Source organism: Brienomyrus brachyistius, chromosome 4 (assembly GCF_023856365.1).
Source record: "Brienomyrus brachyistius isolate T26 chromosome 4, BBRACH_0.4, whole genome shotgun sequence".
Taxonomy (NCBI): Eukaryota; Metazoa; Chordata; class Actinopteri; order Osteoglossiformes; family Mormyridae; genus Brienomyrus; species Brienomyrus brachyistius.
In genome coordinates this window covers 10,242,003-10,530,360 of record NC_064536.1, presented here as the reverse complement: position 1 = coordinate 10,530,360, position 288,358 = coordinate 10,242,003, and the positions used below count along the sequence as shown (strand labels likewise).

Below are 288,358 nucleotides of genomic sequence, written 5' to 3'. Positions count from 1 at the left end.
AGTACTTTCATAAACATCAGCAAGTCAAACATGGCCTCCCCAAATACCAGATGGAGACATCACTTAGCTTTTTGGGAAGTTCTGAATAGCACAGTGAAAAGTAGACTTTCGTATCCTTTACTCCACAAAAAAATGGTTCAATATTTGACTATTCAGTTGTATTATAGCATTCCAAGAAAAGCTGAATATAAGGTGACCCTACTATATTTTAGGTCTTGAAATGAAAATATCAAGGTGTTTCTGTGATTTTTTACATTACCTGGAGATTGTTCCATTCGTTGTTTTAATGACTGTAAAGCATTTTACCACAACAAACATGAAAATACCCTGGACAAGAAAACCAGCTAAACAAATGAAATGGAAAAGTTCTTTGGTTAACACAAACCACTACTAAAATTAATCTCGTACTAGTCGTACTAATTTATGTATGTTGGGACTTTGCCATTTGTTCATATACTCGTGCTAAAGTGCAACTCAACAAGCCATGTAATCTGGACGTACGTATCAGTGAAACTGTAGCTGTGTGTTTCCAGGTGTTATGTGCGGTGTGGGTTCTGCTATTCAACAGTGGTGCCCAGGCCTGTAACACGACCATCTGTTTATGTAAGAGGATTGTTGGGAAGGGAGACGTCTGTGTTCATGCCAGCCACTTTATTTTGTCCAGATTTTCTTATATAATTTCTTACGTAAGATTCATTTGTCACTTTCAGCTGCAAGTAATGAGAACTTAAGGGTCTCCGCTGGCAGAAATGCTAAATACAGGAAGTAGCATTTTGATTAGCACATGACTCGCACGCAGATTTTTTGACGCAAATCAAAGCCCTGCAGAGCACCTGAGTTTCAATTGGAAAACACATCAGCTTAGTGCCGAATTATTGCAAGGAAAAGCCAGATGTGAGCTGCCGTGGGTTTGGAGCCAAGATATCTGTGAGAATCACAGCATCTGAAAGTGACCTCACAGTCTCTGCTTCAATCAAAAAGGATTTTAGTGAGAAAGCATTTCCTGAGAAGTTATCATCAAGCAAAGAATTATCACTATATTTATATAATGCTGATATTTCTAAAGAGTCTTGTATTTTCCTTGGAGTTAATATGTTTAGAAATTATAGAAGACAAAATGCATGTGTTAAATCATTTGTATTAATGCTAAAATATCCTAAGTACCTTACTTATGGCCAATAGGATAACTAGTATTGTATTTCTATCTAAGACAATTAATAACTTAAAAAAAAAAAAAAATATATATATATATATATATATATATATATATATATACACACACACACACACACCAATCAGCTGTAAAATTAAAAGCACTGACACCCTTCTCTGATTTGCTTTGCTGAACCACCCAATCAGAAAGCTCAGATTCAGCTCGCTCGATTGGTTAAAACAGCACAACGGGCACCATCCTTATCCAACCATAACGCAGACGCCTGCACAACAGGTAGTCACCGATTCTTGTGTCTGGACGCCCTAGCTGTGCTGCCACCGTCGAGGTTATTAGGAGTGACACCAGATCATCTCTCTGTTTCTCATCCCCTGGCACCCTTTTGATCCCTCTTTCCAGGGCGCTTAGCTGTGAGAGCCACCTGTGCTGCCAGGCATTCATGCTGTTTCATAAATAATAACAATAACCCTGCATGCCATGGTAACTCCACAGGAAGTGACTGATGAGCAGAAATGCCGGTGTTTAGTTATTAGTGTATCGCAGTTTTTTTTGCAAAGTTTCTTATTGCATATGAGCATTCAGAGCATTTTTCCGAGACTGTTTTCAAATGTATTTAGCAAAATGTATTTAGCAACATATCTAGAAAATCCTATTTTTCGCTTTGTAACCAGTGAGATCCTTTGTGAAATAGCAGTACTGCCACTTAAAGGAAAGTAAATTAAGTAAGAGTTAATGCGGTGTGTGGAAACAAAGGTGTGATGCACGGCTTCAAGCGCCACCCTAACCCCAACCCTAACCCTAACCCACTTATACCACGGTTACCTCACTTTGGCTCACACGTTTGTACTAGAAGACATAATTTTTACATTTACAAATTGAAAACTCATTTATTAGTAGAATTACCATTTAGTTAACTTATGTATGGAAAACTGTAAGCTTTTGGTAAATTTTATCACCAAAATGTCAAAATACAGAATCGGCTTTGCTGTTTAAAATACCACTGAAACACCATACACTGTGGTGTAATATCTGTATGGTATGAAAAATTACACCATCCAATCATGCACATTTTACTTATATATGACCCAGACCGGGGTGGCCTTGTGATCTATGGTTGAGTCTCCACTGTGGTTCCATGTGTGTGGACTTTGCATCTTCTCCCCATGTCGTTTTGGGTTTTCCTCCGAGTTCTTCAGTACATATAAATATTCAGCCATTGTTTTATTAATTTGGGTCTATTTACCTCCTGCTATTCAGCTGCATTATGGGTAAAGCCTGACTTATTTAGTGTTTACTGATTATTAAAACTTACAAGCCACCTCATTTAGGCAAGTTACACAGGACTGCAGAGTATGACTGGACTGCAAGTGCATGACATCAATAAGTTATTTTGGCATGTAATTACTGACCGCAGGTCCTGGTCCTCAGAGTGATGAACTGTTGATGTCTTTGTGATTTGTAGCAATGTCTGTGCTTTTGTAGTTTTCGTTAAGTAACGTCAGTTGGAATTAGACTCCAGACTTCTTTATTGTCAACACATCCATGTACAAGTATACGGAACGTTCTCTTAGCCCCTCGATGGTGCCACACAGAAATATAAAAACACAATACAATAAAATATCAAATGTGTACAAAGCTATCTTCAGTTTTATTTATGTGAGCGGTGAAGTGAAAATGTGCAATTAAAGAATGTGTAAATATAATAACAGAAAAGACAAACAAACAACACATATCAGTATTGGGGGGGGGTCTGATCAGGCTTGTGGCAGTCTTTGAGGTTGGGGGATGAATAGTGGGGGCAGTGGTGGTCCTCGGGGGTGCAGCAGCGTATTCATGAGCCTGGTCGCCTTGAGAAGAAGCTGTTGCTCTGCCTGGCAGTGATGGTTCAGAGGCTCTGGAACCTTCTGCCAGACATCGAAGGGGTAAACAGTCTGTGGGGTGGGTGGAAGGGGTCTCCACCACCATGCTACGTGGTGAATGACATGTTTCCTGCGCAATTCGGTGATGGATGGGAGAGGGGCCCTGACGATCCACCCGGACACACTATCCGCTGCAGGAACTTGCGGCCAGTGATATCAGAGTTCCTGAACCAGACGGTGATGCGGCAGAGGGCACTCAGGCATGTTGATGTTAAAGATTACGATCGCAATTTACTACTGTGATTTGCCTGCCTGGAACTACGTGTGCAATTATAGGAAATTAATCAACACTCTTCGGATTCAAGAATTCAACAGCTCCAGGGTATAACACTAAATATTCCATTTGGTAATGTTAACTCAAACACATCTGTCATTCCCAGTGGCACTTAAAAGTGCATCACAATGATTAAAAATTATGATATATGCCTGCTGCGCGGCAAATGGCAGCAACATTGCAGATGTAACATCTCACTTGGTCCATTCCCAAGAGTCACAGTAATGACACAAGTAGTCCTATTAGCCATGTATAAACACAGAGTGTTTGTCCTAAGAATGAAGAACACCTGCGGCGGGTCCTAAGAGAGTTCTCAGTAGACGTCCAGCAAATCCCACTCGGTCATCCTGGAGTGAAGACATAGAAACTGGGCAGCCCTTTTGGAAAGGGGACTCCTTTTTAGCCTGGGAAGAAAGCTACAAAGGACATCATCTAAAGAGGATCACCCAGCAGCTGTGAGGAAGCATGCTGGCCCTTCAAGATGATGTCTCCTTTGTGTGTGGGTGGCAGGAGTATCATCTGACAGCAGACGCAGGAGTGTGGTCAGGGCCACCCAGCAGCTCAGGTCAAAGCTGACAGGCCACTCTCTGAAGAGCAGGAGGTGTCAATCCCCCGGAGGACCTGCTCCTCCTCCTCCTCCGCAGCAGTGCTGTTCCCTCAGTAGCCTAACGGGGGCGGCCTTCCCGCCAACAGGGACAGTCGCTGGGGCTGAGGCCTTCTGATCATGTGACCTTTGCATGTGTGGGCTAAATCTGTCTATGAAGCTCATTTTATCCAAGGAAAAAAAAAAGACTCAGGAGCAAATGACCTTTTTTCTTCCTTTCTCTGGTGGTCTCTGTCTCTGACAGAGCCTCCAGCACTATTTGTTATCTTTAGGCCTGATAAGTCCATCTGGTTTTGATTGAGCATGCTGAGGTTACCCCAAGAAGCAAGAGTTGAAAGAAGGGGCACGGGGGTTTTTTAACATCTCAAATTAAATTTCTCACCATTTCAAACTGGGCCTCGGAACAGGGTGGGGGGGGGGCTGTGCTCCAACACACAAAAGTTCATTTAGTTCTCGGCCCCTGGGCTTCGAAACCTGGCACAAATCAGCTTCACCTGTTTGGCTAAATGGCTGCGTGTTCAAAGTAATGAAAGCTATTAGCAAGATCAGATCTGCTCTGCATGTCTTCTGGTGTGGATTTAGGTGACTTTACCCTGACCTTTGCAGTCACATACTTCTCTTTGTCAAAATTAATTGTTTGTAAAAGGTGGCAACTTCTTTTTATTTTTTTATACTTACCGTAACTTGTCACGAAACGTCACTCTACTACAAAGTGATCTTTATCAGATTTTGAAAAGAGAAAATGTACTAAAATGCCGAACAGTAGGTTCCTTTATCCACTGGAGACAACCAGTTGCAAAATAAGGGATGACTGTGTCCACAAATCAACGAAAAGTTGACACCATATAACGGTGTAATTCTGAAATTCACCATCTGTGAATTCAGTGTAATTCTGAAACCAATAAAGCTGTATTCATTCTTCCAGAAGCCGGCAAGAGCAGGCGTTTTAAACGTCTTGGGGTTAATCTAAGTTTCTGACAATTAAATTGCAGCACAGCTGAATATGCTGGAGGAAGCGTGGTAAGTGAGCCCAGAATACTCTTTGTTACAATGCTCTGTGACGTAATACTGTAGGTACAAGTGCTGCATTGTAAACATTATCTTAAGAAATTGTATGGAAGTCTCTAACTGAAAACGCTTGTCCATTAGATATCAAAATAAGATTTTAAACTCTCATTCTTATATATGGGGGGAGTGGTGGCTTGGGATCCGTGCCCGCAATGGGAAGGTTGCTGGTTTGAATCCCACTAATACCGGGAGTGATCCAACTCTGTTGGGTGAGGCTCTTAACCTGCAATCATTGCAACAATATTCCACACTTAGCCCTGCAGGGAGGTCTTCCAACTTACAGGGAAAATGAGGGATTTGTGGCAAAATTGGCGCCTCATAAAAAAAATAAAACTGATCCGTTCAGACCAGAGTGGTGCTGAGGTATCACCTGCCACACAGCTGTACTCAGGATCTCATCCCCGAGGTGGTTTGTCATGTGGTGGGTATGGCAACATGCTGTAATCCATGCATGCTCCTTACCTCTAGCTATACTCTGCATGGGATTGTAGGCATGTTCCATCTATTATAATCACATTTATGAGAATAGATTTTAAAGTCTGATAATACGACAAGAAGTATGGTTGTACTCTGATATATCATGGCTGCGATTCAGTCGTAGGCATGGAACAGCAGGCCAAGTGCAGAGGATAATCACAGGCATGATATACTGGACTTCATCTGCACAAGTATGTTATTGCTTTTATATAACAGTTCATCAAGTAGCATTTATAAGTTAACAATAATTAGCCACAGCAGTCATCCTAGGCAACATAGAGCATTCCCGAAATGGGATGGCAGTCTGTTGAAGGGAACATTCTCACACACATACACAATCATACAGACCTTTTAGAGAAGCCAGCTGCATAGATTTGGACTGTAGAAGAAAACCCATGCGAGACAGGAAGAACATGCAACTCCAGAAAGAAGGTGGAGGTGAGAGCAGACATAGAGTGGGACACATTTCCAGGCCGAGTTTTATGCTGAAACCGGGGGAACTTTGATAAATGATGAAATAATTCGGGTATTAAATTAATAAAAAATAGCATATTGAACCGTTCAATCATTCTGACTTTTTCATCGCCTCCTGGTCTCTTTCTAACATCCATTGTGGGAGAAACCTCCTGTGATCAGCAATAGTGATTAGTTATAGCACCTCCGCAACCGCGCATTCTACTGAATGCTGAATGCAACCGCGCATTCTACTGAATGCTGATGCTCGTACCGCATATTTGCACATCTCTCTATGCAGAGCACTCATGGCCTGTTGTGTGTGTATGTGTGTGCGCGAGGGAGTTAACTTGCTAGTTAACATTCTGATGCATTGTCGCAGAATATTAAAGATGTAAAATTATTTTGTTTCCGACCGGCTCAATTTTTACTTGCCACTCCGGGCCTTGGTGAGAGGCAGCAGAGTGTGATCCCATGAGCCACCATGCCGCCCTTGAAGCTACTGTGACAGCACAGGGGGGTCTTGGTGGTCCTGCCCCCCCCCCCAAAAAAAAGGAACTCAGGGACACTCCTTTAGTGTTGCAGCAAAATAAAACCATAGTATGATTTCGGGATCCACTATTGCCTTGACCATGTCTTAGTGATTGTAAATCCTCTACATAAACCTTGAACTGTAAAATCTTGCTGATTGGGCAGGTGCACACAGCAAGAGAAGAGCAGGTGAAAAGATCTGTGCCTTTTCCAGAGGGTAAAGAAATCCCCTCTCGTATGTACAAAGCACAGAAAGATCTATATTAGGCTAAAACGTACCCAAAAGGACTAGATACACATCAACACAGCAAGAAGGTCTGCAGTAGATCAGGCCTTTGGACATTTAATTCGACATGTTCAAAGACTCTCTCTGTGTGATTGATTCCATTCGAGAGGTACTGAATTGCACCTGTTTTATTGCATTTTGCACGGGGCACGAGAGAATGCAATTGGGCTGAACGTGAGTCAAAAGAGAATAGATTGTAAGCTAACAATGAAAAACTCAAACTGAAGAAATTGGTCACCTTTCATGCTCAGCCGTAGCATGAACGCAAGCCTGTTATTAATGTTGATGCATAACTGCGGGCACAGTACAGAAAGTACATAGTCACACTTAGTCCTGTCCAGGTCAAATATTTTTCAGCTCAATTTCATAATAATGGCAGAGTTGACAAAGATAAGCATAATGCATAATGATGCTGATCAAGTTAATAGGGGCAGACCTGAAGGACTGATTTTTCATTTTACCTTCGCAGGGTGACCCCTGGGTGAGTCTGAGGTCAGCGCACAAACTCGGCGCTGTTCAGCCCCTCTGTCAGCCCTTCCTCTGACCTCAGCACAAAAGCCCTCGGCCCTGATTCCCACAAAGTTTCCCAAAAAATCCAGTGACTCTGTCTCGGGTTTGTTTTTTCAGGTGAATGCACTGGGTCGCACAGAATGTCGCCCAGTTGCTTTTAATTAGGCTTCTGGAATCGACCAAAGGATCAGCATCAGGCCACTACTGGCTGTTTTACACAGCAGATAATTTTTTTTAAAAAGAGGCACCTTTGGACGGAACAGGTTCTTTCCCGCTGACTATTTTTTGTTCTAGGAATCTTTATGGAACATTATGATTAAGGTATGGATGTGTCCAGTTTCCACATTCCACATTCGATGTGTCCAGTTTTCCTGATGTTCACTGAACATTGTCCCACTGCTATAACTACTCTTCACAACTAATATAAAAGCAGATAAAGTCTGTGGTACGATAGTGGGTAATACTTTTGCTTTGCACCTCAAAGCTCATGGATTCAAGGTTGCGTTTGTAACAAGTTTTATAAAATAATATTTTATTATACAACAACATTTTTCAACGTTAATTGTGTTAAAAGGATATTTAGGTAATAATATTGTTATGCTGACATCGACAAAGCCTTTTTTTTAAATGGTGAGCGTGGAAATAAAGTTCCATTAATGTTACAGTAAGGACATTGTTAGCCAACTTCGATAAGTCCTTCACTTAACATTGGCTAAAGTTCTGGGAACGTTCTCTGTCAGCTGGCCAGGTGCCATGCAATCACAGATTGTAATGGCAGAAAGCACCGGAGGCAGCAGGGTAACCCAGCTTCATTTTCATGTCTGTCCTTCTAAAACATACCTCACAGCGGTGGCTGTTTCAGAAGCCCGAAGGCTGAGATGTTCAGACTTTCCTCTTCTGACTTTCTGATTGTTGCGAGACCCTGGCGGTGACAGACGCAGCAAAGAAACCGAGATAAAAACAAGAGTCAACGAAACATATGAAGGAAATACCGATGGTCTGTGAAAGGAAACCAAATTATGAACCCAACAGAAATATAATGAGTGCAAGCAGCTCTAGATAGACAGACAGCTGGGCCCGTACTGGAACTTTGCACCCTGCTGCCTTTCTCTAAATAACAGTGATTCAAATAGCACGGCAATGCCGAGAGATTCCTTTGGGTGCACATAAAGCTTCCAGTGAGCTTTCGGGTTTAGTACCACATGTTCGTCTTGATGTGACACTGTAGATGGTATCGCGTAATCCTCTCGGTGCCATTGTGCATTCCCGCACGCTAAATGGGGTCTTTGTGCAACAGCTGTTTTTAATGTGCTGTTTGACTCGTACGGTCGCCCGTCAGAGGTACAACCCGCTGTATAGTTTAACACCGTCCATCCACAGGGAATATAAAACTAGCTAAATGTACACTTTATAAAGCATTCGTGCGCTGTAAACCCCTGTGAATGTTTAACGAAAATTTACCATACATTGACTGGGAAGGCAGTGCCTGCGAAGGTACAATTGTAATATATACACAAATTTCAGGTTGTGTAACCGTTTTTATATGCAATATGTTTAGTAATTCACATTTTATTTAAATATTTACGTGTATGAGTGATTTATATATATACATTATATATCTTACTGTGAAACAAGTAATGATGGATTATTACTAAAATATAATGAAAGACATAAATGCATAAAAATGAGCCGAATGGCTTTCCTCTTGTTTCTCCAGTGTATATGAAATCTTACATTGTTCATTGTGATAGAGGGATGACGGAAAGTAGCATCTCAAACTGATACTCTCTAGAACCATCCTAAAGATCATACTTTTAGCAGCATGTTATATAGTGAGAGCAGATGCATGGATGTTTGGTTCCGTGTTCAGAGAATTGCCTCAGTGAATTGATTTAGTAAAACAGCGTGGCATGTAAACCTGAATTGCACCACGCAGGATGGAACTTCTGTATTGTTTAAAAGATGCCATGTTGACTTCCACCAGTTTAATGATGGCTCTCGGCTAATATTTAAGATTCTCAGACCCAAAACTCCCATTACGAAAAAGCTAGAATTAGGACACTGAATTCCAGATTCCTCTAGGTCAGTACCAGTGCCAGTAGGTGTAATCCTTACACTTTCTTTGTAAACAAACCCTATGCCAGGTGTCTCGTGGTCAGTCTTAAATTTTTTCTTTATTGGAATTTTTCTTGGGAAAAAATGTCACTGGAGAACCACACAAATCAAGCTACAGCCCTCTGGACATTTGTCTGTGGGGAGCATTAACCGGAATCATTAGCAGAGATCTGGGCAGGGTGCAGATCGGCACGAGGCACAAGACTGTTTAAAACAAACAAGCCATTGAAATTAATCTCCCCAAGGAGCATTTCTGAGAGCTTTGAACAAAAAATCTTGGAAAAGACCTTCACACACATGGGTCTCAGCCCCCGGGCATTGTCTGGGAACGGGGGCTAAGTTGGTCCACATTGCCAATTCCATCCCACTCATGGGGTTGTGACCTCTGGCTAACGCATCCCTGCTATGGCCCGCAGCTGAGAGACGAGCCCTGTGTTTTCAATCAGGACCTCATATGTCCGGATTAATGCAGAAAATATTTAATACTTAAGCGGATATGACTAATAATGTTTGCTTGAAATGGCACAGATTGGTAGTGTTTTCTTAGTCATGCACACCAGATTTCGCTGAATTAATCATCTCCGCGGTGGCCTTAATCATGTTAAGAGAACAGAGACACTTGACGAGGTTCTTTTTAATCTTTAAAGTTCCCCCCCCCCCCCCCCCACTGCTTTGATAATTGCTTAGGTTTACTTGCATCTTCTCCTAACGCATTTGCCGCTACGTTGCAGAAGTCTGTGCTTTGACAACGAATGGATTCCCTGATATAAAATACAGGAAAATAAAACAATAACATAACTGGGAACCAAATTAAGGGAAAATATAAGAACTTTAATACATTTTTGTAGATTTTTGTTTTCAGTTTGACGTTTCATACAATCGTTTACTTTGCATTCTGCCTTCTTTCACTGCTGCCCTCTTGTGGACAACAAAAGAATATCCTGCTGTAGAAGCGTCTCTCCTTTTCATTGCAGAATGACTGTGACTGTTTTCATTCATTACTTTCCTTTTCCATTCTTTAATACGACATTATTATATGCTGTTACATGCAACATAAACATATAACCTACAAATTATAAAGATACAAATGTCTAAGAGCTAACATTTCACACACGTTAATGTCATGGTTTCAGAAAAAAAAGACACTTTTAAAAAGCATAAAATTCAGATATCAGTTAATTAATTCCAAAGATTGCACTTACTTATGTCTAATGTAGATAGGATACAATTCAATCGCTAATATTTTTACCTCTGATAAATGATAGACAATTCAGGTAGGTAGTCCAGTTACCTTCACAGAAGGTGAAATAGCATCATGTTCTATGCAGGTACATGTGTCACAGGCTAAATATAATGAACTAAAACATCAAGACTGTAACCAGTTGAATGAAACTGGCAATTATAAATACCATCCCAATAAAGAAAGACGGAACCTTATAAAAAGGTTGTTCAAAGCAGAGTTTAAATCACCCTGTAAACTGCAGCCAGAATGGATTTCTTCAATTTACTCTGAGCAACAGCTAAAATGAGCAGCAATGTCATATGTATGAAAGCTGTTATACTGTATATGCGATGAAATTGGAATTCTATTATAACATTGATATCAATCATTTTAATCTGTCAAGGTCTGGGTAGAGTCTGCAGCAAAATTTTGTATTGTCATATTAATACATAATACAAAAATAATACAAAAGGAACCGCTTTGACTGTTTCGTGGGTTTAAATCCGCTACAAATAAATGTTTTTTTTTTATCTAATAAAATCCACTTTAAAACAAATATCTAAATAATAGTCTGATAATTATTCAGAAGTGAATACAGTTACCATTTTCCACATCACATTGTATTTAATCTTTGACCAAAAAAAATGAAATGTTCATGGTTAATTTTGTCTGTTTACTTTCAGATCAACATAAAATATATGAAAGGATTTTCAGGTGTTTGATTACCAGTCTGTCCTTTAGATAAAGCTGAAAGGAAAAAGGAAACCGCCTGTGCACATAACCATGGTCAACAGAGGAAAACTAACTGCAATGTTCAATAACTGTTCTGTGAATGTGGCCCAAATCGCAGTTCAGAGTAATGTTACAGTATTAGATCTGACAGTACTCGATACAGTACTAGGGAAGCTACTGAATCTGTAGAGTATTATCTACCCAACTGAAAAAAAAAATACTCAAAGCAAAATATTGATATAGACAGACTGAGAGACAAGAGAAACAAAGAATTATTCATGAAAATGCTTATCTTATTACAGTGTTAAAATACTACTTTGAAATTATATGGATCACATTTTCGATATAAATCAATACATAAAGTGTACAACAACTGTAAAGACACATTCAACAAAATACTATTTTGTTTAAAAAAAACAAACATCCTTTTACTCTAAATACACTGTGCATGTAACATTTAAACCGTCCACACATGACACTGTCATTTTTACCTGAAATTAACTTAAATGAAATTAAAACAGGGCAGAGGACACTTCCTTAGCTCTGAAAAGAGTAGTCGCATTCAAAAAAACATCATAAATCGCGCTATTTTTGATATTTATGATATATTTTATCGTGTGCTAAATGCTCATAGTTGTAGTGTATACATTTGCATCTTTATTGCGCACATAGCTAGCAAATTGTATTTAGCGCCAACATGGCTAATGGTCAACAGGCTATTTTATGAGAATACACCTTAAGGTTGTAGAACACACTGGTATGTATGAATGTGACCTCACTGGTACTGTGTGTGCGCAGCTTAGCAGCGGGCTGTAGAAATGAGCCAGTGATCTGAGTCTATGCCGGCTCAAGTGGCGATTCTAAAGTACACAGAGGAAGAAGGGATGGAGGCAGAGCAGCATTGGTCCATGGGGAGCTCACACTTTCTCAGTGGTCTGCTGTTAGACATCTGATGACACACTGGTACTGGGGGAACGGGCGCACGTGAAGGGCAGGAGAGTCCTTCGTGTCGGCAGGTAGCACACGGAACCCCTGGGGCTTCAATGTGGACTCTTCAAGCACAAAAAGAACCAACAGCAGCCAATGAGAAAAAGATGACAATAACATGCAAGTACGCAGAAAGGAGAGATTATTTATTATTCCTCTCCAGCGCGCCTTTACAGTTCATAGTCATAAATATGGATTTGCAGTTCCACTCAGATTCTTTATTAACTAAAGCTGAATTATGCAGAGCATTACAAAAGCACCCCTCTAGAAAACTACACAGAAACTCTCCACCAAGCCAAGACAGTTGGCTGACTTTTTCCCCACTGCTGACCTCCTACATTTCATTAAGCATTTGGAGATAAACCCCTCTTACCGTCTAAGGATTGCACAGGGTAACACAGGATGACCGGCGAGAGCGGCACATGTTCTTCTGCAAAGAAAAGCAGAACTTAGAGGAGCAGAAAAGACACAATAACTGTGTTACTAGGCGACACACTGCATTACTGTAACTATAAAAAGCATCAGCAAAGACTACATGTTATACTGTAATTGGCTCTAAGACATTTTTAGTAATATACAGAGTAATAGATCCATCTTTCCATTCCTGCCTGTGCAAATAAATGCATACTGCAGGGTTTATTATTGATTATTGCATATGGTGAAACATTTCTTCGGTGCCTTTAACATCACCTGTATTCTGTTTTTCAGGGTTTCTAATTTGTGTACTTTTAAAATCTCCTTGCGCTGCCTTTACTTTGTCTTTAACACTTATCCGTTCGTCTGTACACTTGTTCTTGCTGCTGTATGCACCAAAATCCCCCCCTGAGATCGATTAAGTCCACCTTAATCTTAATTTGGTTCCCCCTTGTAAGGCTGTGATGTGCCTACCTTTTCATGGAGATGGTGGTGAAGCACTGGATCTGAGAGCCAGGCATGTCTCAGAGCTTCTGAAGCGCTGATCCTCCAGCTATAATAGACCAGTAAGATAGGCATTACAAACAGCTATAACAACACTTGAGCTTTTATAAATGTTTTTAAGCGATAACATACAAGAAGGAGTGCGATTGTACTCCAATATATCATGGCTGTGATTTGGTCGTAGGCATGAGGCCACAGGCCAAGTGCCAAACATAATCAGATAAACGTTCTTCGCTAAGGCTATTGGGTTCGGCCCATTTACTAATGAGATTTTTTAGATTTGAAAACCGGTTCGACTGATTCACTGAAAAGAACCAATTTAGAAGAATGATTTGTTCATGAGGGGCGGCATGGTGGTGCAGTGGTTAGCACTGTTGCCTCACGCCTCTGGGACCCGGGTTCGAGTCTCCGCCTGGGTTATATGTGTGTGGAGTTTGCATGTTCTCCCCATGTCGTCATGGGGTTTCCTCCAAGTACTCCAGTTTCCCCCCACAGTCCAAAAACATGCTGAGGCTAATTGGAGTTACTAAATTGCCCATAGGTGTGCATGTGTGAGTGAATGGTGTGTGAGTGAATGGTGTGTGAGTGTGCCCTGCGATGGGCTGGCCCCCCATCCTGGGTTGTGCCCATTGCTTCCGGGATAGGCTCCGGACCCCCGTGACCCAGTAGGATAAGCGGTTTGGAAAATGGATGGATGGATGGATTTGTTCATGAATCGGACATCAATATAACCGATATAGTTTGGTCTAATTTCGCCGGTGCCAGTTGTGAAGCAACTAGCCAGTTTATTATCGGAGTAACTTTACATTGTAAATGAAAACCACGCTGCAGGTCTAATAAATAAAATATCGTGTCGCTTAAGTGGCGAAGAGATCATGAGGCGGACAGCAAAGTTCAGTTATTAGCAGACTCTTATTGCGCAATTCTTAATAGGACAGCAGGAAAACAGTGAGTGAGAATAACTCACTGACACACAAACGGAGACAAAAGTGGATACAGGCAGTAGAGACAGAGTGCAGTGGGTCATACTTCGAAAATATTTTTTCTGGTTTGGCAATTTATAAAAATTAAAAATCCGAAACAGATTAAAATAAATCCAACAAAATGGAATACATATCAACCTTTACCTGACACTCACTTCTGCCTACATTCATTTTTGAATCAAGTGGAAACACGGGCAGGTTCTCAAAAGGCGCCAAGTGAGAACCGGCCCAGCACCGGCTCCGTGCTGGTGGAAGTGAGGCGTAAGTCATATGGCTGGTGGAAATGAGGCATAAGTTATATGGCTGGTGGAAATGAGGCATAAGTTATATGGCAGGTGGAAATGAGGCATAAGTTATATGGCAGGTGGAAATGAGGCATAAGTCATATGGCTGGTGGAAATGAGGCATAAGTCATATGGCAGGTGGAAATGAGGCATAAGTCATATGGCTGGTGGAAATGAGGCATAAGTTATATGGCTGGTGGAAATGAGGCATAAGTCATATGGCAGGTGGAAATGAGGCATAAGTCATATGGCTGGTGGAAATGAGGCATAAGTTATATGGCTGGTGGAAATGAGGCGTAAGTTATATGGCTGGTGGAAGTGAGGCGTAAGTTATATGGCTGGTGGAAATGAGGCGTAAGTTATATGGCTGGTGGAAATGAGGCGTAAGTCATATGGCTGGTGGAAATGAGGCATAAGTTATATGGCTGGTGGAAATGAGGCGTAAGTCATATGGCTGGTGGAAATGAGGCATAAGTTATATGGCTGGTGGAAATGAGGCATAAGTTATATGGCTGGTGGAAATGAGGCATAAGTCATATGGCTGGTGGAAATGAGGCATAAGTTATATGGCTGGTGGAAATGAGGCATAAGTCATATGGCTGGTGGAAATGAGGCATAAGTTATATGGCTGGTGGAAATGAGGCATAAGTCATATGGCTGGTGGAAATGAGGCATAAGTCATATGGCTGGTGGAAGTGAGGCGTAAGTCATATGGCTGGTGGAAATGAGGCATAAGTCATATGGCTGGTGGAAATGAGGCATAAGTCATATGGCTGGTGGAAATGAGGCATAAGTTATATGGCTGGTGGAAATGAGGCATAAGTCATATGGCTGGTGGAAATGAGGCATAAGTTATATGGCTGGTGGAAATGAGGCATAAGTTATATGGCTGGTGGAAATGAGGCATATGTCATATGGCTGGTGGAAATGAGGCATATGTAATGGTTTTTAGATACACCTGCAATGCGGAGTGATAGAGCTGATGTGAAATGTCCGAGTTTGGTTATACTCTGATAACCACACTCAAACAACGCCTCTTGTCCAATCAGATTTCTTAGTTGGAACTATCATATAATAGATGACAGTTTGATAGGAACTTTCATGCTGCTATCTATCTAAAGTCCTTGAAATGCATTCATACTTTTGTATAAAGGTACTTGTAATTCATGCTGAATATTTTTGGTCAACCCAACCACTAACTTAAAAGTCAATTTCTTCTTTGTTCAACAGATTGTCTGTAAAATACCTTTTATTGACAACAAGGAGTTTGGAGATGAAATCCTTTGCTTCCTCAGAAATGTCAGTAAATTCCACTTCCTGAAAGCTCCACTGGCAGGCCAGGATGTTGTTCAGAGTCTCGTTGTTATCATCCCCGAGGAAAGGTGACAGGCTGCTGAGCCTGTGGAGGAACACAGCGTTGACCAGGAGGGAGTCGCGACAGCTAAGCCGGCTTAGGCTACAAGGCACATAAGCCTAATGACCAGAGACGCCGAAAACACATAGTTAGCTGAGCTCATGACAACAGAATAGAAGAAACATACTTTATCCAGCCCTATGAGAACATCGCACTTATCCCATCTTACTCTTCATGGGACACGTAGACACTAATACAGGTGATAGCAAGATTGGGGGACTCGATACAGGGTTAGCCACCATTCAGCACCCCCCCCCCCCCCCCCCCCCCCCCCGGAACAATTGGAGGTTAATGATTTTGCCCAGGGCCCTAAAGCTGGCACCTGCAGGTGGGGGGACTCAAAATGTAACCTCACAATCACGGTCATGTACCAACCTGCTAAACCACACTCCATCCACCAAATGTATCGCGCATATTGAAAGTGATTATTCATTCATATATGACTGCATGCATATCAGCCTACATATCACGCTAATAGACAGAGAGGACTTACAGCATGTAGGTGATGACTCCCAAGCTCCACATGTCCGTGGAGAAAGAGACGTAATCATAATTAACCACCTCTGGGGCAAGGAACTCCGGTGTACCGAAGCTCACCTTCAGCTTCTCCTGGGGATTATACCTGTCATGGAGAGGCAGAGGAGAATCTGCTGCTTTATTTGATATGATTCAGCATCATTCTATGATTATAATTAATTACAAACATAATGCATTATAATAGCCGGCATAAGCCATTATAATGCATTATGAAGATAATAAACATGGCTATAATGTGTTATACCTTTTAATAAATAGTTATAGCCATGTTTATAATACTTTATGAAGGCATTATAATGCATTATGAAGGTATTTATGATGTATTATACATGAGTGCTTTAAGCAAAGTGTTACCAAAGTAACTGTGCTTGTGAATGGTGCTAAATGACACCTATAGAGAAAGTAAAACTAAAATGTATCGGATAGTTCCATAGGTCCTAGCAGATCCAGAAAGCAAAAATCCAGACCAAGATTTTTGTCAACCAATTACCTGAATATGAAGTGTCACAGTATTAGAGTACTGAGCTGGCTGGTTGAACCATAATTTTGGTTTGGATATTTATTTTCCAAACCTGAACATATCCACCTCTGAAGTCATTGGAATGGAATGGAAAAAAGATTGAATCCAAAACCACAAGACACCTAATGGCTGAGTAGTGATATGAAACGTACTTTCTGGCTAACCCGAAGTCAATGATCTTGATCTTGTTTGTGATTCTGCTCACACACATAATGTTCTCTGGCTGACAAACAAAAGTGCAGTCAATTAACAGCTAGAATTGAAGACACACATGAAAAGAGACGTGAAGATAAACAAAGTAGTGGCCAAAATAGAATACGATGAGGTTTGCATGATTAATGGTTACAGAAAATTCAAAGATATTGAATAATACAGTTGAATACAGTACAATAAATCTTTACTTCATAACTTCTGAGTTGCAAGTCATCCGTCTAATAAAGGCTGATGGGTAATTTTAAGTAAGTGTCAAGAACGCCAGTTACCTTAAGGTCCAGATGCAGGATGTACATTTTGTGCATGTGCTGGATCCCATCACAAATTTGCCGGATGAACATGACAGAGTCCAACTCAGTCAGCTTGTAGTTCTCGTCGATGATCCTGTCAAACAGCTCACCTCCATCCACGCTGACAGACACATACACGCATGTTCTCAGAGACAGAAAGGCAGCTAGATTTTCTTTGTTAGTTAAAGATCTATCCAAGAACGCCGATATCATATTAATTCTGTTGCAAAGTTGCAGATATTTTGATTCAGCCTAAAGAAATTTCATTCTAGCAATGCTTGTTGTGGTTCCACATTGCGTACAACATTAAAACTGTAAAGCATGTCAAACAATTACAATATGAATAGTTTAATACCATGAAAAGTGTAACGCACTCAACTTAAAGAATATCAGGCATTTCTGTTTTATAAGATCAGACTTAAGTGGGCAATTGTAATTTATCCGAGGAAATACGAGGCACTAGGCAAGGGAACAGCCTGGTGGTTCGTTGCCCAAAAGCATAACTTCTAACAATGTTAGCACTTTACATAGTTGGAAACATGCAACTGAACGGTTCCAACAATGGAAGTTGCTAATGGGAGATTTTGGAAAATGTAGTCCTGAATGGAAAACCAGTCAATCATTGGGCGCACATTCACATAATCACACAAAGGGGCAATTTAGAGATACCAATCCATCTAATCAAATGACTTTGGACTGTTGGAAGAAACCAAAGTACTGAGTGTAAATTTGCTCAAAACATGGAGAAAGTCCTGTGGAGGGAAACCCCTGCCTGGAGGTGTCACTCTCAGGATATGAGACTATTTTTCACTTAAACAGCTAAATGCATTTTGAAGCTCAACAGGCACCTGCTCCACGTGTTGATCTCTCCAGATATAATTACAAATCAAGTGAGCGAATGAGGTATTCGGGGATTTCAGGATTTTTATTACATGTAGGTAACAGTTTTATTACCTTGTAAACAGTCTGAATGGTTTGCAAACTACCCCAATGCTTTTGATGTAGCTAATTTTAGGTTTATAATGGAATAATACAGATTTTCCTTAGTATTTCTTGCGTGAGCATAAGAGTCTGAAAGCAACACAAGAGAAGTGCACTCATACTCTATTTGAAGAACATCAAACTTACTACTCCAAGACAAGAATGACTTCAGTCCTGGATTCATAGGCAGCATATAGCTGGATCAGGTTAGCATGGTCTAGCTGGTTCATCACCTGAATCTCATTCTTCACAAAGTCCTAGAGAGAAAACATGGTAAGGAGGCCTCTCTCACAAGCATGTCATCCTCTGAATTATGCAAGCATAGGTTCAAATACACAGCAAAAGTAGGATTGTGAGATTTTCCCACATTTCACCTAGTAGCTGTAGTATTAGTGACTTATCATAACTGAAGCCCTCAATCTTGCTTAAATAACAAAGGTCTCACCTTCTCTTTCGGGGATTTTCCTTTGATGATCTTTGCAGCAAATGTAAGGCCTGATGAATTTTCTATGCACTTGTGCACTTGGCCAAAACGACCACTGTAGAAGAACATAAAAACAAACTTATAGTAAGTTAACTTGAGAATCTATGCCATTTAAAACTTTGTTTCCAACACTAAAATATAAAACTGACCCTAGGATAACAACTCATAGGAATGTGGATTCACACCATTCAAGTCAGACAGTATAAATAATCCCTGAGCTATGAGTCTGGTGAGGTGAAGTTTTAAGCAACTGGACTCTGTAGGCGCCAACGAGAACCTGTCTAGCCCTCCCTCGCCATATAATGTGTTACTCCTTCCAGAAGATCTATGAAAGTGTCACACCCACCCTCCGAGGATTTCCTGTTTGTTGATCGCATAGAAGTTGGAGATTTGGTTGGGTTTGGCTGACACGACGCGATGCTTGAAGGGGGCAGAGGGAGGTGGGCTGCAGTCTGCAGAAGCAGATAAATTGGGGAGTGAAGGAAGAGAAGAGGAGATAAGAAAAGAGGAAAGGAAAGAAAATAAAAGTAATGGAAAGGAAAGGACAAGAATATAGGAGGGAGGTGTAAAATGAGAATGAAGATAAGGGTTGATGCTTGTTCATCAATTACGGAGCAGACCAAACTGAAATCCTTTCAAAAGAATCACCAGTCCACATGCTCAGAAGTGCTGGAGTACAAGAGCAATTCCCACACACAGACAGACAATTTACTGCATATGTTGCACTAAGTATAGTGCGGGTGGGTGACTATGTAAAACACAAGCAACATTCTGCAGATCCGATTTATGATCCATAGGCTATGAACTAACAGAGTCATTATCAGACCCTCCCCTCACCTATGAAGTACTCTTCAGTCTCTTCTGCATCTTCTTCCACATCTGACTCTTCCATCTCTACCTCTGCCCTGTCCATCCTCTCTTTTTCCTCCTCCTCCTCCTCCTCCTCCATTTGTGCTGTCATGTCAGAATCATTGTCTTTCACATGTTCATCCTTTTCAAGGTCTCCTTTTGTCACGTCCGATTTCCTATAGGAAATGCCCTCACTGGTCTGATTAAGCTCCACCATCAACTCACAAAACACTTGTATGTTTTTTTCATGGCTGAAAGACAAATTACAACAAATCAGATTCAACCTACTTGTGTATAAGTGATTAGTACATACAGGGTAAAAATTTGATGAGCAGGTATCTATTAACCACTCGCATTTTTTGCTTTTCTAATTTTGGCAAAAAAATATGGAAAATGATGCTACAAAAATTTTTAACATATGACAAGTGAATTTTGTTTTTCGTTGCATAAGCCTGTTTCTAAGTCAAAGTCAGAAATAAAATAAGGCAATGCAATAACTATTTCTATTATTAAAAATGACTAAAACTGGTACTGTATTGAACCTTGAGATGGCAAACAGCTGAAGCTATGCAATGTTTTCGCAAGCATTATAAAGTAGTGCGTACGTTCGTTATGGCGATTCATTGAATTTATACGTAAGTAAAAAAAAAAACCTATAATAGACTTCATGGCAGTCCCTCTGTAAGTATGAGTTGTCTGTAAGTCAGGTGTTCGTAACCCGGGGACTGCTTGTAAATGTGTACCGTATCAGCCATTTTTAATGGGTTTCCAAAGCTTTTGCCTGCGAGCCTTCAGTGGCCATTTTGTTGTTTCTGGGCTTCACTCAAAAGTCACTTTTGGTTGCCCGTCCCAGATATTTCAAAAACTAAAATACTTAGCGAGTAAACAATAAATTGTGACCAGCCAGCTGGTTAGCTCCACATGCTGCTGCAGCGTCTTCTAAATAAGGAACATGCTTATCTGATATTTAGGGTAGTGACTGTTTGTGGCCAGATGATCGGTTTGCGCAGTGGTAAACACTGTGGTCCATCCTTCGTGTGAAAGTACCTGTTCACGGATTGGAAAGCTTCTATGGCAGGACCATTTTCTGTAAGAAGATTTTTCGGTTCAGTTCCGTCATTGTCTGGGGGCTGTTCACTGTCACAAATGGCCATGTCTGCCTGTTGCTCTTCCTCTTCCTCTTCCTCTTCCTCTTCCTTGGCCTCCACTTCATCATGAACCTGAACACGTCCTGGTTCTCCTTCCCATTTGTCATCCTCGTCTTTACGCTTGATAAGAATCAGTGGCTTGTCCCTCCCCAGCTTGTCCAACTCCGTGATCTTCTTTCCTTTCTGTCCCGAAACCCCGACCTCTTCTCCCACAGGGATGCGGGGAGCATCTGGGATAATATTTATCAGGGTGGGATCTATGTAACTTTCCTCTTCCAAGGTATCGTCCACCCTACCTCCAACCTCATGAGCTTTGTCTTGCTGGTCTTGGTGCAGTCTCTCAGCATTCACCCAGTTGAATCTCTGAACTTCTTCAAGGAGCTGGACCTGTTTCCTTAAGGCGGCTATTTCTGAGAAGAGATATCGAGACAGTTCTGTTAATAGTCTCTAAGAATATTGAGATAGATAGAGAGAAAGTTACTAGAGCATATGTCAAGGGACGACACTGTGGGCTACTTCAGATTTTACAAACTGCTTTATAATTTGAAAAGCTCCTGTGTTTGGCTAAATATTTCAGTTCCTCTTGTGTGTTTACTGGTTTGTTTCCCTGATTGAAAGACTCATCCAGCTGTTACATTAACATTAGTGACATATGCATGATTATAGGAGACTGACCAATCAGCACACAGCAAGAACTCGGTGCTTAAGTTAAATCCAGGTCCTTTTAATTGAAATGGTAGCTTAAAAATCCTGTCCTAGCTCAGAGTGTGCTGCCTGACATGGATTATCTGGTTCCCCTACTAGAGCAATAAGGCACGCCAACAACTGTTTCATGCAATGATTTGATTGGATGAAGCAAAGTTTGATGTTCCACATTCAGACACAGTAACGCCACATTTCACCTGGTGTGTCTGGAGACTTTTTCTTCTTCTGGGATTTCGAGGCCTTTAGATTTGCACGTCCTCTGTGTTCTCTCAGCTGGGGAAGAGACAGGGGACAGGAGGCAGAGAATAATAAACTGGTTTTAAATGGCTGCTACACCAGCGAGGAACTTTCACACTAATACAGCTGCATCTCCAGGAGATTTAATAAAAAGGTAGGTGCATTCATCCATCCATCTTCGTAACCACTTGTCCTATTAAGGGTCATTGGAGGGTCCAGAGGCTACCACAGAGGTCATGGGCACAAGGCACGGAACAACCCATCGCAGGGCACACTCACACACCGTTCAATGTCACATGTACACCTATGGGCAGTTTGACAATTTGCGAACACTAATTATTATAGCCTAAAGCTGTGAGTTAAAGGAAAATGGTGAAATTTCAACCTTAATGCATTTCTGTGAATAATTTGCTTAATAACAATTATTTATATATATTGTTTTTCATTTTAGAAATGATAGCAATGTTCCTATCACAGGAAATGACCACAAAAATCACACATAAGTTTCTTAAATAATAGTCTAAATAAAAGCAGTACATTTTCTGTCACTAAACCAGTGAATGATTATTAGTCACAAACAATCATGAATGCCTGATAACACATTGCATCACAAAGCTATGATAGCTAAAAAAAATTAACAGACAAAAATAATAATCCTCTCAATTTAAAAAAAATGAAAAAATAGTTTTTGTTTTGATATATTCACAGATCTCCAATAGCTCATAGTTATTGGCATCCATTTAGGATAAATATATATATAACTATAAACACTCCCTTTAAATATCTAACTGCGTCTGGTGACCTTTGACCTCTGAGCGTCTCCTCAGAGTCCTCATGAGTGCAAGAACCCAGAGACAGCTGTTCCTGAAGGACAAACAGAAAGGGCCTAACAGCTCACGGTGATGGGATCTCACACCTAACCATGGCCCAGCTCCACACCATGACAACAATAATATCTGCCAAGCAATTCATTTCACCATGGCTGAAACTGAAGCTGGAACCTCATATCACCTGCAGTAAGTGACTTAGTATGTTTTTATACACGATTACAGTCTTTCCCAGTCCAGCCGGTCCACGTTTTTGCTCCCTCTGAGCTCCCCGCCAGATATTTTTGCTGCTTACTGCGAGCTGAGAGGGAGCAAAAATGCGGACTGTCTGTGCATCCCCAAGGACCAGCTTGAGCAACACTGTACTACAGCAATAAGGCAAACTCTGATTGCTCAGCACATTTAGGCTTGTTACCCTTTTCATACAAAATTTGTATAGTGTCTCGTTCTGTATACTCTGCTTGTGACCCTGGAATCAGCACTCTTTAAAACTTTGTGTTTAAACCATCATAAAAGCGCCCCATAGACAGAAAGATATCTCTGATACCTGTGGATTTATACCGTGCACTGAAACATTACACGTGCGCTCTACACAAGCTTGCACATACTTTACTAGCTCGGATAGACGTTATTTATAACACAGCCTCGGCTATGGTGCTAATTCAAGATGTGAATAGAATTTATAGTCGGTGTCAATCCAGATTCACGAGCGGCAGTAGCAATCTGAAGTGATAAATCTTTATGATATTTATTATGTGTGTTCGTCATGGCAGTAGGCAGGTGTAAAGGGAAAGTAGAGGCGCTGACTCAGAAAGAAGCATAGATACTAGATACCTCCCCAGGGGCCCATGAGAGGAGACGGGTATGGCAGATGCTCAAACTCCATCCCCCCAGACATGTACCGCTCTCCCTTGGGCCCTTGTGTAGCTGTATTCAGTAGCTCTCCCTTATTCCTTCTGTGAATTTCTATACTTTAATATAGACTACCTGTTTGCACACGCTGAGATTTTCTACATTTGCGTGTTACTCAATTAACGTCTACGAAAAATACACACAATATTCTTTAACAAATACATTTACAGTATGTTCACCATTTGAGTACCTTTATTAGGAAGAGAATGTCATATGTTTGATTCATCAAAGTAACCTCCTTTAGCAGTTATAACAGCAGAGAAAATCTGACGACATTACATACTTTTGTGTTTCATGGGCTGAAGCAGTTAACTAGTGCATTTAATGTTAAAGGGCAGCCTAGAATCTGACTATGCCATCACCACACAACCAGTTAATAGGATGTCAGACACGCACTGTTACATAATCTTTCCATGTTATAAAGGAAACACTTTTGATTTGACTTATGTTTCCATTCATAGTTAACTTTCCAATATACATATAGCTTATAGTCAACTTCCCAGTGCATAACAAGGATTTAAAAATGTGCAGTTTATGAAATAAATGGAAGAGTGGTAAATGACTGTGGCGGGCAAAACCTTTTGACTCGTACTGTATCTTATATAATTAGTAACGGCCTCAGTGACAGTGCTACTTCTAAAGCTATACCGAACCATTAAAAACCAAACATCATAATGGGAAGTATCAGTAGGTATGACTATAACCAAACTCATAGAGTTCACAGAAGAGTTCCTTATTCAAACAGCTACCTGAGGCCAAGCCGAATCTCCTGCTCTTCTCAAGGTAAATCTCTCTGGTGGAATAACAGCAGCATCTGCATTCACTTTGGAAAGGGTGCCGGCATAATTTCGAAATTCAGGTGAGTATTTTCAGTCAGCTGTCTGGTTTTGATTCCCATGTGACTCATCAAAACAGGTTAAACCGTGTGGAGATCCAATAACGGTACCACGTGCTACTGACATGCATTAAAGAAATAAAAGAGGCAGAACCCTCATACCACACCTATATGTATATGTACAATAAAGTAGGACTACTCGGTCATTCCTCTATTCCCTCTACTTTTCTCATTTCATTTTGTCAGTTCAGAGGCATCAGGGACACATGCAAATTCATGCAAGCTGTCTATACATATAAACCACAGCACTTATCTACAAGTGTGAGGACAGTGAATTTCACAAAAAAAAATCCCGAAAGCCTGATAAACATTATTTATATTTGTATTTCACAGGAAAACACATATGCATCATTAATAATGCACAAAAATTCTAAGGAAGTATCTTCATAAACATTTTGTAGATAAATTCTCCAAATGTATCCACCTTCTACAAATAACCAAGGGGAATCTGCAGGTGGGAGATGAATTGCATCTTAGATAAAAAAAAAATATTAACTAGAATAACAATAGTAATTGACTCAGTTGGCTCATGTAGTTCAAATGTATGATTTAATTCCAGATTTTAATGATTGATTCTCTGTTCCCTTGCACTTACTTTATCACGCTTCTGCTGAAACACCCCTGACTTATCAGTGGGTCTCTGCCACAAGGGGCTCCTGTACACTTATGGCTGCGGATTCTCACCTTGTTCGTCGTGGCCCTGGCCTTCCGAGCTGGAGGGTCTTTGAAAAGCAACTCCATAAGGCAGGAGGTCTTTACATTTTCTCCGATTAAGCTGACGACCTGCTGGATGCCCATCATCAATCTCTCCATCCCGTCCAGCTTTCTGGAGTGTTGCTCAGACCTCTGGCTAACGGCTGATATGACGCTATTCATCTCCTGGCACATCACTTTCATCTCGTTGGTGACTTTCACATCCTGCTGCTTGGGGGGCAGCAGATGGATCTCCTCCTTGTCCACCTTCAGTGTCTCTACGTCCTTTTCAATGCCGTCGATGTCCTGAGACAAGCCATCCAGCCGGTGGAGAACCTTCTCCTGGATGTGGATGAGCTTGTCTATCTTGTCACTCAAAGAATCGATCTTAGTCTGGATGTGGGAGAAGGTTACAGGGTGTCCGTCAACTTCCGTGGGTAGCTTCCCTGGTTTTCCCATGACAGAGACAGATTTGGGGTCAAAAACTTTTGCCAGTGAATTAACTACTTTTGAACTCATTTTATCTGTATGACAAATTGCAAAGAAACAAATCGTCTAACCGTGACCAATCAAAACCTGGATTGGGGAAGACATTTAATCCTTAAACAGTAAAAATGTAAAATGGCTTAAAATCATTTGAAAAGTCATAAAAAATGGCAAAAATTTAGATCCTTGTATTTTAGCCTTGTATTTTAATATTTAGCTTGTTTCCATTTGAGCTTGTTTCTTCATTCAAAGCAGCTTCACCTTTCCAGATGAGGAAGAGCGTGACCCCCCTCCCTAAATGCGGATGGCAAGCGTACGTCAGCAAGGGGATGGCTGGGATATCTGAGCTCAGGGGAATTTGGTTGTGGGCATGCCTGCTGACATCGGAGAACCTTCAAGAGTTAAGCCACCATGTCCAGCGGGCTGCCAGGGTACGCTCGCGGACATTCAGTCTCATGTGAGCCGTTTTTAATTTTTTTCTCAATGTGATAAAAACTTCCCTATAAAAGGTGAGAGCAAAATGTTTCTTTCAGTCATGCCAGTTTGTGCACAAATTCAATAAGCCACTACATGTTCTAGTAGTAAGCCATTGGGGTGTATTTTTGTGGCAACTCAAAATACCCAACAAACATGTCCCAGTCTTGCTTTGACACTGAAGCGGCATTTTGGAGCTTAACAAGCAGGGCAAGAAGCTTGTCTCCAATAATGATTTTCAGCGGGGATTCAGAGTACTGTCACCTACAGTATCATTGGCTTAGGCCGCCCAAGTGACATCACACTTCTGTGGCTAAAAATATACAATGCATGAGGGATAGTCAATATCTGGGATGCCCAGCACAATGCACTTACTTCCTCTGTGGCATCTTGCCTAGCAAAGTGTCTGTACCGGCGTCTGGTGGCGCGGCTCCGTACTACTACACTGATGAGACATAAAGCCCTTGGGTGAAACCGGAGAAGGTGACGGGTATGATTTACACCAAAATGCTCTTTCCAGCTCCTGCCCTCTGTCCCCCCCCCCCACAGCCCCAGGACTAAATGATGCATAGTTAAGAGCAGCCCAGATCAATTTTAACTTATGAACAGTAATTTGAACTGTTATCCTCCTCATTACAAACTATAAGCAAATGTCCTCTGCTTGATTTAGCAGCATTTAGAACATGTGAGGATTGTGTTGACATGACAGGGAAAAGCTGACAGACATTAAACACCCCGGAGTGTTTCTTTCATGTTTCGGGTGGTTAAGGAACGGAAATTTCCGGAAGAAGATATAACATTAAAGAACATTTCAAACAAAGCAGCAACAAGAGAAGAAAAATGTCATATTTATCTTTTGATTTTTTTTATTTTGTTTTATGTTTTTGAAGAGAAGCAGGAAATCAATGTACCTGGAATGAAATTAGGGGGAAAAAATGCCACATACACAGAGCTGAGGGAGGAATTTTAACCCTCAGTTTTCTAGATGTGCCACCTCTACTGTGAAATGTATGTAATGCAATTTTGCTTATCTGCACCCCATATATGGGCCCTGTTTGTAGGGGGGTGGTGAATCGGGGGTGAGAAGAGACAAAGATCTGAGAAGACGAAGTGTGCCACTGACAGGGAACAACCCCCCCGTGAAAGATAACACTTTGGGACAAAAGCTAAAAATAGCCTCCCCTACAGGAAGCTGACTGCTACTTCACTTCACTATAGTCCCATGTCCCCCTGGTGGACAGTGAAGGGACAGACCGATGAAACAGAGGCCAGAAAGGGGCGGGGCCACACATGACCTTACAGGAACCTGAAGGCGACTGTATGAGTGACACAGGCAGCAGCTAAACAGAAGCAGTCATTGTCATGGTGAAACTGCTTCACGGGATCGTGAGGCTTCATTTTACACAAACATGTGTATGTGAAATCAGACATACTGAAAGTACCGAGGGACTCAGTCTAAAAATACTGTGAAACTTGCAAAGATGCAAACTCCATATCCCTGAATCACTGAAGCTGTGACATCTGATACTGATACCGTCGATCCCAAATGGATGCCAAGCACATGCGGTCCTAAGAGAGACAGGACTTTCTCCTCTCCGACAGCCGCAATATCTACACTCTTTCACACCTACAGGCACACTGCATTTATTTCTTGGAAGATGCTTTTATTCAAAGTGATGTACGGTTGAGAAAGCACAGTCAGACAGTCCTTGGGAAAAAATGGGGTTAAGGATCTTGCTCAAATGCTCAGTGGTGACATTTATATATCATTGTATTTATTTAGCAGATGCTTTTTTGCAAAGACATGTACATTTATGCAAAAGCAGGGTCAGACAGTCCCTGGATCAACTGGAAGTTAAGAGCTGTGAGCCAGTGACCTTCCGATCACAGACGCAGGGTCTTAAACTGTAGAGCCAAACACCGCTAGAATACCAGTTTGCATGATTTATTCTCTTCACATATTTTTCTTAATTTTCCTAAAACTATGAGTTTTCATCACACTACTGTACATCAGATGAAAACATCCATCCCTCCATTTTCTGTAACTGCTTGTCCTATTCAGGGTTGTGGGGGGGTCCGGAGCTTATTGGCACAAAGCAGGGAACAACCCAGGATGGGCGATTTTGGGAATTCCAATTAACCTCAGAATGTTTTTGTATTGTAGGGGTAAATCAGAATATCTAGATGAAACCTCACGGGGTTTCTCCCCACAACGACACGTGGAGAAACCCCCGTGATCTAACCACCGCACCACTGTGCAAATGAAAGCATCAGCAGTTGAAATATTTCTAATCTAACGACCATAAAAACCCTGTAACTGTGAGTGTACGCAGCTCACACACAGAAGTCTCTATCAGCATGTGCTAAGCTAAATGCCAATCAATTCACACAAAGTAAGCTGAGACCACAGAGTGGAAGAGGGTGACCTGACTGGCATGAAGTATGCTGGCAGCGAGAAGGTCGGTAATGTGAGCCTTTGCGGGAACACTCTGTCCCAGCATGCAGTGAGGTTACGTCTCCTGCTCTGACTTTGTTCACAGACCCCAAAACATGGCACTTTTCCCATAGTGCCAATAACAGGGCACAGGGGGCCACAAGGACATGAGTTCTGAATCTCACCTAGGGCCCCAGAACACCCCAGGCCGGCCCTGATAAGCACCCTCCTGTGTACCATGCCCATGCATAAGCATGCACTGGTACAGTAGACTAGTACATGCGAGAATGATAACTGAAGACATGCTGCCTTTAAGAGAAGAACTAAAGAAGAATGGGAAGCTCAACTGTATGTCTTTTTGATTTTACTGTGGACGTTCATTCGTAGTATCCACCAGAAGGAGCCCATACAGTTTATAATCACTGCAAAGAAGAACAACTCTGTTTAACTCTAGTTTGAAGCTGTCCTGATCTTTAGGCTACTGCTTAGCCGTCAGATAGAAGCCTAGAAGTGCACGTTACTGTATTCCCTCCAGCAAGAAGGAAAAATTAATCTACAATATTGACAGATATTATCTAAGGTAAGACATTTCCATGCCTTTTCTGGATTTTTGAGAGGCACCCGCTCCGCAGTCTAAACATTTGTCCCAGCAGCAGTGATGTCAGGTGATGCCTTGGTTTTCCATTTCAGTTTTCAGGCCAAGCTTAGGCATAAGCGGCCGGTCTCCATGACGTACATGTACACATGCTTACTTGAGCACCGTTGCGCAAGAGGACCCCAAGATGCCAAGTTACAAGGCTAGTGGATGATGTTACACAACAAGCTGCATTTCACTCCTATAAACCACAGCAGCTGGCTCTGGCATTGCTTTGCAGAATATACGTTCCTGACCATGTGATGAACTCTTTGTGTTAGGGATGCAATAAAAAAAAATGCTTAGGCCAGTACTTCTCAATCCTGTCCTAGGGCCACCCCGCCCAGTCAGAATATTTTCATTCCAACCCATACTGCTTTCAAGCTGCTACATTCAATAACAGTGTATTAAGGGGGATATAGCACTGATTAAGATAGGGTTGGAATGTAAACATTTTGGTGGGGGTGGCTGGGGGGGCAGGAAGAGTGGGCAGAGAACAACTGGCTTAGCTGGTGTTGAAGGTATGAAGTTATTGTATTAGCTTTAATTCTCATGTTTAAAACTCTTATCCCAACATGGCAACCCTAACCCCTACCCAGCCCAAACATTAACCATAAGTAACCAAACTAAATATGAGTGCCATAGTGCCATGAGTGTCACAGATCTTTGTGGGGACCCGAAAAATGGTCCCCAAAATATCAAAATAACAGGTTTTTCTTACATTGTGGGCAACATTTGATCCCCACAACATTACAAACATAACCCACATACACACACGCACACACACTCACACACAGAGCACAGGGTCTGCTGGGTGGTCCTGGAGGTCGGCCATCATACCGCGGGCTCAGGTTTAATGGAGTGCTGCTGGCCAGGAGTGACAAAGGCCAGTATTTCTCAGTAGCCACCACATACTACGGCATTCAAACATTCCACGTAACACTCAGCGCTTGGTCGGCTGCCTTGGTGCTGTGCCTTCTCTGCTTATGAAGTGCCCCAGAAAAGGACATCATCTTCTCACCATCTGAACTACCCCAATCACACTCCTCAAGGTCTGAGCCCTGCTGATTTTCCAGCCTTCCTTTACCTGTGAGCCAGGTGTGAAGCCTCTGGCCAATCAGAATCAGTAATTATTAAACTAACTACCGGGGAGGACTGAAAACATGGCCTGGATTTGGAAGCGAGGTCCAGATACTATATCATAGATCTTCTAGGCTAAACCGTCTACAGAAAGACCTTAAAAGTTCCTGATTCTCTTCAGGAACCATATGCACCAGACACTTATTAGAACAACTATTTTTGCACCTCTATCACCTAAACCTATTAATAAGTGAGTACTGTAATCAAAACTACCTAAAAATTTAAATTCCACAATCATTTCACTGAAATAACTATAAGTGCTCAAAAAACCATGTACATCTTCCTTGATTAGGTATATTGAGGAAATCAGACACATTTATTGTCCTATTATAATCATGATGACCTTACAGTTATTTTTTGCCTCCCCCCAGCTTCAGGGATAGGCTATGGAAGCTCGCATCCCCGTATGGGACAAGTGGGTATGGAAAGTGGATGGATGGATGGATGGATGGAGACCCACTTAATAACCTTAGGACAGACTGATGCCTATCACATAGTATTCTTCAAGTATCCAGTTTATTTGATTTGATCTGAAAAAGAAATACACTAATAGCAATTGGATTGCTGTATGGAAAAATAAAAACAAAAAACTCTGCTTAAAATTTATAATCCATTGCACCTAAAACTACAAGGTTTCTATGCATCCCTTTGGACACTTTCAATTATGTAATTGTAGCTGTAATTTAATCTGCCATATTAATATAAAGGAAATGATGACATATGTCCAGCAGTTATTTGGTGCCCGAAATATTATGATCACAACTGTGAAATGAAACCGTTCCTGAAATTAATAATCCTTCAGATGACCTATTATTTTGACCCTTTAAATAAACAGAAGGTCTTTATTATTTACATTATGATCTGCATCTGCAACAATGTTAACAAACGCAGGAGCCGTTTAAAACCATAATTATCTATTACGTAAGTGGCGTACACTTGTCTAAAATGGTAATGAATAATACTTTTTCTATCAGTGACCATGGTTCTTTAAACCATTTGTTCAAGGAAGACATGACAGCGTTAAATGTTTTGTGTGCTCTTTGTTAAGTAAGACACAGCCATCATAGCTGAAGCATGCTGGCAGTATAAAGAGTCACAGAGTACTCACCTGGTTGGTTGAGTACTCAACTGGTTGGTTGAGTACTCAACTGGTTGGTTGAGTACTCAACTGGTTGGTTGTGCCTCATACACCAATACTCTGTAAACTCATGCTGTAGTATTATTTTCCTTTTCTCTGCTGCCTTCTCATGCAGGGCCATGTGCCTCATACACTAATACTCTTTAAATGCGATCTACTGCGTTTTTTTCCACAAAATGAAGCAGCTGCAAAGCATGAGTCGCTCATGCCAATATATTTAATACTCTGCAAAGTACCGTATACGTTCCTGCAGTGTTTGAAAGTATATGCAAATCTTTTGGCCCTGGGACTGGCAAAGGATTACATCAAACACATAAATCTATCTGCAAGCTGGCCAGACAGATATTTTCCAGTGCGACTTCTTTGCTGGGTATACTTGCATCCTTTCACTCACCTCCAGATGGACAGCTAAACATGTGGAAAAAATAAACACCGTTGTTGTAGTAACTGCATTTGCTACAGGTCGCTACATCTGTCCATTTCTGTAAGATATTCTGGAGCCAAAAGTGACGGCAGCTGAAGAAGCCTTTGGTGCTATGTGTCCGTTAACCTTTGAAGTCCAAATCAACACCACAGCTCTGGAAGTGCCAGCAGCTGTTATCACATGTTGGATGGAGTACCTTACTATCCAGGAAACAGCGTTCTATTTGTGGGTGCCGCCGTGTCAATAAGTGACCGGTAAAAGGTGCGACTTAAAACAGCCAGCAATTATCTGGGAAATAAAAAACAAATAGAAAACCAAAAAGGAAAAGTATCTTTTTCGTTTGAAATCCTGGCAACTTCTTATCATCTTAACACTGTATGTGTTGACTAATATATGCGATTAAATGTATATGTAATGGCTCCAGAATTCCCAGCTAATTCATTTAGAGCACTTTTTTTTCTACTTACATACATAAAAAAAAGTTCAGGATTTTATATACACCGGAGTTCATTTTAATTGCTAGGTAAGTGGTTAATTAATAGAGATTTGCATTTACAGTTGGTACGAATGAGTCCAAAGCAGTTCTGTGGCAGTTTGATTACCTTAAAACCGCAACAGCAGAGGATATAATAAATAATGTCAAAGTTAAGTGGAAGCTGGTTTTGCAAGAGATCCAAACTGGCAGAAGATGAAACACATAATTCACTGAGACCATGAGATGATCTGCTAAGCGCCGTTAATGTGGGTTTGAGCACCTACATGGAGCATCGCAGCCTCTCCTGTGACACTCCTTTTAAACCCTGACTATGTGCCACAGCCTAGGGAGTGGACTCAGTGGAACAGTAAGAGATCAGGGGGGCCTACCTGCAGTTCAGGGGGTGCAGCTGCCTCACTGTTCCTCTGGTAGATGAGCAAATTCCAGAACCTGTACCACAGGTAGGAGGCTACAAGGCAGACGCCACTTACAACCCAGAAGTCCGTGCCCTTGAAAAAGTTCTCCATGGCTGCATTGGAGCGGTCGGGTGCACTCTGCCGTCACTGTTAGATCTAATATCCGGTTGGGGATAATGTGAGGACTGTCACCGCTGGAACGTATCAACAGCAGAGGAGCGTGTCTCACTCAGCGTGTCTCACTCAGGGTTCTGCTCGATCGCAAGAAGCCCTTTCTGCCAGCGACAGACTGCTCCAGGGGACAAGGGCTGCCTCTGTGACAAAAACGTGACAGGTGCCAGTGTAAAGCCAGACACACCTCCAGTGAGCTGGACTATTCAGATTAATTCACCCCTAAACAACAACAGCAAAGAACACGTGTACCATTTGCAGATGATCCTCTCTTGGGAGAGAAGAGTGTCTTTGGTGGATTAAAGCACCACATTTTGAGAGGTACCTGTTTGCAAGTAAGATAACAGATTTGTAGACTGAGCACAGAGTGAGCTAACATCTAGCACCACTAGAGCAGCTGGGGTTAAGGGCCTTGTTAAAGATTTGAGCTGGTAATCTCAATAATATCTAACCGAGAGTAATCATGATTAGTCACTGTACTAAAAGAGGAGGGGTCTGTTGGACTCTAACCCCAGCCGGAAAGGACACCAGGCAGTGGGACATCCTGAACAGGACGCCAGCTCCATTGCAGGGGACACACACCGTGTGCGATTTCGACATGCCAGTTCATCTAAGCGCATGTCTTTCAAACTTCCAAAACTGGAGATGTAAGGAATGCATGCTACCACTACGTCTAAATATTTCTAAAACATATTTTTTGCTTAAAATACTAGATTACAAAGGTAATAATATGTAAGCTTTCATTTGGGGAAATACGTACCTGGCCTCTGAAACATCTGACTTTAGAATAGAATAGAATAGAATAGAATAGAATAGAATAGAATAGAATAGAATAATTATTTTCTGGTTATGGGATCCAAACCCAAACCATAACCTTCCAGATATGGACATGGATCCCAAACCCTCTTACTGTACATTCATACACGCAAAGACTATAATACTGTTCTGTAGAATATTCTCCATATATGCAGGTTAAATTCAAAGACAAAACAAAATGAAACTAAATGAAATCTTGGTCTGGATTTTTTACTTTCTGGACTTGAAATATCCAACTATTACCAAAACCAATCAAAGTAATTGCCTGAGACGTCCTTACATGTCAGATACACACAAAAATGTCATTTGTGTAGTGAATGAGACATTAGAAAGGAAAACTGGGGAAAAAATGAAATCTGGTGATTTGAAATAAAGCATATCATTAAAGCAACAATGCTGCTTAAATAATTATATGTTTGAAATTTACTTCTCAAAATGCACGACTGCATATCTGATGAATTCAATCATTTGAGTCTTTTTGAATTTATTTGTTATAAAAGCAGATAATTATAGTAATTTACAGAAGAGAATAAAGAGATTACCATCTTGATCAACACAGCCATTATGGTATTTATGACGTAACTCAGAAATTAATTCAGAAATTCAAGACCATGCACTTAAAGGACCAAGCAGTGAATCAAAATACAATGACTCCATTAATATAACTGCTCATACAAGCTTGTCGTGATGCTGGAGGCATTCTCAGAAGCAGAGGATATCAGTCCATCACAGATATCATGCAAATTCCCAGTTCAAACCATCAATAAGCAGCCCAAGGAGGAACATGAAGAATGCTGGACCATGCTATGGTCTCCCTTTAACAAAGGGAAGCTGAAAAGTAAAAAAAGTCAAGTTATTCCAGTATATTGACACTAGATGTCGCCAATCAGCCACACAAAGGCTTTTAATCTGCTGACGTCTAAATCAAACGTTTTTTTATGCTTTATTGGTGCAACAAGGAAACCCAGTCTACTCTACTGCAGAATGACAAGGGTTAAGAATGGTAATGAAATCTCACTTCAGGCTCAATGTGCTCTGTCTCCCAGAAGCATCTCAGGGTTGTCATCCCTTCCAGGTAGACTCTACCTGGTAGAGGAAGGACTACAGGCTCCCCACGAACTGCCTGCAAACCTCCGGCAGATAGCAAGTGAATGGAGCTCTATGCTTCCTGTATCGCATCTTCTGCTGCCTATGCATACGGAATCTGTCTGACAGCCTCTACTCTTGTCCATCCTAACATTTCTGAAACAAACTGGATGAACCGAGTCCATCCATCCATCACCCCATCACCGTAACCGATTAATCCCAACTGGGGTCGCGGGGAAAATGGAGCCTATCCCTGGAACCAGGGACGCAGGAGGGAACCAACCCAGGGCCAATTTAGACTCACCAATCATCCTGCCCTGCACGGTTTTGGACCGCGGGAGGAAACCGGAGTCCCCGGCGGAAACCCACGCGAACACGGGGAGGGTACGAACTAAACACAGAAAGGTCCTATTTTGTTTCCACCTCTGTCTGTAATGGATTGCTTTCGTGAGTAACATCTCCAAACACTGTAAAGTATTACATTAATCATTTGACCAAGGGTAAATAAAAATACAAGTTCCATAAGGCAGCGCGTGCTGACGTCTTCAGCTAGTTTTGTCTTTAATCGCCGGTCATTCTTCTATTGGCGAAAACAATGTTAATATGAAACTTTTGTTTAAGGAGGTGTGACTTTGGTGGCGTGTATCCGGAGTCCCGGAAGTGATCGCTATTTCAGCATGGAGCTGAAAGTTTCGCGGGAAATGGCGCGTGACAGCGTGCGCTGTCCAGTCTGTTCAGGTGAAGTCGGAGCTTCGGGGATCAATGCCCACCTGGACACGTGTTTGCTGAATAACGACGGCGGCCAGCTGTCAAACAGCGAGCCCCCAATGAAGAAAGCTCGGCTTTCGGCTCGCCCCGGCGCTTCTGCGGAGCACCGGGAGACCCAGCCACCGCACGACACTCCCTTACACGTATTTTCAGTGTTTCACACCAAAAACAAGGCGACCAGAGCTGATAAGCCATCGGCAGCGCCCTCCGATGGGTGCACATCGCCGGAGGAGAAGCGGCGTGAGCAGAGGGAGACGCCGACGGCAGCCGCCTCTTCGCGGGACGCCGGGCCGGCGGTCCCTGGCCGCTCTGAGCTCCGCCTCTCCGTCAGCTCCCTGCTCGACAGCGGCAAGCCCCTGGCAGAGAAAATACGGCCCAATACCCTTGAAGAGTATTTCGGTCAAAATAAAGCTGTGGGAGAGAACACCCTGCTGAGGTCCGTGCTGGAGTCCGATTCCATCCCCTCGCTGATACTGTGGGGGCCGCCGGGCTGCGGGAAGGTACGAGTTACCTTTAAAAACTTTATTACACCTAATCGCAACACTACGACTTTAATCTTTACTTTCGTTAATAGGCGATTTTGGACTTTGGACTTTTCATAGCCAGTTAAGAGTCATCAGATATGACTCTCGCGCTCATGCGAGAAATTTTAAGGCGAATTCGTATTATTCCTTTGTAAACTTAACATTCGCTACATCAAAAGCATTGGGGCAGTTTGCAGACCCTACAGACTATTTACAATGTAATAAACCTGTTACATGCACGTAAATGCGCCTGCAGACTTGTTTCTAAAAGAATGTCTCAGGCCAGCCTGCGGACCTAAATCTGCAATCGTGAAATAAAGTATATGCTTTTACTCTGGTGGTTCACTAATGTATTACAGCCAGTAATACTAGGTAATAAAACACGCGATTTGGCATGGCGAAAGCCCGCAGTAAGGCGCAGTTACAATGACAGTTTTGCAAGCAAACGGGTTTATTTTTGTTGTCTTTCATATTAACGTCTTATTGACAGGTTTAAAAGTGCAATAATTTGTGGTGTTAGGAGGATACTCTAATCATTATATAATAGCTTTTTATTCCTGTACATTCCGTTCATACTTATTCACTTATTGTACTGAATCACTTCACTTACTTCACTTAATATTGTTATTCATGCTGTGCTTTCATGAGATATATTTTAATATTAATATGTAATAGGCACTGATTTCTTTTTATGTTGCACTCCCCTTCTGTCTAAGCATCATTCAGCCTGGCCCTCATGCCTGTGTAAGCGGGCCTGTGCCTTCCAGTGTCTTGCAAGGCGTTGATAGTTGTCAGCTGCCGGAGCGGATGATGTGTCTATTTACAGGCAGGTGTCAAAGGGGGGTCTTTTGCATGTCCTTGGGTCGGCGCAGGGTAGCCGGCCAGCTTTAAGTAGGCGCCAGTGTCTTTCGCTTCTGTTTGTTTGTTTAGTGTGCCCTGCGGTGTCCTCTGTCACCTACATAAATCTCTGGGAAATGTCAGCGGTCCCCCTGCCTTGGTAAAAGATGCCCAGACTGCTGCCTTAGACGTAGACTGAGGACTGGTGATTAATGAAAGGGACATTTTAGTGGAAATCTAACGCTTCGGCGGTGTGCTGAGGACCTCGGACCTTGCGGAATTCACAGTTCCAGTGATTGTATATTAGCTCTTCCCCTAGAAGGAAGGTGTCATTGTTACGTGTTTTACTGCTGACTATACTTGATGATTTGGGGGTGGGTTGATCCAGGTTTGGCCTGGATCCCAGTAGATTGTCCATTGCCCCTCTGAGTTAGGTTCTGTTTAGCTGCCTGACCTCCCTATAAAACATGTAGCATGCAGTAATGATCCAACTGGATTGGATATTTTCTGTTTTTTCCTCCCTCCTCTCTCTCTCTCTCTCTCTCTCTCTCTCTCTCTCTCTAATGACCATACCAAACACTGTTGCATATATCCAGGCATACTGTCAGTCAGGTGAAATGTATATATCACAAAATACAGACTAATAATTAAATCGATAAACATGCCACAGGCATTCGGCATTCATCATGTGTTCAGCTGATCACCCAATCAATTAGTTGGGCCAAAACAAAGAAAAATGCAGAAGCTTAATTTGACTAAATTAACGAGGTATTTTGAATTCACAGTTGCAATTAAAGTTGTACACGATAGAGAGAATTGAGGGGTATAATGGTTCACAAAATTCACATTTTTGTATTCACCTCAGTTCACGGTTTGGTACAGCGGGAAAACGGAATTTGTTTTAAAATTATTTTTGAAATAGCATAGAAGATTAGGTATTGTTGTAAGTCAAACAAAAGGCAATGTGTCTGTCGACATGTCTGAATGACAAAACCAAGGAGATGTTCGTTTTCACACTAAAAATCAATATGTAAAACAATTTCAAAAATAAGATTGCATTATAACATTCATAACGAGCTAAATCCTGTGTTCTCATATCTGTTACATATCTGTAGTGATAAACACCCCTACAGCCATAGTTTTCTCCTTCATTTGTTTGTTGTGCCCAGTCTGAGTCTCCTCACCTTAGACACCAGAGAGAGAGATTATCTGGCGGAGTCTGTTTTTGCTTTGCTCCGGTCATACACACACTCAGATGATGTCATCTCGAATGAGTTAGCATGTGGGATGAGTTTCCAGCGTCTTCCAAGTTCGGCATAACACAGCCAGCAGACAGTCTTGGTCTTATCAAGTACTTCCACTGTGGCGTTGGTGTAATTTATCGGGAAGCCACAATGTTCCCAAACTACTGGTTTTAAACAATGCGGGAGATTCTTCAGCACTAGCCATAGCCAACTCACAGCGACAATTGGCATGTTTTCTGTGTTACTTGTGGATTTAAATTTCGCATATGTCAGGAAATACCTTAATTTGTTTCATTGTGCATACCGAGCAGAAAGCGATGCAGACAAAAGGCAGACAAAATATGGGTACTGCTACAGCCCCTAAGCAAACCTCTGTTTAACGAATCGCTTCGGCAGGCTTCTTTAATGATGCAAGATTAAAGTTATTCCACACTTTTTGTGTTTTGCTCTCATGCCAAACCTCCACATGCCAACCCTGAACCTGCTGTCTCCGCCATGTTTAGGTTGCTAGTGATTGTGCTTAACGCACCACCATTAATAATGCAAGGTGATGAAGCCATTATACGCAATTTATACAGCAAATTGCAAAGATGCAACTAACCAGTGATAATTTGTTGTATACCATCCTTTTTTTCCCGATAATTATTGTTATTCCTTAGTTGTTTCAGCCCTGCACTCACTAGTGCTTCCCGCTCCAGACCACATTGGCTCACATCGTCGCCACAAACTGTAAGAAGAAGGGCTCGGCTCGCTTTGTCACGCTGTCCGCCACCAGTGCCTCCACCAGTGATGTGCGAGAAGTCATCAAACAGGCACAGAATGAGCTGCGACTCTGTAAGAGGAAGACCATCCTCTTCATTGACGAGATTCACCGCTTCAATAAGTCTCAGCAGGTGCGTTCAGGGTGATTTCAGAGCGTCGCTGTTCGGTTATGGGTCGGCTGTCCTTGGTACATCGTGCAATATGTGGGTGTGTGCCATGGATTGTCTTTTTAAAATGATTCTACATGTAGAAAGTCTGTTTTCGGTTTCCTGATTAATTCTGACTTTTAGCTGCTAACTGAACCAGTGTTGTACAAGAGAAAGGAATATTTCATTTGCTCACCCCAAGAAAAGCTTAATTTTTCTTTTGTTAGGAGAAGGAAGCGCCCTACTGATACGATTTACTGCCATTTCCTGCAGATTTCTTCATGATTTTTATCATGGGGTCAGAAATGGCAGAACAGGCAAAACATGCCCTAAATGCTGATGACTTCAACTATTTCTGATGTGAGAAATACTATAAATATTTTTTTTTAAATCCCAACCCTGTTCTTGCAAATGCGAAGCAGTTTAATCTCAGTTAAGCAGCAACGTCCTAATATCACTGCAGGAACAGCGGAATGCTGACATGCTTGTGCGTTGCTGTTGCCTTTCTGAGTGCTAACAGTAACCCAGACGGCTCTTCTCCTCGCCTCCCATGTCCCGCCTCCTCAGGACACCTTCCTGCCTCACGTGGAGTGCGGCACGGTGACGCTGATCGGCGCCACAACAGAGAACCCGTCCTTCCAGGTGAACGCCGCCCTGCTGAGCCGGTGCCGCGTGCTGGTCCTGGAGCGGCTGTCCGCGGAGGCCATGGCCGCCGTGCTGGAGCGGGCGGTGTCCGCACTGGGGCTGCGCGTGCTGGGGGCACCAGGGGGCAGCGCTGAGGACGACGCAACGTCGACCGAGTGCCCTGGGGACCACGAGTGAGTCTGCTTGAACAGGACTGACCCATGATTACATTTACTAGGTCCTGATTGTACCTCATTGATGTTTGACAACCATGACCTGGAATTTAATGCAATTGTGAAGAGACAGAAACCCGAAAGAATATCCACTTTAGTTCTACTTTTCCCACTCTGCCATCAGGCTGCCAAGCAGTTTAGTGTGTTTGAGAAACATCTGATCACTTCTCACAGTCCTTATAAACCATTATGTAACATGAAGTGAAAGTGATTAAGTGAAACGTTGTAATTGTTGACACATCATAGCACACAACAACAAAATGTATCCTTTGCACATTTAACCCATAATTAACTAATTTAGCGCTTGGGGGCAGGATCTTGCTCAGGGTACCTCCTGTACCTCACCAATCAGGGATTTGAGCCAGCAACCTAATGATCACAAGCGCGCATCCCTAATCATTGGGTCGCTACTGCCCTATGTAGATGCAGAGAAAAGTTTTTTTTTGTTTATGGCGAGTATGAAAGGTGCACTTCTTAAACTGTCAAATGTTTCTCTCCGCTAAAATCAGCAGACTGTGTGAAAAGTTCATTTTGAGGGCGTTTTGGGTGTGCAGCTTCAGTCTTGGGTTGTTAAAGGGTGCATTTGGTATCCCTAAGCTCTCTTTCAACACGATGTGTCCAGGAGGTAGTATATTAGTTGGAAACAGTGAAATGTATGACTGTATTAAATAGTAAAGAATACCATTGCCTTGCCTCATGCGGACTGGCAGCAGTTTGGACACAGTATATTCCGTATTTTGGTCTTTTTCCCAGCTGTGTCAGCAGCCATGGTGTTCTGGCTGCCCTGATGAAATGGATCGGGTTTTATAGACCCCCCCTCTTGTCAAGTGTAAGATGATGCTGATGGATGAAGGTGGTGGGAGTGCTTGGCTGGCGGTTCACAGTGTTTTCCAAGTGGAGCAGTGGGACTGGGCACACCGCGTACACTGTGCCAGGGACCCTCCGCTCTCCGCCGCTGATGTTTCTCCGAGTCACTAACTTGAGCTCACGGGGTTTAATTTCAGAACATCAGTCCAGCACGTTGTGTCCTGAATTTACACAAGAGCTGACCGCACTGTGCCATCAGAAACTGCTTTTGGCCTTTTGTTACGCTTAGAAGGCTTTGAAGTCGTTTACAAGTAATCTATTACAAATCTATTACAAGTCGTTTACAAGTTAACTATTAAGGAGCAGGGTGTTAAAACTGCATGGTTATTCATGACTTTCAGATGCAGCTGCATTCATTGAATAATCAGGTATCAATTCACAGTATGTATGCTCAGTATAAAAGTATTGGGGAAAAGTATCCTTTGTATAATAACTTTGATCGCAGTGTTTGACTGCTGCAGTGAAACTGAAGCCGTGGATGCAGGCCAGCTTAATATACATGTATAGATTAGCATTCAGTTTGAGATTCTCTTTGCGCTTGCTGCATGGTTAATACTCGTCATCAGTATGAATCTACAGCCTCACAACCCGTTTCACACCACCGTCACTGTCGGCTAACGTCCAGCATGCTGAGAGCTCCATCCATCCGTCTATCCGTTGTCTGTAAGCACTTACCCCTTTTGGGGTTGTGGGGGTCCAGATCTTATCCCGGAGGTTACAAGCGCGAGGCCGTGAACAACCCAGGATGGGCCGCTAATCCATTGCAGGGTGTGGGGGGGCTCTTCTTAGGGAGCTGTGCCTTTTTATGAATCGGTCTTGAATATCACTTTAGGTAGAAAAATTTGAATGCTGTTGATTGGCCAAATGGCTGGTTTGGAGGGGCAGGGGACATATAGTTTTTGGTTATATGACCACTGCCAAATACATGCTGTGCCTCATGGAATGGTCATGCTTACTGACATTTTAAGCTGCACTGTTCCTTTTATAAGACATGCAGTTGGGCTAGTTGGCGTCTCTGCCCTGTGATCGTCTGGCATACCATCCAGGGTGTACATCTGCTTCCTGTACTGCCTGGCATAGACCCCAGGGCCCCTTTCTGCCCTTTGTGGGCTTAGCAGGATGGAAGAACGGCTTATTCTTTTCGTAAATAATTATGGCAGCTAGACATAACGATAGACTCTTAACAGCCTATCATATGGATAATTTGCCGTGACCCCTACGTACCTGCCCAAGAGAGAGACCCCAGGACAGTTTTGTTAACTTTCATGGAACGCAGCGGAAAGCTCAGGTCAGTGGTAGAAATATCACAAAGTCAAATTTGGTATCTAGAGAGTGGCTCCAAAACAGAGCGTTTCTCTGTCTACTTTGGACCCAAATGTGATTTTTTTCTTCTCCTGTCTCTATGCAGGGACTTAAGCTTCCTTTTTTGTGCATATGTACTTGCGCTGAAACAGATATCTTTAAAAACCTTAATGGGAATATGATCTGGATGTGCTTAATCTGGTCTTATGTGAAGGCTGTTTTCTTCTAAGGTGTCGGCCTCTTGTCCTCGTTTCTGAGGTGCTGACTGGTGTGTTTGCTCTCTTAACGTGAAGTAATGGATGTGCTGCAGGCCCCAGGTGTACATCGAGCAGAAAGCCCTGGACACCATCGCTCATCTATGTGACGGCGACGCCCGTGCTGGACTCAATGGGCTCCAGATGGCCATACAGGCGCGGGTCAACGCAAGCAAACTGGCTGGCCCTGCCCAGGACATTCTGGTGCAGGAGGATCATGTTAAAGAAGGTCTACAGAGGTCCCACATACTGTACGACAAGGCAGGTACGTCCCTGCCCCTGTATCCACCCCCTGTAAAAGACAGGTAGCCAATAGAAAGGGGGATAGGAATTTAACACCATACCTCAGCATCTTCATTGGTTGCCATAGGGACAGGGCCTTGATTGGCTGACTGAGCGAGCCTTTACTATCTGGAGACCTCAGTGGAGACCAGTGTGACACACCTAACATCAGTAGGCATCAGTCCCGCATTGCTCTGCTGTTTTCTCTTGGTGAATAGTTGTGTCTATTATTCGGCTTAACGTCTGACACCATGTCAATGGGCGCGTTTTTCATTACTGCTGAGAACTCTTAATGGCTATTTAATTTTGAATTTTTACCTCATAAAGACTTACATTTATATTTCCATTACATTCTTTTTTCTTTTATTCGGTTATGAATTCTGCAGTATTTGAACAAATTGCTAATTTCCCACAAATGTATGCCCGGCCAGTCTTCGGGAGTTCTGATTGCCAATTTGATGCGTAAACACCAAGTTGAATGTGTTTCCCTACTAGGTGAAGAACACTACAACTGCATCTCAGCCCTGCATAAGTCTATGAGGGGTTCCCACGAAAACGCTGCCCTCTACTGGCTGGGTCGCATGCTTGAGGGTGGGGAGGACCCCCTATATGTAGCTCGGAGGCTTGTCAGGTTCGCCAGCGAGGATGTGGGTGAGTGATCTCCCAGGCGAAAGAGCTATGATCATGATCATCGCTTAATTGTAGTAAATCTTAATGGGCAAAGTTTGTAAGGTTTCTCTGAACTTGAACTGCTACTTAGATTCCTCCACATGGAGTAGAACTGCTACAGGCTCAGGATTACACGGCTTTCCCCACAAGTACTGATCCTGCCACAGGCTCAGGATTACAGGGTTTTCCCCACATGTACTGATCCTGCTGCAGGGTTTCCCATCTGTAGTGGAGCTAATATTATGAAGAGCTATTTGGCAAACTCATAATGAACTTAAAAAAGTGAACTAGGTGTTTACATTAGAAGACATTTTAGTACCTAAAATAAAGTGATTTACTCAAACATATATATTAGCATTGCCTTGGAAGGTGGCTGGTTAGGAATAGCACAACCTTGTAATGCTGTAAATTAGGTAATTTGTGTGTCAGTCATTAAGACTTCAATACCCAGATGATTTAGGACACCAGGTTTAGAACCCTTGGTTGTAGGCCTCAATATGTACTTTGTGGATATAATGTCAATGCTGGATACCCTGTTGCGCCCCCTACAGGTATAGCTGACCCCAGTGCCCTCCCGCAGGCTGTGTCCGCTTTTCAGGCATGCCACTTCATCGGCATGCCGGAGTGTGAGGTAAGATAGGCGTGATAGAGTCCCTTCCCAAAGCACCATCTTGTTACTGCATGAGGACTTTCGCATTTGTACAGTTTAGGGATATGAACGAGTGCCTTGTGGGTTACTTAAATGCAAGGCATGTGTTTGTTATTTAAAATAGAAATTCTCACCTGCTTTATTTTAAAAATTAAATTTAAGATTAGACAAATGATCGAAAACGTGCAGACACAATTGTCTTTCCGATGATATCACTGAATGATTTGTTTCTCATTGTGCTAGTTGGTTTATTCCAATATCAGAGTGTAAGCGATCAGCATTTTTCCCCTGTCCGCTTCTCGGCTCCTGTACACATGCTACGGTGTGTGCATCTCTGCAGGTGATCCTGGCTCAGTGCGTCGTGTACCTGGCCAGAGCGCCCAAGTCCGTGGAGGTATACAAGGCCTACGATAACGTGAAGACCTGCCTGAGGACCCACCGAGGTCCCCTGCCCCCAGTGCCCCTGCACCTCCGCAATGCCCCCACCCGGCTAATGAAGCAGTTGGGTTATGCCAAAGGCTACAAGTATAACCCAGCATTCAGTGAGCCAGTGGAGCAGGAGTACTTACCAGAGGAGCTGAAAGGGATAGACTTCTTTACCTGGCAACCTCCTGACCAATAGCAGCGTCCTGAACGAGCTTCCTGTTACCAGACTGCACTTTAACTCGGATCCCCTTAAAAACTGTTACGCTGCAATGAATGAGCAGAATCGCCTAAAGTAGGGAGCTCTAGAAACAACCATTCCCAGTGATAATGTAACACACTCAGAGAAATGGGCGCCCCCTAGTGAGAAGGAAGAGCATCCCCTGGTTTACAGTGCTTAGCCTTTTCATTCAGGTGTGAAGAATGTATTAGCCCCTTCACCTGTGTCTGACTCTGGGCTCCTGTTTTACATCATCATCATCATCCTGTCATTCCACAAGGCCCTCTGATCCGGGATCCAGCTCGCACCATTGAGCTGATCATCTAAATGTCAAGCCCACAATGTAAAATGTAATGGCATTTAAGGAAATGAGTCTTAAATTCCCTAGTTCTTGTTCTCACTGTTGTGATTTAGTCAAGGGGGATGAAAACCGTCTCCATATTTGAGGAAAAGATGTTTACTGATAAATCTAAGAATAGCCTTTATGATGGAATTTTATACTATATCTGTTTTGCTGTAACACCTGATGTTCTGACCTGACAGTTAGTATCTTTCCAAATGTTTAAGTCTGACTTCGGACTTTCTATAATTATACTTGTTTCTGTTTGTTTGTTAATTGTGTGTATTTGAACATGGTTATGTCACTGGATCTTTCTTTAAATTGTGGCTGAAGAGATGGTAGCCGTCACCCACCATGAGCTTGCAAGGTTAATGACATTTAGCTGATGCACATGCTTAGACCACATGTGGGATTGCTGCAGAATCCGGTCGGCGGTTGTCAAGTGCGGCTAATGCCGCTGTGGCCACGTGGATCGGCGTGACCTGGAGCGTGTGCATGATGGTCTCACACTTGTTTGTCTTTAACTGGAATGAGACATTTTTCTTTACTCTATCACAGGTAACTCGTCAAGTTCAGGATGTCAGTTTGCAGTTTCAACAGTTTTTAATGGTAAAATCAAAAAAGTCCACTAATTCATTTTTTTAATCATTTTGTGCTTGAAGCTAGCATGTACATCAGGTATTATCACATTTTATTGCATAACCGTCCAAAATTTGCACTGAATCATGCACTGGGTTTATTCCCACTAGTCTAGGCCAAGCAGAGGCGGGAAACAAAATTTAAATCAATGCATGAATAAAAAATGTAAAGTCTTCATCCGTCCATCCATTTTCCAGTTGTCCAGCCACAGGCTCCTGGTGAGTCCAGGGCCGAGCTGGGGAAAAATGGGACACAAGCCATGGAACACCCTGTAAATCAAATAGCATACACTATAATATGAACATGTCACATCTAAGAATAAAGCTGATGATATAAGTATGTTGTTTATCACGCCATTTTCAGAGCTGGCATGTTGGCTTAATGATTAGTAATGCTCCAGGGGTCCCAGGCCCCAGTGAGTACATCTCAAAGGAAGCATTTTAATGTACCTGAACTTAAATTTGAGGAAATGGTAAATAAAACATGATTTCATTAGATTTTTAATAGCCCAGCTTCATATCAGCTACGCTGTGGATTCCTTCTCCCAGCTCTGCGCTCATGGAGTTCTCCCCGTCTTGTTCCTTTGATATCTAACTGACATCTAAAAACAGTATTTAGGCAAATCAGCATGTTTAACTGTGTGTAAGTGTGCACCATCAGTTGGAATGGCATCCAATTCTGAGTGCATTGTGCCCTGGGCTTCCTTCATGTACTCCCGACTGATTTAGCTGATTCACGGAGCTAAAAAGAGCTCAGCATTGGTTTAGTTATCCCCAACACTCCAAAAACATGCAGGAAGGTGCTTTTGTGAATTGCAGTGTTTAGAGGGTTTCCCTACGTTGACTGATCTTGCTACAAAGTCAGGATTAAGGAGTTTCCCTACATGGACTGGGATTGCTACAAGGTCGGGATTACAGTGTTTCCCTACATGGACTGCGAATGCAGCAGAGTCAGGATTACAGGGTTTCCCTACATGGACTGGGACTGCTACAGGGTCAGGATTACAGGGTTTCTCCACATGGACTGATCATGGTACAGGGTCAGGATTACAGAGTTTCACCACCTGAACTGGGACTGCTACAGGGTCAGGATTACAGGATTTTCCCAAATGTACTGATCCTGCTACAGTGTATCCTCAGCATCTGATACGTGTGATGGTAATAAAGGATTAATGAGCTACAATTTTGTCCATCTTGTCGGTGCACTGAGGCCTCCGTATCGTAAGGACCCTGTAGCAATCCCAGTCCATGTAGGGAAACTCCATCTTGTCGGTGCACTGAGGCCTCCGTATCGTAACGACCCTGTAGCAATCCCAGTCCATGTAGGGAAACTCCTTAATAAAGGATTAATGAGCTACAATTTTGTCCATCTTGTCGGTGCACTGAGGCCTCCGTATCGTTAGGCGGCGCTGCGCCAATTCAACTATACCGGCATGTCAACTCTCACAGTAGCAGCAGAAGGTTATAAAGGTGCAAGATGGCGGCGTCTGGTGCTGCACTCATGCGGGTTTTATACAACCTTGGAGGTAAATCCAGCGGGACGCCGGCGAGAAGCGGGCGTGCATTCACCCTGACTGGGCAGCACGGCTTCGGGACTGCAGTGAGGACCGGAGTGGGGACCGCCCGGGACCCTGGAGAACCAGAGGCTCGGAGACAGCATGGTGAGAGGTGACAGCCTAAGCGCGCTCGTATAATGTGCCCGGTCTTTGAGGCGTATTTCGTACGTCAATCAGTTAAAGTTACCAAATTAACAGAATTAATTTCGGATATCAACGTCTAGGATCTGCGATTAATCGGTGCAATAGTTCTGTTAAACGTGGAGGGCTTAATGAGTGAGTTGTTGCGGTTACTTGTTTTGTTTAAGTAAGTCTTTACTAAAGGGATAACAGGGAAAAGTCCTTATTACATTTTGCTGCTAACATACCGCGTGTCTCTGGAGGTGAGAAGCGCTGGGTTTCCTGACGAACGTCATAGGCTCAAGAGAGACCCCGCAGCGAGCTATTCCCTTTTATTCTACAGTTCTATGAACCGTAATTATACTGCAATGCAAACATATCATTGTCCGTCCGTCCGTCCGTCCGTCCGTCCGTCTTGTGCTATAGGAAGGCGTAAAAGAATAATATAGCAGGGAGCTTTCTTTCCCCCCATAAATGAATAATAAACACAACATGGACTTCACTGATCCTGCAGTGTTGTGTCGCACATTTTTAGACATGGCAAGAAAAAACAAACAAAAAATAAATCATCCTAGCTTTCTGCTCCTTTTCCCAGGTCATGAGGACCTGCTGAAGGAATTTCCTGAACCAAAAAACCTTTTGCACAAGACTGTCTCCCAGTTGCTTGGCCTGTCTGATCTCTCCAAGCACCTTAAGTACTGCTGCACGGAGGTGGGAGGGAATGTCAAGGTGAGTGTCCAATTGTATGAGAGAACAGCTTCCTTCTGCTGGCTTAATGCCTCTCTCTTCCTTGAATGTTCTTTCTATTTCACTTATCATTGAATTGTCTTGAGGTTCCTGCTTTGTCGGGAGGTATTGTATAGCACCTGCTCCTATACTATTTGCACTTGTGACTAGACATTCACTGGAAGGTCAGCCTAGCTGCACTTATGCCTAGTTGACTCCTCGATAGCCAAATGTTTGTAATTTGCTATTTGCCTCCCCTGTACATAACTATGGTTAAAAATGTCTGCTAAATACATATAAATTTAACTGAATTTCTGAATCACTAGCCATAGAGTCTGAAAAAGAGCATTATTCAGAGTAGTCAGGAGAACAGTTTAGGAGACTATTGCATTATTGCACTAAGTTTTATTTCAAAGCTAGAGGTCTTGGACAAAGGTTGGGTTGAAGTGGATATTTTCAGAAGGAGCACAGGCTGACTACTGACGGATATATCAGCTCAGAGGACCAAAAACAACCCACAAAAGTTCCTGAGCTGTGTTTAAGTTTCACGTGGCAGAAGCTGAGCACCCGGCAGATGCACACGTGTGTTCACACGGATGCCAGATGCCAGGCTCCAGTTGCTGATAGGATGACCTTGTGTGTTGTGTCTTGTTAGAGAGCAACTGTTACTGTCCTGGGGCCCAAGAGGATTGAGGTGGAAGGCTTTGCCTCCAGGAAGCTGGAAGCTGAGCGTCTTGCTGCTGCTGCCGCCTGTCAGAAGCTGAAGGTGTGTGTGTGTGTGTGTGTGTGTGTGTGTGTGTGTGTGTGTGTGTGTGTGTGTGTGTGTGTGTGTGTGTGTGTACACGGGGGGGGTATTACCATGGCCACATAGTCCTGCCCATCACACATGGTGATGACTTGCTGACGGTGCTTCTCTTGTGCAGGAACTGGGCATGCTGAAGTTGGGGAAGGAGCTGCCCAGATGGAGGTCAAAGACCCTCTGGAAGGACGGGGAGGGGGGCCCCGAGGAAAGCCCCCCGGACATTTTGCGGTAGGCCTGGTTACCATGCAGAGATCATGATGGTTGGGGATCATTAAAGTATATGATGCTTTGTTGTGGATTTTTTTTATTTCTGTTCATTTTGAAATTGTCATCTACTTTTCATCTTGTCCATTAAGAAAGTGGAACAAAAGTGCTGACTGTGCTTTTGTCATGTAATTTTTTCCCCCTTTGTAGCATTGAAGAAAAAAAAAAACAAAATGTGAGATTATGACTTTAGCTTTTCTTACTTTACCTTTCCCCATAAATTCTCCGTCTCTTTCCTTCCTCGAATGCATGCAGATCGTCTGAAGGGGAAGCTGTCAGGCTGTTCCCAAAGCCTAAAGAACTACTCGGACAAGTCATGCAGGTGGCCACCTCTTCCTCCAGCATCAGGGTGGGTGTCTCTTAGGGATTTCGTCACTGCTGTCAAGTTGAACTGCTCTGTGCGTAGTAGAGCCACACGATGTGTAATATTAATATCCACATGTATGTTTTATGTAGGAGTGGTGCAGTGGTTAGCTCTGTCACCTTGCACCTCTGTGGCCAGGGTTCGTGTCTCCGCCAAGGTTACATGTGTGTGGACTTTGCATGTTCTCCCTGTGTCATTGTGGGGTTTGCACCCGGGTACTGCGGTTTTCCTCCACAGTCCAAAAACATACTGAGGTTAATCGGAGTTGCCAAATTGCCCATCGGTGTGACTGGTGTGTGTGACTGGTGTGTGAGTGTGCCCTATGATGATGGGTTGGCGCTCTGTCCAGGGTTGTTACCTTGCATCTGTAGCCTCCAAGATTGGCCCCAGACCCCCATGACCCTGAGTAGTGTGAATTCTTTTCCCACAATTGTGCAGACCTTGCCTATAATGGCCAGCAGAGGGGGCTATAATGCTGCTCGGACTCGAGCCGGGCAGTAAGGCTCATTTTAACAAAAGGAAAGGCACAGTAACCTGTCTTGCACTTAATGGGTGTTTGCCAATGTGCATAATTGACCGTTCTTGTGTGTGTGAAAATCCCTGAACCTCGTTTTTGGTCCCCCCCGAATATCAAGGATGCATCAGTTGCATCCTTGCCAGTGTAAACAATCCCATGATTCATTGCATCCCAAGTTCGTTCTTGGGGGGCGAGTTAGCAAGTCCGTTTGGTGTGTTCCTGGTATTGATAAACACCCGACATCTTCAGTTATGCTACCCTTGCATTTGTACGTTTTTATCTACTCCTCAGATACTCTGAAAATCTGTGTGTCTGTACTTTTTGTACAGGATGTGGTGCAATATCAGACGAAGGGGGGAAAGGTGAAGACCTGCCAGTTGACGGTACTCTGGCCAGAGAAGATGAGCTTCCAGGCCTCGGCTTGGCGCAGGGTGGAAGCTGAGAGGAGAGCTGCTGCCCAGGCCTGCCTGAGGCTGAAGGTGTGTGTGTGTGTGTGTGTGTGTGTGTGTGTGTGTGTGTGTGTGTGTGTGTGTGTGTGTGTGTGTGTGTGTGTGTGTGTGTGTGTGTGTGTGTGTGTGTGTGTGTGTGTGTGTGTGTGTGTGTGTGTTAGAAGGTGCAGTGTAAAACCTGTCTGTGCTCTTGGTAGGAAATGGGTCTCCTGAATGAGGACAACAAGCCCCTGAGCCACGCGAGGTACCACAGGGAGAAGGTGCGAGAGATGGAGGAGAGGGAAAGGCGGCCTCACACTATAGACGTCCCAGAATACATGGAGGACAAAATGAGAGCATACTTTGCCAAGGTCGGTGAATACACAGCAGTATGAATATGGTACAGGTGTAAACATGAACAAACCCCCTCTGGTCACCTTCTGTTTCATGCCAGTGTTTACATGCTCTGTTCTCTTAAAGGCGGATCAGTTCATGTCTGTGCTAATGTATCTAATTCCTTTCATTGTTTTCAAGATAAATTGTGACTGGCTGTTTTTTTTTTATCTCTAGCTATTTGGAATGGGTATGCCACAGTGTGGCTTCCTGCGTCAGAAGGCTGTCAGTTCAGATGCCGCCAAATAATCGCAGAGTGATTTCTCTGTGGGGGGCGGCATGGTGGTGCAGTGGTTAGCGCTGTTGCCTCACACCTATGGGACCGGGGTTCGAGTCTGGGTCACATGTGTGTGAAGTTTGCATGTTCTCCCCATGTCATCGTGGGGTTTCCTCCGGGTACTCCGGTTTCCCCCCACAATCCAAAAACATGCTGAGGCTAATTGGAGTTGCTAAATTACCCGTAGGTGTGCATGTGTGAGTGACTGGTGTGTGAGTGTGCCCTGCGATGGGCTGGCCCCCCATCCTGGGTTGTTCCCTGCCTCGTGCCCATTGCTTCTGGGATAGGCTCCGGACCCCCCGCGACCCAGTAGGATAAGCGGTTTGGAAAATGGATGGATGGATGATTTCTCTGTTGGGCTCTTGAGTAAGGCCCTTAACCTCAAAACTGCTTCAGGGACTGGCTGATTCTGCTCTCTCATTTGTTCCTCCTTTTTGTTAAAGCCAAAAATATGTAAATGTGAAGAATATGTATATGTTAATGTAAATGTAGCATTCTTCCATATTCCTCTGTGTGCTTCTGCTACAGTATCCAGTGGAGGAAGATGTACGGAAACTACGAGAGGAAGAGGAGAAGGACGGACTGAAGCTTAAAGAGGACACAGACCTCATCAGAAATGCCATTACAGGGGGACCATATCGCCCCCTGTCTGTGAATGAAGCAGAGGCGCTGAGCACCAGCCTTTATGAGGAGTGGAGGACCTCGGCCCCCGCCCTGAGGGAAGAGCTTCCAGTGGACGCCCACCGAGAGCGCGTGGTGTCCGCTGTGGAGGCGGCACGGGTCACGGTGGTGGAGGGCGAGACGGGCTGCGGGAAGACCACGCGCATTCCCCGCTTCCTGCTGGAGCATCACGTGCTGAGGGGCGACGGGGCACACTGCAATATCCTGGTCACGCAGCCGCGACGCATCAGCGCTGTATCGGTGGCCGGTAGGGTGGCCCAGGAGCTGGGGCCTTCTCTCAGACGCCATGTGGGCTACCAGGTACCAAATGCTGAGCTGTGTGGCCTGTATGTGGGGCAGCCCCACACAGTGTGTATTGTAGCAATGGCCAAATGAAGCTTCATGAACCGACTGCTGTATTTTCTGACACCACTAGATGGTGCCCTCTGTTCAAAAAAGGGCTCAATTCATGTCCCAAAGCAAACCAAGAGTGCCATCTAGTGGGGTCAAAAAATATAGAAAATGGTGCTTCTTTTGGCCATCAATAGTATATGGGAAACCCCCAGTGATACTCCTGTCAGTGTAATTCTTGAAGTGTTCAGCATCACTGTACCGTCAAATCAAGTGGGCATTATTGTCATGCAGTCCATTCTTAGGTATACAGTGGCATGAAGTAGGATTCCCCCAGGACCAAAGTGTGACATACTGACAGCAGTAATTGAGGGAGGGGGTTTCACAGGGCTAAACATGCGAACGCGTAAGAATCTACGCTGCTGTATCTGGTTCTGCTCCCTTTGGTTAGTTGTATGTATATGTAACACAGAGCTGGGATGTGATTATCACACGCCTCACACGGTCCATCCTGTGCCTGATCAGGAGGCTTGGTCCTTGGTTCTCCCTCCCCCTCCTTCAGGTGCGGCTGGAGAGCCGGCCTCCCGAGCACAGCGGGGGGGGTCTTCTCTTCCTGACGGTGGGGCTGCTGTTGCGGAAGCTGCAGGCCAACGCGGCCTTGCAGGGCGTCAGCCATGTGCTGGTGGACGAGGTGCACGAGCGCGACGTCGACACAGACCTGCTGCTGGCGCTGCTGCGCGTTGCACTGCGCCTCAACCCCGGCCTGCGGGTGGTGCTCATGAGCGCCACCGGCGACACGCGCAAGCTGTCGCGCTTCTTCGGCGGGTGCCGGGTGCTGCAGGTCCCGGGCTTCATGCACCCCGTACGGGAGCGATACCTGGAGGAGGTGATGGGGGAGATGGGCAGACCGGTGCCGGCAGCTTCTCTCTCTGACAAACAGGTACAGGTTGGGGGAGGGGGTGCAGGATTATTACAGCTTCACGCTACTAATTCATGTTAGAACTAGATGAATCCTGTCACGATAAATCAAATGGCTACAATGACATACACAGTCAGCCCTCCGTATCTATGTGGGACTGATTCCAGGACCCTTCGCAGGTACCAAAATCCACAGACGCTCAAGTCCCCTGTATGAAATGGCGTAGTATTAACATACATGCTACGCTCATCCTCTCGTATACCGTAAATCGGCTAAGTTGTAATACGCAATATAATTTGCCCATAGGTGTGCATGTGTGAGTGGATGGTGTGTGAGTGTGCCCTGCGATGGGCTGGCCCCCCATCTTGGGTTGTTCCCTGCCTCGTGCCCATTGCTTCCAGGATAGGCTCCGGACCCCCACGACCCAGTAGGATAAGCGGGTTGGAAAATGGATAGATGGATAATTAGGCCATAAGGTTCTTGCGCTGTTACCGGTTATAGTGCAGGTCTATATCACAGCGCACAATATCACCGGTAATGACTGACAGAATGTGTACCGCAGACCACCAGTCAGCACCGAGGTTACAATAGGGTACGCCTACACATCACTGCGTTGGCGTGGGTTTGGGATAGTGCTCAGCAATGGCAAATTTAAGGTTTGCCTTTTGGAACTTTCTGGGTTTTTTTTTTTTGCAGTCTAAGGTTGGTTGAATCCGTCAGTGTGGAACCAGCAGATATGGAGGGCCAACTATTTGACGTTTTATGGGTGTGGTGTGGTGCTTATAGTTCTGGTCTTTCATCATCCATGTGTTTCAGGAGGATGACGCCACGCCAGACTTGGACCTGGTGGTTGATGTGATAGAACACATCCACAGCCGTGGAGAGCCTGGTGACTGCTGCCTCCGTGTGAGTCTGCTGCCCTCTTTACCCACGAGGCCGTGGCATGACTGTGTGGCTCCTCCCCTCCTCCAGGTGCTGTGCTGTGCTTCCTTCCAGGCTGGCAAGACATCCGAGGCGTGCAGGAGAGACTGGAGAGGAGGCTCTCAGTCACGAGCAGCGCGCTCATTCTGCCGCGTGAGTGCATCTCCCCACTGGCGTGTAACTCATTTACACATCGGAAGTTAATGGAGGAACCCCTCTGCCTTCTCGCTGCACTTGTCACTTTGTGATAACCTCCACTCACTCTTAATTTAGACATGTCAAGGTTAACTTAAATTGTTACTTGGTGCTGTGAACAGTTTAGTCGGTGCAGTATCATCAGGCTTGGTTATCTGTAGTCATGGAAACTGCTGACGAGGTTCTTTGAGAGTGAGGGCGTGAAAGTCTGTGGCAGCTTCAACTGGAAGCTCAGGAAGCTTTGCTAGCATTCATTCTGTTGGTTGCCCTTTTATTGGCACACAGTCTAGGGCAGGGGTGGGCAATCTTACCCACAAAGTGCCAGTGTGTATGCAGGTCTTTGGGGTAACCTTTAGGTCAGCTGATCAAACCCAGGTGTGTTCAGCCAATCAGTCCTCTAAATGGTAATCTAACTAAGAAGTTATAGCGATAACCTTCACAAACAGCGGCCCTTTCTGAGTAAGATTGCCCACCCCTGGTCTAGGCCAAATGTAAAGACACACAATGGAAGCTGAAGTTTACCAGGCAGTTATTCATAGCACGGTGTCATTCATCAACTGATGCCCAGTGCTGAAGTCCAGAGTGCATAAGATGCTATGGAGTATTGTAACAACTGGGAAGGAGGGCTTAGTCATGCTGACCTGTTTGCTTCTAGATGAATGAGATCTACAATCCTACTGTAGTCGTGACCATTGACCCTGATAGGAACATTTAGCACACAGGGATGAACTGGATTCTCTGCACAAGGCTTTTCTGGTTTTAGTCTTTTCTGCAGTCTGGATGAACATAAACGGTACCATGTCCATGCGGGGTAGTTAATGAGGATAATTGAACTATAGTGATATACAAGAAGTGCTGTGTACCTATAAAAAAGGCAGTCATTTGTCCAATCAAATAAACTTTAATTTGTTCCATACACAGTTATACTTCGTACAGTGAAATGCTTGGTGTTTCCCCCCAGAGTCCAAAGACATGCTGAGGCTAATTGGAGTTAAGTTGCCCGTAGGTGTGCATGTGAGAGTGAATGGTGTGTGTGTGTGCCCTGCAATGGGCTGGCCCCCCATCCTGGGTTGTTCCCTGCCTCGTGCCCATAGGGATAGGCTCCGGACCCCCCGCGACCCAGTAGGATAAGCGGTTTGGAAAATGGATGGATGGATAGAAATGCTTGGTTGCCTGTCTCCAAGACTCTTAACAAGGCACACACACACACACACACACACACACACACACACACAAAAAATATAGGAGGTTGTTAAACATAGATGGTAATCATAAATATCCGTAAATGTGCAGAAAAATTAATTGTGGTAATGCATAGGGTCAATAAATGTCTGTCAGTACTGGCATGATGTACAGTGTAAGTCCGTATGGATCTGGTCTTGTGTATTGATGCTGTAGTGGAACATTGGTTAGCATTAGGTCCTCATTAAGGACCCAGACTGCTGGGGGGAGAAGCTCTTTAGCCTTTGCATGCCGGCCTTCAGGCAGCAGTAGTGTTTCCCTGACCTCATGTAACAACCCATTATTTAACACATCATGTAATAACTCCAGAAAATGTAACAAATTTTCATCACATAATGCAATGTTGTTACATAATGTGTTGTCATTCACTGTTACATTATGTAATAACTTGAAAAAATGTTACAAATTTAAAGACTACATTAAAATTTCATATTGCAACATTACCCTATTATTATCATTGTCATCCTTCAATTTATTACATTCTGTCGTGTTATTACATAATGCAGCATTATTATATAATGCGGTGTTACACCTCAGCAGAGAGATGAAGCAATTTCTGAGATGTACCCCCCCCCGAATCAGCTCCGCATGATCTCTCTTCCCCCGCCGCCGTGCAGTGCACTCCAGCCTACCCGTGTCCGAGCAGCAGGCCGTCTTCCAGCAGCCACCATCAGGCCAGCGTAAGATCGTCCTGGCCACAAACATCGCAGAAACGTCCATCACCATCAACGACATCGTGCACGTGGTGGACACTGGCGCTCACAAGGAGCAGCGATACGACCCGCGGACCAAGGTATGCGAGCGGGGCTGCTCATACTCCCATAGAAGTGCAAACGCGACGTGTGTGTGTGTGTGTGTGTGTGTGTGTGTGTGTGTGTGTGTGTGTGTGTGTGTGTGTGTGTGTGTGTGTGTGTGTGTGTGTGTGTGTGTGTGTGTGTGTGTGTGTAACACTAAGGCGTGCGATTCCCCAACACCAGGTCTCCTGTCTAGACACCGTCTGGGTGTCGCGATCCAATGTCATCCAGCGCAGAGGACGGGCCGGTCGATGCCAGCCTGGTCATGCCTATCACTTGTTTCCACGGCAACGGATGGAAAGCATGGAGACGTTCCCCATTCCGGAGATCCTGCGTACCCCCCTTGAAAACCTGGTAGTGCAGGCTAAGATACACAGTCCAGAGTCTAAGGTGAAGTGATGGATTGTTCTGTTTTATTGAATGATTGAGTAAAATCATTGGATCATACCCACCTGCTCTCTGGGATGGTGTGTGGCTTAGCGGGTTAAGAATTGTTGGTACCCATGAGCAGAACGTTGCTGGTTCAAATCCCATGTTCCACAGAATGACTTCCTGTTTGGGCCCTTGAGCTCTCAATTTTTCTAAGGACCAGCTGAGGACCAGCTTTTCTAATGCTGCTTTTTCAATTGTACGCCACTTTCAATAATAGTATCTGCTAAATAAGTAAATGAAACGAGGGCATTGCCAGGGTCGGGCTTGGGGGTGCTTTAACTCCTACAATGACCATAGCAAATGGACTGTGACTTCACGCAATACCTCTGACCTTAACTGACACTTTGCCAGGAGTTTGTCTCTCTCTAGATAATTTTCTGATTAGCCACAGAAAAGGAGTGTCCACTATGGATCAATTCCTAATTCCAAAAGTGCCTCATCTAGAGTCTTAGTCTGAAATGGCAGATGACATGGACATGAAGTAATGATTTTGAATGTGAGAGACTGCTTTCGCTGAACGTAATGCTCTTCTGTTCACATGTGCTGCCCCATGGACGCTGTCCCTCTGCCTGCTCCCCCAAGGCTGTGGACTTCTTGTCTCAGGTTCTGGACTGTCCAGATGAAGCAGCGGTCAAGGATGCTGTGTCCATCCTGCAGGAGATTGGTATGGCACTAATGCACATCTTCACACACTCCTTCAGTGAGGCTTCACTCTTGAAGGGCTTTAAAGAAGAGAATACATTGGCCTTCCTGTTTTATTATTTGGACTGGTTGAAATACACAATAGAACATAATTTAAATATTGTGTCACATGACTCGGGACTCTGTTAATTGGTTGTTGTTCTGGAAATTCTTGTTGGCCTCTAGGCGTACTGGACGAGACTGAGTGTCTGACCCCAGTGGGGCAGCGCGTCACCCTGCTTTCATGCGACCCGCGGCTCGGGAAGGTCCTGGTCTTGGCTTCTCTCTTCCGCTGTGTTCTGCCCCTCCTGTCCGTCACGGCTTGCCTCACTCGAGATCCCTTCGTCAACAGCCTGCAGAATCGAGCCGCGGTTATGCAGGTTAGCACCGTTGCGCGGTCTGCATACCCTTCGGTACTCGTGGTTCGGTGGTTCGTGGGTGGAACCGTGTTGAGGCGAGCTTTTGAGGATGCCCCAGCGTTAAAGTCTGAGTCGATTTGGCCGGTCGTTTCTCTTTGCTCCCCCCCCAGGCACGAGCGCAGCTGAGCGGCTCGAGTTGCAGTGACCACCTGATGCTGGGCCGCGTGGTGCAGGGCTGGAGGCAGACGCAGCGTGACCGTGCGCAGAGGCAGGACTTCCTGGACAGTTACCTGCTATCGGGCCCTGGCTTGCGCTTCATACATGGTGGGGGGAGCTAAAGCTGTTCTCCATTCTCTCTCCCCCCCCTCCCCCCCTCCTTTGGTAAACGTGGGATTTTTAATTCCACCCTCTCCAGGGCTCATTCAACAGTTTAGCGAGAACCTCTATGAGGCGTCATTGGTCCCCCGTGCTATGGACTGCCTGGGCCAGTTTTCCCAGCCTAACCAGTACAGCCATGAGGATGAATTGGTTAAGGCTGTGCTGCTTGCAGGCCTTTACCCCAATCTCATACAGGTATTATGTCCGTAATACTCGATACACGTCAGTACGGCTGTTGTTTACTGTTTATCTTCTGAAGATCTGCCTCCCTGCAGAGAACTAATTTAACACACCTGATACAGATAATCAGGCCCTTTAGTAACAACTCAGTATTAGTCAGCTTAGCTTCAACACAGCTTGCTCTAATACTGCCATGGTGCTGAAGGGCCTGGTTAAGCCCTGATTTACAGAAACACAGTACACAGATATTGTCATGTGATCTGTTTTTTCCTTACAGAGCTACTCGGCCTGCACTTTTACACCCAGATTTATTCATCTCTACAGACCAATCGCTTCAGCTTTACCGACGGCGGCCATTGTTCTGTGTTTTGCACATTACCTGCATTTTACTGCAGCTGTCCTCCTCTGTGCAGGTGAAACGGGGTAAAGTTGTGAAAGGGCGTTTCCGACCTGGCAGCCTGGCATACCGCACGCGCAGCGGAGTCGTCCTCCTGCACCGCTCCACGGTCAACAGGTCAGGCACGCTGGGGAACCAACACATGAGAGGGGGCAGACATGTTTATGGCCGTGCACACCATTCATACGCACATTCACTCGTATGGAGGATTTAACTCCAGTTCACCTTAGCATGTTTCTGGACTGTGGTAGGGAAACCCCATTGAACATGCGAACTGTACACACTGTCAAGTGGCAGGGCTGAGACACTAGCCCTGGTCCAAGAGTGCTGATCACTGCACCCCCAACAAATAAACCTTCAAGCAAATAGATGAACATAAAACCGTTCAGTACAGCCTCCGTTATCTACAGCAGCAGCTTTTTAGCGAATAAGGAATCGGAATTAAAAACGTGGCGCGTGATACACAAACCAAAGTCCACATTTAGGGTGTTTATGCTACTGAGAACAAGTAATTAAAACTGTGAATTGAAAAGTCTTAATGGCTTGGTAAAAAAAAAAATGGAATTCTGTACAGAATGTCAGTGACAATGGGCTTCATCGTCTGTTTAGTTTTGTCATTCTTTCTTGGGAGGGTGTTTTAAAGTTGTCTAGGGTTGTTGCCTTGCAGACGTAGCCAGGGTGGTGTTAGGAAAGATGTACACGCATGTTAATGGTATTACCACAGTATTTAACTTTATCCTAGGACATGTTACATATTGTCGTACTCATGTCTTTACTTTATAAAATCCAAAGTTTCCCCAAACTGGGAAGTGTCTGCACACCCCTGATTGCACTGTGCCCGACTCGTGCCTGTCAGTCCCTTAACACAATCGGGCCCTTGTGCAACTGGGCAAATGTATAACAAGCAGTAACATATGTGACCAATGTAATTACAGTAACCTCCATTTCAACTGGTTATTTAAAAAAAATCAATTTTTAACTCTACCACCTTGAAGTTTCGTGATTTATAACTGAATCGGTATTTTAATTCCCCCGCCTCTAATGCAAATGCCGTATGTGTGAGGGGAATAGAGTGAGTATTCAGGAATGATTATGGGACCCTGACTTGACATATTTGCGCCTGTCCATCTCTGCCTGGTGCAGGAGGAAGGAGCGGCTCCCTAGCCGTTGGCTGACCTTCTTCACTGCTGTCCAATCCAACGGCAAAGTGTTCGTCAGAGACTCCTCCTGTATCCACCCACTGGCTCTGTTGTTGCTGACCGACTGTGATGTCATTGAAAGAGGTGTGTTTTACACTGTGCCCTCCTTGTCTCAGTTAAGGGGACCAGATAATCCATGTCAGGTCACACTTTGAGCTAGGACAGGATCTGTAAACTACCATTTCAATTAAAATGACCTGCATTTAACTTAAGCACAAAGTTCTTGCTGTGTGCTGATTGGTCAGTCTCCTATAATCATGCATGTGTCACTAATGTTAATGTGAAACAGCTGGATGAGTCTTTCAATCAAGAAAACAAACCAGCCAAAGCACAAGAGGAATTGAAGTATTTAGCCAAACACAGAAGCTTTTCAAATTATAAAGTAGTTTGTAAAACCTGAAGTAGCTCTGTGTCCTCCCTGACTAGTGATTATCTCACTGCCCTATTTCAGTTACATCTCAGCTCGCACTTATAATTCCGGTCAATTGTGGACATTTCTGAATAACATAAAGGCTAGGCATTTAGACCATGTGTCCGAACCAGATCATTTAAAAGATATGAAGGGTATAGCCTCAGATAAGTGGTGTCAGATGTCATTTTTGCGTAATTTACAGACCCCTCCATTTGTGGCTTGTATAGTGCCACTCATCGTACGTTCAGCAAGTCTTGACCTTTGTCTCTATCGCAGTTTTTGGAGAGCGGGTGGAACTTTCACTGGATGGCCAGTCGCTGGCACGTTTCGACCTCCCAACGCAAATGTGGGAGCAGCTGTGGGACCTACGCATTGCTCTACGTGCCATGGTCCAGCGTGGCCTGCAGGGGGCGCCCTCCCAGGTCCAGGACGGCGCACTCATCGCCCTGCTGGTGGACCTGCTGAACAACACCGAGCAGCAGGCCAGCTCTTTAAGCTGTGATGTGGCCAGTGATGCGGATGGTGACGTGAACAGTGACAGTGATGTGGATAGTGAAACGGAATGAGCCCTACATCCTGTAGTGTTTCTACCAGTGACCCGGAGCCATTCCTTATCCCTGTTCCGCAGTGCTCTGGTTCCCTAATGGTGTAGGTCTGCATCACCTCCCCTGTGCCAGGGGATTTTTCAGCCAGTAGCTGAAAGACTGAAAACCTAACATTGCACTGCTCTGGAGGATTTTATCCAGTTCGTTTATTGGGTTTTGACCTGCAATGTTAAAATGCCTAATTCCTGTGTCGATGCACTTTACAAAGACTGGAAGTACATTTTTGTTTATGGACTGTTCTGTTTGTTTTGGGACTCAAACTGGCTCATATATTTAATGAACAATACGTATATAATAAACTATATTATGTATTGGAAGGGAATGAAGAAGCATTGTGAATCTACTGCAGTCATTATTTAGAATTTGAAATCTTAAACAGACCGGTCTTTCAGATTTAAAAAAATACACAAATAAACAGTCATAATGACACTATTGCTCAAATAATTGCTCAAACGTGCCTATTATATGTAATGTTCGCTTTGTATTATAGATTTGTAATTTTTTTCCATTGGTTTTGATGTTTGACCTTCTAGATCTTGCTTGCTGTCTTCTCAAAGTAGCTTCGTTGTTTCATTGGTAAAAGGACAACATACGACAAGTTAACACTGACTTGACTCACCACTGGATGATGGTGATCCTGTACTGATAACCTCCTGTATACCTTATGAAAGGCAGAGGGTGTCGGTACTGACGACAGAAAATCCCTCTGCAGAGCCTCAGCGGAAGCCGTCCATGAACTTTCTTCTATAGTGTGTGTGTGTGTGTGTGTAGCAGTCATTTGTTTGGCAACAAATGTTCTTGCTCGTCTGTAACTGTCTGATTCAAGGGGAAACCAGGGTGCTGTTATTCCCGAGGAAACTTGACCTAATCCTCTTAAGAGAACTGGCACTATTTGGGAGTGAGCAGGTTATGGTTGAAGTCACGGAAATACAGGCTAGTTTGGCAGCAGATGCTTTTATCTCTATTGTACCATCGCAGTATGGATGGAGGGGTGTGTCCTCTTGAGTGAGATACCTGTATTTGACTGACAATCGCATCTGTACAATTCCCATCCATCTTCCTAACAATCAGTGCAGAGAAGTGGCAAGCCTGGTGCCTATGACAGGATGCACAGGGCATCAGGCTCCTATTTCTTCTGTTTCCTGGACATGCAGAGGGTGGCTTTAAATTAAACATTTATTTAATCCTAAAAATAAAAAGTGGAGTGAGCAGTATTATACAACGCTGTGGAAAAAGTAAGGTCGCACACAATAAGTAATGTCATTTTAATTACACGTAGACAGGTTGATGTTTGAACGTCATTTGAATATAAATAAGTGTAAATCTGTATTTTGCAGTTAAACAAATCCTGCATTCTGGGGTAGGAAAAGGAAGCAGGAACAGGGAATCAGTATCGTGTGGTGTCTGTTTAAGGCTACTTTTAGGCAGTGAGAGGAAGACGTCCCAGACTATTATCTACAGAAACTAATGGCACATCAAAGAAGCATTGGAGGGAAAGGTAGCCATTAGCTGTGCCCCGGACTCTTCCAGTCTGTTGTTCCTTCGGTGTTTATATTTCATAATATAACACATTTTGAAAATGTGAATTTTAGCCAACGTGATGTTAACATATGTTTATGCGCACAGCCATTTATGCGACTCGCCTGGGCACAGGATTTGTTGCTGAGACGGATAGCTTTTAATACTTTTGAATGATTATTTTAATGAGTGGTTGCAGATGAATCCTGAATCAGCAGCAGGAAATCTCATACAATGATCTTGAGAGCTGAAAATTAATTTCTGAATTTAGACTCAGTGATTTAGGAAGCATTTGCATGTGAACAATTATTGATTACATAGGTAGTTTAACATAGACCGATGTGCAATTCTTACTTTGCAAATGACTGCAATACATAGTCATTTTATTCAAATCACACAAGTGTACAGAGGGTACAAACTGATCTGACTACAGCATAGGCTCGTCCTTCTAACTCCGGTCAAGAAAACTCTTTGAGGAACCGGAGATGGAACCTTTGTAGACGTTTCAGCAGCACCTCCAGTGTCTTAGTTGAGGTCATAAGACAGAGTCTAGATGTGGAGACAGAAGAGATTTAGGATGAGTCAGCCATTCAGCCTGGGGAAGCTGAGAGATTTGTGCTGGTGATGTGGATACCTGATGTGGTGAGTGCCCTCCTTTTGGCCAAGCGAGCTGCCTGGTTCCAGGCACACCCCTTCTTCCTCCAGCAGCCTGGTGCAGTACAGCAGGTCAGCCTCCAAGCCTAACTCCTGGTAACGATTTGGTATATTATGGAAGCAACACGGACTGAAGTGGTGGCGAAGAAAAGGACAGCTCAATAATCAATATTTTAGCTGCATTATTATTATGCTTACCAAATTGTGTGCCTAAGTAAACATCCATATAATAATGAAAAGTACTCTATGAACGTCCGTATAAATGTTTACGCCCATCACCTGAAGCCTTGGTGATTACTGCACATGTGTCATGCGCCAAATGATATCGTGCAGCCCTACTGTCTTAATAAACAGAAATGAAAGACTAGCAAAAAGTACCATAATTGTTATTGAGAAGAAAAGGAGTAAGTCTCATGTCTCTGACTTAAAAATTAACTTGAAAATGATGTCATAGTTGATTTCCTCTGTCAGTCTCCTAAATAATGCGATTCTGACCTTGGCTCGTTGCACAGCTCTTTGGGGGAGGTGTAAGCGGGGGAAGGCATAGATACCCCCTCCCACAGCCTGACAGGTGAACCCCGGAATATCTTGCAAGACCTCCTGGACCCGACGCACATTACAGCTGAGGGTGTCCTTTTTGAATTTCACCTCCTTGTGGATGAAACATAAGATCACGATGCACAGACTCATACTTCAAAATTGATTTCTTTCAAAATTGTTCTTTCATATGAAAGATGCAAAATGAAGAATATCAGATCTAGTATCATATCACCTAGCCATTTTATTATATTGGAGAAGAAGAATGATCACCTGGCTGTACATTGTGTAGGAAGGGTCTCCTGGTCGTGGAGGATCGACCATAATGTTTAGCGCTATCTGACCAATCACAGCTGAGCCTGCCCCTGCAGACAACCACGTACAGGCCTTCTCCATAAAAGCAGGGTCAACGTTAACCAGCTCTACATAGCCACCACGGAGGCCACATCTGTGGAGAGAAATATGTGCCCATGATATATTATCTCTCACAACTACCCATGTCAGGTAACTTCTCATACTAACATAATTATTGTAGGAGCGTGTAAGAATTAAACTAGTGTTTCCCAACCTGGTCATCAGGGACCCCTAGACAATCCATGATTTGCTTTACCAGGAGCTGAGAGGGAATTAAAATATTGACGTTTGACAAAGAGCTGGGAGGGAACGAATCATAAGTGGGTCCCCGAGGACCGGGTCAGGAAACACTGTCTTAAATTATTCCAAGTGTTGTGAAGTTACTGGAAGACACATACGGGCCTCACATTATCCTACCATTACCCTAAAAATGTCATACAATACAATGACAATTTAATCTCTTTATATGATGAAAAAGCAATGTACATTATATGGACAAAACATTTATATTTACAGCATTTGGAAGACGCCCTTAGCCAGAGCGACTTGCATAAGTGTTTTAAGACTCCACAATGAATTCTTAAGATACTAGCTAAATAAAGACCCAGGCTATGAATACCATCTATCTGAATACTCTGTTGGGAAAGTGCAAATTTATTTTTTTTTAAATAAGGAAAAGAGCTCAGGGTGAGATGCTAGAAGTACTAATTCAGATATTTCTGAAAAAGGAATGTTTTAAGTCGTTGCTTGAAGATATTCAAGGATTCAGCTGTTCGGACATCTAGGGGGAGTTCATTCCACCAACTAGGTGCCAGGACAGAGAAGAGCCGAGATGTGTGTCTTCCTTGTGCCTTGAGTAGAGGTGGGACCAGTCGAGCAGTGCTGGAGGATCGGAGAGATCGTGGTGCAGTGCGGGGTGTGATGAGGACTTTTAGGTAGGATGGTGCCAGACCATTTTTGGCTTTGTATGCGAGCATCAGTGTTTTGAATCTGATGCGGGCAGCTACAGGAAGCCAGTGGAGAGAGCGCAGCAAAGGAGTGGTGTGGGAGAACTTGGGAAGGTTAAAAACAAGACGAGCAGCTGCATTCTGAATCAGTTGGAGGGGACAGATGGTGCACAGTGGTAAACCTGCTAGAAGCGAGTTGCAGTAGTCAAGGTGTGAGATGACGAGGGACTGGACGAGTATCTGGGTAGCCTGAGTGGAAAGAAATGGACGTATCCTCCTGATATTAAAGAGGAGAAACCGACAAGAGCAAGAAAGACTGGTGATATGTGAGGAAAAGGACAAACAATCGTCCATGGTAACCCCAAGTATTGGGACACCTGGCCATTACACCTGCAGGAACTTTTATGACATCCTATTCTATATCCATAGGCATCAATATGGACCCCCCCTTTGCAGTTATAACAGCTGCCACTCTTCTGGGAAGGCTTTCCACAAAATGTTGCAGTGTGTCTATGGGAATTTTTTCCCATTCATCCAGAAGAGCATTTATGAGGTCATGCACTGATGTAGGACATTGAATTGTCCAAAATGTCTTGGTATACTAAAGCTAAGGCGCCTAGACCAACCCCTGAAAAACAACCCCGTGCCATTATTCCTCCTCCACCTAAATGTACAGTTGGCACAATGCAGTCAGGCAGGTAGCATTCTAGGCCAAACCCAGAATCCATCATACTGCCATGACGGGTATTGTGATTTGTCACTCCACAGAACACGTTTCCACTGCTCCAGAGTCCAGTGGCTGCATGGTTTATACCATTCTATCTGATGCTTGACATTGCTCTTGGTGATATGAGGCTTGCATGTGTCCTGCCCTGATCATCCGCTTCTTCCATGTGCCACGCCCCCCTCGTTAACCTTGTGTGGAATCCCCGTGTGATCAGCTGTTTCTTGTTGCTCTCATTAGGTTGTTTCCCCAGTCCGGTCATTGTACTGTCAGTCTGCGTTCGCTTGCCTTGCCTTTCATTAAAACCCAGAGTCTTTCCTGACTCTTGGCATCCTGCTTTCCTTTGTTTGCGCTCTGTGCACCGATCGACGTGACAGAATGACCGGACTCGGCATGAAGACGCCTTCCCTCACAGAAGCGGAATACCTCAAAGAAATAGGTGAGGTAATTTATTGGCTCACCCAGCCCAAGGTGAAGAGGAACCCCGGGGCACAAGCCCTTGCTATCAGGTCGAGGGAGATCCTGGAGCAGATCTCCCTGCCCAAAGACTCACTCTGCATAGCGGAGGTGCGAACCAACCTACGGTGGAGGGGAGATGTGGCTGAGGCGATGATAAGACAAGTACACCTGGACAGTGTATTACCTCTCCCCCCGCCGTCAGGGCAGTAGGAACTCTCCGTCACCCCCACTGTGTCCGCTATAAAAAAGAAGCGGAGGGATCGCAAAGGGGAGGGCATCTCGAAAGTCCCATTGCAATTCCTGTCCTCTCGTCGGTGATTTTAGAGAGCCTGCACAGCAGCTGCGTCCTCGGAGAGCGCACCCGAAGCCTGCACAGCAGCTGTCCCCGTGGATAGTGCACCCAAGGCTCGTCTGCCTGCAGCTTCGCCGTCGTCCGCGCCTGAGACCCTAGCCAAACGGTTTTTCACCCTCCAGGGTCTGTACTGGCAGGTAATGATGGGGTAGTCAGTAGTACGAGACTCCCCAGGGGCTGCCATGCTCCTGGAACAGCTACGGGGGAAGTTCGCTGCAGTCACCCCAGCATCCCCACCCCAGCAGCTGGAAAAAGCAGAGGAGACCCTAAGGAAGCTGCTCCGCCCTCCACGTTTCCAGTCCCAGCAGATGATTCTCCGCCCCCAAGCAGCTCCCGCGGCGGATGACGCTCCGCTTCCAGCGGTTCCTGCGGTGGATGACGCTCTGCCCCCAAGCAGTTCCCGCGGCGGATGACGCTCCGCTCCCAGCGGTTCCCGCGGCGGATGACGCTCCGCCCCCAGCGGTTCCCGCGGCGGATGACGCTCCACCCCCAGCGGTTCCCGCGGCGGATGACGCTCCGCTCCCAGTGGTTCCCGCGGCGGATGACGCTCCGCCCCAAGCGGTTTCCGTGGCGGATGACGCTCTGCCCCCAGTGCTTCCACTGGGGGAGTGGGAGTTAGCCCGCAGCAGTTCCCACGGCCCCTCGGCCGCAGCCTCCTTGGCTCTGGACCCTCCCGTTCCAGTCCTCCTGGTTCCAGTCCCCCACATTCCCGACCCTCCAGTTCCTGTCTCCCTGGCTCATGCTCCCACTCCCTTGTCTGCAGCTTCCACAGCCCCAGGCCCTGTCCCCGAGGAGGTCCCTGATGACCTGAACACCACTCCTCCCTCCTTGATGGAGCTGGGGGAGGAACTTGAGTAGGACCCCTCGTGGATTACCCTGACTGTCCCAGTGGAACCCTCCAGTTGGTCACCTCAGCCACTGCCCACTCATCACAGCAGATCCCGGCCGCCACAGTCCCCTTCACCTCCCTCCTTGCTTTCTCCGCCAGCCCCTTCACCTTCCTTCTTGCCACCTTCAGTGTCCCCTTCAGCCCCTGCTCCGGCCTCGCAGTCGCTTGCTGCTCTGGCAGCTTCTGTCTCATGCCCACCGAGGGTTCCTCCAGCTCCCCGGTTCCACTCTCCCTTTGGTTCCTTGCCCCCCGTGTTTACTCCCTCTCCTGCTCCACCATTTCCATCCAGGTCCATTGTGCCCCCTGTGTTTTCTCCTGCTTCAGAAACCTTTGCACGCTATATGCAGCAGCACTCGGCGACCTCATTCTGTTATTTTAGGTGGTCTGCCACTTCGTGGCTGAGTTTCTGTTGTTCCTTAACACTTCCACTTTGGACTTTGCACCACTTACTGTTGTTATTGGAACATGTAATAGGGAAGAAATTTCACAAACTTGCAAAGGTGGCATCCTATGATAATACCACACTTGAATTCACTGAGCTATTCAGGATGACCCATTCTTTCACAAGTGTTTGTAAACCTAACTGCATGGCTAGGTGATTTTATACACCTGTGGCATTGGGTCTGAATATGACCCAAAACGTTTGCCCCAATAGTTTACATATAGTGCAGTTAATTAAGTGCTGTTACCTTTTAGTAGCACAAATATGCTTTCTCTCAGCTTGTTATTATATGCCATTATTTATCTTTCTGAACTAATGCTGTTTATACATGTTTTTGACAATTCATGTTTTATGGTGACAGGGTGTGGAGTTAATTTTGTGCCAAATTATTAAACAAAATTTTGAAAACCACAAGCAAATTATTAAATATCAGAATGAAAATATATTAAATTGCAAAAAAAAAAAATAGAATTAAATCTTCCATCTTTTTGTTTTGCTTTTGGAATGTTTATTATTTTTTGCTTCAGATTGTTTTCACTTTAACAGTTAGGCGGGTCTTAGATGGGGGTGTACACCTTACACGTCTATTGGTCATCTGGGATTTGGAGCAAAAATTCATCTGGGCACACCCTTCAGGTAATCCCAATATGGCGGAAAGGTCTGGAATTGCATTGCTATCATAAAATTGCACTTGCAAATTGTTTCATTCTGAAACTTAATAATTAGTTTCATTTTTTCAAAAAAAAAAAATTTCATATTTTTGGCACAAAATTAACTCCATAACAGGGTCACCCAATTTTGTAAGTTTTGAATGTCCTATATAACAACACAGATACGGACAACAATACAAACGATTAAAAGCCAAACCATTTTACAGGCACAAGACTGTGTAAAGACTTCATCTACATACTGAAGTGGATCAGAGTCTACTCAGAACCATCTACACATTTAAGTACTACCACCATTACTGAAATGACTCTTCACTGGACCCATGGACATACCCACAGGGAACGATACCAGTCCAGATATATCTAGTACTCACTCTCCCATGAAACCTTTGGATACGGAGTGGAAAGAGGCCAGTTGTACATTCTCAGAGTATGGTGGCCCCATCTCAAACAGCACTCTCTTATAGGACACAAAATCAGTGCCCCCCCCTTGCACAGTGTCCTGGTACACCTGAGTAGTTGGACAAGGAAGCAGAATCCAATTTATAATGCTGTGTCATGCATAAAACACAGCAATGAGTACATCCAGACAACTTCACAATTATGTATAAAGATATCCCCACATAACAAGTAACTCAATAATTCAATTTTTTACCTCATCGGCCATGAGGAAGAGCTTCTCCTCAGCCACAAATCGAATTACTTCTTCAATTATTTTCCTGCTCTGAACATTACCTTGAATTTTAAAAACAAGACGATAAAGCTTGTGAGCTGGGAGTGACGGATTACTAACTATATCAGCATCTACTGATGTTAAGTATTTTCAGTGAAAGTCATAAGTACCTAGTACGCACTGTGTGGAATGTCATTTTACTTTTTAATAAAAAAAATAATAATTTTAAGTAACAGCAGCTTCAGACGGCATCTATCTTCAGTACCTGTGGGATTGCTGGGGTTAATGACGTACAGCGCTCTGGGGTGGCAGTGAAGTCTGCCTGCTCGCACAGCACTCCGCAGCTCCTCCACCCTTAGTGCCCAGCCCTCCTCCTCACACAGGTAGTAAGGCACCATCTCTGCCCCCAGCTCCTCCATTGCCATGGCGAATAAGTCATAGGTGGGTATTGGGATTACCACACCTGTCTGAGCCGGTCCCTCTCCATCGACCAGCAGATTAAGGACAAACTTTGCAGGGCAGCAAAAAGAAACGAGGGGAGAGTCACCTTTATCAAAGGCACCGAGTAACAAATTTTTATTTCAAATGGGAAAATTTCAAAACCAAAAGTCTTGGTCACAAAAACGAAACTTGTAGGGAATAAGTGCCACTTTCTTTACTTTTTAGACATAAGAAATTAGGAATTTTCCAAGACTTGACTGGGTAGGCGGTATTATGAAATCTGACCCCAAATGAAGCTGAAACGTTAAATATTCAAGGCGTATCTTATTTTTGGATAAACATCTTTATTTAAAATAAATAAATAAATAATTATATACATACACACACACACACACACACACACACACACATATCTATATATATATATATATATATATATATATATATATATATATATCCTCCTCTCCTTGGGTCTTTGGTGGGTGGCTTTTGGTGGGGGGGGGGGCTAAAGGTTCATTTGATATGATGTATGATGTGGTGTATGGACAGTGTGACAGCGTGAAAAATTAGACAAGCCCCCCAACCCTAGAGTGGGCTAGAGATAAAGGTTGGGGGTTGGGAGGTGTGGGAGTAGTAGGGGTTAGATGGAGGGGAGGGGGTGTTGTGGCGGTCCTAGTAATATACAGTTACCATGGCCACATCGTAAAGTTCTCATTTATATTTATTTCCTCAGTATGATTTTCCTGGATATTCCATTCGCACTGTGTACACTTTATATTTACTTCTGCTATATTGTCGTGTCTGACTGTATGTCTGTATCTGTGGATTGCCTCTGTGCTGCTGTACACACAAGAATTTCCCACCTGAAATAAAGTAGATCTTATCTTATCTTACCATGAGAGCAGTCTGAGAGCCGGATGACATAATAATGTTCTCTGGGGATGCAGGCACTCCCCCGTCTCTCCGTGTGATGAAGTCAGACACACTGCTCTTCACATAGGGGATGCCACACACATCGGTGTATGAGCCTGAACACACATGTGGTCATACATTTTTACATTATCGCAAGAAAAAATCCTTCCAGGTCCAAGAGCACTGGAGAATAAAGGGTAACTCTTTACTTAAAGCACCCATTTATAATGCATTATAGATACCTTCAGCATTATAATGCATTCATAAAGTATTATAGACATGGAAATAACTATTTACAGAAAGGCATAACACATTTGCTCATTAAACATTATGAATGCTCTATGAAGTTCTCATCTGTAATTCACTATAAATACCTTCATAAGGCAGTACAAATCATCCTTAATTCTTATACTGACATTTATAATACATTATGAAGGTATCTATAGTGCATTATAGATAAGAGCTTCATAGACCGTTCATAAGGCAAAATACACATGGTTATAATGTGTTATGCCTTTTTATAAATAGCTATAGTCGTATTATTAATACTTTACGAATACATAACATTACAAATACACAAAGCCGTTTTCAATTACCTACACTCCCTCCTTCACACTCCCTCATAAGTCTCCAGGCTCTCTCCTTGACGTCAGCTGGAAGGGTGTTATCGTGGAGGAGCTCGGGGTAAATGCAGGCAGCAATGACCTGATCAATACAGAAGACACAGACAGAACTGAGATGTGGATGTCAGGAACATGGACAGAGTGACGGGAATCACAGAAAGACAGAGACTATTAGATGGGAAAAGTGGTAACAATAAGGTACCATTTTGTTACAAAATACACAAGAAGAAGAGACAAGTGATTTTTCTTATTTACTCAGAAGTAAACGAGACAATGCCAAGTAACGTATGCTGACTGTGTCTTGCCAAGAAAACATGGAAGACTTAATATTAGTTGTCAGTAAAACAGGACAGAGAGAGGCGTGAGTACGAACGTACCTGTCGGACAAAGGTTATTGGTTTCATTCCACCTCTGTGGGCATCACCTACGGAAACGTCAACCAGCTTCTTATATGGCTTTATCACCCCCTTCAAACAACATGGGAACCAGAAGATTAAGTAACAAGCAGTAGTTTTTCCAAAGCGATGCCGTAATCTTCCTGCACAGCGTTTACTGACGTTTACTGTCTCATTTTTCTACGTTATTTGTCCCCAGTCATATACAAACAACAGTGCATTGGATACACAGCAATACAGATATAAACTGGAAATACCCTTGAAAAAGCAAAATGTTTGCAGCTGACTTGTGGCAAACTTGGGGCTGATTTGCGGCAGGTAAATTAGCTTGTTAAAAACTGTTGCCATGAGTTTGCCAGTGTTGGCCACTATCAGTAAACTTCTAGCAACATTTTGGCAATAATGGCAAACATGTTCACCAACAACATGCTGTATAGTTTGCCATTAGTGACAAACATGTCGGCCAATTTACCACCAGTTTGCCATAGATAGCATTTCTGCCATTAATGGTATTATTCATAATTTTCCAGTGTAATTGTTTTATTATTTTCCCTTATTATCTCACTGTTTTGCTTGATTTACAATGTACATTATAATGCCTTTATATATAGCGTATTTTTTACAATATTCAAAAAATAAATATCCATCCATCCATCATCTTCCGTTTAATCCAGGGTCGGGTCGCGGGGGCAACAGTCTCAGCAGGGAGGCCCAGACTTCCCTCTCCCTGGCCACTTCATCCAGCTCCTCTGGGGGGACCCCGAGGCGTTCCCAGGCCAGTCGAGAGACATAGTCTCTCCAGCGTGTCCTGGGTCTTCCCCGGGGTCTCCTCCCAGTGGGACATGCCTGGAATACCTCCCCAGGGAGGCGTCCCGGAGGCATCCTGATCAGATGCCCGAGCCACCTCATCTGGCTCCTCTCGATGGCCCTATAGGACTCCTTCTTCAGCTTGACGGCATCCCTCACCACCGGTGTCCACCAGCGGGTTCAGGGATTGCCGCCGCAACAGGCACCGACCACCTTACGGCCGCAGCTCCGGTCAGCCGCCTCCACAATGGAGGCGCGGAACATGGCCCATTCGGACTCAATGTCCCCCGCCTCCCCCAGGATATGGGAGAAGTTCTGCTGGAGGTAGGAGTTGAAACTCCTCCTGACAGGGGATTCCGCCAGACGTTCCCAGCAGACCCACACTATACGCTTGGGCCTGCCAGGCCTGGCCGGCTTCCTCCCCCACCAGCGGAGCCAACCCACCACCAGGTAGTGATCGGTTGACAGCTCCGCCCCTCTCTTCACCCGAGTGTCCAAAACATGCGGCCGCAAGTCCGACGACACGACTACAAAGTCGATCATCGAACTGCGGCCTAGGGTGTCCTGGTGCCAAGTGCACATATGGACACCCTTATGCTTGAACATGGTGTTCATTATGGACAGTCCGTGACGAGCACAGAAGTCCAATAACAAAGCACCGCTCGGGTTCAGATCGGGGGAGCCGTTCCTCCCAATCACGCCCCTCCAGGTCTCACTGTCATTGCCCACGGGAGCATTGAAGTCCCCCAGCAGAACAAGAGAGTCCCCAGGAGGAGCATTCTCCAACACCCCTTCCAAGGACTCCAAAAAGGGTGGGTATTCTGAACTGCCGTTTGGCGCATACTGTAAGCGCAAACAACAGTCCCACCACCCGAAGGCGAAGGAAGGCTACCCTCTCGTCCACTGCGGTAAACCCCAATGTACAGGCGCCCAGCCAAGGGGCAATAAGTATGCCCAACCCCGCTCGGCGCCTCCCCCCATGGGCAACTCCAGAATAGAAAAGGGTCCAGAGGCCAAGCCGTGCGTCGAGGCGAGTCCGACTATATCTAGCCGGAACCTCACAGCCTCGCGCACCAGCTCAGGCTCTTTCCCCATCAGAGAGGTGACATTCCATGTCCCTAGAGCTAGCTTCTGCAGCCGAGGATCGGACCGCCAAGGTCCTCGGCTCTGGCCGCCGCCCAGATCACCTCGCACCCGACCCCTATGGCCCCTCCCATAGGTGATGAGCCCATTGGAGGGGGGACCCACATGCCTTGTTCGGGCTGTGCCCGACCAGGCCCCATGAGTGTAGGCCTGGCCACCAGGCACTCGCCATCAAGCTCCACCCCCAGGCCTGGCTCCAGGGGGGGGGCCCGGTGACCTGCGTCCAGGCAAGGGAAATTGTGGGTCCAAAATCTTCTTCTTCATAGGCGTAAATATGTCACCTAAATTATTATTTGAATAATAACACATCATTGAACTTAAATGATACCAGCAACCATTAAAATGATCTGTAAAAGTCTCCCATCAATCTCATTGGGCAGGCTCTTAACAAAGCCTAACATCTCATCGGTTATATTGCAAACTAAGCCACTACAGGTCAATTTGCCGGATAGAGTCAATTGAATTTTCATTTATAACGACATTTACGTAAGAACATAAGAAATTTACGAATGAGAGGAAGCCATTTAGCCCATCAAGCTTGTTTGCGCAATGCTGGTCTTAGATCATTGCTGGACCTTCCCCAGAACGGATAATATGGTGAATCATCATCACAAACTCATTACTACACATTAATTCTTATAGGACTTTAGTTTTAAATGCAGTATGCATTACTGTCATTATTCTTAAAGGTAAAAGTCTGTTTTTATTGAGCTATATATGGGTAATATGATTTGATTTTTAATATTATATACAGTATGGACATATGCATATATGGTTTGCCTGCATTTTAAAGGCAGGTTAAATGTTAATTTATTTTGTAGTACTATTTTTTAAATGACCAATCTGTAATAACTCTAACTATGATTTGTTATACTTAAGGTTATTTTAGATAATTTCAGTGTGGCGCAAAGACAAATTTTAGAAATAATCCGTGCAGTTTAATATAAATTAAAATTGAAATGTAAATGATATTATGTGTCACAGAATGTTTTTCATTTGGTAGTGCACTGACATTCTTGTTTATTTCCAAAATAATAATCACAATAATAAAAAAATGTTATAATGCATCATTGTTGCATTGAGTTTTGTTGTGGTTAATTCAGCTATATTTATTAAATGAACTGTATTATGTTTCATCAGAAGTTCTGTATTTTTGGATATAAAAGGCTTAGCTTCACTGAAATATTTGCCAGAAACAGATAAAATGTGACTTTGCAGCAAACATGCTGCAAATAGTAAAAACTGTAGCAAACTTGCATCTATAAAATAGAAATAAGAATCAATTGCTTGCCATAAGTTTCCCCCAAAGTTAGCCAGAAGTCCACCGGAAGTTTGCCACAAACGTAATTTGTTTTTGAAAATGTGACCTTCCTGCAAATGTGTAGCATCGTTGGCAAAGATTAACCACAACTGTCAGTCCGAAACCTAAAATGCTTATAAGGGTACAAATCAGTGTCACCTTTCCTTCCAGAAAGAGGGACGCAAATACGAGCCTATTTAAAATGCAATGTAACTCATACAATGGTTAACGTGGAAAATCAATAACCATTTGCAGCCAGCAAGATTTACAAGTATTTAATGATTGTTTTTTTTATTATTTCATGTTACATATCAACCAAAAATATATGCACAAATGATTCTGAAGGTTATTCTTAGGAGTCATGATGAATGTAATTTTATAAGTAAAAGGCTACATTAACTGATAAAAAAAACTTTATCCAATTTGAACAGACTAGCTACTATGAGAAAATTTTATTTTTTAACTGGAGAATTTTCATTTGCTCTAAATAATGTGATACAATATTACATAAAAGGAGAAGGGAATATGTGTTTTGTGGGTATAGAAAAAGCCTATGATGACCTTTCCTGATTTATCATTGTGTGAACAGATTGATGTGCTCATTGTCACGTCTGTGCCACGATTGCAGTATCTGAAACGAGGTTATTGTTCTACCAATGGTTTTATCTCTGCTAGTGGGTCCTGATTTTCACGAAAGAGCTTGTCAAGCCACATCGGTATAACAGACATCTGATTGAGGTATAAGCTTTTCCCATGTTGTCATACTTTTTGCATCAGTGATCTATAGTACTAAACTTGTCAGGAAGCATGAAGTGTTGTGTCACCGTGAATAAGACCCAGCGACACTGAGAATAGGGTGCTTTTTTGCTCTAACAATGTGGTCCGCAGGAGAAGCAGAGCAGGCTGGGAAGAGTTTTCTAGGGATTGATTCATCATGGAAGCTAAGGAAAGTTTAATTGTTAGACTAGATAGCCTCCAATATCTTTCTATAACTCTAGCAAGGAATGTTGCTCACAAGCATGCCACAATCCACATATATGACACTAAGCTAAAAATAATGGCGAAAAATGGAGATCTGGCAAGAAACTAACAGCTAAAATCAAATTAAGGTCCTAATGGACCAATTTCCCTAATTATCCCCCCCCCAGGAGTCACACATTGTTCATGACTATTAAATTAATTATTATGTATGTTTATTTATAAATGTAACATTGATATATCTGTTACTTAAACATAATATCACCGCCCTGTATTCAGACCCTTTTACCTGATCATGACTCTTTGTGTACTGGTCTGTGTACCAGAGATTCCAGTTTACCTCCTCCTCACTGCCCCCTAAGACCAGCATAACCAGCACAGCTCTCTCCCACCTGCTTCAGTTCCGTTGTAATCTGCATGGCTCGTCTGCCCAGGTCCTCCTGCTCACAGATGCAGATTCTTTGCATCCTTGAGTTAATCTTTCTCAGGACTGACATTATTCTCCTCTTCTGTTCTTCTGTTTCCTGGAGTGACCTCTATGTCCGTGTTCTGGCTCTATCAGTGATGTAACCACTACCCCAGGTGAAAGAAAAATACACCGCTGTACTCAGAAATCATGAACTCGCTCTTGATATATATACTTTTGTCACTGTCACACGTAGTTATCTCACTAGACATTGGAGCGAAGGTTGCTTGTACAGTATAGTTTTTTTGAGCGCAATCATGCAAGTTAACATTTGAGCTCCACATGTTAATGTGTCTGTCCTGTATCCAGGGATACATTACTCAGTTCTAAAATGGTTTTAAAATAAGTCCTTCATGATCAACTGCATCCTCTTGGTGTTCAAAAGACTATGGAGGATGTAACGTAAAAGTACCTCCATATCCAGTAATGATTCTCGGAGTAGAAGGGGAGTGTGACATATTATTCAGCGGGGTTTCTGCTGAACATTATTATTACCTTAGTTTCTCTGTAAAATACTGTAATTTCGATACACTGCCTTTATTCATTTACAATTACAGATGCATTGTTGAATTATGTGTCCTGATGTGTCATAATATTTTACATTATCTGTTTGTATCATTTTGTTAACATGTAAGGTGTAATGTACCAAAAATGACATGCCCCTATATTTTAGATTTTATGAGCACAGTCTTTATGTGCGAGTTCATTACCTGCAGTACATTTCTGTTTAAGTAACGTTTTCATTTGAGTTAGCCGGAGAAGGAGTCTTTATATATTCATATATATATATATATGTATATATATGTATATATATATATATATATATATATATATATATATATATATATATATATATATATGAAAAGGATGCAACCTTGTTGTTGGTGCTGTGAGCAAAAGCAAAATGAGGAAGCAGAACTGGGATTGTATCTGAACCTGAAAAGTTTAAATCCTCAGTAGGAGAACCCTGCCGAAAAATATATATATACACACATACAGTACACAATCACTGGCCACTTTATTAGGTACACCTTGCTAGTACTGGGTTGGACCCCCTTTTGCCTTCAGAACTGCCTTAATCATTTGTGGCATAGATTCAACAAGGTACTGGAAACATTATTGGTCCATTTTGATATTGAGATATTGGTCCATTTTGACATGATTGCATCACGCAGTTGCTGCAGATTTGTCGGCTGTACATCCATGATGCGAATCTCCTGTTCCACCACATCCCAAAGGTGCTCTATTAGATTGAGATCTGGTGACTGTGGAGGCCATTTGAGTAGTGAACTCATTGTCATGTTCAAGGAACCAGTCTGAGATGATTCAAGCTTTATGACATGGTGCATTATCCTGCTGAAAGTAGCAATCAGAAGATGGGTACACTGTGGTCATAAAAGGATGGACATGGTCAGCAACAATACTCAGGTAGGTTGTGGTGTAGCAATGATGATCAATTAGTACTAAGGGGCCCAAAGTGTGCCAAGAAAATGTCCCCCACACCATTACACCACCACCACCAGCCTGAACCGTTGATACAAGGCAGGATGGATCCATGCTTTCATGTTGTTGACGCCAAATTCTGACCCTAATATCCGAATGTAAAATCTGAAGTAAAATGTAAAAAGAATATTTAGGTGATATACATTTACAGAGGGTATGCAATGACATCACTTTCCCGCTGAAACACGTCCTCACTGATATAAGTGGCAAAACATGCTGCAGTACAGCTGATTTTAGTCAGCAAAACTGCAAAACATACAATTATATGCTTAGAATAAAGAGAGTTAGACTCTACAGGGAACTGTAAAACTTACCAAAGGACAAGCAGACCATGGACATTGATGTGACCAGGAATCAAGTTTCCTGAGAACATGTTTTATAGAAGTTATCTGGCTTAGTTATGTCTCTAAACATGATTTGTGGAGTAGGCCCTTATGAAGAAATTGGTTTGTTTTCGCTAGCTATGACACATTATATGCATATATACACACACACAACACACACACACACACATACACACACACACACACACACACATACATACATACATACATATATATATATATATATATATATATATATATATATATATATAAAGAGAGAGAGAGCACCCCCCGCTGGTAGATCCCTGCATGCCCCACCTATGCGCGCACATATACACACGTGGACAAAATTGTTGGTACCCTTCAGTCAATGAAAGAAAAACTCACAATGGTCACAGAAATAACTTTAATCTGACAAAAGTAATAATAAATAAAAATTCTATGAAATTTAACTAATAAAAGTCAGACATTGATTTTCAACCAAGCTTCAACAGAATTAATTTAAAAAAAACTCATGAAACGTTACTTACAAAAAGGAAGGAACATTATTCAAAATCTTTAATGGCGACCTAATTTTAATATATATATATATATATATATATATAAATTATACGGACACAAACTGTATTGTGTCATTCTACATCTTGTTTTGATAATATTGTAACGGAGTTGGACTGTAGGGGGCGGCGGCACCCATAATGCTTCCGGACCAGGGAGGCATGGCCCACTGCATGCGGCAGGCACCCCCCCGGCAGCCCATCCACGGAGCCTCGGCCCCAGACCCGCCCACACCGGCATGGCGGTGCAGACGAGCCCGACGGCCTCCCCATCCCACATCCCCCCGAGTGCATCCCCACCCAGGAAGATGAGGCCCCCGAACCTCCTATGCCACCCCCCAGGTCAGACCCGTAACCATTCAGTGGACAGTGGTGGGGCACCAGAGACCCGCAATAGCCGGGACGCCCGGCCCCAGCCCCAAGGCTGGAGTGGCGAAGCCCCATTACAGTATTAGTGTATGTTATATATTAACCATTTTTGGTTATTAACCCTGTCCATTTTTGAGTGTTTTAGTATCCCTTGGGATTCTTGCTTATTGCATGATATGTACATGAGTCAGCAAGAAGAGTCAGTTGTATATCTTTATTTAAGAACATAAGAACATAAGAACTATACAAACGAGAGGAGGCCATTCGGCCCATCAAGCTCGCTTGGGGAGAACTAAACTAATAGCTCAGAGTCGTTAAAATCTTATCTAGCTCTGATTTAAAGGAACCCAAGGATTCAGCTTGCACTACATTATCAGGAAGGCTATTCCATACTCTGACTACGCGCTGTGTAAAGAAGTGCTTCCTTAAATCCAGCTTGAAATGTTCTCCTGCTAATTTCCACCTATGGCCACGAGTTCGTGTATTTAAACTAATGCTGAAGTAACTATTTGGTTGAACAGCATCCAAACCTGTTAGAATCTTATATACCTGGATCATGTCCCCCCTCAGACTCCTTTGCTTGAGACTGAACAGATTTAGCTCAAGTAACCGTTCCTCGTATGACAGTCCTCTAAGACCAGGAATCATTTTTGTGGCCCTACGCTGCACCTTTTCTAAGGCCACAATGTCCTTTTTAAGATATGGTGACCAAACCTGCACACAATATTCTAGGTGAGGTCTCACCAAGGAATTGTATAATCTTAGCATTACCTCCCTTGACTTAAACTCCACACACCTGGAGATATTCCCCAACATCTTATTGGCCTTTTTTATTGCTTCCCCACACTGGCGAGAATGGGACATGGAAGCATCAACATACACACCAAGGTCTTTCTCATGATCAGCTACCTTTATTTCAGTGACACCCATGAAATACCTGTACTTTACATTTCTGCTCCCTAGATGGAGTACCTTATATTTATCAACGTTAAATTTCATCTGCCAGGTATCGGCCCAGTCAATAATTAAATCAAGATCCCGCTGTAGCTGCTGAGCCGCTAATTCAGTATCTGCTACACCACCCACCTTGGTGTCATCTGCAAATTTCACCAGTTTACTGTATATATTGGTATCCATATCATTTATGTAAATTAGGAACAATAGTGGTCCTAAAATCGAACCCTGCAGTACCCCACTATGAACGCAGGCCCACTGTGACATTGTGCCTCTTATAACTACTCGCTTCCTCGTTTCCTATCTGTTAACCAGTTATCAATTTGTTCTTTACAGTAACTTTTCTGGAGTACTGAATATGGCAAACATGACTGATAACTAATATGTAACAACTGTACAGTATGCAAATATTTTTGGTAGACGACCATACTTTTTTATTATAGTCTTACAGTTTTTACTTTGCATGCCAACAACTATTTTGAGTGGTAGTGTTTTCATTTCTTTGTGAGTTTAGCTAGAATTTTAGGGTTTGTGCTTAGTGGATTGAATAAAGGAGAGGAGATTTTAGGAAATGTTTTAGCATTTCAGAAAAACTGTAAAATGTTAAGGCATGTCAGACTACTTTGAAAGTGGGTGAGAGGCCTCAGACTCCAAAGGGTTACAGTAAATACTTATTATGCTATGTTTCTTTCATGTTCCTGTTTTTGAGTCTGGTACTATGACAAAAAATTCCCAATCTATCTATTGAGTGCTACTTTATCATTCCATCCTGTTTGTGCAATGTAGCGATGTAAAGTACTGTCAGCAAAACAGCATGATACTACGACCACCCTGCTTGACCATTGGTTCAGTGTTCTTAGATTAAGAAGACAACCTCACCTTGATCCCCTGCAAACATATCTCATTTCAATGTGGCCAAGCAGAGAAGTTAATGACACATTCACACGTCATTGTGACTGCTCCCCATCCCCACCCCGTGAACATGCAGCCATCAGCAGCCTTTCAGACTGTTAGCCAAACAGAACACACTAAGGAATGTGTCTGTTTTATTCAAGCACAGTACAGAACCATATGTTTTTTTATTTTTCATTTTCCACTCTGTCCACCTTTATTCTCCACAATCAACCGTATTACTTTGTTTAGGCCTGTAATTAGTCTGTTACACACACATCTTGGGTCACTCTCCTCTCCCAACATAACTCTTGCTTGGACACGCTGCTGCTTTGTATCTGGCTTGGCCTCCTTGCAGATGAAGTATTTCATCATGTGCCAAACAAGCTTAAAATCTGTTTAATTTTCATATACCACACTGTCCCTCATTGCTTGACAATATCAATCTTATTACTTTGTTTAGGTCTGTAATTATTATACTGCACACATCGTGGGTCCGCCTCATCTCCAAAAGGTGAAATAAAATACAAAATTCAAATTTAATCAATAAACTGACTAAAAACACATTTTGCTAGTTTTAGGCCATCTTTGCCTCACAACAGAAGCAATTTCTTAAATTTCACAGGCCATTTATTGCAGTGTAGTCAGTTTATTAATGAAATTGGAATTTTATCTAAATATAAGAAAATTATACTTGCTTAGATTTTCATTTTTTTGTAGTGAAGTTGATACCTGAAATCAGGTGTTCTTCCTGATTTCAGGTAAGTCACTTCAGCCTTCATAATCACTGCTCCCCCTGGTGGATGGATAAATCATTGCAAGTACTTTACATACAGAGAGGTAAGGGGCGGATCATGCCGGCCCACTTGTTCATTACATCATAGTGGGGGATCTCATTACAGCCAAGGTCCCACCCAGAACCCAGCAGGGGCCAGCCAAGGACCAGCCAAGGTCCCATCATGGAAACTGGGGAAAATTCAAACGGCTACATCTGTATATGCATGTATGTATATATATGCTTTGGATAAAATTAAGAGACCACTGTGTATTTCTAAGCAATTCGGCATTTTAAAATCCTGGTTCTACTAGCAGAAATCTACACTGAACAGCAGGTAGCTTCCAGATTCGAAATTTCTAAGACAGCAGAACAAGAATAAGGTGAAGACACTGGAAATGACCAGAAACCAGCCAGGTACAGGGTGGTGCCACTTTATAATGGCAGAGATGGCAGGAAATTATCTGACAGTTTTTCATGAATCAGAGGATGACATCAAGTGACCTTCAAACGGAATGGGAAACATTAAGTGCCGGTGTGAAGTGCACTGCCAGGACAGTGTGTGTCAGGCTCCTAGAAGCTAGACTGCAGTCCCAAAAAGCAAGGAAGAAGCCCATCATTAATGAGAAATCACACCCATAAATTGCTAAATTAGTAAAAAATATTTTTTTCCAGAGCTATATACAGTGCTGCTTGAAAGTTTTGAACTAGCCAAACATGGTTATTGTTTTCTAAAAATGAAATTAAATAACCTTATGAAATGAACATCCATCCACCCATTTTTCAAACCGCTAGTCCTACTGGGTCGTGGGGGGGTCCAGAGCGTATCCCAAAAGCAATGGGCACGAGGCAGGGAACAGCCCAGGATGGGGGACCAGTCCATAACCGGGCACACTCACACACCATTCACTCACACCTACAGGCAATTCAGCAAGTCCAGTTAGCCTCAGCATGTTTTTGGACTGTGGGGGGAATGCGACAACGACATGGGGAGAACATGCAAACTCCACACACCTGTGACCCCAGTCGAGACCTGAACCCGGGTCCCCGAGGTGTTAGGCAACAGGGCTAACCACTGCACCACCATGCCGCCCCTGGGTTATCAACCCAACTATTAGAAAACTTACATTTCCCCATTTCACCGCCAAGTGGCTACTAGCTAATTTCAGAGGCTCTGCTAAAATCAGCACGTTAGATCACCCTGGCTCAACTAATTTAAAAGGTGGAGGAATGGCATCAGCGTCACGCTGATAGGCTATTAATTCTGACTCAGGTCCTATTAGCGAGTATATTAAATACTTTTTATTTAGATGAAGTTAAAACACGTAGATAAATGGGAAACATAATAAATTGAGGTGGATGATGAAAAATTTACTAACAAGTCAAATTCCATTTACTACCTTTTAATGCCTTTAAGGGCCTTAATTTTGTCTGATTTCATTTACTACCTTTTACTACAGCGCAGACACCCTGTATTATATCCCTCGTTTCTTCACGTTCAGGATGCAGATTTCTGGATGCGCCGTCTCTCTGCACTTCTCCCTCAGCTGACGCGACACTCGGGACCGTGTACTAGTCACGCTCACCCACAAGTAGCTAGCACGCAGTGGTCATTTATTTATTTATTTATCTATTTATTTATTTATACATACCGATCCATCCTGGTTATTCGTGCCGAAATTCCCAGCTGATCTCCCCCGCAGCCTCACGTATCGCAGCTCTTTCGCAGCCCGGTGCACCGTGCAGCTGATCCTAAAAATCCTGATCCTGACTTGAACACAAGGGACTCCATCTGTACGTAGTTAGATCGTGTTTAGCACAACAACCAAGATATCGCATACAAGACACAAAAGCACTTGTGGGGAACAGAGCATCGTGGGAACTGTAGTCCTACTACTACATAAACTAGTACACCTCTATACGGAGGCGGCATTACGGGGCCTTGAGAAGGCGCTGCTCAGCCGAGAGGAGGCATGTCGCAGTAGAGCCAGCTGGCCTAGAAGCACCATAAGCCTATAGAGGTGGAGGCCCAGAACATGCAGGAGATCCGCGAGCGGTGCGAGAAGGAGGCCCATTCGGCACGACTGGGAGAGGCCATTCACCTGGAGCAGGAGCAGCTATGCAGGGCCGTCTGACCCTGCAAGCAGGAGGCCCCGTGGCAGGACCTGCCTGTCGCACAACATCAGGGCCCCTCTAAGTGGGGTAGACAGAAGGGCCAGTGCCAGGAAGAGGCTGCACCACCGGCAGTGTGCTGGCTGTCCCCAGAGAAGGGAGCCTGGCTGTGGGTGTCATTGGGTGTAGGGTACCCCAGCCAGGTGAACCCCCTGGAATCAGTGTTACGTCCCCTTAAGGCCGGAGGAGGAAAGGTCGGCGCCGGGGGGGGATCTGATACACCAGCAACGCCCAGCAGCTAGTCCCACCTGTGCTCAGGGAGTTACCTGCCCCGCCTGTGCTCGGGGAGTTACCTGCCCCGCCTGTGCTCAGGGAGTTACCTGCCCCGCCTGTGCTCGGGGAGTTACCTGCCCGCCTGTGCTCAGGGAGTTACCTGCCCGCCTGTGCTCAGGGAGTTACCCGCCCCGCCTGTGCTCGGGGAGGTACCTGCCTGCCAGTGCTCAGGGAGTTACCTGCCCCGCCTGCGCTCGGGGAGTTACCTGCCCCGCCTGTGCTCGGGGAGTAACCTGCCCCGCCTGTGCTCGGGGAGTTACCTGCCCCGCTTGAGCTCGGGGAGTTACCTGCCCCTCCTGTGCTCGAGGAGTTACCTGCCCCGCTTGAGCTCGGGGAGTTACCTGCCCCGCCTGTGCTCGGGGAGTTACCTGCCCCGCTTGAGCTCGGGGAGTTACCTGCCCCTCCTGTGCTCGAGGAGTTACCTGCTCTGCCTGCGCTTGGGGAGTTACCTGCCCCGCCTGTGCTCAGGGAGTTACCTGCCCCGCCTGTGCTCGGGGAGTTACCTGCCCCACCTGAGCTCGAGGAGTTACCTGCCCTGCCTGTGCTCGGGGAGTTACCTGCCCCGCCTGAGCTCGGGGAGTTACCTGCCCCGTCATTGGAGGCGACGCACTGTCAGCTGCCAGCGGACTCCTGGGACTCGCTTGGGAACTGAGGTGGGGACTGGGGGTGGTGGTCGCCGGGACGGTCGACCTCTGAGGAGGGGGCAGTGTAGCACCGGCAGGGTGCATGGCCCAGCATGCCCCACATGGACTTGTAAATAGCCGTTGTTGTACTGTGGTTGTTGTTAATGGTTGCATTTCCCTACTGTCGCGCTTGTGTTTGCCCGTATCTTGTGTGTACCCTGTACGATCCTCGCGTGTCCTTAGCCTGTATAATTCTCCCACTGTGTGTGCAGCTTACAGTTCGGTGTCTGACACCTTTGCGTTTCGGCTGTGTATATTTGGTTTAGTGTTCGTTTGATGCCTGTTATAGTCCAGCTAAGGACTGCTATTAAAGGGCGTGTTTTCCCCGGCAAATAAGTCTCCTTGTCCTTCTCTGCTCCCGCGATGCCTCAGTCCGCCTGGCATCACACTACACAATAAATAGTCCCCTAAATAATAAATACTTTAATACAAATTCAAAACTCCCCTGTCAGAGTTTCCTTAGGAAATTTCCTTTACCAGGGAGAAGGCTCCCAAAACTACATTACCCAGTATCCACCTGGGCTCAGGTCCTTCGACAAGTGACTTTACCCTCCCATACTCACCAGAGTAATAAACAAAACTTCATCAATCACCAATAACCATATTCCACTTGGCAACCTGAAATATGACACCAATACTGGCCATTTTTCTGTTTAACCACATACAGAGATTTCAAGCGCAAAACAAGTAAACAATAAACCTATCAACCCGGGTCTGTGTTCTGCTTGATTGCATAGAACAGGCAGGTCCAGGTACACCTGCTCACGTGTGTATTGCGGTGTGGTGTTAACTAGATAGTTGCAACATAGCAGATGTACAAAAAAATGACTTGGTAACTTGGTAACGAGTACTGATCACGTACAGCAGCCTTGTGGAGTTTCTGTTGGTATCTGTTATCCTCCCACAGTCCAAAACATGGAGCTAAGGAAAGCGGCTAATCGTCACTCTTGCTGAGTGTCACATCTCTTTGGATCTGGTCATTGTGCATTTGAATATTTGATGAACGGTGTGTAACCACCACACTGTGGTTCTTTCAGGGCAAATCTATACCTGACTCCAATTATCTTATTTCCAAGAGGTCCTTATCCTAGGGGTTCATATACTTTTTCCCACCATGACCTTGATTCTTTAACCCCATGTTGGATAAACAATATATCAACGTGGAACAAGCGTGTCATCTGTTAATTAACACTGTATTTATTGTATTACTGTATTCACAATGAAGATCACTAGAGTATTGGGATAGCAAGATGCAGTGTAATATTTGGATTAGCAAGGCTCCCCACCCTCCTGTACAGGATAAGCAGTAATGGAGGACGGCTCCACACTGTTCCAAAGAAATGCCGCTCCAGCTCCCTTCAGGACTGCAGACCAGCTGCTCTCACACCTCCAGGCTTGTGGGTGTGGTTCCCACTCTTGATTCTGCATGTACAGCTTGCATGTTCTCCTCGTGTCCCCGTAACAGTCTTAGACTAACAAAAGTCTAAAAGGACACAGAGATTCATTCTCAGTATAACTTCTCTCTCCTACCAGTTTGTCTTCTACATAATTTCTCTTTCCATGCATTTTCATATACTATGTTCTATTCAGGGTTGTGGGAGACTGGAGCCTGTAAGATACCCAGCATGGGGTGCCAACCCATTCCGGGGCACGCTCATAGTGGCAGTCACACTTATAGTGACAGTCACGCTCATAGTGACAGTCACACTCATAGTCACACTCATAGTGACAGTCACACTAATAGTGACTGTCACACTCATAGTCACACTCATAGTGACAGTCACACTCATAGTGACAAACACACTCACAGTCATACTTTTGGACGAGCTGGTAACTTCAATTCACCTTTTTTGGGCCGTGGAGGGAAACCGGAGTATCTGAACGGCCAGTAGGCAGAGCAGGCGGAAGCATTTAAATACCTGGGCACAGTTATGGACGCCTGCATGTCATTCCCCCAACATGCTGACCTTGTGTTTAAAATGGCCCTACAGCTCCTAAACCTTCCACACAGGCTTATCAGATTTAATTTTGGTCATTTATTGGTTCTGTTCTCACCATTAATCTGACATGCTGGTAAATCTCTCTTAGAGTTAAACTCAAATCAAACGATTCTCAGGTTGTTACTCAGGCCAGATAACAGAGGCAGCTCAGCTTTCACTGCCTGAGTTGTTCTCTCTTGATCAGTCTCTAGGAAAGACACCCTTATAATACAGGACTCACCGCAGGACCCATTCGTTTTATGTGTGAAAAACGGCAACAAAACCATGTGCAGGTTTGGCAGGAAATATCAGGCGAAACATCAACACAAGCATTTGGCTTCCATGTTAAATGGATGTGAGCAGAAACAGCTGTGGGCAGCAGAGGGCGCTCCACTCAGAGCACCGAGCTTCATGGGAGGAGAGTAGGGTGTGTGTGTGTCTGTGTGCATGGGAGTGTGTATGTGAATGTGTGTGTGTGTACGGGTTTGTATTTACCACATTCGTGAGGAACAAATATATCAACAATGTGTCAAAACCTGCTACATTTTAGCTTATGGGAACATTTTTCAGCTCTCCACAATATAATCTTCAATTTTATAAAAATCTATGAATGCAATCAAACAACGAAATTAGCCAAATTAGTCTTATATTTTGTTTGGTTACTTATGGTCCATGTTAGAGCTGGATAAAAGATATAGTTACCTTAGGCAGGATTAGGGGTTTGCCCAGAGGAATGACAGTGATAGTCAGTCCTGTGACTGTGAAAGGACAGTTTACATGCATGTCACACGTGTGTCACAGTAACTGGACACAACTGTGATAATTTGTATGCTTTTGGAGACAAAAATGTCTGTGTTTGCGTCACCAGAGGGATAAATTTCCCTGTTTGCATGTGTGTCACCGTCTGTAAGTGTATCACAGATGTGAGAGAAATGCTTGTGCATATAGGCTGTAAACCCTCATGCATTTCAGTCTTTGTAAGTGTTTTGTTCCAGCTGCTGTCAGACGCAGCATAAACGGACTCAGACCCAGGATGGTTGGATTGTCAGGGGTGATTTATTAACAAAGAGCACAAACAGGAGAGAACAGAACAGAAAAGGAGAATGAAACACTGATGCAGAGCCAAAGCCGGCGTGGTGGCTGCCACAGGATCGATTCCTCCCCCCTTAGCCGGGGACCCACCTTATACACCCACCCCCAGGGGAACAAGTGCACCACGTCTAAATTAGACAGGGGGGAGAGAAACAAACACGCCGCCAGCAGAGGCAGCAGCACAGAATGTGGAACTCGTCACTAGAGGGAGTAAGAATCCACCTTCCTATTGTGTTCAGGGGTATATCTGTATTACTGCAGTGCCACTGTGAGTGTATTGTGGGTCATATTGTGGCTGATAATCTTATTCTTCAACTGAGTGGAATAAAAAAGGAAAGTAACTATATATATGTATATATATATATATATATATATACATATATATCCATCCATCCATCCATCCATCATCTCCCGCTTAATCCGGAGTCGGGTCGCGGGGGCAGCAGCCTCAGCAGGGAGACCCAGACTTCCCTCTCCCCGGCCACTTCGTCCAGCTCCTCTGGGGGGATCCCGAGGCGTTCCCAGGCCAGCCGAGAGACATAGTCTCTCCAGCGTGTCCTGGGTCTTCCCCGGGGTCTCCTCCCAGTGGGACATGCCCGGAATACCTCCCCAGGGAGGCGTCCCGGAGGCATCCTGATCAGATGCCCGAGCCACCTCATCTGGCTCCTCTCGATGCGGAGGAGCAGCGGCTCTACTCTGAGTCCCTCCCGAATGACTGAGCTCCTCACCCTATCTCTAAGGGAGAGCCCAGCCACCCTGCGGAGGAAACTCATTTCGGCCGCTTGTACTCGCGATCTCGTTCTTTCGGTCACTACCCAAAGCTCATGACCATAGGTGAGGGTAGGAACGTAGATCGACTGGTAAATCGAGAGTTTCGCCTTTTGGCACAGCTCTCTCTTCACCATGACAGACCGATGCAGTGCCCGCATGACTGCTGACGCCGCACCGATCCGCCTGTCGATCTCCCGCTCCATCGTTCCCCCACTCGTGAACAAGATCCCGAGATACTTAAACTCCTCCACTTGGGGGAGGACCCCATCCCCAACCCGGAGAGAGCACTCTACCCTTTTCCGGCTGAGAACCATGGTCTCGGATTTGGAGGTGCTGATTCTCATCCCAGCTGCTTCGCACTCGGCTGCGAACTGCTCCAGTGAGAGCTGAAGGTCACGGCTCGATGAGGCCAACAGAACCACATCATCCGCAAAAAGCAGAGACCTAATCCTGAGGTCACCGAACCGGACGCCCTCAACGCCCTGGCTGCGCCTAGAAATTCTGTCCATAAAAACTATGAACAGAATCGGTGACAAAGGGCAGCCCTGACGGAGTCCAACCCTCACCGGAAACGAGTCCGACTTATTGCCGCCCATGCGGACCAAACTCTGGCACCGGTCATACAGGGACCGAACCGCCCTTAAAAGGGAGCCCGGTACCCCATACTCCCGGAGCACTCCCCACAGGACCCCCCGAGGGACACGGTCGAATGCCTTCTCCAAGTCCACAAAACACATGTAGACTGGTCGGGCAAACTCCCATGAACCCTCCAGAACCCTGCTGAGAGTATAGAGCTGGTCCACTGTTCCACGGCCAGGGCGAAAACCACACTGCTCCTCCTGAATCCGAGGTTCGACAATCCGGTGGACCCTCCTTTCCAGGACCCCCGAATAGACCTTGCCAGGGAGGCTGAGGAGTGTGATCCCCCTGTAGTTGGAACACACCCTCCGGTCCCCCTTCTTAAAGAGGGGGACCACCACCCCGGTCTGCCAATCCAGAGGCACTGCCCCCGATGTCCACGCGATGCTGCAGATGCGTGTCAGCCAGGACAGCCCCGCAGCATCCAGAGCCTTGAGGAACTCTGGGCGAATCTCATCCACCCCCGGGGCCTGGCCACCGAGGAGCTTTTTGACCACCTCAGCGACCTCCACCCCCGAGATAGGCGAGTCCACCCCCAAGTCCCCACACTCTGCTTCCATATCGGAAGGCGTGTCGGTGGGATTGAGGAGGTCTTCGAAGTACTCCCTCCACCGACCCAAAACGTCCCGAGCTGAAGTCAGCAGCGCACCATCCCCACCATAAATAGTGTTGATGCTGCACCGCTTTCCCGCCCGGAGCCGCCGGATGGTGGACCAGAATCTCCTCGAAGCCGTCCGGAAGTCGTTCTCCAGGGCCTCACCAAACTCTTCCCACACCCGAGTTGTTGCCTCAGCGACCGCCAAAGCCGCATTCCGCTTGGCCTGCCGGTAGCTGTCGGCTGCGTCTGGAGTCCCACAGGGCAGAAAGGCCCGATAAGACTCCTTCTTCAGCTTGACGGCATCCCTTACCCCCGCTGTCCACCAGCGGGTTCGGGGATTGCCGCCGCGACAGGCACCGACCACCTTACGGCCGCAGCTCCGGTCAGCCGCCTCTACAATGGAGGCACGGAACATGGCCCATTCGGACTCAATGTCCCCCGCCTCCCCCAGGATATGGGAGAAGTTCTGCTGGAGGTAGGAGTTGAAACTCTCCCTGACAGGGGATTCCGCCAGACGTTCCCAGCAGACCCTCACTATACGCTTGGGCCTGCCAGGCCTGGCCGGCTTCCTCCCCCACCAGCGGAGCCAACCCACCACCAGGTAGTGATCGGTTGACAGCTCCGCCCCTCTCTTCACCCGAGTGTCCAAAACATGCGGCCGCAAGTCCGACGACACGACTACAAAGTCGATCATCGAACTGCGGCCTAGGGTGTCCTGGTGCCAAGTGCACATATGGACACCCTTATGCTTGAACATGGTGTTCATTATGGACAGTCCGTGACGAGCACAGAAGTCCAATAACAAAACACCGCTCGGGTTCAGATCGGGGGGGCCGTTCCTCCCAATCACGCCCCTCCAGGTCTCACTGTCGCTGCCCACGTGAGCATTGAAGTCCCCCAGCAGAACAAGGGAGTCCCCAGGAGGAGCGCTCTCCAACACCCCTTCCAAGGACTTCAAAAAGGGTGGGTATTCTGAACTGCTGTTTGGCGCATAAGCGCAAACAACAGTCAGGACCCGTCCCCCCACCCGAAGGCGGAGGGAGGCTACCCTCTCATCCACTGCGGTAAACCCCAATGTACAGGCACCCAGCCTGGGGGCAATAAGTATGCCCACGCCCGCTCGGCGCCTCTCCCCGCGGGCAACTCCAGAGTGGAAAAGGGTCCAACCCCCCTCAAGGAGACTGGTTCCAGAGCCCAAGCCGTGCGTCGAGGTGAGTCCGACTATATCTAGCCGGAACTTCGCAACCTCGCGCACCAGCTCAGGCTCTTTCCCCATCAGAGAGGTGACATTCCATGTCCCTAGAGCTAGCTTCTGCAGCCGAGGATCGGACCGCCAGGGTCCCCGCCTTTGGCTGCCGCCCAGATCGCCTCGCACCCGACCCCTATGGCCCCTCCCATGGGTGGTGAGCCCATTGGAGGGGGGACCCACGTGCCTTGTTCGGGCTGCGCCCGACCAGGCCCCATGGGTGTAGGCCTGGCCACCAAGCGCTCGCCATCGAGCCCCACCCCCAGGCCTGGCTCCAGGGGGGGGGCCCGGTGACCCGCGTCCAGGCAAGGGAAAACGTGGTTCCAATATTTTCATCATCATAAGGGGTTTTTGAGCCGCGCTTCGTCTGGTTCCTCACCCAGGACCTGTTTGCCTTGGGTGACCCTACCAGGGGCATAAAGCCCCAGACAACATAGCTCCTGGGATCATTGTAACACGCAAACCCCTCCACCACGATAAGGTGTCGGCTCCAGGAGGGGATATATATATATATATATATATATATATATATATATATACACACACAGTATTGTGCGAAAGTCTTAGCCAGTCACATAAACTTTTAAAAATGATCCCCATGTTTATTTAAACCTATGATATTATGTCTATCAAACTGTGTTTGCCCTTAACCGTTTCAAAAATCACTCCTAAAGTCACCCCAGTATTGGCAGTTTTTTCAATATACTCATGTATGTTTTGACATGACCACTAGCACACCTCATATAGCTAATCAATACCTCAGTGACTTTTTAAAACTAGTTTCATTAATTAAGTGAGTTGGTGGTAAAATTGAACAAATACATGAAATGGCTGAGGTGAACCTGAAGAGAGTTTTAGGAACCATATTGGTGTTCATCTAGCCATCCAACAAGATATCAGTAACTTTTTGGAGAACATAAGAAATTCCTTTTAGTTTTTTTGTTTTACTCATAATTTGCACATGTTCTAATATTAAATTTTGTTTTTCATACTGAGAAAATATACATTTACTACCCAGATAAATAGTTTTAAACATTTCCTATGACTGCCTAAGACTTTTGCACAGTACTGTATATATCTTAGGATTCCTAATGAAACAGGATTTATGTGTTATTTCTGGTAATTGGTAATCACCTACACTACTTCACTGATGGTCAGATGCTTTTCTGTTGTACTAACGTGACTTATTAAGATTTTATGTTATTTATGTTTATTTAGTTAATATATGATTAATTTGATTATATTATTATCTTTACTAAGTTACCTCAGGACCGCTGTAGGTTTTGAGTTAATAAACTGTCTGCCGTCTGCCGCCCCCTGCTGGCCAAAGCGTCGTCGCTGCGATATCAGGCTGCTGCGCTCAGTGAGCAGAGAGCGCGGATTAAGTCTGTTACTCAGTTACGTTCTGGGCAGCGCGGAACCGGGACATTAATGGGATAGAATAGCAAGCCTTTATTGTCAGTGTACAGGTAGCAAATACAATATATAGACAGAAATATAAAATATACATATAGAGTGAAGGGGAGGGGAAAAGCTCATTTCATTACATTTTATTTTATTCAGAATCAGAATTCACTCTATTGGTACAACTGCATGTACTATGAATTTGTTTTGGCAGTTTTGGTGCATTTACAGACAACATAGAACATAAGTCAGACAAAAACGTCGTTTTGCATGTTTGTTCAGCTTACAGAACCCAATTACTTGTTTCATTAACATACGTCACACTTCAGACAGAGTAAAAAGAGTTATACTGGTTATAAAGCAGAGATTTTAGCTTTTTGCCACGGAGAAGCAGCGACATGTGACACTCTGATACGGTAAAAATGATTCCTCCAGCACACAGTGAGCTATCCCAGCATGCACAGCCACACGGGGGAGTTTGGATAAACCCAAAACCCTGGATAGAGGGGTTCAGTGAATGAGGAGGTGAAGCTGTACAGGAGGGTCAGTCCATCAGAGGAGACTCTGTAGAAGGACAGAGTACCAGCCGCCCGGTCCAGATACACTCCTACTCTGCGGGAGCCTGAGGGCTTTATGGGTATGACAGTCTGTTTATAATTGTGCCAGACAGAGTATCTGTCAGGAGAGCAGCGCAGCATCCATGACTTGTCATTGGCTCCAAGCCCACAGTCATCACTCCCTCCTTTCCTCCCGATTCCTTTATAAGTCACTGCTATCCAGGCTCCAACTCCACTCCACTCAGCCTCCCAGTAACAGCGACCAGTCAGACTCTCTCTGCACAGAACTTGGGGTCGGCAGTCAAATCTCTCTGGATGATCAGGATATGGCTGCTCTGCCCCCCGTGTCGCCTTCCTGTTCCCCTCTGACAGAGACACTTCTCTGTATGCTGTGTTGGGATCCAGCGTCAGCTGGCAGGAGTCTGTAGGCAAGAGGAAGAGCGATTAATCCCATGACGAAGCCCAGCATCTCCATCATTATCACTGTCACACCTCACACACTCACTAACACAGAACTCGCTCCAATACACACATTTTATTCCCAATATACTCATGTAGCCGCCCGAGTCTGCGGCGCTCCGGCTGCCCCCTGCGCTGTGAGACACGCCGCGCTGAGAGACTCGCTGGGGCCGAACTGCACTTTAGCCTGCGCTCTATTATTCTGTACGATGCATAAAATATAAAAAGTCAAATATGTGAAATACCTCAGGAAATGTTGGACGCCCGCGCGATGCCGGCGGGAAGACGCGCCAAAATGATGCGCGTGTTAAACTAATAGGCTTAATTACAGGTAAATAAAATTACAAACAGCATTCATCAAACATATTAACCATAAAATTACACAACAAAGATTACCACTAAAAGTGAGTTTGTTTTTAGGTCATAATATGAATTTCTTTTAATCCACTTTGGACACATGTTACCATAGGGCACCAGGACCCTCCAATTTGGTTCCAACTGGTTGTGCTGGTATGAGTTGCTCCACAGACACCCGATGGATTGTATTTTACCACTTTATTTTACAAAAAGAGTAAAAACACACTTTAAAACGCCAAGGCTAGCCGATGGCATAAAAAAACGTCATAAAAATTTAGTCCGTTCAGGGCCCACTGTCAGATCAGCGGGGCCAGGCGATGTCCGTGCAAAAGATGATCCCCACAAGCCCGGTTCCGTCCGCCCCAGCCTATAAGGGTGACAAACACAAGGCGAGCAAACAGATTCTACCACAGCACGACCCACAATCGCCGTATAGGGATACCGAGAGTATCGCGACAAAGGCACACTACCGCACACTTATCACCCCCACAGGGCACCGCAATAATCACACACACAAATCGAAACACCCGTACACACCCACTACAAACGACACCATATCACGGTATCCACTACAGGGAGGATTGATAACCTGGTTTCGAACACCCGCCACTACATCAGCCTAAACCAGACCCCAGATCCGACGCCGACCCGATACTTGGCTCTGTCCAAGCGAACAGAGTTTTCACTTAACTCGCTGCGGGGGGAATGCCCAGTTACTCTCCCCCGCTCCGGCGTCCCAGCGACTCCTTCCCCGACCGAGCGTCTCGAGACGCGATCGCCACTCGGGGTGCTCCGCTCTCCAGTATCGGCTCCCCTGTCCGCTCTCCGGTGTCGGCTCCCCTGTCCGCTCTCCAGTATCGGCTCCCCTGTCCGCTCTCCGGTGCGTCTTCTCCCGATGCCTCGTCCGGTGTTTCTTCTGTCCTTTCCCTGGTGCGCCTTTTTCCGGTCTCTCCTCCGGGTCTCTGCTGTCCACTCCCTGGTGCGCCTTTTTCCGGTGTCTCCTCCGGGTCTCTGCTGTCCACTCCCTGGTGCGCCTTTTTCCGGTGTCTCCTCCGGGTCTCTGCTGTCCACTCCCTGGTGCGCCTTTTTCCGGTATCTCCTCCGGGTCTGCTGTCCTAACTTCCAGGGTGCCTTTTCTGTAATGCGATCCTCCCCCTTCACTTTCCCAACCAATCTCAACCATTGTTCCAGCGCCGCAATTGTCAAGGCAATTAATTAGTCCCGCGATCCCGGCTGACGTACCAAAGGCACAAGGATATAAACAAAACCCACATGCCCATAATACCCACGTGACACTCCTCCCTACTTTTTCATAGGCACGTCCTCGAGCCTGCTCCCAGTGGTACATTAAAACTTCCCCAAAAAAACACACCATGCATCAATCATACACCATAGCATGCCTTCAGGTATACCACACTGGTTTCTTTCCAAAATTAGCCCGCTGTGACCTGCGTACTGGTTCCACACCCCCACCAACACTACTTCCTGGTCCTTGGGAGTACTCCCGCCTATGCCCAGGAGCTGGCCCTTGGGGCAAATACGGGGCACCCCAACAGGGCCACCCCATCCACCTGGGTCCCTCCTGAGAACGTGGTGGCTCAACCTGAGGCTCCACCACTGGCTTCGGAGTAAACTTACAGGTACGTAATCGGTTCCTATGCACTGTCCTTAAAGGCCCATCTCTGCCTTCCGGCCTCACCTGGTAGACTGGAATCCCAGACGGTAACTGCCCTACCACCACACAAGGGGTTCTTTCCCACCGATTAGCAAGTTTACCCAGCCCCATCCTCCTAAAGGTACGTATCAGCACCCTTTCCCCAGGTAAGAGGGGCTCCCCCTGCACCTTCTTGGAATGAAACTGTACCTGGTGATCACTGGCCCTGGCAGAATGCTCAATCACTTTCTGGCCAACCGCTGGTGATGCTGCTGTACCCACCCCTCTACAGACACCTGCTCCTGCCCGGTCCACGTTCCTAACACTAAATCCAACGGGAGCCGCGCCTGGGTGCCAAACATGACATAATGAGGGGTGAAACCTGTGGATGCATGGACAGTAGTGTTATAAGCCTTCACCAACTCTGGCAAAGCTTCCACCCACCTGCTCTGTCGCTCTTCATTTAGCATACCCAACAGGTTTAAAAGGGTCTGGTTAAAACGTTCGCAGGTCCCATTACCCTGAGGGTGATAAGGACTAGTCCTACTCTTCCTACATCCATAATACCTGCACAACTCTGCCACCAATTCAGACTCGAAATTGGCCCCCTGATCAGAATGGAAGCGCTGTGGGCAACTGAACGGCTGTATGACAGTATGCCAAAGGGCTTGTGCAACAGTGCGTGCAGTCTGGTCCTTGGTGGGAATCGCCCACGCAAATCTGGAAAACAGGTCAGTCACAACCAGCAGGTTCTGGTAATCATCACAGGGTCGACCCAATGTTAAAAAATCCATACCCACCACCTCCAAGGGAGCAGAGGTCACAATGGGGACCAGGGGGGCCTTGCCTTCAGTCCGGGACTTGCGGACGACACACCTCTCACACGCAGCAATCCAATCTCTATTGTCCGTTTCCATGTTCAGCCAAAAGAATCGTCTACGGAGGACTGAAAGGGTCTTCTCTCCTCCCAAATGGCCTACCTGGGCATGGACCTCCTCCCATACTGCCTTCCTCCCAGAGAGGGGAACCAGTATCTGCCCATGAACCTCCAGAGTGGCGGAGTCCTGGATTCTCCTCATCAATACCCCTTCCCTCAATGACAAGCGGGGCCAGTGTCTCAATAGTTTACGCACCACCTCACCTGCCCGCTTCCTCTCAATCCCATCAGGAAGATGTCCTCTGGACACATACTCTGCCAACTGCCTCAGAGCCACGTCTTGACTTTGGAGCTTTTTCCATCGTGCGGGGTCCCACCCCCAGCTTGGCTCCTCCTCCACCTGTATACTTCTCTGCTGGACTTGGACTCTTGGCAATGGAGTCGCTCCATCATCTTCCACTGCATCCGGCCTCCGGGACAACACATCTGCATTAACATTCTCCTTCCCCGGCCGATACTTGAGGTCAAAGGTGTAATTCTCCAACTGGGCCATCCAACGTTGTTCCGTCGCCCCTAATCGAGCCGTTCTCAGGTGTGCCAAAGGATTATTGTCAGTGTACACAGTAAACTGAGCCCCCCATAGATAGTCCTTAAACTTCTCCGTCACAGCCCATTTCAGGGCCAGGAGCTCCAGTTTAAACGAACTATAATTTGAGTCCTTCTTCTCGGCCGGGTGCAAGCTACGGCTAGCATACGCTATAACGTGCTCTTGTCCATCCTGGACTTGGGCCAATACCGCCCCTAGGCCTTCAAGGCTCGCATCGGTGTACAGCCGGAAAGGTAATGAAAAATCTGCGAAGGCCAGCACAGGCGCTTGGGTCAACCTCTCCTTCAAACTAACAAAGGCCTGACTGCACTCCTCAGTCCACACAACGGGTGCCTGCCCCTTTTTTGCCGTTCCAACTAACAATGCGTGCAGGGGTCGAGCAATCTTTGCAAATCCCTTGATAAACCTTCGATAGTACCCCGCAAAGCCCAGGAAAGACCTCACCTCCCGCACTGTCTTTGGGGGTTGCCACTCTGTCACGGCCCTGATCTTCTCTGGATCCGGATGGACCCCAGCCTCGTCCACCACATGGCCTAGGAACTGGACCTGGTGCTGAAACAGCTTACACTTCTGCGGCTTCAACTTTAGCCCATAGCCACCAAGCCGGCTCAACACCTTCTCTAAAAGTTCCAGGTGTTCCTTGAACGTGGCAGAAAATATTATCACATCATCAAGGTATACCAACACTGTATCAGTCCCCAGGTCCCCCAAACATCGCTGCATGAGTCGCTGAAAGGTTGCCGGGGCATTACACAAGCCAAAGGCCATCTTCTCAAATTCGAACAGACCCATAGGGGTGGCAAACGCAGTCTTCTCCCGGTCCCCTTGGTCCATTGCTACTTGCCAATAGCCGCTGGCCAAATCCAAGGTTGAGAAGTACTTTGCCTGCTTAAGGTTGGTGAGGGCCTCCTCGATTCGGGGCAGGGGATAAGCATCCTTGCGAGTGATTGCATTTAGCTTCCTATAATCGACACAGAAGCGCAGTGCACCATCCTTCTTACGGACCAGGACTACGGGTGCTGCCCACGGGCTGCTGCTCTCTCGAATCACACCTGTGGATAACATGCCCTGCAACAGCTGGTTCATTTCCTGATACAGGGTAGGTGGAACTGGACGATATCTTTCCCGAACAGGGGCGGCATTACCTGTGGGAATCGTGTGCCGTACTGCATCTGTACTACCCAGGTCGTGGTCTCCTGAGGAGAACACACCTGCCCACGTAGTCACCAGCCCTTGTACGTGTTCCCGTTCTTCCTCCATCAATCCCTCACACCGATCAACCAATTCCTGCAACAAAGGCATCATCCCCGCCGGCTCCACATTCGCTGCCCTTACACCTACCTCAATCACACCTCCCTCTACCTCTCGCAGGGTGACCACCGGGTCAATAATATCTGCAGGCCTCAGCTGGGTCACTCGCGCCAACTTCTGATGCCTGTGGAGCTGTACTGGAGCCGGGTGCAGATTCCTTACCTGGAGGAGGACCCTACCGCCTTCGATCTTAACTACACTCCGGGCAACATCCACTGATCCCCCTCCCTCCAATGGCTCCACCAGCCCATACACCCCAGTTTGCACCCTGGGTCCAAACACTCGGGCTGCTAGAACCATCTCGCTCTGGCCGGGCACGATCACACCCTTGCGCTGTCCTATCCGTACATGCCCTGGCTGGATGTCCTCTGCCTCCGCTACCACCCTCTTACAATGTGCCAAAGCCTTGGCCCACCCGTGGTGACTTTGGAAGTCCACTTGTCCTGAAAGGAAATCAGACAGAGAGGGATTTTGCCAACAGTTCCTTCCAGCATGCCCCAATGATGTTCATCCCCAAAATGGGCCGCTGGCATGATTTTAAATCCTTTACTACTACCACTCCCTTCTTGGGCAGCAATAATCCACCCACCTTCACATCTACAAGGGCATAGCCCACATAAGGGATCTCTAGCCCATTCGCGGCCTGTAAAGTCAACCATGTAGCCTCCCCCACAACCCTCTCATCTCTCCCTGGAAGTTTGTCAAAGACATTCTCAGGCAATAAACTCACCTCTGACCCTGTATCCAATAAACATTCTACCTCCATCCCATTAAAACCAACCGTCACCAAAGGGCAAGTCCCAACTAAAACCTCTGAAGACTGACTGAGGCCCTGCAACTCCACTCCAGACACCTGGCCCCTGGTGTCTGGACAATCTAGTTTAAAGCTGGGGAGGTGGCACCACAATTCCGCGCAATATGCCCTGCCTGTTTACAACGGCCACAAATGGGACGTCCCTGCTCATCCCATTGAAATCGATGACGTGGTAGCTGGGTCCTGGGGTTCTGGGCTGCTGTTCGAGGGGCCAGCACCTGTGTGGGTTGAGCATGCCCAATACGATCCTGGGCACCACTTGGCCGTCCTGGTAACATCCCTTGGGGCATTGGCTCAATCCCCTGCATCCTAGAGTCCGCTCCAGCCCTTAGGTCCCGCAGCTCTGACATCACTTTGTTCTGCAGTTCTTCAAACTGCCCACGAACTTCCTGTAGCAGCTCCTCCTGCAACTTTGCCTTCCAATCATCTTCTCTCCCATCCAGAGCCCTGTTAGCTGAAACCTGTGCACAAGCCGGTGGCTGCCAAACCATGGCCTGACGATCCTCCTCTGCCCAGAGAACCTCGGTTCGCACCTGATCAAACGTCTTAAGTTCCCTCCGGCGGATCAAGCGGTTCAAATTCTGCCTTAAATCTGCATCCTGCAACCCTGTCACAAACTGGTCCCTCAGCACTTGATCTGCATTCCCCATCATAACCGGGTCCCGCTGCTGTAAGCGCTGATGTAATTCCCGCAGCCGCAAGGCAAAGGCTCTCCCCGTCTCACCAGCTTTCTGCCTACAATCAAAAAACATACCCCTCAAATGGGCCACAGGCACACGATCACCATAGAGCTCATCCAGGTAGGCAAATATCCCTTCGGGGGTATTCCTTAAAGGCTCCTCCAAAACTACTACCTCTCTCCTGGCACCACCTTCTAAAGCCCCCACTATAAAATCACTTTGCTGCTGCAGATCCCAGGACTCATTCCTCAACATTGCCTTAATTCTATTCTTCCATTCCCCATATGAGACAGCTGACTCACTACCCCCAAATCTAGGCACCCAAGGCAACCCAATAAAAAAAGGCGACATCGCTACTACATTACTCCCCGAGTAAGGGCCCTGAGCAGCTCCTGAACGCGGTTGGCCAGAGGCCTCCATCATAGGTGTGGGGTATATGGACTCCACTCACCCAGCACGAACCAGTAATATCCTGCCGACTACGCCACCTGATGTTACCATAGGGCACCAGGACCCTCCAATTTGGTTCCAACTGGTTGTGCTGGTATGAGTTGCTCCACAGACACCCAAACACCCGATGGATTGTATTTTACCACTTTATTTTACAAAAAGAGTAAAAACACACTTTAAAACGCCAAGGCTAGCCGATGGCATAAAAAAACGTCATAAAAATTTAGTCCGTTCAGGGCCCACTGTCAGATCAGCGGGGCCAGGCGATGTCCGTGCAAAAGATGATCCCCACAAGCCCGGTTCCGTCCGCCCCAGCCTATAAGGGTGACAAACACAAGGCGAGCAAACAGATTCTACCACAGCACGACCCACAATCGCCGTATAGGGATACCGAGAGTATCGCGACAAAGGCACACTACCGCACACTTATCACCCCCACAGGGCACCGCAATAATCACACACACACAAATCGAAACACCCGTACACACCCACTACAAACGACACCATATCACGGTTTCGAACACCCGCCACTACATCAACCTAAACCAGACCCCAGATCCGACGCCGACCCGATATTTGGCTCTGTCCAAGCGAACAGAGTTTCCACTTAACTCGCTGCGGGGGGGGAATGCCCAGTTACTCTCCCCCGCTCCGGCGTCCCAGCGACTCCTTCCCCGACAGAGCGTCTCGAGACGCGATCGCCACTCGGGGTGCTCCGCTCTCCAGTATCGGCTCCCCTGTCCGCTCTCCAGTATCGGCTCCCCTGTCCGCTCTCCAGTATCGGCTCCCCTGTCCGCTCTCCAGTGTCGGCTCCCCTGTCCACTCTCCGGTGCGTCTTCTCCCGACGCCTCGTCCGGTGTCTCTTCTGTCCTTTCCCTGGTGCGCCTTTTTCCGGTGTCTCCTCCGGGTCTGCTGTCCTAAGTTCCAGGGTGCCTTTTCTGTAATGCGATCCTCCCCCTTCACTTTCCCAACCAATCCCAACCATTGTTCCAACGCCGCAATTGTCAAGGCAATTAATTAGTCCCGCGATCCCGGCTGACGTACCAAAGGCACAAGGATATAAACAAAACCCACATGCCCATAATACCCACGTGACACACACACCTCTCTCCAGCAGCGCGCCGACTCGACGCTCCCAACGCGGACGCATCTAGGCTGGTTCTCCGCAAAGCGGAGCACACGCGTATTACACCGCGTATGCGTACATGGAAACGTTCATATTTCTCTGGTCAAGCTGTGTACTTTACACATGCGCACGTGTCCTATTTAAGTATTATTAGTAGTAAATTATTATTCTGATATTCCCTGCACACGTACTACAGCCGCGAGGTCTGTGTATGTTTCCATACGTTTTACAAATTCAGAGCGGCAGTTCACGGGGCTGCCAACTTTGATCAACTGGCTGGCGTGAGATTGTCATTTCGGGGCAAGTCTGCACACATATGCATACGCATTTATATGTATGTAACAGTTTTATTACTTTAAAAATTGGCTGTAGGGTTTGCAAACTACCCCAATCCTCATCAAAATCATCTATGTTGGCGTTTGAAGACAAATCTGGAGTGCGGCAGGCGGTCGTCCGCGGAGGAGTAAAATGCATCATAAAAGTCCACACAGACACGTCCGCCTGTACGCGCGCGGAGAGGTACCAGTCTGGCCGCCACGTGTTTTCTGTGTAGATTCCGGCTGAGTCTGCGCGCCTACATGAAGATAACAAGACGCATGCGCGATGTGCAGTACCACCAGAAATTGGGGTGGCAGTATGGTCACGTTTTGTCACGGAACATTGTCTTTACATGCGGTACAGATAGTATTAAAGTAGCATCTGATTGTTTTAAGAATGAGTGTCCAGAAGAGCTGTATATTTTCAGAGACAAGAAAAAAAATATTCCGAACACTATTGTGTCCTTCTGTGTAAAGCGTCTTCAAAATTTAATGCCAGTATAAGTTTCATGTGTCATGTGTACAAGGTACAATGAAATTCTAACTTGAAATTCTTACTTGCCTACTTTCATAAGCAGCGTTATTTTTCAATACAGTTTCATTCATTCATCCATCGATTTTCTGCCACTTATCTAATATATAACATATATTCTATATATAATGTTGTATATATTATATATAATATCTCAGGGTATATTTAATATATAATCTCTGGCTTTCCCCCCTGGCCTCCTCCAGGTTGGACATGCCCTGAAAACCTCCCCAGGGCGCCGTCCAAGAGGTATCCTAGAACCATCAACTGACTCCTTTCAATACAGAGAAGCAGCGGTTCTACTTTGAGCCCGGATGTCTGAGCTCCTCACCCTCTCTAAGGCTGAGCCCAGACACCCTGCTGAGGAAACTCATTTCTGCTGCTTGTATTCGCAATCTCATTTATTCGGTCATCACCCAGAGCTCATGACCATAGGTGAGGGTAGGAATGTAGATCAACCGGTAAATTAAAAGCTTCACCTTCCAGCTCAGTTCCCTCTTTTTCCAAATTGCTGCACTGTGATCAAGACTCCGAGATCAAAGTTAAATTGAACTTTATTGTCATCTCCACCATATATAAGTATAGAGAGAGATGAAATGGTGAAGCTCAGGGCCCACAGTGTAAACATAAACTTAGTCCAATATAGAAAACAAGACAAGACAATGTGCAAAGGACTTACAGGACAGTGCAACTGAGGAAGAGGAGTAGATGTGCAATATTGGGTAATGTGCACTATTGGGTAATGCGCAATATTGTTAGAACTATATTAAATATATGATGTTTTTTCTGTAGTCAGTTAGACCTGAATTCACCATCATGTACACTGTAACAGCCTGAGTTCACAGTGCAAAACAGTGTATGATAATAGTAGTAACAGCAGTAACACGTCTAATATTTCTAACTACCGAAAATAGGAATAGAAGCAGAATGATGGAGCAGACAGAGAATAATGGGGATTCTTATTATTGCCCCCATGTCAGAGTGACAAAGTGTTAAGTGCAGTGCAGCGCTTAAGGGTCTTATGGGGGGGTTGAGGCAGTGAGGAGGCAGAGTGAGGGATCCTGGGGGGCAGCATGGTGTTGAGGAGCCTGACAGCCCGGGGGTAAAAACTGCCACGCAGCCTGGCAGACCCGGCTCTGATGCTGCAGTATCTTCTCTCCGGTGGCTGGAGTGTGGAATGACCATGTGAGGGATGTGATGGGTCCTGCACAATGCTGCAGGCCTTGCGGACACTGCGTTTGCAAAATGCGGCTTGTAGGGAAGGGAGAGACATCCCATAATGTTCTCTGCTGTCTTCACTACTCTTTGCAGGCACTTGTGGTCAGATTTGTTGCAGCTGCCATACCAGATGGTGATGCAGTTAGTCAGAACACTGCCGATGGTGCCTCTATAGAACATGGTGAGGATGGGAGGGGAAGGTTTGCTTATTTCAGCGCCTCAGGACGTTTAGTCTTTGCTGGGCTTTCTTGAATAAGGATGCAGTGTTTTTTTGTCCATGTAAGTTTCTCAGTTATGTCCACACCGATGAACTTGGTTCTCCTTACAATCTCCACAGCAGTACTGTTGATGCTGAGTGGGGTGTGGGCAGGTCATGTCCTTCTGAAGTCCACAATCATCTCCTTTTCCTTGTCAACGTTGACAGATAGATTGTTGTCTCTGCACCTTGTGGACAGACTTTCCACCTCTTTTCTGTATGCTGATTCATCTTCTCTGTTTATCAGTCCCACCACAGTGGTATCATCCACAAACTCGATGATGATGGTGTTGGAGGTGTTGCAGCCCATACATACTGACTGGGGCGTCTCTGTCAGGAAATCCAAGATCCAGCCGCAGAGAGTGGTGTTCAAGCTTAACCCCCTCAGTTTTTGAGGGACGTATTGAAAGTAGAGCTGAAGTCTATGAATAACATCCTGACAAATGTGACTCTCTTACCCAGATGTATCAGGGAAAGGTGACAGGCAGAGGCTACGGTGTCCTCAGTAGACCTGTTGGACCGGTATGCAGATCGGAGAGGGTCTAGAGAGGTGGGAAGATTGGTCTTTATGTATTACTGCCATGACCAGCCTTTCCAAGCACTTCATGATGATTGACATGAGTGCTACAGGGCAGTAGTCATTCAGGCTAGTCACTAATGGCTTCTACAGCACTGGGATGGTGGTGGTTAATTTGAAGCATGCTGGGACAGACCACTGGCTTAAAGAGGTGCATTCTGTGAGGACACCAGCCAGGTGGTCAGTGGTCAGCATTCTCTCAGCACTCAGCCAAGTATGTTGTCAGGTCCTGCAGCCTTGCGTAGATTGACTCTGGATAGAAGACTTCTCACATCAGCTGTGGCCAGACAGAGTAGCTCCTCACTGGGGGGGGCGGGGGGGGGGGTGGTGTTGGCTCCTTATTCTGTACAAAAAAGTTTTGTAGCTCATCTGGATGGGAGACATCACCGCCACGTGTGGGTTGGGCTCGTAGATCGTGATTGGCTGAATGCCCTGCCATATACGACGTGTGTCTTTGTTGCATTTAAAGTGTTCACTGATCCTCTGTGCATGTGCCTGATTGGCTATCCTCATAGCTCGGGACAGGTTGTCTCTGGGCGTCTTGAGGGCAGCCTTGTCTTTAGATCTGAAAGCTGCATTTCTGATTCTTAGCTGTGTGAGCACTTCCCTCATCATCCAGGGCCTTTGGTTGGCTGTCGTGGTCATCGATCACAGAGTTTATATACTCCTCCAGGTTGATTGGCGTCACCATTTATAGCAGCCTCCTTAAAAATGTCCCAGTCAGTAGATCCAAAGCAGCCTTGGAGAGCTGAGACGGCACCAGCTGGCCACACTCTGACTGACTGGTTTGTTGTGCTTCAGCAGGGATTTATACACAGGAACCATGAACACAGTGACATGGTCTGAGTAGCCGAGGTGGGGGGGGAAGGGCCTTGTAAGCCTCACAAACGTTTGTGTAAACATTGTCCAGACAGATTCTCCCTCTAGCTGGGATGTTCATATATTGGAAGAATTTGGGGAAAATTGGCTTCATATTTGCCTGATTGAAGTCTTCAGCAACGATGAAAAAAGATTCCAGATTAGACTGTCTGTTCCCAGCGATTTATTATTTTTTAAGCAATTTATTGCTGCAGACATCTCAGTTAAACCAACTGGGACGTCACAAAGTTCACGATCCACATCAGTTATTCCTGTGATGTTTGAGAAGAAATCGAAAATCTTCGATCAAGACTCCTGACATACAAATTATTGAAGAACTCAGTTGAGAAGTTGGCTACTTTCTTGATGTCATCTGCAGCATTTCCATAAATCCTCGCCCGCATAATGCTGTTGTTCCTGACTTGCTGTCTTTCTAGCCTAAAGAAATAGGCTGAGTTCTGCTCACCTTCTTCAAGCCATTTTTGCCACAATCTAACAAAGGCTCCTTCTGCCTTATGTTCATATATAATCATCCAATTTATTCTGTAAGTCACGTCCTACATTATATTCTGTATCAGTAAGACGACTGACTGGTTTGCAGGTTAAAGCAGTAAATCTCATTTATAATTTTCTTCATCTCTTCTGATTCTAGCCAAGTCACTACTAAACCTTCTGACAAACCTTCTGACAAATTTCCCTACATGATTTTATTATTGCAATACGTCTGTATTGGGTCTGTTCCAGTGTAAGTCAGTTAATTATTCTATATTTAAAATAGCTAATTTATTTCTCAAGATGGAACTGTTTAATATCCCGTTTGAAGATATTTTATATCCAGTAGACGATGACAAAGATTGCATGTTCTCCCCATGTCGTCGTGGGGTTTCCTCCGGATACTCCGGTTTGCCCCCACAGTCCAAAGACATGCTGAGGCTAATTGCCCATAGGAGTGCATGTGTGAGTGAATGGTGTGTGAGTTTGCCCTGCGATGGGCTGGCCCCCCATCCTGGGTTGTTCCCTGCCTCGTGCCCATTGCTTCTTGGATAGGCTCCGGACCCTCCGCGACCCAGTAAGGATAAGCGGTTTGGAAAATGGATGGATGAATAGATGGATGGATAGACGATGACAATATGGATATATAGATGTCAATGGCTCGGTGGTCAGAAAATGGTGAAGGTATAATGTTTGTTTAAATATTTCCTAATTCATTAGAAATAAGCCAAAAATCAGTTTGCGGCTGATTTGAAAAGGTGCTGTTGTTTTATCTCTTGTTTAATCTCTTCCATCAGTTTTTTCTTTTTTCAGAGCCTGTCATCATGACTATGTATAGTTACTGCTGTCACTGGATGATTAAATAAAACCAGACAGTAGTAAATCTGCATATAGTTCACACTACATGGTAAACAAAACAAGTCAGTTTGCAGCTCTAACCAAAGCGTGTTCTTCAGAGTGCCATCTTGACTCCCTCCTCCTTCTACATTTAATGCCACAACCTCATGCTAGCTGTCATGCCCGGCTCGTCCGCTCCTCGTGTGTGCCACATCCCCTGATTACCCACGTGTGCTTCCCTGATCGTCTCCAGCTTTGTCCACTTACTTTGATTAGTCCCGTCCTATTTAAGTCCTGGTCTTACCTGTTTCCCTTGTCTGTCATTGATGTTTGTATGCGTGAGATGTTTCCCAGTCCGTGCTTCCTTAATAAATCCCTAGTATTCCCGTATTTGCCTGTCTGCCTGCTCCTTGCACGCCTTACCTGCACGATCGCCTGTCTGCTCAACCCTGATCGTGACACTAACAAGTGAGACTGGAAACGAAGGAACTGACCAAGATGGTTCTCGCACTGCTCCCTGGTGGACATGACCTTCAATCCTCCAGATAGATGTAAACTACGCAGGCAAGTGTAGTCGTGTCGTGTGAAGTCATGGCCCTAAAGTACAGACTTAGGAGATGTTCAGTGTCATAACCAGTTCGGGGAAGACTACGGGTGCCGTCTTAGGACAATATTAATGAAGCAAACGTAAAGGAAGGAAGCCCCCCCCCCCCCCCCCCCCCCCCCCCGGACCTCACTGCTCATAGATACCGTAGCTCACACAGGATAAGGATGCAGATAACAGGTCTTGATGAGCTCTTACTGAGTGATACCAAAAGTTCCTGCTACCCAAACAAAGCGAGGGCAGTTTCCCAGCTTTCAGCATTACAGTGCATGATGACATCTAGGACAGACTGGGCCCTAACCCCCCCCCCCCCCCCACGCTTACTTGGTTTGGATCCCCTGCTGTAGCTACAGCCCACACTAGGCAGTGAGGAGTAGCCCCAGTGTCAGCCATTCCTGCTCTGACTGACTTCAGGGGGAACAAATTGCATCAAAGTCCACAGCTACTCTCTCTCATCTGAGTCCAGTTGTGTGTCACCTACACAATGGGTCAGACAATGTGTTTGATACATTAAACTGATCTTTACTGAATATCAGGTCTGTGGCTGGAAACTCATTATTAATGACTGATATTCTTATCAAGATAAACCTTGATTTTTATGCTTTAAACTGAAATGGGGTCAAATGAAAACTATGCAGCAGCTCTGATCAAACCAGCTACTCCTACTTGCCCTTTATCAGTGAGACTAGAGCACTTAGGGAAGGAGGTGGAGCCGCCGCCTTATTTAATGGGTTTGAATTATTTTTACAAGTCAGTCACTACTTTCTGTCAGAAGGGTAATTATGAATCTGAATGAACAGAAATTACATGTGGAGTTCCTCAAGGGTCCATTATTGGCAGTGGGCAGTGGTGGCTTAATGGTTAGGGATGCGCACTAGTAATTGAGAGATTGTTGACTTGAATCCCCGACCAGCAAGGCACCGCTGAGGGACCCTAAGCAAAGCACTGCTCTCTGGGCGCTGAATTAGCTGCCCTTTGCTATGTCACCATGTCACATATGGGTTAAATGCAGAGGACACATTTCGGTGTTGTGCACTGTGTGCTGTGGTGTGTCAACACTGATCACCAATTAGAATTATAATCCTCACCAAGCCTCTTTGTTCAACATCTACATGCTTCCATTTGCTCAGATTACGGAACACTATAAAATCTCTGGAACACTTAAGGCCATGTTGTTAGTAATTAAAAAAAATTCACAACAAATAATAATCCATTGTAATGCGTTATAATCATGGCTTTAAATATTTATCAAAAGGCATAACACATTATAAGCATGCTTATTATGCATAATGAATGATTTATGAAGCTCTCATCTTTAATGCACTATAAATACCTACATAATGCATTATAATGATCGGTATAAGCATTAAGGATGCTTTGTATTGCATTATGAAGGTATCTACAGTGCCTTATAGATGAGTGTGTCATAAAGCATTCATAAAGCGTTATAATCATGGATATAATGTGTTATTGTCACGGGCGGTGGGTACGCGGGTAATGCGCACAGACAGGCGAGCGAGCAGGAAGCAGGCAGGCAGAATAAGGGGTAAACGGGGTTTAATCAAAGGACTTCGGACGGGAAACATCAGACGCCAACTAACATCAGTGACTGACGACGGACTCAGGCAAGACATCGACTCAAATAGACAGGATTGATCAAAACAACAAGACACAGCTGGGTACAATTGGGGAAGCACACGTGGATAATCGGGGGGCGTGGCACACACGAGGATCGTACGAGTCGGGTGTGACAGTTACAGTATGCTTTTTATAAATATTTATAGCTGTGTTTAGAATGCCTTATGAGTGCAGTATAATTAAGCAATGACATATGAGAAGATACTCCGATATGTCATGGCTGTGATTCGGTCAAAGTCACAAGGCTGTAGGCCACCACAAAAAAAAAAAAAAAAAATTATAACGTCAGCGCAAGTGGGAGGGGCCATTGCATCCAAACCGTCCGCATTGCTGGATAATTCAGTCAATAACCAATATAGTTTTGTCTAATATTTCCGGTGCCAGCAGTAAAACAACTAGCCAGCTTATTATTGGCGTAACTTTGCATTGTAAATGAAAACCAGGTCTAACATATAAAATATTGTGTGAGATCATGAGGCATATTGCAAAGTTCAGTTACTGGCATCTTCAATTGCGCAATCATTAAAAGGACAGTTGGCAGCTTATAAAAACTTATTCGGAAACAGATAAGAATAAATCCCACAAAACGGAATACATATGAACCTTTACTCTCACTGTCACATATGTTCATTTTTTAAACTGGTGGAGACGCAGGCAGCTTCTGAAAAGGCATCAAGTGACAACCAGCCCAGCACCGGCTCCATGTTGGTGGAAATGAGGCATCAGTACAGTGTTCCCAGGTCCTGCCCAAGTTCTGCTTAAAATCCGCTCAACAGAAGCTGAAACCAGCCCAATAAGAGAGAGAGAGAAGGATTTCTCTCTAAACCAGATACGGAAAAGCTTGTTCATGTGTTTATTTCTAGCAGGCTAGACTATTGAAATGGTGTCTTTGCAGATCTTGGTAATAAATCAGTCAGACAGCTGCAGCTCATCCAGAATGCTGCCACCAGAGTCCTCACTAACACCAAGGAAGTGGAGCATATCACACAGGTCCTTAATCACTGCACTGGTTTCCAGGGCATCACAGGATTAATAATTAAATATTATTACTTGTCTACAAGGCACTAAATGGCACTAATTTCCTTGAACGTTGTGAAGCATCCAGACCCCCAAAGTCATCTGGCAAAGGTTTACTCAGTGTTCCCAGTGTCATGCCCGGCTCGTCCTACCCTCTCGTCGGCCATCTACCCCGCGTGGATTCCCCGTGTTCATCAGCTGTTTCTTGCTGTTGTGATTAGTCCTGTGTATTTCAGTCCTCACGTTCGAGTAAGTTTCCCCAGTCCTGTCATTCGCGTTGCGGGTACGTTCCCAGATTCTAGACTCCAGTTCCAGTTTCCTCGCTCTGTGTCTCCCCAAGTCGTGACACCCAGAATGAAAACCAAGCAGGCCGAAGCAGCTTTTAGTCTCTATGCTCCCTGTCTGTGGAACAAGCTTCCTGGAGACCTGAGGTCTGCTAACACTGTCAGCTCATAATTGTCACGGGTCGTGGTGCGCGAGCGCGGCGGAGAGCGGCGATTGTGTGGAAGGAGGAAGCAGGCAGGCAGGATACGGGACGAACGGGGTTTATTTGTGAATACGGGGATCTCACGCAAACAAACACCAATGAACATCAATGACGGACACAGGACTCGGGTAAGACACGGACTGAAATACACAGGACTGATTGAAAATAATCAGACACAGCTGGGTACAATCCGGGAAACACACGTGGGTAGGCAGGGGGCGTGGCACACAGGAGGAGCCGACGAGCAGGGCATGACAGAACCCCCCCCCAAAGGTGCGCTTCATCGGGCGCGCCAGGGAGGAGGCGACAGACGGGACATGGGAACCGGGACCTGGAGCAAAAAAAACAGAACCATCAACAAGAGACGGGAAACAGGACCGAGGCACAAAACAGGGCAAGCGACAGGACGTGAGACAGGAGCAGACAAAGGGACGGGAAGGCAGAGAGACAAATCAGGAAGGGAGAAACAGAGGGAACAGGAGGAACAAAAGGAGCGGGAGTGACGGGAGGGAACGACGGGAAACCAGGAACAGAGCGGGGCAGAACAAAGGGACCAGGAACAGAGGACGGCGGGACAAAGGCAGGAGGAGGAACAAAGACAGGCGGGACAGAGACAGGAAAGGAGGGAGAGAAGGCGGGGGAACAAAGGGGAGCCCGTGGGAGCCCCAGCGGGCGACGGGAGGCAGCCGGAGGGGCCGCAGGCGGCCGGGAGGCCGGAGCCGGAGGGGACCTCGGAGGGGCAGAGGAGACAGGGCGAGGGACCCGCGGAGGGGCCAGGGAGGGAGCAGGAGGGAGCACCAGGGAAGGGGACGAGGGAGCTGGAAGGGGCCAGGGCGAAGGCAAGGCGAGGGGGGGAGCCGCAGCAGGCGGCGACGTCCTCCGACGGGCCGCAGGTAGGGGCCCCGCAGGCGACCGAGGAGCCGCCGTCGGGGAACCCCCAGGCGACCGACCAGGCACCGGAGGGGGGAGCGAGGCAGGGCGACGAGGCACCGGAGAGGGACCCGCAGGCGACAGCCGACCCGGAGGGCCAGGACCCGCAGGCGCCAACCGAGCCCCAGCAAGGCGAGGCAGGGCGAGCCAGGGGGCAGGGCGGGCGGGACCCCAGCCCTGCGTCTGTGTCCCCTCCCTTTACGGGACACAGACATAACCCCAGGTCGGGGTCGAGTTCGCCGGGGCGAGGGAGAAACCGTCACAGGGGGAGAAGGGAGAGGAGTGCGGTCAGGACTTGGAGCGCGGTCAGGACTTGGAGCGCGGTCAGGACTTGGAGCGCGGTCAGGAACAGGAGGTGGCTGCAGTGGGGGCGCCGGCCCGGGAGCTGCAGGTGGCTGCGAAGGCGGCTGCCGCCGGCGGCTGCGCAAGCGAAGGCGGCTGCACGGGAATACGGGGATCTCACGCAAACAAACACCAATGAACATCAATGACGGACACAGGACTCGGGTAAGACACGGACTGAAATACACAGGACTGATTGAAAATAATCAGACACAGCTGGGTACAATCCGGGAAACACACGTGGGTAGGCAGGGGGCGTGGCACACAGGAGGAGCCGACGAGCAGGGCATGACAATAATCAGGGCTTAAAACGTTATTGTTTGCTGCAGCTTTTCAATAAATTAAATCAGCAGGAGTTTCGTCATACGCTGCCTCTACAATGTCACTTCTTTTTAGTTAACTGTTTATTTGTTTTTTGGGCTTTTAGACTTTTTAAAATTGTCTTTTAAACTGACAATAATCGTGTTTGTAAGTCCCTCACCAAAGTTCCGAAGTACGGAAAAAGTACAGCAGCTGCAATGTGTCATTACCTGCGTGTCCTCCAGTCCTCGTGTGTGCCACACCCCCTAACCACCCACGTGTGCTTCCTTGATTGTGATCACCTGTTTCCGCTTATTTTCGGCTTGTCTTGTGTATTTCAGTCCGCGTTCAAGTCAGTTTCCCCAGATCTGTCATTAATGTTAGTTTGTCGCCGTTTGCCCTGTCTTTCCGTTCCCTTCAATAAAACCACATATCCTGCACTCTTGCCTGCCAGCCTCGCCCTTACCCGCTGCCTGCCAGCCTCGTCCTTACCCGCTGCCTGCCAGCCTCGTCCTTACCCGCTGTCTGCCAGCCTCCTCCTTACCCACTGCCTTGCAGCCTCGTCCTTACCCACTGCCTGCCAGCCTCGCCCTTACCCGGTGTCTGCCAGCCTCCTCCTTACCCACTGCCTTGCAGCCTCGTCCTTACCCGCTGCCTGCCAGCCTCGTCCTTACCCGCTGCCTGCCAGCCTCGTCCTTACCCGCTGCCTACCAGCTTCATCCTTACCCGCTGCCTGCCTGCCCATCTACCCGGCGATCACAATACAATGATACTTTTGGTACTGGAAATTCTGGTACTGGTAGTTGACCAGAAGTCAATGGAAAAGGGAAAGAACCAAAAGTATCGTAGCTGGTGCAGTGGAAACACACCCTGAATAAACTTGCCTTACTTAGCAACTGGATTCAAAGTCCACTGAGATAAAAAGCTCATGTAAATGTGAAAGACCAGGAGGCAGCGGGAGAGAGAAAGAGAAGCTCCACTAGCAGAAGAAAATGAAACACAATAAAACACAATAAAACACAATAAAACATAATAAAACACAATAAAACACACTCCACCTCATACAGGGAGAGAGAAGCGTGTGTGTGAACAGACTCACAGTGTAAGAATTCTGATCTGGTCCTGGGCACTAATACCGGTAGGACGGTGTCTTTGGTAACTAGAAGGAGACAGAGAGAAACAGGGTTGTGAGTAAATGGAATTTACTTGTGGGAGATGGACTTCACTCACTGTGGAGATAACAGCAGTGGGGTATTATCATTATGAGGGACAATAACAGGCATTTTAACAAACTGCAAATCATGGTAAGTTACACATAATACAGATTTTTGGTTTCTATGATGTAGAAGAAACATGTCTTATGTGATTTTGCAGCCAGTAGAATGTGAAGCTCTTTCACCAGTTATCACAAAGATTTAAACTTATTGAAAACAAACTGACTTGGTCACACAAATGTGAGGCTGACTGTACAGCATACTCTCTCTGCATGGTCCACATCAGGGGTGGCCAATCTTACCCGCAAAGTGCCAATGAGTACGCAGCTTTGGGTAACCTTTAGGTCAGCTGTTCAATGTCAGGTATGAAACCCTTCATCCAGTCCTCTGATTCGTAATCCAGCAAAACCCCACAGACAGCCATGATTGGCCAGCCCTGGTCTATATTAACATGAACAGACTAGAAAATGTATTAACCTGGGTGATGGATCTCTGCCATTTTCATTCTGCAAACATTCTCCAGTTGATCTTTCAGTTCAGAAACCGCCTTCCTCAAATTCCCAAAATCAGGTCTTGGACTGACAGAGATTCTGGGTCCAAATCCAGCTTCAGGAGTGACAGGAAGAGCCTGGCGCCTCTACAGACACACAGTCTGATTAAACAGCTTCATCAACACAAATGTGTATTGCAATCTAATTAACAGGACCATTAATATCTGACCAATGACAGACTAGTTGAAATACAAATGACAATATGCATTCATTTGAATACTCTGGTTTTCTTATTGCCAAAGTAGCTGTTCTGTTACCTGGAGGAAATGGATGAGATCCTCTGTGTGTGAAAGCTGCTCCAGCTCAGAGTGTCTCCTCTTCAGTTTATCGATCTCCTGCTTCAGTCTCTCCATGTCTCCTTCAGCCTGACTCACTGCAGCCTTCTCCTGATCTTTGATCAGTTTTGTCACCTCAGAGCGTCTTCTCTCAATGGAGCTGATCATCTCAGTGAAGATCCTCTCGCTGTCCTTCACTGCTGAGTGTGCTGAGCTCTGTTGGTGACACAGGGAGCAGAGGACAGTAAATTGGCCCCTTTTGAGACTCCAGAGAGCCTCATTGTACAATAGCGATGTGAGCCAACAGGAGGTATAAAAACAGCACAGGGCTGGGGTTTGGAGCATCACCATGCTGGACGCCTCAGGTACTGAAACCCAGCCAGCACTGATTGGAAATGATCACTCATTAAGCTCAAACATTGTCAGCTGCAGGGATTTGGCAGAGACTGGTGGCTGTATGGGGCAGGTTGGTTGTCACCATTAGGTCTCAGTTTAATAGGTGACTTTTTCTGTGTTTATTTGCATTACGCTGGGTTGTGAAAAGTTGCATTTTTCTCAAATGGGCCATTTATGGTATTTTTTTAAATAAATAAGCTACTACTGCTGCAACACTTGGTTAAACTCTGTAATCTAGCAACTTTATCCCACTGACCCAGAATAACCCACAGCAGCATTAATTTGATTAATCCGCACAAGTCTGTAAATCTGCAATCTGTTGAATCTGAGAGAAGATTCAATATGATCACAAGTCAGCTGTTATCTTCTCCTCAGGTTCATACTCACTGTGAATGAGCCCACAGCCTCTCTCAGCTCCTGCAGCTCCTTCTCTCTCATCTGAATTCTCTGCTGAAATTTTCTCTGTATTTCACCCATTTGTTTCTATAGATAGGAAAAAGATGCCAAAGCAAGTTTGTTTCATTAGCTGAGATCACATTCATCAATCATCCTGCCCAGGGTGGACCCCAGCCTTGGGCCCTAAGCTGCCTGGGAAAGGATCCAGGCACTCCCCCTGACCTGGATTACCGGTTAGGAGATGGATGGATGGCTGGATGGATGGATGGATAGATAGATGGATGGATGGATATTCGTAAATGATTCATTGACTGTAGGTAGGATACAATGGACATAGACCCTTTGGTCCTGTTTCCACCTGGTATTAACATGCGTCCTGGGTGATCCAATCACAAGTGGACAGCGCTAATTACCCAGGACACATTGTAGATACATTGAGATCCAATCACTCAACCCACATTGGGAGGTGGTCTGGGCTGCATATGGCCACATTCTTATAGCAATGTGAAGGCGAATGTGTCCTGGGCTGCACTGCAGGACCGCCTACTCAACTGAAGGCCTATTTGATTGATGTCAGATCGCATGTCAGTTGAGAATGGGCCACTGTAGTAAACTGCACTGTGAACAACAATAATGCATCTTTTCTCCTGCGATACTGAAAACTTTGAATCTGCTGGGAAGTTGGTTTAATATTGGACTGTTGTCCAATACGCACACGCACTGCAGCACAGGTTTTAATCATCATAATAATTTAATAATTTATTTCAATAATTCAATAATTTATTAATAATAATAACAATAATAATAGTAATAATAATAATAATAAAGGGGGCGGTGAGTGGCTCAGAGGGCTAAATATCTGTGCCCATGACTGGAAGATCTCTGGTTTGAGCCCCCGCCTCAGCAGAACAGTCATATGTCCATGGGCCCTTGAGCCCCACGACCCAGAAGAATAAGCAGATTGGAAAATGGATGGATGAATAATGATAATTAGTCAATTATAATTGTGTCCAAGGTTCAGTTTAATTGTATGAATACATAATAAATGATAAGACTGAGCTGTCGACTGTATTATTGGGAGCAGGAAAATTCCCAGAGTCTCATTCTGCAGAAAACATGGCTGCAGTCGAGGCAGCCTGATGGAGGAGTGGGGAATACAGAATAAAGTCTGATGGCTCACACTGACGCTGCACAAAATGTGATTGTCTGTGTCAGACACACAACCTGCATTGTACATGCACTGAATTTGGCTGTGGATGAGACACAAGTACCTGACGATATCGGATCCAAGGTAAGACAGATTCTGCGTGACCTACTTCAGAACCAGTAAACTGCTAGAGAAAGGCTTTGTCAAATCCAGCAGCAGATGGGCAGCCCCACTCTGAGAATGATTACAGAAGTGGAAACCAACTGGAATATCACCTATTCAGTGCTGCAGTGATCACATAATCAAGGAGAGCTAGTTGGAGCTGCATTGGTCACTCTGAAGACAGAGCTCACATAGCATAATGACACTGGCCACACTGCTGGGTCCAAGATATAAAACTGCAGATTTCTGTAGCCAATCTAATGCTCAGGCTGCTGTACCGAACTAACAAGGAGACAGATGTGACACATAAGACAATTAACCAATAAGAACAGTGCAGGGAAAACAGGCAACAAGTGCAGTAACTTATATTAATGAACACAAGACTAGGAAAACTCCCACAAACACTGAAAGTAAGAAACACACACAAGGAATTCAATACTTAGAAAGTACATAATAAACATACACAATAAAACAAGGCACAAGCTTCACAGGCAGAACAGAGAACTAATAAACACTGGGAAGAATAGAAAACCAGTAATTAAATGAAAGAGGTGAGGTTGGTTCCTGACCTGCCTCAAACCCATGATCAGCTGGTCCCGGCCTCTATGTCACACACTCATCCCATTGAGCCAAATGCAGCCATGTGGGGAAAAGGAAGAACACACCAGGGCCAAAGACGATGAGAGGACAAAGGGGATGGACAGCGATGGCTGCTGGTCACACGGGGAAGAGACACAAGGACAGGCACTGAGACGAAGATTCATTATTTATGTCAAAGCTGCTCCACGCGTTATTAATATTAGTGAAATATGCCGGTAAAAATTTACAATAATGTAAAATTAAAGCATGTAGGTAAGAATGTGTGTTCAGTAGCCTAGAAAATGGATGTGTGAATAGAAACATATAATAACAGTGTCATTGTTTATATAGCTTTATATTGGGCTGTCTGGGGGCTTGAATTCCTGGTTAAAAATTCAGTCCCACTCCAGCCATGACTACTTTTACTTCACTTGTTCCAAGTCAGACATATAATTCAGCATATCAGACAAAACAATGAACCTCTTTGTTAATATTTTCATAAATTTTGAGCTTCACTGGTTATCATTAAAAGCCAAAATATTATCCTATGGCAACCAACACAATGCTTTAAAGGCTGAACCCTTTAACCTTGAATAGAAAAGTATTAATCTACGTATATCTTAGTACCGAAAGACCTTTTTTAACATGTACATTTGTACTGTGTTGATGCAGGTAAGGTAAGGTAAGGTAAGGTACGGAGGTAAGGAGCACACACTGAATACAGTGCCTTACCGCACCCACCACACGACGAACCACCTCAGGGATGAGAACCTGAGTGCAGCCGTGCAGTGGGTGACACCTCAGCACCACACCAGTCCCAATGGAACAGTATGAGTTTTATCCATTGGCTGCAGTGCCAATCCTGCAAAAACCTCTTGATGCAGTATAAATATGCATGTGGATAATGTGAAAAGTTAAACTTTATTGTGAAAATAATATTTTATAATAATGATTGTCTAATGAAAATTGCAACATTATTATGAAATTTGATAAAATATGTAAATTGTACAATTAAAAAATTACACATAGAAGACAAGTGTTATTATGAAATATAATAACTTTCATGAAATAACTTAAAAATAAAAGGACACATTATTGAAATATTTATCATTTTATTTATTTTTTGATATACTTATTTGTTGTATTTTGAGTATCATGGTGTTCCATACAAACATCTTAGGGGGTTTTGTTACCCTAAAATGTACTAATAGCTTCTGATTTCTTCTTGTCCTTCCGTTAATGTTCAGCAGATTCTGCATACGGACGTTATTTACGTGCTGATTTAAATTACTGCAGAAAGTGAGATCCAGTTACAAGTGGATGGTTAAGATGGATGTGAAGAGAGTGGATGGATGTTAAGATGGAGTTAACATGGATGTGGACCAGAGCCTTTGACTCAAGGTGTTGTAATAGTAACAATAATTGACCCTTTCACTGATCCCTTTGGGGAAATTCTCTTAACCCCCCCCCCCCCCCCCCCAACTGGCACTCTGTAGGTGAGAGCAAGCTGACTGAAACGGGCCCCATTTCCAGCCTGGCTAATTGTTAGCCATTGTTAGCAAAATCAGTTGGTAACAACACATTACATGATATTATGCTCACAAAAACACCATAGCAATACGTCCACAGATAGCAGCTATACAGTACGATGTGTATGACTGATTTAATGAGCTAAAAATAAGATATAAGTGCTTTAACATCTTTTAACATCTGTTGATAAAGGGCATGGCCATCTTGAATTCGGAGGTCAGGGTTGTGTAGATTCCTCTGACTTCAGTGGCCTGTACTACGAAGCTGGGTTACTGGCTTGTCGGGGTAACTTGTTGGATTTAAGGTACCACAGTTTAAATGGACTTCATATTCGTTCACTTACATTTTTCCCAGACTACCTTAAATCCAACAAGCTAGTAACCAAACAAGCAGGTCATGACAACTTTACCGAACCAGACTTGTTCTGAGTGTTTCATAGCAATCACACTAACATGTGTTAAGACAAAATCCATTTATTTAAAATTAACTTTATATTTATATAAGAGCACTTGTGGCCTGACCTGTATTTCCGCCCTTCCTGCAGCAGCTGAGACTGTATCATGGCCTCTGTGTTCGTCCATCGTACAGAGATAACAGATACACTGCTGGTCGGTACGGCAGTAGACCTCCAGGGGTTTGTCATGGTGGGAACAGACCTTGTCCTTCAGATGGCCGGTGGCATCAATGAGCTTGTGCTGTTTTGCATGGTGGAGTTTATTGTGAAGCTGCAGGTCAGTTTCACAGTAGGAGGCCAGACACACCAGGCAGGACTTGACAGCTTTGTGTTTTCTCCCAGTACAGATGTCACACTCCACATCTCCAGGTCCAGCATACTGGTCAGCAGGAGTAGCTGCTTGTAGTCCAGTTTTCTTCAGTTTCTCCACCACTTCAGCCAGTATCGTGTTTCTTTTCAGAGCAGGCCTGTGCGTGAAGGTCTCTCTGCACTGGGGGCAGCTGTAAACTCCAGCATAATCCTCCTGATCCCAGCAGCTCTTTATGCAGCTCATACAGTAACTGTGTCCACAGGGAATAGCCACTGGATCCTTTAGTAGATCCAGACAGACTGCACAGCTGAACTCGTTTACATCCACTGCAACTCTGGCTTCTGCCATTTTACCACGAACACTGATAGGATTCAGTTTCGTTTTCTCTCACAGTCGTCTGTGTGTGACAGTGGGAGGAACTTCCTGCTTCTCAGGCTGCAGCAGGTGTGGTTTTGGACTGAGGCCAGACTGAGAAGAGCAGACTGGGCAAACACTGGAGCTGGAGTTTATGAACAAAATAGTACATTATACAAACTGTACCCAAAGCGAACATTTATTTTTCTTTTATGAGAATAACAGTTACTGACATTGTTTTTCTGTAAACAAACTATAATCCTACTCTTTGATTTTGTACAGTGGATAGAAAATAGGTATAAAGGTATAAGAGAGCAGATCTACTGAGAATGAATTTCTGTGTCTATTTAGAAACATGTTTGGGATCATGTGGTTTCAGGTGAAACATGCAGGGATATACAGTTATAGACAGACTGTGTCAGGATTAGAGAGAACAAGCTTTGACAAGTGCTGTCAATGCACAGATTTGTTTTTTACATTCTTCTATATATAATATTCATGAAAATAAAGGGTGTAGCACATATATGTCATTTCTTCCTTTTCTTTCTGTGTGTTTGTGCTGGGATTCTATTTGTGTCAGGAAGGAGAGTCAGGTGACCAGATTCAGAGTGATAATTTTTATCATCCAAAATAATTCCATACTCTAATAATGAAAATTTATTCTAAACATTCATTGAACACTATTAAGTTAAAGTCTCATATTTAAGCCAAAAGTTAATGGACCAGCTTCCGCCATCCCCAGGAACTGGGGAGCAGCCTGCAGGCATGTGCCGGTGGGACGTCAGGATAGAAATGGGGCACCAGCAGGCCGTCAGGAGATGAGGTGGGCGCCGGCTGGACGTCTGGGGACATTGAGGTGGGTGCTGGCCAGGCATCAGGGGACAGAGAGGTGGACGTTGGCCGGACATGATGGAGCAGTGTGGCAGGTGTCGGCTGGTTACCAGGAAACCGTGTCAGATTCTATGAGAAGCCTAGAGGCAACCAAGGCCTCACTTGTGTTGGACACTGTGGGTGCGGCCTGGGCTGCCCTCTCTGGGCCGGGTGCCTTAAGTGCGGCTGTAACGACTGCAACGGCTGGCTCTCCTGGGCCAGATGCTGTAGATGCAGTGTTTTTCAATCACGAGTGCGCTTCCCTAACCATTAAGTCACCACTGCTCACTACTATGTGTACTATTAAAAGAGGCAGTAGTGTCTTGTCCAGCCAGCTGACAAAACGTTTCCACATTTAATTGGAACAAAGGATGGTAGGAAACATCTGTATTGTGTGCAGACTTCCAATAAAACCATGGTGAAGCAAAGTCTGACCTCTACTGTGGTCCAGCACTCTGACAACTATAGAACTAGGAGTGAAGCCTGTTCTTCTGTGTTGGAGAGCTTTGGGCAGCCAGCGGTCACATCCGCAGCGAGCAGGGGGACCACAGTAAATCCCGGAGAAGCATCATGTTGTCAGACTTCAAGTGACAATGAGGACGCAGGTCGCCCTACGGTAAACGACATGTAGTCGGCGGGCTCCTTTTCTCCAGAGCACCCCACCTCTGCGGGGTTCAGCACACTCACTCCATTCCAGCAGGCCCTGAGGATCTCTGCTATAGCTGTCACACCCTCCACCTGGGAGTCCGGGGACAGGGCGGCTATGGCCTCTGTCAGAGATGGACCATTCTCTCTGGGGAAAGATGTACTGCGGCCTGAACCAGCGACATTAGGTATGCTTGACACAAGCAGCAGTGATTGGCTGTAGGGACCTGGGGAATCTACTGGGGCTTGTCGAGTTCCGTCAGTCTGTTGGGTGCCAGGATGAACGACTCTGGGAGCAGGTGATGTCAGACAATAAACTGGGATTTACTGGGATCAAGATGGGAGGCTAGGGAACGGGCAACATGGAGGGCACCACATCAATGGGGAACACAGGGCCAGGAAGCACTTATACAGGAATAACAAGGGAACAGACTGGAGGCAGCTGGGAGTGTTTAACATGAGGGATGGAATGATACGTGAGACCAACGAGCAGCAGGCATGGCTTATTAGAGTCACGTCAGGGAGATGGCAGGACATGACGTTTGGAGCTATGGTTAGGGTTAGGTTAGGCTTAGGTTTAGGGTAAAGTGTTTGTGGCAGAGAGCGGTGAGTAGTACAAGGACACGACTTCACCACCTGGGGAATTTCACCACAGGAAAAATTACTCTAAATTAAGAGCACACAAGTTCATTTACTGAATGGAGCTGGAGACGTGTTTGTACTATTAACAGTTTGTTGAAAATATAAAACAAAGAAACAAGAAAAGCACTTTAGCATCAACAACCTTAAAAACTAAACCAGCAACCAGCCTTTGGCCACCGGCTGACAAAACCCAAGCAAGAAACAGGTGTCCGGGGAAGTCGATCAAAAGCGGGAATGGAGTCCCCTAAACTAACACACACACACACACACACACACACACCTGAGCCCCACCACACTGATTCCCACACAAATATACTGCACACGGTGAAAGTGTGAACACCACCACCCCAGACCAATCAAATCTTACTCAGCCAGATCAATCGTGGCAGCCACTGGTATACAAACAAATGGAAAACAAAAAGAAAATACCCCAATCTAACCAAGAATCAGAGTGTTGAAAACTATGAAGAGGGCAAACAATGAGTAACAGAATACAGGCCGTCACTCTGTATCAGTCCCAAACAGAAAGAAAGGGCGGCCCAAAGTCTGTTAAGTCGCAGAACTAGGGAATGAAACAGCTCCAGAAAGCAGGAAAAGGTGCGGCGATCCTTAGCGCGTTCCAGGGCTCCCAGCACATCGCCGATGTCCCACCGAGGACCAGGAGCTTCAAGCATCAGTTGTTGGGCAACATCGGACCGGCCGAGGACAAGACAAGACTGACGGAAAAGAAAAACTGACGTAGGCAAAACAGGAGCCACAGTGCAGGTTCAAGGTATTTTATGTTGCCTGCAGTGAAATAAACACAATGAATCGCTAAAAAAAAATTAAACAATTTGGTTTAGATAAAAGGTGTCTGACAAACCTGCTTGAAGAGGCATAAACTGAAGCAGACGAGCAACTGAAACTGTAATCCTGGGAACAACCGTAACTACAATTAAAACACGTTAAGTAAAGCAACTGACAAGTAGCTATAGGCCTAGTCACTGGAACCACTGGAGCTGCAACACAGACACGCAGAGAAACATGGCAATATAAACTATTACCATTAGCCATTAAAATCAAGCAGAGGATTAACGCTAATTAAAATAGCAAAACCTCCCACCAAGACACAGAATAAGTGTGAACCTCAGCCAGCATGCCAGCGTACCACGGCAGACCACTGCGGTGCGGAAGGGGAGTTACCGGACCGGGAAACGCCAATGACGCCTCCACACACTAGGGGTCCCCACACACACTTACCGGAAATAATCAACAAGTCCTACCCGCAAAATTCCACACTGCTACAGTTGGATGGCCCTGGGATTTTTCTCCAGAACCCCAAGGCTCAATGGAAGTACCGCGAGATTCTTAAACCCTTACCTGAGGGAGGAGGCTTCCAGCGTAAGGAGAGGTTCACCAGAATCCCCGGGCTGGATGGACATCGTTCATCCTTTACCTGGGGAATGAGGTTCCTAAGTCATGGTGACTTACCCAAGCCCTGGTGCTGGATCATCATTAAATGCTTACATGGGGAAAGAGAGACCTTACCCTTGGCCTCCAAGCCTGGAAGTACCCTGAGCTCTAGACCCAAGCTTAACCCAAACCCATAAGCATAGGTTCGCAGTATGAACGGTTCTCACCTGATACCAGAAACCATACATGTTCTTAATCTGAAAATCAGTTCATTGTTTTCCCAGAAGGTGGTAGCAGATCAACACTGCAAAACTGCAAGCTTAGCCCATCCCATTGGATACAATGAGCTATCCTTGTATTTTGAAAAACTTTTTTAAAACTTATTTAAATCAATAAAAGAAATTGCTTCCAATAAGGATAGAATCATGTCTACACAATATACCCAATACCTCTTAGCACCATGTTAGTGTGGATGGAGTTTTCACCCCAGCCCTGAGGGATTCAGAGCAGACACAAAAGATTGTGAACCCATGTGTGATTTACAGTGAAAGGTGACTGAACACAACGCACAGCCTCTGTTATGACTCCACTGTTCAGCATGGTTCAGCACCATCTATATTTCTTTTGTTTTACAAGGTATTTTACTTGTGGTTTTACACTTAACATGGTATCGACAGGCTTGCTCCAAAGAGATCTCATTGTATTTACACAGTGACAGTAACGCTGCCTTGTCTTGCGAGAGGAAGTAGCATGAAGGTACGCTGCTAACGTTAGCATTAGCAAACCTAGCTGCCTAGCAGTGTTGGTGTAACGCGTCAGTGTGATTCCACTACTTTAATGCGCTGTTAATGTGATCACTATGCAACCTATAGCCCACTGTTACTTTCCTAGATTAGGTTATTATACAGGACAGGTCAGGCCGGGGGAGCAGGCGCTGATGCAGCGCATGCAACCACACGTCCAAACTGCTGGCGATCCCGGCCGGCGACCCCCCAGGCAGACACACGGTCCAGTCCCACCCTTATTATAATTACTTTTACATGCATAAATTGGTAATTGGTAATTTTCAGTAACTTGAACAAGGCTGCTGACTAGTAACATTACCTGTTGGCTGAATCCAAAATAGCTGTAGCGCTACGATGCTGGATTGTTACAGGGACTGTGGTAAATGCAAATGCAGACCCCTCTATTCTGGTTGCGTTAAAAATCAAATGTTTTTACTCAGATTTCATCCATTTGGTGGTGTGCTCTCTATAATATGGCAAGTTTTCCTAAAAGCAGATTTTTTAATGTCAAAAATAGAGCAGCGCATTGAATTGTAATGCCTGTATCTTGAAACGTAGCGTGTTGCCAGACTCTCCGATACACAGCTCTATGGTCCATACAGAGGAGATGAGGAACATGCAGTCTGCTAAGTCACGAAGTTACCTTTTGTTAGGTGGCTAAGATGTTTTCATGTAAACAGATTAATCGGGGACCTCATTTGTAAAGGCTTCGTGTGACTGAAAAAGACGAGAAGCATTCATACATACATTTATAGGGAGATTTTGGGATTTACAAAGAAAAACGTTTTGTGAAAAAGACACATTTGAAAGAGATGCTGTTTCGACAGGATCCTGTAGAGGGCACTGTGTATGCTAAATCGAAGGCCCCAGGAATGTATTCGGCATTTATAATAATAAACAATAATAATTCAAACATTTGTGGTCACATGGCAATTGGCTCTGAGATTAAACAGTTATTTAAAATGAATTAGTTTAAATTTGCAAACTGAGTTGTATGCTGTGTTTGAATGTTCAGATATTATTATTACATATTTCACTGTGTATTTTTCAACTTAAAGCCCTCTGAAATAGGTGCTCTTTAATTAAGACTGACTTACAAACAGGACCAGGATTACGGACCTGGCCAGCAGGGCCGCTGCCCAGGGGCCCTTGGGAGGAGAGAGATCACTCACCACGGTCGGAGCATACACTGAAACAACAGACAAGACACCCTATGAGTGCCTTAGCCTAAGTCTCATAATACGCTCACGAGTATTGCTCACTGAATGCTATTAAAGGACAGAAAAATTGAGTAATTAGCAAACAGCAGTGCTGTGCTCACAAACTTCTTAATCTTATCTTATCCTATGTTATATTCTGTCATATATCCATCCATTTAACAAATGGATTTTTTATCCTATTGGGTCCATAGTCTATCCCGAAAGCTACAGTATGGGCACGAAGTAGGGAACAACCCAGGACGGGGGACCAGCCCATCGCAGAACACACTCACACACCATTCACTCACACATGCACTCCTATGGGCAATTTAGCAACTCCAATTAGCTTCAGCATGTCTTTGGATTGTGGGGGGAAACCAGAGTACCCAGAAGAGACGACATGGGGAGAACATGCAAACTCCGCATACATGCAACCTAGGCGGAGACTGTAAGAGGTGTGAGACAACAGTGCTAACCTGCTAACCACTGCACCACCATGCCGCCCCATTCTGTCATACAATCTTATCTTAACCTTAACTTATCCTACCTTAGTCTTAACATATGTCATCGTATGTCATACAAACTTATCTTAACCTTATGTTAACTGATCCTGTTTTTATTTCTTAAATATTCCCTCCACCACCCCCCCTCTAAGGAGGACTTCTTTATTTATAATTAATCTAATCCTATGTCATACAATCTTATCTCAACCTTATGTTAACTGATCCTATTTTTATTTCTTAAATATTCCCTCCACCACCCCCCCTCTAAGGAGGACTGCTTTATTTATAATTAATCTAATCCTATGTTATACAATCTTATCCTAACCTTATGTTAACTGATCCTATTTTTTTTTATATTCCCTCCACCACCCCCCCTCTAAGGAAGACTACTTTATTTCTAATTAATCTAATCCTATGTTATACAATCTTATCCTAACCATAACTTATCCTACCTTAGTCTTAAGATATATTATTGTATGTCATGCAACCTTATCTTAACCTTATCATAACTTATCCTATCTTAGTCTTAACTGATATGCTATCTTATGTTATACAATTCTATCGTAACCTTATGCTAACTAATCCTATTTTTTATATATATTCCCTCCACCACCCCCCCTCTAAGGAGGACTGCTTTATTTATAATACATCTAATCCTGTGTTATACAATCTTAACCTTACCGTAACCTATCCTATCATAATCTTATTCTATGTTATCTTATCCTATCTTTCTTATCTTATGCTATACAATCCTATCTTATATCATATAATCTTATCTTAAATTTATGGTAATTTATTATGACTTTGTATAACATAAAATAGCATATAAGTTAAAACTATCTTAACTTGTCCTATCTTAATCTTATCCTATGTTCAACAATCTTATCATAACTTGTCCTATCTTAATCTTATCCTATGTTCAACAGTCTTATCTTAACTTGTCCTATCTTAATCTTATCCTATGTTCAACAGTCTTATCTTAACTTGTCCTATCTTAATCTTATCCTATGTTATCTTATGCTATAGAACTACATCTTAACATATCCTAAGTACTTATCACAAATCTCGTCTAATTATGTGCTGAAACTATAGTGAAATGTAGCTGTGTGCATTTGACTGATAGCCCATCTCCACACCCATCTCCTGAGCCCTGGGCATGGTACTTAGCTGGTCCAGTGCATCAATATGAAAGATGAACTCATCTTCATCAATCCTACGCCTCTTGGTTGCATGAGTACCCTCATTATCCTCATTCTTCCCCTGTTTTGCTAAGTTAATTTCATTTAAATATCTGTTACAAAACTCCTGACACCAGTACTCAGTAAAGCACTTGGCGCCATAGGTCATTTTAGAGTACTTGGTTACATAAAAGTTATACAACCAATTGAATTTTTCCAGGTGAGATGAGGCGGCTGCAGCCTGTGCTGGAGCCTGATGCAGAGGGGTCAGATGAACCAGGCCTGGAGCTGAATATGGATGTGGAGCTGGGCTTACAGGTGTAACTAAGTGTGGCGATAAAAGAGAAGAGCCCATAAAAAGAGATGGGGATGAAACAAAAGGGGAGGGGACTGAAGACGGAAATAAAAATGAAGAGGAGGAGAAGGTTGGTGAGCTGGGCTCAGGCTCTAACCCCTTCTGTTGGTCATACCTCCTTCTTCGCCCTGACCTGCCTCCCGCTGTATTTCTACGGCGGCCTGTGCCCTGCTGACCCCTGCTGGTTGCCACCGGGATGGCAGCAGATCCAGGGGAGACAGACTTGGTCAGGGAGCTGGCTGCCGGCGGCCCGGTGCGGCACTTCTTCCGACGGCCAGCATCACTGGAACTGGTTTGTCCTTTGGGATTATAAAGACAGGGGACAGCATATTTAATTAAAATGAATCCTTATGTCACTGTACAACAACACTACATCACAATCATCACAGATATTACACTTGGCAGTCGGTATTGCACACTGAGAAAAATTCTGCCGTCTTTATTGGATACAGGAAACACACGCTTGGGAGACTTATGCGCTGGTCTTGACTTGGGCCGTCTGCGTTTCATCAGGGGAACCTGACCTATAAAAACAAGCCAGTTTGTGCACAGAATCCCTGATACGCAGAACAATAGTGAAAAACAACACTGGAAAGGTTCATGTGCATGAAATATAGCAGCCCACTCAATCCAAATGCTGGCATCAACAACTGACTATTAAGTCAAATCCTTTACATATCTTACACTTTCCATAAGTTGCATTATTTATTCACTCTCAATGTACCGAAACTAAGATTTCTGCTTTTCCTGATTTCTACTGCGTTTCCCCGAAAATAAACCCTAGTATGATTTTTTTCAGGATGCTCGTAATATAAGCCCTACTCCAAAAATACGCCCTAGTTACTGTCCCATGGATTGTACGGTAACTAAAATGAGATGCGATTATACTACGAGAAGGCTACATGGACAAGAGGCGCTCATTTAAGGACAGAGCTATTGCTAAACATGACAGATTGGGGCCACTGGTTCTACAGGAAATTGAGTTGCGAGAAGAATTCAGGACGGAATTTGGAGCTTGGACATTTACGATGATGTTCCAGAAGAAGATGACATTACGACTATATATGAATAAACGTATACAGTACACAGTAGATTTTTGTTCATGAATAAATGCACCGTTAAATTGTTTACATGGAAAGACACGGTTAGAAGATGACATTATGTCTGTGCTTGAATAAATGTGGATTTTTGTTCATGATTACCGGTAAATGTATTGTAGTATACTGTAGCGTTTTCTGGGTTTTTCGCCACCAGGGAGTAATGGAGACAGTCGAGGAACTTTGCTCAACAGGAGAGAAGTCTCCCAGCTTTATTCCGTCCGCAAGAACAGAATAAAAGCACAGCCAAGGCAAGCAAAGGGCTAACTCTGCCATAAGCTTACTTGCTCGCTCTGCTTTTACACACAAAAACCCTGCCCAGATACACAGTACTACCGAGGATCCCGTCCACGGTAGCCTGTGTGTGTTTACACAAAAACCACCCAAAAACATTTCCAAACACGCCAGAACCCAATTACATTAACAAATACTAACAACTCCCCCCCCCCCCCCCAAAACAACACAAACAACAACAACAGGAATCACAGGTAAACAGATTCTCCCCCTCGGTGGGAGCAGTGCATTATGGGTGCCGCCGCCCCCTACAGTCCAACTCCGTTACACTGCCCCCACCTCAGCTGCGGATGTCCCCATACGCAAAGTCCGTAACAAAGTCTGCAAGGTGCCGGGGCCGGCGGCGACGCCTCCGCGGCTGGTCCCCAGCACCACGCTCAAAAGGAGTTGGAGAGACAGGGGACGGGGGCTCGTCCTCAACCTGCCCCCCTCCTTGAGTCTCTACCGGCGGAACCAATGGTTGGTAGGGAGCGAGACGGTCCCGGTGGAGGACAACCACCCGCGCCCTTCTCTTCAAATGGACCCGATAGGTTACGTCAGACAGCCTCTCCAACACAACGCACGGGCCCTCCCAATGGGACATGAGCTTGGGTGACAGCCCCCTCCTCCTCACCGGGCTATATACCCAAACTCTTTCCCCGGCCACGAAGTCGTGGCCGCGGGAGCGCACACCGTATGCCCGCCGTTGCTTGGAGCCAGCGTCTGCCAAGGCCCATCGGGTCAACCCATGGACCACCCTCAATCGCTCCCTTAACTCATAAAAATAGTCCAGCCCTGGCCTACCTGGAAGTTCCGGTTCGGGCGGAGGGCCGAACACCAAATCCACCGGCGTCCTAAGCTCCCTACCAAACAGTAGCGCCGCGGGGGTAGACTGCGTAGACTCCTGCACCGCGGTGCGGTACGACCACAGGACCAGCAGCAGGTGCACATCCCAGTCTCTCTGGTGCTGGCTCGTGAGGATGGCAAGTTGTGTGGCCAGGGTCCGGTTGAACCACTCAACCAGACCGTCGCTCTGTGGGTGGAGGGGAGTGGTGCGGGTCTTCCTCACCCCCAACCGCGAACAAACCTCGCTGAAAACTTCAGCCTCAAAGTTGCGGCCCTGGTCACTGTGGAGCTCCTCCGGCACCCCGAAACGGGAGAACATCTCGTCCACAAGGACAGCCGCTGTAGTCGCCGCGCTCTGGTCGGGGACCGCGTAGGCCTCCGGCCACTTTGTGAAATAGTCCATGGCCACGAGCACGTAGTGGTTCCCCCGGTCTATCACAGGGAACGGGCCCAGTACGTCTACGGCGACCCGTTCCATAGGAGCCCCCACCCGATAATCCTGCAAGGGGGCCCGGGAGCGCTGTGACGGCCCCTTCTGGGCGGTACAAGTGTCACACTTGTGGACATACAGGGCCATGTCCACGTGACAGCCCGGCCAGTAAAACCGCGCGCACAGACTGTTTAAAGTTTTAGCCGTCCCGTAATGGCCCGCTCCCACCGCTCCATGGACTAGGGGAAGGACCACAGACCGCAGGGACCTGGGGACGATGAGCTGGAGCACTGCCCTCACGCCATCTGCCTGTGTCCAGCGGCGGTAGATCAAGCCGTCCCTCTCGACTAATCTGCCCCACTGCGACACGAACGCCTTAAGCTCCAGGTCCCCGTCCGAGGACCTCAGCCCACTGCGGACGATGACCGGTCCGTAGCCACTCTGTGATCCGGCCCAAGGTGCTTTCACGGCTCTGCTCCACCCGCAACCGTTGCTTGTCCACCTCCTCGAGGACCTGAGGGCGCACCGTGCACACCGCGGCCAGCTGCTCCCCCGCGCTGTCCTTCGCCTCGGTCCACTCGCAGAAACGGCACTCCCCCTCTGAGCACGGCTGCCGGGACAGGGCATCAGTGTTGCCGTGCAGGCGGCCCGCTCGGTGCTGAATCTCGAAATCGAAGGTCTGTAAGACCTCCAACCAACACGCCAGCTGACCCTCCGGTTCCTTGAAACTCAGCAGCCAGGTGAGTGACGCATGATCTGTCCGGAGCTGGAACCTCTGCCCATACAGGTACGGGCGGAAGTGCTTGAGGGCCGCCACCACAGCCAACAGCTCCCGTCGCGTGACACAGTAATTCCGCTCTGCCCGAGAAAGTGCGCGGCTAAAGTATCCAACAACGTGCCCCCCCTCCTGAGACAACACGGCCCCCAGCCCCACATCGCTGGCATCGGTGTCCAGCACAAATGTCCCTTTGGGATCCGGGTAATCCAGCACAGGGGCGGAAATCAGTGCTGCTCTCGAAGTCAAGAAAGCACGCTCACAATCACTGTCCCACACGAAAGCTTGCCCCTTTTGTGTGAGACGATGTAAGGGGCTTGCAATCGTGGCAAAGTCCTGCATGAACCGCCTGTAGTAGGAGGCCAACCCCAGGAAGCTCCGGAGCTGGCGGATGTTAGCCGGCACAGGCCAGTCCTTGACAGCGGTAATTTTGGCCGGGTCTGTAGCTACCCCCTTTTCACTGATCACATGCCCCAAGAACGCAGTTTCCCGGCGGAACAAATGACACTTGCGCGGGTGCAGGCGCAGGATGGCGTGCCGTATGGCGGTGAACACCCCCCGTAGGTTCCCCAGTGCCGTTTCGGAGTCCTTAGCGTGCACTAAAAGATCGTCCAGATAAACCACGCAGCACGAGCGCGGAATGCCCCTTAAAACCCTGTCCATGAGTCGCTCGAACGTGGCCGGAGCGTTGCATAAACCGAACGGCATCACTCTAAACTGCATTAGTCCGTGCCCGGTGGTGAACGCCGTCTTTGCCTGCGCCTCCGGAGCTAGTTCCACCTGCCAGTAACCATTCCGCAGATCCAGTGAACTGAACCAGGTAGAGCCGGCAATCCAGTCTAGGGCCTCGTCAATGCGGGGGAGTGGATATGAGTCTTTGTGTGTCACCGCGTTTAGTCTCCGGTAATCCACACAAAATCGCCATGAACCGTCCTTTTTCCTCACCATCACCACCGGTGCTGACCAGGGACTGGAAGACGGCTCGATCACCCCCGCCTCCAACATCTCCTGCAGCTTTTGCTCGGCAGGGCCGCGCTTGGCCAGCGGTAGTCGGCGCGGCCGAAGGCGGACCAGCTGCGCGTCACCAGTGTCGATGTGGTGCTGGACTAGATTGGTGTGGGTGCAGTCCTTCTCATCAACTGCGAAAATGTCCATGAAACTGTCCAATAGCCGGCGCAGCTCGAGCTTCTGGGCCGGATTCAGTCCCTCGCAACTGCGTTTAAACAGCTGATCCACTGCTTCCCGATCTGGCGACAGTCCCGTACGCATGGCACCCTCGGCCGACTCCGAGGGCCGTTCGCAAGTCCGCACCAGCAGAGGAGCCCTGGAAGTATTCCACCCTGGCTTGTGTAAGGGTATTCCCCCAGTCCGTTTCCCGAGCCGTACAACCCCCCGAGCAGTGTCTACCACCGCGCCCATCCGTCGCAACAAGTCCAACCCCAAAATGCACTGGTCCTGAATTCCCCCGATAAGGAACGAGTGTCCAAGACTGAGTGGGCCCACCATGACCTGCACTGTCCTCCTGACTGGCATAGTCACTCTCTGTCCCGTAACCGTAGTGATTCCCCACCCATCTGTCCCCTCGTCCGCAACAGAGTCGGTATCCGCTAAAAGTCCGGTACGGATCAGCGACACGGTGGAACCGGTGTCCACCAATGCACGACATGGCACGCCGTTCAATTTACAGTCCACATAGAATCCATCCTGACCAGTACGCGCACTAAATCCGCAGAGCGGGGAAAAGGGAGCTGAGGCGGGTGGCGGCTCCCCCTCAACGCCACCCCGTCTTAGTTTAACTGCTGCTGGGGCACGTGGTCCAAAGGCGTAGGAGCAGGGCAATAGCGAGTGATGTGCCCCAGCTCTCCGCAGCGGAAACACCGACGTCCTGACCCCGGCGTGACGTTCGGAACTCCAGTCTGCTTGGGCGGCTCCGTTGCTCTGCAGACCCTCGCATTGTCGCCGCTCGCCTCGTAGGACGCCCATGCCGGTCCCGTTCCGCCGTGGTGGATGTGGTGTGCTTGTCCGCCAGGATGTGCTCAACCCGCTCAGCCACGTCCACGGCCTGCTCTAGGGTGCTGGGTGCGGAAAGCCGCACATGTTCCCGCAGCCGCTCCGGCTGAAGACCACGTAGGAAGGCCTGTAGCGCTAGCTCTTCCTGGATGGCCACCGGGAAGTCTGGATGTGCCAGCTGTCGAAGGTCGAAGGAGAAGGCGCCCAGTGTCTCACCGTCGCAGCGTTGCTTGGCAACTAGCTGGGCACGGGCGTCCTCCAGGCAAACCCGCTGGCCAAACCGACGCTGTAGGGCACTCTCGATGGCAGGCCACGAGCTCTGTTCGTGCGGCAGGAGATCGTCCAGGACCCGCAGCGCCTTCCCCTCCAGGGTTAACGCAACCCGGACCGCCGTCTCTGCCGAAGTCCAGCCGTTGAACTCCGACGCCAGCCGCACTTGGGTCAGGAAGGAGTCCGGCGGCTCGTCACCCTTGTACGGCGGAAGTTTCACCGTCGAGCCACCGGGCTGTCGGGGCCGCTCAGTGATGTCATCTTCTGCCGGCCCTCGGCACGCGCTCAGCTGCCGGAAGGCTGGGCCATCCGCGCTGGACCCCGCCAGAGGACCCTCAGCTGTCCTCTGACGCTCTGTTCCCCTTGGAGTCTTCTTCTTTGGTCTGGCTCCTTCTAGTCGCCGGATGAGCTCTTCGATTTCCTCGAGCGTCGAAATCTCCATGATCCCACTCCTGACACCAATGTAGCGTTTTCTGGGTTTTTCGCCACCAGGGAGTAATGGAGACAGTCAAGGAACTTTGCTCAACAGGAGAGAAGTCTCCCAGCTTTATTCCGTCAGCAAGAACAGAATAAAAGCACAGCCAAGACAAGCAAAGGCCAACTCTGCCATAAGCTTACTTGCTCGCTCTGCTTTTACACACAAAAACCCTGCCCTTACCTCACTGTCACTGTCAGACAGACTGCTTCAGCACAACACGACTCTACTGGGCACTGTGAATAAAGTTTGCCATGAATTTCCTCCATCGCCGCGCATGTATTCAGTAAGAGCAGCTACACACAGGTGGCCAGTAGCTGTATTTTACAACATGCTTGACCTGGCGACGGCGAATGCCTACGTTCTGTACAAGGCATGTACAGGGTGGAAAAGCAAAAGAAGATTGTTCCTGAGTCTTCTAGCCAAGGAACTCCGTTATCGATTCATGCAGCAAAAGGCAATGGAGACAGAGAGGAAGGCTGCTGCAGCGTTTGCTGCTGCTGTGACAGGACCTGTACAGACAACTCAGTGCCAGGTACAAGAGAGCTGCAACAGAAACCGCAGCTGGTTTACCCGCGTAAAGTGTCACAAATTCACCTGCGCCAAATGTAGGGATGATAGTCACTGGGTCTGCAAACGCTGCAAACACAGACTTTGAAACAGACAGACAGACTGTGTGGGAGAGTAACCACTGAGACAAAAGACATAAAGATGATGAAGAGATGAACCTGGAACTGAGGGACTGATAATATTTTTTTTTTACAATTTTTGCTATTTTTACATGAACAGCCAGTGGAGAAAACATGCAAAGCATGAGAGATCACAGAAAAACTAAACTCTTTGATTTGATTGATGGCCAATCAAAATGAAATGACATTATTTCATTCTGTACGTGTATGAGCATGTTATCAACCATGGACCATGACTTTGTTATGGACCATTCAGCTTTGTGTACAAATATACTTTTGAGACTGATGTGTTAGTATATTTTAATTCTATTCATTTCATTCTATTAGCAACTTTTCATTCTATTTTCATTCTATTTTTTTATAAATAAAACACTTGTGTTCACATATGTTCTGTGAATGTGTGTCTTACCTATATGCAGGTTAGTCAGTGTGTGGGATATTTTGTGTAGATATGGCAGGCTTTTGTGAAGGTTTTCATGTCACACACATAGGTCTGAGCTGTCATGGATTTGAGTTAGGAGTCTGAGTAAATAAATGCAAATGTGCCAGGGTTCACAGGTAATTAGTGTGTTTGCACAACAAAAGCAGGAGGACAATGGAGCTGAATCCCTGCGCAAATCTGCGTAGGCTAAGTAGTTCTAGGGAACTTACGCAGATTTGCACAGGCTTAGTAGTTCTAGCATCAGAGATCGAAACTGCCTTCGTAAAGAGATGGACAGTATTTCAGTTGCATATACTTGACCACCCAGACAACAGCCCCCCCCACCCCCCCACCCGCTCAGTGTATGTATAAGGTGGCCGAATCCCATGCGCCACATCCCAAGTGTATCACGGCTAGATGGGCTGTATGGATAACTGAGGTGCATTAAAATTGAGTGAGCAGGCAGGGAATGAGCACCCCTCCCCGCTAGCAGATGGTAGATCCCTACATGCCCCACCTGCTCCCAAGGCCCTAATGTTGTATGATGACTATTCTGCAATTAAGATTGAGTGGAAGAACATTGGCCAATGGTAGGGCCTGTGGGCCAGGCCATGTGGCATAACCCAGCCCCCTGGACATTCCCATCTCTGGACCACTCTGGCAGACCTCAGTCCCCCCCCCCTCCTGGTGACCAGGACCAGGGAGGCATGGCCCCACTGTGTGCGGCAGGCACCCCCCCGGCAGCCAGCTTGGCACCCCATCCACCGAGCCTCGGCCCCAGACCCGCCCACACCGGCACGGCTGTGCAGACAAGCTCGACGGCCTCCCCATCCCACATCCCCCCGAGTGCATCCCCACCCAAGAAGACAAAGCCCCCGAACTACCCCCCAGGTCAGACCCGTAACCATTCAGGGACAGTGACCCCTACCGGTGGGGCACCAGAGACCGGCAATAGCCAGGACGCCCGGCCCCAGCCCCAAGGCTGGAGTGGCGAAGCCCCATTTTCATATTAGCATATGTTATATATTAACCATTTTTGGTTATTAACCCTGTCCATTTTTCAGTGTTTTAGTATCCCTTGGGATTCTTGCTTATTGCATGATATGTACATGAGTCAGCAAGAAGAGTCAGTTGTATATCTTTATTTAAGAACATAAGAACATAAGAACTATACAAACGAGAGGAGGCCATTCGGCCCATCAAGCTCGCTTGGGGAGAACTAATCTAATAGCTCAGAGTCGTTAAAATCTTATCTAGCTCTGATTTAAAGGAACCCAAGGATTCAGCTTGCACTACATTGTCAGGAAGGCTATTCCATACTCTGACTACGCGCTGTGTAAAGAAGTGCTTCCTTAAATCCAGCTTGAAATGTTCTCCTGCTAATTTCCACCTATGGCCACGAGTTCGTGTATTTAAACTAATGCTGAAGTAACTATTTCGTTGAACAGCATCCAAACCTGTTAGAATCTTATATACCTGGATCATGTCCCCCCTCAGTCTCCTTTGCTTGAGACTGAACAGATTTAGCTCAAGTAACCGTTCCTTGTATGACATTCCTCTAAGACCAGGAATCATTTTTGTGGTCCTACGCTGCACCTTTTCTAAGGCCACAATGTCCTTTTTAAGATATGTTGACCAAACCTGCACACAATATTCTAGGTGAGGTCTCACCAAGGAATTGTATAATCTTTTATAAGCATTACCTCCCTTGACTCCACACACCTGGAGATATACCCCAACATCCTATTGGCCTTTTTTATTGCTTCCCCACACTGGCGAGAATGGGACATGGAAGCATCAACATACACACCAAGGTCTTTCTCATGATCAGCTAGCTTTATGACACCCATGAAATACCTGTACTTTATATTTCTGCTCCCTAGATGGAGTACCTTACATTTATCAACGTTAAATTTCATCTGCCAGGTATCGGCCCAGTCACTAATTAAATCAAGATCCCGCTGTAGCTGCTGAGCCGCTAATTCAGTATCTGCTACACCACCCACCTTGGTGTCATCTGCAAATTTCACCAGTTTACTGTATATATTGGTATCCATATCATTTATGTAAATTAGGAACAATAGAGGCCCTAAAATTTGCTAGGCTTTGCAAAACATCTGCTTCAGTTATATATATATTAGCTATAGACGATGCTGGATAGGTAATAACTGGTAAATTACTAAGGTCCTCAACAGTGAATACCCGTGCAAAACTATCATTTAACTCATTTACTATATGTCACGATCGGCGTCTGAGGGTGGGGCGCACAGACGGGGCGAGCGGGCAGGAAGCAGGCGAGCAGACAGAATCAGGGCAAACGGGGAATTATTGGGACTACGAGGACTGGGGAACATGACGGACATCAATGACGGACAAAGGATTCCGGTAAGACACGGACTGAAATACACAGGACTGATTGAAAATAAGCAGACACAGCTGGGTACAATCCGGGAAACACACGTGGGTAAGCAGGGGGCGTGGCACACAGGAGGAGCCGACGAGCAGGTCATGACAGAACCCCCCCCCCAAAGGCGCGCTGCACCGGGCGCGCCCGGAAGGAGGCGACGAACGGGACAAGACCGAGGAAGCAGGACCTGAAAAACAAAACCCAAAAGCATCAACAAGATCGGGAACAAGACAGACAGACAGAACAGGCACAAGGACAGGAAATGGGACAGAGACTGACAAAGGACTGGGAAGGCGGACAGACAGATGAGAAAGGGCGAAACAGAGGGCACAGGCGGGACACAAGGGCCAGGAGTGAACGGAGGGAACATCGGGGAACAAGGAGCAGAGAAGGGCAGAACAGAAGGACCAGGAGCAAAAGACAGCGGGACAAAGGCAGGAGCGGAGGGAGACAAGGAGGGGGAACTAAGGGTCGGCCGAGGGAGCCCGTGCGGGCGACAGGAGGCAGCCGGAGGGGCCGCAGGCGGCCGGGAGGCCGGAGCGGACCTCGGAGGGGCAGAGGAGACTGGGCGAGGGACCGAGGCAGGGGCCGAGGAGGGAGCAGGAGGGGCCACCGGGGAAGGGGACGAGGATGCTGGAGGGGCCCTCGGTGAAGGCCCCGAGGAGGGGGGAGCCACCGCAGGCGGCGACGTCCTGGGAAGGGCCAGAGGTAGAGGCCCCATAGGTGACCGAGGAGCCGTAGTCGGGGGACCCGCAGGAGCCCGATGAGACGCCGGACGAGGGACAGAGGCAGGGGGACGAGGCGTCGAAGGGGGACCAGCAGGCGGGAGCTGACCAGGCAGACCAGGGCCCGCAGGTGCCGACCCAGCCGCCGCGCCGGCGAGCGAGGACGAGCCAGGGGGCAGGGCGGGAGGGGCCCCCGTCCTGTGTCTATGCCCTCTCCCCCTACGGGACACAGACACCAGGCCCCTTGGTCGGGGTCGGGCACATCGGGGCGAAGGACAAGGAGTCACTAGTGTGATCCCCGAGGGGTCCCATTCCAGTTCCTCCACCTCCGAAGAGGGAGGAGCCACGATGGAGTCCTCCGGGACCACCTCGGGGACTAGGGCGACAGGAACTGGGGCACGGTCAGGAGCAGGGGCACGGTCCGGGACCGGAACGGGGTCAGGGACCGGAACAGGGTCAGCAGGCTGTGGGGGCGCCTCTGGGGCTGCTGGAGCGCAGTCAGGACTTGGAGCGCGGTCAGGACTTGGAGCTGCTGCAGGCGGAGGGGGCGCCTCTGGAGCTGCTGCAGGTGGAGGGGGCGCCTCTGGAGCTGCTGCAGGCGGAGGGGGCGCTGGCTGTGCGGGTGGCTACGCAGGCGGTAGCGACTGCGCTAGCTGCGCAGATGGCAGCGCACGTGGCGGTGCGGCCTCAAGGGCCGTAGGGACCAGTGGAGGCGGCTGCGCAGGCGTTGGTCGTTGCGCCTGCTCGGGAGCCGGGTCCGCGGGCCGAAGAAGTGCCTGTTTATCAGCAGCAGGCGGCAGAGAAGGCTGCTGCAGTGGGGGCGGCTGCACGGGCAGCGAAGGCGGCTGCGCGGGCAGCGACAGCAGCGAAGGCGGCCGTGCGGGAGCGGGATCCGCGGGCAGCGGCGGCCTTGCGGGAGCGGGATCCGCGGGCAGCGACAGCCGTGCGGGAGCGGGGACCGCGGGCAGCGACGGCCGTGTGGGAGAGGGGACCGCCGGCAGTTACGGAGGGAGCTCCTCCGTACAGGCGTTCGCCGGTCTCCTCCTCCTCCCTTTCTGGCACCTGGCGGTGACGGGAGGCGGCGCGCCGTCCGTGAAAGCGGACGGCGGGAGAACAAGCTCCTGCTCCGGGTAGAGGAAGGGCTCCTTGTCCTCGTCCTCACTGGAGAGCCAGTACTTCCACACGGAATAGGCGTCTTGTGTGGTCGGCCCCTGGGCTGGAGGTAGGACGGGTACCCCCCTCTCGTCCTCCGTCGGGAGCCAAAGCCTGGAGAGCGAGCAAGCTCCCAGGCGGATCTCAGGCTCTTCCGGGATCCTCCTTCTCCGCGGCTTCCTTCTCTTTTTAGGGTCCGTCATTCTGTCACGATCGGCGTCTGCGGGTGGGGCGCACGGACGGGGCGAGCGGGCAGGAAGCAGGCGAGCAGACAGAATCAGGGCAAACGGGGATTTATTGGGACTACGAGGACTGGGGAACATCTCACGCTGACTGACATCAATGACGGACAAAGGACTCAGGTAAGACAGGGACTGAAATACACAGGACTGATTGAAAATAAGCAGACACAGCTGGGTACAATCCGGGAAACACACGTGGGTAAGCAGGGGGCGTGGCAGGTCATGACACTATATCAATGTCGTTTACTATTATAAGACCCTTACTATCCTGCAGATTAGGAATTTCAGGTTTTAGAGCTCTTTTAGAGTTAGAATACTGGAAGAAACTTTTAACGTCATCCTTAGCTTCCAATGCAACCATCCTTTCGACATTTCTTTTAGCTCGTCTAATATCATTTTTTAACTCAGCCTGTAGACTTAGATATTCCTGCTTAATTCTGTCATCATCAGTTATTTTCCATCGCTGGAACAAAGCCCTTTTCTTCCTTACTTTATGTTTTATTTCCCTAGTAAACTACCTAGGTTGCAATTTCCTAGATTTTCAGCACATTCTGGGCTATTCATACAGCGGGAAAGTAAGTATTGAACACGTCACCATTTTTCTCAGTAAATATATTTCTAAACATGCTACTGATATGAAATTTTCACCAGATGTCGATAACAACCCATGCAGCCCACACATGCAAAGAAATCAATCCTTAGATGTCCATTTGCAAAAGGTTCCATCTCCATCCATCCACTATAAGACAAACCATTTACAAATGGAGGGCACTCAGCGTCACACCCAACATATATTGATTTTTGTTGTACATCCAAGAATGTAGTACTTAGAGTATTTCCTGGGAATGTATCACCGAGCTTAAACCTGGCTCAACTCAATGGTGAACAAGAATTTTATTGTTGTAGTGCTGATGCAGCCCCTGAACACACAGGCATCACCATTGTAAAATGATCTTGTACGACACCCGAAGACAAGGATGTGATCTTTGTACCAGTTATGTGCACTGTCAGAACTCCCGGGGAGTCAATAAGAAGTTGAGTGGGGACTGAATCTAATGGACATGTGGTAGGTTTAGTTTTGATTTTTATTCTATTTTTTACTAATCTTGTGAGAAACTGTTGTGATCCGTGAATGGGCAGGCGAGCAGGCAGGAAGCAGGAAGACAGATGGAATTTGGGGTAAACTAGGGGTTTATTAAAGGGAGTGGGACGGGCAGGACAGAACAGGAGCACGGACATCTACTAACATCAATGACAGACCAGGAACTGAGGTAAGACACGGACTGAAATTGACCAAACAACAGGGTACAGCTGGGTACAATCATGGAAGCACACGTGGATAATCAGGGGGGCGTGGCACACACGAGGATCGTACGAGCTGGGCGTGACAGAAAAAGAGAACAGATGTACAGAGACAAAACAGAGCATATATGTTAAAGTTTTACAGTATCTTAGCAAAATGTTTTTGCATGTATGCATATGATCACTCTCAGGAATTCATAGTTTGAAATTAATGCATAACAGCATCCACTGTCATTCTTAAGACGGTAAAAACTGTCTGTATGAGTATGTAGGGTCCGTGTGAGATGTGGTCGTGCAACAGGAAGTCACAGTTATTCTCCAGAAAGCACATGCTATTGAGCTATCAGCTCACAAGCTATGAACTGTTTCAGATGAGAAACACTGTGTGGTGCAAAGATGATTGTAGGATTCTTCTTCATTTCTGTCATTGCTGTTTTATCAGGTAAGATTCAGTCACTAAGAATTTTGCCTTAATACCAGAATAACTTTTATCCTTCAGTAACAATAAAATGCAATACAGACAAATCTAATAACAACTAAAATGTTTAAATAAAATAAATTTAAATGATTTATCTTGCTGCCAATTGCATAGGTAAAACAATGCCGAGAGACAGCCCAAGCATGGGGGCCACCAACCCCCCCCCCCCCCCCCCAATAGCCAGTTGCTATCTGCTACAGAGTCAAATAGATAATTTTATGATTTCCATTATTTTCATCAAGAAAGGTATTAATGTAGGCATTTATTAATTTTTGCTTAGTTAGTATTTTGTAGTAGAGTGTAAAGCTATATAGTACAATGGAATACAGGCAAAAATATACATTGTAATTAGTAAAATTAGAATTTTTGCATTTCTATAATTTTCCAGTTTTCCAGTTATAATTTTCCATAAATGTCATAGTGGTGTTTTAAAATAACAGTGTAAATCTTTTCAATAGTATTTCCATTCTATATATTATGTGCCAATGCATCTCTGTGTATATAGATTTATATATGTACACAGACTAATGCAAATATAGTCAAATCAGTTGAATTTCAGTGCTTGATTTACTTAGAAATATCTCTGTATGATGGTATTTAAATGTACTGTACAAGTAACTGAAGCCTAAATATCATTAAAAAGCAGGACCCTACTGCCTTCAAGCAAGCAAACAAACAAAGAAATAAATAAGTTTGTATACAGATGTAGCCGCTTGAATTTTCCCCTCCCAGCCGGCTGCCTGTCGGCTGCCAGCCAACTGCCAGCCAAAGGGACTGACCCCCCTCCTTCTGGGGGTGTGCCTAAATTCTCATCTAAACCCGCCCATTTATTCACTTGCAGGGTGTTACCATAAGATGGCGCTTTCTTTACAAAAACACATTTTAGTTGTGGTCACAAGTTTACATACAACAGGTATCAACCAGAATCTTTTGTTAGCCATTAGCAAGCCTCTGGCATAATTCTGGCTGAATATTTTACCACTCTTCTTTGCAGAATTTCTAGTTCATTTAAACTAGTTGGGTTCCAGGCACAGACCTGGCTTTTCAGCATAACCCACAACTGTTTTGAAGCTTGGCATCCTGATCAGGAGTGACAATTTATATAAAAACATAAGAACATAAGAAATTTATAAACGAGAGGAGGCCATTCAGCCCATCAAGCTCATTTGAGGAGAACTGTAATAGCTCAGCAACTAATAGCTAACTAATTTGTTGTTCTAATATTCATTTATTGTATTGTATTATTCCTGTAATATAATGTGATTGCACATTTTATACTTTTATACTTTTAATCTGTTGCATGTTATAAACTGTGAAAAGGCTGGTATTGTGTGTTTTCTTACAGTTTTTTTTAATTGCTAAGACAGTACCATAGATTCTACTCTGTCTCTTCACATACATGATCCATCCTTGGCATTGCTCTGGAGAAATATCTTGGCATACAGCATTCATTGTTTGATCTTGTGTCAATTAACATAATTTGTTTATTTTATGTGATTTTTACAATCTATTTTAGAAAGGGATCTTGATAGTAATTTAGTAAAATTATATATTTCAGTTTTGACTGTTTTACTAGCAGTTTAGGGTCAGTATGTACTTATGTGCAAAATGGCCTCTGATAAATTAATTGAAGAATACATTTTGAAGAATTTAATTATTGATTGCATTTTGTATGAAAGCAAAGCAAAATGCTTAACAGTTTAGCCCACATAAGCTAATGTTGTGGTGACTGTATGAAAAGTTTTGAAAAAGCAACTTCAGTATTGCAGTATCTGTCTTAGCAATTGAAAAAAACTGTAAAATTCACACCGCCTTCCCTAACTGATTAGTGTGAAGAGCAGTGACAGACATTCCAGACTGATGGGCCATTGACGGTATGCAAAGGTCTGGTGACTCCAAAGTCACTTCAAAGTTGTAACACTTTAGTAATCAAACCTCATACAATTCTTTGAATGTCTCATTCACCTTTGTGTAGCCAGCCCCTATGTCTGTAAGCTTCAGAGCTCAAACGTCTTGGCTAGAAATGTTTATAATGTGATTTTTTTTTTTACAATTTCTCAGCACCACTGAAAATCGGTTTTTGAAAAGTGTATGTTGAACTAGAACCAAAGCTGCACAAATTTGCACAGGCCTTCAGCTCCATTGTCCTCCTGCCTCTGTTGTGCAAACACACTGTGAACCCTGGCACATTTGCATTTACTCAGACTGTTAGCTCAAATCCAAGGCAGCCCAAACCTATGTTTGTGACATGGAAACCTTCACAAGCCTGCCATATACAGTACTGTGCAAAAGTTTTAGAAAATGATGTTTAGATTATGCTCGTGTTGGTGTAAAACTATGATATTATGCCTGTCAAAGTGTGTCAGCTTCGCCATTTCAGAACCTCTGCTAAAATCATCCTGGTATTTGCAGCGACCGTCCAGTGCAGCCATGTATTTTTTGACTTGGCCACTAGCACACCTCATACAGCTAGTCAATCTCTCACTGACTTTTTAAACCAATATTGTTCCATATTTCCATAGTCTGCAGCACTTCTCTGCACTTATTGCACTTCTCTGTTGCTCATGCAGCAAAAGACAATGGAGACAGAGAGGAACACTGCTTCAGTGTTTGTTGCTGTAGTGCCAGGACCTGTACACCAATATTTTGTGCAGTGGAGTTACAATACCTGATTTCAGGTTTCTCACCTGATTTCACCAGGTGAATAGGAGCTGAATTTCGACGTCAAGGTACATATGGGTCACAAAGAGGATTCTTTCTTTCCGTGAATCTGGATTAGCAGTTGCACAACATTTTACTGTAATATGTCTCTCATTTGTTTATTTTTTGGCTTTGTTCTTTACAGTAACTTTTCTGGAGTACTGAATACGGCAAACATGACTGATAACTAATATGTAACAACTGTACAGTATACAAATATTTTTGGTAGACGACCATACTTTTTTATTATAGTCTTACAGTTTCTACTTTGCATGCCAACAACTATTTTGAGTGGTAGTGTTTTCATTTCTTTGTGAGTTTAGCTAGAATTTTAGGGTTTGTGCTTAGTGGATTGATTAAAGGAGAGGAGATTTTAGGAAATGTTTTAGCAATTCAGAAAAACTGTAAAATGTTAAGGCATGTCAGACTACTTTGAAAGTGGGTGAGAGGCCTCAGACTCCAAAGGGTTACAGTAAATACTTATTATGCTATGTTTCTTTTATGTTCCTGTTTTTGAGTCTGGTACTATGACAAAAAATTCCCAATCTATCTATTGAGTGATACTTTATCATTCCATCCTGTTTGTGCAATGTAGCGATGTAAAGTACTGTCAGCAAAACAGCATGATACTACGACCACCCTGCTTGACCATTGGTTCAGTGTTCTTAGGTTAAGAAAGCAACCTCACCTTGATCCCCTGCAAACATATCTCATTTCAATGTGGCCAAGCAGAGAAGTTAATGACACATTCACACGTCATTGTGACTGCTCCCCATCCCCACCCCGTGAACATGCAGCCATCAGCAGCCTTTCAGACTGTTAGCCAAACAGAACACACTAAGGAATGTGTCTGTTTTATTCAAGCACAGTACAGAACCATATGTTTTTTTATTTTTCATTTTCCACTCTGTCCACCTTTATTCTCCACAATCAACCGTATTACTTTGTTTAGGCCTGTAATTAGTCTGTTACACACACATCTTGGGTCACTCTCCTCTCCCAACATAACTCTTGCTTGGACACGCTGCTGCTTTGTATCTGGCTTGGCCTCCTTGCAGATGAAGTATTTCATCATGTGCCAAACAAGCTTAAAATCTGTTTAATTTTCATATACCACACTGTCCCTCATTGCTTGACAATATCAATCTTATTACTTTGTTTAGGTCTGTAATTATTATACTGCACACATCGTGGGTCCGCCTCATCTCCAAAAGGTGAAAAAAAATACAAAATTCAAATTTAATCAATAAACTGACTAAAAACACATTTTGCTAGTTTTAGGCCATCTTTGCCTCACAACAGAAGCAATTTCTTAAATTTCACAGGCCATTTATTGCAGTGTAGTCAGTTTATTAATGAAATTGGAATTTTATCTAAATATAAGAAAATTATACCTGCTTAGATTTTCATTTTTTTGTAGTGAAGTTGATACCTGAAATCAGGTGTTCTTCCTGATTTCAGGTAAGTCACTTCAGCTTTCATAATCACTGCTCCCCCTGGTGGATGGATAAATCATTGCAAGTACTTTACACACAGAGAGGTAAGGGGCGGATCATGCCGGCCCACTTGTTCATTACATCATAGTGGGGGATCTCATTACAGTCAAGGTCCCACCCAGAACCCAGCAGGGGCCAGCCAAGGACCAGCCAAGGTCCCATCATGGAAACTGGGGAAAATTCAACAGCTACATCTGTATATGCATGTATGTATATATATGCTTTGGATAAAATTAAGAGACCACTGTGTATTTCTAAGCAATTCGGCATTTTTAAATCCTGGTTCAATCCTGGTTCTACTAGCAGAAATCTACACTGAACAGCAGGTAGCTTCCAGATTCAAAACTTCTAAGACAGCAGAACAAGAATAAGGTGAAGACACTGGAAATGACCAGAAACCAGCCAGGTACATGGTGGTGCCACTTTATAATGGCAGAGATGGCAGGAAATTATCTGACAGTTTCTCATGAATCAGAGGATGACATCAAGTGACCTTCAAACGGAATGGGAAACATTAAGTGCCGGTGTGAAGTGCACTGCCAGGATAGTGTGTGTCAGGCTCCTAGAAGCAGGACTGCAGTCCCAAAAAGCAAGGAAGAAGCCCATCATTAATGAGAAATCACACCCATAAATTGCTAAATTAGTAAAAAATATTTTTTTCCAGAGCTATATACAGTGCTGCTTGAAAGTTTTGAACTATCCAAACATGGTTATTGTTTTCTAAAAATGAAATTAAATAACCTTATGAAATGAACATCCATCCACCCATTTTTCAAACCGCTAGTCCTACTGGGTCGTGGGGGGGTCCAGAGCGTATCCCAAAAGCAATGGGCACGAGGCAGGGAACAGCCCAGGATGGGGGACCAGTCCATAACCGGGCACACTCACACACCATTCACTCACACCTACAGGCAATTCAGCAAGTCCAGTTAGCCTCAGCATGTTTTTGGACTGTGGGGGGAACGCGACAACGACATGGGGAGAACATGCAAACTCCACACACCTGTGACCCCAGTCGAGACCTGAACCCGGGTCCCCGAGGTGTTAGGCAACAGGGCTAACCACTGCACCACCATGCCGCCCCTGGGTTATCAACCCAACTATTAGAAAACTTACATTTCCCCATTTCACCGCCAAGTGGCTACTAGCTAATTTCAGAGGCTCTGCTAAAATCAGCACGTTAGATCACCCTGGCTCAACTAATTTAAAAGGTGGAGGAATGGCATCAGCGTCACGCTGATAGGCTATTAATTCTGACTCAGGTCCTATTAGCCTATGCGCCGTATCTCTGCACTTCTCCCTCAGCTGACGTGACACTCGGGACCATGTACTAGTGACGCTCACCCACAAGTAGCTAGCACGCAGTGGTCATTTATTTATTTATTTATACATACCGATCCATCCTGGTTATTCGTGCCGAAATTCCCAGCTGATCTCCCCCGCAGCCTCACGTATCGCAGCTCTTTCGCAGCCCGGTGCACCGTGCAGCTGATCCTAAAAATCCTGATCCTGACTTGAACACAAGGGACTCCGTCTGTACGTAGTTAGATCGTGTTTAGTACAACAACCAAGATATCGCATACAAGACACAAAAGCACTGTGGGGAACAGAGCATCGTGGGAACTGTAGTCCTACTACTACATAAACCAGTACACCTCTATACGGAGGCGGCATTACGGGGCCTTGAGAAGGCGCTGCTCAGCCAAGAGGAGGCATGTCGCAGTTTGTAGAGCCAGCTGGCCTAGAAGCACTGTGAGCTGCTAGAGGTGGAGGCCCAGAACATGCAGGAGATCCGCGAGCGGTGTGAGAAGGAGGGCCATTCGGCACGACTGGGAGAAGTCATTCACCTGGAGCAGGAGCAGCTATGCAGGGCCGTCTGACCCTGCATGCAGGAGGCCCCATGGCAGGACCTGTCTGTCGCACAACGTCAGGGCCCCTCTAAGTGGGGTAGACAGAAGGGCCAGTGCCAGGAAGAGGCTGCACCACCGGCAGTGTGCTGGCTGTCCCCAGAGAAGGGAGCCTGGCTGTGGGTGTCATTGGGTGTAAGGTACCCCAGCCAGGTGAAACCCCTGGAATCAGTGTTACGTCCCCTTAAGGCCGGAGGAGGAAAGGTTGGCGCCGGGGGGGGATCTGATACACCAGCAACGCCCAGCAGCTAGTCCCGCCTGTGCTCAGGGAGTTACCTGCCCCGCCTGTGTTCGGGGAGTTACCTGCCCCACCTGTGCTCAGGGAGTTACCTGCCCCGCCCGTGCTCGGGGAGTTACCTGTCCCGCCTGTGCTCAGGGAGTTACCTGCCCCGCCTGTGTTCGGGGAGTTACCTGCCCCGCCCGTGCTCGGGGAGTTACCTGCCCCGCCCGTGCTCGGGGAGTTACCTGTCCCGCCCGTGCTCGGGGAGTTACCTGCCCCGCCCGTGCTAGGGGAGTTACCTGTCCCGCCCGTGCTCGGGGAGTTACCTGCCCCGCCCGTGCTCGGGGAGTTACCTGCCCCGCCCGTGCTCGGGGAATTACCTGTCCCGCCCGTGCTCGGGGAGTTACCTGCCCCGCCCGTGCTCGGGGAGTTACCTGCCCCGCCCGTGCTCGGGGAGTTACCTGCCCCGCCCGTGCTCGGGGAGTTACCTGCCCGCCCGCGCTCGGGGAGTTACCTGCCCCGCCCGCGCTCGGGGAGTAACCTGCCCCGCCCGTGCTCAGGGAGCTACCTGCCCCGCCCGTGCTCGGGGAGCTACCTGCCCCGCCCGTGCTCGGGGAGTTGCCTGCCCCGCCCGTGCTCGGGGAGTTGCCTGCCCCGCCCGTGCTCGGGGAGTTGCCTGCCCCGCCCGTGCTCGGGGAGTTACCTGCCCCGCCCGTGCTCGGGGAGTTACCTGCCCCGCCCGTGCTCGGGGAGTTACCTGCCCCGCCCGTGCTCGGGGAGTTACCTGCCCCGCCTGTGCTCGGGGAGTAACCTGCCCCGCTTGTGCTCGGGGAGTTACCTGCCCCGCCTGTGCTCGGGGAGTTACCTGCCCCGCTTGTGCTCAGGGAGTTGCCTGCTCCGCCTGTGCTCGGGGAGTTGCCTGCTCCGCCTGTGCTCGGGGAGTTACCTGCCCCGCCTGTGCTCAGGGAGTTGCCTGCCCCGCTTGTGCTCAGGGAGTTGCCTGCTCCGCCTGTGCTCAGGGAGTTACCTGCTCCGCCTGTGCTCGGGGAGTTACCTGCTCAGCATGCCCCACATGGACTTGTAAATAGCCGTTGTTGTACTGCAGTTGTTGTTAATGGTTGCATTTCCCTACTGTCGCGCTTGTTTTTGCCCGTATCTTGTGTGTACCCTGTATGATCCTCATGTGTCCTTAGCCTGTATAATTCTCCCACTGTGTGTGCAGCTTACAGTTCGGTGTCTGACACCCTTGCGTTTCGGCTGTGTATATTTGGTTTAGTTCTCGTTGGATGCCTGTTATAGTCCAGCTAAGGACTGCTATTAAAGGGCGTGTTTTTCCTGGAAAATAAGTTTCCCTGTCCTTCTCTGCTCCCGCGATGCCTCAGTCCGCCTGGCATCACACTACACAATAAATAGTCCCCTAAATAATAAATACTTTAACAGAAATTCAAAACTCCCTTGTCAGAGTTTCCATAGGAAATTTCCTTTGCCAGTGAGAAGGCACCTAAAACTACATTACCCAGTAGCCACCTGGGCTCGGGTCCTTTGACAAGTGACTCGACCCTCCCATGCTCACCAGAGGAATATACAAAACTCCATCAATCACCAATAACCATATTCCACTTGGCAACCTGAAATATGACACCAATATTGGCCATTTTTCTGTTTAACCACATACAGAGATTTCAAGCGCAAAACAAGTAAACAATAAACCTATTAACCCGGGTCTGTGTTCTACTTCATTGCATAGAACAGGCAGGTCCAGGTACACCTGCTCACGTGTGTATTGCGGTGTGGTGTTAACTAGATAGTTGCAACATAGCAGATGTACAAAAAAATGACTTGGTAACTTGGTAACGAGTACGGATCACGTACAGCAGCCTTGTGGAGTTTCTGTTGGTATCTGTTATCCTCCCACAGTCCAAAACATGGAGCTAAGAAAAGCAGCTAATCGTCACTCGTGCTCAGTGTTACATCTCTTTGGATCTGGTCATTGTGCACTTGAACATTTGATGAACGGTGTGTAACCATCACAGTGTGGTTCTTTCAGGTCAAATCTATACCTGACTCCAATTATCTTATTTCCAAGAGTATCTGAACGGGCAGTAGGCAGAGCAGGCAGAGGCATTTAAATACCTGGGCACAGTAATGGACGCCTGCTTGTCATTCCCCCAACATGCTGACCTTGTGTTTAAAATGGACCAACAGCTCCTGCACCTTCCACACAGGCTTATGAGTTTTAATTTTGGTCATTTATTGGTTCTGTTCTCACCATTAATCTGACATGCTGGTAAATCTCTCTTAGAGTTAAACTCAAATCAAACGTTTCTCAGGTTGTTAATCAGGCCAGATAACAGAGGCAGCTCAGCTTTCCCTGCCTGAGTTGTTCTCTTTTGATCAGTCTCTAAGAAAGACACCCTTATAATACAGGACTCACCGCAGGACCCAGTTTTATGTGTGAAAAACGGCAACAAAACCATGTGCAGGTTTGGCAGGAAATATCAGGCGAAACATCAACACAAGCAGATGCCTTACATATTAAATGGATGGGAGCAGAAACAGCTGTGGGCAGCAGAGGGCGCTCCACTCAGAGCACCGAGCTTCATGGGAGGAGAGCAGGGTGTGTGTGTGTGTGTGCATGGGAGTGTGTATGTGAATGTGTGTGTGTGTACGGGTTTGTATTTACCACATTCGTGAGGAACAAATATATCAACAATGTGTCAAAACCTGCTACATTTTAGCTTATGGGAACATTTTTCAGCTCTCCACAATATAATCTTCAATTTTATCAAAATCTATGAATGCAATCAAACAACGAAATTAGCCAAATTAGTCATATTTTGTTTGGTTACTTATGGTTCATGTTAGAGCTGGATAAAAGATACGGTTACCTTAGGTAGGATTAGGGGTTTGCCCAGAGGAATGACAGTGATAGTCAGTCCTATAACTGTGAACGGACAGTTTACATGCGTGTCACACATGTGTCACAGTAACTGGACACAACTGTGATAATTTGTATGCTTTTGGAGACAAAAATGTCTGTGTTTGCGTCACCAGAGGGATCAATTTCCCTGTTTGCATGTGTGTCACCGTCTGTAAGTGTATCACAGATGTGAGAGAAATGCTTGTGCATATAGGCTGTAAACCCTCATGCATTTCAGTCTCTGTAAGTGTTTTGTTCCGGCTGCTGTCAGACGCAGCATAAACGGACTCAGACCCGAGATGGTTGGATTGTCAGGGGTGATTTATTAACAAAGAGCACAAACAGGAGAGAACAGAACAGAAAAGGAGAATGAAACACTGATGCAGAGCCGAAGCCGGCGTGGTGGCTGCCACAGGATCGATTCCTCCCCCCTTAGCCGGGGACCCACCTTATACACCCACCCCCAGGGGAACAAGTGCACCACGTCTAAATTAGACAGGGGGGAGAGAAACAAACATGCGGCCAGCAGAGGCAGCAGCACAGAATGTGGAGCTCGTCACTAGAGGGAGTAAGAATCCACCTTCCTATTGTGTTCAGGGGTATATCTGTATTACTGCAGTGCCACTGTGAGTGTATTGTGGGTTATATTGTGCCTGAGAATCTTATTCTTCAACTGAGTGGAATAAAAAAGGAAAGTAACTATATATATATATATATATATATATATATATACACACACACACCACAGTATTGTGCGAAAGCCTTAGCCAGTCACATAAACCTTTAAAAATGATCTCCATGTTTATTTAAACCTATGATATGTCTGTCAAACTGTGTTTGCCCTTAACTATTTCAAAAATCACTCCTAAAGTCACCCCAGTATTGGCAGTATTTTCAATATACTCATGTATGTTTTGACATGACCACTAGCACACCTCATATAGCTAATCAATACCTCAGTGACTTTTTAAAACTAGTTTCATTAATTAAGTGAGTTGGTGGTAAAATTGAACAAATACATGAAATGGCCGAGGTGAACCTGAGGAGAGGTTTAGGAACCATATTGGTGTTCATCTAGCCATCCAACAAGATATCAGTAACAGAGAACATAAGAAACATAAGAACATAAGAAATTCCTTTTAGTTTTTTTGTTTTACTCATAATTTGCATATGTTCTTGTCACGGGTCGTGGACAGCGATCGCGAGCAGAGCGGCGATCGTGCGGGCAAGGAGCAGGCAAGGCAAACAGAGTACGGGGTAGAAGGGGATTTAATAAGGGCAAGGCAGGACAGGACATGGGCACCGACAACATCAATGACAGACAAAGCAAACTGGGGAGACCAGGACTTAAATACACCAGACTGAATGACAGCAAACGGAAACAGCTGGGTACAATTCGGGAAACACACGTGGGTAAGCAGGGGGCGTGGCACACAGGAGGAGCGGACGAGCCGGGCGTGACAGTTCTAATATTAAATTTTGTTTTTCATACTGAGAAAATATAAATTTACTACTCAGATAAATAGTTTTAAACATTTCATATGACTGCCTAAGACTTTTGCATAGTACTGTATATATCTCAGGATTTCTAATGAAACAGGATTTATGTGTTATTTCTGGTAATTGGTAATCACCTACACTACTTCACTGATGGTCAGATGCTTTTCTGTTGTACTAACGTGACTTATTAAGATGTTATGTTATTCATGTTTACTTAGTTAATATATGATTAATTTGATTATATCATTATCTTTACTAAGTTACCTCAGGACCGCTGTAGGTTTTGAGTTAATAAACTGTCTGCCGCCCCCTGCTGGCCAAAGCGTCGCCGCTGCGATATCAGGCTGCTGCGCTCAGTGAGCAGAGAGCGCGGATTAAGTCTGTTACTCAATTACGTTCTGGGCAGCGCGGAACCGGGACATTAATGGGATAGAATAGGAAGCCTTTATTGTCAGTGTACAGGTAGCAAATACAATATATAGACAGAAATATAAAATATACATATAGAGGGGAGGGGAAAAGCTCCCCCCACTCATCAGGCTTAGATTTCATTACATTTTATTTTATTCAGAATCAGAATTCACTCTATTGGTACAACTGCATGTACTATGAATTTGTTTTGGCAGTTTTGGTGCATTTACAGACAACATAGAACATAAGTCAGACAAAAACAGTCGTTTTGCATGTTTGATCAGCTTACAGAACCCAATTACTTATTTTATTAACATACATCACACTTCAGACAGAGTAAAAAGGTTTATACTGGTTATAAAGCAGAGATTTTACCTTTTAACCACGGAGAAGCAGCGACATGTGACACTCTGATACGGTAAAAATGATTCCTCCAGCATACAGTGAGCTATCCCAGCATGCACAGCGACACGGAGGCGCTTAGATAAACCCCAAACCCTGGATAGAGGGGTTCAGTGAATGAGGAGGTGAAGCTGTACAGGAAGGTCAGTCCATCAGAGGAGACTCTGTAGAAGGACAGAGTACCAGCCGCCCGGTCCAGATACACTCCTACTCTGCAGGAGTCTGAGGGCTTTATAGGTATGACAGTCTGTTTATTATTGTGCCAGACAGAGTAACTGTCAGGAGAGCTGAACAGCATCCATGACTTATCATTGAATCCAAGCAGACAGTCATAACTCCCTTCTCTTTTCCTTCTGATTCCATTATATGTCACTCCTATCCAGGCTCCACTTCCACTCCACTCAGCCTCCCAGTAACAGCGACCAGTCAGACTCTCTCTGCACAGAACTTGGGGTCGGCAGTCAAATCTCTCTGGATGATCAAGACATGGCTGCTTTGTCCTCCGTGTCGCCTTCCTATCCCCCTCTGACAGAGAAAGGACTCTGTTTGCTGTGTTGGGGTCCAGCGTCAGCTGGCAGGAGTCTGTAGGCAAGAGGAAGAGCGATTAATCCCGGCGGGAAGACGCGCCAAAATGATACGCGTGTTAAACTAATAGGCTTAATTACAGGTAAATAAAATTACAAACAGCATTCATCAAACATATTAACCATAAAATTACACAACAAAGATTACCACTAAAAGTGAGTTTGTTTTTAGGTCACAATATGAATTTCTTTTAATCCACTTTGGACACACACCTCTCTCCAGCAGCGCGCCGACGCGACGCTCCCAACGCGGACGCATCTAGGCTGGTTCTCCGCAAAGCGGAGCACACGCGTATTACACCGCGTATGCGTACATGGAAACGTTCATATTTCTCTGGTCAAGCTGTGTACTTTACACATGCGCACGTGCCCTATTTAAGTATTATTAGTAGTAAATTATTATTCTGATATTCCCTGCACACGTACCACAGTCGCGAGGTCTATGTATGTTTCCGAGCGGCAGTTCACGGGGCTGCCAACTTTGATCAACTGGCTGGCGTGAGATTGTCATTTCGGGGCAAGTCTGCACACATATGCATACGCATTTATATGTATGTAACAGTTTTATTACTTTAAAAATTGGCTGTAGGGTTTGCAAACTACCCCAATCCTCATCAAAATCATCTATGTTGGCGTTTGAAGACAAATCTGGAGTGCGGCAGGCGGTCGTCCGCGGAGGAGTAAAATGCATCATAAAAGTCCACACAGACACGTCTGCCTGTAAGCGCGCGGAGAGGTACCAGTCTGGCCGCCACGTGTTTTCTGTGCAGATTCCGGCTGAGTCTGCGCGCCTACATGAAGATAACAAGACGCATGCGCGATGTGCAGTACCACCAGAAATTGGGGTGGCAGTATGGTCACGTATTGTCACGGAACATTGTCTTTACATGCGGTACAGATAGTATTAAAGTAGCATCTGATTTTTTTAAGAATGAGTGTCCAGAAGAGCTGTATATTTTCAGAGACAAGAAAAAAAATATTCCGAACACTATTGTGTCCTTCTGTTGAAAGCGTCTTCAAAATTTAATGGCAGTATAAGTTTCATGTGTCATGTGTACAAGGTACAATGAAATTCTAACTTGAAATTCTTACTTGCCTACTTTCATAAGCAACGTTATTTTTCAATACAGTTTCATTCATTCATCCATCGATTTTCTGCCACTTATCTAATATATAACATGTATTCTATATATAATGTTGCATAAATTATATATAATATCTCAGGGTATATTTAATATATAATCTCTGGCTTTCCCCCCTGGCCTCCTCCAGGTTGGACATGCCCTGAAAACCTCCCCAGGGCGCCGTCCAAGAGGTACCATAGAACCATTGTTAGCAGAAATACATGCTACAGCGGTTATGGCGTGTAAAATATTATACTAAACCGAATGTATATATCTTTATGGAGGACTGACACACACACGTTAAACTCCTGTCTCTTTACCGTCAAGAAGAAAAAACTTTATTAACACTTTTACAACATCGGCTTAGCTCACAGCTGCCACCCATCGGTCATCAATACAAACTCTTTCACATATATACACTTCACAATTTCAGAGCACATTATTCATTTCTGTCAACACCCCCACTTGCTCTCACATTATCACCTTCAAAGAAAAATACAGTAGGTTCTATTTTCTTTTTACATCATATACACTCTCTTGTGTACATCTACTCTCCAAACATAAACTTTGCAAACTTAATCAACTTAAATGTTGTTGCAGGCTTTGTCATCACATCTGCTATCATTTGTTCAGTCGGGCAATAGATCAAACGTATTTTTCCATCATTCAACGATGACCTAACAAAATGGTATTTTATATCTACATGTTTGCATCTTTGTCTGCTTACCGGATTTTTCGCCAATGCAATCGCACCCTGATTATCTTCATATATCACAGGTGGTGCGTACTGATATCCATCAATACCTTCTAACAGCTGAACTAGGTACATGCATTCTTGTGTAGTTGCAGCTAAAGCCATATATTCTGCCTCACACGTAGACAGTGCCACAGTTGGTTGCTTTTTGGTTTTCCATGAAACCAAAGGACCGTTCACATTAAGGCTCACACAAAAACCTGTTGTGCTGCGTCTATCGGCTACATCGGCCGCCCAGTCCGCATCACTGTAAACATAAATTCCCAGTTTGTCACTGTCACTTCTTCTGTAACACAACTCTTTCTCAGATGTGCCTTTTAGATATCTCAGTGTGTGTTTAACTGTACACCATTTGCTCTTCTGTCGGTTCTGTAAAGTACTGAGACAGTTTACTAACAATAAAACTTAGATCTGGTCTTGTACATGTAGCTAGATAGATAAGGCTACCTACAACCTCTCTATTTCTTGACATGTTGCATCACTTCCGTATCACAATGGTAGCTCAAATTCTGTTCACAAGGAGTCATTCTTGGTTTACAATGTTGCATATCAAATCTTTCTAGAATTTTCTCCACATATCTCTTCTGCGACATTTTTACACATTCATGGTCTTGCTCAAAATCAATACCAAGAAAATGTTTCAGTCTACCCATGTCTTTCATTTTAAATTTTTCAGTGAGCATTTCCTTCACAATCTTTAGTGCATTTTCGTCACTGGCAGCAATGATCAAGTCATCTACCCACACAACCATAATCACTTTCTCAGTTGTTGTTTCTTTAGTGTAAACACAATGATCCACCTGATTTTTTACAAATCCATTATCAATCAGAAATTCGTTTAACATTGTATTCCAGTTTCTTCCTGATTGTTTTAGACCATACAGTGATTTTTTCAGTTTACACACTAATTTCTTATTAGTTTTGCATTTGATCTCATAACCTTCTGGCTGTTCAATGTAGATCTCACAATCTATGGGTGCATGCAAGTAAGCAGTTTTCACATCCATCTGATGTAAGATCAGGTTATCCTGTACTGCTTTTTGCATTATTACCCTGATGCTAGTCATATTGGCAGTAGGAGAAAATGTTTCCTCATAGTCAATTCCCATTTTTTGATTGTATCCTTTGGCTACAAATCGTACTTTGAATTTATCAGACCCATCAACATCTTTCTTAACTGCATATACCCATCTACCCCCCACTGCTTTCTTACCCTCAGGTAAGCTGGTTAAGGTAAATGTGTCGTTATCTTTCAATGACTGCATGTCTTCATCCATTGCTTTACACCACTCTTTTGAGTTTGGTGAATTAACAGCTTCCCTGAATGAGAGGGGTACATTACATATAACTTTGTAACAGAAATCTATGTTAGTCAGAATTTGGTCATCATTCTCTTTTCCCAATACATAATCACTTAAATAAGCAGGTTTCTGTCTTACTCGAGAGGGGTATCGCCTGGGTTTGTTATCGGTCTCATCTACCTGTGGTTGAGCCGCCTGTGGCTGTGTTTTCTCAGGAGCATTTACTGGAACCTGGTCTTGTGTATGCCCTGAACTCACACTGGTATTTTGTTTAGTCTTACTAACTCTGTTCAACATTTCCAAATCGTCGTCAATGTCCGTCTGTGTTTCCCGCTCTACTTTAGTCTTGGTCATGAATTTCACCAATCTGTGTTTCTGTACCTTCCCATTTTGAGGATAGTAAACCATATACGCTGGGCTATTGTTGTCATACCCGACAAAGATTCCTTTCTCACATTTTGGATCAAGCTTTCTTTTGTCCTGTTTATAGGCATAACACACTGACCCAAACTTCTGCATCCTAGAGAGATCAGGTCGCCTCCCTGTTAGTATTAAGTAAGGTGTCTGTCCTGTGCGTCTGTTATAGCATCTGTTTCTTATTACAGCTGCCGTCTGTACTGCATAGGTCCACAAATCTTTTGGCAATTCACTCTCTATCAACATGCACCGTGCCATATCAAACAATGTCCGCCAATTTCTCTCAGCAGTTCCATTCTGATGAGGCGAGTACGGAGCTGAGGTCTCATGTCTAATCCTATTTTTGCTGAGTAGGGTTTGGTAATTCCTTCCTGTGAACTCTGTACCGTTATCTGACCTAATACGTTTAATTGTCCCATATGGGGCAGTATCTGCAAGAAATTTTTCTGTTGCAGACGTTGTATCACTCTTATTTTTCAAAAAGTATACAAAAATCGTACTGGAGTAATCATCAGTGAATGACAATGCAAATCTGTACCCATCTCTAGACTCCGGCTCTATTGGACCAGCCAAATCGGTGTGCACTAACTCAAGAGCTGTTTTGGCCCTTACATCTGGCTCCCTGTTACGCGTCTGAGCACATTTTCCCTGGATACACACCTCACAGGGTAGTACTGGTTTGTCTGGTGTACCTTTGATTGTCATACCATCAACAACTCCCTGTAATTTCTGAATGTCATCATAATTACAGTGCCCCAAAATCTCATGCCATGTCTGCATGTCATGACAACTCTTACAATGATCAACACACTCATCATTCAGTGTTTGTAAATAGTACAGTCTGTTCTGTTCATTAATTAGGAATGTTGTACCATCTCTATGTTGAAGGATGTCTTTCCCTTGTTTGAAGATAATAGTTGCTCCATTGGCTGTGGCTGCTTTTACAGAAAAGATGTCCTGTGGGTATGAGGGGATGTACAACGCCTGTCTCAACGTCGTGGTCTGGCGTTGTCATTTGCTGTCAATCAAGCTGAGCTCTGCATCACCCCTGCGCTCTGCCACCCCATTGCATCTTGTGCCATAGGCCAGCTCTATACAGTGTGTCTCAGCGTGGAAGCTATCGTCAAACTTCTTGAACTTTGTTCTATCCGTGATGATATGTGAGGTTGCCCCCGTATCTACCATCAGACCAGTCAGCTTTATGTCGCGCCTTGGTTGGACCTCTGCGTTTCCCTCGCTCATACGGAATGCGTATTCCTTGCTACTCATCTCCTCTGAGACTTGTCTTGCATTGTCGCTTCGCTGTTTCCGTCTGCAGTTCGCGTCGCGGTGCGTGGAGTTTTTACACCGGCTGCACCACTGTTTGCGTCGACATGCTTTTGCCATGTGTCCTTTTATACCGCATCTGAAGCACACTATATCGGTACTCTCGGTTCCCCGATCACTCGTACTCACCGAAGCAGGTTTTGCACTCGGCTGTATCCGCGCTTTCATCACGTTGTCGTCAGACGTTGCAACGCGCATTTTCTCTGTGTCTTCATAACTCCGTAATCTGGTTTTAAATTCAGCAAAAGGAATCGGTACTTCGCTTTGCGTAATATGGATCGCGAATGGTTTAAATGATTCAGGCAGTCCCTTTAGAATCATTGCTACTAATAGTCCATCACTCAATGTTTCACCAGCGTTTCTCAGTGCCGTGATGGCCGACTCTGCCCGTATGATGTAGTCGATCACACTTTCGCTGCTTAACTTTCGGAGTGAGGTTAGTTCAGTATACAGACTAATTACACGCGGCTTCCCTTTGCATGCATAGTAGTCCCGCAGTATTTGTAACGCTTTTCGTCTATCGTCTGTTGAATCTCGCATCACCAACGATAAACTCTTATCATCCAGGAATTGGATTAATTCAGCATATGCCTCCGCATTTTTCTGCTCGTCCTCTTCCTCATCCTCGTCGTGGATGGGCCCTCTTAAAATGGTATCCTTCAGCCCTTGCAGCCGAAGATGGGCCAAAAATTTTGTCTCCCACAGTTCATAATTACGCTCATCTCCATTAAAGATTAGCCGGGACCAGCGACTACTTGACTGGGTTACCCGTCCGCTCATGGTTCTAGTATATCACGCAACAAAAACGCACTCGGTATGTTGCCACGGTTTTCTTAGCGAGAAAAATAATAGTTGAAAACCTTTTCATTTGCTCTGGGCCCATAACCTGTTAGCAAAAATACATGCTACAGCGGTTATGGCGTGTAAAATATTATACTAAACCGAATGTATATATCTTTATGGAGGACTGACACACACACGTTAAACTCCTGTCTCTTTACCGTCAAGAAGAAAAAACTTTATTAACACTTTTACAACATCGGCTTAGCTCACAGCTGCCACCCATCGGTCATCAATACAAACTCTTTCACATATATACACTTCACAATTTCAGAGCACATTATTCATTTCTGTCAACACCCCCACTTGCTCTCACATTATCACCTTCAAAGAAAAATACAGTAGGTTCTATTTTCTTTTTACATCATATACACTCTCTTGTGTACATCTACTCTCCAAACATAAACTTTGCAAACTTAATCAACTTAAATGTTGTTGCAGGCTTTGTCATCACATCTGCTATCATTTGTTCAGTCGGGCAATAGATCAAACGTATTTTTCCATCATTCAACGATGACCTAACAAAATGGTATTTTATATCTACATGTTTGCATCTTTGTCTGCTTACCGGATTTTTCGCCAATGCAATCGCACCCTGATTATCTTCATATATCACAGGTGGTGCGTACTGATATCCATCAATACCTTCTAACAGCTGAACTAGGTACATGCATTCTTGTGTAGTTGCAGCTAAAGCCATATATTCTGCCTCACACGTAGACAGTGCCACAGTTGGTTGCTTTTTGGTTTTCCATGAAACCAAAGGACCGTTCACATTAAGGCTCACACAAAAACCTGTTGTGCTGCGTCTATCGGCTACATCGGCCGCCCAGTCCGCATCACTGTAAACATAAATTCCCAGTTTGTCACTGTCACTTCTTCTGTAACACAACTCTTTCTCAGATGTGCCTTTTAGATATCTCAGTGTGTGTTTAACTGTACACCATTTGCTCTTCTGTCGGTTCTGTAAAGTACTGAGACAGTTTACTAACAATAAAACTTAGATCTGGTCTTGTACATGTAGCTAGATAGCACATTATTCATTTCTGTCCATCAACTGACTCCTTTCAATGCGGAGAAGCAGCGGTTCTACTCTGAGCCCGGATGTCTGAGCTCCTCACCCTCTCCAAGGCTGAGCCCAGACACCCTGCTGAGGAAACTCATTTATGCTGTTTGTATTTGCAATCTCATTTATTCGGTCATCACCCAGAGCTCATGACCATAGGTGAGAGTAGGAACGTAGATCAACTGGTAAATTAAAAGCTTCACCTTCCAGCTCAGTTCCCTCTTTTTCCAAATTGCTGCACTATGATCAAGACTCTGAGATCAAAGTCAAATTGAACTTTATTGTCATCTGCACCATACATAAGTATAGAGAGAGATGAAATGGCGAAGCTCAGGGCCCACAGTGTAAACATAAACTTAGTCCAATATAGAAAACAAGACAAGACAATGTGCAAAGGACTTACAGGACAGTGCAACTGAGGAAGAGGAGTAGATGTGCAATATTGGGTAATGTGCACTATTGCGTAATGCGCAATATTGTTAGAACTATATTAAATATATGATGTTTTTTCTGTAGTCAGTTAGACCTGAATTCACCATCATGTACACTGTAACAGCCTGAGTTCACAGTGCAAAACAGTGTATGATAATAGTAGTAACAGCAGTAACACGTCTAATATTTCTAACTACCGAAAATAGGAATAGAAGCAGAATGATGGAGCAGACAGAGAATAATGGGGATTCTTATTATTGCCCCCATGTCAGAGTGACAAAGTGTTAAGTGCAGTGCAGTGCTTAAGGGTCGGTCTGTGGCCTTACGGAGGGGTTGAGGCAGTGAGGAGGCAGAGTGAGGGATCCTGGGGGGCAGCATGGTGTTGAGGAGCCTGACAGCCTGGGGGTAAAAACTGCCACGCAGCCTGGCAGATCCGGCTCTGATGCTGCAGTATCTTCTCTCAGGTGGCTGGAGTGTGGAATGACCATGTGAGGGATGTGATGGGTCCTGCACAATGCTGCAGGCCTTGCAGACACTGCGTTTGCAAAATGCGGCTTGTAGGGAAGGGAGAGGCATCCCATAATGTTCTCTGCTGTCTTCACTACTCTCTGCAGGAATTTGCGATCAGATTTGTTGCAGCTGCCATACCAGATGGTGATGCAGTTAGTCAGAACACTGCCGATGGTGCCTCTATAGAACATGGTGAGGATGGGAGGGGAAGGTTTGCTTATTTCAGCGCCTCAGGACGTTTAGTCTTTGCTGGGCTTTCTTGAATAAGGACGCGGTGTTTTTTTTTGTCCATGTAAGTTCCTCAGTTATGTCCACACTAAGGAACTTGGTTCTCCTTACAATCTCCACAGCAGTACTCTTGATGCTAAGTGGGGTGTGGGCAGGTCATGTCCTTCTGAAGTCCACAATCATCTCCTTTGCCTTGTCAACATTGACAGATAGATTGTTGTCTCTGCACCTTGTGGACAGACTTTCCACCTCTTCTCTGTATGCTGATTCATCTTCTCTGTTTATCAGTCCCACCACAGTTGTATCATCCACAAACTTGATGATGACAGTGTTGGACGTGTTGCAGCCCATACATACTGACTGGGGCATCTCTGTCAGGAAATCCAAGATCCAGCCGCAGAGAGTGGTGTTCAAGCTTAACCCCCTCAGTTTTTGAGGGACGTATTGAAAGTAGAGCTGAAGTCTATGAATAACATGCTGACATATGTGACCCTCTTACCCAGATGTATCAGGGAAAGGTGATGGGCAGAGGCTACAGTGTCCTCAGTAGACCTGTTGGACCGGTATGCAGATTGGAGAGGGTCTAGAGAGGTGGGAAGATTGGTCTTTATGTATTACTGCCATGACCAGCCTTTCCAAGCACTTCCAAGTTCCCACAATGTCCTCCCCACTGGAGTACAGCCTGGGGGCTGTTTTTTTTTATTATTCTCCTCCTCTCTCCTCATGTTATTCTGTTTCTTTTCTTCTCTCTTCCCCTGTCTCCCGACCGGTCTACCCCCTACTGTGATGTTTGTGTATATGTATGGTCGGGTTGATGGCCAGTTTTTTCGCTGGTACTTGTGACTAGTGACATGGTATATTGCAACAGCAATAAAGGGTTTCATCAAATCAAAATCAAATCAGGTGGTCAGTGGTCAGCATTCTCTCAGCACTCAGCCAAGTATGTTGTCAGGTCCTGCAGCCTTGCGTAGATTGACTCTGGACAGAAGACTTCTCACATCAGCTGTGGACAGACAGAGTAGCTCCTCACTGGGGGGGCGGGGGGCTAGGGGTGGTGTTGGCTCCTTATTCTGTACAAAAAAGTTTTGTAGCTCATCTGGATGGGAGACATCACCGCCACTGATGTGTGGGTTGGGCTCGTAGATCGTGATTGGCTGAATGCCCTGCCATATACGGCGTGTGTCTTTGGTGCATTTAAAGTGTTCACTGTGCCTGATTGGCGATCCTCATAGCTCGGGACAGGTTGTCTCTGGGCGTCTTGAGGGCAGCCTTGTCTTTAGATCTGAAAGCTGCATTTCTGATTCTTAGCTGTGTGAGCACTTCCCTCGTCATCCAGGGCCTTTGATTGGCTGTTGTTGTCATCGATCACAGAGTTTATATACTCCTCCAGGTTGATGGCGTCACCATTTATAGCAGCCTCCTTAAAAATGTCCCAGTCAGTAGATCCAAAGCAGCCTTGGAGAGCTGAGACGGCACCAGCTGGCCACACTCTGACTGACTGGTTTGTTGTGCTTCAGCAGGGATTTATACACAGGAACCATGAACACAGTGACATGGTCTGAGTAGCCGAGGTGGGGGGGGAAGGGCCTTGTAAGCCTCACAAATGTTTGTGTAAACATTGTCCAGACAGATTCTCCCTTTAGCTGGAATGTTCATATATTGGAAGAATTTGGGGAAAATTGGCTTCATATTTGCCTGATTGAAATCTCCAGCAATGATGAAAAAAGACACTGGATTAGACTCTCTGTTCCCAGCGATTTATTATTTTTTTAAGCAATTTATTGCAGCAGACATCTCAGTTAAACCAACTGGGACGTCACAAAGTTCACGATCCACATCAGTTATTCCTGTGATGTTTGAGAAGAAATCGAAAATCTTCGATCAAGACTCCTGACATACAAATTATTGAAGAACTCAGTTGAGAAGTTGGCTACTTTCTTGATGTCATCTGCGACATTTCCATAAATCCTCGCTCGCATAATGCTGTTGTTCCTGGCTTGCTGTCTTTCTAGCCTAAAGAAATAGGCTGAGTTCTGCTCACCTTCTTCAAGCCATTTTTGCCACAATCTAACAAAGGCTCCTTCTGCCTTATGTTTATATATAATCATCCAATTTATTCTGTAAGTCTCCTCCTACATTATTTTCTGTATCAGGAAGACGATTGACTGGTTTGCAGGTTAAAGCAGTAAATCTCATTTATAATTTTCTTTTCTTCATCTCTTCTGATTCGAACCAAGTCACTACTAAACCTTCTGACAAACCTTCTGACAAATTTTGCTACATGATGTTATTATTGCAATACGTCTGTATTGGGTCTGTTCCAGTGTAAGTCAGTTAATTATTCTATATTTAAAATAGCTAATTTATTTCTCAAGATTGAACTGTTTAATATCCCGTTTGAAGATATTTTATATCCAGTAGACGATGACAAAGATTGCATGTTCTCCCCATGTCGTCGTGGGGTTTCCTCCGGGTACTCCGGTTTGCCCCCACAGTCCAAAGACATGCTGAGGCTAATTGCCCATAGGAGTGCATGTGTGAGTGAATGGTGTGTGAGTGTGCCCTGCGATGGGCTGGCCCCCCATTCTGGGTTGTTCCCTGCCTCGTGTCCATTGCTTCTGGGATAGGCTCCGGACCCACCCGCCCTTCCCCCTGGCTCGTCCTTTGCCTGTGCTGGGGCTCGGTTGGTGCCTGTGGGTCCTGGCCCTCCTACTCGGCTGTCGCCTGCGGGTCCCCCTCCGCGGCTTCGTCGCCCTGCCTCGCTACCCACTCCGATGCCCGGTCGGTCGCCTGCAGGCTCCCCTACTGCGGCTCCTCTGTCGTCGGCGGGTCCACCCGCTCCTGCGCGTCGGAGGACGTCGCCGCCTGCTGCGGCTCCCCCCCTCTCCTTGCCCTTGCCAGGGTCCCCTCCGGCTCCCTCATCCCCTTCCCTGGCGCTCCCTCTTGCTCCCTCCCTGGCCCCTCCGCCGGTCCCTCGCTCTGCCTCCTCTGCCCCTCCGAGGTCCCCTCCAGCCTCCCGTCGCCTGCTGGGGCTCCCTCGGGCTCCCCTTTATTCCCCCTCCTTCTCTCCCTGCTCTCCTGCCCTAGTCCCTCCTTTGTTTGCTCCTCCTCCCGTCTTTATCCATCCTGTCTCTGTTCCTCGTCCCTTTGATCCGTCCTTTCCTGCTCCTCGTTTCCCGATGTTCCCTCCTTGCACTCCCGCTCCTAGTGTCCCGCATGTCCCTCCTGTCTCTCCCTTCCTGATCTGTCTCTCCGCTTTCCCGATCCTCTGTCAAGTCCTGTCCTACGTCCTGTCTCTGGCTGTGTTTTGTGCTTCAGTCCTGTTTCCAGTCTCCCGTTGACTTTGTTATCTTCTTTTCTCCCTGGCGCGCCCGGAGAAGCGTGCCTTTGGGGGGGGTTCTGTCATGCCCGGCTCGTCCGCTCCTCGTGTGTGCCACGCCCCCTGATTACCCACGTGTGCTTCCCTGATCGTCTCCAGCTTTGTCCACTTACTTTGATTAGTCCCGTCCTATTTAAGTCCTGGTCTTACCTGTTTCCCTTGTCTGTCATTGATGTTTGTATGCGTGAGATGTTTCCCAGTCCGCGCTTCCTTAATAAATCCCCAGTATTTCCCGTATTTGCCTGTCTGCCAGCTCCTTGCACGCCTTACCCGCACGATCGCCTGTCTGCTCAACCCTGATCGTGACACTAACAAGTGAGAAACGAAGGAACCGACCAAGATGGTTTTCTTTGCCCCCTGGTGGAAATGACCTTTAATCCTCCAGATAGATGTAAACTAAGCACGCAGGTGTAGTCGCGCTGTGTGAAGTCATGGCCCTAAAGCACAGACTTAGGAGATGTTCAGTGTCACAACCAGTTTGGGGAAGACTGCGGGTGCCGTCTTAGGACAATATTAATGAAGCAAACGTAAAGGAAGGAAGCCCCCCCCCCCCCGGACCTCACTGCTCATAGATACCGTAGCTCACACAGGATAAGGATGCAGATAAAAGGTCTTGACAAGCTCTTACTGAGTGATACCAAAAGTTCCTGCTACCCAAACAAAGCGAGGGCAGTTTCCCAGCTTTCAGCATTACAGTGCATGATGACATCTAGGACAGACTGGGCCCTTATCCCCCCCCCCCCCCCCCCCCCCCCGCTTACTTGGTTTGGATCCCCTGCTGTAGCTACAGCCCACACTAGGCAGTGAGGAGCAGCCCCAGTATCAGCCATTCCTGCTCTGACTGACTTCAGGGGGAACAAAGTGCATCAAAGCCCACAGCTACTCTCTCTCATCTGACTCCTGTTGTGTGTCACCTACACACTGGGTCAGACAATGTGTTTAATACATTAAACTGATCTTTACTGAATATCAGGTCTGTGGCTGGAAACTCATTATTAATGACTGATCTGTATTTTTATGCTTTAAACTGAAATGGGGTCAAATGAAAACTATGCAGCAGCCCTGATCAAACCAGCTACTCCTACTTGCCCTTTATCAGTGAGACTAGAGCACTTAGGGAAGGAGGTGAAGCAGCCGCCTTATTTAATTGGTTTTAATTATTTTTACAAGTCAGGCACTACTTTCTGTCAGAAGGGTAATTATGAATCTGAATGAACAGAAATTACATGTGGAGTTCCTCAAGGGTCCGTTATTGGCAGTGGGCAGTGGTGGCTTAATGGTTAGGGATGCGCACTAGTAATTGAGAGATTGTTGGCTTGAATCCCCGACCAGCAAGGCACCGCTGAGGGACCCTAAGCAAAGCACTGTTCTCAGGGCGCTGAACTAGCTGCCCCTTGCTACATCACGATGTCACATATGGGTTAAATGCAGAGGACACATTTCGGTGTTGTACACTGTGTGCTGTGGTGTGTCAACACTGATCACCAATTAGAATTATAATCCTCACTGAGCCTCTTTGTTCAACATCTACATGCTTCCATTTGCTCAGATTACGGAACACTATAAAATCTCTGGAACACTTAAAGCCATGTTGTTAGTAATTAAAAAAAATTCACAACAAATAATCCATTGTAATGCGTTATAATCATGGCTTTAAATATTTATCAAAAGGCATAACACATTATAAGCATGCTTATTATGCATAATGAATGATTTATGAAGCTCTCATCTTTAATGCACTATAAATACCTTCATAATGCATTATAATGATCGGTATAAGCATTAAGGATGCTTTGTATTGCATTATGAAGGTATCTACAGTGTCTTATAGATGAGTGTGTCATAAAGCATTCATAAAGTGTTATAATCATGGATATAATGTGTTATTGTCACGGGCGGTGGGTACGCGGGTAATGCGCACGGACAGGCGAGCGAGCAGGATGCAGGCAGGCAGAATAAGGGGTAAACGGGGTTTAATCAAAGGACTTTGGACGGGAAATATCAGACGCCAACTAACATCAATGACAGACGAAGGACTCAGGCAAGACATCGACTCAAATAGACAGGATTGATCAAAACAACAAGACACAGCTGGGTACAATTGGGGAAGCACACGTGGATAATCGGGGGGCGTGGCACACACGAGGATCGTACGAGTCGGGCGTGACAGTTACAGTATGCTTTTTATAAATATAGCTGTGTTTAGAATGCCTTATGAGTGCAGTATAATTAAGCAATGACATATGAGAAGATACTCCGATATGTCATGGCTGTGATTCGGTCAAAGTCACAAGGCTGTAGGCCACCACAAAAAAAAAATTAAAAATTTATAACGTGGGAGGGGCCATCGCATCCAAACCGTCCGCATTGCTGGATAATTCAGTCAATAACCAATATAGTTTTGTCTAATATTTCTGGTGCCAGCAGTAAAACAACTAGCCAGCTTATTTTCGGAGTAACTTTGCATTGTAAATGAAAACCAGGTCTAACAAATAAAATATTGTGTGAGATCATGAGGCAGATTGCAAAGTTCAGTTACTGGCATCTTTTTAAACAATTTTTTAAATTGTTTTTTAAATTGACAATGAATGTGTTTGTAAGTCCCACACCAAAGTTCCGAAGTACCGAAAAAGTACCCCAGCTGCAATGGTGCTTTTGATACTGGAACTTCTGGTACTGGTACTCGACCGGAAGTCAATGGAAAAGGGAAAGAACCAAAAGTACCGAACCAGGTGCAGTGGAAAAGCACCCTGAATAAACTTGCCTTACTTAGCAATTGGATTCAAAGTCAAATGAGATAAAAAGCTCATGTAAATGTGAAAGACCAGGAGGCAGCGGGAGAGAGAAAGAGAAGCTCCTCTAGCAGAAGAAAATGAAACACAATAAAACACAATAAAACACACTCCACCTCATACAGGGAGAGAGAAGCGAGTGTGTGAACAGACTCACATTGTAAGAATTCTGCTCTGGTCGTGGGCACTAATACCGGTAGGACGGTGTCTTTGGTAACTAGAAGGAGACAGAGAGAAACAGGGATGTGAGTAAAAGGAATTTACTTGTGGGAGATGGACTTCACTCACTGTGGAGACACCAGCAGTGGGGTATTATCATTATGAGGGACAATAACAGGCATTTTAACAAACTGCAAATCATGGTAAGTTACACATAATACAGATTTTTGGTTTCTATGATGTAGAAGAAACATGTCTTATGTGATTTTGCAGCCTGTAGAATGTGAAGCTCTTTCACCAGTTATCACAAAGATTTAAACTTATTGAAAACAAACTGACTTGGTCACACAAATGTGAGGCTGACTGTACTGCATACTCTCTCTGCATGGTCTACATCAGGGGTGGCCAATCTTACCCGCAAAGTGCCAGTGTGTGCACAGGTCTTTGGGGTAACCTTTAGGTCAGCTGTTCAACCCCAGGTGTGAGACCCTTCAGCCAATCAGTCCTCTAATTAGTAGCCAGCAAAAGCAGCCCTTTCTGGGTAAGATTGACCAGCCCTGGTCTATATTAACATGAACAGACTAGAAAATGTATTAACCTGCGTGATGGATCTCTGCCATTTTCATTCTGCAAACATTCTCCAGTTGATCTTTCAGTTCAGAAACTGCCTTCCTCAAATTCCCAAAATCAGATCTTGGACTGACAGAGATTCTGGGTCCAAATCCAGCTTCAGGAGTGACAGGAAGAGCCTGGCGCCTCTACAGACACACAGTCTGATTAAACAGCTTCATCAATACAAATGTGTATTGCAATCTAATTAACAGAACTTTTAACATCTGACAAATGACAGACTAGTTGAAATACAAATGACAATATGCGTCCATTTGAATACTCTGGTTTCCTTATTGCCAAAGTAGCTGTTCTGTTACCTGGAGGAAATGGATGAGATCCTCTGTGTGTGAAAGCTGCTCCAGCTCAGAGTGTCTCCTCTTCAGTTCATCGATCTCCTGCTTCAGTCTCTCCATGTCTCCTTCAGCCTTACTCACTGCAGCCTTCTCCTGATCTCTGATCAGCTTTGTCACCTCAGAGCGTCTTCTCTCAATGGAGCGGATCATCTCAGTGAAGATCCTCTCGCTGTCCTCCACTGCTGAGTGTGCTGAGTTCTGTTGGTGACACAGGGAACAGAGGACAGTAAATTGGCCCCTTTTGAGACTCCAGAGAGCCTCATTGTACAATAGAGATGTGAGCCGACAGGATTTGGCAGAGACTGGTGGCTGTAAGGGGCAGGTTGGTTGTCACCATTAGGTCTCAGTTTAATAGGTGACTTTTTCTTATTTGCATTACGCTGGGTTGTGAAAAGTTGCATTTTTCTCAAATGGGCCATTTATGGTATTTTTTAAAATAAATAAGCTACTACTGCTGCAACACTTGGTTAAACTCTGTAATCTAGCAACTTTATCCCACTGACCCAGAATAACCCACAGCAGCATTAATTTGATTAATCCGCACAAGTCTGTAAATCTGCAATCTGTTGAATCTGAAAGAAGATTCAATATGATCACAAGCCAGCTATTATCTTCTCCTCAGGTTCATACTCACTGTGAATGAGGCCACAGCCTCTCTCAGCTCCTGTAGCTCCTTCTCTCTCATCTGAATTATCTGCTGAAATTCCCTCTGTGTTTCATCCATTTGTTTCTAGAGATAGGAAAAAAGATGACAAAACAAGTTTGTTTCATTAGCTGAGATCACATTCATCAATCATCCTGTCCAGGGTGGACCCCAGCCTTGGGCCCTATGCTGCCTGGGAAAGGCTCCAGGCACTCCCCCTGACCTGGATTACCGGTTAAGAGATGGATGGATGGATGGATGGATGGATGGATGCATGGATGATAGATGGATGGATGGATGGATGGATAGATGGTTGGATGGATGGATGGATGGACAGATGGATATTCGTAAATGATTTATTGACTGTAGGTATGATACAATAGACATAGACACTTTGGTCCTGTTTCCACCTGGTATTAACATGCGTCCTGGGTGATCCAATCACAAGTGGACAGCGCTAATTACCCAGGATACATTGAAGATACATTGAGATCCGATCACTCAACCCACATTTGGAGGTGGTCTGGGCTGCATATGGCCACATTCTTATAGCAGTGTGAAGGCGAATATGTCCTGGGCTGCACTGCAGGACCGGCTACTCAACTGACGTCTTATTTGATTGATGTCAGATCGCATGTCAGCTGAGAATGGGCCACTGTGTAGTAAACTGCACTGTGAACAACAATAATGCATCTTTTCTCCTGCGACACTGAAACCTCTGAATCTGCTGGGAAGTTGGTTTAATTCGTATGGGAACTGTGTCAAAGTGGTCATTTATGTGCATCATTGATGTTCCATGCAAATTCAGAAAGGAAAATGTGTAAAATGTGTAAAATGGGATTTATTAAAGATGCTTCAGAATTTGAACAGATCATATATTTAATGTACATGTTGGGGCGCAGCCTGGTGCAGGCAGGTTAACAAGGTGACGATGCACTTAAAAGCTCCAAGACAAAGGGATTTAAGGAGACTGAACCAAACTGGAAAGACACACAATAAAGGAACAATAAGGGGTCAAAACTCACCAGGGAAAAAGTAGCTAAGAAAATGACACGTAGACTAACAGAGGGAATGGGGCAGCTAGTGATGTTAAGCTTGACACCATCCATCCATCCATTTTCCAAACCACTTATCCTACTGGGTCGCGGGGGTTCCGGAGCCTATCCTGGAAGCAATGGGCACGAGGCAGGGAACAACCCTGGATGGGGCGCCAGCCCATCGCAGGGCACACTCACACACCAGTCACTCACACATGCACACCTACGGGCAATTTAGCAAGTCCAATTAGCCTCAGCATGTTTTTGGACTGTGGGGGGAATCCGGAGTATCCGGAGGAAACCCCACGACGACATGGGGAGAACATGCAAACTCCACACACATGTGACCCCGACAGAGACTCGAACCCAGCTCCCTGCACCACCATGCCACCCCAGCTTGACAACAAACAAAACGATTCACTACATTCTGAAGCACAGCTTGAAGGTTTCCTCCATTCCACCCTGAACACGTGACCATGGTCATCTGAAGCTTCTTTCTGCACTCAACCATGTGACTTTGGAAACTGAAAATGTGGCACAATCCTCATTACTGGTTTCAAACCTGTTGTACAGCACATATTTCGCCGTACACACACACTGCAGCATAAGTTTTAATCAATCATAATAATTTAATAATAATTCATTTTAAATAATTTAATAATAATGATAATAATAATAATAATAATAATAATTACTATTATTATTATTATTTGTCATTATTGTGTCCAAGGTCAAGTTTATTTGTATGAATACATAATATCAGATTTGGGTCAGGGGATTACCCAATAATCTGTATAATATATCCCATATAGAGACCAAGAAACAAATGATTGATGAGGCTTTGATCAATATGACTGTGAAGGATTCACAACCCTTCACCATAGTGGATGATGCTGGATTTAGGGAGGTTGGGCATATCCAGGATCCAACCTACATTCTCCCATCCAGACAAACATGAAAGGGTTTGGTGACAGAAACATTTAAGATAGAAAAAGAGAAAGCAAAGGAAGAGGTGAGAAAGGCCAAAGCAGTAAGACTATCATCTGACATGTGGACATTCATACATATGGAAGCTTATTTAGCAGTCAAATGCCATTTTATAAATGATAAGACTGAGCTGTCGATCGTATTATTGGGAGCAGGAAAATTCCCAGAGTCTCATTCTGCAGAAAACATGGCTGCAGTCGAGGCAGCCTGATGGAGGAGTGGGGAATACAGAATAAAGTCTGATGGCTCACACTGATGCTGCACAAAATGTGATTGTCTGTGTCAGACACACAACCTGCATTGCAGGTTTCTGTAGCCAATCTAATGCACTGAGACGAAGCTTCATTATTTATGTCAAAGCTGCTCCACGCGTTATTAATATTAGTGAAATGTGCCGGTAAAAATTTACAATAATGTAAAATTAAAGCATGTAGGTAAGAATGTGTGTTCAGTAGCCTAGAAAATGGATGTGTGAATAGAAACATATAATAACAGTGTCATTGTTTATATAGTCTTATATTGGGATGTCCAGAGGCTTGAATTCCTGGTTAAAAATTCAGTCCCACTCCAGCCATGACTACTTTTACTTCTCTTGTTCCAAGTCAGACATATAATGCAGCCTATCAGACAAAACAATGAACCTCTTTGTTAATATTTTCATAAATTTTGAGCTTCACTGGTTATCATCGAAAGCCAAAATATTATCCTATGGCAACCAGTTCAATGCATTAAAGGCTGAACCCTTTATCCTTGAATAGAAAAGTATTAATCTACGTATATCTTAGTACCTAAAGACCTTTTTTAACATTTTCATTTGTACTGTGTTGAAGTAGGTAAAGTAAGGTAAGGTACGGAGGTAAGGAGCACACACTGAGTACAGTGCCTTACCGCACCCACCACACGACGAACCACCTCAGGGATGAGAACCTGAGTGCAGCCGTACAGTGGGTGACACCTCAGCACCACACCAGTCCCAATGGAACAGTGTGAGTTTTATCCAGTGGCTGCAGTGCCAATCCTGCAAAACACCTCCTGATGCAGTATAAAAATGCATGTGGATAATGTGAAAAGTTAAACTTTATTGTGAAAATATTATTTTATAATAATGATTGTCTAATGAAAATCGCAAGATTATTACGAAATGTAATACAATACGTAAATTGTACAATTAAAAAATGATACATAGAAGACAAGTGATATTATGAAATGTAATACCTTTTCTGAAATTATTTTAAAATAAAATGATACATTATTGAAATATTTTATTTATTTTTTTATATACTTATTTATTTTATTTTGAATATCATGGCGTTCCATACAAACATCTTAAAGGCCTTAAAGGGCACGGCCATCTTGAATTCTGAGGTCAGGGTTGTGTAGATTCTTCTGACTTCAGTGGCCTGTACTACTGTGGCCCTAGTGAGTTCTTATGTACTATGAAGGGTAACTGGCTTGTCGGGGTAACTTGTTGGATTTAAGGTACCACAGTTTAAATGTTCTTCATATTCGTTCACTTACATTTTTCCCAGATTACCTTAAATCTGACAAGCTAGTAACCAAACAAGCAGGTCATGACAACTTTACCGAACCAGACTTGTTCTGAGTGTTTCATAGCAATTACACTAACATGTGTTAAGACAAAATCCATTTATTTAAAATTAACTTTTAGATAATAACAATAATTGATGCTTTCACTGATCCCTTTGGGGAAATTCTTTTAAATTAGCCTGACCTGTATCTCCGCCCTTCCTGTAGCAGCTGAGACTGTATCATGGCCTCTGTGTTCATCCATCGTACAGAGATAACAGATACACTGCTGGTGGGTACGGCAGTAGATCTCCAGGGGTTTGTCATGCTGGGAACAAACCTTGTCCTTCAGATGGCCGATGGCATCAATGAGCTTGTGCTGTTTTGCATGGTGGAGTTTATTGTGAAGCTGCAGGTCAGTTTCACAGTAGGAGGCCAGACACACCAGGCAGGACTTGACAGCTTTGTGTTTTCTCCCAGTACAGACGTCACACTCCACATCTCCAGGTCCAGCATACTGGTCAGCAGGAGTAGCTGCTTGTAATCCAGTCTTCTTCAGTTTCTCCACCACTTCAGCCAGTATCGTGTTTCTTTTCAGAGCAGGCCTGTGCGTGAAGGTCTCTCTGCACTGGGGGCAGCTGTAAACTTCAGCATGATCCTCCTGATCCCAGCAGCTCTTTATGCAGCTCATACAGTAACTGTGTCCACAGGGAATAGTCACTGGATCCTTTAGTAGATCCAGACAGATTGCACAACTGAACTGGTTTACATCCACTGTAACTCTGGCTTCTGCCATTTTACCACGAACACTGATAGGATTCAGTTTCATTTTCTCTCACAGTCGTCACAATGAGAGGAACTTCCTGCTTCTCAGGCTGCAGCAGTTGTGGTTTTGGACCAGACTGAGAAGAGCAGACTGGGCAAACACTGGATCTGCAGTTTGTGAACAAAATAGTACATTATACAAACTGTACCCAAAGCGAACATTTATTTATCTTTTATGAGAATAATAGTTACTGACATTGTTTTTCTGTAAACAAACTATAATCCTACTCTTTGATTTTGTACAGTAGATAGAAATTATGTATAAAGGTATAAGAGAACAGATCTACTGAGAATGAATTTCTGTGTCGGTTTAGAATCATGTTTGGGATCACGTGGTTTCAGGTGAAACATGCAGGGATGTGCAATTATAGACAGACTGTGTCAGGATTAGACAGAACAAGCTTTGACAAGTGCTGTCAATCCACAGATTTGTTTTTTACATTCTTCTATATATAATATTCATGAAAATAAAGGGTGTAGCACATATATGTCATTTCTTCCTTTTCTTTCTGTATGTTTGTGCTGGGAGTGTATTTGTGTCAGGAAGGAGAGTCAGGTGACCAGGTTCAGAGTGATAATTTTTATCATCCAAAATAATTCCATACTCTAATAATGAAAATTTATTCTAGATATTCATTGAACACTATTAAGTTAAAGTCTCATATTTAAGCCAAAAGTTAATGGACCAGCTTCAGCCATCCCCAGGAACAGAAAGATAAAATATCAAAAAAGTATCCAACTAATTCCAATAACCGCTTATCCAGTACAGGGTTATGGGACACACACATCGCAGGAAGCACAGGGCATAAGGCAGAGACGCCCTGGATGGGATGCTAGTCCATCACAGGGCAAACACTCACTCACATGCTGAGGACAATCAAGAGACACTAATTCACCAAACTGCATGATCTTGGACAGCAGAGGGAAACCTGAGGAAACCCACAGGAACACAGGCTTTGTTATTCATGCAAGCCAGGACACACCGCCAAACAGGGTTAGCTCCTTTTGAAGTGTTGAGAGAAAAGCCGATGCACCGACTGGTGCAGCCTGGGACCAGGTCTGTGCCAATTGGAGGAATCCAGAGGGAGAGCCACCACGCGCTGTGAAACCACTCAAACCAGGGAGCTGGATGTTGGGTCATGACCTGAGGAGGAAGGGATGGAACACACTGAGATGGAGGGGACCACACCAAATCTTGATGGTGACCCCTCACGCAGTGAAAGTGGAGGGAATCGACACCTGGGTTCATAATGTCCACTGCAGACGTGTGTCCAACCCTGGTGGTTCTTTCGAGACTGGCCCCTGAGAGGGTCACAACTGTGTTGCCTTTCATTGATACCCATTTTTGTTGTGACTATTATATGTGGGATCAGTGCTATTTTTTGATGGAGAACTGTTGTTTCCAGCTGTGTCACCCACTGTACTGGAAGTAAAATTAGACATTGGTAGGCCACTTATTCTAAGTGACTCTCTGTGTTATCAGAGAGGTTGATTTATACTTTTCTACCACACAGCCAACGCCAGGAACAGAAAAAGCAAATAATGGATTAAATATCCAACAAATTCCAATAACCGCTTATTCAGTACAATTGTATGGGATACAATCGGTAGCCTATCACAGGAAGCACAGGGTACAAGGCAGGGACACTCTGGATGCTGAGGACAATTTAGAGATACTAATTTACCAAACTGCATGATCTTGGACAGCAGGAGGAAACCCACAGGAACACAGGGAGAACGTGCAAGCTGTACATGCAGAACCAGGAGTGGGAACCACACCCACAAGCCTGGAGGCATGAAGTGAGAGCAGCTGGTCTGCAGTCCTGCAGGGAGCTGGAGCGCCATTTCTTTGGAACAGTGTGGAGCCGTCCTGCATTACTGCTTATCCTGTACAGGGGTGTGGGGAGCCTGGAGCCTGTCCCAGGAGGCACAGGGCAGGGGACACAATGGATAGGATACTAGTTTATAGCAGAGCACAAACTCACACATACAGACTCACACTAAGGGCAGCTTAGAGATCCAATCGGCTGATCGCAGTTTCATGTTCTCCAAAATAGGAGTCTCCCACATTGGAAGAACATGCAGACTTCACACATACAGCAGGAGGGACAGGAAACAAGCCCAGAGACAGAGGTTACACCCCGAGACCCCACACCCCCCCCCCCCCCACAATCACACATACTGTTAGGATTTATTTAAAAGTTACATTTTAATGCTACAAAATGATGACTGACTATGAACTTCATATTCCAGAACTGTGTTGGAATCTATGCTGACTTTAAGAATGTTACCTTACAGGATTTACCCGTTTCTGTGACCTGTACCTACAGTAAGGAGGTGTGATCTCTGTTCCTTCAAAGCAGACATACTCGCTGGCATATGATTACAGTTCTAGTACTTAGCAGATACTGTTACTGAAAGTGGTGAACAAGTGAGGCAAACATGACACTACAAACATGACACTGCAAACATGCCGCTGTCAAGGTGCTGCCTGGGCACTAGTGCAGCTAGGCTGGTATTTCTGGGCTCCACAGACATCACTGGTGGTTGGTGTCGTGGTCACCGGGATGAAAGACTCATGCAGCAGGTGTTTGTCAGGCAACAAACAGGGACTTATTGGGATCAGGATGGGAGGCTATGGAACCAGCAACACATAAGGCACAACATCAGTGATCAAATGGGGAACACAGGACCAGGAAGCACTTAAATGGAGGACTATTGAGTGAAGAGTCTGGAGGCAGCTGGGAGTGTTTAACACGAGGGCTGGAACGAGACGTGAGACCAACAAGCAGCAAACATGGCCGGTTGGAGCCACGTCAGGGAGGAGGCGGGACATTTAATTTCATTTTTATATAGCGCATCACAGAGTCGTCCCAAGGCACTTTACATAGATGTGTTGTGATACATTAGAACATCATTAAAAAGAGTGATACACAAGGGGAAAAAGGAAAGAAAGATATTAAATAAAGAAAGCCAGATGACAACGGAGGAGAGGAACCAAAAAACCCCAAGTAAGGAGAAAAAAAGACCTCTGGGGGTCCATGGACAACTGGCTGCCCAACCCCCCCAGGCAGACTAATATTACTGAGAACAGAAAAGAGTGGAGCTGCTTGCTAAAGGCCGGGTGTGAGGTGTGATTAAAGTCTGTCAATAAGCCTGTTCTCCACGCTGGCCTGTGTAGGGTGACACTCAAGGCTGCACCCAGGATGACACAGTTAGCAGGTCCCATTCGCAATGTCACCCCTCTATGGGACTGAATCAGGACTCCAGCTCAGATGGTGCCCCCCCCTGGGCAGCACCTGGAAATGTGGGGAGGCAGAGAGCATGGATGGTCAGAACATGCGTTGACACGTAAATGGACAAGCATAGTGGATAAAAATGGCATTGCTTAATGTGACAGTACCCCCCCCCCCCCCCCACCCCACCAAAAGCATGCGCTCCGGCCATGAAGTCCAAAGGGGGTTAGACAACAGGGATGGAACCGGACTGGACACTGGACTAGACAGGGGACGACAGAACAGATGGTAGACAGGACAAGACCAGACAAGACTAGACAGAACACTGGACAGACAGCAACACCAGACATAAGAGCAGTTGCAGGACACCACTAAGGACATGGAGCGGATAAAGGAAAAGCTAGGAACTGTAATGAGTGATGAGTACTACTATTCCCAGGATGCTTTGTAAGGGCCTGGTGGTTTTGCAGAAATAAAACGGTTACCTGCATGTTGGCAGTACAGGGTCTCTGGTCTCATCAATGCCTTACATTACATGGTGTCAGAAATGGGATTTTTTTTGCTGAAATACAGTGCAAGCGTTAATGAAACTCGCACTTCATTTCTATAAAAAAAAAAAAAAACGCGTAGTAGCGGGGCGAGTTACAAAAAGTTTGCGTTTCTCCATTTTTTTCCCCCACCCGTTAAAAAAATGGCTTTTTGCCATTGGATACGACGATTTAAACAATTTCGTTTGGCTTCGGGTCCGAGTGTGAAAGAGGAAGACTATCAAGTGAATTCTCTCCTCTATACTATGGGCGATGACGCAGACGATGTACTGGGAGTGCTGCCGCTGCAGGACGCCGAGAAGCGCAAGTATGACAAAGCAGGGGAAGCATTCAGTAACTATTGTGTGGGGAGGCCCAGTATTCGAGAGAGCCCAGTTTAATAGGAGATGCCAGGAAGAAGGGGAAACTGCAGAGGCATTTATCACTGCCGTACATAAACTAGCTGAGCACTGTAACTTCGGGGAATTAAAAGAAGAACTGATCAAAGACCATATAGTGGTTGGAATTAAGGATAAGAGACTGTCGGAGCGCCTGCAATTAGATCCGGATTTAACGCTGGCCACGGCAATCCATAAAATACGACAATGTGCTGTGGTATGTCGCACATTTAAGGTGGACACAGTAACTCAGGAACAGTGTGATTTCCCGTCTGAAGACTATGTATTTTTAGGGGAAATGTCTTCAGTCACAGTTCAGGAATGCATACAATCTGTGGGAGTGAATGGTGATGTTATCCATTTTAAATTGGACACTGGAGCAGCGGTAACAGCCATTCCAGAGTACAGTTTTCATGAAAAAAGACATGGAACCCTTGGTACAGCACATAAGATATTGTATGGGCCTGGACAAAATGTACTGGAAGTAAAAGGGTGTTTTCAGGCTGAACTGACAGCAAAGGGATGCAGCTCCACCCAAGAAATATATGTGGTGTCAGGACTTTCTAAGCCACTGCTAGGGTTACCAGCCATTACAGCCCTGAACCTGGTGCAGAGGATTGAGTCCATCACACAGCCAATAAGTGACTTCATAGCTGCCTACCCTTCAGTGTTTACTGGACTGGGGCTGTTACGAGAGCCGTACCGTATTGAGCTGGTGAGTGGCGCTACACCATATGCGCTGTCCACGCCCCGACGAGTACCTCTCCCTCTCCAAACAAAAGTGAAAGAAGAGCTGAACAGGATGGAGAGAATGGGCGTCATTTCTAAGGTGAACAGGCCTACCGAATGGTGTGCAGGGATGGTAGTGATCCCAAAACCAAGTGGTGCAATACGTATTTGTGTTGACCTCACAAATTTAAACAAGTGGGTTAAGAGGGAACGACACATTCTTCCAGCTATAGACCAGTCATTGGCTCTGCTTTCAGATACACATGTCTTCTCTAAATTGGATGCAAAGGCAGGCTTTTGGCAGATCCCTCTCACAGAAGACTCGAAGCCTCTCACCACCTTCATCACTCCATTTGGGAGATACTTTTTCAACCGTCTCCCATTTGGAATAGCGTCCGCACCAGAACACTTCCAAAGGCGCATGACCCAACTACTGGAAGGTCTGGAAGGGGTGATTTGCCATGCGGACGACATTCTAGTCTTTGGACAGGACAAGGAGGAACACGATTTGCGTGTACACCGAGTTCTACAGAAGCTCCAGTCTGAGGGGTTAACTCTCAATGAAAAGTGTGAGTTTGGTAAGTCAGCATTGCACTTCGTGGGTCACAAAATCACCCACAGTGGCATAGAAGCCGATCCATCCAAAGTCAAGGCCATTCTTCAGATGCCAGATCCAACATGGATGGCGGACGTATGCAGACTGCTGGGCATGGCTAACTTCTTGGCCAAATTCCTCCCAGAGTTATCCACTGTCACTGCACCATTAAAACAGCTACTTAAACAGGACAATGAGTGGTGTTGGGACGTGCCACAACAGCAGTCCTTTCACAGACTTAAGGAACACTTGAGTTCTCCCAAGATTCTGTCAACATACATAATGGCCCTACACTTTACTATACTCACGGATCACAAGCCTCTCATTCCTCTTCTCAGTTCCAGAGGCCTTGATGACTTGACACCGAGAATCCTTAGATTCCGCCTTCGTCTCCTGAGATTCAGCTATGATATACAGCATGTTCCAGGAAAAACCTCATCACAGCTGATACGCTCTCCCGAGCCCCCACCAGAGAGGGGCTGACGCATGCTGAAGAACAGCTGGAAAAAGAGGCTCAGGTCTTTGTGGATTCAATGGTGTCTTCCCTGCCAGCAACAGAGACTCGTCTGACACAAATAGCCAAGGCTCAGGCAGCAGATGAAATCTGCAGGTCACTGAAGATATTCTGTTTATCGGGCTGGCCTGACAAACATGCAGTGAGGAAGGATCTCATGCCCTTCTGGCATGTCCGAGGAGAACTGACAGTGGCAAATGACCTCCTCTTAAAAGGAGACAGGATTCTGATTCCAGGAGCATTGCAAAACGAGATGCTCAAAAAGATTCACGAGGACCACCAGGGCATTTCTAAATGCCGCACCCGAGCCCAGCATTCCATATGGTGGCCGGGCCTCTCATCACAGATCCGCCAGATGGTTGATCAGTGCACAACTTGTCAGGAACACAGGGTGTCCCACTATGAACCACTGCTGCCCACCGTAGTCCCCAAAAGACCATGGGAAAAGGTTGGAATAGATCTTTTTGAGTGGGAAAAGAAAAATACCTTGCTCATTATCGATTATTTCTCCAGATTAATTGAGGTTGCACACCTTAGAACAACTTCATCAGAGGTCACAATCAGCGCCCTCAAAGACGTTTTTGCACGTCATGGTATTCCTGAGGAAGTTGTCTCAGACAATGGTCCTCAATTCCTGTCAGAGGTCTTCCGTCAGTTTGCCAGGGCTTTGGACTTCAGACACTACACAAAGCCCGCATTATCCTCAGGCAAATGGGGAGGCTGAGAGGGGGGTGCGTACAGTCAATGAACTGTGGGCTAAAGAGAAAGACCATAGCAAAGCACTGCTTGTCTACAGGTCCACACCACTACAGCACGGCTTCTCTCCCTCACAACTGCTTATGGGCAGATGATTACGCACAACCCTTCCCCAGACGTCTGGTAACTTGGACCCTCTGTGGCCTGACATTCAGGAGTTCCGGCAAAAAGATCGTCAGGTACGGCAGAAACAAGCACAGCACTACAACTCTCGCCATGGATGTCGTCCACTTCCCAAGCTCCACTCTGGGCAGACGGTCTGGCTGGCGGCAGAAAAACTGCATGGATCTGTTGTGGGTCCAGCTCACACTCCAAGGTCCTACTTGGTGGAAACTGAAAGTGGGGGATTGTTTAGAAGGAACTGTAGGCATTTATGGCCCTCAAGTTTTGTTACTAGATCAGGGTGGCATAGTAAAGCTCCTGAAAGACTGAACTTGTGAAAAAAAAACAGAAATAGGAGAAGTGTGTTAAATGATTATTTCTCTGGATGTTATTGATGACTATTCCTGAGAGGGTAGGATGTTTTATTGGTTCTTTTCCAATTACTTAGTTACATGTTCTTCATGTAATTCACATGTTTAGATACAAAGGAGAATGTAGGATTATATATTCTTTGGGAATAATCACTTGGCTAAAAGGGGGAGGTGTAATGAGTGATGAGTACTACAAATCCCAGGATGCGTTGTAAGGGTCTGGGGGTTTTGCAGAAATAAAATGGTTACCTGCATGTTGGCAGTACAGGGTCTCTGGTCTCATCAATGCCTAACATTACAGGAACCACAGGTACAGCAGTCCTGTCAGACCCCAAAACAGGACGGACAGGTGGAGGGTCAACAAGAACAGGGGCACAGGATGCAGAAGACAAGGAGAGATACAGGCAGGACAGAGCAACAAGACAAACACTGAGGCACAAAAAGGAATAACATGGGGCATCCAGGGAAGCCAGGCAAAGACTCGGGGCTGGGGACCCTCCTAGGCCCCTTTCCAGGTGAGGCTGAACTCCACCGAATGACAGGACCAGAGGGTCTGAGAGGGCCAGCAGGGCTGGAGGACGTGAGGGGTTGGGGGGCGATGAGAGAACCGCAGAGCAGTAGGGCAGCAAGGAGACAACAGGACAGGAACAGGAAGATGGCAAGGGACATACAGGGCAAGAGCAGAGACTGGCAAACCCTCTCTGGGAGATAGATATTCAGCCTGTTGCTTTCTTGGACTCCTGTTTATACTGGTGACCACCCCAGAAACTGGGACCAGAGTAACCGGAGTCTGGGATGAAGGAGGGACCCGAGGGCAAGTCCAGAGGGTTGCAGTCCAGCAGGACTTCCTCTGGATCCATCTTCTCTGGGCTGGTGGCAGCCTGCAGGCATGTGCCGGTGGGACGTCAGGATAGAAAGTGGGCACCAGCAGGCCGTCAGGAGATGAGGTGGGTGCCGGCTGGACGTCTGGGGAGATTGAGGTGGGTGCTGGCCAGGCATCAGGGGACAGCGAGGTGGATGCTGGCCGGACAGTATGGAGCAGTATGGCAGGTGTCGGCTGGTTACCAGGGAACCGTGTCAGATTCTATGAGAAGCCTAGAGGCAACCAAGGCCTCACCTGTGTTGGACACTGTGGGTGCGGCCTGGGCTGCCCTCTCTGGGCCAGAGCCTTAAGTGTGGATGTAACGACTGCAACGGCTGGCTCTCCTGGGCCAGATACTGTAGATGCAGTGTCTTTCAATTACGAGTGCGCTTCCCTAACCATTAAGTCACCACTGCTCACTACTATGTGTACTATTAAAAGAGGCAGTAGGGTCTTGTCCAGCCAGCTGACAAAACGTTTCCACATTTAATTGGACGAAGGACGGTAGAAAACATCTGTATTGTGTGCAATACAGATAAAACCATGTTGAAGCAAAGTCCGACCTCTACTGTGGTCCAGCACTCTGACAACCATAGAACTCGGAGTGAAGCCTGTTCTTCTGTGTTGGAGAGCTTTGGGGAGCCAGCGATCACATCCTCAGCGAGCAGGGGGACCACAGTAAATCCCGGAGTAGCATCATGTTGTCAGACTTCAAGCGACAATGAGGAGGCAGGTCGCCCCACGGTGAGCGACATGGGGCAGCTTCAAATCTCCTCCTGCAGGTGGTTTCTCCCCCCCTTTTGTTCCGCTGTCTGCCTCTCCAAGGCCCGAGCTTTCACACAGGTCACACAGTATTTAAAACAATCTCTTCTTGCCTAAGGCCTAAGACATAACAGACCCAATATGCCAACCTCCCGGGCTGCCAATGTCCAATTTTACTTCCACACAAGAAACAGGTGTCCGGCGAAGTTGATCAAAAGGGGGAATGGAGTCCCCTAAACTAACACACAAACACACACACACACCTGTGCCCCACCACACTGATCCCCACACAAATATACTGCACAAGGTGAAAGTGTGAACACCACCACCCCAGACCAATCAAATCTTAGTCAGACAGATCAATAGAGGCAGCCACTGGTATGCAAAAAAACGGAAAACAAACAGAAAATACCCCAATCTAACCAAGAATCAGAGTGTTGAAATCTATGAAGAGGGCAAACAATGAGTAACAGAATACAGGCCGTCACTCTGTAGCAGTCCCAAGCAGAAAGAAAGGGCGGCCCAAAGTCTGTTAAGTCGCAAAACTAGGGAATGAAACGGCTCCAAATGCAGGAAAAGGGGCGGCGATCCTTGTCCAAGGTGACAGTAACGCTGCCTTGTCTTGCGAGAGGAAGTAGCATGAAGGTACGCTGCTAACGTTAGCATTAGCAAACCTAGCTGCCTAGCAGTGTTGGTGTAACGCGTCAGTGTGATTCCACTACTTTAATGCGCTGTTAATGTGATCACTATGTAACCTTTAGCCCACTGTCATTTTCCTTGATTATGTTATTATACAGGGCAGGTCAGGCCGGGGGAGCAGACGATGATGCAGCGCATTGCCGCAACAACCACACGTCCAAACTGCTGGCGATCCCGGCCGGCAACCCCCCAGGCAGACACACGGTCGAATCCCACCTTTATTATAATTACTTTTATATGCAGTAATTAGTAATTTTTAGTAATAACTTGCACAAGGTTGCTGGCTAGTAACACTATCCGTTGGCTGAATCAGAAATAGCTGTAGTGCTACGATGCTGGATTGTTACAGGGACTGTGATAAATGCAAATGCAGACACCTCTATTCTGATTGCGTTAAAAATCAAATGTTTTTACTCAGATTTCATCCATTTGGTGATGTGCTCTGTATACTATACCAAGTTTTCCTAAAAGCAGATTTTTTAATGTCAAAAATAGAGCAGCGCATTGAATTGTAATGCCTGTATCTTGAAAGGTAGCGTGTTGCTAGACTCTCCGATACACAGCTCTATGGTCCATACAGAGGAGATGAGGAACATGCAGTCTGCTAAGTCACGTGGTTACCTTTCGTTAGGTGGCTACGTTTACATGCCTTCACGCAATTAAGATGTTTTCATGTAAACAGAATAATCGGGGAGCTCATTTATAAAGGCGTCGTGTGACTGAAAAAGACGAGAAGCATTCATATATACATTTATAGGGAGATTTTGGGATTTACAAAGAAAAACATTTTGTGAAAAAGACGTACATTTTGTGAACGAGGTTGAGAGATGCTGTTTCGACAGATCCTGTAGAGGGCACTGTGTATGCTAAATCGAAGGGTCCAGGAATGTATTCGGCATTTATAAGCATAAGCAATAATAATTCAAATATTTGTGGCCACATGGCAATTGGCTCTGAGATTAAACAGTTATTTAAAATGAATTTGTTTAAATTTGCAAACTGAGTTGTATGCTGTGTTTGAATGTTCAGATTATTATTATTATTAGATATTTCAACCCAGTGCTGTGCTCACGCACTTCTTAATCTTATCTTATCCTATGTTCTATTCTGTCATATCCATCCATTTAACAAATGGATTTTTCATCCTATTGGGCTTATCCTATTGGGTCCATAGTCTATCCCGGAAGCTATGGGCATGAAGTAGGGAACAACCCAGGACGGGGGACCAGCCCATCGCAGAACACACTCACACACCATTCACTCACACATGCACTCCTATGGGCAATTTAGTAACTCCAATTAGCCTCAGCATGTCTTTGGATTGTGGGGGGAAACCAGAGTACCCAGAAGAGACAACATGGGGAGAACATGCAAACTCCGCATACATGCAACCTAGGCGGAGACTGTCAGAGGTGTGAGACAACAATGCTAACCTGCTAACCACTGCACCACCATGCCGCCCCGTTCTGTCATACAATCTTATCTTAACCTTAACTTATCCTACCTTAGTCTTAACATATGTCATCGTATGTCATACAACCTTATCTTAACTTTATCATAACTTGTTCTATCCTATGTTGTACAATCTTATCTTAACCTTATGTTAACTGATCCTATTTTTATTTCTTAAATATTCCCTCTACCACCCCCCCTTCTGAGGAGGACTGCTTTATTTACAATTAATCTAATCCTATGTTATACAATCTTATCTTAACCTTATGTTAACTGATCCTATTTTTATTTCTTAAATATTCCCTCCACCACCCCCCCTCTGAGGAGGACTGCTTTATTTATAATGCATCTAATCCTATGTTATACATCCATCCATCCATCCATTTTCCAAACCGCTTATCCTATTGGGTCGCGGGGGGTCCGGAGCCTATCCCGGAAGCAACGGGCACGAGTCAAGGAACAACCCAGGATGGGGGGGGCAGCCCATCACAGGGTTGTACAAAAGGCAGAGATTGTTGAAATAGTTCTAAGGAACAATGACATAGGATTAAGGGAAATACAGACAGCTGTAACTGAAAACACCACGGTGTACAGCAAACAGTCAGCATTTGTTTTATCATTTTAAATAAAAGACGTTATATATACAAAATATTAATTCTGTCCAAGGTTAGAGGTGTGCATATGGACGAGTCAATATAGGCCACAACATGTGTGCCCCCACATATATTAGGTATATAAAGACCCCCGTCTAAATGTGCCACATGCAGCATCATTGCGGCATACAGTATTTACCTTTGTTTGAGGACGGTGTGTGTGGCCAAATATGAAGAGAGGGAGTATTTAGAGATCACAGTGATTATTTTCCCAGTGATGATTTGGCCCTGGAACATACCAACAGGAACCGACAGATCAGGGATCCCAGCCCATTCTCAGTTCCATTAAACCTTAGGCTGTGGCTGGTTTTAACCGACTATCAACACAGTGTTTTAATTTTCTCTAGTGTGGATGTTTGGGCCAACATTACAGTGCAATTTGCAACATTGTCCGGCTCCTAATGCTGTCTGCGCTCTTGTTTGCACGCAAACACGCTGCAAATAATACTAGAACTACTGAGCTTTGTATGTTCTGGTGGACTGGGCCGGTGGCTCCCCATCCAGGTGTCCCCTGGTGGGGCCCCTCATGTGGGGGGGCTGTTGTCCAGGTGCTGAAATATATGGAATTGAAATACTGTCCATCTCTTTACAAAAGCAGTTTCGATCTCTGATGCTAGAACTACTAAGCCTGCGCAAATCTCCGTAAATTCCCTAGAACTATTTAGCCTGTGCAAATTTGCGCAGGCATTCAGCTCCATTGTCCTCCTGCTTTTGTTGTGCAAACGCACTAACTACCTGTGAACCCTGGCACATCTGCATTTATTTATTCAGACTCCTGACTCAAATCCATGGCAGCCCAGACCTATGTGTGTGACATGGAAACCTTCACAAAAGCCTGCCATATCTATACAAAATATCCCACACACTGACTAACATGCAAATAGGTAAGACAAACATTCACAAAATATATGGAAACACAAGTGTTTTATTTATAAAAAATAGAGTGAAAACAGAATGAAAAGTTGCTAATAGAATGAAATGAATAGAATGAAAATATACTAACACATCAGTCTCCAATGTATGTCTGTACACAAATGTCATAAGCTGAGTGTAGTCATGGTCCATGGTTGATAACATGCTCGTACACGTACAGAATGAAATAATGACGTTTCCTTTTGATTGGCCATCACTGAATTATAAAACCAAAAGTGAATTTTGTTTTTCTGTGATCTCTCATGCTTTGCATGTTCTCTCCTCTGGCTGTTCATGTAAAAATAGCAAAAATTTAAAAAACAAAAAATGTATCAGTCCCTCAGTTCCAGGTTCATCTCTTCATCATCTTTATGTCTTTTGTCTCAGTGGTTACTCTCCCACACAGTCTGTCTGTCTGTCTGTCTGTCTGTTTCAAAGTCTGTGTTTGCAGCGTTTGCAGACCCAGTGACTATCATCCCTACATTTGGAGCAGGTGATTTTGTGACACTTTACGCAGGCAAACCTGCTGCACTTTCTGTTGCAGCTCTCTTGTACCTGGCACTGAGTTGTCTGTACAGCTCCTGTCACAGCAGCAGCAAACGCTGCAGCAGCCTTCCTCTCTGTCTCCATTGCCTTTTGCTGCATGAATCGGCAACGGAGTTCCTCGGCTAGAAGCGCAATCAGAGAGCAATTGGCACTTCTGGCAGCGTTCCATTGACATGGCAAGTGATGACAGACTGATACTGTAATCAAGGGGCTTTTGTTGGCGTTTCAATGGTATGGACAGCTCAAAGGCCAGCCAGTTAGCACATCAATTTCAATGTGAGGGCAATTGGCACTTTGGCAGCATTCCATTGACATGGCAGTATGGCAGACTGTATGCAAATAGGCCGGCTTTTCACAACATATAAATGCTGTAGGAGTGGCCAAAAGGTGTGACGCTGTCCACTATGACTGTGTATGTAAGGGAGTGGCATTGTTGTTTGCATAACTACAGCACAGTGCTGTGCATAAAAGCAGACCGACCGAGGCGGGAGAATCATTTCTTCTTTGCATCTCTGCAAACGCACATCAGGATGGCCTCCGCATCACTGCCACGCAGGAAGAGCCTCTCCACGCCACAGGCTTTGGCCCTGCTTCAGGAAATGGACGCAGCAGACTCTGACGGAGGCGAGCATTCGTTTGCCCGGCAGCTTGCTGATGCCTCATCGGAAGAGTCCGAAATGGAGATGGAAGAAGAACCCGACATGCCTCCACGGAAGATGCGCCGTGGTACCAGGAAGCCCTGTCCGAGTCAGACAGCAAAAGACAGCACTGTGTGGGTAGAGGAGGACATTGGAAGTCGAACGGCCAGTGCATCAACACATCGCTCGCGCTTCACTATGTGTGCTGGACCCACAGAGTTTGCTAAGGTTTGTCATTCCCATATTACATATGATACTTATATAAACCCATGTATTATTTATATAAACCCATTTAGAGTGAGGTTCATGTAAATTTACCATTCCCTATTTGTTTATCTTCCAACAGCGTAAAATTACAAGCGTGCTCCAAAGCTTCCTCTGCCTGCTAGACGTGGGAATGCTGCAGACCATCACAGAGTGTACAGTCCATCAAGCCCGCAGAACAGAGCCGGACTGGAAGCTGGCAATTAATGAACTGATGGCATTCACTTCTATTCTGTTTGTGAGAGCGATCATGTGTCCCGTTGGTGCCATTACAGATTGCTGGTCGGAAAACTTTCTGGTGCCAGTAATCAAAGAGACAATGTCGCGAGATAGATTCATTTCAATTATGCAACACCTTCGATTTGATGACAAGGACACACGAGCAGAACGGTTGAAAACAGACAGATTTGCTGTGATCTCTGACATCTGGACACGCTTCACTAAGAACTGTGCGGAGAGTTTCACTCCAGGAGAACACATGACCATAGATGAGCAGCTGTTCCCGACCAAGGTTCGTTGTCCATTCACGCAGCATATCGCATCCAACCCGGACATATTTGGGATCAAGTTCTGGATGGCGACGGATTTGGAGACCAAATACGTCTGCAACGTGTCCCCTTACTTGGGAAAGGACCCCAGTCGTCAGAAGGGGGAGAGGCTGGCAGAGAACGTGGTCATGAGCCTGTTGGAGCCATTTCTGGATGATGGGAGAAATGTCACAATGGACAATTTCGTCACCTCACTGTCACTGTCAGACAGACTGCTTCAGCGCAACACGACTCTACTGGGCACAGTGAATAAAGTTTGCCGTGAATTTCCTCTATTGCCGCGCATGTATTCAGTAAGAGCAGCAACACACAGGTGGCCAATAGCTGTATTTTACAACATGCTTGACCTGGCGGCGGTGAATGCCTACGTTCTGTACAAGGCGTGTACAGGGTGGAAAGGAAAAAGAAGATTGTTCCTGAGTCTTCTAGCCAAGGAACTCCGTTGCCGATTCATGCAGCAAAAGGCAATGGAGACAGAGAGGAAGGCTGCTGCAGCGTTTGCTGCTGCTGTGACAGGACCTGTACAGACAACTCAGTGCCAGGTACAAGAGAGCTGCAACAGAAACCGCAGCTGGTTTGCCTGCGTAAAGTGTCACAAGTTCACCTGCGCCAAATGCAGGGACGATAGTCACTGGGTCTGCAAACGGTGCATACACAGACTTTGAAACAGATGGACAGACAGACTGTGTGGGAGAGTAACCACTGAGACAAAAGACATAAAGATGATGAAGAGATGAACCTGGAACTGAGGGACTGATAATATTTTTTTTTGTTACAATTTTTGCTATTTTTACATGAACAACCAGAGCAGAGAACATGCACAGCTGGAGAGATCACAAAATTCAACAAAATTCACTTTTGGTTTTATAATTCAGTGATGGCCAATCAAAATGAAATGTCATTATTTCATTCTGTACGTGTTATCAACCATGGACCATGACTTCACTCAGCTTATGACATTTGTGTACAAACATACATTGGAGACTGATGCATTTCATTCTATTCATTTCATTCTATTAGCAACTTTTCATTCTATTTTCACTCTTTTCTTATTAATAAAACACTTGTATTTCCATATCTTCTGTGAATGTGTGTCTTACATATTTGCAGGTTAGTCAGTGTGTGGAATATTTTGTATAGATATGACAGGCTTTTGTGAAGGTTTCCATGTCACACACATCGGTCTGGGCTGCCATGGATTTGAGTCAGGAGTCTGAATAAATAATTGTGCCAGGGTTCACAGGTAGTTAGTGCGTTTGCACAACAAAAGCAGGAGGACAATGGAGCTGAAGGTCTGTGCAAATATACGCAGGCTAAGTAGTTCTAGGGAATTTACGCAGATTTGCGCAGGCTTAGTAGTTCTGGCATCAGAGATCAAAACTGCTTTTGTAAAGAGATGGACAGTATTTCAATTCCATATATTTCAGCACCTGGACAACAGCCCCCCCACATGAGGGGCCCCACCAGGGGACACCGGACAGGGAGCCACCAGCCCAGTCCACCAGAACATACAAAGCTCAGTAGTTCTAGTATTATTTGCAGCGTGTTTGCGTGCAAATAAATGCAAATGTGCCGGGGTTCACAGGTAATTAGTGTGTTTGCACAACGAAAGCATGAGGACAACGGAGCTGAAGGTCTGAAAAAATATGCGCAGGCTAAGTAGTTCTAGGGAATTTACGCAGATTTGCGTAGGCTTAGCATCGAAAACTGCTTTTGTAAAGAGGTGGACAGTATTTCAGTTCCATATATTTGTGCACCCGGACAACAGCCCCTGTTGGGTATTTTTCCCCTTAATATATGCTGAAAACCAACCAGTCTCTGAACACAGAACAACATGGACAGCTGTGATGACTTTTTACTTGCTGCAAGGGAAGTCTGGTCCAGACTTCAAGGTGTCAGTCTCTCAGTCGAACTCAGCCAACTTTGAAAGAGGAACTCCCCTCGCAGTATCTTTTATTGAGGTACACAAACAGGATATGCAAATAACATTCAACATTGTTTATCACCATGTATGGGGTGGAAATATTCAAGCGACAGTTCTTAAGAAGTGTTATGGCTAAATTAAGATCAAGTTGCTGCAGGGTGTTGTTTCCAAGAATGGCATTTAGCAAAATGACAATAATAAAAGTACATATTTCTCTAACAGCCCCCCCTGGCTCAGTGTGTGTATAAGGTGGCCGAATCCCATGCGCCCCATCCTAGGTGTATCATGGCTAGATGGGCTGTATGGATAACTGAGGTGCATTAAAATTGGGTGAGCAGCAGGGAATGAGCACCCCTCAGCTGGCAGACGGTAGATCCCTACATGTCCCACCCGCCCCAAGGCCCTAATGTTGTATGATGATTATTCTGCAATTAAGACTGAGGGGCAGCACATTGGCCAATGGTAGGGCCTGTGGGCCAGGCCATGTGGCGTAACCCAGCCCCCTGGACATTCCCATCTCTGGACCACTCTGGCAGCCCTCAGCCACCCCTCCTCCTGATGACCAGGACCAGGGAGGCATGGCCCCACTGCATGCGGCAGGCACCCCCCCGGCAGCCAGCTCGGCACCCCATCCACGGAGCCTCGGCCCCAGACCCGCCCACACCGGCATGGCGGTGCAGACGAGCCCGACGGCCTCCCCATCCCACATCCCCCCGAGTGCATCCCCACCCAGGAAGATGAGGCCCCTGAACCTCCTATGCCACCCCCCAGGTCAGACCCGTAACCATTCAGGGACAGTGACCCCCGCCGGTGGGGCACCAGAGACCTGCAATAGCCAGGACGCCCGGCCCCAGCCTCAAGGCTGGAGTGGCGAAGCCTCATTACCGTATTAGTGTATATGATTTATTAGTTATATATTAACCATTTCAGCTCTGTCCATTTTTGAGTGTTTTTTGTATCCCTTGGTATTCAGGCTTATTGCATGATATGTACATGAGTCAGCAACAAGAGTCAGCTGTATATATTTCCTTTCAGCACATTCTGGGCTATTCATACAGCGGGAAAATAAGTATTGAACACGTCACCATTTATCTCAGTAAATATATTTCTAAAGGTGCTACTGGTATGAAATTTTCACCAGATGTCGATAACAACCTATGCAGCACATACATGCAAAGACATCAAACCTTAGATGTCCATCTGCAAAAGGTTCCATCTCCATCCATCCACTATAAGACAAACCATTTACAAATGGAGGGCACTCAGCGTCACACTCAATTTATATTGTTTTTTGTTGTACATCCAAGAATGTAGTACTTAGAGTATTTCCTGGGAATGTATCACCGAGCTTAAACCTGGCTCAACTCAATGGGGGACAAGAATGTTATTGCTGTAGTGCTGATGCAGCCCCTGAACACACAGGCATCACTATTGTAAAATTATCTTGTACGGCACCCAAAGACAAGGATGTGATCTTTGTACCAGTTATATGCTCTGTCAGGACTCCCGGGGAGTCAATAAGAAGTTGAGTGGAGAACGAGTCTAACAGACATGTGATTTTGTTTTGTTTTGATTATTATTTTTATTTAATTGTTTACTAATTATGTGAGAAACAGAGAATAGAAGTGCAGAGACAGAACAGATCATATATGTTAACGTTTTACAGTATCTTAGCTAAAATGTTTTGCATGTATGCATATAATCACTCACAGGAATTCATAGTTAGAAATTAATGCATAACAGCATCCACTGTCATTCTTAAGACGGTAAAAACTGTCTGTATGAGTATGTAGGGTCCGTGTGAGATGTGGTCGTGCAACAGGAAGTCAGAGTTATTCTCCAGAAAGCACATGTTACTGAGCTATCAGCTCACAAGCTATGAACTGTTTCAGATGAGAAACACTGTGTGGTGCAAAGATGATTGTAGGATTCTTCTTCATTTCTGTCATTGCTGTTTTATCAGGTAAGATTCTGCCTTGATACCAGAACAACTTTTATCCTTCAGTAACAATAATATGTAAAACAGACAAATCCAATAACAACTAAAATGTTTAAATAAAATCAATTTAAATGATTTATCTTGCTGCCAATTGCATGGATAAAACAATGCCGAGAGACAGCCCAAGCAGGGGGGCGACACCCCCCCCCCAATAGCCAATTGCTATCTGCTACAGAGTCAAGTGGATAATTTTATGATTTCCATTATTTTCATTAAAGAAGGTATTAATGTAGGCATTTATTAATTTTTGCATAGTTAGTATTTTGTAGTAGAGTGTAAAGCTATATAGTACAATGGAATACAGGCAAAAATATACATTGTAATTTGTACAATATGAATTTTTGCATTTCTATAATGTTCCAGTTTTCCAGTTATAATTTCCCCTAAATGTCATAGTGGTGTTTTAAAATAACAGTGTAAATCTTTTCAATAGTATTTCCATTCTATATATTATGCGTCAATGTATCTCTGTGTATATAGATTTATATATGTAAACATACTAATGCAAATGTAGTCAAATCAGTTGAATTTCAGTGCTTGATTTACTTAGAAATATGTCTGTATGATGGTATTTAAATGTACAAGTAACTGAAACCTAAATATCATTAAAAAGCAGGACCCTACTGCCTTCAAGCAAGCAAACAAACAAACAAATAAATAAGTTTGTATACAGTATATGCATGTATGTATATATATGCTTTGGATAAAATTAAGAGACCACTGTGTATTTCTCAACAATTCTGCATTTTTTAAATCCTGATTCAATCCTGGTTCTACTAGCAGAAATCTACACTGAACAGCAGGTAGCTTCCAGATTCAAAACTTCTAAGACAGCAGAACAAAAATAAGGTGAAGACACTGGAAATGACCAGAAACCAGCCAGGTACAGGGTGGTGCCACTTTATAATGGCAGAGATGGCAGGACATTATCTGACAGTTTCTCATGAATCAGAGGATGACATCAAGTGACCTTCAAACGGAATGGGAAACATTAAGTGCCGGTGTGAAGTGCACTGCCAGGACAGTGTGTGTCAGGCTCCTAGAAGCAGGACTGCAGTCCCAAAAATCAAAGAAGAAGCCTTTCATTAATGAGAAACGGGGAATTCACAGTGTGAGTCACACCCATAAATTGCTAACTTAGTAAAAAAATATTTTTTTCCAGAGCTATATACAGTGTTGCTTGAAAGTTTGTGAACTATCCAAACATGGTTATTGTTTTCTAAAAATAAAATTAAATAACCTCATAAGGTTGATTATTAAATGAATATCCATCCATTCATATTCCAAACTGCTTATCCTACTGGGTCACAGGGGGTACGGAGCCTATCCCTGAAGCTATAGGCACGAGGCAGGGAACAACCCAGAATGGGGGGCCATCGCCGGGCACAGTCACACACCATTCACATGCACTCCTAAGGGTAATTTAGTAACTCCAATCTTTGGACTGTCGGGGGAAACCGGAGGAGACGACATGGGGAGAACATGCAAACTCCGCATACATGCAACCCAGGCAGAAACTCTCAGAGGTGTGAGGCAACTGTGCTAACCTGCTAACCACTCATGCACTCCTATGGGCAATTTATCAAGTCCAATTTGCCTCAGCATGTATGGACACATGTGTGTGGACATATGTAACCCAGGCGGAGACTCGAACCTGGGTCCCAGAGGTGTGAGGCAACAGTGCTGACCACTGCACCACCATGCCACCCCCTTGGACATTTAAATCACAATTTGTAAAGCAGACCTTCCAAATAAGGGATACACAGAAAAAAGGGATACATTTCCATTATTTATTCAATGAAAGTAATTTCTCTCTCAAAAAACAGAAAATCTGGTACAGTATGTGCAAAAGTATGTGAATCAGTAGCTTCTGGCACCTCCTTTTGCAGCCATTACTTCAACCAAACGACTTCTGTAACCATGAACCAGTGTCTCACATTTTTGCCCACTACATCTGGCATGTACCGCCCGCTTCAGATCTTGCCACAACATTTACAGTATTTACTGTATATGGGATTGACGTCCGAGCTTTAATGCTGAGTGCCCTCCATTTGTAAATGATTTGTCTTGCAGTGGTTGGATGGAGCTGGAACCTTTTGGAGATGGTCTTGTAGCCTTAACCAGACTGATGGGCTGTCACCACCTTATTCCTGATGTCCTCAGATGTCTCCTTTCCTCTCAGCATTGTTGATCTGTGTGCTTTATGCTTTGGCACGACAGTAGTTTGGGTTGGTTTCCTCTCTCTATTAATCAGTGCTGCTCAAAACCTGTCCTAATGATGTCTCATTAACTATTTAGTTCAAATACTTCTGCACATACTCTGATTAAATGTTTCACGTAGTCTACTGCCTATTTTCACAGGTCCCTTAAAACAGGTTCGTAGGAATTGATGAATATAAATCTGATATTTCATATATAAAACCTGATGATGATAAAATAAAAAAATCATGGTAAAACAATAGAAAATTCTAAACTACTCAAGGGGTTCACAAACTTTCAAGCAGCACTATATTCACGCAATTTATATACTCATTTGAAAAAAGAAGAAGAATCTGAGGTCCTCCTGCTGTAAGTATGAAAAGCCTTTGCTTGTTAACACTTGCTACATGACCACACTTTTCGATTATTGCTACAGCCAAGCAGACCTTTCGGCTGGTGCTACAGCTTACAGCAGGAGTGCCTCCACTTCTTTAGTGTTTCTCAGATGACATTCAAAGCCCCAACTTGTTGAGCACCCTGCATGTTTATGAGGATTGGTAGTATTTCTCTGAGCCAGGGAAGCAAAACCTTCCTCTTTGTTTAGTATCATGCAATCATTAGTTTCATTTATGTCTTTAGAAATGCACAGGATGCAGCAATGGAAAAATTATTCTACTAGTGTTAAACCACATATACTAGGTTAAAACCACATATACTAGGTTTAAACCACATATATTAGGTATAAATAAGTTGGGAATCCAAAATTTATTGTTAAATGTAAATGGATACATTTTAATAAAGTTAAATTTCTTTTTGTTAAAAATATGGCATTACTGTCAAATGAATTATATAATGTTATTATTATATATATTGTATTATATGCTTATATACACTTAATGTTCTCTTTATGTATTGCTTGTGGTAAAAATAATCTAAATTGTATTTATATTTAGCTTATATAAAATTATATTTTCTAATAAATGTAACAGATAGACGTTGAATTACTAAAACAAACTGTCTTGAATGAAGGCAGTATGCTGCCGAGTTTTTAGTTAAATTTGGATTTTCATGTCAGCTCCTAGGGGCGGCATGGTGGCACAGTGGTTAGCACTGTTGCCTCACACCTCTGGGACCTGGGTTCAAATCTCCGCCTGGGTCACATGTGTGTGGAGTTTGCATGTTCTCCCCATGTCGTCGTGGGGTTTCCTCCGGGTACTCCGGTTTCCCCCCACAGTCCAAAGACATGCTGAGGCTAATTGGACATGCTAAATTGCCCATATGTGTGTGTGTGTGTGAGTGTGCCCTGCGATGGGCTGGCCCCCCATCCTGGGTTGTTCCCTGCCTCGTGCCCATAGCTTCCAGGATAGGCTCCAGACCCCCCGCGACCCAGTAGGATAAGCGGTTTGGAAAATGCATGGATGGATATATAATATATGTTAGAATGTTTAATTTTGTTACATGCTCGGCTTTCTGAAAACTCTAATATTGCATTTGGCCATGTAGAGACATGTGACTTATTACAGCCTAGAGGCTGACAATTTTTCAGGAATCCTGTGAGTTGGGAGTCAATTTCAGTATTAATCAAGGGACCAGGACGGGATGGGAAAGTCAATGGAAGCGGGTGGGAATCATATTAATAGACCAGTTTTTATATGATGATCTACTGTAAGTTAATGCTGTTTTTTAACACAATGCTAGCTCATTGCCTTTTTAAGTCTTCAAAACTCTCCTGTCTGCTAGTAGCTGGTTGCTGGTAGCCAACACCACCTGACCAGTGCAACACATGATGTAGGCTTTGATTTTGCATGGCGCACTCATAATATAAATGGAGTCAGAGCCAGACAAGATAGTGATGCAACAACGATCCTAATATCTCACTGTCAGAGCTTTCAGGCGTGTCAGATCGAGAGTTATTGTAATAAAATGGAGTACGCTGTTTGTAAGATGTGCAAAATACTTACAATGTGAATGCAGTGTGATAGACCGGCCATGTGCACTGAGTATAAGGTGAACAGTTGTATAGCAACAGCAATATGTACTTGCTTGTCGAGTTAGAGTTGTACAGCAACAGAAGACTGCTGGTGTGTTTGGTTAGAATACGTGCCTGGCGAGTGTGGATTCAGTTGCAGGGAGTGTTGCTGCATGGTTGTAGTTGTGTGTGTGTCTGGTCTTATTGTGACTTGGTGGAAAACCATAGCCTAGCTGATTAGTAGGTTTGCAATCTTAAAACCTTCCCTTCATTGGGATGAAATGGACATTTTATTTGTAAGAGTGGGACAGGATAGGAGTGAAAATCCACTGTAATACCTCTAATACAGCCCTCAAGAGGACATGCACTTATGTGTACTTAAGTCAGTGGGTGAATGCACTTAAGAGTCATTTACATGCAATATGCCCATATTTTTGTATACATCTGGCCAAAATGCGTAAATCACCTAAGTGCACTTAAGTCGATGGGAGAATACGCTTAAGTTAAAAAACACGCAGCTTTGCCCTTTTTTTTACTTAAGTGCATGGGAGAATCAACCTCAAGATAAATAATTCCATGTTAAACAGTCTTGAATTACCAAAAGTATTCATAAATCCACATGGAGATACAAAACAAAGATATACAGACACACTTTAACCACTGCAGATAACATGTATCCATTCTGTCTCTCCGTTAAGGTTCTCCAGACCTGTCAGTGAGGGACATCATGGTGAATGGTGAGGAGGGCGGTACTGTCACTGTCCAGTGTCTCTACAGTGACAAATACAAGTACATCAGGAAGACATGGTGCAGGAGAAACATGGAGAAGCCCTGTTTACAAATATGGCGCAGAACAGAGACTTTCGACAGAAACAGAACTAAACTGCATGTCAATAATGTACAAAGAATCATGACTGTAACTCTGACCAGACTGGAGATGAAGGACACAGACTGGTACTGGTGTGGTGTGGGAGACTTAAACTTCCCCGTTCATTTTACTGTTTCTCATCAAACACAGAGTAAGCTAAACACTGAACAAAGCATGACTCTCAAATAGATATGATAATAATGTTACACTGATTGACTATCAATTTAATACTCATAAATCATATTCATATTTTAAATCTATGCTAGGGTTCCTTCGAGTTGTCCAGTTTCCCCCATAGGCCATAAAGTTGTCACAGTGAATTGGAGTTACCATATTGTAGGTGTGAATCTGTGAGTGAGTGTGTGTACATGTGCCCTGTGATGGGTTGGCACTCCATCTTGGGCTATTATGTGCCTTGCGCTCTTAGCTTCTGGGATAAGCTCCAGCCTCTGCAACAGGGCCGGCGTCAGAGTGGATCTACCAGGCTGGCATCTAACTGACTATGGGGGGGCACTATCGATCGTGAACTATATTCATATGAGCGACACTAGAGGTTGACAATTTTTCATGACTCCCGTGGGTCACGGGATTCCCAGCGATGTTCACGTTAGCTGCCATCAATAACAAAAAAAGACCCAGACAGGCGGTCAGTCATCATAACAGCCCCCTATACTGTCATGCCAACCTTATAATCACAGGACTAATGAAAAGTAAACAAGCACCTTTCATATGCATCCCTTGTGATGCATAAAACGCAAACGCAGCGCAATGATTCGTTCAGACTGAACGCAGGAACAGCTTACCGTTGATTAGGCTTCCCATGAGTGACGCAGCTCAAACTCCATCAGGGTCTCAACTTTGATATATATTTTTTTACACACCCTTATGAGTTTTGAGAATTGAGTTTTGAGAAATTGAGTATTGGTTTTCACAATGTTTGCTGCTTCAGTGTTTGTAGATCTTCATGTCAGATAGTGTGGTAAACTAAAGTATAATTACAGGTATATCATAAGTGTCAAATTATATCATAAGTGTTGAATTATATTAAGTTTGTGCAAAAAGTCAATATTTGCAGTGTTGGCCCTTTTCAAGACCTCTGCCATTCACCCTGGCAGGCTGTCGATAAACTAACAGGACATAAATATGTATAACACTAGGATATGCTATGTACAGTACATAATACTTGATAATGATAGTATGTTACTGGTTTATGTCATTACAAAAAATATAGTTTTCATCATTATTTTACAGTGTATTCTTACTCCTTCTACTTTGCCACATGTAACTGTAACACTGTCACATCAGCAAACTCTCAACATTGTTCTTAGCATTGTAGCAAGAGCATTGTACTTATTTTGTATTTCGGTCAACAAATGATGTTAAAATCCTAGCTTCATCCGGCAGCTTTTTATCATGAACTCCAGTGAGCAAACTGAGCAGCTCATAAGTGCACAAGCCTCTTGCCCATTTCAGTATCACAGTTTGCATAATGTTGTTTAGTACTTCCCTGCTAACCTGGTCTACAGTATGTTTCCTAAATGCATAGTTGCTAAAAATGTTAGCAACTTCCATAGTTGGAACCATGCAGTCAAATGATTTCAACTATTTAAGTTCCTAATGGGGGCTTTTGGGAAACATACCCCTAAATAGGATTTATATTCTTAGCCTACTAGTAATAAATAACCTTACATCAATAGCTGTAAGTATATATTTTTCTGCTCACTGTGGGTGCATGTCCCTCGAGAGAGAAAATATATGTTGCAGGTTGTGCAGAATCAATTGGACTTGAAAGTGGGGTGTGTATGTTAAGTTTGGGGGTGTAGGTAAGACTGTGATGCAACTGTCGTAACCAGGCTGGATGCACGGAGCAGGAGCACGTTGGACTGGGTAGTATGTTTAATGGGGAATTGGAGCAGGAACATGGAAACAAGCCAAAAATACACAACACCTCAGCAGACTCGACACAAACAAACAAACAAACAAACAAATTAATTTTTGTATAGCACAGTATCACGACATAACATCGTCTCAAAGCGCTTTACAGCATCCTCACCCAAAGCCCCCAGTGAGCAAGCCAAAGGCGACAGTGGCAAGGAAAAACTTCCAAGAAGGAAGAAACTTTGGGAGGGACCAGACTCAAAGGGGGAGCCCATCCTCCAGGGACCGGCAGGGAGAGTCAAATAGGAGAGATGGTTAAGTGCCAAGTCACACTGTCCAAATCATAAGATGTGGGAGATGACACAGGCAGAACGGCGAGCCAGATGCAGGGACGTCATTGGTAGTGGCGACGTCACATGTAGCAGGGTGTGCTGGACATCTTGGTAGATTGAGGTCTCCAGGCAGCACCGCCCAGGAGGAGTATGGGAAATAAAATGTACAATTAGTTAAAGTAGAGGAGGCTATAGGCAGTGCTAACAGTTAGGTGAGTGCAATATGAAGTGCAATGTGCAAGCTCCGGCAGATATGGCTATGGCAGCATCAGTAGGAGGGAGAGGCAGGTGGGAGTGCAGGCATGGGGAGTCCCTGAAATGTCAGCACTCCAATTCCACAAGGGATTGTGAAGCTAGAGTGACAGCACTGACAGTCCAGTTTATCCAAAGCCAATGGCACCGATCCCCACCCAGCTCTACACCTCACACTATAGGTCTGACTGGGAGTGAGCTGGAGCTAGAACTAGTGTCCCTATACGCTAAATTAAACAGGTGGGTTTTTAGTCTAGACTTTATTATTGAGAGTGAGCCTGAAACCCGCACATTCGGTGGAAGACCATTCCACAGCTGAGGAGCTCTGTAGGAGAAAGCTCTGCAGCCTGCCGTGCCGTGCAGTAGACAATCGGACTTCAATGGCAGACCTAGGGAAACGTACTCGAATGCGGAACAAAATACACAGAACTAATCGGAAATTACACGAAACGACTGGTAAATGCGGGGATTTCACACGAGGTTAACGAGGGGGCGTGGCACACAGGAGGATTGGACGAGCAGGGCATGACAATAACAGTCTAGGATTTTTGAATCAGCCTGTTTTACTACCTTCTTTTGCATGCGTGGGATTCATTTTTGAAAAGGACAACAACAGTGTTTGAGATTCCCAATATGTCAGTTCTATGCACTGAACCCTCCTTATTTAGCTATGCCGAGGTTAAGTCATACTTTCATTGTATAGCACCTTTGTGGCAAATTGCCTATCAAACATTGCAAGCACACTTTGATTTGTCCTTCATATGAGTGACAACATGTTTGGAAATTACATAACAAACCAGCTTCTTTCTTTTCTGCTTTTCCAGCCAAAACCACAGCAGCGTAATGACTCTGGAGATGAAGTGAGCTACAACTCTTTAGCAATCTAACTCAAATAGGTGAGTTAACTGCACTGCCCTCTAGCTGTCAGGTACACGATCGCACTGATGAATTAGTATCATTGTATTTAAAACTTGTGAATGCTAGTGTCCATAAATGCTGGTGAAAATCAACTTTACAGTGAATGAGCCAGAAAATCCTCAGATACACACAGAGTCAGGTTCCGATATTATATGTAATCATACTGTAACCTGTGTAGCATCAGCTTTTGTCCTCTGTCTTTCTTTTCCTGGCTTTTTGGGTGATTTCATTCCTTTAATCTTCTATTAGGACAAAATTGTCTCTGACATCTTCTTGAGACTGACTTAGATGATGCTGCCTGTTTTAGGTCTCAAAGAAACAGAAAAATATTTAGATAATGTTCAATTTATGTATAAAATTAACAACGAAGGGAAAATGGACTTTCACGAGACACCATGGTTTAAACAGTGATGTAAGTGTGTTACTTTATTTGTATTTCTGTGTCCTTTAGGTGACCTTTAACTCCCTGTCTCTTCATAGGAGTCGTGACTGAAAAGAGGAAAATACAGAGAGATCATGATTCACCAAGAAGGAGCCTCACCTTATGTATTTTTTTGATGTCGTCATATTCCAAAGTTGATTATACATGTACTGGGCACAGTTATGGACCCCTGCATGTCACTCCCCCAACATGCTGACCTTGTGTTTAAAATGGCCCAACAGCTCCTACACCTTCCACACAGGCTTATGAGTTTTAATTTTGGTCATTTATTGGTTCTGTCCTCATTATTAATCTGACATGCTGTAAATCTCTTATTGTTAAACTCAAATCAAACGTTTCTCAGGTTGTTAATCAGGCCAGATAACAGAAGCAGCTCAGCTTTCACTGCCTGAGTTGTTCTCCCTTGATCAGTCTCTAGGAAAGACACCCTTATGATACAGGACTCACTGCACGACCCAGTTTTATGTGTGAAAAACGGCAACAAAACCATGTGCAGGTTTGGCAGGAAATATCAGGCGAAACATCAACACAAGCAGATGCCTTACATATTAAATGGATGGGAGCAGAAAGAGCTGTGGGCATAAACGGACTCAGACCCGGGATGGTTGGATTGTCAGGGGTGATTTATTAACAAAGAGCACAAACAGGAGAGAACAGAACAGAAAAGGAGAATGAAACACTGATGCAGAGCCGAAGCCGGCGTGCTGGCTGCCACAGGATCGATTCCTCCCCCATTAGCCGGGGACCCACCTTATACACCCACCCCCAGGGGAACAAGTGCACCACGTCTAAATTAGACAGGGGGGAGAGAAACAAACACGCCGCCAGCAGAGGCAGCAGCACAGAATGTGGAGCTCGTCACTAGAGGGAGTAAGAATCCACCTTCCCATTGTGTTCAGGGGTATATCTGTATTACTGCAGTGCCACTGTGAGTGTATTGTGGGTTATATTGTGGCTGAGAATCTTATTCCTAAACTGTGTGGAATAAAAAAAGGACTATATATATATATACAGTACTGTGCAAAAGTCTTAGGCAGTCACATAAACTTTAAATGATATCCATGTTTAAACGTATGTTATTATGTCTGTGTTATTATTTGCCCTTAACCATTTCAAAATCTCTCCTAAAGTCATCCCAGTATTGGCAGTATTTTCAATATACTCATGTATTTTTTGACATGACCACTAGCACACCTCATATAGCTAATCAATACCTCAGTGACTTTTCAAAACTAGTTTCATTAATTGAGCTGGTGGTGAAATTGAAGAAATACATGAAATGGCCGAGGTGAACCTGAGGAGAGGTTTAGGAACCATATTGGTGTTCATCTAGCCATCCAACAAGATATCAGTAACTTTTTTGAAAACATAAGAAATTCCTTTTAGTTTTTTTGTTTTACTCATAATTTGCATATGTTCTAATATAAAATTTTGTTTTTCATACTGAGAAAATATACATTTACTACCCAGATAAATAGCTTTAAACATTTCCTATGACTGCCTAAGACTTTTGCACAGTACTGTATATATCTCAGGATTCCTAATGAAACAGGATTTATGTGTTTTTTCTGATAATTGGTAATCACCTACACTACTTCATTGATGATCAGGTGCCTTTCTGTTGTTGTTGTACTAACGTGCCTTATTAAGATTTTATGTTATTCATGTTTACTTAGTTAATATATGATTAATTTGATTATATTATCTTTACTAAGTTACCTTAGGACCGCTGTAGGTTTTGAGTTAATAAACTGTCTGCCGTCTGCCGCCCCCTGCTGGCCAAAGCGTCGCCGCTGCGATATCAGGCTGCTGCGCTCAGTGAGCAGAGAGCGCGGATTAAGTCTGTTACTCAGTTACGTTCTGGGCAGCGCGGAACCGGGACATTAATGGGATAGAATAGGAAGCCTTTATTGTCAGTGTACAGGTAGCACATACAATATATAGACAGAAATATAAAATATACATATAGAGGGGAGGGGAAAAGCTCCCCCCACTCATCAGGCTTAGATTTCATTACATTTTATTTTATTCAGAATCAGAATGAACTCTATTGGTACAACTGCATGTACTATGAATTTGTTTTGGCAGTTTAGGTGCATTTACAGACAACATAGAACATAAGTCAGAGAAAAAGAGTAATTTTCCATGTTTGTTCAGCTTACAGAACCCAATTACTTATTTTATTAACATACGTCACACTTCATACAGAGTAAAAAGGGTTATACTGGTTATAAAGCAGAGATTTTACCTTTTTGCCGTGGAGAAGCAGCGACATGTGACTCTGATACGGTAAAAATGATTCCTCCAGCACACAGTGAGCTATCCCAGCATGCACAGCGACACGGAGGAGTTTGGATAATAAACCAAAAACCCTGGATAGAGGCGTTCAGTGAATGAGGAGGTGAAGCTGTACAGGAGGGTCAGTCCATCAGAGGAGACTCTGTAGAAGGACAGAGTACCAGCCGCCCGGTCCAGATACACTCCTACTCTGCGGGAGCCTGAGGGCTTTATGGGTATGACAGTCCGTTTATTATTGTGATAGACAGAGTAACTGTGAGGAGAGCAGCACAGCACCCATGACTTGTCATTGAATCCAAGCAGACAGTCATAACTCCCTCCTTTCCTCCTGATTCCTTTATAAGTCACTCCTATCCAGGCTCCTTCTCCACTCCACTCAGCCTCCCAGTAACAGCGACCAGTCAGACTCTCTCTGCACAGAACTTGGGGGTACCAGTCAAATCTCTCTGGATGATCAGGATATGGCTGCTCTGCCCCCAGTGTCACCTTCCTGTTCCCCCCTGACAGAGACAGTTCTCTGTTTGCTGTGTTGGGGTCCAGCGTCAGCTGGCAGGAGTCTGTAGGCAAGAGGAAGAGCGACTAATCCCATGACGAAGCCCAGCATCTCCATCATTATCACTGTCACACCTCATACACTCACTCACACAGAACTCGCTCCAATACACACATTTTATTCCCAATATACTCATGTAGCCGCCCGAGTCTGCGGCGCTCCGGCTGCCCCCTGCGCTGTGAGACACGCCGCGCTGAGAGACTCGCTGGGGCCGAACTGCAATATAGCCTGCGCTCTATTATTCTGTACGATGCATAAAATATGAAAAGTCAAATATGTGAAATACCTCAGGAAATGTTGGACGCCCGCGCGACGCCGGCGGGAAGACGCGCCAAAATGATGCGCGTGTTAAACTAATAGGCTTAATTACAGGTAAATAAAATTACAAACAGCATTCATCAAACATATTAACCATAAAATTACACAACAAAGATTACCACTAAAAGTGAGTTTGTTTTTAGGTCATAATATGAATTTCTTTTAATCCACTTTGGACACACACCTCTCTCCAGCAGCGCGCCGACGCGACGCTCCCAACGCGGACGCATCTCGCTGGTTCTCCGCAAAGCGCATCACTCGCGTATTACACCGCGTATGCGTACATGGAAACGTTCATTTCTCTGGTCAAGCTGTGTACTTTGCACATGCGCACGTGTCCTATTTAAGTATTATTAGTAAATTATTATTCTGATATTCCCTGCACACGTACTACAGCCGCGAGGTCTGTGTATGTTTCCCTACGTTTTACAAATTCAGAGCGGCAGTTCACGGGGCTGCCAACTTTGATCAACTGGCTTGCGTGAGATTGTCATTTCGGGGCAAGTCTGCACATATATGCATACGCATTTATATGTATGTAACAGTTTTATTACCTTGAAAATTGGCTGTAGGGTTTGCAAACTACCCCAATCCTCATCAAAATCATCTATGTTGGCGTTTGAAGACAGATCTGGAGTGCGGCAGGCGGTCGTCCGCGGAGGAGTAAAATGCATCATAAAAGTTCAGACACACACGTCCGCCTGTACGCGCGCGGAGAGGTACCAGTCTGGCCGCCACGTGTTTTCTGTGTAGATTCCGGCTGAGTCTGCGCGCCTACATGAAGATTACAAGACGCATGCGCGATGTGCAGTACCACCAGAAATTGGGGTGGCAGTATGGTCACGTTTTGTCACGGAACATTGTCTTTACATGCGGTACAGATAGTATTAAAGTAGCATCTGATTTTTTTAAGAATGAGTGTCCAGAAGAGTTGTATATTTTCAGAGACAAGAAAAAAAAGTATTCCGAACACTATTGTGTCCTTCAGTTGAAAGCGTCTTCAAAATTTAATGGCAGTATAAGTTTCATGTGTCATGTGTACAAGGTACAATGAAATTCTAACTTGAAATTCTTACTTGCCTACTTTCATAAGCAGCGTTATTTTTCAATACAGTTTCATTCATTCATCCATCGATTTTCTGCCACTTATCTAATATATAACATATATTCTATATATAATGTTGTATATATTATATATAATATCTCAGGGTATATTTAATATATAATCTCTGGCTTTCCCCCCTGGCCTCCTCCAGGTTGGACATGCCCTGAAAACCTCCCCAGGGCGCCGTCCAAGAGGAATCCTAGAACCATCAACTGACTCCTTTCAATTCGGAGAAGCAGCGGTTCTACTCTGAGCCCGGATGTCTGAGCTCCTCACCCTCTCTAAGGCTGAGCCCAGACACCCTACTGAGGAAACTCATTTTTGCTGCTTGTATTCGCAATCTCATTTATTCGGTCATCACCCAGAGCTCATGACCATAGGTGAGGGTAGGAACGTAGATCAACCGGTAAATTAAAAGCTTCACCTTCCAGCTCAGTTCCCTCTTTTTCCAAATTGCTGCACTGTGATCAAGAGTCTGAGATCAAAGTCAAATTGAACTTTATTGTCATCTGCACCATATATAAGTATAGAGAGAGATGAAATGGCGAAGCTCAGGGCGCACAGTGTAAACATAAACTTAGTCCAATATAGAAAACAAGACAAGACAATGTGCAAAGGACTTACAGGACAGTGCAACTGAGGAAGAGGAGTAGATGTGCAATATTGGGTAATGTGCACTATTGGGTAATGCGCAATATTGTTAGAACTATATTAAATATATGATGTTTTTTCTGTAGTCAGTTAGACCTGAATTCACCATCATGTACACTGTAACAGCCTGAGTTCACAGTGCAAAACAGTGTATGATCATAGTAGTAACAGCAGTAAAACGTCTAATATTTCTAACTACCGAAAATAGGAATAGAAGCAGAATGATGGAGCAGACAGAGAATAATGGGGATTCTTATTATTGCCCCCATGTCAGAGTGACAAAGTGTTAAGTGCAGTGCAGCGCTTAAGGGTCGGTCTGTGGCCTTTAGTTGTGGGGTAAGGAGGGGTTCAGACAGTGATGAGGCAGAGTGAGGGATCCTGGGGGGCAGCCTGGTGTTGAGGAGCCTGACAGCCTGGGGGTAAAAACTGCCACGCAGCCTGGCAGACCCGGCTCTGATGCTGCAGTATCTTCTCTCAGGTGGCTGGAGTGTGGAATGACCATGTGAGGGATGTGATGGGTCCTGCACAATGCTGCAGGCCTTGCAGACACTGCGTTTGCAAAAAGCGGCTTGTAGGGAAGGGAGAGGCATCCCATAATGTTCTCTGCTGTCTTCACTACTCTCTACAGGCACTTGTGGTCAGATTTGTTGCAGCTGCCATACCAGATGGTGATGCAGTTAGTCAGAACACTGCCGATGGTGCCTCTATAGAACATGGTGAGGATGGGAGGGGAAGGTTTGCTTATTTCAGCGCCTCAGGACATTTAGTCTTTGCTGGGCTTTCTTGAATAAGGATGCAGTGTTTTTTTGTCCATGTAAGTTCCTAAGTTATGTCCACACCGAGGAACTTGGTTCTCCTTACAATCTCCACAGCAGTACCGTTGATGCTGAGTGGGGTGTGGGCAGGTCATGTCCTTCTGAAGTCCACAATCATCTCCTTTGCCTTGTCAACGTTGACAGGTAGATTGTTGTCTCTGCAGCTTGTGGACAGACTTTCCACCTCTTCTCTGTATGCTGATTCATCTTCTCTGTTTATCAGTCCCACCACAGTTGTATCATCCACAAACTTGATGATGACAGTGTTGGACGTGTTGCAGCCCATACATACTGACTGGGGTGTCTCTGTCAGGAAATCCAAGATCCAGCCACAGAGAGTGGTGTTCAAGCTTAACCCCCTCAGTTTTTGAGGGACGTATTGAAAGTAGAGCTGAAGTCTATGAATAACATCCTGACAAATGTGACTCTCTTACCCAGATGTATCAGGGAAAGGTGACAGGCAGAGGCTACGGTGTCCTCAGTAGACCTGTTGGACCGGTATGCAGATCGGAGAGGGTCTAGAGAGGTGGGAAGATTGGTCTTTATGTATTACTGCCATGACCAGCCTTTCCAAGCACTTCATGATGATTGACATGAGTGCTACAGGGCAGTAGTCATTCAGGCTAGTCACTGATGGCTTCTACAGCACTGGGATGATGGTGGTTAATTTGAAGCATGCTGGGACAGACCACTGGCTTAAAGAGGTGCATTCTGTGAGGACACCAGCCAGGTGGTCAGTGGTCAGCATTCTCTCAGCACTCAGCCAAGTATGTTGTCAGGTCCTGCAGCTTTGCGTAGATTGACTCTGGATAGAAGACTTCTCACATCAGCTGTGGACAGACAGAGTAGCTCCTCACTGGGAGGGGCGGGGGGGGAGGGTGGTGTTGGCTCCTTATTCTGTACAAAAAAGTTTTGTAGCTCATCTGGATGGGAGACATCACCGCCATTGATGTGTAGGATGGGCTCGTAGATCGTGATTGGCTGAATTCCCTGCCATATACGGCGTGTGTCTTTAGTGCATTTAAAGTGTTCATTGATCCTCTGTGCATGTGCCTGATTGGCTATCCTCATAGCTCGGGACAGGTTGTCTCTGGGCGTCTTGAGGGCAGCCTTGTCTTTAGATCTGAAAGCTGCATTTCTGATTCTTAGCTGTGTGAGCACTTCCCTCGTCATCCAGGGCCTTTGGTCGGCTGTCGTGGTCATCGATCACAGAGTTTATATACTCCTCCAGGTTGATTGGCGTCACCATTTATAGCAGCCTCCTTAAAAATGTCCCAGTCAGTAGATCCAAAGCAGCCTTGGAGAGCTGAGACGGCACCAGCTGGCCACACTCTTACTGACTGGTTTGTTGTGCTTCAGCAGGGATTTATACACAGGAACCATGAACACAGTGACATGGTCTGAGTAGCCGAGGTGGGGGGGGGGGCCTTGTAGGCCTCACAAACGTTTGTGTAAACATTGTCCAGACAGATTCTCCCTCTAGCTGGGATGTTCATATATTGGAAGAATTTGGGGAAAATTGGCTTCATATTTGCCTGATTGAAATCTCCAGCAATGATTAAAAAAGACTCCGGATTAGACTGTCTGTTCCCGGCGATTTATTATTTTTTAAGCAATTTATTGCTGCAGACATCTCAGTTAAACCAACTGGGACGTCACAAAGTTCACGATCCACATCAGTTATTCCTGTGATGTTTGAGAAGAAATCGAAAATCTTCGATCAAGACTCCTGACATACAATTTATTGAAGAACTCAGTTGAGAAGTTGGCATCTGCGACATTTCCATCAATCCTCGCCCGCATAATGCTGTTGTTCCTGGCTTGCTGTCTTTCTAGCCTAAAGAAATAGGCTCACCTTGTTCAAGCCATGTAAGAACTTGTAAGAGTTCTGCTCACCTTGTTCAAGCCATTTTTGCCACAATCTAACAAAGGCTCCTTCTGCCTTATGTTTATATATAATCATACAATTTATCCTGTAAGTCACGTCCTACATTATATTCTGTATCAGTCAGACGACTGACTGGTTTGCAGGTTAAAGCAGTAAATCTCATTTATAATTTTCTTTTCTTCATCTCTTCCGATTCGCACCAAGTCACTACTAAACCTTCTGACAAATTTTGCTACATCATGTTATTATTACAATACTTTTTTCTGTATTGGGTCTGTTCCAGTGTAAGTCAGTTAATTATTCTATATTTAAAATAGCTAATTTATTTCTCAAGATTGAACTGTTTAATATCCCGTTTGAAGATATTTTATATCCAGTAGACGATGACAAAGATTGCATGTTCTCCCCATGTCGTTGTGGGGTTTCCTCTGGGTACTCCGGTTTCCCCCCACAGTCCAAAAACATGTTGAGGCTAATTGGACTTGCTAAATTGCCCGTAGGAATGCATGTGAGAGTGCATGGTGTGTGAGTGTGCCCTGCGATGGGCTGGCCCCCCATCCTGGGTTGTTACCAGCCTCGTGCCCATTGCTTCTGGGATAGGCTCCAGACCCCCCGCGACCCAGTAAGGATAAGCGGTTTGGAAAATGGATGGATGGATGGATAGACGATGACAATATGGATATATGGATGTCAATGACTCGGTGGTCAGAAAATGGTGAAGGTATAATGTTTGTTTAAATATTTCCTAATTCATTAGAAATAAGCCAAAAATCAGTTTGCGGCTGATTTGAAAAGGTGCTGTTGTTTTATCTCTTGTTTAATCTCTTCCATCAGTTTTTTCTTTTTTCAGAGCCTGTCATCATGACTATGTATAGTTATTGCTGTCACTGGATGATTAAATAAAACCAGACAGCAGTAAAACTGCATATAGTTCACACTACACGGTAAACAAAACAAGTCGGTTTGCAGCTCTAATCAAAGCGTGTTCTTCAGAGCGCCATCTTGACTCCCACAAGTGAGACTGGAAACGAAGGAACCGACCAAGCTGGTTTTCTCGCACTGCCCCCTGGTGGACATGACCTTCAATCCTCCAGATAGATGTAAACTACGCGCGCAGGTGTAGTCGTGCCGTGTGAAGTCATGGCCCTAAAGCACAGACTTAGGAGATGTTCAGTGTCACAACCAGTTTGGGGAAGACTGCGGGTGCCGTCTTAGGACAATATTAATGAAGCAAACGTAAAGGAAGGAAGCCCCCCCCCCCCCCCCCGGACCTCACTGCCCATAGATACCGTAGCTCACACAGGATAAGGATGCAGATAACAGGTCTTGACGAGCTCTTACTGAGTGATACCAAAAGTTCCTGCTACCCAAACAAAGCGAGGGCAGTTTCCCAGCTTTCAGCATTACAGTGCATGATGACATCTAGGACAGACTGGGCCCTTACCCCCCCCCCCCCCGCTTACTTGGTTTGGATCCCCTGCTGTAGCTACAGCCCACACTAGGCAGTGAGGAGCAGCCCCAGTGTCAGCCATTCCTGCTCTGACTGACTTCAGAGGGAACAAAGTGCATCAAAGCCCACAGCTACTCTCTCTCATCTGACTCCAGTTGTGCGTCACCTACACACTGGGTCAGACAATGTGTTTAATACATTAAACTGATCTTTACTGAATATCAGGTCTGTGGCTGGAAAATCATTATTAATGACTGATTGTATTATCAAGATAAACCTTGATTTTTATGCGTCAAACTGAAATGGGGTCAAATGAAAACTATGCAGCAGCCCTGATCAAACCAGCTACTCCTACTTGCCCTTCATCAGTGAGACTAGATCACTGATAAAGAGACTAGGAAAGGAGGTGGAGCAGCTGCCTTATTTAATTGGTTTGAATTATTTTTACAAGTCAGGCACTACTTTCTGTCAGAAGGGTAATTATGAATCTGAATGAACAGAAATTACATGTGGAGTTCCTCAGGGGTCTGTTATTGGCAGTGGGCAGTGGTGGCTTAATGGTTGTTGGATAGAATCCCCGACCAGCAAGGCACCGCTGAGGGACCCTAAGCAAAACACTGCTCTCAGGGCGCTGAATTAGCTGCCCCTTGCTATGTCACGATGTCACATATGGGTTAAATGCAGAGGACACATTTCGGTGTTGTACACTGTGTGCTGTGGTGTGTCAACACTGATCACCAATTAGAATTATAATCCTCACTGAGCCTCTTTGTTCAACATCTACATGCTTCCATTTGCTCAGATTACGGAACACTATAAAATCTCTGGAACACTTAAGGCCATGTTGTTAGTAATTAAAAAAATTCACAACAAATAATAATCCATTGTAATGCGTTATAATCATGGCTTTAAATATTTATCAAAAGGCATAACACATTATAAGCATGCTTATTATGCATAATGAATGATTTCTGAAGCTCTCATCTTTAATGCACTATAAATACCTTCATAATGCATTATAATGATCTGTATAAGCATTAAGGATGCTTTGTATTGCATTATGAAGGTATTTACAGTGCCTTATAGATGAGTGTGTCATAAAGCATTCATAAAGCGTTATAATCATGGATATAATGTGTTATTGTCACGGGCGGTGGGTACGCGGCTGCGCACGGACAGGCGAGCGAGCAGGAAGCAGGCAGGCAGAATAAGGGGTAAACGGGGTTTAGTCAAAGGACTTCGGACGGGAAACATCAGACGCCAACTAACATCAATGACAGACGAAGGACTCAGGCAAGACATCGACTCAAATAGACAGGATTGATCAAAACAAGACACAGCTGGGTACAATTGGGGAAGCACACGTTGATAATCGGGGGGCGTGGCACACACGAGGATCGTACAAGCCGGGCATGACAGTTACAGTATGCTTTTTATAAATATTTATAGCTGTGTTTAGAATGCCTAATGAGTGCAGTATAATTAAGCAATGACATATGGGAAGATACTCCGATATGTCATATGTGATTCGGTCAAAGTCACAAGGCTGTAGGCCACCACAAAAAAAATAAATAAATAAAATTATAACATCAGTGCAAGTGGGAGGGGCCATTGCATCCAAACTGTCCGCATTGCTGGATAATTCAGTCAATAACCAATGTAGTTTTGTCTAATATTTCTGGTGCCAGCAGTAAAACAACTAGCCAGCTTATTATCGTAACTTTGCATTGTAAATGAAAACCAGGTCTAACATATAAAATATTGTGTGAGATCATGAGGCATATTGCAAAGTTCAGTTACTGGCATCTTCAATTGCGCAATCATTAAAAGGACAGTTGGCAGCTTATAAAAACTTATTCTGGAACAGATAAGAACAAATCCCACAAAACGGAATACATATGAACCTTTACTCTCACTGTCACCTATGTTCATTTTTTAAACTGGTGGAGACGCAGGCAGCTTCTGAAAAGGCATCAAGTGACAACCAGCCCAGCACCGGCTCCATGTTGGTGGAAATGAGGCATCAGTACAGTGTTCCCAGGTCCAGCCCAAGTTCTGCTTAAAATCCGCTCAACAGAAGCTGAAACCAGCCCAATAAGAGAGAGAGAGAAGAATTTCTCTCTAAACCAGATACGGAAAAGCTTGTTCATGTGCTTATTTCCAGCAGGCTAGACTATTGAAATGGTGTCTTTGCAGGTCTTGGTAATAAATCAGTCAGACAGCTGCAGCTCATCCAGAATGCTGCCACCAGAGTCCTCACTAACACCAAGGAAGTGGAGCATATTACACAGGTCCTTAGTCACTGCACTGGCTTCCTGGGTTAATTTTTAAATATTACTACTTGTCTACAAGGCACTAAATGGCACTAATTTTCTTGAACCTTGTGAAGAAGCACCCAGACCCCTGAAAGTTTACTCCGTGTCCCAGAATAAAGACCAAACAGGCTGAAGCAGCTTTTAGTCTCTATGCTCCCTGTCTGTGGAACAAGCTTCCTGAAGACCTGAGGTCTGCTAACACTGTCAGCTCATTATAATCAGGGCTTAAAACGTTACTGTTTGCTGCAGCTTTTCAATAAATTAAATTAGCAGGAGTTTCGTCATACGCTGCCTCTACAATGTCACTTCTTTTTAGTTAACTGTTTATTTGTTTTTTGGGCTTTTAGACTTTTTTTAATTGTTTTTTAAATTGACAATGAATGTGTTTGTAAGTCCCACACCAAAGTTCCGAAGTACCGAAAAAGTACCCCAGCTGCAATGGTGCTTTTGGTACTGGAACTTCTGGTACTGGTACTCGACTGGAAGTCAATGGAAAAGGGAAAGAACCAAAAGTACCGAACCTGGTGCAGTGGAAAAGCACCCTGAATAAACTTGCCTTACTTTGCAACTGGATTTAAAGTCCACTGAGACAAAAAGCTCATGTAAATGTGAAAGACCAGGAGGCAGCGGGAGAGAGAAAGAGAAGCTCCACTAGCAGAAGAAAATGAAATATAATAAAACACAATAAAACACAATAAAACACACTCCACCTCATACAGGAAGAGAGAAGCTAGTGTGTGAACAGACTCACAGTGTAAGAATTCTGCTCTGGTCCTGGGCACTAATACTGGTAGGATGGTGTCTTTGGTAACTAGAAGGAGACAGAGAGAAACAGGGATGTGAGTAAAAGGAATTTACTTGTGGGAGATGGACTTCACTCACTGTGGAGATAACAGCAGTGGGGTATTATCATTATGAGGGACAATAACAGGCATTTTAACAAACTGCAAATCATGGTAAGTTACACATAATACAGATTTTTGGTTTCTATGATGTAGAAGAAACATGTCTTATGTGATTTTGCAGCCTGTAGAATGTGAAGCTCTTTCACCAGTTATCACAAAGATTTAAACTTATTGAAAACAAACTGACTTGGTCACACAAATGTGAGACTGACTGTACTGCATAGTCTCTCTGCGTGGTCTACATCAGGGGTGGCCAATCTTACCCGCAAAGTGCCAGTGTGTACACAGGTCTTTGGGGTAACCTTTAGGTCAGCTGTTCAACCCCAGGTGTGAGACCCTTCAGCCAATCAGTCCTCTAATTAGTAGCCAGCAAAAGCAGCCCTTTCTGGGTAAGATTGGCCAGCCCTGGTCTATATTAACATGAACAGACTAGAAAATGTATTAACCTGGGTGATGGATCTCTGCCATTTTCATTCTGCAAACATTCTCCAGTTGATCTTTCAGTTCAGAAACCGCCTTCCTCAAATTCCCAAAATCAGATCTTGGACTGACAGTGATTCTGGGTCCAAATCCAGCCTCAGGAGTGACAGGAAGAGCCTGGCGCCTCTACAGACACACAGTCTGATTAAACAGCTTCATCAATGCAAATGTGTATTGCAATCTAATTAACAGGACCATTAACATCTGACAAATGACAGACTAGCTGAAATACAAATGACAATATGCATCCATTTGAATGCTCTGGTTTTCTTATTGCCAAAGTAGCTGTTCTGTTACCTGGAGGAAATGGATGTGATCCTCTGTGTGTGAAAGCTGCTCCAGCTCAGAGTGTCTCCTCTTCAGTTCATCAATCTCCTGCTTCAGTCTCTCCATGTCTCCTTCAGCCTGACTCACTGCAGCCTTCTCCTGATCTCTGATCAGCTTTGTCACCTCAGAGCGTCTTCTCTCAATGGAGCGGATCATCTCAGTGAAGATCCTCTCGCTCTCCTCCACTGCTGACTGTGCTAAGCTCTGTTGGTGACACAGGGAGCAGAGGACAGTAAATTGGCCCCTTTTGAGACTCCAGACAGCCTCATTGTACAATAGAGATGTTAGCTGACAGGAGGTATAAAAACAGCACAGGGCTGGGGTTTGGAGCATCACCATGCTGGATGCCTCAGGTACTGAAACCCAGCCAGCACTGATTGGAAATTATCACTCATTAAGCTCATACACTGTCAGCTGCAGGGATTTGGCAGAGACTGGTGGCTGTATGGGGCAGGTTGGTTGTCACCATTAGGTCTCAGTTTAATAGGTGACTTTTTCTGTGTTTATTTGCATTACGCTGGGTTGTGAAAAGTTGCATTTTTCTCAAATGGGCCTTTAATGTTTTTTTTTTTTTTCTTAATAAATAAGCTACTACTGCTGCAACACTTGGTTAAACTCTGTAATCTAGCAACTTTATCCCACTGACCCAGAATAACCCACAGCAACATTCATTTGATTAATCCGCACAAGTCTGTAAATCTGCAATCTGTTGAATCTGAAAGAAGATTCAATATGATCACAAGCCAGCTGTTATCTTCTCCTCAGGTTCATACTCACTGTGAATGAGGCCACAGCCTCTCTCAGCTCCTGCAGCTCCTTCTCTCTCATCTGAATTCTCTGCTGAAATTCCCTCTGCGTTTCATCCATTTGTTTCTATAGATAAGAAAAAGATGACAAAACAAGTTTGTTTCATTAGCTGAGATCACATTCATCAATCATCCTGTCCAGGGTGGACCCCAGCCTTGGGCCCTATGCTGCCTGGGAAAGGCTCCAGGCACTCCCCCTGACCCTGACCTGGATTACCGGTTAGGAGATGGATGGATGGATGGATGGATGGATGCATGGATGATAGATGGATGGATGGATAGATAGATGGATGGATGGATGGATGGATAGATGGATATTCGTAAATGATTTATTGACTGTAGGTAGGATACAATGGACATAGACCCTTTGGTCCTGTTTCCACCTGGTATTAACATGCGTCCTGGGTGATCCAATCACAAGTGGACAGCGCTAATTACCCAGGATGCATTGAAGATGCATTGAGATCCGATCACTCAGCCCACATTGGGAGGTGGTCTGGGCTGCATATGGCCACATTCTTATAGCAATGTGAAGGCGAATGTGTCCTGGGCTGCACTGCAGGACCGGCTCCTCAACTGATGTCCTATTTGATTGATGTCAGATCGCATGTCAGTTGAGAATGGGCCACTTTGTAGTAAACTGCACTGTGAACAACAAGAATGCATCTTTTCTCCTGCGATACTGAAACCTCTGAATCTACTGGGAAGTTGGTTTAATTCGTATGGGAACTGTGTCAAAGTGGTCATTGATGTGCATCATTGATGTTCCATGCAAATTCAGAAAGGAAAATGTGTAAAATGTGTAAAATGGGATTTATTAAAGATGCTTCAGAATTTGCACAGATCATATATTTAATGTGCATGTTGGGGTGCAGCCTGGTGCAGGCAGGGAAACAAGGTGACGATGCACTTAAAAGCTCCAAGACAAAGGGAATTAAGGAGACTGAACCAAACTGGAAAGACACACAATAAAGGAACAATAAGGGGTCAAAACTCACCAGGGAAAAAGTAGCTAAGAAAATGACACGTAGACTAACAGAGGGAATGGGGCAGCTAGTGATGTTAAGCTTGACACCATCCATCTATCCATTTTCCAAACCACTTATCCTACTGGGTCGCAGGGGGTCCGGAGCCTATCCTGGAAGCAATGGGCACGAGGCAGGGAACAACCCTGGATGGGGGGCCAGCCCATCGCAGGGTACACTCACACACCATTCACTCTCACATGCACACCTACAGGCAATTTAGCAAGTCCAATTAGCCTCAGCATGTTTTTGGACTGTGGGGGGAATCCGGAGTATCCGGAGGAAACCCCACGACGACGTGGGGAGAACATGCAAACTCCGCACACATGTGACCCCGGCAGAGACTCGAACCCAGGTCCCTGCACCACCATGCCACCCCAGCTTGACAACAAACAAAACGATTCACTACATTCTGAAGCACAGCTTGAAGGTTTCCTCCATTCCACCCTGAACACGTGACCATGGTCATCTGAAGCTTCTTTCTGCACTCAACCATGTGACTTTGGAAACTGAAAATGTGGCACAATCCTCATTACCGGTTTCAAACCTGTTGTACAGCACATATTTCGCAGTACACACACACTGCAGCATAAGTTTTAATCATCATAATAATTTAATAATAATTCATTTAGAATAATTTATTATTAATAATAATAATAATAATAATAATAAAAATTATTATTATTATTATTATTATTATTTGTCATTATTGTGTCCAAGGTCAAGTTTATTTGTATGAATACATAATATCAGATTTGGGTGAGGGTATTACCCAATAATCTGTATAATATATCCCATATAGAGACCAAGAAACAAATGATTGATGAGGCTTTGGTCAATATGACTGTGAAGGATTCACAACCCTTCACCATAGTGGATGATGCTGGATTTAGGGAGGTTATGGGGATCCTGGATCCAACCTACATTCTCCCATACAGGCAAACATGAAAAGGTTTGGTGACATTTAAGATAGAAAAAGAGAAAGCAAAGGAAGAGGTGAGAAATGCCAAAGCAGTAAGACTAACATCTGACATGTGGACATTCATACATATGGAAGCTTATTTAGCAGTCAAATGCCATTTTATAAATGATAAGACTGAGCTGGCGATCGTATTATTGGGAGCAGGAAAATTCCCAGAGTCTCATTCTGCAGAAAACATGGCTGCAGTCGAGGCAGCCTGATGGAGGAGTGGGGAATACAGAATAAAGTCTGATGGCTCACACTGACGCTGCACAAAATGTGATTGTCTGTGTCAGGCACACAACCGGCATTGCAGGTTTCTGTAGCCAATCTAATGCACTGAGACGAAGCTTCATTATTTATGTCAAAGCTGCTCCACGCGTTATTAATATTAGTGAAATGTGCCGGTAAAAATTTACAATAATGTAAAATTAAAGCATGTAGGTAAGAATGTGTGTTCAGTAGCCTAGAAAATGGATGTGTGAATAGAAACATATAATAACAGTGTCATTGTTTATATAGTCTTATATTGGGATGTCCAGAGGCTTGAATTCCTGGTTAAAAATTCAGTCCCACTCCAGCCATGACTACTTTTACTTCTCTTGTTCCAAGTCAGACATATAATTCAGCATATCAGACAAAACAATGAACCTCTTTGTTAATATTTTCATAAATTTTTAGCTTCACTGGTTATCATTAAAAGCCAAAATATTATCCTATGGCAACCAACACAATGCATTAAAGGCTGAGCCCTTTGCCCTTGAATAGAAAAGTATTCATATACGTATATCTTAGTACCGAAAGACCTTTTTTAACGTACATTTGTACTGTGTTGATGTAGGTAAGGTAAGGTAAGGTACGGAGGTAAGGAGCACACACTGAGTACAGTGCCTTACCGCACCCACCACACGACGAACCACCTCAGGGATGAGAACCTGAGTGCAGCCGTGCAGTGGGTGACACCTCAGCACCACACCAGTCCCAATGGAACAGTGTGAGTTTTATCCGGTGGCTGCAGTGCAAATCCTGCAAAACACTTCTTGATGCAGTATAAAAATGCATGTGGATAATGTGAAAAATTAAACTTTATTGTGAAAATAATATTTTATAATAATGATTGTCTAATGAAAATCGCAACAGTATTACGAAATTTTATACAATACGTAAATTGTACAATTAAAAAATGATACATAGAAGACAAGTGTTATTATGAAATATAATACCTTTTATGAAATTATTTAAAAATAAAAGGATACATTATTTAAATATTTTATTTATTTGATTTTGAGTATCATGGCGTTCCGTACAAACATCTTAGGCGGGCGCGGCCTTAAAGGGCACCGCCATCTTGAATTCTGAGGTCAGGGTTCTGTAGATTCCTCTGACTTCAGTGGCCTGTACTACTGTGGCCCTAGTGAGTTCTTCTGTACTATGAAGGGTTACTGGTTTCTCGGGGTAACTTGTCGGATTTAAGGTACCACAGTTTAAATGGACTTCATATTCGTTCACTTACATTTTTCCCAGATTACCTTAAATCCGACAAGCTAGTAACCCTGCTAGTAAGACCGGACAAGCAGGTCACGACAACTTTACCGAACCAGACTTGTTCTGAGTGTTTCATAGCAATTACACTAACATGTGTTAAGACAAAATCCATTTATTTAAAATTAACTTTTAGATAATAACAATAATTGATACTTTCACTGATCCCTTTGGGGAAATTCTTTTAAATTAGTCTGACCTGTATCTCCGCCCTTCCTGTAGCAGCTGAGACTGTATCATGGCCTCTGTGTTCATCCATCGTACAGAGATAACAGATACACTGCTGGTCGGTACGGCAGTAGACCTCCAGGGGTTTGTCATGGTGGGAACAGACCTTGTCCTTCAGATGGCCGGTGGCATCAATGAGCTTGTGCTGTTTTGCTTGATGGAGTTTATTGTGAAGCTGCAGGTCAGTTTCACAGTAGGAGGCCAGACACATCAGGCAGGACTTGACAGCTTTGTGTTTTCTCCCAGTACAGACGTCACACTCCACATCTCCAGGTCCAGCATACTGGTCAGCAGGAGTAGCTGCTTGTAGTCCAGTCTTCTTCAGTTTCTCCACCACTTCAGCCAGTATCGTGTTTCTTTTCAGAGCAGGTCTGTGCGTGAAGGTCTCTCTGCACTGGGGGCAGCTGTAAACTCCAGCATGATCCTCCTGATCCCAGCAGCTCTTTATGCAGCTCATACAGTAACTGTGTCCACAGTTGATAGCCACTGGATCCTTTAGTAGATCCAGGCAGATTGCACAACTGAACTCGTTTACATCCACTGCAACTCTGGCTTCTGCCATTTTACCACGAACACTGATAGGATTCAGTTTCATTTTCTCTCACAGTCGTCACAATGAGAGGAACTTCCTGCTTCTCAGGCTGCAGCAGGTGTGGTTTTGGACTGAGGCCAGACTGAGAAGAGCAGACTGGGCAAATACTGGATCTGCAGTTTATGAACAAAATAGTACATTATACAAACTGTACCCAAAGCAAACATTTATTTATCTTTTATGAGAATAATAGTTACTGACATTGTTTTTCTGTAAACAAACTATAATCCTACTCTTTGATTTTGTACAGTGGATAGAAATTAGATATAAAGGTATAAGAGATCAGATCTACTGAGAATGAATTTCTCTGTCTATTTAGAAACATGTTTGGGATCATGTGGTTTCAGGTGAAACATGCAGGGATGTGCAGTTATAGACAGACTGTGTCAGGATTAGACAGAACAAGCTTTGACAAGTGCTGTCAATGCACAGATTTGTTTTTTACATTATTCTATATATAATATTCATGAAAATAAAGGGTGTAGCACATATATGTCATTTCTTCCTTTTTTTCTGTATGTTTGTGCTGGGAGTGTATTTGTGTTAGGATGGAGAGTCAGGTGACCAGGTTCAGAGTGATAATTTTTATCATACAAAATAATTCCATACTCTAATAACGAAAATTTATTCTAGATATTCATTGAACACTATTAAGTTAAAGTCTCATATTTAAGCCAAAAGTTAATGGACCAGCTTCAGCCATCCGCAGGAACAGAAAGATCATATATCAAAAAAATATCCAACTAATTCCAATAACCGCAGTACAGGGTTATGGGACACACACATCACAGGAAGCACAGGGCACAAGGCAGAGACACCCTGGATGGGATGCCAGTCCATCACAGGGCAAACACTCACTCACATGCTGAGGATAATCAAGAGACACTAATTCACCAAACTGCATGATCTTGGACAGCAGGAGGAAACCTGAGGAAACCCACAGGAACACGGGGAGAACATGCAAGCTGTACATGCAGAACCAGGAGTGGGAACCACACCCACAAGCCTGGAGGTGTGAAGTGAGAGCAGCTGGTCTGAAGTCCTGAAGGGAGCTGGAGCGCCATTTCTTTGGAACAGTGTGGAGCCGTCCTGCATTACTGCTTATCCTGTACAGGGGGGTGGGGAGCCTGGAGCCTGTCCCAGGTGGCACAGGGCGGGGGACACGATGGACAGGATACTAGTTTATAGCAGAGCACACAGTCACACATACAGACTCACACTACGGGCAGCTTAGAGATCCAATCGGCTGATCGCAGTTTCATGTTTTCCAAAGTAGGAGGAGAAAGCCCACATTGGAAGAACATGCAAACTTCACACATACAGCAGGAGGGACAGGAAACAAGCCCAGAGCTAGAGGTTACACCCCGAGACCCCACACCCCCCCACAATCACACATACTGTTAGGATTTATTTAAAAGTTACATTTTAATGCTATAAAATTATGACTGACTATGAACTTCATATTCCAGAACTGTGCTGGAATCTATGCTGACTTTAAGAATGTTACCTTACAGGATTTACCTGTTTCTGTGCCCTGTACCTACAGTAAGGAGCTGTGATCTCTGTTCCTTTAAAGCAGACATACTCACTCACATATGATTACAGTTCTAGTACTTAGCAGATACTGTTACCGAAAGTGGTGAACAAATGAGGCAAACATGACACTGCAAACATGACACTGGAAACATGCCGCTGTCAAGGTGCTGCCTGGGCACTAGTGCAGCTAGGTTGGTATTTCTGGGCTCCACAGACATCACTGGCGGTTGGTGTCATGGTCACCGGGATGAAAGACTCGTGCAGCAGGTGTTTGTCAGACAACAAACAGGGACTTATTGGGATCAGGATGGGAGGCTATGGAACCGGCAACACATAAGGCACAACATCAGTGATCAAATGGAGAACACAGGACCAGGAAACAGTTAAATGCAGGACTAATGAGTGAAGAGTCTGGAGGCAGCTGGGAGTGTTTAACACGAGGGCTGGAACAAGACGTGAGACCAGCAAACATGGCCTGTTAGAGCCACGTCAGGGAGGAGGCGGGATATTTCATTTCATTTTTATATAGCGCCTCACAGAGTCGTCCCAAGGCACTTTACATAGATGTGTTGTGATACATTAGAACATCATTAAAGAGAGTGATACACAAGGGGAAAAAGGAAAGAAAGATATTAAATAAAGAAAGCCAGATGACAACGGAGGAGAGGAACCAAAAAACCCCAAGTAAGGAGAAAAAAAGACCTCTGGGGGTCCATGGACAACAGGCTGCCCAACCCCCCCAGGCAGACTAATATTACTGAGAACAGAAAAGAGTGGAGCTGCTTGCTAAAGGCCAGGTGTGAGGTGTGATTAAAGTCTGTCAATAAGCCTGTTCTCCACGCTGGCCTGTGTCAGGTGGCACTGAAGGCTGCACCCAGGATGACACAGTTAGCAGGTCCAATTCGCAGTGTCACCCCTCCATGGGACTGAACCAGGACTCCAGCTCAGATGGTGCCCTCCCCTGGGCAGCACCTGTAAATGTGGGGAGACAGAGAGCATTGATGATCAGAACATGCATTGACAAATAAATGGACAAGCATAATGGACAAAAATGGCATTGTTTAATGTGACAGTACCCCCCCACCCCACCAAAAGCATGTGCTCTGGCCATGAAGTCCAAGGGGGTTAGACAACAGGGATGGAACCGGACTGGACTCTGGACTAGACAGGGGATGACAGAACAGATGGTAGACAGGACAAGGCCAGACAAGACTAGACAGAACACTAGACAGAGAGCAACACCAGATATAAGAGCAGTTGCAGGACACCACTAAGGACATGGAGCGGATAAAGGAAAAGCTAGGAACCACAGGTACAGCAGTCCTGTCAGACCCCAAAACAGGATGGACAGGTGGAGGGTCAACAAGAACAGGGGCCCAGGATGCAGAAGACAAGGAGAGATACAGGCGGGACAGAGCAACAAGACAAACGCTGAGGCACAAAATGGAATAACATGGGGCATCCAGGGAAGCCAGGCAAAGACTCGGGGCTGGGGACCCTCCTAGGCCCCTTTCCAGGTGAGGCTGAACTCCACCGAATCACGGGACCAGAGGGTCTGGGAGGGCCAGCAGGGCCGGAGGACATGAGGGGTTGAGGGTCGATGAGAGAACCGCAGAGCAGTAGGGCAGCAAGGAGACAACAGGACAGGAACAGGAAGATGGCAAGGGACATACAGGGCAAGAGCAGAGACTGGCACCCCCTCTCTGGGAGACAGACATTCTGCCTGCTGCTTTCTTGGACTCCTGTTGATACCGGTGACCACCCCAGATACTGGGACCAGAGTAACCGGAGTCTGGGGTGAAGGAGGGACCCGAGGGCAAGTCCAGAGGGTTGCAGTCCAGCAGGACATCCTCTGGATCCATCTTCTCAGCGCTGGTGGCAGCCTGCAGGCATGTGCCGGTGGGACGTCAGGATAGAAAGTGGGCACCAGCAGGCCGTCAGGAGATGAGGTGGGCGCCGGCTGGACGTCTGGGGACATTGAGGTGGGTGCTGGCCAGGCATCAGGGGACAGAGAGGTGGACGCTGGCTGGACAGTATGGAGCAGTGTGGCAGGTGTCGGCTGGTTACCAGGGAACCGTGTCAGATTCTATGAGAAGCCTAGAGGCAACCAAGGCCTCACCTGTGTTGGACACTGTGGGTGCGGCCTGAGCGGCCCTCTGGGCCAGAGCCTTAAGTGCGGATGTAACGACTGCAATGGCTGGCTCTCCTGGGCCAGATGCTGTAGATGCAGTGTCTTTCAATCACGAGTGCGCTTCCCTAACCATTAAGTCACCACTGCTCACTACTATGTGTACTATTAAAAGAGGCAGTAGGGTCTTGTTCAGCCAGCTGACAAAACGTTTCCACATTTAATTGGAACGAAGGACGGTAGGAAACATCTGTATTGTGTGCAGACTTCCAATAAAACCATGTTGAAGCAAAGTCCGACCTCTACTGTGGTCCAGCACTCTGACAACCATAGAACTCGGAGTGAAGCCTCTTCTTCTGTGTTGGAGAGCTTTGGGGAGCCAGCGGTTGCATCCGCAGCAAACAGGGGGACCACAGTAAATCCCGGAGAAGCATCATGTTGTCAGACTTCAAATGACAATTAGGAGGCAGGTCGCCCTACGGCGAGCGACATGGAGTCGGCAGGCTCCTTTTCTCCAGAGCACCCCACCTCTTCGGGGTTCAGCACACTCACTCTATTCCAGAGGGCCCTGAGGATCTCCGCTATAGCTGTCACACCCTCCACCTGGGAGTCCGGGAAGAGGGCGGCTATGCCCTCTGTCAGAGATGGGCCATTCTCTCTGGGGAAAGATGTACTGCGGCCTGAACCAGCGACATTAGGTATGCTTGACACAAGCAGCAGTGATTGGCTGTAGGGACCTGGGGAATCCAGTGAGGCTCGTTGAGTTCCATTATTCTGTCGGGTGCCAGGATAAACGACTCTGGGAGCAGGTGATGTCAGACAATAAACCGGGATTTACTGGGATCAAGATGGGAGGCTAGGGAACGGGCAACATGGAGGGCACCACATCAACGGGGAACACAGGGCCAGGAAGCACTTATACAGGAATAACAAGGGAACAGACTGGAGGCAGCTGGGAGTGTTTAACATGAGGGATGGAACGAGACGTGAGACCAACGAGCAGCAGGCATGGCTTATTAGAGCCACGTCAGGGAGAGGGCAGGACATGACGGTTGGAGCTCTGATTAGGGTTAGGGTTAGGTTAGGGTAAGGTTCAGGGTAAAGTGTTTGGGGCAGAGAGCAGTCAGTAGTACAAGGACACGACTACGCCACATGGGGAATTTCACCACAGGAAAAATTACTCTAAATTAAGAGAACACAAGTTCATTTACCGAATGGAGCTGGAGACGTGTTTGTACTATTAACAGGTTGTTGAAAATATGAAACAAAGCAACAAGAAAAGCACTTTAGCATCAAAAACCTTAAAAAATAAACCTGCAACCAGCCTTTGGCCACCGGCTGACTAAACCCAAGCAAGAAACAGGTGTCCGGGGAAGTCGATCAAAAGGGGGAATGGAGTCCCCTAAACTAACACACACACACATACACACACACACACACCTGAGCCCCACCACACTGATCCCCACACAAATATACTGCACAAGGTGAAAGTGTGAACACCACCACCCCAGACCAATCAAATCTTAGTCAGACAGATCAATCGAGGCAGCGTCTGGTATACAAACAAACGGAAAACAAAAAGAAAATACCCCAATCTAACCAAGAATCAGAGTGTTGAAATCTATGAAGAGTGCAAACAATGAGTAGCAGAATACAGGCCGTCACTCTGTATCAGTCCCAAACAGAAAGAAAGGGCGGCCCAAAGTCTGTTAAGTCGCAAAACTAGGGAATGAAACAGCTCCAAATGCAGGAAAAGGTGCGGCGATCCTTAGCGCGTTCCAGGGCTCCCAGCACATCGCCGATGTCCCACTGAGGATCAGGAGCTTCAAGCCGCAGTTGTTGGGCGACATCGGACCGGCCGAGGACAAGACAAGACTGACGGAAAAGAAAAACTGACGTAGGCAAAACAGGAGCCACATTGCACGCTCAAACTATTTTATGTTGCCTGCAATGAAATAAACACAATGAATCGCTAAAAAAAATTAAACAATTTGGTTTAGATAAAAGGTGTCTGACAAACCTGCTTGAAGAGGCATAAACTGAAGCAGACAAGCAACTGAAACTGTAATCCTGGGAACAACCGTAACTACAATTAAAACACGTTAAGTAAAGCAACTGACAAGTAGCTATAGGCCTAGTCACTGGAATAACTTGCAACCACTGGAGCTGCAACACAGACGCGCAGAGAAACACTGCAATATAAACTATTACCATTAGCCATTTAAATCAAGCAGAGGATTAATGCTAATTAAAACAGCAAAACCTCCCACCAAGACACAGAATAAGTGTGAACCTCAGCCAGCATGCCAGCGTACCACGGCAGACCACTGCGGTGCGGAAGGGGAGTTACCGGACCGGGAAACGCCAATGACGCCTCCACACACTAGGGGTCCCCACACACACTTACCGGAAATAATCAACAAGTCCTACCCGCAAAATTCCACACTGCTACAGTTGGATGGCCCTGGGATTTTTATCCAGAACCCCAAGGCTCAATGGAAGTACCGCGAGATTCTTAAACCCTTACCTGAGGGAGGAGGCTTCCAGCGTAAGGAGAGGTTCACCAGAATCCCTGGGCTGGATGGACATCGTTCATCCTTTACCTGGGGAATGAGGCTCCTAAGTCATGGTGACTTACCCAAGCCCTGGTGCTGGATCATCATTAAATGCTTACATGGGGAAAGAGAGACCTTATCCTTGGCCTCCAAGCCTGGAAGTACCCTGAGCTCTAGACCCAAGCTTAACCCTAACCCATAAGCATAGGTTCGCAGTATGAACAGATCTCACCTGATACCAGAAAACCATACATGTTCTTAATCTGAAAATCAGTTCATCGTTTTCCCAGAAGGTGGCAGCACATCAACACTGCAAGCTTGGCACATCCCTTTGAATACAATGAGCTATCCTTATATTTTGAAAAAATTTTAAACTTATTTAAATCAGTAAAAGAAATTGCTTCCAAAAAGGATAGAATCATGTCTACCCAATACCCCTTGGCACCATGTTAGTGTGAATGGAGTTTTCACTCCAGCCCTGAGGGATTCAGAGCAGACACAAAAGATTGTGAACCCATGTGTGATTTACAGTGAAAGGTGACTGAACACAACGCACAGCCTCTGTTATGACTCCACTGTTCAGCATGGTTCAGCACCATCTATATTTCTATTATTTTACGAGGTATTTTACTTGTGGTTTTATCCATACAGAGGAGATGAGGAACATGCAGTCTGCTAAGTCACGAAGTTACCTTTTGTTAGGTGGCTAAGATGTTTTCATGTAAACAGAATAATCGGGGAGCTCATTTATAAAGGCTTTGTGTGACTGAAAAAGACGAGAAGCATTCATACATACATTTATAGGAAGATTTGGGGATTTACAAAGAAAAACGTTTTGTGTAAAAGACGCACATTTTTGAGAACAAGTTTGAAAGAGATGCTGTTTCGACAGAATCCTGTAGAGGGCACTGTGTATGCTAAAAAGAATGCTCCAGGAATGTATTCGGCATTTATAATCATAAACAATAATAATTCAAATATTTGTGGGCACATGGCAATTGGCTCTGAGATTAAAGTTTTTTTAAATGAAATTGTTTGAATTTGCAAACAGAGTTGTATGCTGTGTTTGAATGTTCAGATATTATTATTAGATATTTCACTGTGTATTTTTCAACTTAAAGCCCTCTGAAATTGGTACTCTTTCATTAAGACCGACTTACAAACAATGTATTTCCTGCCCAGGTTAAAGGCTTCTTCTCCACAGTTCCTGTACGGGGCATAGTGCTCACAGCGGCACAAGCTGTGCAATTTACAATAAAGACATTTTGAAAATACAAAGTAATGTGTGAAAAAAATGATTAAGCTGTAGCACCTACATTTATTCCAAATATGAGTTTCACAAATATCCCTGTAATGAAAATGGTGAAATTATCCAGGTTTAATGTAATATTTCATTTGTAACACATTTGTTCTCCAAACTTCTACATTTTGAACCTTTGGCCACAAGATCTTCTTCTTCCTGCCAGGATCTTTCCTTTCCTTTGATCCTTGGTTGTTGGAATCTGCTCTGCTGCTTGGAAGTTCCCCGGGGAGTTAGTGTTGGGGGGTTCTGGTGGAATGTGACCGTCGGCAGCCATGGGCTGGATAGCGCTGTGGTGCTCAGCCTGGCTCTGTGCCCTTCTAGTGGCTCTGTGCCCTTTGTATGCACAAACATTTTGCACACATGACGTTACCATGCACATAGTATTTTTTACAAAATACAAAAACACTGATCAAAGTCTTTAGAAAAAAACATTTTATTTCATAAACTAAGTCATAAAATACAATTTTACAATTAAAATACTTTTTTTGAACACATGCCTCAGAAATTGCACATCCCTGATTGCATTACCTTCATGCTGCCTTGAAACTTTTGTTTTCTTCACTGTAGCCCTCTTTTAAGACACCCTGTCAATGTTAACTTTCATCCTTTGCAAGTATTAGAATGTGTTAAACACTGTGCAGTTAAAAAAATAATTAAAAAATACTGAAAATGCACAAAGATGGCAGCGTGAGACGATTGCACAGGTTTACCTGAGCTATGCACTGGGCCGGGTTGTACAAGAGGCAGAGATTGTTGGTGGTAGATTTCTTAGGCATAAACCCAGACTGTTCCGGTCACTGACGGGCAAGCAAGTGATCACAGATTCTGTTAAAGATGACCTTAGCAAGGACCTTACCCGGCAGGCACTGAGAGCAGTGTTATCCCCCTGTAGTTGCCACAATGCAGGCGATCACCCTTCCCTTACCAGATAAGGACTACAAGTCCCGTTTTCCAGTCAGTTTGGATGACGCATGACTTCCAAATGGAAACAAAGATTGCCTGCAATACCAGGAGGACAGCCTTACCACCAGCCTGGAGAAGTTCACCCCGGATACCACAGATCCCTGCGGCCTTCCCTGATCCCAGCTGATTCACCACCCATGCAAACTCAGTGAGATTGGGTGGTTCACAGCTGATTGGAGATTCAGCTTCGAGAACTGTGGAGCCAGAGATGTCCAACATCCTAGCTAGAGGGTCAGCTTTAAACAACTGCTCAAAGTAGCCGGCCCAGCGGGTCACAACTGCAGTGTCACCCGTAAGGACCGTTCTGTCACCCGTCCTGACTGCAAGCCTCTGAGGAACAGATTCAGATGTGCGTAATGCTTCGATTCCTCTGTAAACAGGACATGGGTCACCAGGCCACAGATGGAGTGTCACCTGCTCGCAGATTCGTCTAACAAATGCCTCCTTATCTGCCCTCGGAGCCTCACAGCCGTCCATCTTAGTCCCACCGAGAGTTCATCACGTTAGAGTCAGCAGTCACACCCACGTCAGCAAGTTCCTCACACAAACTGTGTGCAAACTCATGAGAAACAGCCTGATCTTGGAGTCTGGCTAAGTCCAGCCTCATACTCCTAGTAGGTGATCCAGCCTACTGGATCTAAACTGAATCTTCAGAGTAGTAACAACACGTCTGTGATCAGAATTCACAAACTGGCCACTTCTGTAGACCCTGCAGTTCTGCAGGAGCCTCCAGCATCTGCCCACAAGGACGTGATCGATCTCCTTCGCTGCATCACCAGTATTGGAGTACCAAGTCCAATGATGCGGCTCAGGGCGTACGAACCAGGATCCAGCCACCTGCAGCCCCAGAGGAGTGTCACCTCGTGGGCACCCTTCAACCACCGAGCGAATTTGCGAGTAAAATGTCTCCCTCAATGAGAGATCACTCACCGCGGTCGGAGCATACACTGAAACAACAGACAAGACACCCTATGGGTGCCTTAGCCTAAGTATCATAATACGCTCACGAGTATTGCTCACTGCCCCGTTCTGTCATACAATCTTATCTAAACCTTAACTTATCCTACCTTAGTCTAAACATATGTCATCGTATGTCATACAACCTTATATTAACTTTATCATAACTGTTGTTCTATCTAAATTGTTCTATCTTATGTCATACTATCTTATATTAACCTTATGTCAACTGATCCTTTTTTTTAATATATATATTCCCTCCACCACCACCCCCCCTCTGAGGAGGACTGCTTTATTTATAATGCATCTAATCCTATGTTATACAATCTTATCTTAACCTTATGTTAACTGATCCTATATATTTTTTTAAATATTCCCTCCACCACCCCCCCTCTGAGGAGGACTGCTTTATTTATAATTAATATAATCCTATTTTATACAATCTTATCTTAACCTTATGTTAACTGATCCTATTTTTATTTCTTAAATATTCAATCCACCACCCCCCCCCCTAAGGAGGACAGCTTTATTCATAATTAATCTAAGCCTATGTTATACAATCTTATCCTAACCTTATGTTAACTGATCCTATATATTTTCTAAAATATTCCCTCTACCACCCCCCCCCTCTAAGGAGGACTGCTTTATTTATAAGTAATCTAATCCTATGTTATACAATCTTATCCTAACCATAACTTATCCTACCTTAGTCTTTACATACAGTACAGGCCAAAAGTTTGGACACACCTTCGCATTCAATGTGTTGTCTTTATTTTCATGACATACATTGGTAGATTCTCACTGAAGGCATCAAAACTATGAATGAACACATGTGGAGTTATGTACTTAACAAAAAAGGTGACATAACTGAAAATGTGTTTTATATTCTAGTTTCTTCAAAATAGCAACCCTTTACTCTGATTACTGCTTTGCACCCTTGCTAAACACCTCTGGGAACTCCTTCAAGACTGTTGGAAAACTTTTTCAGGTGACTACCTCTTGAAGCTCATCGAGAGAATTCCAAGAGTGTGCAAAGCAGTAATCAGAGCAAAGGGTGGCTATTTATTATATAAAACACGTTTTCAGTTATGTCACCTTTTTTTGTTAAGCACATAACTCCACATGTGTTCATTCATAGTTTTGATGCTTTCAGTGAGAATCTACCAATGTAAATGGTCATGAAAATAAAGACAACACATTGAATGAGAAGGTGTTTCCAAACTTTTGGCCTGTACTGTATGTTATTGTAATGTCATGCAACCTTATCTTAACCTTATCATAACTTATCCTATCTTAGTCTTAACTGATATGCTATCTTATGTTATACAATCTTATCGTAACCTTATGCTAACTAATCCTATTTTTTATATATATTCCCTCCATCGCCCCACCTCTAAGGAGGACTGTTTTATTTATAATTCATCTAATCCTGTGTTATACAATCTTAACCTTACCGTAACCTATCCTATCATAATCTTATTCTATGTTATCTTATCCTATCTTTCTTATCTTATGCTATACAATCCTATCTTATTCTTATACTATGGTATCTTATATCATATAATCTTATCTTAAATTTATGGTAATTTATTATGACTTTGTATAACATAAAATAGCATATAAGTTAGAACTATCTTAACTTGTCCTATCTTAATCTTATCCTATGTTCAACAATCTTATCATAACTTGTCGTATCTTAATCTTATCCTATGTTCAACAGTCTTATCTTAACTTGTCCTATTTTAATCTTATCCTATGTTATCTTATGCTATAGAACTACATCTTAACATATCCTAAGTACTTATCACAAATCTCGTCTAATTATGTGCTTAAACTATAGTGAAATGTAGCTATGTGTATTTGACTGATAGCCCATCTCCACACCCATCTCCTGAGCCCTGGGCATGGTACTTAGCTGGTCCAGTGCATCAATAGGAAAGATGAACTCATCTTCATCAATCCTACGCCTCTTGGTTGCATGAGTACTGTTGGAGAAAGCGTCAGGCTTTCCACTCCAACTCTGCACACAGGACCAAACTACAATACAGTATATGTTGGAGAAAGCGACAGGCTTTCCACTTCAACTCTGTACACACCATTAATTACGAGACAACACACTTAGAGTTTTACTTGCACAAGGGTAACCACACTCTCTGCATGCTAGGCTACAAAGGAATGTGTTACAAAGGGTGGTTCCCCTTGGCACCTTTATTTATAGTCAATGGGGGGCAGGGGTCTTGGAGTGAGAACAAAGAAAGGACTGTGAGAGTAAGAAGAAGTTCTGGTTTTCCTCAGGTGGACAACTATTTAAACACGTGCTCAGGATACGTGTAAACTAATATAATCTAAAGTATGAAGGTAAAGAAAAACAAAATAATGTATATACATATTTACACTCATTGCTGATTATACAGAAATGATAACAAATGATTAATAACAGTTTCTTCAACCTAACAAGTACCCTCATTATCCTCGTTCTTCCCCTGTTTTGCTAAGTTAATTTCATTTAAATATCTGTTCCAAAACTCCTGACACTAGTACTCAGTAAAGCACTTGGCGTCATAGGTCATTTTAGAGTACTTGGTTACATAAAAGTTATACAACCAATTGAATTTTTCCAGGTGAGATGAGGCGGCTGCAGCCTGTGCTGGAGCCTGATGCAGAGGGGTCAGATGAACCATGCCTGGAGCTGAATATGGATGTGGAGCTGGGCTTACAGGTGTGACTAAGTGTGGGGATAAAAGAGAAGAGCCCATAAAAAGAGATGGGGATGAAACAAAAGGGGAGGGGACTGAAGACGGAAATAAAAATGAAGAGGAGGAGAAGGTTGGTGAGCTGGGCTCAGGCTCTAACCCCTTCTGTTTGTCAGACCTCCTTCTTCGCCCTGACCGGCCTCCCGCCGTATTTCTACGGCGGCCTGTGCCCTGCTGACCCCTGCTGGTTGCCACCGGGATGGCAGCAGATCCAGGATAGGCAGACGTGGTCAGGGAGCTGGCTGCCGGTGCGGCACTTCTTCCGACGGCCAGCATCACTGGAACTGGTTTGTCCTTTGGGATTATAAAGACAGGGGACAGCATATTTAATTAAAATGAATCCTTATGTCACTGTACAACAAAACTACATCACAATCGTCACAGATATTACACTTGGCAGTCGGTATTGCACACTGAGAAAAATTCTGCCAGTGTCTTTATTGGATACAGGAAACACACGCTTGGGAAACGTATGCGCTGGTCTTGACTTGGGCCGTCTGCGTTTCACCTGACCTATAAAAACGAGCCAGTTTGTGCACAGTTTCCCTGATACGCAGAACAATAGCAAAAAATCACACTGGAAAGGTTCATGTGCATCAAATATAGCAGCCCGCTCAATCCAAATGCTGGCATCAACAACTGACTATTCAAGTCAAATCCTTTACATATCTTACACTTTCCATAAGTTGCATTATTTACTCACTCTCAATGTACCGAAACTAAGATTTCTGCTTTTCATGATTACTACCGCGTTTCCCCGAAAATAAGCCCTAGCATGATTTTTTCAGGATGCTCGTAATATAAGCCCTACTCCAAAAAGACGCCCTAGTAACTGTCCCATGGATTGTACGGTAACTAGAATGAGATGCGGTTATACTACGAGAAGGCTACATGGACAAGAGGCGCTCATTTAAGGACAGAGCTATTGCTAAACATGACAGATTGGGGCCACTGGTTCTACAGGAAATTGAGTTGCGAGAAGAATTCAGGACGGAATTTGGAGCTTGGAGATTTACGATGATGTTCCAGAAGAAGATGACATGACGACTATATTTGAATAAACGTATACAGTACACAGTAGATTTTTGTTCATAAATAAATGCACCATCAAATTGTTTACATGGAAAGACACAGTTAGAAGATGACATTATGTCTGTGCTTGAATAAATGTGGATTTTTGTTCATGATCATTATGGGTGCCGCCACAGATTTTACTGATTTCATTATATAATGCAGTAGACATGCAGAAAGAGTCCCCTATATTAAAGCTAAAGGTGAACTATTTTATTATTTAGTATCACAAGACATGTACTTCCAAAACAGGATTCAACAAGACTACCCAACTATATTCCGACTCTGAGTCTTTACGTGCTGAGTTAGTCTGAGCACCATTTTGACATCCTTACCTCGGCCAACTGGACCGGGGATGTATTCCGGGGGGATCCGGACACTGACTGCACCATTCGGCAGCAGCCAGTCAATTCTCTGGAGGTTCACGCTGGTATTTATGAGGGACATTTTTCGCGTCTTCTCTCTTGCTGATAAACTGCAAGTGTGAGTTGCTTTAAATGTTCAAATAAAACTCTAAACGGAATAAGAATTGTTATGATTCGGTTGCTAAGCTACGGTGGCCGCGCTACGGTGGCCGATTGGTATCAGCGAGCTGCAAAGTCTTCAAACACTTTAATCAAATGACAAAACACACGATCTACATTTACAAAAGTGCAGAAACTTAGAAGCAATACACATTTAGAAGGCACGTTCAAATACACATAAGCGCTGAAAATCCAAAGTTTCCGAGTAACAAAGAAAAAAGACGGACCAATTATAGCTGGGCTGTATATCGAACGCTTACGGGATGTCAATATTGTAGCGTTTTCTGGGTTTTCACCACCAGGGAGTAATGGAGATAGTCGAGGAACTTTGCTCAACAGGAGAGAAGTCTCCGAGCTTTATTCCGTCAGCAAAGAACAGAATAAAAGCACAGCCAAGGCAAGCAAAGGGCTAACTCTGCCATAAGCTTACTTGCGCGCACTCCCATCACTCCCAACAAAAACCCTGCCCAGATACACAGTACTACCGAGGATCCCGTCCACGGTAGCCTGTGTGCGTTTACACAAAAACCACCCAAACACATTTCCAAACACGCCAGAACCCAATTACATTAACAAATACTAACAACTCCCCCAACCCCAAACAACAACAACAGGAATCACAGGTAAACAGATTCTCCCCCTTGGTGGGAGCAGTGCATTATGGGTGCTGCCGCCCCCTACAGTCCAACTAACCCTAACCCTAACCCTGCCCCCACCTCAGCTGCGGATGTCCCCATACGCAAAGTCCGTAACAAAGTCTGCAAGGCGCCGGGGCCGGCGGCGACGCCTCCGCGGCTGGTCCCCAGCACCACGCTCAAAAGGAGTTGGAGAGACAGGGGACGGGGGCTCGTCCTCAACCTGTCCCCCCCCTTGAGTCTCTACCGGCGGAACCGATGGTTGTTAGGGAGCGAGACGGTCCCAGTGGTGGACAACCACCCGCGGCCTTCTCTTCAAACGGACCCGATAGGTTACGTCAGACAGCCTCTCCAACACAACGCACGGGCCCTCCCAATGGGACATGAGCTTGGGTGACAGCCCCCTCCTCCTCACCGGGCTATATACCCAAACTCTCTCCCCGGCTACGAAGTCGCGGGAGCGCACATCGTACGCCCGCCGTTGCTTGGAGCCAGCGTCTGCCAAGGCCCGTCGGGTCAACCTATGGACCACCCTCAATCGCTCCCTTAACTCATAAAAATAGTCCAGCCCTGGCCTACCTGGAAGTTCCGGTTCGGGCGGAGGGCCGAACACCAAATCCACCGGCGTCCTAAGCTCCCTACCAAACAGTAGCACCGCGGGGGTAGACTGCGTAGACTCCTGCACCGCAGTGCGGTACGACCACAGGACCAGCGGAAGGTGCACGTCCCAGTCTCTCTGGTGCTCACTCGTGAGGATGGCGAGCTGTGTGGCCAGGGTCCGGTTGAACCGCTCAACCAGACCATCGCTCTGTGGGTGGAGGGGAGTGGTGCGGGTCTTCCTCACCCCCAACCGCGAACAAACCTTGCTGAAACCTCAGCCTCAAAGATGCGGCCCTGGTCGCTGTGGAGCTCTTCCGGCACCCCGAAACGGGAGAACATCTCGTCCACAAGGACGGCCGCTGTAGTCACCGTGCTCTGGTCGGGGACCGCGTAGGCCTCCGGGCACTTTGTGAAAAAGTCCATGGCCACAAGCACGTAGCGGTTCCCCCGGTCTGTCACAGGGAACGGGCCCAGCACGTCCACGGCGACCCGTTCCATAGGAGACCCCACCCGATAATCCTGCAAGGGGGCCCGGGAGCGCTGTGACGGCCCCTTCTGGGCGGTACAAGTGTCACACTTGTGGACATACAGGGCCACGTCCACGTGACAGCCCGGCCAGTAAAACCGCGCACGCAGACGGTTTAAAGTTTTGGCCGTCCCGTAATGGCCCACTCCCACTGCTCCATGGACTAGGGGAAGGACCACAGACCGCAGGGACCTGGGGACGATGAGCTGGAGCACTGCCCTCGTGCCATCTGCCTGTGTCCAGTGGCGGTAGATCAAGCCGTCCCTCTCGACCAAGCTGCCCCACTGCGACACGAACACCTTAAGTTCCAGGTCCCCGTGCGAGACCTCAGCCCACTGCGGATGATGACCGGTCCGTAGCCACTCTGCGACCCGGCCCAAGGTGCTGTCACGGCTCTGCTCCACCCGCAACCGCTGCTCGTCCACCTCCTCGAGGACCTGAGGGCGCGCCGTGCACACCGCGGCCAGCTGCTCCCCCGCGCTGTCCTTCACCTCCGTCCGCTCGCAGAAATGGCACTCCCCCTCTGAGCACGGCCGCCGGGACAGGGCATCAGCGTTGCTGTGCAGGAGGCCCGCTCGGTGCTGAATCTCGAAATCGAAGGTCTGCAAGACCTCCAACCAGCGCGCCAGCTGACCCTCCGGTTCCTTGAAACTCAGCAGCCAGGTGAGTGACGCATGATCCGTCCGGAGCTGGAACCTCTGCCCATACAGGTACGGGCGGAAGTGCTTGAGGGCCGCCACCACAGCCAACAGCTCCCGTCACGTGACACAGTAATTCCGCTCTGCCCGAGAAAGCGCGCGGCTAAAGTATCCAACAACGTGCCCCCCCTCCTGAGACAACACGGCCCCCAGCCCCACATCCCTGGCATCGGTGTTCAGCACAAATGTCCCTTTGGGATCCGGGTAATCCAGCACAGGGGCGGAAATCAGTGCTGCTCTCGAAGTCAAGAAAGCACGCTCACAATCACTGTCCCACACGAAAGCTTGCCCCTTTTGTGTGAGACGATGTAAGGGGCTTGCAATCGTGGCAAAGTCCTGCATGAACCGCCTGTAGTAGGAGGCCAACCCCAGGAAGCTCCGGAGCTGGCGGATGTTAGCCGGCACAGACCAGTCCTTGACAGCGGTAATTTTGGCCGGGTCTGTAGCTACCCCCTTTTCACTGATCACATGCCCCAAAAACGCAGCTTCCCGGCGGAACAAATGACACTTGCACGGGTGCAGGCGCAGGTTGGCGTGCCGTATGGCGGTGAACACCCCCCGTAGGTTCCCCAGTGCCGTTTCGAAGTCCTTAGTGTGCACTAAAAGATCGTCCAGATAAACCACGCAGCACGAGCGCGGAATGCCCCTTAAAACCCTGTCCATGAGTCGCTCGAACGTGGCCGGAGCGTTGCATAAACCGAACGGCATCACTCTAAACTGCATTAGTCTGTGCCCAGTGGTGAACGCCGTCTTTGCCCGCGCCTCCGGAGCTAGTTCCACCTGCCAGTAACCGTTCCGCAGATCCAGTGAACTGAACCAGGTAGAGCCGGCAATCCAATCTAGGGCCTCGTCAATGCGGGGGAGTGGATATGAGTCTTTGTGTGTCACCGCGTTTAGTCTCCGGTAATCCACACAATATCGCCACGAACCGTCCTTTTTCCTCACCATCACCACCGGTGCCGACAAGGGACTGGAAGATGGCTCGATCACCCCCGCCTCCAACATCTCCTGCACCTTTTGCTCGGCAGGCCCGCGCTTGGCCAGCGGTAGTCGGCGCGGCCGAAGGCGGATCGGCTGCGCGTCACCAGTGTTGATGTGGTGCTGGACTAGATTGGTGTGGGTGCAGTCCTTCTCGTCAACTGCGAAAATGTCCATGAAACTGTCCAACAGCCGGCGCAGCTCGAGCTTCTGGGCTGGATTCAGTCCCTCGCAACTGCGTTTAAACAGCTGATCCACTGCTTGCCAATCTGGCGACAGTCCCGTACGCGTGGCACCCTCGGCCATCCATTTTCCAAACCGCTTATCCTATTGGGTCGCGGGGGGGTCTGGAGACTATCCCGGAAGCAACGGGCACGAGGCAAGGAACAACACAGGATGGGGGGGCAGCCCATCGCAGGGTTGTACAAAAGGCAGAGATTGTTCAAATAGTTCTGAGTAACATTGACGTAGGATTAAGCGAAACACAGACAGCTGTAACTGAAAACACCACAATGTACAGCAAACAGTCAGCATTTGTTTTATCATTTTAAATAAATGACATTATATATACAAAATATTGATTCTGTCCAAGGTTAGAGGTGTGCATATGGACGAGTCAATATAGGCCGCAACATGTGTGCCCACACATATATTAGGTATATAAAGACCCCCATCTAAATGTGCCACATGCAGCATCATTGCGGCATACAGTATTTACCTTTGTTTGAGGACGGTGTGTGTGGCCAAATATGAAGAGAGGGAGTATTTAGAGATCACAGTGATTATTTTCCCAGTGATGATTTGGCCCTGGAACATACCAACAGGAACCGACAGATCAGGGATCCCAGCCCATTCTCAGTTCCATTAAACCTTAGGCTGTGGCTGGTTTTAACCGACTATCAACACAGTGTTTTAATTTTCTCTAGTGTGGATGTATGGGCCAACATTACAGTGCAATTTGTAACATTGTCCGGCTCTCCTAATGCTGTCTGCGCTCTTGTTTGCACGCAAACATGCTGCAAATAATACTAGAACTACTGAGCTTTGTATGTTCTGGTGGACTGGGCTGGTGGCTCCCCATCCAAGTGTCCCCTGGTGGGGCCCCTCATGTGGGGGGGCTGTTGTCCTGGTGCTGAAATATATGGAATTGAAATACTGTCCATCTCTTTACAAAAGCAGTTTCGATCTCTGATGCTAGAACTACTTAGCCTGCTTAGATTTGCACAGACATTCAGCTCCATTGTCCTCCTGCTTTTGTTGTGCAAACACACTAACTACCTGTGAACCCTGGCACATTTGTATTTATTTATTCAGACTCCTAACTCAAATCCATGGCAGCCCAGACCTATGTGTGTGACATGGAAACCTTCACAAAAGCCTGCCATATCTATACAAAATATCCCACACACTGACTACCTTGCAAATAGGTAAGACACACATTCACAAAATATATGGAAACACAAGTGTTTTATTTATAAAAAAAATAGAGTGAAAATAGAATGAAAAGTTGCTAATAGAATGAAATGAATAGAATGAAAATATACTAACACATCAGTCTCAAAAGTATGTTTTTACACAAATGTCATAAGCTGAGTGAAGTCATGGTCCATGGTTGATAACATGCTCGTACACGTACAGAATGAAATAATGTCATTTCATTTTGATTGGCCATCACTGAATTATAAAACCAAAAGTGAATTTTGTTTTTCTGTGATCTCTCATGCTTTGCATGTTCTCTCCCCTGCTGTTCATGTAAAAATAGCAAAAATTAAAAAACAAAAAATGTATCAGTCCCTCAGTTCCAGGTTCATCTCTTCATCATCTTTATGTCTTTTGTCTCAGTGGTTACTCTCCCACACAGTCTGTCTGTCTGTCTGTTTCAAAGTCTGTGTTTGCAGCGTTTGCAGACCCAGTGACTATCGTCCCTGCATTTGGCGCAGGTGATTTTGTGACACTTTACGCAGGCAAACCTGCTGCGGTTTCTGTTGCAGCTCTCTTGTACAGCAGCAGCAGCAAACGCTGCAGCAGCCTTCCTCCCTGTCTCCATTGCCTTTTGCTGCATGAATCGGCAACGGAGTTCCTCGGCTAAAAGTGCAATCAGAGAGCAATTGGCACTTTTGGCAGCGTTCCATTGACATGACAAGTGATGACAGACTGATACTGTAATCAAGGGGCTTTTGTTGGTGTTTCAATGGTATGGACAGCTCAAAGGCCAGCCAGTTAGCACATCAATTTCAATGTGAGGGCAATTGGCACTTTTGGCAGCATTCCATCGACATGGCAGTATGGCAGACTGTATGCAAATAGGCCGGCTTTTCACAACATATAAATGCTGTAGGAGTGGCCAAAAGGTGTGACGCTGTCCACTATGACTGTGTATGTAAGGGAGTGGCATTGTTGTTTGCATAACTACAGCACAGTGCTGTGCATAAAAGCAGACCGACCGAGGCGGGAGAATCATTTCTTCTTTGCATCTCTGCAAACGCACATCAGGATGGCCGCCGCATCACTGCCACGCAGGAAGAGCCTCTCCACGCCACAGGCTTTGGCCCTGCTTCAGGAAATGGACGCAGCAGACTCTGACGGAGGGGAGCATTCGTTTGCCCGGCAGCTTGTTGATGCCTCATCGGAAGAGTCCGAAATGGAGATGGAAGAAGAACCCGACATGCCTCCACGGAAGATGCACCGTGGTACCAGGAAGCCCTGTCCGAGTCAGACAGCAAAAGACAGCACTGTGTGGGTAGAGGAGGACATTGGAAGTCGAACGCCCAGTGCATCAGCTAGACCCACAGAGTCTGCTAAGGTTTGTCATTCCCATATTACATATGATACTTATATAAACCCATGTATTATTTATATAAACCCATTTAGAGTGAGGTTCATGTAAATTTACCATTCCCTATTTGTTTATCTTCCAACAGCGTAAAATTACAAGCGTGCTCCAAAGCTTCCTCTGCCTGCTAGACGTGGGAATGCTGCAGACCATCACAGAGTGTACAGTCCATCAAGCCCGCAGAACAGAGCCGGACTGGAAGCTGGCAATTAATGAACTGATGGCATTCACTTCTATTCTGTTTGTGAGAGCGATCATGTGTCCCGTTGGTGCCATTACAGATTGCTGGTCGGAAAACTTTCTGGTGCCAGTAATCAAAGAGACAATGTCGCGAGATAGATTCATTTCAATTATGCAACACCTTCGATTTGATGACAAGGACACACGGGCAGAACGGTTGAAAACAGACAGATTTGCTGTGATCTCTGACATCTGGACACGCTTCACTAAGAACTGTGCGGAGAGTTTCACTCCAGGAGAACACATGACCATAGATGAGCAGCTGTTCCCGACCAAAGTTCGTTGTCCATTCACGCAGCATATCGCATCCAACCCGGACATATTTGGGATCAAGTTCTGGATGGCGACGGATTTGGAGACCAAATACGTCTGCAACGTGTCCCCTTACTTGGGAAAGGACCCCAGTCGTCAGAAGGGGGAGAGGCTGGCAGAGAACGTGGTCATGAGCCTGTTGGAGCCATTTCTGGATGATGGGAGAAATGTCACAATGGACAATTTCGTCACCTCACTGTCACTGTCACACAGACTGCTTCAGCGCAACACGACTCTACTGGGCACAGTGAATGAAGTTCGCCATGAACTTCCTCTATTGCAGCGCATGTATTCAGTAAGAGCAGCAACACACAGGTGGCCAATAGCTGTATTTTACAACATACTTGACCTGGCGGTGGCGAATGCCTACGTTCTGTACAAGGCATGTACAGGGTGGAAAGGCAAAAGAAGATTGTTCCTGAGTCTTCTAGCCAAGGAACTCCGTTACCGATTCATGCAGCAAAAGGCAATGGAGACAGAGAGGAAGGCTGCTGCAGCGTTTGCTGCTGCTGTGACTGGACCTGTACAGACAACTCAGTGCCAGGTACAAGAGAGCTGCAACAGAAACCGCAGCTGGTTTACCCGCGTAAAGTGTCACAAATTCACCTGCGCCAAATGTAGGGATGATAGTCACTGGGTCTGCAAACGCTGCAAACACAGACTTTGAAACAGATGGACAGACAGACTGTGTGGGAGAGTAACCACTGAGACAAAAGACATAAAGATGATGAAGAGATGAACCTGGAACTGATGGACTGATAATATTTTTTTTTTTTTACAATTTTTGCTATTTTTACATGAACAACCAGAGCAGAGAACATGCACAGCTGGAGAGATCACAAAATTCAACAAAATTCACTTTTGGTTTTATAATTCAGTGATGGCCAATCAAAATGAAATGTCATTATTTCATTCTGTACGTGTTATCAACCATGGACCATGACTTCACTCAGCTTATGACATTTGTGTAAAAACATACATTGGAGACTGATGCATTTCATTCTATTCATTTCATTCTATTAGCAACTTTTCATTCTATTTTCACTCTTTTCTTATTAATAAAACACTTGTATTTCCATATGTTCTGTGAATGTGTGTCTTACATATTTGCAGGTTAGTCAGTGTGTGGAATATTTTGTATAGATATGACAGGCTTTTGTGAAGGTTTCCATGTCACAAACATCGGTCTGGGCTGCCATGGATTTGAGTCAGGAGTCTGAATAAATAAATGTGCCAGGGTTCACAGGTAGTTAGTGCGTTTGCACAACAAAAGCAGGAGGACAATGGAGCTGAAGGTCTGTGCAAATATACGCAGGCTAAGTAGTTCTAGGGAATTTACGCAGATTTGCGCAGGCTTAGTAGTTCTGGCATCAGAGATCGAAACTGCTTTTGTAAAGAGATGGACAGTATTTCAATTCCATATATTTCAGCACCTGGACAACAGCCCCCCCACATGAAGGGCCCCACCAGGGGACACCGGACAGGGAGCCACCAGCCCAGTCCACCAGAACATACAAAGCTCAGTAGTTCTAGTATTATTTGCAGCGTGTTTGCGTGCAAATAAATGCAAATGTGCCGGGGTTCACAGGTAATTAGTGTGTTTGCACAACGAAAGCATGAGGACAACGGAGCTGAAGGTCTGAAAAAATATGCGCAGGCTAAGTAGTTCTAGGGAATTTACGCAGATTTGCGCAGGCTTAGCATCGAAAACTGCTTTTGTAAAGAGATGGACAGTATTTCAGTTCCATATATTTGTGCACCCGGACAACAGCCACTGTTGGGTATTTTTCCCCTTAATATATGCTAAAAACCAACCAGTCTCTGAACACAGAACAACACGGACAGCTGTGATGACTTTTTACTTGCTGCAAGGGAAGTCTGGTCCAGACTTCAAGGTGTCAGTCTCTCAGTCGAACTCAGCCAACTTCGAAAGAGGAACTCCCCTCGCAGTATCTTTTATTGAGGTACACAAACAGGATATGCAAATAACATTCAACATTGTTTATCACCATGTATGGGGTGGAAATATTCAAGCGACAGTTCTTAAGAAGTGTTATGGCTAAATTAAGATCAAGGTGCTGCAGGGTGTTGTTTCCAAGAATGGCATCTAGCAAAATGACAATAATAAAAGTACATATTTCTCAAACACCCCCCCCCCCCCCCCCGGCTCAGTGTGTGTATAAGGTGGCCGAATCCCATGCGCCCCATCCCAGGTGTATCACGGCTAGATGGGCTGTATGGATAACTGAGGTGCATTAAAATTGGGTGAGCAGGCAGGGAATGAGCACCCCTCAGCTGGCAGACGGTAGATCCCAGCATGCCCCACCCGCCCCAAGGCCCTAATGTTGTATGATGACTATTCTGCAATTAAGACTGAGGGGCAGCACATTGGCCAATGGTAGGGCCTGTGGGCCAGGCCATGTGGCGTAACCCAGCCCCCTGGACATTCCCATCTCTGGACCATTCTGGCAGCCCTCAGCCCCCCCTCCTCCTGATGACCAGGACCAGGGAAGCATGGCCCCACTGCATGCGGCAGGCACCCCCCCGGCAGCCAGCTCGGCACCCCATCCACGGAGCCTCGGCCCCAGACCCGCCCACACCGGCATGGCGGTGCAGACGAGCCCGACGGCCTCCCCATCCCACATCCCCCCGAGTGCATCCCCACCCAGGAAGATGAGGCCCCCGAACCTCCTATGCCACCCCCCAGGTCAGACCTGTAACCATTCAGGGACAGTGACCCCCGCCGGTGGGGCACCAGAGACCCGCAATAGCCGGGACGCCCGGCCCCAGCCCCAAGGCTGGAGTGGCGAAGCCCCATTACAGTATTAATGTATGTTATATATTAACCATTTCAACCCTGCCCACTTTTGAGTGTTTTAGTATCCCTTGGGATTCAGGCTTATCGCATGATGTGTACATGAGTCAGTAACAAGAGTCAGCTGTATATCTTTCCTTTCAGCACATTCTGGGCTATTCATACAGCGGGAAAATAAGTATTGAACACGTCACCATTTTTCTCAGTAAATATATTTCTAAAGGTGTTACTGGTATGAAATTTTCACCAGATGTCGATAACAACCCATGCAGCCCACACATGCAAAGACATCAAACCTTAGATGTCCATCTGCAAAAGGTTCCATCTCCATCCATCCACTGTAAGACAAACCATTTACAAATGGAGGGCACTCAGCGTCACACCCAACATATATTGATTTTTGTTGTACATCCAAGAATGTAGTACTTAGAGTATTTCCTGGGAATGTATCACCGAGCTTAAACCTGGCTCAACTCAATGGGGGACAAGAATGTTATTGTTGTGGTGCTGATGCAGCCCCTGAACACACAGGCATCACTATTGTAAAATGATCTTGTACGGCACCCGAAGACAAGGATGTGATCTTTGTACCAGTTATATGCTCTGTCAGGACTCCCGGGGAGTCAATAAGAAGTTGAGTGGAGAATGAGTCTAACAGACATGTGATTTTGTTTTGTTTTGATTATTATTTTTATTTAATTGTTTACTAATTATGTGAGAAACAGAGAATAGAAGTGCAGAGACAGAACAGATCATATATGTTAACGTTTTACAGTATCTTAGCTAAAATGTTTTGCATGTATGCATATAATCACTCACAGGAATTCATAGTTAGAAATTAATGCATAACAGCATCCACTGTCATTCTTAAGACGGTAAAAACTGTCTGTATGAGTATGTAGGGTACGTGTGAGATGTGGTCGTGCAACAGGAAGTCAGAGTTATTCTCCAGAAAGCACATGTTACTGAGCTATCAGCTCACAAGCTATGAACTGTTTCAGATGAGAAACACTGTGTGGTGCAAAGATGATTGTAGGATTCTTCTTCATTTCTGTCATTGCTGTTTTATCAGGTAAGATTCTGCCTTGATACCAGAACAACTTTTATCCTTCAGTAACAATAATATGTAAAACAGACAAATCCAATAACAACTAAAATGTTTAAATAAAATCAATTTAAATGATTTATCTTGCTGCCAATTGCATGGATAAAACAATGCCGAGAGACAGCCCAAGCAGGGGGGCGACACCCCCCCCCCCCCCCCCCCCCCCAATAGCCAATTGCTATCTGCTACAGAGTCAAGTGGATAATTTTATGATTTCCATTATTTTCATTAAATAAGGTATTAATGTAGGCATTTATTAATTTTTGCATAGTTAGTATTTTGTAGTAGAGTGTAAAGCTATATAGTACAATGGAATACAGGCAAAAATATACATTGTAATTTGTACAATATGAATTTTTGCATTTCTATAATGTTCCAGTTTTCCAGTTATAATTTCCCCTAAATGTCATAGTGGTGTTTTAAAATAACAGTGTAAATCTTTTCAATAGTATTTCCATTCTATATATTATGCGTCAATGTATCTCTGTGTATATAGATTTATATATGTAAACATACTAATGCAAATGTAGTCAAATCAGTTGAATTTCAGTGCTTGATTTACTTAGAAATATGTCTGTATGATGGTATTTAAATGTACAAGTAACTGAAACCTAAATATCATTAAAAAGCAGGACCCTACTGCCTTCAAGCAAGCAAACAAACAAACAAATAAATAAGTTTGTATACAGTATATGCATGTATGTATATATATGCTTTGGATAAAATTAAGAGACCACTGTGTATTTCTCAACAATTCAGCATTTTTTAAATCCTGGTTCAATCCTGGTTCTACTAGCAGAAATCTACATTGAACAGCAGGTAGCTTCCAGATTCAAAATTTCTAAGACAGCAGAACAAGAATAAGGTGAAGACACTGGAAATGACCAGAAACCAGCCAGGTACAGGGTGGTGCCACTTTATAATGGCAGAGATGGCAGGAAATTATCTGACAGTTTCTCATGAATCAGAGGATGACATCAAGTGACCTTCAAACGGAATGGGAAACATTAAGTGCCGGTGTGAAGTGCACTGCCAGGACAGTGTGTGTCAGGCTCCTAGAAGCAGGACTGCAGTCCCAAAAAGCAAGGAAGAAGCCCTTCATTAATGAGAAACGGGGAATTCACAGTGTGAGTCACACCCATAAATTGCTAAATTAGTAAAAAAATATTTTTTTCCAGAGCTATATACAGTGTTGCTTGAAAGTTTGTGAACTATCCAAACATGGTTATTGTTTTCTAAAAATAAAATTAAATAACCTCATAAGGTTGATTATTAAATGAACATCCATTATTATTAAATGAACATCCATCCATTCATATTCCAAACTGCTTATCCTACTGGGTCACAGGGGGTACGGAGCCTATCCCTGAAGCTATAGGCACGAGGCAGGGAACAACCCAGAATGGGGGGCCATCGCCGGGCACAGTCACACACCATTCACATACACTCCTAAGGGCAATTTAGTAACTCCAATCTTTGGACTGTCGGGGGAAACCGGAGGAGACGACATGGGGAGAACATGCAAACTCCGCATACATGCAACCCAGGCAGAAACTCTCAGAGGTGTGAGGCAACTGTGCTAACCTGCTAACCACTCATGCACTCCTATGGGCAATTTATCAAGTCCAATTTGCCTCAGCATGTATGGACACATGTGTGTGGACACATGTAACCCAGGCGGAGACTCGAACCTGGGTCCCAGAGGTGTGAGGCAACAGTGCTAACCACTGCACCACCATGCCACCCCCTTGGACATTTAAATCACGATTTGTAAAGCAGACCTTCCAAATAAGGGATACACAGAAAAAAGGGATACATTTCCATTATTTATTCAATGAAAGTAATTTCTCTCTCAAAAAACAGAAAATCTGGTACAGTATGTGCAAAAGTATGTGAATCCGTAGCTTCTGGCACCTCCTTTTGCAGCCATTACTTCAACCAAACGACTTCTGTAACCATGAACCAGTGTCTCACATTTTTGCCCACTACATCTGGCATGTACCGCCCGCTTCAGATCTTGCCACAACATTTACAGTATTTACTGTATATGGGATTGACGTCCGAGCTTTAATGCTGAGTGCCCTCCATTTGTAAATGATTTGTCTTGCAGTGGTTGGATGGAGCTGGAACCTTTTGGAGATGGTCTTGTAGCCTTAACCAGACTGATGGGCTGTCACCACCTTATTCCTGATGTCCTCAGATGTCTCCTTTCCTCTCAGCATTGTTGATCTGTGTGCTTTATGCTTTGGCACGACAGTAGTTTGGGTTGGTTTCCTCTCTCTTTTAATCAGTGCTGCTCAAAACCTGTCCTAATGATGTCTCATTAACTATTTAGTTCAAATACTTCTGCACATACTCTGATTAAATGTTTCACGTAGTCTACTGGCTATTTTCACAGGTCCCTTAAAACAGGTTCGTAGGAATTGATGAATATAAATCTGATATTTCATATATAAAACCTGATGATGATAAAATAAAAAAATCATGGTAAAACAATAGAAAATTCTAAACTACTCACAAACTTTCAAGCAGCACTATATTCACGCAATTTATATACTCATTTGAAAAAAGAATCTGAGGTCCTCCTGCTGTAAGTATGAAAAGCCTTTGCTTGTTAACACTTGCTACATGCCCACACTTTTCGATTAGTGCTACAGCCAAGCAGACCATTCGGCTGGTGCTACAGCTTACAGCAGGAGTGCCTCCACTTCTTTAGTGTTTCTCAGATGACATTCAAAGCCCCAACTTGTTGAGCACCCTGCATGTTTATGAGGATTGGTAGCATTTCTCTGACCCAGGGAAGCAAAACCTTTCTCTTTGTTTAGTATCATGTAATCATTTGTTACATTTATGTCTTTAGAAATGCACAGGATGCAGCAATGGAAAAATTATTCTACTAGTGTTAAACCACATATACTAGGTTTAAACCACATATACTAGGTTTAAACCACATATATTAGGTATAAACCAGTTGGGAATCCTAAATTTATTGTTAAATTTAAATGGATACATTTTAATAAAGTTAAATTTCTTTTTGTTAAAAATATGGCATTACTGTCAAATGAATTATATAATGTTATTATTATATATATTGTATTATATGCTTATATACACTTAGTGTTCTCTTTATGTATTGCTTGTGGTAAAAATAATCTAAATTGTATTTATATTTAGCTTATATAAAATTATATTTTCTAATAAATGTAACAGATAGACGTTGAATTATTAAAACAAACTGTCTTGAATGAAGGCAGTATGCTGCCGAGTTTTTAGTTAAATTTGGATTTTCATGTCAGCTCCTTCTCTTTCACTGGGATCACAAGAAAAATAGTTTCATATTACAGAGGTCCACTGTTTTATTCAGTATAATTCAAGTGAAACGGGTTAAATATTTATATATGCATCTTCAATATAAGGCAACGGGAAGTTTTCCTTTATGCACTCATAGCGTGTGAAAACCACATATTCTCAGAGGCTCATAATAGGTGCAGGAGACCTTCCTGTTAATCTTTTCTCTTTTAAAAAACATGTAACCATTTCTCTTTTGTTTTTGCAGGCACTAATGGTGAGAAGAGACGTATAAAGATAACAGTTCAGGAAGAAGAGAATGTGATCATTCCATGTTTCTATGATAATAAACATGCTGATTATCAGAAAAAATGTTGCAGGGAATTAATGGCAAGTTGTATTTCTCAAGGAGACGGGTTGTCAGTCACTGATTCCCCTGGTCAGGGTGTCTTCACAGTGACCATGAGGAGCCTGCAGAGACATGATACTGGCTTATACTCATGTGCTGTACAAGCTGGTGGGGAAATCAGAGCAGTTGGCGATTCATATAGCATTACAGTCATCAATGGTAATATGTTCTTAAAATGACATTTAAATTGTTTTAGATATGGAATAGGCATAAAGGGGGTGATCCTGCCATCAAGCACTTAAGTCAAAAAAGCACCTAAAAAGTTACGCACTTTCGAGTTAAGTGTATTCTCCCCTCCTCAGCGTGGACATGCCCACCGCACTCAACCTGAAGGAGAAGGCACGGCAGGGCAGGAAGCATAAATCTATTCCGGTGAAACATTTACCAGCAAAGAATAGCAAATAAAAATATTACAAATATTGATTTTTGGGTTGGCATGGTGGCGCAGTGGTTAGCACTGTTGCCTCACACCTCTGGGAACCGGGTTCGAGTCTCCGCCCGTGTCACATGTGTGTGGAGTTTGCATGTTCTCCCCATGTCGTCGTGGGGTTTCCTCCGGGTACTTCAGATTCCCCCCACAGTCCAAAGACATGCTAAGGCTGATTGGACGTGCTAAATTGCCCATAGGAATGCATGTGTGAGTGAATGGTGTGTGAGTGTGCCCTGCGATGGGCTGGCCCCCCATTCTGGGTTGTTCCCTGCCTCGTGGCCATTGCTTCCGGGATAGGCTCCGGACCGCCCGCGACCCAGTCGGATAAGCGGTTTGGAAAATGCATGGATGGATATATAATACATGTTAGAACGTTTAATTTTGTTACATGCTCGGCTTTCTGAAAACTCTAATATTGCATTTGGCCATGTAGAGACATGTGACTTATTACAGCCTGACAATTTTTCAGGAATCCCGTGAGTTGGGAGTCAATTTCAGTATTAATCATGGGACCAGGATGGGATGGGAAAGTCAATGGAAGCGGGTGGGAATCATATTAATAGGCCAGTTTTTATATGGTGATCTAGTATAAGTAAATGCTATTTTTTAACACAATGCTGGCTGTGTCATTGCCTTTTTAAGTCTTCAAAACTCTCCTGTCTGCTAGTAGCTGGTTGCTGGTAGCCAACACCACCTGACCAGTGCAACACATTATGTAGGCTTTGATTTTGCATGGCGCATTCATAATATAAATGGAGTCAGAGCCAGACAAGATAGTGATGCAACAACGATCCTAATATCTCACTTTCAGAGCTTTCAGGCGTGTCAGATTGAGAGTTATTGTAGTAAAACGAAGTACGCTGTTTGTAAGATGTGCAAAATACTTACAATGTGAATGCATTGCGATAGACCGGCCATGTGCACTGAGTATAAGGTGAACAGTTGTATATCAACAGCAATATGTACTTGCTTGTCAAGTTAGAGTTGTACAGCAACAGAAGACTGCTGGTGTGTTTGGTTAGAATACGTGCCTGGTGAGTGTGGATTCAGTTACAGGGAGTGTTGCTGCATGGTTGTAGTTGTGTGTGTGTCTGGTCTTATTGTGACTTGGTGGAAAACCATAGCCTAGCTGATTAGCTAGGTTTGCAATCTTAAAACCATCCCTTCATTGGGATGAAATGGAAATTTTTTTTGTAAGAGTGGGACAGGACAGGAGTGAAAATCCACTCTAATACCTCTAATACAGCCCTCAAGAGGACATGCACTTACGTGTACTTAAGTCAGTGGCTGAATGCACTTAAGAGTCATTTACATGCAATATGCCCATATTTTTGTGTTCATCTGGCCAAAATGTGTAAATCGCCTAAGTGCACTTAAGTAGATGGGAGAATACGCTGAAGTTAAAAAACACGCAGCTTTGCACTTTTTTGACTTAAGTGCATAGGAGAATCAACCTCAAGATAAATAATTCCATGTTAAACAGTACTGAATTACCAAAAGTAGTCATAAATCCACATGGAGATACAAACAAAGATATACAGACACACTTTAACCGCTGCAGATAACATGTATCCATTCTGTCTCTCCGTTAAGGTTCTCCAGACCTGTCAGTGAGGGACATCATGGTGAATGGTGAGGAGGGCGGTACTGTCACTGTCCAGTGTCTCTACAGTGACAAAGACAAGTACACCAAGAAGACATGGTGCAGGAGAAACATGGAGAAGTCCTGTTTACAAACATGGCACAGAACAGAGACTTTCGACAGAAACAGAACTAAACTGCATGTCAATAATGTACAAAGAATCATGACTGTAACTCTGACCAGACTGGAGATGAAGGACACAGACTGGTACTGGTGCGGTGTGGGAGACTTAAACTTCCCTGTTCATATTACTGTTTCTCATCAAACACAGAGTAAGCTAAACACGGAACAAAGCATGACTCTCAAATAGATATGATAATAATGTTACACTGATTGACTATCAATTTAATACTCATAAATAATATTCATATTTTAAATCTATGCTAGGGTTCCTTCGAGTTGTCCAGTTTCCCCCATAGGCCATAAAGTTGTCACAGTGAATTGAAGTTACCATATTGTAGGTGTGAATCTGTGAGTGAGTGTGTGTACATGTGCCCTGTGATGGGTTGGCACTCCATCTTGGGTTATTACGTGCCTTGCGCTCTTAGCTTCTGGGATAAGCTCCAGCCTCTGCAACAGGGCCGGCGTCAGAGTGGATCTTCCGGGCTGGCATCGAACTGACTATGGGGGGGCACTATCGATCGTGAACTATATTCATATGAGCGACACTAGAGGTTGACAATTTTTCGTGACTCCCGTGGGTCACGGGATTCCCAGCGATGTTCACGTTAGCTGCCATCAATAACAAAAAAAGACCCAGACAGGCGGTCAGTCATCATATCCCCCTACACTGTCTTGCCAAACTTATAATCACAGGACTAATGAAAAGTAAACAAGCACCTTTCATATGCATCCCTTGTGATGCATAAAACGCAAACGCAGTGCAATGATTCGTTCAGACTGAACGCAGGAACAGCTTACCGTCGATTAGGCTTCCCATGAGTGACGCAGCTCAAACTCCATCAGGGTCTCAACTTTGATATTTATTTTTTTACACTCCCTTATGAAATGAGGTTGCGCAGTTGGATGACTCGCCACCCTAATATGACCGCTGGCGGCTGAAAATTCTATTTTATCATGTTTTCTGTGCAAAAGTCAAATGCCGCACCAAAGCAACAACCAATCAGCACCAACTAGCCTACATTCTTTCAAGTGAATTTATAATATGACAAAAAATATTTGAAACCGCTCTTTATTAATTTCGTGAATGTTTACGTGTTTAATAATTAGATCTAAAGATTAATATTTTGGAGCCTGTGTTGGCGGGTGCTTGAGCCTGTGTAGGGGGGTGTGGCGACTCGCTAGGGGGGGCAATGCCTTCAAATGCTCTACCTTGACGCCGGCACTGCCCTGCAATCCTGCATCACAAAATGTGTATGGAAACATGGATGAAGAGAAATTCCACAGTATATCACCGAAAAACTGCTCCTTCATAGGACGTTTTTTGCATTTATCTCAGCATTTACTTGCTATGGGAATAGCAGGGTAATGTTCTTATATTTGCATCGCACTGACACATTGAGCATCCATCTCCTGCCTCCTTATACTGATCAGGGGTGTGAGGGAGCCTGAAGCCCATGCCAGACAGTGCACATATAGGGCACAAAGCTGGAGTGTTTCACTAATCCTATGTAATCATGTCATATTGAATAAACTCAGAAATACTGAACTGTGTTACAGCTACTAGAGGTCCAACGACTCTGATCACAGTGACTACAAACATGCCAACAACATCACCAACAGGATCTTCAGCATTTCCATCTTCAACTGACTTGATACCTACTGGAGCCAGAAATGGGAAACACACAACGCATTTCACCAGGTGCAGTGAAAAAAATACTAAAATTAATCTTATGCCAATATTCAAGAAAAATATAATGTATGAAATATAAACAATGTGCGTAATCTAAGTTAAAAGCCAAGATTATGCCTTTTTTAAGTTATGCAATATTCATACCATCCATCCACTTTCCTCCATTCAACCTGGTCTGGGTCACAGTGGCATCGGTCTAAACATCTCTTCCAGCATTCATTGTCTTTAATAATATGAGTGTATAGTTCATAGGCATAGACCACAGTCAAGTGTATAGTGCATAGCCACAGATGAAGCCCATCCCTCGACCAAAGTGTAAGGGAACAGACCCACAGCAGGCCAGCACCTCTCACACAAGGCAACTATAAATGAATAACAATAACTTCAAAGACCCAAACACAATGTTCAACAAATATTCACATATTGATAGAAGAACCTGTTAGCCTGTGAAGCTAATTACCCACCACGGACATTTATTTAAACATTTTGCAGTTTGTCTCTGCTGAAAATTCTCCTACCATCATGTGGATTTCTACTGCTTCTTCTGCTTGATGTGATGGGAACCTGGAAGCTGTGGCAAATGCGGAGTAAGTATTTCCATCCATATTCTACACTTCTTACCCAGTACAGTGTCATTGAAAGCCTGGAGCAATAAGCCATGCAAAGAGTGATAAAAATATCTCCACCCAAGAAACAGTCTGTTCATTGATTTTGCATCAGCTATGTTATGGGCAATATTTTTCTATTTAATTAGATACAGATGATGCAGATTCACATTATGCACTTTAATCCAGGCCATTATCCACCAGAAATATCAGCCACAATAGACACAGAAGTTGGTATGAATTTGTGCAGAATGATTCTATTAACTTTATTACAGAGAGAAGAACAAGAAAAGGCAACAGAGTAAGTTAACATCTCACTGTGATACATGGATGTAATTTAAATTACAATAGTTGTGTGTTTTGAAATTTTTAATAAGTTTATTTAATTTTTACTGCCTTTACTTCTGATATTATTATACTCAGCATCTTGTTGCTTGCTGTTCAGCTTTACGCATTAGCATCACTGAAGAAGGCTGTCAGTGACAATGGCTGTAACAGTATTGTTTTCTGAACTGTGACAGTATAATTTTCCTTAGATGGACACACACCATAGTGATGAATTTATATTCAGCACTGTTGCCATTAAAGGTACCACACAATGCAATTTTTTGTGTTTTTAATTGTACTCTGGTGTCTACAGCCATGGCCAAAAGTTTTGAGAATTGAGTTTTGAGAAATTGAGTATTGGTTTTCACAATGTTTGCTGCTTCAGTGTTTGTAAATCTTCATGTCAGATAGTGTGGTAAACTAAAGTATAATTACAGGTATATCATAAGTGTCAAATTATATCATAAGTGTTGAATTATATTAAGTTTGTGCAAAAAGTCAATATTTGCAGTGTTGGCCCTTTTCAAGACCTCTGCCATTCACCCTGGCAGGCTGTCGATAAACTAACAGGACATAAATATGTATAACACTAGGATATGCTATGTACAGTACATAATACTTGATAATGATAGTATGTTACTGGTTTATGTCATTACAAAAATGTAGTTTTCATCATTATTTTACAGTGTATTCTTACTCCTTCTACTTTGCCACATGTAACTGTAATACTGTCACATCAGCAAACTCTCAACATTGTTCTTAGCATTGTAGCAAGAGCATTGTACTTATTTTGTATTTCGGTCAACAAATGATGTTAAAATCCTAGCTTCATCCGGCAGCTTTTTATCATGAACTCCAGTGAGCAAACTGAGCAGCTCATAAGTGCACAAGCCTCTTGCCAATTTCAGTATCACAGTGTGCATAATGTTGTTTAGTACTTCCCTGCTAACCTGGTCTACAGTATGTTTCCTAAATGCATAGTTGCTAAAAATGTTAGCAACTTCCATAGTTGGAACCATGCAGCCAAATGATTTCAACTATTTAAGTTCCTAATGGGGGCTTTTGGGAAACATACCCCTAAATAGGATTTATATTCTTAGCCTACTAGTAATAAATAACGTTACATCAATAGCTGTAAGTATATATTTTTCTGCTCACTGTGGGTGCATGCCCCTCGAGAGAGAAAATATATGTTGCAGGTTGTGCAGAATCAATTGAACTTGAAAGTGGGGTGTATATGTTAAGTTTGGGGGTGTAGGTAAGACTGTGATGCAACTGTCTTAACCAGGCTGGATGCACGGAGCAGGAGCACGTTGGACTGGGTAGTATGGGATTTAATGGGGAATTGGAGCAGGAACATGGAAACAAGCCAAAAATACACAACACCTCAGCAGACTACACACAAACAAACAAACAAACAAACAAATTTATTTTTGTATAGCACAGTATTACGACATAACATCGTCTCAAAGCGCTTTACAGCATCCTCACCCAAAGCCCCCAGTGAGCAAGCCAAAGGCGACAGTGGCAAGGAAAAACTCCCAAGAAGGAAGAAACTTTGGGAGGGACCAGACTCAAAGGGGGAGCCCATCCTCCAGGCGCCGGCAAGGAGAGTCAAATAGGAGAGATGGTTAAGTGCCAAGTCACACTGTCAAAATCATAAGATGTGGAAGATGACACAGGCAGAACGGCGAGCCAGATGCAGGGACGTCATTGGTAGTCGCGACGTCACATGTAGCAGGGTGTGCTGGACATCTTGGTAGATTGAGGTCTCCAGGCAGCACCGCCCAGGAGGAGTATGGGAAATAAAATGTACAATTAGTTAAAGTAGAGGAGGCTATAGGCAGTGCTAACAGTTAGGTGAGTGCAATATGAAGTGCAGTGTCCAAGCTCCGGCAGATATGGCTGTGGCAGCATAAGTAGGAGGGAGAGGCAGGTGGGAATGCAGGCATGGGGAGTCCCTGAAATGTCAGCACTCCAATTCCACAAGGGATTCTGAAGCCAGAGTGACAGCACTGACAGTCCAGTTTATCCAAAGCCAATGGCACCGATCCCCACCCAGCTCTACACCTCACACTATAGGTCTGACTGGGAGTGAGGAGTTAGCTGGAGCTAGAACTAGTGTCCCTATACGCTAAATTAAACAGGTGGGTTTTTAGTCTAGACTTTATTATTGAGAGTGAGCCTGAAACCCGCACATCTGGTGGAAGACCATTCCACAGCTGAGGAGCTCTGTAGGAGAAAGCTCTGCAGCCTGCCGTGCCGTGCAGTAGACAATCGGACTTCAATGGCAGACCTAGGGAAACGTACTCGAATGCGGAACAAAATACACAGAACTAATCGGAAATTACACGAAACGACTGGTAAATGCGGGGATTTCACACGAGGTTAACGAGGGGGCGTGGCACACAGGAGGATTGGACGAGCAGGGCATGACAATAACAGTCTAGGATTTTTGAATCAGCCTGTTTTACTACCTTCTTTTGCATGCGTGGGATTCATTTTTGAAAAGGACAACAACAGTGTTTGAGATTCCCAATATGTCAGTTCTATGCACTGAACCCTCCTTATTCAACTATGCCGAGGTTAAGTCATACTTTCATTGTATAGCACCTTTGTGGCAAATTGCCTATCAAACATTGCAAGCACACTTTGATTTGTCCTTCATATGAGTGACAACATGTTTGGAAATTACATAACAAACCAGCTTCCTTCTTTTCTGCTTTTCCAGCCAAAACCACAGCAGCGTAATGACTCTGGAGATGAAGTGAGCTACAACTCTTTAGCAATCTAACTCAAATAGGTGAGTTAACTGCACTGCCCTCTAGCTGTCAGGCACACGATCGCACTGATGAATTAGTATCATTGTATTTAAAACTTGTGAATGCTACTGTCCATAAATGCTGGTGAAAATCAACTTTACAGTGAATGAGCCAGAAAATCCTCAGATACACACAGAGTCAGGTTCCGATATTATATGTAATCATACTGTAACCTGTGTAGCATCAGCTTTTGTCCTCTGTCTTTCTTTTCCTGGCTTTTTGGGTGATTTCATTCCTTTAATCTTCTATTAGGACAAAATTGTCTCTGACATCTTCTTGAGACTGACTTAGATGATGCTGCCTGTTTTAGGTCTCAAAGAAACAGAAAAATATTTAGATAATGTTCAATTTATGTATAAAATTAACAACGAAGGGAAAATGGACTTTCACGAGACACCATGGTTTAAACAGTGATGTAAGTGTGTTACTTTATTTGTATTTCTGTGTCCTTTAGGTGACCTTTAACTCCCTGTCTCTTCATAGGAGTCGTCACTGAAAAGAGGAAAATACAGAGAGATCATGATTCACCAAGAAGGAGCCTCACCTTATGTATTTTTTTGATGTCGTCATATTCCAAAGTTGATTATACATGTACTGGGCACAGTTATGGACCCCTGCATGTCACTCCCCCAACATGCTGACCTTGTGTTTAAAATGGCCCAACAGCTCCTACACCTTCCACACAGGCTTATGAGTTTTAATTTTGGTCATTTATTGGTTCTGTCCTCACCATTAATCTGACATGCTGGTAAATCTCTCTTATTGTTAAACTCAAATCAAACGTTTCTCAGGTTGTTAATCAGGCCAGATAACAGAAGCAGCTCAGCTTTCACTGCCTGAGTTGTTCTCCCTTGATCAGTCTCTAGGAAAGACACCCTTATGATACAGGACTCACTGCACGACCCAGTTTTATGTGTGAAAAACGGCAACAAAACCATGTGCAGGTTTGGCAGGAAATATCAGGCGAAACATCAACACAAGCAGATGCCTTACATATTAAATGGATGGGAGCAGAAAGAGCTGTGGGCATAAACGGACTCAGACCCGGGATGGTTGGATTGTCAGGGGTGATTTATTAACAAAGAGCACAAACAGGAGAGAACAGAACAGAAAAGGAGAATGAAACACTGATGCAGAGCCGAAGCCGGCGTGGTGGCTGCCACAGGATCGATTCCTCCCCCCTTAGCCGGGGACCCACCTTATACACCCACCCCCAGGGGAACAAGTGCACCACGTCTAAATTAGACAGGGGGGAGAGAAACAAACACGCCGCCAGCAGAGGCAGCAGCACAGAATGTGGAGCTTGTCACAAGAGGGAGTAAGAATCCACCTTCCCATTGTGTTCAGGGGTATATCTGTATTACTGCAGTGCCACTGTGAGTGTATTGTGGGTTATATTGTGGCTGAGAATCTTATTCCTAAACTGTGTGGAATAAAAAAGGACTATATATATATATATATATATATATATATATATACAGTACTGTGCAAAAGTCTTAGGCAGTCACATAAACTTAAAATGATATCCATGTTTAAACGTATGTTATTATGTCTGTGTTATTATTTGCCCTTAACCATTTCAAAATCTCTCCTAAAGTCATCCCAGTATTGGCAGTATTTTCAATATACTCATGTATTTTTGACATGACCACTAGCTCACCTCATATAGCTAATCAATACCTCAGTGACTTTTCAAAACTAGTTTCATTAATTGAGCTGGTGGTGAAATTGAACAAATACATGAAATGGCCGAGGTGAACCTGAGGAGAGGTTTAGGAACCATATTGGTGTTCATCTAGCCATCCAACAAGATATCAGTAACTTTTTTGAAAACATAAGAAATTCCTTTTAGTTTTTTTGTTTTACTCATAATTTGCATATGTTCTAATATAAAATTTTGTTTTTCATACTGAGAAAATATACATTTACTACCCAGATAAATAGCTTTAAACATTTCCTATGACTGCCTAAGACTTTTGCACAGTACTGTATATATCTCAGGATTCCTAATGAAACAGGATTTATGTGTTTTTTCTGATAATTGGTAATCACCTACACTACTTCACTGATGATCAGGTGCCTTTCTGTTGTTGTTGTACTAACGTGATTTATTAAGATTTTATGTTATTTTTGTTTACTTAGTTAATATATGATTAATTTGATTATATTATTATCTTTACTAAGTTACCTCAGGACCGCTGTAGGTTTTGAGTTAATAAACTGTCTGCCGTCTGCCGCCCCCTGCTGGCCAAAGCGTCGCCGCTGCGATATCAGGCTGCTGCGCTCAGTGAGCAGAGAGCGCGGATTAAGTCTGTTACTCAGTTACGTTCTGGGCAGCGCGGAACCGGGACATTAATGGGATAGAATAGGAAGCCTTTATTGTCAGTGTACAGGTAGCAAATACAATATATAGACAGAAATATAAAATATACATATAGAGGGGAGGGGAAAAGCTCCCCCCACTCATCAGGCTTAGATTTCATTACATTTTATTTTATTCAGAATCAGAATGAACTCTATTGGTACAACTGCATGTACTATGAATTTAATTTGGCAGTTTAGGTGCATTTACAGACAACATAGAACATAAGTCAGAGAAAAACAGTAATTTTGCATGTTTGTTCAGCTTACAGAACCCAATTATTAACATACGTCACACTTCAGACAGAATAAAAAGGGTTATACTGGTTATAAAGCAGAGATTTTACCTTTTTGCCGCGGAGAAGCAGCGACATGTGACACTCTGATACGGTAAAAATGATTCCTCCAGCACACAGTGAGCTATCCCAGCATGCACAGCCACACGGAGGAGTTTGGATAATAAACCCAAAACCCTGGATAGAGGGGTTCAGTGAATGAGGAGGTGAAGCTGTACAGGAGGGTCAGTCCATTAGAGGAGACTCTGTAGAAGGACAGAGTACCAGCCGCCCGGTCCAGATACACTCCTACTCTGCGGGAGCCTGAGGGCTTTATGGGTATGAGAGTCTGGTTATTATTGTGTCGGACAGAGTAACTGTCAGGAGAGCTGAACAGACTCCATGACTTTTCATTGGCTCCAAGCAGACAGTCAGCACTCCCTCCTTTCCTCCCGATTCCTTTATAAGTCACTCCTATCCAGGCTCCATCTCCACTCCACTCAGCCTCCCAGTAACAGCGACCAGTCAGACTCTCTCTGCACAGAACTTGGTACCAGCAGTCAAATCTCTCTGGATGATCAGGATATGGCTGCTCTGCCCCCCATGTCACATTCCTGTTCCCCCCTGACAGAGACAGTTCTCTGTTTGCTGTGTTGGGGTCCAGCGTCAGCTGGCAGGAGTCTGTAGGCAAGAGGAAGAGCGATTAATCCCATGACGAAGCCCAGCATCTCCATCATTATCACTGTCACACCTCACACACTCACTAACACAGAACTCGCTCCAATACACACATTTTATTCCCAATATACTCATGTAGCCGCCCGAGTCTGCGGCGCTCCGGCTGCCCCCTGCGCTGTGAGACACGCCGGGCGGAGAGACTCGCTGGGGACCGAACTGCACTTTAGCCGGCGCTCTATTATTCTGTACGATGCATAAAATATAAAAAGTCAAATATGTGAATTACCTCAGGAAATGTTGGACGCCCGCGCGACGCCGGCGGGAAGACGCGCCAAAATGATGCGCGTGTTAAAGTAATAGGCTTAATTACAGGTAAATAAAATTACAAACAGCATTCATCAAACATATTAACCATAAAATTACACAACAAAGATTACCACTAAAAGTGAGTTTGTTTTTAGGTCATAATATGAATTTCTTTTAATCCACTTTGGACACACACCTCTCTCCAGCAGCGCGCAGACGCGACGCTCCCAACGCGGACGCATCTAGGCTGGTTCTCCGCAAAGCGCATCACTCGCGTATTACACCGCGTATGCGTACATGGAAACGTTCATATTTCTCTGGTCAAGCTGTGTACTTTGCACATGCGCACGTGTCCTATTTAAGTATTATTAGTAAATTATTACTCTGATATTCCCTGCACACGTACTACAGCCGCGAGGTCTGTGTATGTTTCCCTACGTTTTACAAATTCAGAGCGGCAGTTCACGGGGCTGCCAACTTTGATCAACTGGCTGGCGTGAGATTGTCATTTCGGGGCAAGTCTGCACACATATGCATACGCATTTATATGAATGTAACAGTTTTGTTAACTTGAAAATTGGCTGTAGGGTTTGCAAACTACCTCAATCCTCATCAAAATCATCTATGTTGGCGTTTGAAGACAGATCTGGAGTGCGGCAGGCGGTCGCCCGCGGAGGAGTAAAATGCATCATAAAAGTTCAGACACACACGTCCGCCTGTACGCGCGCGGAGAGGTACCAGTCTGGCCGCCACGTGTTTTCTGTGTAGATTCCGGCTGAGTCTGCGCGCCTACATGAAGATTACAAGACGCATGCGCGATGTGCAGTACCACCAGAAATTGGGGTGGCAGTAAGGTCACGTTTTGTCACGGAACATTGTCTTTACATGCGGTACAGATAGTATTAAAGTAGCATCTGATTGACGAACATCGACTGACATCAATGACAGACAAGGCAAACAGGTAAGACCAGGACTTAAATGAGACAAGACCAAGCAAAGTAAATGGACAAAGCTGGAGACGATCAGGGAAGCACACATGGGTAATCAGGGGGCGTGGCACACACGAGGACAATAATGACAATAATGACAATAATGTTGTATATATTATATATAATATCTCAGGGTATATTTAATATATAATCTCTGGCTTTCCCCCCTGGCCTCCTCCAGGTTGGACATGCCCTGAAAACCTCCCCAGGGCGCCGTCCAAGAGGTATCCTAGAACCATCAACTGACTCCTTTCAATTCGGAGAAGCAGAGGTTCTACTCTGAGCCCGGATGTCTGAGCTCCTCACCCTCTCTAAGGCTGAGCCCAAACACCCTGCTGAGGAAACTCATTTCTGCTGCTTGTATTCGCAATCTCATTTATTCGGTCATCACCCAGAGCTCATGACCATAGGTGAGGGTAGGAACGTAGATCAACCGGTAAATTAAAAGCTTCACTTTCCAGCTCAGTTCCCTCTTTTTCCAAATTGCTGCACTGTGATCAAGACTCCGAGATCAAAGTCAAATTGAACTTTATTATCATCTGCACCATATATAAGTATAGAGAGAGATGAAATGGCGAAGCTCAGGGCCCACAGTGTAAACATAAACTTAGTCCAATACAGAAAACAAGACAAGACAATGTGCAAAGGACTTACAGGACAGTGCAACTGAGGAAGAGGAGTAGATGTGCAATATTGGGTAATGTGCACTATTGGGTAATGCGCAATATTGTTAGAACTATATTAAATATATGATGTTTTTTCTGTAGTCAGTTAGACCTGAATTCACCATCATGTACACTGTAACAGCCTGAGTTCACAGTGCAAAACAGTGTATGATCATAGTAGTAACAGCAGTAAAACGTCTAATATTTCTAACTACCGAAAATAGGAATAGAAGCAGAATGATGGAGCAGACAGAGAATAATGGGGATTCTTATTATTGCCCCCATGTCAGAGTGACAAAGTGTTAAGTGCAGTGCAGCGCTTATGGGTCGGTCTGTGGCCTTTAGTTGTGGGGTAAGGGGGGGTTCAGACAGTGATGAGGCAGAGTGAGGGATCCTGGGGGTCAGCCTGGTGTTGAGGAGCCTCACAGCCTGGGGGTAAAAACTGCCACGCAGCCTGGCAGACCCGGCTCTGATGCTGCAGTATCTTCTCTCAGGTGGCTGGAGTGTGGAATGACCATGTGAGGGATGTGATGGGTTCTGCACAATGCTGCAGGCCTTGCGGACACTGCGTTTGCAAAATGCCGCTTGTAGGGAAGGGAGAGGCATCCCATAATGTTCTCTGCTGTCTTCACTACTCTCTGCAGGCACTTGTGGTCAGATTTGTTGCAGCTGCCATACCAGATGGTGATGCAGTTAGTCAGAACACTGCCGATGCTGCCTCTATAGAACATGGTGAGGATGGGAGGGGAAGGTTTGCTTATTTCAGCGCCTCAGGACGTTTAGTCTTTGCTGGGTTTTCTTGAATAAGGATGCGGTGTTTTTTTGTCCATGTAAGTTCCTAAGTTATGTCCACACCGAGGAACTTGGTTCTCCTTACAATCTCCACAGCAGTACCGTTGATGCTGAGTGGGGTGTGGGCAGGTCATGTCCTTCTGAAGTCCACAATCATCTCCTTTGCCTTGTCAACGTTGACAGATAGATTGTTGTCTCTGCACCTTGTGGACAGACTTTCCACCTCTTCTCTGTATGCTGATTCATCTTCTCTGTTTATCAGTCCCACCACAGTTGTATCATCCACAAACTTGATGATGACAGTGTTGGACGTGTTGCAGCCCATACATACTGACTGGGGCGTCTCTGTCAGGAAATCCAAGATCCAGCCGCAGAGAGTGGTGTTCAAGCTTAACCCCCTCAGTTTTTGAGGGACGTATTGAAAGTAGAGCTGAAGTCTATGAATAACATCCTGACATATGTGACTCTCTTACCCAGATGTATCAAGGAAAGGTGACGGGCAGAGGCTACGGTGTCCTCAGTAGACCTGTTGGACCAGTATGCAGATCGGAGAGGGTCTAGAGAGGTGGGAAGATTGGTCTTTATATATTACTGCCATGACCAGCTTTTCCAAGCACTTCATGATGATTGACATGAGTGCTACAGGGCAGTAGTCATTCAGGCTAGTCACTGATGGCTTCTACAGCACTGGGATGATGGTGGTTAATTTGAAGCATGCTGGGACAGACCACTGGCTTAAAGAGGTGCATTCTGTGAGGACACCAGCCAGGTGGTCAGTGGTCAGCATTCTCTCAGCACTCAGCCAAGTATGTTGTCAGGTCCTGCAGCTTTGCGTAGATTGACTCTGGATAGAAGACTTCTCAGATCAGCTGTGGACAGACAGAGTAGCTCCTCACTGGGGGGGCGGGGGGGGGGGGGGGTGGTGTTGGCTCCTTATTCTGTACAAAAAAGTTTTGTAGCTCATCTGGATGGGAGACATCACCGCCACTGATGTGTGAGTTTGGCTCGTAGATCGTGATTGGCTGAATGCCGTGCCATATACGGCGTATGTCTTTGGTACATTTAAAGTGTTCACTGATCCTCTGTCCATGTGCCTGATTGGCTATCCTCATAGCTCGGGACAGGTTGTCTCTGGGCGTCTTGAGGGCAGCCTTGTCTTTAGATCTGAAAGCTGCATTTCTGATTCTTAGCTGTGTGAGCACTTCCCTCGTCATCCAGGGCCTTTGGTTGGCTGTCGTTGTCATCGATCACAGAGTTTATATACTCCTCCAGGTTGATTGGCATCACCATTTATAGCAGCCTCCTTAAAAATGTCCCAGTCAGTAGATCCAAAGCAGCCTTGGAGAGCTGAGACGGCACCAGCTGGCCACACTCTTACTGACTGGTTTGTTGTGCTTCAGCAGGGATTTATACACAGGAACCATGAACACAGTGACATGGTCTGAGTAGCCGAGGTGGGGGTGGAAGGGCCTTGTAGGCCTCACAAACGTTTGTGTAAACATTGTCCAGACAGATTCTCCCTCTAGCTGGGATGTTCATATATTGGAAGAATTTGGGGAAAATTGGCTTCATATTTGCCTGATTGAAATCTCCAGCAATGATGAAAAAAGACACTGGATTAGACTGTCTGTTCCCAGCGATTTATTATTTTTTAAGCAATTTATTGCTGCAGACATCTCAGTTAAACCAACTGGGACGTCACAAAGTTCACGATCCACATCAGTTATTCCTGTGATGTTTGAGAAGAAATCGAAAATCTTCGATCAAGACTCCTGACATACAAATTATTGAAGAACTCAGTTGAGAAGTTGGCTATCTTGATGTCATCTGCGACATTTCCATAAATCCTCGCCCGCATAATGCTGTTGTTCCTGGCTTGCTGTCTTTCTAGCCTAAAGAAATAGGCTCACCTTGTTCAAGCCATGTAAGAACTTGTAAGAGTTCTGCTCACCTTGTTCAAGCCATTTTTTCCACAATCTAACAAAGGCTCCTTCTGCCTTATGTCTATATATAATCAACCAATTTATTCTGTAAGTCACGTCCTACATTATTTTCTGTATCAGTCAGGCGACTGACTGGTTTGCAGGTTAAAGCAGTTAATCTCATTTATAATTTTCTTTTCTTCATCTCTTCCGATTCGCACCAAGTCACTACTAAACCTTCTGACAAATTTTGCTACATCATGTTACTATTACAATACTTTTTTCTGTATTGGGTCTGTTCCAGTGTAAGTCAGTTAATTATTCTATATTTAAAATAGCTAATTTATTTCTCAAGATTGAACTGTTTAATATCCCGTTTGAAGATATTTTATATCCAGTAGACGATGACAAAGATTGCATGTTCTCCCCATGTCGTTGTGGGGTTTCCTCTGGGTACTCCGGTTTCCCCCCACAGTCCAAAAACATGTTGAGGCTAATTGGACTTGCTAAATTGCCCGTAGGAATGCATGTGAGAGTGCATGGTGTGTGAGTGTGCCCTGCGGTGGGCTGGCCCCCCATCCTGGGTTGTTACCAGCCTCGTGCCCATTGCTTCCGGGATAGGCTCCGGACCCCCCGCAACCCAGTAGGATAAGCGGTTTGGAAAATGGATGGATGGATGGATGGATGGATGGATGGATGGATAGACGATGACAATATGGATATATGGATGTCAATGGCTCGGTGGTCAGAAAATGGTGAAGGTATAATGTTTGTTTAAATATTTCCTAATTCATTAGAAAGAAGCCAAAAATCAGTTTGTGACTGATTTGAAAAGGTCCTATTGTTTTATCTCTTGTTTAATCTCTTCCATCATTTTTTTCTTTTTTCAGAACCTGTCATCATGACTATGTATAGTTATTGCTGTCACTGGATGATTAAATAAAACCAGACAGTAGTAAAACTGCATGTAGTTCACACTACATGGTAAACAAAACAAGTCGGTTTGCAGCTCTAACCAAAGCGTGTTCTTCAGAGCACCATCTTGACTCCCTCCTCCTTCTACATTTAATGCCACAACCTCATACTAACAAGTGAGACTGGAAACGAAGGAACCGACCAAGATGGTTTTCTCGCACTGCCCCCTGGTGGACATGACCTTCAATCCTCCAGATAGATGTAAACTACGCACGCAGGTGTAGTCGTGTCATGTGAAGTCATGGCCCTAAAGCACAGACTTAGGAGATGTTCAGTGTCACAACCAGTTTGGGGAAGACTGCAGGTGCCGTCTTAGGACAATATTAATGAAGCAAACGTGAAGGAAGCCCCCCCCCCCCCCCCCCCCGGACCTCACTGCCCATAGATACCGTAGCTCACACAGGATAAGGATGCAGATAACAGGTCTTGACGAGCTCTTACTGTGTGATACCAAAAGTTCCTGCTACCCAAACAAAGCGAGGGCAGTTTCCCAGCTTTCAGCATTACAGTGCATGATGACATCTAGGACAGACTGGGCCCTTACACCCCCCCCCCCGCTTACTTGGTTTGGATCCCCTGCTGTAGCTACAGCCCACACTAGGCAGTGAGGAGTAGCCCCAGTGTCAGCCATTCCTGCTCTGACTGACTTCAGGGGGAACAAAGTGCATCAAAGCCCACAGCTACTCTCTCTCATCTGACTCCAGTTGTGTGTCACCTACACACTGGGTCAGACAATGTGTTTAATACATTAAACTGATCTTTACTGAATATCAGGTCTGTGGCTGGAAACTCATTATTAATGACTGATTTTAATATCAAGATAAACCTTGATTTTTATGCGTTAAACTGAAATGGGGTCAAATGAAAACTATGCAGCAGCCCTGATCAAACCAGCTACTCCTACTTGCCCTTTATCAGTGAAACTAGATCACTGATCAAGAGACTAGGAAAGGAGGTGGAGCAGCTGCCTTATTTAATTGGTTTGAATTATTTTTACAAGTCAGGCACTACTTTCTGTCAGAAGGGTAATTGTGAATCTGAATGAACAGAAATTACATGTGGAGTTCCTCAGGGGTCTGTTATTGGCAGTGGGCAGTGATGGCTTAATGGTTGTTGGCTTGAATCCCCGACCAGCAAGGCACCGCTGAGGGACCCTAAGCAAAGCACTGCTCTCTGGGCGCTGAATTAGCTGCCCCTTGTTATGTCACGATGTCACATATGGGTTAAATGCAGAGGACACATTTCGGTGTTGTGCACTGTGTGCTGTGGTGTGTCAACACTGATCACCAATTAGAATTATAATCCTCACTGAGCCTCTTTGTTCAACATCTACATGCTTCCATTTGCTCAGATTACGGAACACTATAAAATCTCTGGAACACTTAAGGCCATGTTGTTAGTAATTAAAAAAAACTCACAACAAATAATAATCCATTGTAATGCGTTATAATCATGGCTTTAAATATTTATCAAAAGGCATAACACATTATAAGCATGCTTATTATGCATAATGAATGATTTCTGAAGCTCTCATCTTTAATGCACTATAAATACCTTCATAATGCATTATAATGACCGGTATAAGCATTAAGGATGCTTTGTATTGCATTATAAAGGTATCTATAGTGCCTTATAGATGAGTGTGTCATAAAGCATTCATAAAGCGTTATAATCATGGATATAATGTGTTATTGTCACGGGCGGTGGGTACGCGGGTAATGCGCACGGACAGGCGAGCGAGCAGGAAGCAGGCAGGCAGAATAAGGGGTAAACGGGGTTTAGTCAAAGGACTTCGGACGGGAAACATCAGACACCAACTAACATCAATGACAGACGAAGGACTCAGGCAAGACATCGACTCAAATAGACAGGATTGATCAAAACAACAAGACACAGCTGGGTACAATTGGGGAAGCACACGTTGATAATCGGGGGGCGTGGCACACACGAGGATCGTACGAGCCGGGCGTGACAGTTACAGTATGCTTTTTATAAATATTTATAGCTGTGTTTAGAATGCCTAATGAGTGCAGTATAATTAAGCAATGACATATGAGAAGATACTCCGATATGTCATGGCTGTGATTCGGTCAAAGTCACAAGGCTGTAGGCCACCACAAAAAAATAAATAAATTTTATAACGTCAGTGCAAGTGGGAGGGGCCATCGCATCCAAACCGTCCGCATTGCTGGATAATTCAGTCAATAACCAATATAGTTTTGTCTAATATTTCTGGTGCCAGCAGTAAAACAACTATCCAGCTTATTATCGTAACTTTGCATTGTAAATGAAAACCAGGTCTAACATATAAAATATTGTGTGAGATCATGAGGCAGATTGCAAAGTTCAGTTACTGGCATCTTCAATTGTGCGATCATTAAAAGGACAGTTGGCAGCTTATAAAAACTTATTCTGGAACAGAAAAGAACAAATCCCACAAAACGGAATACATATGAACCTTTACTCTCACTGTCACCTATGTTCATTTTTTAAACTGGTGGAGACGCAGGCAGGTTCTGAAAAGGCATCAAGTGACAACCAGCCCAGCACCGGCTCCATGTTGGTGGAAATGAGGCATCAGTACAGTGTTCCCAGGTCCTGCCCAAGTTCTGCTTAAAATCCGCCCAACAGAAGCTGAAACCAGCCCAATAAGAGAGAGAGAGAAGGATTTCTCTCTAAACCAGATACGGAAAAGCTTGTTCATGTGCTTATTTCCAGCAGGCTAGACTATTGAAATGGTGTCTTTGCAGATCTTGGTAATAAATCAGTCAGACAGCTGCAGCTCATCCAGGATGCTGCCACCAGAGTCCTCACTAACACCAAGGAAGTGGAGCATATCACACAGGTCCTTAGTCACTGCACTGGTTTCCAGGGCATCACAGGATTGGTTTTTAAATATTATTACTTGTCTACAAGGCACTAAATGGCACAAATTTTCTTGAACCTTGTGAAGCATCCAGACCCCTGAAAGTTTACTCAGTGTCCCAGAATGAAGACCAAGCAGGCTGAAGCAGCTTTTAGTCTCTATGCTCCCTGTCTGTGGAACAAGCTTCCTGAAGACCTGAGGTCTGCTAACACTGTCAGCTCATTATAATCAGGGCTTAAAACGTTACTGTTTTCTGCAGCTTTTCAATAAATTAAATCAGCAGGAGTTTAGTCATACGCTGCCTCTACAATGTCACTTCTTTTTAGTTAACTGTTTATTTGTTTTTTGGGCTTTTAGACTTTTTTATTTTTAAATTGTTTTTTAAATTGACAATGAATGTGTTTGTAAGTCCCACACCAAAGTTCCGAAGTACCGAGAAAGTACCCCAGCTGCAATGGTGCTTTTGGTACTGGAACTTCTGGTACTGGTACTCGACTGGAAGTCAATGGAATAGGAAAAGAACCAAAAGTACCGTACCTGGTGCAGTGGAAAAGCACCCTGAATAAACTTGCCTTACTTAGCAATTGGATTCAAAGTCCACTGAGATAAAAAGCTCATGTAAATGTGAAAGACCAGGAGGCAGCAGGAGAGAGAAAGAGAAGCTCCACTAGCAGAAGAAAATGAAACACAGTAAAACACAATAAAACACAATAAAACACAATAAAACACACTCCACCTCATACAGGGAGAGAGAAGCGTGTGTGTGAACAGACTCACAGTGTAAGAATTCTGCTCTGGTCCTGGGCACTAATACCGGTAGGACGGTGTCTTTGGTAACTAGAAGGAGACAGAGAGAAACAGGGATGTGAGTAAAAGGAATTTACTTGTGGGAGATGGACTTCACTCACTGTGGAGATAACAGCAGTAGGGTATTATCATTATGAGGGACAATAACAGGCATTTTAACAAACTGCAAATCATGGTAAGTTACACATAATACAGATTTTTGGTTTCTATGATGTAGAAGAAACATGTCTTATGTGATTTTGCAGCCTGTAGAATGTGAAGCTCTTTCACCAGTTATCACAAAGATTTAAACTTATTGAAAACAAACTGACTTGGTCACACAAATGTGAGACTGACTGTACTGCATACTCTCTCTGCATGGTCTACATCAGAGGGGGGGCCAATCTTACCCGCAAAGTGCCAGTGTGTGCAAAGGTCTTTGGGGTAACCTTTAGGTCATCTGTTCAACCCCAGGTGTGAGACCCTTCAGCCAATCAGTCCTCTAATTAGTAGCCAGCAAAAGCAGCCCTTTCTGGGTAAGATTGGCCAGCCCTGGTCTATATTAACATGAACAGACTAGAAAATGTATTAACCTGGGTGATGGATCTCTGCCATTTTCATTCTGCAAACATTCTCCAGTTGATCTTTCAGTTCAGAAACCGCCTTCCTCAAATTCCCAAAATCAGATCTTGGACTGACAGAGATTCTGGGTCCAAATCCAGCTTCAGGAGTGACAGGAAGAGCCTGGCGCCTCTACAGACACACAGTCTGATTAAACAGCTTCATCAACACAAATGTGTATTGCAATCTAATTAACAGAACCTTTAACACCTGACAAATGACAGACTAGTTGAAATACAAATGACAATATGCGTCCATTTGAATACTCTGGTTTCCTTATTGCCAAAGTAGCTGTTCTGTTACCTGGAGGAAATGGATGTGATCCTCTGTGTGTGAAAGCTGCTCCAGCTCAGAGTGTCTCCTCTTCAGTTCATCGATCTCCTGCTTCAGTCTGTCCATGTCTCCTTCAGCCTTACTCACTGCAGCCTTCTCCTGATCTCTGATCAGCTTTGTCACCTCAGAACGTCTTCTCTCAATGGAGCGGATCATCTCAGTGAAGATCCTCTCGCTCTCCTCCACTGCTGAGTGTGCTGAGCTCTGTTGGTGACACAGGGAGCAGAGGACAATAAATTGGCCCCTTTTGAGACTCCAGAGAGCCCCATTGTACTATAGAGATGTGAGCTGACACGAGGTATAAAAACAGCACAGGGCTGGGGTTTGGAGCATCACCATGCTGGATGCCTCAGGTACTGAAACCCAGCCAGCACTGATTGGAAATGATCACTCATTACGCTCATACACTGTCAGCTGCTGGGATTTGGCAGAGACTGGTGGCTGTATGGGGCAGGTTGGTTGTCACTATTAGGTCTCAGTTTAATAGATGACTTTTTCTGTGTTTATTTGCATTACGCTGGTTTGTGAAAAGTTGCATTTTTCTCAAATGGGCCTTTAATGGTATTTTTTAAAATAAATAAGCTACTACTGCTGCAACACTTGGTTAAAGTCTGTAATCTAGCAACTTTATCCCACTGACCCAGAATAACCCACAGCAGCATTAATTTGATTAATCGGTGCAAGTCTGTAAATCTGCAATCTGTTGACTCTGAAAGAAGATTCAATATGATCACAAGCCAGCTCTTATCTTCTCCTCAGGTTCATACTCACTGTGAATGAGGCCACAGCCTCTCTCAGCTCCTGCAGCTCCTTCTCTCTCATCTGAATTCTCTGCTGAAATTCCCTCTGTGTTTCACCCATTTGTTTCTACAGATAGGAAACAAGACGACAAAACAAGTTTGTTTCATTAGCTGAGATCACATTCATTAATCATCCTGTCCAGGGTGGACCCCAGCCTTGGGCCCTATGCTGCCTGGGAAAGGCTCCAGGCACTCCCCCTGACCCTGACCTGGATTACCGGTTAGGAGACGGATGGATGGATGGATGCATGGATGATAGATGGATGGATGGATGGATGGATGGATGGATGGATATTCGTAAATGATTTATTGACTGTAGGTAGGATACAATGGACATAGACCCTTTAAGTCCTGTTTCCACCTGGTATTAACATGCGTCCTGGGTGATCCAATCACAAGTGGACAGCGCTAATTACCCAGGACGCATTGAAGATGCATTGAGATCCGATCACTCAGCCCACATTGGGAGGTGGTCTGGGCCGCATATGGCCACATTCTTATAGCAATGTGAAGGCGAATGTGTCCTGGGCTGCACTGCAGGACCGGCTATTCAACTGACGTCCTATTTGATTGATGTCAGATCGCATGTCAGTTGAGAATGGGCCACTGTGTAGTAAACTGCACTGTGAACAACAAGAATGCATCTTTTCTCCTGCGATACTGAAACCTCTGAATCTGCTGGGAAGTTGGTTTAATTCGTATGGGAACTGTGTCAAAGTGGTCATTGATGTGCATCATTGATGTTCCATACAAATTCAGAAAGGAAAATGTGTAAAATGTGTAAAATTGGATTTATTAAAGATGCTTCAGAATTTGTGCAGATCATATATTTAATGTGCATGTTGGGGCGCAGCCTGGTGCAGGCAGGGTAACAAGGTGACGATGCACTTAAAAGTTCCAAGACAAAGGGAATTAAGGAGACTGAACCAAACTGGAAAGACACACAATAAAGGAACAATAAGGGGTCAAAATTCACCAGGGAAAAAGTAGCTAAGAAAATGACACGTAGACTAACAGAGGGAATGGGGCAGCTAGTGATGTTAAGCTTGACACCATCCATCTATCCATTTTCCAAACCACTTATCCTACTGGGTCGCAGGGGGTCCGGAGCCTATCCTGGAAGCAATGGGCACGAGGCAGGGAACAACCCTGGATGGGGGGCCAGCCCATCGCAGGGCACACTCACACACCATTCACTCTCACATGCACACCTACAGGCAATTTAGCAAGTCCAATTAGCCTCAGCATGTTTTTGGACTGTGGGGGGAATCAGGAGTATCCGGAGGAAACCCCACGACGACGTGGGGAGAACATGCAAACTCCGCACACATGTGACCCCGGCAGAGACTCGAACCCAGGTCCCTGCACCACCATGCCACCCCAGCTTGACTACAAACAAAACGATTCACTACATTCTGAAGCACAGCTTGAAGGTTTCCTCCATTCCACCCTGAACACGTGACCATGGTCATCTGAAGCTTCTTTCTGCACTCAACCATGTGACTTTGGAAACTGAAAATGTGGCACAATCCTCATTACCGGTTTCAAACCTGTTGTACAGCACATGTTTCGCAGTACACACACACTGCAGCATAAGTTTTAATCATCATAATAATTTAATAATAATTCATTTAGAATAATTTATTATTATTAATAATAATAATAATAATAATAATCCCATCCATCCATCCATCCATTTTCCAAACCGCTTATCCTACTGGGTCGCGGGGGGTCCGGAGCCTATCCCGGAAGCAATGGGCACGAGGCAGGGAACAACCCTGGATGGGGGGCCAGCCCATCGCAGGGCACACTCACACACCAGGCACTCACACACGCACACCTACGGGCAATTTAGCAACTCCAATTAGCCTCAGCATGTTTTTGGACTGTGGGGGGAAACCGGAGTACCCGGAGGAAACCCCACGACGACATGGGGAGAACATGCAAACTCCACACACATGTGACCCAGGTGGAGACTCGAACCCGGGTCCCAGAGGTGCGAGGCAACAGTGCTAACCACTGCACCACCATGCCGCCCCAATAATAATAATAATAATAATTATTATTATTATTATTGTTATTATTTGTCATTATTGTGTCCAAGGTCAAGTTTATTTGTATGAATACATAATATCAGATTTGGGTGAGGGTATGACCCAGTAATCTGTATAATATATCCCATATAGAGACCAAGAAACAAATGATTGATGAGGCTTTGGTCAATATGACTGTGAAGGATTCACAACCCTTCACCATAGTGGATGATGCTGGATTTAGGGAGGTTGTGGGGATCCTGGATCCAACCTACATTCTCCCATCCAGGCAAACATGAAAGGGTTTGGTGACAGAAACATTTAAGATAGAAAAAGAGAAAGCAAAGGAAGAGGTGAAAAAGGCCAAAGCAGTAAGACTAACATCTGACATGTGGACATTCATACATATGGAAGCTTATTTAGCAGTCAAATGCCATTTTATAAATGATAAGACTGAGCTGTCGATCGTATTATTGGGAGCAGGAAAATTCCCAGAGTCTCATTCTGCAGAAAACATGGCTGCAGTCGAGGCAGCCTGATGGAGGAGTGGGGAATACAAAATAAAGTCCGATGGCTCACACTGTACAAAATGTGATTGTCTGTGTCAGACACACAACCTGCATTGCAGGTTTCTGTAGCCAATCTAATGCACTGAGACGAAGCTTCATTATTTATGTCAAAGCTGCTCCACGCGTTATTAATATTAGTGAAATGTGCCGGTAAAAATTTACAATAATGTAAAATTAAAGCATGTAGGTAAGAATGTGTGTTCAGTAGCCTAGAAAATGGATGTGTGAATAGAAACATATAATAACAGTGTCATTGTTTATATAGTCTTATATTGGGATGTCCAGAGGCTTGAATTCCTGGTTAAAAATTCAGTCCCACTCCAGCCATGACTACTTTTACTTCTCTTGTTCCAAGTCAGACATATAATTCAGCATATCAGACAAAACAATGAACCTCTTTGTTAATATTTTTGTGGCGAGTGGTGGTGAGAGAAATACTGCCAAATAGTACCAAACAATGGTACCAATAGCCACACGTTAGTCCGACTACGCCACCCCAGGTATTACACCCAGAGAAAGTTAAATCGCCCTATCCCCGGGCAAAGGCACACTGGTCCGTTCACCAGAAACAGCGGAGAGACGTTGTTCCAAACACACACACACTTTTATTACACAATAAAACCATAAAAAGAGTAATCAGTCGATCCCAGCACCGTAAGCTTGGAGCACCGCCGCGTACCAGCAGCCACTTCCTGCCGATCTAAGGCTAGGCGCCGGGACCTAGAACAGCCAGAGTCGGGCGGGCACGCGCGAAGAGGGAAAAACAAAATGTAACCACAAACCAAGCAAAATCACGCAAAACCCAAAGAAAACACTGCAGTCTAAAAGAAACAAATAAAATACAAAACCATTACATTAATACACAATAAAAAATCCCATTTAAAACAGAACAAATGTATCAACAAAACAAACATAATACAATCAAAACAAAACACAAACCCTTAGGAAGCGGGGGACCAGTCAGACTCTCCAACCCCCGCTCGCACTCATATGGGCACGCACACCCCCCTTCCCCCAGCTATGGACCCGCTTGCGACTCACCCTGCTATAGGCTAGACAGAGTATGGACAAACCGGAAGCGCAAAGCGCGAAACGGTGCAAATGTCACTAGGCAGCAGCAATAAGGCAAAATAAAGCTGAGTCGCCGCTAGGCAGAGCAGGGCGCAGTCGCCGCTAGGCAGAGCAGGGCGCCGTCGCCGCTAGGCAGAGCAGGGCGCCGTCGCCGCTAGGCAGAGCAGCAGTAGTTCCACGCGAGATGAAGCAGCTGTCAACCCCACGCCACAACACACGGGACCCTGTAATAAAAGGGTAAGGACTCAAAACCCAGCCATATTAGCCCCAACGTCAACCGTTCTACTGCAGCTTGTAATATTCACCGTACCGGGCTGAACACACCAAGGTAAGATGTCCACGGACGAACAGGAGATCCGGCAATTAAGGTGACCGCCAACAAGGAGCCTAGAACATTAGTGCCAGGGTAACCCTTATAGTCTGAGCGCCCTCTCTGATTGGCCACTCCCCTCCAGAACTTAATTAGGCACACACCTCGTTTCCTTCTCCTGCTACAGTCTACCCCCCAGCTCTTTATCGTCGCCCCGACGATAACACAAGCCAACAAAAGAACCCACTACATCCAGGGCCTAAACAAAGCAATCATGGCATTAGATGCAGTATCTGCAGAGCGCACAGCCCCGTGTACCTCCCCCAAAGACCTAGGCAAGTGATGGAGATTAGAATGAAGGCCAGCAGTAGATCGTACTGTCCGCCGAAGGGCCACCCCACCAAGATCTACATTACCAACTAGTGGGTCCACTGAGGAAGCGGATGGTTGCCTGGTTAGGGTCGAGTCCACTGGACAAGCGTGAACAGGCTCCACCTCACCCGGTATCCGAGTCACCTGTGGAGTAGCTACCGATCCCAAAGCTGGAACTGACGAGATCACAGTTGGACTGTGATCTTCCAGCCCTAAACCCAACAGATCACCGGCCACTGAATCCTCCTCCTCTGACTGTGGCGAGTCCATTGGTGGTGGAAAACCAACCACCACACCCGTAGGAAGGTCCCTTCCAACCACTGCCTTCAGTAGATTGCGATGAACTCGCCTTACCTTAGACTGACCATGCAGGGGGGCCACAGTATACACGGAGCCGCCAGAATCAGGTACCTGTAAGATTTTGTACATTACCGAACCCCACAAATCCTGAATTTTATGCCGACCCTTGGCACTGGTCTCCCGCAACAGCACGCACTGACCCTCAGCCAGAGGAACATCCCGGACATGCTGATCGTAATTCCTTTTCCGACGGGCTGCAGCCACCCTTAACCGTTCTCTCGCACCGTCAACCGCAACCTGTAATCGTGCCTGATGTTCCTTGACCCACTCATGAACACATCCCCTACCGGGATCCTGAACTCTACCAAGCAGAAAATCCACTGGGAGCCGAGGCTCCTGGCCAAACATCAAGAAAAAGGGGGACTCACCGGTGGCCTGATGGGGAGTTGTATTATAGCAGTACACTAACTGCGGCAAACAGGAATGCCAGTCCCGCTTGCGAGACACCGGCAGCGCCCGAAGTAAATTATGAAGCGTCCTATTGAACCTTTCACACTGTCCATTCCCCGCCGGGTGGTATGGGGTAGTGCGAGAACGTTCAATGCCATAAAGATCACAAAGCTGGCGGATCAACAAGCTCTCAAAATTTCGGCCTTGGTCGGAATGAATCCGAGCTGGAACCCCAAACTTGTAAAACCATTCCGAAACCAAAACCTGCGCTACGGTCGAGGCACGTTGATCTCGAGTGGGAATGGCCAGGGTGTACTTACTAAAGATGTCTGTCATCACCAAAACATTTTCTAGGCCATTACAAGCAGGCTCCAATACGGTATAATCTATTGCCAAGATTTCGTTAGGCTTTGATGCCAAAAGATGCCCCATGTAGCTATGAGCCACCGGCTGATTGTCCTTCGCAACTTGGCATCTCTCACACATCTGACACCAACCAGCCACCTCTGAAGACATACTGGGCCAGTAACACCGTGAACGCAAAAGCCCCAAGGTCCGCTCCACCCCCTGGTGGCCATGCTCCTGATGGAGCTGTGTCAAGACCTCCTCCTTCAATGCAGCTGGTAGCAGCAGCTGAAATTCAACCTCTCCCCCGTCAGGGTGAAAGATCTGCCGATACAAAATTCCGTCCTTCTCCACCAACCGACCCCATTGCCGCAACACCACCAATACAGGCTGGGAAAGCTGTTTCCGCTCCTCAAAATTGGGGCGCTGCTTCCGCCTCCAAAACACCAAGACCTCCTTCAAAATGGGGTCAGCTTGCTGAAGAGCACGGATGTCAGCCAGAGAATGCCCTGGCAAGACTGTAATTGCCGCTTGAGTCCCTGGAACCTGATGGGACTGCAAAGCGTGCCGTAAGGGCCCAGGGAGTAAAGTGCCAGGGACCATACCTTCCATTCCCTGGGCACTGGATGGATGCTGACGTGACAAAGCATCTGCATTTTTATTACTCTTCCCTGACCGATACTTGATCTCGAAGTCAAAAACCGCAAGCTGAGCAGCCCAACGTTGCTCCGTTGCTCCAAGTTTTGCAGTGGACAAATGACTCAATGGGTTGTTATCGGTGTAGACAACACACTTCTGCCCCAATAGGTACTCCCGAAACTTTTCGGTCATAGCCCATTTCAATGCCAAAAACTCCAGTTTCATAGAACTGTAGTTTTGCATGTTACGCTCAGTCGGCCTCAACCCTCGACTGGCAAAAGCTATAGGTCTGACCCTATTGTCCTGTTCCTGTGAAAGTACTGCTCCCAGGCCGCCATAACTGGCGTCAACCTCCAGAATAAATGGCTGTGAAAAATCTGCATAAGCAAGCACCGGCGCGGTAGTGAGCTTGGTCTTAAGAGCTTCAAAGCTATCCCGACATTCTGCAGTCCAGCTCTCAATCAGACCCTGTCCTCCCTTCCCCTTGGTCTTTGAGCCACTAAGCTCTCCAACCAGCCTATGTAGGGGGGCAGCCAACTTGGCAAAACCCTCTACAAAACGCCTATAGTAACTAGCAAAACCCAGGAAAGAGCGCAGCCCTGATACAGTACTGGGAAGCGGCCACCTAGCCACTACTTCTACCTTGGCTGGATCCGTAGAGACCCCCTCCTTAGAGATCACATGGCCAAGGTAGCGTACCTCAGACTGAAGGAAAGCACATTTGCTCAGTTTGACCTTGAGACCCTCCTGCTGGAGGCGGTTCAACACTACCTCCAACCTCTCCAGATGCTGCTCTACGGTGGAGGAAAACACCACGATATCGTCCAGATATAGCAATAAAGACTGGCCCTGTTGGTCACCAAACATCCTCTGCATCAACCGCTGAAACGTGCTCGGAGCATTACATAAACCAAACGGCATACGATTGAATTCAAATAGCCCAAAGGGCGTACAGAATGCCGTCTTTGGACGATCCTGCTCTGCCACCATTACTTGATTATAGCCACTAGCCAGATCTAGAGTAGAAAACCAGCGGGCCCCAGTAAGGGCATCAAGAGACTCCTCAATCCGAGGCAGGGGAAAAGCATCCTTTCTGGTCTTACTATTCAACTGCCTATAGTCTACGCACAAGCGCAAACTGCCATCCTTTTTCCGGACCAGAACAATAGGGGAAGCATAGGGACTACTGCTTTCCGTAATCACCTGAGCTTCCAAAAGCTGATTAATATGCCCTTTCACCAGCTCGTACTCTGAAGGTGGTATGCGCCTATAGCGCTGCCTAACTGGGGCCTCATCCAGTAGTGGAATCTCATGCATAATCAGATCTGTACAACCCAAATCCCCCTCGTCAACTGAAAACACTGACGCGAATTTTCTTAGCAGGGTTTTTACTAGGATCTGTGTCTCAACCGGGAGCGAGGACAGGTCCAGAGCCTCCACTGGATCCATAGTGGCTGTGGTCGCAGACTGAAATGCCATAGTGGGTACCCCCGGAGGCACCTCCGTGACTCCAGCAGGGAGGCTCACCACGCTAACTGCACCTAAGGTACCTAAAAAGGTACGAGGGTAGAGAAGCACATCAGTAGCCCCTACATTGATGACAGAAATGTACACTGTGCCCCGCAGCACCTGAACCAATGCCGGGGAAGCAAGAAGCCCAGCAGGCAAACCAGCCTCTGGAGGTTCAAACATTACAGTGCTACCAGAAAGCTGCTCCGAGCATGTTGCGGCCACCAACTTCATGGTCCCACCTGGAACGCGACAGGCCCTCCCACCCCGGACCTTGGCCCTACCAGAAACCGGAGGAGCCAACGCCTGAGCATGACACTAACATAACGCCTGCACCACTGGTTCAGGGACCTGAAACGAGCCAGGTTGTTCAAACAATGACGCACCATGCTGGGAAAACAACTCTCGATAACACCTCCTAATCACATTCATACCCAGTATACCTGGAAATTGAGATGGTAAACTACCAGGGGGATCCCTGACCACAAGTATCCCACAGCCCAGCATCCACTTTCCACACAGGTTAACATCTAGCTCCAGATAACCAATATATGGAATAGCTAGTCCATTGGCAGCTCGAAGCTCCAACCAACGGCAATCCTGTAGTCGCTCATGACCCAAAGGCACAAAATATTGCTGAAAGAAGCTCTGAGTGATAGTAGACACCATTGATCCAGTGTCAACCAAACAGGGCACCCTTACGCCACCCATGTCTACTTCCAAGTGGGGGCAGGATGACATTAACCGGGAGGCATTCCCCAAATTACTTGAGCCAGAAACAATCCCCACAGAACTTTGGCCCCCCAGTTCAGTGGGCACTAGTTTTCCGACGGCTGCACCGGATGGGGCTGACTATTGGGCTGTGAGAATATCCTCTGCCGGGGCAAGTTACCAGAGCGAATGCGCAAACCATCACACTCCCTAGCGAAGTGACCGGGCTGCTGACAACGCCGACATATTACTGGATCCTTCTGGGGTGCACGATCACGCTGACTGGAATTCTGCAACCGAGCCACACTCTGGGTGAGGTGAGACAACTGCTTCTGCTGACACATCAGTAACGCTCTCACTTCCTCCATTGCAGTCAAATGGGATGAATTACCAGCACCCCGGGGACCACCATGAACCCCATACTGAACACCAAGCACTGCTGGCACGGAACTACGCCGTCCGCGTGCAGCACGGGGCAAACCCTCACGCTCCCACCTGATAGCCTCCCCTCGGACATCCAACAATGTAGCCATAGGCTGCCGGCGCAGTAATTGTTTCAATTCACGGCGCAAAGCACCATCTAGTACGTGTTCAATAAATTGATCCCGCAGCAACAAATCTGCATTCTCCATATCGGCCGGTGCACGCTGTTTTACAGCCTCCATAAGGCCCATTAAAGCCAAGGAAAACTCCTGAAGAGACTCCCCGTCCTCTTGCCTTCTAGCAAAGAAAGCTTGCTGTAAAGACACATAGGATTCAGTACACCCATACAGTTCCTTTAGAACTGCTATTATCTTTACTGGGTCTGTTCTGTCCTGAGGACGGTACTTTATCTCCTCCTTTGCCTCGCCCTCCAAATGGTCAAACAAGAAGAATGCCTGATCTGCCCTGGACAAATGACGTGCCCTCATACTGGCCTCCACTTCCTCCAGCCACTCCATTAACCCTATTCCTGTTCTCCCTCTAAAAATGGGGCATTTCCTATCCCTAGGGACGAGAACCAAACGTTCGACTACAGGGGTACCCCTACTGGGTACAGTAAAGTGACTGGGGTTAACACTAGCACTAGGCCCTGGGGCAACAGAAACCGGCTCCTGGCGCAGCCTATCATTCTCAGCTTGCAGTTGTAAAACAAGCTCCCTCAATTCCTGTAACTCCTCCGCCATACCTATAATTTAACCAAGGCTGGGCTAATCCAGTATGATGGTAGCACTCAAATTATTACAGCTGCGCGAACCCGTATCTTGGGCAAACCTTCACCAAGCCACCCAAAAGGATCCACAAGGAACAAACTGCTGCTCTGCCTCTCCAAACTGACAATACCCTAAAAAACCAAAAATTACAGAAACTCAATTAAAAGGAACACACGTCTCCGCTGAAAGATGTCATCCTGCCGACTACGCCAAGATGTGGCGAGTGGTGGTGAGAGAAATACTGCCAAATAGTACCAAACAATGGTACCAATAGCCACACGTTAGTCCGACTACGCCACCCCAGGTATTACACCCAGAGAAAGTTAAATCGCCCTATCCCCGGGCAAAGGCACACTGGTCCGTTCACCAGAAACAGCGGAGAGACGTTGTTCCAAACACACACACACTTTTATTACACAATAAAACCATAAAAAGAGTAATCAGTCGATCCCAGCACCGTAAGCTTGGAGCACCGCCGCGTACCAGCAGCCACTTCCTGCCGATCTAAGGCTAGGCGCCGGGACCTAGAACAGCCAGAGTCGGGCGGGCACGCGCGAAGAGGGAAAAACAAAATGTAACCACAAACCAAGCAAAATCACGCAAAACCCAAAGAAAACACTGCAGTCTAAAAGAAACAAATAAAATACAAAACCATTACATTAATACACAATAAAAAATCCCATTTAAAACAGAACAAATGTATCAACAAAACAAACATAATACAATCAAAACAAAACACAAACCCTTAGGAAGCGGGGGACCAGTCAGACTCTCCAACCCCCGCTCGCACTCATATGGGCACGCACACCCCCCTGCCCCCAGCTATGGACCCGCTTGCGACTCACCCTGCTATAGGCTAGACAGAGTATGGACAAACCGGAAGCGCAAAGCGCGAAACGGTGCAAATGTCACTAGGCAGCAGCAATAAGGCAAAATAAAGCTGAGTCGCCGCTAGGCAGAGCAGGGCGCAGTCGCCGCTAGGCAGAGCAGGGCGCCGTCGCCGCTAGGCAGAGCAGGGCGCCGTCGCCGCTAGGCAGAGCAGGGCGCCGTCGCCGCTAGGCAGAGCAGGGCGCAGTCGCCGCTAGGCAGAGCAGGGCGCAGTCGCCGCTAGGCAGAGCAGCAGTAGTTCCACGCGAGATGAAGCAGCTGTCAACCCCACGCCACAACACACGGGACCCTGTAATAAAAGGGTAAGGACTCAAAACCCAGCCATATTAGCCCCAACGTCAACCGTTCTACTGCAGCTTGTAATATTCACCGTACCGGGCTGAACACACCAAGGTAAGATGTCCGCGGACGAACAGGAGATCCGGCAATTAAGGTGACCGCCAACAAGGAGCCTAGAACATTAGTGCCAGGGTAACCCTTATAGTCTGAGCGCCCTCTCTGATTGGCCACTCCCCTCCAGAACTTAATTAGGCACACACCTCGTTTCCTTCTCCTGCTACAGTCTCATAAATTTTGAGCTTCACTGGTTATCATTAAAAGCCAAAATATTATCCTATGGCAACCAACACAATGCATTAAAGGCTGAACCCTTTACCCTTGAATAGAAAAGTATTAATCAACGTATATCTTAGTACTGAAAGACCTTTTTTAACATGTACATTTGTACTGTGTTGATGTAGGTTAGGTAAGGTAAGGTAAGGTACGGAGGTAAGGAGCACACACTGAGTACAGTGCCTTACTGCACCCACCACATGACGAACCACCTCAGGGATGAGAACCTGAGTGCAGCCGTACAGTGGGTGACACCTCAGCACCACACCAGTCCCAATGGAACAGTGTGAGTTTTATCCGGTGGCTGCAGTGCAAATCCTGCAAAACACTTCTTGATGCAGTATAAAAATGCATGTGGATAGTGTGAAAATATTATTTTATAATTAAGATTGTCTAATGAAAATCGCAACATTATTACAAAATTTAAATCAATACGTAAATTGTACAATTACAAAATGATACATAGAAGACAAGTGTTATTATGAAAAATACCTTTTCTGAAATTATTTTAAAATAAAATGATACATTATTGAAATATTTTATTTAATTTTTGGTATACCTATTTATTTTATTTTGAGTATCATGGTGTTCCATACAAACATCTTAAAGGCCTTAAAGGGCACGGCCATCTTGAATTGTGAGGTCAGGGTTGTGTAGATTCCTCTGACTTCAGTGGCCTGTACTACTGTGGCCCTAGTGAGTTCTACCACAGTTTAAATGTACTTCATATTCGTTCACTTACATTTTTCCCAGATTACCTTAAATCCGACAAGCTAGTAACCCCACTAGTAAGACCGGACAAGCAGGTCATGGCAACTTTACCGAACCAGACTTGTTCTGAGTGTTTCATAGCAATTACACTAACATGTGTTAAGACAAAATTCATTTATTTAAAAAAAACTTTTAGATAATAACAATAATTGATACTTTCACTGATCCCTTTGGGGAAATTCTTTTAAATTAGCCTGACCTGTATCTCCGCCCTTCCTGTAGCAGCTGAGACTGTATCATGGCCTCTGTGTTCATCCATCGTACAGAGATAACAGACACACTGCTGGTCGGTACGGCAGTAGACCTCCAGGGGTTTGTCATGGTGGGAACAGACCTTGTCCTTTAGATGGCCGATGGCATCAATGAGCTTGTGCTGTTTTGCTTGGTGGAGTTTATTGTGAAGCTGCAGGTCAGTTTCACAGTAGGAGGCCAGACACACAAGGCAGGACTTGACAGCTTTGTGTTTTCTCCCAGTACAGACGTCACACTCCACATCTCCAGGTCCAGCATACTGGTCAGTGGGAGTAGCTGCTTGTAGTCCAGTCTTCTTCAGTTTCTCCACCATTTCAGCCAGTATCGTGTTTCTTTTCAGAGCAGGTCTGGGTGTGAAGGTCTGTCTGCACTGGGGGCAGCTGTAAACTCCAGCATGATCCTCCTGATCCCAGCAGCTCTTTATGCAGCTCATACAGTAACTGTGTCCACAGTTGATAGCCACTGGATCCTTCAGTAGATCCAGACAGATTGGGCAGCTGAACTCGTTTACATCCACTGCAACTCTGGCTTCTGCCATTTTACCACGAACACTGATAGGATTCAGTTTCGTTTTCTCTCACAGTCGTCTGTGTGTGACAGTGGGAGGAACTTCCTGCTTCTCAGGCTGCAGCAGGTGTGGTTTTGGACTGAGGCCAGACTGAGAAGAGCAGACTGGGCAAATACTGGATCTGCAGTTTATGAACAAAATAGTACATTATACAAACTGTACCCAAAGCGAACATTTATTTATCTTTTATGAGAATAATAGTTACTGACATTGTTTTTCTGTAAACAAACTATAATCCTACTCTTTGATTTTGTACAGTAGATAGAAATTAGATATGAAGGTATAAGAGAGCAGATCTACTGAGAATAAATTTCTGTGTCTGTCTAGAAACATGTTTGGGATCATGTGGTTTCAGGTGAAACATGCAGGGATGTGCAATTATAGACAGACTGTGTCAGGATTAGACAGAACAAGCTTTGACAAGTGCTGTCAATCCACAGATTTGTTTTTTTACATTATTCTATATATAATATTCATGAAAATAAAGTGTGTAGCACATATATGTCATTTCTTCCTTTTCTTTCTGTGTGTTTGTGCTGGGAGTGTATTTGTGTCAGGAAGGAGAGTCAGGTGACCAGGTTCAGAGTGATAATTTTAATCATCCAAAATAATTCCATACTCTAATAATAAAAATTTATTCTAGATATTCATTGAACACTATTAAGTTACAGTCTTACATTTAAGCCAAAAGTTAATGGACCAGCTTCAGCCATCCCCAGGAAGAGAAAGATCATATATAGAAAAAGTATCTAACTAATTCCAATAACCGCAGTACAGGGTTATGGGACACACACATCACAGGAAGCACAGGGCACAAGGCAGAGACGCCCTGGATGGGATGCCAGTCCATCACAGGGCAAACACTCACTCACATGCTGAGGACAATCAAGAGACACTAATTCACCAAACTGCATGATCTTGGACAGCAGAAGGAAACCTGAGGAAATCCACAGGAACACAGGCTTTGTTATTCATGCGAGCCAGGACACACCGCCAAACAGGGTTAGCTCCTTTTGAAGTGTTGAGAGAAAAGCCGATGCACCGACTGGTGCAGCCTGGGTCCCAGGTCTGTGCCAATTGGAGGAATCCAGAGGGAGAGCCGCCACGAGCTGTGAAACCGCTCGAACCAGGGAGCTGGATGTTGGTTCGTGACCTGAGGAGGAAGGGATGGAACACACTGAGATGGAGGGGACCACACCAAATCTTGATGGTGACCCCTCACGCAGTGAAAATGGAGGGAATCGACACCTGGGTTCATAATGTCCACTGCAGATGTGTGTCCAACCCTGGTGGTTCTTTCGAGACTGGCCCCTGAGAGGGTCACAACTGTGTTGCCTTTCATTGATACCCATTTTTGTTGTGACTATTATATGTGGGATCAGTGATATTTTGTGATGGAGAACTGTTGTTTCCAGCTGTGTCACCCACTGTACTGGAAGTAAAATTAGACATTGGTAGGCCACTTATTCTAAGTGACTCTCTGTGTTATCAGAGAGGTTGATTTATACTTTTCTACCACACAGCCAACGCCAGGAACAGAAAAAGCAAATAATGGATTAAATATCCAACAAACTCCAATAACCGCTTATTCAGTACAATTGTATGGGATACAATCGGTAGCCTATCACAGGAAGCACAGGGTGCAAGGCAGGGACACTCTGGATTTAGAGATACTAATTTACCAAACTGCATGATCTTGGACAGCAGGAGGAAACCCACAGGAACACAGGGAGAACGTGCAAGCTGTACATGCAGAACCAGGAGTGGGAACCACACCCACAAGCCTGGAGGCGAGAAGTGAGAGCAGCTGGTCTGCAGTCCTGAAGGGAGCTGGAGCGCCATTTCTTTGGAAGTGTGGAGCCGTCCTCCATTACTGCTTATCCTGTACAGGGGGGTGGGGAGCCTGGAACCTGTCCCAGGTGGCACAGGGCAGGGGACACAATGGGTAGGATACTAGTTTATAACAGAGCACAAACTCACACATACAGACTCACACTAAGGGCAGCTTAGAGATCCAATCGGCTGATTGCAGTTTCGTGTTCTCCAAAGTAGGAGGAGAAAGCCCACATTGGAAGAACATGCAGACTTCACACATACAGCAGGAGGGACAGGAAACAAGCCCAGAGACAGAGGTTACACCCCGAGACCCCACACCCCCCCACAATCACACATACTGTTAGGATTTATTTAAAAGTTACATTTTAATGCTACAAAATGATGACTGACTATGAACTTCATATTCCAGAACTGTGCTGGAATCTATGCTGACTTTAAGAATGTTACCTTACAGGATTTACCTGTTTCTGTGCCCTGTACCTACAGTAAGGAGCTGGGATCTCTGTTCCTTTAAAGCAGACATACTCACTCGCATATGATTACAGTTCTAGTACTTAGCAGATACTGTTACCGAAAGTGGTGAACAAGTGAGGCAAACATGACACTGCAAACATGCCGGTGTCAAGGTGCTGCCTGGGCACTAGTGCAGCTAGGCTGGTATTTCTGGGCTCCACAGACATCACTGGTGGTTGGTATCGTGGTCACCGGGATGAAAGACTCGTGCAGCAGGTGTTTGTCAGGCAAGAAACAGGGACTTATTGGGATCAGGATGGGAGGCTATAGAACCGGCAACACATAAGGCACAACATCAGTGATCAAATGGGGAACACAGGACCAGGAAGCACTTAAATGGAGGACTATTGAGTGAAGAGTCTGGAGGCAGCTGGGAGTGTTTAACACGAGGGCTGGAACGAGACGTGAGACCAACAAGCAGCAAACATGGCCTGTTAGAGCCACGTCAGGGAGGAGGCGGAACATTTCATTTACTTTTTTATATAGTGCCTCACAGAGTCGTCCCAAGGCACTTTACATAGATGTGTAGTGATACATTACAACATCATTAAAGAGAGTGATACACAAGGGGAAAAAGGAAAGAAAGATATTAAATAAAGAAAGCCAGATGACAACGGAGGAGAGGAACCAAAAAACCCCAAGTAAGGAGAAAAAAAGACCTCTGGGGGTCCATGGACAACTGGCTGCCCAACCCCCCCGGCAGACTAATATTACTGAGAACAGAAAAGAGTGGAGCTGCTTGCTAAAGGCCAGGTGTGAGGTGTGATTAAAGTCTGTCAATAAGCCTGTTCTCCACGCTGGCCTGTGTAGGGTGGCACTGAAGGCTGCACCCAGGATGACACAGTTAGCAGGTCCCATTCACAGTGTCACCCCTCCATGGGACTGAACCAGGACTCCAGTTCAGATGGTGCCCCCCCCCCCCTGGGCAGCACCTGGAAATGTGGGGAGGCAGAGAGCATGGATGGTCAGAACATGCGTTGACACGTAAATGGACAAGCATAGTGGATAAGAATGGCATTGCTTAATGTGACAGTACCCCCCCCCCCCCCAACCCACCAAAAGCATGCGCTCCGGCCATGAAGTCCAAAGGGGGTTAGACAACAGGGATGGAACCGGACTGGACACTGGACTAGACAGGGGATTATAGAACCGATGGTGGACAGGACAAGACCAGACAAGACTAGACAGAACACTAGACAGACAGCAACACCAGACATAAGAGCAGTTGCAGGACACCACTAAGGACATGGAGCGGATAAAGGAAAAGCTAGGAACTGTAGTGAGTGATGAGTACTACTATTCCCAGGATGCTTTGTAAGGGCCTGGTGGTTTTGCAGAAATAAAACGGTTACCTGCATGTTGGCAGTACAGGGTCTCTGGTCTCATCAATGCCTTACATTACATGGTGTCAGAAATGGGATTTTTTTTTGCTGAAATACAGTGCAAGCGTTAATGAAACTCGCACTTCATTTCTATAAAAAAAAAAAAAAAACGCGTAGTAGCGGGGCGAGTTACAAAAAGTTTGCGTTTCTCCATTTTTTTCCCCCACCCGTTAAAAAAATGGCTTTTTGCCGTTGGATACGACGATTTAAACGATTTCGTTTGGCTTCGGGTCCGAGTGTGAAAGAGGAAGACTATCAAGTGAATTCTCTCCTCTATACTATGGGCGATGACGCATACGATGTACTGGGAGTGCTGCCGCTGCAGGACGCCGAGAAGCGCAAGTATGACAAAGCAGGGGAAGCATTCAGTAACTATTGTGTGGGGAGGCCCAGTATTCGAGAGAGCCCAGTTTAATAGGAGATGCCAGGAAGAAGGGGAAACTGCAGAGGCATTTATCACTGCCGTACATAAACTAGCTGAGCACTGTAACTTCGGGGAATTAAAAGAAGAACTGATCAAAGACCACATAGTGGTTGGAATTAAGGATAAGAGACTGTCGGAGCGCCTGCAATTAGATCCGGATTTAACGCTGGCCACGGCAATCCATAAAATACGACAAAACGAGACAGTTAAAAAACAGCAGGTAGTACTACACGGACCGGACACAAGATGGGGGGCTAACACAAATGCAGATGCAATTAAAGGAAAACTAGTACAGAAGAAATCCTCCCAGTTTTATAATTACAACAGAAATGACAAGAAAATGACTAATAGACACAAGCCAACGATTCAAAAGGATTGTGGCAGATGTGGCACAGGGCGGAAACATGCTTGGAAGGACTGTCCAGCAAGAGAGGCTGAATGCCGGAAGTGTCATAAAATAGGTCATTTTGCTGTGGTATGTCGCACATTTAAGGTGGACACAGTAACTCAGGAACAGTGTGATTTCCCGTCTGAAGACTATGTATTTTTAGGGGAAATGTCTTCAGTCACAGTTCAGGAATGCATACAATCTGTGGGAGTGAATGGTGATGTTATCCATTTTAAATTGGACACTGGAGCAGCGGTAACAGCCATTCCAGAGTACAGTTTTCATGAAAAAAGACATGGAACCCTTGGTACAGCACATAAGACATTGTATGGGCCTGGACAAAATGTGCTGGAAGTAAAAGGGTGTTTTCAGGTTGAACTGATAGCAAAGGGATGCAGCTCCACCCAAGAAATATATGTGGTGTCAGGACTTTCTAAGCCACTGCTAGGGTTACCAGCCATTACAACCCTGAACCTGGTGCAGAGGATTGAGTCCATCACACAGCCAATAAGTGACTTCATAGCTGCCTACCCTTCAGTGTTTACTGGACTGGGGCTGTTACGAGAGCCGTACCGTATTGAGCTGGTGAGTGGCGCTACACCATATGCGCTGTCCACGCCCCGACGAGTACCTCTCCCTCTCCAAACAAAAGTGAAAGAAGAGCTGAACAGGATGGAGAGAATGGGCGTCATTTCTAAGGTGAACAGGCCTACCGAATGGTGTGCAGGGATGGTAGTGGTCCCAAAACCAAGTGGTGCAATACGTATTTGTGTTGACCTCACAAAATTAAACAAGTGGGTTAAGAGGGAACGACACATTCTTCCAGCTATAGACCAGTCATTGGCTCTGCTTTCAGATACACATGTCTTCTCTAAATTGGATGAAAAGGCAGGCTTTTGGCAGATCCCTCTCACAGAAGACTCAAAGCCTCTCACCACCTTCATCACTCCATTTGGGAGATACTTTTTCAACCGTCTCCCATTTGGAATAGCGTCCGCACCAGAACACTTCCAAAGGCGCATGACCCAACTACTGGAAGGTCTGGAAGGGGTGATTTGCCATGCGGACGACATTCTAGTCTTTGGACAGGACAAGGAGGAACACGATTTGCGTGTACACCGAGTTCTACAGAAGCTCCAGTCTGAGGGGTTAACTCTCAATGAAAAGTGTGAGTTTGGTAAGTCAGCATTGCACTTCGTGGGTCACAAAATCACCCACAGTGGCATAGAAGCCGATCCATCCAAAGTCAAGGCCATTCTTCAGATGCCACATCCAACATGTATTGCGGACGTACGCAGACTGCTGGGCATGGCTAACTTCTTGGCCAAATTCCTCCCAGAGTTATCCACTGTCACTGCACCATTAAAACAGCTACTTAAACAGGACAATGAGTGGTGTTGGGACGTGCCACAACAGCAGTCCTTTCACAGACTTAAGGAACACTTGAGTTCTCCCAAGATTCTGGCCCGATACTCACCTGAAAACGACACTACAGTTGAAGCCGATGCTTCTTCGTATGGCTTAGGTGCAGTGCTTACACAGAAACAGCAGGATTGTACATGGAAGCCTGTTACGTATATATCAAGAAGTCTGAGCGATGCAAAAAAGCGCTATGCTCAAATTGAGAAGGAGGCTTTGGCGGTCACGTGGGCCTGCGAAAGACTGTCAACATACATAATGGGCCTACACTTTACTATACTCACGGATCACAAGCCTCTCATTCCTCTTCTCAGTTCCAGAGGCCTTGATGACTTGCCACCGAGAATCCTTAGATTCCGCCTTCGTCTCCTGAGATTCAGCTATGATATACAGCATGTTCCAGGAAAAAACCTCATCACAGCTGATACGCTCTCCCGAGCCGCCACCAGAGAGGGGCTGACTCATGCTGAAGAACAGCTGGAAAAAGAGGCTCAGGTCTTTGTGGACACAATGGTGTCTTCCCTGCCAGCAACAGAGACTCGTCTGACACAAATAGCCAAGGCTCAGGCAGCAGATGAAATCTGCAGGTCACTGAAGATATTCTGTTTATCGGGCTGGCCTGACAAACATGCAGTGAGGAAGGATCTCATGCCCTTCTGGCATGTCCGAGGAGAACTGACAGTGGCAAATGACCTCCTCTTAAAAGGATACAGGATTCTGATGCCAGGAGCATTGCAAAACGAGATGCTCAAAAAGATTCACGAGGACCACCAGGGCATTTCTAAATGCCGCACCCGAGCCCAGCATTCCATATGGTGGCCGGGCCTCTCATCACAGATCCGCCAGATGATCTTGTCAGGAACACAGGGTGCCCCACTATGAACCACTGCTGCCCACCGTAGTCCCCAAAAGACCATGGGAAAAGGTTGGAATAGATCTTTTTGAGTGGGAAAAGAAAAATTATTTGCTCATTATCGATTATTTCTCCAGATTTATTGAGCTGGCACACCTTAGAACAACTTCATCAGAGGTCACAATCAGCGCCCTCAAAGACGTTTTTGCACGTCATGGTATTCCTGAGGAAGTTGTCTCAGACAGTGGTCCTCAATTCCTGTCAGAGGTCTTTCGTCATTTTGTCAGGGCTTTGGACTTCAGACACACTACAGCAAGCCCGCATTATCCTCAGGCAAATGGGGAGGCTGAGAGGGGGGTGCGTACAGTCAATGAACTGTGGGCTAAAGAGAAAGACCATAGCAAAGCACTGCTTGTCTACAGGTCCACACCAC

The 288,358-nt window shown here is 45.2% G+C and overlaps 8 protein-coding genes and 5 long non-coding RNA genes across 19 annotated transcripts; 6 read left to right on the top strand and 7 right to left on the bottom strand.

Moving 5' to 3' along the window:
• Positions 1-10,218: 10,218 nt before the first annotated feature.
• LOC125740598 (myosin light chain kinase 2, skeletal/cardiac muscle-like) lies at positions 10,219-26,015 on the bottom strand. The gene is made up of 14 exons (XM_049011948.1): positions 25,231-26,015; positions 21,873-21,948; positions 20,870-21,380; positions 19,811-20,073; positions 19,320-19,425; positions 18,935-19,028; positions 18,637-18,746; positions 17,488-17,629; positions 17,158-17,228; positions 16,442-16,570; positions 15,781-15,933; positions 13,238-13,316; positions 12,723-12,779; positions 10,219-12,414 (listed from the first exon to the last, which is right to left on the bottom strand). The coding sequence occupies exons 1-13, from the start codon at positions 25,756-25,758 to the stop codon at positions 12,726-12,728; spliced, it is 2,316 nt and encodes a 771-aa protein (XP_048867905.1). The 5' UTR covers positions 25,759-26,015; the 3' UTR covers positions 10,219-12,414; positions 12,723-12,725.
• LOC125740599 (uncharacterized) lies at positions 14,528-14,830 on the top strand. Of its 2 annotated transcripts, none has more exons than XR_007397675.1 (3): positions 14,528-14,556; positions 14,615-14,643; positions 14,760-14,830. It is a non-coding gene; the product is annotated as an uncharacterized LOC125740599 (long non-coding RNA). The 2 variants fall into 2 exon arrangements; XR_007397676.1 differs by having other exon boundaries at positions 14,535-14,556; positions 14,615-14,701.
• Positions 26,016-34,314: 8,299 nt separating the features above from the next.
• On the bottom strand, positions 34,315-35,090 carry LOC125740654 (uncharacterized). Its single transcript, XR_007397728.1, has 2 exons — positions 34,866-35,090; positions 34,315-34,678 (listed from the first exon to the last, which is right to left on the bottom strand). It is a non-coding gene; the product is annotated as an uncharacterized LOC125740654 (long non-coding RNA).
• A 112-nt stretch (positions 35,091-35,202) lies between these two features.
• wrnip1 (WRN helicase interacting protein 1) lies at positions 35,203-46,898 on the top strand. Its single transcript, XM_049012107.1, has 8 exons — positions 35,203-35,317; positions 35,555-36,201; positions 39,005-39,199; positions 39,782-40,032; positions 42,551-42,759; positions 43,272-43,427; positions 43,997-44,076; positions 44,435-46,898. The coding sequence occupies exons 2-8, from the start codon at positions 35,611-35,613 to the stop codon at positions 44,714-44,716; spliced, it is 1,764 nt and encodes a 587-aa protein (XP_048868064.1). The 5' UTR covers positions 35,203-35,317; positions 35,555-35,610; the 3' UTR covers positions 44,717-46,898.
• A 271-nt stretch (positions 46,899-47,169) lies between these two features.
• On the top strand, positions 47,170-61,314 carry dhx30 (DEAH (Asp-Glu-Ala-His) box helicase 30). 2 transcript variants are annotated; one of them, XM_049012139.1, is made up of 20 exons: positions 47,170-47,376; positions 47,987-48,120; positions 48,773-48,883; positions 49,041-49,147; positions 49,439-49,532; positions 50,394-50,543; positions 50,711-50,863; positions 51,691-52,143; positions 52,736-53,113; positions 53,909-53,981; positions 54,065-54,166; positions 56,068-56,243; positions 56,428-56,634; positions 57,259-57,340; positions 57,544-57,737; positions 57,887-58,040; positions 58,132-58,289; positions 58,688-58,788; positions 59,815-59,954; positions 60,559-61,314. In XM_049012139.1, the coding sequence occupies exons 1-20, from the start codon at positions 47,193-47,195 to the stop codon at positions 60,846-60,848; spliced, it is 3,441 nt and encodes a 1,146-aa protein (XP_048868096.1). In that variant the 5' UTR covers positions 47,170-47,192; the 3' UTR covers positions 60,849-61,314. The 2 variants fall into 2 exon arrangements, with proteins under 2 accessions (XP_048868096.1, XP_048868095.1); XM_049012138.1 differs by having other exon boundaries at positions 47,170-47,383; positions 47,967-48,120.
• Positions 61,315-62,137: 823 nt separating this feature from the next.
• On the bottom strand, positions 62,138-76,390 carry LOC125740674 (alanine aminotransferase 2-like). Of its 3 annotated transcripts, none has more exons than XM_049012140.1 (11): positions 76,096-76,390; positions 71,458-71,547; positions 71,054-71,162; positions 70,440-70,573; positions 69,370-69,613; positions 69,087-69,166; positions 68,806-68,942; positions 63,870-64,044; positions 63,555-63,710; positions 63,040-63,152; positions 62,138-62,954 (listed from the first exon to the last, which is right to left on the bottom strand). In XM_049012140.1, the coding sequence occupies exons 1-11, from the start codon at positions 76,198-76,200 to the stop codon at positions 62,864-62,866; spliced, it is 1,434 nt and encodes a 477-aa protein (XP_048868097.1). In that variant the 5' UTR covers positions 76,201-76,390; the 3' UTR covers positions 62,138-62,863. The 3 variants fall into 3 exon arrangements, with proteins under 3 accessions (XP_048868097.1, XP_048868099.1, XP_048868098.1); XM_049012142.1 differs by having other exon boundaries at positions 76,044-76,119; XM_049012141.1 differs by having other exon boundaries at positions 75,993-76,118.
• Positions 76,391-92,426: 16,036 nt separating this feature from the next.
• LOC125740251 (tripartite motif-containing protein 16-like) lies at positions 92,427-218,281 on the bottom strand. Of its 2 annotated transcripts, none has more exons than XM_049011164.1 (7): positions 218,263-218,281; positions 118,467-119,070; positions 114,519-114,614; positions 113,718-113,951; positions 113,387-113,546; positions 112,795-112,854; positions 92,427-93,377 (listed from the first exon to the last, which is right to left on the bottom strand). In XM_049011164.1, exons 2-7 carry the CDS (start codon positions 119,055-119,057, stop codon positions 92,845-92,847), a joined length of 1,674 nt encoding a protein of 557 aa, XP_048867121.1. In that variant the 5' UTR covers positions 119,058-119,070; positions 218,263-218,281; the 3' UTR covers positions 92,427-92,844. The 2 variants fall into 2 exon arrangements, with proteins under 2 accessions (XP_048867121.1, XP_048867120.1); XM_049011163.1 differs by lacking the exon at positions 218,263-218,281 and adding an exon at positions 172,660-172,678.
• On the top strand, positions 108,771-211,488 carry LOC125740255 (uncharacterized). Its single transcript, XR_007397485.1, has 3 exons — positions 108,771-108,996; positions 109,541-109,609; positions 211,391-211,488. It is a non-coding gene; the product is annotated as an uncharacterized LOC125740255 (long non-coding RNA).
• LOC125740252 (tripartite motif-containing protein 16-like) lies at positions 151,393-281,195 on the bottom strand. Its single transcript, XM_049011165.1, has 7 exons — positions 280,490-281,195; positions 268,489-268,584; positions 267,688-267,921; positions 267,357-267,516; positions 266,755-266,814; positions 256,857-257,465; positions 151,393-151,753 (listed from the first exon to the last, which is right to left on the bottom strand). The coding sequence occupies exons 1-6, from the start codon at positions 281,078-281,080 to the stop codon at positions 256,930-256,932; spliced, it is 1,677 nt and encodes a 558-aa protein (XP_048867122.1). The 5' UTR covers positions 281,081-281,195; the 3' UTR covers positions 151,393-151,753; positions 256,857-256,929.
• On the bottom strand, positions 161,753-218,256 carry LOC125740249 (tripartite motif-containing protein 16-like). Of its 2 annotated transcripts, XR_007397481.1 has the most exons (7): positions 217,660-218,256; positions 213,904-213,999; positions 213,097-213,330; positions 212,766-212,925; positions 212,166-212,225; positions 208,221-208,807; positions 161,753-162,960 (listed from the first exon to the last, which is right to left on the bottom strand). XR_007397481.1 is itself a non-coding variant. In XM_049011159.1 (6 exons), the coding sequence occupies exons 1-6, from the start codon at positions 218,248-218,250 to the stop codon at positions 202,341-202,343; spliced, it is 1,677 nt and encodes a 558-aa protein (XP_048867116.1). In that variant the 5' UTR covers positions 218,251-218,256; the 3' UTR covers positions 201,392-202,340. The 2 variants fall into 2 exon arrangements, 1 of the variants encoding a protein (XP_048867116.1); XM_049011159.1 differs by lacking the exons at positions 161,753-162,960; positions 208,221-208,807 and adding an exon at positions 201,392-202,876.
• Positions 246,488-248,979, top strand: LOC125739801 (polymeric immunoglobulin receptor-like). The gene is made up of 2 exons (XM_049010260.1): positions 246,488-246,668; positions 248,533-248,979. Exons 1-2 carry the CDS (start codon positions 246,488-246,490, stop codon positions 248,889-248,891), a joined length of 540 nt encoding a protein of 179 aa, XP_048866217.1. The 3' UTR covers positions 248,892-248,979.
• LOC125740257 (uncharacterized) lies at positions 250,242-251,300 on the top strand. The gene is made up of 3 exons (XR_007397487.1): positions 250,242-250,403; positions 250,887-250,981; positions 251,275-251,300. It is a non-coding gene; the product is annotated as an uncharacterized LOC125740257 (long non-coding RNA).
• Positions 260,236-263,452, bottom strand: LOC125740253 (uncharacterized). Its single transcript, XR_007397483.1, has 2 exons — positions 263,226-263,452; positions 260,236-263,189 (listed from the first exon to the last, which is right to left on the bottom strand). It is a non-coding gene; the product is annotated as an uncharacterized LOC125740253 (long non-coding RNA).
• Positions 281,196-288,358: the final 7,163 nt, after the last annotated feature.

What these genes read in the sequence shown, in the direction of transcription:
- LOC125740598 (XM_049011948.1), bottom strand. Translation starts at nt 25,758, where the DNA reads ATGAGTTCAAAAGTAGTTAATTCACTGGCAAAAGTTTTTGACCCCAAA. An exon ending in AAACAGGAAATCCTCGGAGG is followed by an intron (nt 19,029 to 19,319) that starts GTGGGTGTGACA and finishes GTTCTTCTACAG; the next exon opens with TGGTCGTTTTGGCCAAGTGC. An exon ending in TCCTGCATCTGGACCTTAAG is followed by an intron (nt 17,229 to 17,487) that starts GTAACTGGCGTT and finishes TTTGTTTGTCAG; the next exon opens with CCAGAGAACATTATGTGTGT.
- LOC125740252 (XM_049011165.1), bottom strand. Translation starts at nt 281,080, where the DNA reads ATGGCAGAAGCCAGAGTTGCAGTGGATGTAAACGAGTTCAGCTGCCCA. An exon ending in AGGCTGTGGCCTCATTCACA is followed by an intron (nt 267,922 to 268,488) that starts GTGAGTATGAAC and finishes TGTCACCAACAG; the next exon opens with AGCTCAGCACACTCAGCAGT. An exon ending in CAGAGCAGAATTCTTACACT is followed by an intron (nt 257,466 to 266,754) that starts GTGAGTCTGTTC and finishes TCTTGCCTACAG; the next exon opens with ACTCCTGCCAGCTGACGCTG.
- LOC125740249 (XM_049011159.1), bottom strand. Translation starts at nt 218,250, where the DNA reads ATGGCAGAAGCCAGAGTTGCAGTGGATGTAAACGAGTTCAGTTGTGCA. An exon ending in ATCACATCCATTTCCTCCAG is followed by an intron (nt 212,926 to 213,096) that starts GTAACAGAACAG and finishes GTGTGTCTGTAG; the next exon opens with AGGCGCCAGGCTCTTCCTGT. An exon ending in GGCAGAGATCCATCACCCAG is followed by an intron (nt 212,226 to 212,765) that starts GTTAATACATTT and finishes GTCTCCTTCTAG; the next exon opens with TTACCAAAGACACCATCCTA.
- wrnip1 (XM_049012107.1), top strand. Translation starts at nt 35,611, where the DNA reads ATGGAGCTGAAAGTTTCGCGGGAAATGGCGCGTGACAGCGTGCGCTGT. An exon ending in GGCCGCCGGGCTGCGGGAAG is followed by an intron (nt 36,202 to 39,004) that starts GTACGAGTTACC and finishes TTCCCGCTCCAG; the next exon opens with ACCACATTGGCTCACATCGT. An exon ending in CATACTGTACGACAAGGCAG is followed by an intron (nt 42,760 to 43,271) that starts GTACGTCCCTGC and finishes TTTCCCTACTAG; the next exon opens with GTGAAGAACACTACAACTGC.
- LOC125740251 (XM_049011164.1), bottom strand. Translation starts at nt 119,057, where the DNA reads ATGGCAGAAGCCAGAGTTGCAGTGGATGTAAACGAGTTCAGCTGTGCA. An exon ending in GGCAGAGATCCATCACCCAG is followed by an intron (nt 112,855 to 113,386) that starts GTTAATACATTT and finishes GTCTCCTTCTAG; the next exon opens with TTACCAAAGACACCGTCCTA. An exon ending in CAGATCAGAATTCTTACACT is followed by an intron (nt 93,378 to 112,794) that starts GTGAGTCTGTTC and finishes TCTTGCCTACAG; the next exon opens with ACTCCTGCCAGCTGACGCTG.
- dhx30 (XM_049012138.1), top strand. Translation starts at nt 47,193, where the DNA reads ATGGCGGCGTCTGGTGCTGCACTCATGCGGGTTTTATACAACCTTGGA. An exon ending in TACACAGTCCAGAGTCTAAG is followed by an intron (nt 56,635 to 57,258) that starts GTGAAGTGATGG and finishes TGCTCCCCCAAG; the next exon opens with GCTGTGGACTTCTTGTCTCA. An exon ending in TGGCTTGCGCTTCATACATG is followed by an intron (nt 58,041 to 58,131) that starts GTGGGGGGAGCT and finishes CACCCTCTCCAG; the next exon opens with GGCTCATTCAACAGTTTAGC.
- LOC125739801 (XM_049010260.1), top strand. Translation starts at nt 246,488, where the DNA reads ATGGCAAGTTGTATTTCTCAAGGAGACGGGTTGTCAGTCACTGATTCC. An exon ending in TAGCATTACAGTCATCAATG is followed by an intron (nt 246,669 to 248,532) that starts GTAATATGTTCT and finishes CTCTCCGTTAAG; the next exon opens with GTTCTCCAGACCTGTCAGTG.
- LOC125740674 (XM_049012140.1), bottom strand. Translation starts at nt 76,200, where the DNA reads ATGTCAGTCCTGAGAAAGATTAACTCAAGGATGCAAAGAATCTGCATC. An exon ending in TTACAACGGAACTGAAGCAG is followed by an intron (nt 71,548 to 76,095) that starts GTGGGAGAGAGC and finishes TGTTGTTTGAAG; the next exon opens with GGGGTGATAAAGCCATATAA. An exon ending in CAATAACCTTTGTCCGACAG is followed by an intron (nt 71,163 to 71,457) that starts GTACGTTCGTAC and finishes TGTATTGATCAG; the next exon opens with GTCATTGCTGCCTGCATTTA.